Here is a 239,147-nt window from a genome sequence, read left to right on the forward strand (position 1 = left end):
TGGCTCAAAATCAACGGCTGAAAATAAAAATCTTACAAAATATGATGATATGACATTAAAATTTTAGATCAAAGTTATTGATCTTGTTTTATATGGTATAAAGAATTTTCTATCAAAATTTCATGTGATTTGGATATTTCTACGCCGTTAAACTTGCAGCCGGCTCACCACGGCCGTTAAAATTATTGATTTTGAGCCCCTTCGATCACTAGGCAAATGATATCGAAAAATCACAAAATTTATTTTCTAGGTACTTCAAATACTCTAGATCAACTCTAACGGAGCCGATCATCGATTCGAAAGTCCGAACATCGAAAACAACTTGGAAGCACGGAGGGCTTCGTGCTTCCAGAAGCATACCAGCCCACTCTATATAGTGCTATTATACACATATCTACTTTATATTCAAATCAAATTCATTGTATCTGGTCAAATTCGATAAGTAAAAAATAAACAAATTCCATAGCTACCGCCGTTCATATTTAGGTAACAAATTAAAGGACGTGTTGTCGAAAAAAAAAAAATTTACTAAAATTTGGTGTGTGGAGCATGCTATATTAATTGGATATTGTAAATAAAATTCTGCAGCTTTGTCGCGCGACAAAATTAGCTAACTTTAATCCCAAACAAGCTCTTAATTATACGAGCACAATCACGCACTAAATACACTTGGAGAAGCAAAATAAAAGGGTAATATTATTAATAGATCTACTTTTCATATCATCAGCTAGATTCATTAAATTTGATTAGATTTAATTTATTTGATCTGTCTAACCGTCTCTGTTACTTAAGAATTAAAAATAACTCAGCAAATCGATAAATTTAGCTAGTTAATGCCTGGGGAGATACATCAAGCATAAACACTCACTTGATTTCTCATTCATATTGAGATTATATATATACTTTGTCTCTATTATTGGCTTTGCCTCTCTATATTAGGAGTCAATGCCTCTCTCTCTCTCTCTCTCTCTCTCTCTCTCTCTCTCTCTTGGATTGTAAGTACTTAGCTTTGTTAATGGGCAACCACTAATAAAAAGCCTTTTGATTGGTGGGTAAACTTATTCCTTGGGTGTTACACCATGTGCTACAAATAATCTTAATTTTTTTTTTAATCTTGTGTGAGGCCAACTAAGTGTAAGCTAGGTGGAGGAGTATGTATAGTCCAACTTAGAATTAATGCCTTGCAAAATGGCACTAAACTAAATCGAAAAAGTACACAATGGGATAGCTTCTAAATTAAAATCAAGATGATAAATTTTTTTTTAAAGAAAATAGTAGCATGCTACTGTTTCATTCAAATTTTTTAATAAAATAAATTTAACTAAAAATATAAAGTAACCAAGTTTGAAACTTAAAACTTTGAATACCAATAATCAAACCTCCTACCACTTACGCTAGGAACGGTCGGTAAAATTGAGTTGATGATAATATAGACGAAAATCGAATGAAATGACGCGATTCAATCAGTTGCCACATCACTCTCTTAATTTGATGCAAGTACATTGCTTTGTAACTAATTTTTTATCAAATTATTGGAAAAATCATGTATGGTATTAGTGTTTAAAGCCCAAATATTAAAAACCTTATCAATTATTGAAAGTTTGAAACTAGAATATTTAAAACTTGAGCTAACCAATAGGATTGGCATTGATCATGTTGCTTACTTTGGCCAATTTGGTGCACATACAACATGTCGCAAGATCTAAGAAAATAATCTCATATCATAGCTAAAAAATATTTAAATAGCACGAAGTGCCATGCACGCTCCCAAAAATATCCCTATTATTATTTATAATTATATAAAGAAGCTACAATACTAGCTTCTCGGATCTATGTCGGGCACTCTCACCCGCTTAGATTTAAGTTCATTAAACCTAAATTTACTTAACACTCTGTTTAAAATTTATAATTAATCCAAAATAAATATATAGGATAAACTTAAGATCAACATTACGAAAGGTTTTCGACAAAGATAAATATATATTGACTCAAACTATTAGAGATGATCTCGACATGTGCAACAATGAATGCGTATTCGCATTATTCAAGCTCGAGTTAGGAACGCTTCAGTACACCAAACTCACTTTGTTTTAAAAGTCAATAATGAATAATGGTTTTTTTGTTCACTAAATGTATAACCCTCTCCAATTTTCGTTGTATAAATATGCTACTTAATTACCATATTTATTATTTAATTTATTTTCTTATTATTATTTACTTTCACTGAATTTTGAGCCAGTAATTTTTTTTTTTTTTTTGATATGTGGAGCCCAAGCCATTCTCGGCCTAAATTAAGTTCGGCCCATATGAGCCTTGGATTGGGCCGAGATGGACTTGGGTAGTGGGCCTCACTTCGGAGGCAGATCCGAGGACTATATATACCCGTACCCGACCCGAAGGCGAGGGATCGGTTTCCTCGCTTCGCCTCTCCCTTCGTCTTTGTCCTCGATCATCTTCTTCGGGTGGAGAGGGGGAGATCGATTTCGCTTTGATCCCCGTCTCAATCTCCTTCCCAAACCCTTCGGCTTCGATCTAGTTGAGAGGTAAAAGATCCGATCTCGGATTCGATCTCATTGTTGCATTACAAGTTGTTTTTTTTTCCGCAATTTTGTGTGGTTTTTAGGAGTCCTTTACTTAATTTGGAGTTTATTTGCAAAATTGTTCGTCATTGAAGTGGTAAAATCGAATTTTGCGGTGTTTTGGATGTTCACAGGATTGTGTTGGGAGACGAGAAAGCTCGATTCCACCACAAACAGGGATTTGATGCACACATTTGGAACCCATTGAATTCAAATGGTCAAGCCAATAGGTTCGATCTTCGATCTCGTTCATTTCTTCATGTGTTTCTAATTTTTTAAATCCAAACACCTCAACAATCTCAGCTTCATGTATAAATGATGCAATGATCCCTCAAGTCCAATTCACTTTTTATTTTTGACTGTATCCGATCCGCTACTCTTTTATTTAACTACTGCTATGTACATCTTTTTCCTGCTCAATACTTGAAGTTTACATGCCATGAACTCAGGGAGCACTATAATGCTTAATAGAGTAGCTTCAGATTCCCGGATACTACTGGACAGAGAGAATGGCCAAATTAATGGCTTTAATTCCACAATTAGGAAATAATTATAGAATAATCAGCTCAATTACCACTTTGCGAAGGAGACAGGTATATTGCCGCACACGTCAGGATTGGACGCACAAATTCGGAACCTATTGAATCAAGACACCAGTCATTAGGTTTCGACTTAGTAGTGTATATGATTCTCTGCTCTTTATTCATTGTGCCAGTTGGGGCTTATATTACACTGATGAACATGTGGGATCTCAAAGCCCGTTTGTGCATGCATGATGTTTGTTATCTGTTTTTTGAGCAGTAGTGGAGATATTAGATTTAAAAGTATTTAAAAGTCCTCGACAATGAATGATTCAGTTGACTTGCTAGTCAGATTTGACCTGGTAATCCTGTTGTTTACAGATATTTCATTGCGCTTTTATAGAAGCGTCATGGGAACTTCTGCAATTATGGGTTCTTTATGCTTTCCCATTTCCCATATGCGTAGCAGTTATATATGATGATTTATCAAGTATATTTGTACATGTTCCGCTTACAAGCTATCTTTGTTCATGGTGATACTGTGATGATCACTCACCGTTGTACCAGGAAATCTAATAATTGTTATCTCCTTTCAGCAATTGGAATGGGAGAGAAAGATGTTAATCGGATCTCAAATGTGACTGATTTTTTATCCGCTGTGCCCTATGATAAGTGGGTTTTAGTTAATCCTGATGATTGGCGCCCGTCAGCTCGCTATAAGGTACAACATTACATGTTTCTCAGCTTTGAATTGCTATTTTTGCCTTTTCATATTGTGACTGGCTATCGGCAGTTACTTTTCTCATCTCTAATTTATTTTCTTTTGTCCGTTCGATAATTTCGTTCCTTCTGTTTCTTTATGAATTTTGTTGCGATATGAGGATGAATAATATATTCTATGTTTGTAGCTAACATTTTCTCATTTTTGGATATGATAGCATGCTGCAGAAGTGGTGCAGGACAAGCTCTATGTGATTGGGGGAAGTCGAAATGGCCGTTATCTGTCGGATGTTCAGGTCTCACGCGCCCATTGAAATCTAAATTGCATATCTCTTGTCACAAATGATAATTGAGTGACAAATTCCACAGGTTTTTGATTTTAGGACTTTGAAATGGTGTGACAAATTCCACAGGTTTTTGATTTTAGGACTTTGAAATGGTCCACTGTAAGCGCAAATATGGATCCAAAACGTTCAAAATCAGACACTGTTATCTCGGATCAAGTTTTCCCAGCATCAGCAGGCCATAGCGTGGTATGAACTTTTTGTCCGAATTCTCATCCCGCTCACTACAGTTTGAGGCTAAATGGAATTGTGTCATTTCACAGGTTAAGTGGGAAAATAAATTGGTAGTTGTTGCTGGTCATTGCAAGGAATCATCCGATACTGTAAAAGGTCTGCTCCAAAAAGATACTTTTCTTAAAAGCATAACTGGTCTTTTTTGTACTTACGAACTATGAGCGTGAATATTTCTGGTTTCATATTATTTAAATTATACTGAATTTTTGTTCATTTAGATTCACTAGTTGACTGTTAACATGACATGCTGATGTGCATAAAATAATACTTAATTAAGACCCTCTTTTGTGCCACAGAAGTCATTGTTTTGCTGATAATAATAAACATTCAAACGATATCTTGCCGACAATATTGTTTGCTTATCCAAACTATTATGGGTATCTCCTTTGTGATAAAAATTTTCATGCCCATTGAATTTTTATTACATGTGGGGGACAAAAACACTTTTTTTTTTTTAACCCCAAAATACTAGCCCTTATTTTTTATTCTAACTACTGGATGCAGTTTGGTTGATTGATCTAGAAACTCACAGCTGGTCTGCTCCAGCTACCAATGGAGAAGCTCCGGTAATTTCTAAAGACTCCTTTTTTTGGATAATGTCAAGAACTTGAATTTGACTCTTCTTCAAAGAATTGAATCTATGCAAAATTTTTCTGTGTCAGATAGCTAGAGGAGGGCAATCTATATCTCTAGTTGGTTCTCTGTTGTTTATGTTTGGCGGAGAAGATAATAGGAGGCGGCTGTTGAATGACCTTTATATTCTTGACTTGAATACTATGACATGGGAAGCAGTAAGAACCAAGTAAGGATATATTTTTCTTGAACTGTGGAGTAAGGATATATTTTTCTTGAACTGTGGTGGCTGCTTTACACACTTAGAAGTTTTGTTAACTTTTTCTATTCTTGAATAGGAAAGCAGCTCCAGCACCTAGGTACGATCACACAGCTGTAGTTTATGCGGACCAGTACCTTTTGATTTTTGGTGGGTCTTCTTATTCTCCTTGTTTCAATGATCTACATCTACTTGACTTGCAAACTGTAAGTCCCCTTCATATTGTTTTTCTTTTAAACCTATATCATATGGTTAGATAAATATTACTAAACATTGATACTGTTAGAACGCATGCCCCAAGTAAGCGACACAATTGTGCCAGATTTCTGCAAACTTATATGCCCTGTTTGATAATGTATTTCAATCCTAGCTTATTTATACTGTTAGAATGCATGCCTGAACTAAGTGACAAAATTGTGCCAGATTTGTGCAAACTTGTATGCCCTGTTTGAAAATGTAAATCGTCCTAGCTTAGCCACCATAGCACCCACTTTCTTCCCCGGACATAATTATGAATTCAATGGATACATAAACATTTTCTTCATGGAGATTAATCGATGCACATATTTATTTGAAAAAAAATATTAGAACTTTACTATAGATAGTCTCGCATTACAGATGGAGTGGTCTCAACCGGAAACTCAGGGTACATATGTAACTCCTAGGGGTGGTCATGCTAGCACCCTTATTGAAGAGAACTGGTACATAGTTGGTGGTGGAGATAATAAAAGTGGTAATTACTTTTGACTCGGAACTTCCATTAGTATTATAGAAGAGATTATGTTTTCTTTTTATTTTTTTGCTGCAATTTAGTTGTTGCATTTCTAACGCCTAAAAGTATGTTTACAGGTGCTACTGAGACAATTGTCTTGAACACATCCAAGTTTGTCTGGTCGGTTGCTGCTAGTGTAACCGTACGAGATCCACTTGCTAGTGAGGTTGGCACTGATGCCTCTCGATCAGATCTAAAAGATAGTTATATATGTACACTTTTAACTATATGCTTCTTTTGAAAGTCAAATATAATGGAGGATTTATTTATTTGAATTTTGAAATATCCAAGGGTTAGAAAGTATTGGGGTAGTCTTATGCAGCCTTAACTGATTTAATAACTATAGAACTTGTATCTTCAGAAACATGAGAACAAAAAAAAATACTATTTTCAATTTTCTTTTTATAGTAAGAATATTCTATGTAGATTATAATTTCAGCCATGCTGTTTCCTTATTTTACTAAGGTTTACATGACTACTGTTAATGCAACATGTTAGATTGGTTCTAATATATTCAAGCATATTACTGGCTTATGATGACTTCACAGGGTCTTACTCTTTCCGCGATGACAGTGGATGGTGAAAATTTTATCATTGCCTTTGGTGGTTACAACGGCAAGTATAACAATGAGGTATGAATTAGAGATCTTATATTCATGGTGGACATAGCAAAACCAAAATCATTAAAACAGTGGAAGCGTATTGGCTTTTGCAAAAGAAAAATCTTTTGAGAATGATGTGTTGTTTTGTTCTTTGGTTGTCTCAAGTGTATCAACATTTCTGATCTTTCACATGTTGCTAATTAAATTATACATCTATTCTTACCATTTCTTTTTATCTCGTTGTTTATTGGACTTGTACTCTGCTTGAGTGCATGTGTAATGTGTGGTTTATAAAATTAGTTGTGACTTTTGAGAACAATAAAAGTTTGTGACTTGTGTACAGATTTATATAATGAAACCCAAGCCAAGGGATACATTACGACCTCGACTTCTCCAGTCACCAGCTGCAGCTGCAGCCGCAGCTTCCGTAACTGCTGCTTATGCTGTAATAAGTGCGAATGATGAAAAAAGCATTGATATCAATACAGTAGATGATTCAGATATCAAAGGAGTACAACCTAATGGTGCCCAGGAGTTTGCTATTAAAGTGGATGAACTTACCACTGAAAAAAATAATTTGGAGTCCAGACTAACAGAAGTAAGAGAAGAGAACTCGAGACTTAAGACCAACCTTGATGCAGTGAACAATTCTTATAGCGAATTAGGAAAGGTACTGTTTGCATTCTGGGAACGAAGAAAGCCTTGTTTTACTTAAATCTCATGCTTATAATCTCTTTTACCCCTATTATTCTTGTCAAAGGAACTTCAATCAGTGCAAGGTCAACTGGAAGCCGAAAGCGCAAGATGTCTCAAACTGGAGGTTGTAAATCTGATTCAGTTTTCATGAATAATTCTCCCTCTATTTTTTTGGATGATTTTTTCTTATTGTTTCAACTCTTGTTTCAAATTGTAGGCCCAAATTGCCTTTGCGCAGAAAAGATTGGAGTCTTTTAGTTCCCTAGAGCATGAGCTCGAAACCCTAAGGCGTCAAAAATCTCAAATTGAGCGAACTGTGGCTCCTGCTCAGAAGCAGAGGTCAGGTGGCATGTGGCAGTGGGTGAGCGGAAGCGCAGAGAATCCTGAATAATAAACAGTAAGGTAATCTTCTTTACTTGACTTAATTAACTGTGCAGTCCGAGTAATTAAGATGGGAAACTGCTAATCAGTTACTTGCAAAAATGTTACCAGCAACTTATTTTGTCCGTCTGGAGATCAGAGTTTGATCGCGATTTGAAAACTCTTTACTATTGGAGTTTTCACTATTGAGAAACTCTTATAAATTCGTCTTGTCATGTTATCCATGCCAGGCGCATAAAGCGATGAACATACGGGAATGATCTGAATATTTTGATCCACCAAGTTGTTTCTTACGATCTTGCGCCAGTCCGATCTTCTTACAATTAGCCGCCTGATTCAACTTCCATAAGATGGTGCAGGGTAAGACAATGTAATTATTTTCCCCCTAATTTATTTGGTGAAGAGTGTGTGTGTGTGTGTGTGTGGGAGGACAATATACTGTTATTCAATTTACTCTGTCATGTAATACAAACTTTTGCTCGATCTTATTCTTGAATTGTTAGTGAGATTTTGATACCGAAAACTGTTGTTTCATGAAATGCTTTCCTCTTAAGATTCATTCTCCTTGCTTCTAACTTCATGCCTTACTATGAATCATCTGCAACTTCGTTTTCGCTCTCGTCGTTGTAGGATGATTTCTAGGCGATTGAATATTTATTTGGTTTATAGATCATTAAGATGCCAATATTTTGAATCAGGAGATAGTTTACTCCTTTGTATTAGGTTGGAGTAGAAAATTCATGCACTCAAGGAGAAATCCACTCCCTTTCCGACATTTTTGAACACTCATGGTCCTCAAACTATGAAGCAGTGTTTGATTAAGGTGTCTACATTAGCGATACATCAATATTTGATCAAATTAAATTAAACTGTAAAACTAGATTACAATAATTTTAAAAATTGAATATAGAAATTATAATAAATTACATTTTCAGGACTAACAAGTTTTCCCTTCGAGGATCAAACAAAGATAAAGTAAACTTCAAATACCACCCATGTGGTTTTATATTTTTTCACTCTGGGTTAAAATGTATCACTTTCGTATTCTATAGTTTTATTTTTTTTGGTTTTTCTCTTCACTAATTTTTTTCGTTAAATCAGTGATAAAGTTAAAATTAAAAGACATTAAAGTAAATATTTGATAAATTATAGGTGTGGTATCCGAAGTTTTTTGTATATGATTTAACGAAAAGTTAATAGAAAGGCTGACGAAAAGAAAAAAATGAAAACACAAGGTACTAAATTGATACACTTTAAATTATAAAATACTAAAATGAGAAAGTGCGAAACTATGTGGATGGTATTTAAAGTTTACCCAAAAAAATATAATGTTGTCTTTTGAAAGAGGGGTGCTGCAGAGCCCGTTAAGACTAATGGACTCTTAAAGGACCAAACCCAACTCAAGCCCAACCCGGCCCAATTCAAACTCGGGATCAAAACTCCAAAAGCAGTAGATAAGGGGGGAGAGAGAGAGAGGGAGAGAGAGAGAGAGAGAGGGAGAGGGAGAGAGAGTGTGTGTGTGTGTGTGTGTGTGTGTGTGTGTGTGTGTGTGTGTGTGAGAGAGAGAGAGAGAGAGAGAGAGAGAGAGAGAGAGAGATGATGGCATCGACCACCGCAGCGCCATCCACCACGACGGTCGCATGGGCAGGGCCGAGTCGACTCGGCGGGTCCCTTCGCCGCTCGGCGGAGACTCGGAAGGTGTTGGCGATTCTCGCCCAGAAGAAGGCCCAGAAGACTCGTAAGGTCGGTTTAGAACTAGAAGAGCCGCTCCAATCTCATACCACCCCCTACCCTTCTACGCCCATTTACCCCCCCTTTTTTTTTTTTTGCGGTAGATAATATTGAAGGAGGATGTGTCGGAGCTGGGGAAGAAGGGGCAGATGCTCGAGGTGAAGGCCGGGTATTATCGCAACTACCTCTTCCCTCTCGGCAAAGCCCAAATCGTCACTCCTCTCTTGCTCAAGTTCGTTCCCATTTTTCCTCCATTTTCAATTTAATTAACATTTCTTTTTGAATATTTTTTTTAGATTCTTACTCTATTGTTTTTTTTCAAAAAGAGTATAATTGTGTAAATTTTGAGGTTTTTTTTCTAAATTTTTTTTTGCTGAATTACGTTGGTGTAGGGTGTAGAACTTACCGATGAATTGCTAAAATGAGAGTATCTGTTTATAGGGTTCCATTTTCTACTTTTGATGCTACAAAACTATTTAGTACAGATTAAAAAAAAAGAAGAAGAGAATTTTAGTGTCATTACTGTGTTAGAACTTAGAATAGACCCCATTTGTTTTTATTCGATTTGCGATTATTATTTTTTGAGGTTACCTCAATTTGTTCTCGACCCATTTCAATTTTTCCATTGTTGTTTCTGTTTAATTTCAGGGAGATGCAAATGGAGGAGAAGAGAATAGAGGCCGAAAAAACGCGGGTAAGGAGAAAGCAAAATCACAACTTTTTCTGTAGTAAACTTCTACTCCTTGCGAATTATCACATTATTGTTTTTTTTTCACGCATTCAAATTAAGTTGTTGATGCATCACTTTCGAGTTTCCTCTTGAGTCGTTGAGTTCGCATTCCGGTTTGATCAGGTAAAAGAAGAGGCACAACAACTAGCCCTAGTTTTCCAAACAGTTGGAGCGTTTAAGGTGAAGCGCAAAGGCGGAAAAGGAAAACAAATCTTCGGAAGGTGAGTTACACAATACAATCCCCGAAGATCTGTATTTGGTTCATGTTAAATATAAAAAAGTATAAAAACATCGTTCTCTATATGCATCAGTTTTTAAATTTAACATGGTATTAGAATATGATGTTTTAAATTCGAATCACTTCAGACTCCTAACATACTACATTTTATCCCATTTAATTCGAGTCCATATTATGAGTCTGTCGAAAAATCTAGAGTCTAGACGTGAGAAAAAGTATTAAATATAAAGATATAAAAACATGGTCCTCTTTCACAATATGTAACGGTTCCTAAGTTCCTCGTACGGATTTTTACCACCTTTTTCTTTAAATTTGCCCAGTGTTACAGCACAAGATCTCGTTGATATAATAAAGGCACAACTCAACAGGTACTTACTTTATCTCTCGAAATCACATCTCATATGTTGGTTTTACGAATAAATAGACTCGATTTATAGTGTTCTTTGCTTGTTGTTGCAAAAGGGATGTCGACAAAAGGATCATCTCCATACCGGAGATCCGCGAAACAGGGGAGTACATTGCCGAGCTTAAGCTTCACCCGGAAGTCACAGCACAAGTGAGATTGAATGTGTTTGCGAACTGAGTCGACCTTTTCGAATCGCTTTCTCTCTGCTAGAGGAATTCGTCGCGAAGCGCTATTCCGACAAAGTAAGTGAACTGCTTCCTGCTACCGACGCCAATATTTTTCATTTCACAAAAGAGTTTTAGTTTGTGCATGCATTCTCATACGCTTGTTAGGAGTGGGTTTTGGTTTTACGGAAATGAACATCTTGGTATCTTCATAGATATGGAGTTTATCTTGTGAAAATCTACTGCTTTATTTTGTTTCTGATAATTCTCTTCTTCTTGTATCTTCTTTTCAGAACATCATCTTGTTCTCTTTGTACAATGCCCTGTTACAATCTCTTTTGGAGATTCTGCTTTATTTTTCCATTTTTTCGCCAATTTTGTTTATTTTCTTGTGCAACTTTCTCAGCTTGATCTGTTAGATATTGAATAAGAAAGGTGAATAATGTATAAGCAATCATGAAATATAAAACCATTTTCTTAAGATGCACCTAGTTTTTCTACTTAATTACTGAAAAATGGAAAATTAATCCATCATCATTTCCAATTGAACATTAAAATCTTGTTTCTAAATCCTAATATATGATACATAATGGATTTTTGGAGCTTATAATTCACTAAATATGAAACTTGCTCAAATTCAAAACTACGCAGGCGTAGTAAAACTTATTTTTTACACAACCACTTAACATTTCCTGTTTGGTTTAGGAGGAACATAAAAGGTAACGAGCTACATTCCGATTTGTTTTTTCTTGTTCTCAGCTTCATCTGCTGCTTCCACCTGTATCTTGGATGCTTGCAGGTCTGCATCGCTCGCTTCTTTTTCGTTTCTCGCTCTCATTTTCTTCACCTATTTATACAAATCTTGCGGTTAGTGATTGAAATCATATTTCATATGCTCATAAGAACAGAAATATTGAGTAAATCACAAACTGCTTGGTCCTGAGACTTCAGCGAACTGATGCTTTTGTAAGTTTAGTTCTTGAGATACTTTTCAAAACTCTTAAAACTGCTTCAATTACCTATATATAAAATCTAATAGGATTAGAACTCTTAACCCAGGTTAAGCATTTTGAGTGGTGATTAGGCCTAAGAGGGTAAAAAAGTTAAGCGTGCTAGGACGGAAGTAGTCCTAGGATAGATAACTTTTTGAAAAGTTAAAGTTGGGACGTCACAGTTGGTATTAGAGTTAATTACCAGCCGAAAGTATGAGATGAATTTTGGCTGAATCAGAGTCAGAATAATAAGACTAGCAAGAGGAGTCTCACATCACTGGGTACTTGTGAGTTAGAACTTGACAAGAATGTCAGGACTTAAATGGAGAGAGATTATGAGATCTCAGATAGTCTTGTATATACAATCTAATAGCATTAGAACTTTTAATCCGGCCTAAATATTTTGAATGGTGGCTAGGCCCAAAAAGTTAAAGGAGTTAAACGTATTAGGACGGGAGTAGTCCTATAATGGTTGACCCTCAGAGAAGTTGGGGCATCACAGTTTTTACCTTTAATTTTTGCCATCTAGTGTTAGAAAAATAACTCTACTTATGGTGGCAATCGAAATACGGAATGAGATTAAGCATGAAGCGCAAATGTGCAGATGCAAATTTAACTTCAGTAGTAAATAAGCATATAAGAACTAAACTGAAACTCCAAAATATTTCTGAAATTTAAAACTTAGAAGAGCTCAAAAACAAAACCAAACTTTAAATTAAAAGTTTGGAAACTAAGGCCTTCATTTGGTATCAACTTGTTTAAAAAAAAAAGAAAATTAAATAACAAAACATATTATTCATTAGTTTTTAAAAAAGATTTTAGATTGAAAATTTTAAGTAATTCACTAATAGTGAAATTTATTCGAGAGATAATTTAGAGGATTCATACATAGGTAGAAAAACAATATTACCTGGGCAATGATGGTAGCTTTGGTTTGTTGCCACCCTTCCCAAATCGAAGTTCCAAATGCCGTCCCCTCTTTCTTCATCTTTGATGCAAAAGACTCTCCCGAGTCTCCACCGTTTCCTTCATCTCGTTCCATTCAATTTTTTTTTTTTTAGTTTTTCAAATCCCTTCACGAAGTTTCTCTCTTTTTCATATATATATATTGTGTGTAATTGTTTTCTGAAAAGGGTGTGTGCTACGTGTCATGTTGGGTTGACACGTGCTTCACTCCCAAGGTTTGCTGGTTATTTTTTTTATATTTCTTTTGTCGAGCGATTATATTCCTTCCAATTGTAAAATATTATTAGTTTCGTTGTATGAGAGCTGGCAAGTTCCGCTGGTATTCGATTTGGAATGAACTCGAGATTGATAGTTTATTTAATAAATGAGACAAGCACGAGGGAGGAGGTAGGATCAGCTCATTCGTATTATTATTGATATAATTTGAATATATATATTTATATAGTATACATTTTTATTATTTAAAATTTAGACCAATCTAAATATAAAGAGCTGTATATTTTGCAAATTTTTGTATTATTAAAATAAATTTTTTATTTTTTATTTTTTTTCCATCTTTTTATCTAATAGTAGGACTAGCAATCTAACTTATTATTTGCGAACAAGTTTGTATTTGGCTCATTGCTAAATAAGTCGAATATGAGCTGAATTTTTCAACTTGATATTTTGACAAGCCAACAAGTAGAGCTCGTTGTTTAAACAAGTGGAATACGAGCTAACCCCCCCCCCTCTCTCCCTCTCTCTCTCTCTCTCTCTCTCTCTCTCTCTCTCTCTATTGTGTTATTAGAAGTACAACAGTCTATTTGCTCATAAATTTGTCTCTCTCTATTGTGTTATTAGAAGTACAACAGTCTGTTTGCTCGTAAATTTTTTTCTCTATTGTGTTATTAGGAGTACAACAGTCTGTTTGCTTGTAAATTTTTAACCATCCATCAACTTTGATGAGTGATTACGGTGAGAGAGAAGAGAAATTGGGGAGAAATTCAGTGTCTCAATTTATCTTCTCTTTAAATTTCTTTCTAATTTCTCTTCTCTCTCTCACCTTAATTACTCATCAAATTTGATGAATAGTTAGAAATTTATATGAGTATAAGGGCCGTTGTGTTTCTAATAGCACGGTAGCCATACTCTCTCTATATATAATGTAGGTTTTCGACTCTTGGATGAAGAGATGTTCGATTATAATGATAGTAGTCCTTAAGGTTGAGTGAGTGTTTAGTAAAATAGCATAATTTAAGAGGTGAAATTGGTTAAAAGGATAGATCTAACGGTGAGAAACTTACAAGTATCAAGCACTATAACCGGACTCTATATATTTATATATAAGCTTGTGTTCGGCTCGTTAGAATTTCGAGCTAACAAATTCAGTTCACGTTTGGCTCAATTTATTAAACGAGCCGATCGATCTCGAGCTCATTTCAAGCTCAACACGAGCTGGCTCGCGAACATCGAGCTTGATTGCTAGCCCTACTCAGGACCATTACTCAATCTTCGCCCTTCTTGGGCTGTTGGGCCCATGGGCCTCAAGGCCCACTAAATGTATTTGCGAGTTACAGCATCATTAAAAATCAAAAATGTTTGACCCAAAATGTCGGGATACACATAATAGTAATCACCAGTTTCTATCAAAGCACGTAAGCTATTGTTACTTTATGTAAGGTTTTATGGTATTATTATTCGTGAGGCGTGACACGGCCTTATAACTAACAAAATAGTATATTTTTCGTTACCTTTCTCTTTATTTTAGGTAGCGTTTTCATAGGAATGGAGATTGCGTTGGGAATCCACTATTTTCCTATAGTTTCTCTTTACTTGAATTTTGCACCCAAGTACCTAACATTTGTTTTTTATTTTTTTTTGTTACATTCTAAATATTAATTGAACCCCTCATATAGGAACCCTCTCATTGAATTGATATTTTGACTAATGGAAAATTCATTATTTAGCCAAAATGCATCACAAACTAACCAACAACAGTAACGAGAGAAAATAATATATATATAATATATATATATATATATATATATATATATATATATATATATATATATATATATATATATGATATCAGATGATCAGGTCTATAAATTTTTCAATAAAAAAAAATCCTAATTAAAGCACCCAACTAGACTACAACGTCGGTTTTCCTATAAACTGCAACTTGAAATTGTGAAAAGCAATTTCTAGTTTGGCCAATTTGCATAAAAAATTCACAAATTTTTAGTTTTTGCAAAACTTGGCCTCTTTTCTCAATTTTGCAGATTCGGTCCGAATTTTCAGCAAACTGATCAAAATATTTTTATTATTTTTTCTCTCTTCTCTTTCTCTCTCCTCTTTTTTTTTTCTCTCGTTAATTTTTTTTTTTCTCTCGCCGAAAAACAGCGAAGGCAGAGGCGACTTTTATTTTTTTTTCTCACTCCCCTTTCTCTCTCATTTTTTTTTTCTCTTGTTAATATTTTTTTTCTCTCGCCAAAGAAGACAGCGGAGCCAGAGGCGGAGGCGAAAATGGCCTGCCTCGCCTCTCACCCTCATGCCCTCGCCTTCGCCCTCGCCCACACACCCCCCCGTCTTTCTCGCTGCCTACCTCGTCGAGGCCGCACTGCGACTCTTTTTTTTTTCCCCCTCTCCGGCTCCCCTACACCGTTTCCGATGACAACACCTCTCTCGCCATTTCCCGTCCTTCTCGTCCTCTTCCTTTCCCTCCTCCGCCACGGCCTCCGACGACGACGCATCTTCGCCGACGCCGACGCCGCGATGGTCACTGCGGCGCCGCAACCTCGGAGCGGGGTGTCCTTAGCGACGTCGTCGCCAGCACCGTGGTCGTTGGCGGAGAGGGGTGAAAAAAAAAAATTATAGAGGAAGGAAGAAGAAAAATTAAAGACAAATAATTATAGAAAAAAAAATCAAGATGAAATTGCACCGTTATAATAAAATTGCACTGTTTTAAAGAACGTTGCACTATTGTGGACATAAGTTGCACCACTTAAGATATAAATTGCACCCTTTAAAAGAAAAATTACACTCTTTAAACAAAAATTGCACTCTTTGAGAGATCTTTATTATTATTTCTCCTCTTATTGCACTTTTTGAGATGTAAACTGCATTCTTTAAAATAAAAATTATATTTTTTAAACGAAATTTACACTCTTTGAGAAATTTTTACACCGTTTCTTCTCTTGTTGCACTCTTTGAACTGTAACTGCACACTTTAAGAGATATTTATATTGTTTCTCCTCTTGTTTCACAATTTTTTCTTTTGTTGCACTGTTTTTTCTCTTAAAAAATGCAACAAAGAGAAGAAACAATATAACAAGAGAAGAAACAATACAACAAGAGGAGAAACAGTGTAAATATCTCTTAAGGGTGTAGTTTACATCTCAAACAGTGCAACAAAGAGAAGAAACAGTATAACAAGAGAAGAAACAATACAACAAGAGGAGAAACAGTGTAAATATCTCTTAAGGATGCAGTTTACATTTCAAATAGTGCAACAAAGAGAAGAAACAGTATAAATATCTCTCAAAAGTGCAACTTTCGTTTAAAAAGTGTAACTTTTATCTTAAATGATACAGTTTACATCTCAAAGAGTGTAATAAGAGAAGAAACAGTATAAATATCTTTCAAATAGTGTAATTTTTATCTTAAAGGGTATAGTTTATATCTTAAGTAGTGCAACTTATATCCATAATAATACAACGTTTTTTTAAAACAGTACAATTTTATTTTAACGGTACAATTTTATCTTCATCTTTCTTTTTCTATATTTTTTTGTCTTTAATTTTTTTTCTTCCTTTTTCTACAATTTTTTTGGTCACTCCTCTCTGCCAATGATCACGGTGCCGACGACGACGCCACTAAGGACTCCTGCTCCGAGGCTGCGGCGCCATAGCAACCTCCACGGCGTCGGCGTCGGTGAAAATGCATCATTGTCGAAGGCGGCGGAGGAGGAGGGAGAGGACGAGAAGGGCGAGAGAGGGCGAGAGAGGCATCGTCGTCGGAGACGGTGGAGGAGGATCGGAGAGGAAAAAAGAAAAAGAGTCGCGGCGCGGCCTGGGCGGGGTCAGAGGTAAGGAAGGCGGGGGGTGCGCTGGCGTGGGCGTGAGGGTGAGAGGCGAGGCGAGCCGTTTCCACCTCCGCCTCTGCCTCTGCCTCCACTGCCTTCTTCAACGAGAGAAAAAAAAAAAAAAGGAGAGAGAAAAAGTAATAAGAATATTTTGATCAATTTGCTGAAAATTCGGACTGAATCTGTAAAATCAAAAATGACGGTCCAGTTTTGCAAAAGCTCAAAACTTGTAAATTTTTTATGCAAATTGGCCTTCTAGTTTTATAGTTGATTATATAAATAAATAATTTTGTTGGATTATGAAAATGTATAAAAATCTACAATTTACTAGATTGTGATGCTCAATGTATGTTTATTTAAAAATATAAAATAAAAGGAAAAAAAACTACTAGATGACGACCTTAGCCAAAACAGTATCTAAAGGCGGTGATTGGATCTCCCACTAACTTATGGCTTCTGTTTTTTTAATAACAGCTAACAAAACTTAATTAAACAAGAGTTTAAATAAAATAATCTCTCTCTCTCTCTCTCTCTAATCGAAGCTTCTAATTTGATAATGACATCGCAAAACCGCGGCCGGAAAAGATGATGGGGTCGGCAGTGGCCGGTGAGATGATGACGGCATGACGACAAACCCCCGCACCCAAAATGTATCCTCAGAAAAATCATAAACAACAGAAAGCGACCCCCATATGTAAGAATACCAGTAGTTTAATGTTACGACAATATGAACCGACCTTGAGATTGGAGGCTTGAGCCCTGTGAATGTTCAAGGAGAAATAATGTGTAAGGAGTGTTACTACCGACTCGCTAAAATTTTAAATTACTGTAAATATGTCGGTGATAAAAAGATAATTTTGTTCGCCTATTTAGGTCAAGAAAATTGCCCAATGAGTTGTTCAGCACCATAAGAACATGTTACTAGGGAATCTAAAGAAAGCGATATACATATACATGTATGTATCTGTAAAAATATTTTAATTGAACAGGTGTTATATGTGCGACATTTATCATTTGTTTTTTTTTTTTGAGAGAAATAGGTAGCACGCTACCCGCTTCGTTTATTTCATTTAGAAATAAATTTAGTTGGAAATATGAATCAACTAAGATTCGAACTTGGATCTCGAGTACTAACCACTAAGTTCTTTGTCACTTGCTCTGGGAACGGCCGGTGACATTTATCATTTGTGGATGACAAACTATCCACACAACTTACTCTTCAAACAAGCAATTTTTTCCTTTTATTTTTGGTGGCCGACACTGACGGACGACCACAGGAGTCTTAGTTTGCCGGTTTTTGCAAAAGTACAGCTGCTGCTATTTTGCTGATGACACTACAGTCTGATGATCAAAAGGGTACTTACTTATCAATCAATCCTAACATAAGTGATAAAAAATTTAATAATTATTACTGAGATTTCAAATACGAATTCTAATTTATTTATATTTTTAAGCTAAATATATTTTTTAAAAAATAAATAAAATAAATAGTATGGTATATTTTTCTCTCAAAAAAAAAGTATTTACTTATTGGGTTACCAAATGTGTTACACATATTTAGGTATGCAAATAGATTCGAATTTGTGGAGTTTCCATCAATTTCGAATTGGGCAGTAAGTAAAAACGAAAAATATATAGAAACATGTAAGCACTTTTGAATCTATTCTGATCCGTCTCAACCTTTCTCAAATAGAATGATTGGTTGAAGCTAAAAATATGATAAAAATTAATCAGTCCTGATCTGAAAAATAATTGGATGAGAAGTGAAAAACCCTCCTGCTCACGGATCCGCCCCGTTTGCCACGTGTGTTACTTGAATTGAATCTCCACTCAAAAAGTTGTGACATTTAACCATCTCAATCCTTACAAGGAGTGAAAAAAGTTGATGGCCCACCACACTTTCGTGATAGGAACTTAAAGCACCAGTGATTAAAGGATTGTGGTAGCACTATTTTTATTATTATTATTCTCCTATATTTTCATGCAAATAATTATTTTCTTTTTTTTTCTCAGATTATATTTTTCGTATAAGCAATTCTGAGCAACAAAATCAACTTCGTAACCCCATTTATTTTCGCTCTCAGCTCTACTTATTTATAACAAAATAATAAATAGTTATAATTATAAGTTATAAATTATATTTTTTTCTTAAAGTTTATGTTAGCTATAAATGTCGCATTTAATAAAAAATTGCACTGCACTAGTGCAACTTTTAGGTACAAGATTAACTTTTCTATCCCAATTGAAAGGTACCTACTCCCTACTAATAATTAATTATAGGATTAATTTCATACAAGTACCTGTAAATATAAAGAATAACAGATATATCCTTACAAAATTTAACTTTTATATATAATCTCTACAAAAGTTCTGATATTTTCAAATATGTTTCTTTGGTTTATTATCGTTAGAGAATTATTTATATTTTTAATTTTGTCATTATAAATATATCCCTTCAAAATCTATAAGAGTATAATATAACGGGGTAAAAATGTCAAAAACTAACTAGGGTTAAGTATTTAACCTATGGTTAACTAAATTTTTCTAACGGTAGGGACATATTTGAAAATATCAAAATTTTTATAGAAACAACATATAAAAATTAAATTTTTGTATGGATATGTTTATCATTCACTATATTTGCAGGAATCTGTATAAAATTAATCCTCAATTATATTTAGTGCATGTGGTCAATTCGTGTTCCGCATCAGTATAGCTGTACCCACAACTATAAATATCAGCGTCCATTGACAAAACAGGCACGGTAGGGTCCAACAAAAAATTGTACCGCATGCGCGCAAACCATTCAACACGTACCCAAGTCAAAATTTAGTTGCAAATATAGCATTACTTTATTCAGTATATTTCGCGATCTAATAAATCACTCTCTATCTCACTATTAATGTGATCTTAGCAATATATATATATATATATAATATATATATAACACCACTTCAAAGTGGTCTTGCATTAGATATGTTGTCATTATCATAATTATCATAAAAAAAAAATCTTTTTTTTTTTTTTTCCTTTTCCTGTTCTTTGAAGTTATTTTTACTTTCTTTCTATATGTAGTTATTAGTTACATGATCTAAATAATGTGAAAGAGTTTTAGTAGAGAACAACAATAATTAAATAATGGATGATATATATATAATTATATAAACTATATTTTTAGCACATGCATCATGTGATAATTATCTTGGTGTTTGCTGAGCACCAGGGATTGTGTGGTGCAGGAATTAAAAAGAGTCTTATTATTATTCTTTTTGCTGATATTCTGGGTTGGCAAAGGGAGATTTTTCCATTTAATTGAATGAACTCTAGAGAAAAAAAAAAAAAGGAGAAAAATCCTCTAATGTAGAGAAATTTTTTTATGGCCCCAATCTATCACGTCAGTCACCGACCATTCACTAATATAATTTTTAATTAAATTTTATTATTCATAAAATAAATTTTAGATGTACATATAAAATAAAAGAAGAGATAAAAACGATTTTATAAGAATAGCCAGGATTTACGGTACAAAAATAAATTTCAATCACGAAACTATACGACTTTTAAACTATTGTAAAGTTTGTTTGTGAGCTGAGCATTACTCTCCATCTCTTATTTTTCAAAATTATTTTTGCGTAGGTGCCAAAATCAAATATCATAACAACAACTAAGTGAATCATTTTTTATTACAGAGATTTTGATAGGGGGTAAGTGGAGAGAATCAATGCCCATTTGTAAAGAAAAAGGTTGCATGCATGGTTCCAAAGATGATCTCCAGTGTAGCACATTATGCATAAGTACACCATAAGCACATGAAAAGATTACATTGTTCTTGTTCCACACACAAAAAGGTTCCACACACAAAGAGGAACCATGTAAAGCTTAATAACGTATACTGCACATGAAAAGATTGCAATATTGTACAACGCATAAAAAAGAAGATAAGATTCTATGGTGACCCCCCTCAACTATTTGTCCTTTTGAAATGACCTTCTAAACTTTAATTTTTTTGCAATTAAATAATTAATTTTAGTCAAAAAAATATGGATATTATCAAGTTGATCGAATAATTTTAATCACTTCTTAGTAAGTAAAAAAAAAACAAGATAATAATAAAAAAAAAAATCAAAGGTTAGGAAAGTCTCCATTGGGGGGCCATTTCAAAATGGGAAACTTTAGAAAGCTCAATAACACTAATATTGTGCACCACACATAACACATAAAAAAAAAAAAAAAAAAAAAAAAAAAAAAAAAAAAAAAAAAATGCTTAATAATAGTACACAGGAAAAGAGTGAAATGTTCCACACACAAAAAAAAGCATTCATTTGGGGGAATACCTTTCCATTGTGAGAATCCCTTTACACTTGGTTTAGAATCAAATTTGAATAGAATTTAATTCATAACTCGTCGAGAGATCGACTTCTTAAAGTCAAATTACTTTAATTTTTGTTGTTTTGAAATGTAAACTTTATATATGCATGCTTTTAACCATATTTAACTTTGTGCTTTTATTAAGATTTGGAGAACATGGTCCATTACACTGTTATAGGTAGGTACAAGTACATGCCAAAACTTTTCTTTTTTTCTCTAATTTTTCATAGCACTTCTATGCGATTAATTATTCCATTTTGCGCAAGGAATCCACCAAAGGATTTGAATCTATAATGACCACTAATTATAGGCTCACAAACACCAAGTGCCAAATAAATGGTAATGATCTACAACTTCGTAGAAAGTGACAACAAAAAGGACATAGCACCTTCTCTTACAAAAATAATGGACATTCTCATTCTTCTTGCTGCTATTAATTATAGGTACTTCAAAATGTCGACGTTTTATGTATTATTAATGTATTGATAAATTCATATATCATTTTGAACTGTATGTATAGCCAAATTACAATGCTTCATATTATAATGTCAATACGTCAACAATTATTGTGAGATACATAATAAGGTACTCGATCAAATTATTCCTCTATTAATTGTTATACGACAAGATAAGGATAGAGAGAGGGGCCAATCGCAAACCTTCCCTCCAATTTTAGACTTATTAATTGTGACACAAATTTGATTCAAAATTTTGTACAACCAATATATGCCTCTCATATTTTTTATTAGGTCTCTAATTTACTATTTGTAGTAATATAGTAGGCCATGACGCGTACTGTGTTAGGAAATTTTAGATTTTATTTATACATTATTTCTCAAACAAATGATTTTGGTGATTAGGGAATAGCTTAAGATCATCAAAGAGCTTTATGTACATGGTTCTCTACTTAAAATAAATTTCTTTTTTTTTTTTTCGTTGGCGATGTTTTATATTAATCCTGCAATATTAAATTATAATGTTGACGGTTCGCGATCGTCCACTTGCCAATTAAGATATTAATAAGATAAATCGCATCTTAATTAATCAAGTTTTAGACCCATGTTGACTAAGTGGGGAAAGAGGAGCAGGTATTAATTGTACGTAAAACTTTTTATTTGGTACTATGCTCATATTAATTAATAGCTTTATTCACTAACTAATTGAAACATAATCTAATGAAAATTAAAATTTATTGATATTAAATAGTTATGTTTTTACTTAAAAATTTGGTGGTGGTTGTTGTTTTGGGCAACCCCCTGCCCCTACTGCTGCTGTTGTTATTTTCGTATTAATATATGCTTTTTGTTTTAACCTCTTCTAATTGAATTTTATTTTGTAGTGTTACTAAGCTCTAAATACATTACAAATGTGATTTAGTTTTTAGTATAATAAATAGAAGATTACGTAATAAACTTAGCTGGAAATATGAATTAAATAGGATTCGAATTTGGGATCTCGAGTACGAACCCACCAAGCCTTTTGCTACTTCGCTAGAGATGATCGGTGACCTAACATTATTTTACTTTTTCTTTTTTGTTGAAGAACAATGAAGTCTTTTTTCGAGAAGCCAAAAACTCTTATTGAAGCCTTAAAAAAAAAGTTTTAATTTGACGTATTGGAGAAAATTTAGTATTAAAATGTACTTTAACAAACTATATACTCGAGTCCGGCTACTATACTATTAATAGCACGAAGCACTTGGTGCTACCAAGTTTTCCGCCGTCAGATTTACACTTTTGATCATTTTCACACGTTAGATCATACTATTCAACCAACCACTCACTCAACCCTAGGGGGCCCACATCATCCTAACCACACATCTCTTAATCCAATGGCCAAAAACTTGGTAGCACCAATGACTTGGTGCTATTAATAGTATATTAACCTAGTTCCTATATACTCTACTTAGACTAATATTATATCTATTTGGTCCAATATAAACCATTTGGAATGGTTTTGATTACCCCGCTTTATAAAACTTGCTTTTCCAGAAGAACCCACAAAAGTGCACTTCTAGAATAAACGTTTTAATTCAAAGCAAAGTAACATACATTTTTATAAGCAAAATCAAACAAACATTAAAAAAAAAAAAAGCATATATTCTATACAACACTTGGACTTTTTTTTTTAAGAGAAAGATAGCTCACACTACCCACTTCATTTATTAGATAAATGAATTTAGCTATAAAGAGTAAGACAGCTACGGCCCCCAAAAAGGCAAAAAAAATCAAAAAAAAAGGCAGAGAAAAAAAAATTTAAAAAAAATAACTAGAATAAAAACAGATACTAGTGTCCAAACAAAGAGTTACACAAACACCGACGTCACCCGACTCTACAAAAATTGGCCCCACTCCTTCGCCAGCACTCCAATACGCCGAGCAGTTGAAATAGCGTTAGGGGATAGATTTCTAAAAATAATGTTATTGCCTATTTAAATCACTTTCTAACCATTTTTCGCTTTATGAAGTGGAATGTGTGCAAACATCTTGAGGAGAAAAATAGAAAAAGAAAACTATGTGGAGGTGAGGTGGTGGGAGAATATATATAAAGCAATTGATTCTCTTATATTGAATTGGTCATTGATAAGGATGTAAAACATGGTTTGAATTTATCCAAATTTAAAATTGTGGTCCAACTTTATCTTATTTTAGTTTATTCAAATTGATTAATTTATTTAAATAATTCATATGCTGTTTACTTGGGCCACTAGTCTAGGTTTAACTTTTGTGGGCCCCACTTGAGCAACAAGAAGTAGAAAATGATAGGGGGATGTGTGACTTTTCTTCATCAACCACCCATGACCCACCCCATCAAAAAATAAAAAATTTTTAAAAAAAAATTAAAAAAAGGTAAAAAAATTCCAAAACTTTTTGGAATGAAAGATCCTAACCCCGGACCTTTCACTTGTTTTCCACCTATTTTTTTGGAATAAATTATTTTTTTTTTAAAAATTTAGAGTAAAATGCATAGATATGTCTTGAATTTTCCCCCACATTATATGATTAAAAAATAGTTTTATAGCAAAAACTTAAGCATTTTTTTTTGTATTTAAAAGATAAAATATTATATTATATTGTATTAAAATTAGAAAAAACTTATAAAATTGCTCATGTGGTTTCATACTTTCTCATTTTACTATTCTGTGATTTAAAATGTATTAATTTTATGTCATGTGGTTTTATTTTTATCTTTTTATTATCGACTTATTAATTTTTTTCGTTAAATCAGTGACAAAGTTAAAACTAAATGGTACTAAAGTGAATATTTGATAAGCCTATATGGAATATTTGAAGTTTTTTTTGTATATAATTTAACGAAATATTAATAAAAAAATTGATGAAAAGATAAAAATAAAATCACGTGACACTAATTTGATACACTTTAAATTATAATGTACTAAAGTGAGAAAATATAAAACTAAATGAATGATATTTAAAATTTACCTTTAAAATTAAGAAAGAACAATTTATATAGAAAAAATTGAGGGACCACGCATTTTGCCCTGTGCGGTTTATGTATGACGTGGTGGACCAGGTTCGTGCAAAAATTTCTCGTTGTTTGTTCCCACCTCTTCAAGGACAAAATAAAACGAGCCCCTCGTCGAATTCTTAAATAAGAAAATACCCCAACCCACTCTCGCTTCTCCCGTAGCTTCCTCTTCAATCCTCGCTCCCCCCTCTTCAACTCCCCTCTCCCCTCTTCGATCTCCTCCGAAGCGAAACCCTACCTCCTCGTCGATACCAATCGTGATCTCTCTTTCCCCCTCTCGGTCTCTCTCTCTCTCTCTCTCTCTCTCTCTCTCGTGTTCTTGCACTTAATCTCTTCTTTGAAGTGATAGATTCTTTAAAGATTGTGGTAATTTGTAGCTCTTTGAATCTTGTGCGATAAAGAGATGGGAACTGTTTGAGAAATGAGATCGGGAGTAGCATATTTATGTGAATTTCGAGTGAACGAGTTCAATATGTGCGATTCAGGAGTATTTGGGAGTTAATTTGATCGGTATTGTTTTTTTTTTTTATATACATATTTCTTTTTTTTTTTATGGAATATTGATGGACTTTGTTGTCCTGAGGAGGAGGTTCTTGATTTGGCTATTTTTAGTATGGATTTAGTGATAAATTGGAAAAGGAAGTGAATGATTGTGTGTCACTTGAATATGAATGTTAGGTATTTTGACGCTGTTATAAGTTAAGAAATGTTTGGGTATTTAGAGGGTATATTGTTGCTACTCGTTTAAATTTTTTTAAAAGTTGTGCACATTTGGTATTCTTTGATGTAATTTGCAAATTTTGAATGCTGAATCAAGAGATTGGCCGCATTGGTATGAAATTTAATTATTTCGTGATGCTATCGTGAAATAAAGGTTTACTTTTTGTAAATGGTATGCAGAAGTTTATAAGATGATATTGATGAAATGAGTCTTGGGATTGAAATGTTTTTCACAAAATAGGTAGTCATTAGAATTCAGGGACACACTTCAACACCTTCGTATTTAGTGTTAAATTTATTATATATGCGTTGTTTCGTTGTTCTTTGGTAGTTTTTTGCACCTGAAATTTTAGTATCAACTTTTCCGCAATTTTAGTCTTTCTTTTATTTTTTATTTTTTATTTTTTATTAGCAGATAACATGAGTTTCTTGAGAAGTTCTTTAAAATAGACTCTATTGTTCCTGGAATTGCCCATGAAAATGAGCAAGACAGCAACCTAGACCTGACAGAAGTCACTAGTCGTTTGGTGCATAACACTTTACCATATTTTTTATTTGTTGTATTTTGTTTTATTTTATTTTTGGTGTAGTGTATAGTGTGGAGTGTGAAGTTTTACTATCATTCAGCAGTCGAATCTTCCGAGGCATTATGCATGTCAGCCCCTGTGGCCCTAGATGAATCAGAAGCCGTATCCAATACTGAAAGAGCTGGACTATCTCGTCACGCGAGTTGCAACATCGAAAAGCAGCTCTCGATTGGTTTGCCCAATGGTCAGGATCCACACGCTTCTAATACACAAGTGGGCTTTAGAGTTGGCGAACTCATACTCTCCAATGGGGACCGCTATTCTGGAACAATGTTGGGAAACACACCGGAGGGTTCGGGAACATATATCTGGTCAGACGGCTGTGTTTATGACGGCGAATGGAGGAGAGGGATGAGGCATGGGCATGGAAAGATGATGTTGCCTTCAGGAGCCGTATATGAGGGAGAATATTCTGGCGATTACATCCATGGCGATGGCACATACATTGGGCCGGATAACTTGACCTACAAGGGACGATGGAAGTTAAATCTTCAACATGGCCTGGGCTATGAAACGCATCCAAATGGAGATGTCTTTGAAGGCTCTTGGATTCAGGGGAACATAGAAGGGCCTGGTAAGTACACATGGGCTAATGGGAATGTTTATATTGGCAACATGAAGGGAGGGAAGATGTCGGGGAAGGGAACTCTTACTTGGAAGAATGGGGATTCCTATGAAGGCAATTGGCTTGATGGTTTGATGCATGGGTTTGGAGTTTATATGTGGAATGATGGCGGGTACTATGTCGGGACGTGGACAAGGGGGTTGAAAGATGGGAAAGGGGCATTTTATCCGATAGGGTGCAAAATTCCTGCTAGTGAAGAGCTTTATATCAATGCTTTGAGAAAGCGAGGGGTGTTGCCTGATTTAAGAAGGCAAAACTATGGGTCGAGAATACTTCACTCTTCTTCGGTTGATATGGGAAACATGAAAGTAATTGATACTCAGGAACATCGTGGGACGCCATCTGGTGTTCTTACTCAAGGGAATTTGATAAATGTTGAGAGAACTCGCAATAGAAATGTGTCGTTGGAAAGACGTTGGAGTCTTGAGGTTGCTATTGAAAGGGTTATTGGACATGATACAGCCGAGACTTCTGTTCTAGAATGTAATGAGAAGGAGGTTGATTCTAATGCTCCGATCCTGGAAAGGGAATACATGCAAGGTGTACTGATTAGTGAGGTAGTAGTCAACAATAGCTTTTCAATGTCATCTAAAAAGGCAAAAAGACGGCAAAAAAAGGTGAAGGACGTAAAACAGCCTGGCGAAACAATAATTAAAGGTCACAGAAGCTACGATCTAATGCTCAGCCTGCAGCTTGGAATCAGGCAATATATTCAGCTCTGACCTTGTAACCTACTTTTGTTCTTTAGTGCCTTGCATTGTTGTATTGCTTGCTATTGATTAACAACTGGCCTCTTTCCTGTTTTGAGCATAGAATGTTAATATGTTATTGATTACAATTTTTATCAATTTATTGAATTGAGGCTTTCTTTAACCTCATAGCTGCAAAATTTAATGATGAAAATAGATTTCCTGGTCTGAAAACCATTTTCAGAAAAATGAAAGAGGAAAAATTGTTATATTAGTGATGGCTGAGAATATAGAAGGATTATTGACTCATTCTTTGTAGTAGTGGTGTCAAGGAATCAATTCTGAACTTGTTAAATTGTTATACTCAGGTATACAGTCGGAAAAATTACACCTATTCAACGCCGTGAAGTTCGTGCTTCAGATTTCGGACCTCGTGCAAGCTTTTGGATGACTTTTCCTAAAGCGGGTTCACAGCTTACACCTCCTCATCGCGCTGAAGATTTTAAATGGAAAGACTACTGCCCCATGGTCTTTAGGTTTGTTGTATCGATCTGTTGTCTTTATAGCATTTTATTGGTTTTTTTTTTTTTTTTACTGAGTTACGCTGGATGTACTATGAATTATTCTAGATTGTAGCATTTATGTTGATTTGTCATTTTAGCTATTGTCATTTGGTTTCTTCTAATTTTCTCAACACATTATATTGCTACTAATCAGAACTCTTACATGTGATATGATATGACACTCATGTTTTTTTAGTCGTTTTTGCCTTTATCATTTAGTTTCTTCTAAGTTTCTCAACACATTATATTGCTACAAATTATGATTCTGATATGTGATATGATATTAGCCACTTGGTAGTAGAACAAGATTTTCCTTTTTGATGCTTTCCCCTTGTTCTTCTGTACACACAAATTTACGGACTAGAAGCTGATGAATTGCATCTCTTCATGTATTGCAGAAATTTAAGGGAGATGTTCAAGATTGATGCTGCAGATTACATGATATCTATATGTGGAAATGCAGCACTTAGAGAACTTTCCTCTCCTGGGAAGAGTGGCAGTGTCTTTTTCCTCTCTCAAGATGATCGGTTCATGATTAAAACCCTTCGCAAATCTGAAGTACAGGTGCTTGTCTGCTTAATTTATTATGGTAGTACAGTCTAGTTACCGATAAATGTACTATTTGTTCTAAATAATAATTGTCTTAGGCCCTATTTTGATGTCAGAATAAGATATTCAAAAATAACATATTCGGAGTAAGATATTTATATCATCCAAACAGGATCGTAACGTTTGGATCAGCAACATATAATATTGGAGTTTTGCTTTTGTCTGCACTTGTTTAATTTTTAATGGTGACTTTAACATGGTTGATATTTTATACTATGGTTACTATTCGTATTAACTTCTTTTGCCATGTGGGTTTATTGACTTCAGTTGGTTTTTATATGACCAGGAGAAAAGTTTATCAATTGGTTCTAAACCTGTAAGAAATTTTTATTTAAACATGTCATCTCTATGCAGTGTAAAATATTCTGTGACTATTTGTTCGCCTAAAATATAAGGAATCTAACCTCTAATTTCTAGTCTAGTTCACTTGAAAACGGTCTTATTGTGGTGTACTTTGTGCGCCATCAAAATTCTTGCATGTTTTACCTTTTTTTATGCATCTTTTAATGGCTAATCAACTTCCATTTGAAATTTGTCTAGTGTGCTGTTTGTTGGTTATCAGTTTTCTAAAATATAGTTAATCTATTTCTTAATTTGAATGCAGAATTACTGATATTTTGGCTTATAATTGTGTAGGTTCTACTGCGGATGCTTCCAAACTATTACCATCATGTCCGTACATATGAGAACACACTCATTACTAAATTTTTTGGTCTCCACAGGGTGAAACCTTCTAGCGGTCAAAAGGTAATAACAAAAGACTATAAATTTATTCATCTTCTTGAATTTAATTTGATTGTATTACATCATTGCAGTCTCTCTCCTCTCTCATTCTATCTGATGCCTTCATTTTGAGTCATATTAATGCACATGTTAATATCTTCTGTAAATGGCAGTTTCGGTTCGTTGTAATGGGGAACATGTTTTGCACAGAACTAAGAATTCATCGAAGGTTTGACTTGAAAGGTTCGTCCCTGGGCCGTTCAACGGAAAATATTGAAATTGATGAAAATACTACTCTTAAAGACTTGGATCTGAACTATTGCTTTTATCTGGAGCCTTCTTGGCGTGAGGCTTTGCTTAGGTAAGAAAGTTTTCTTTTGAAGCACTGTTGTACGTTTAACATGATCATGCAGTGGACAATAATTTGTACTCTCTTGTTTCAACTCATCTGTGCCTCTTGGTTTCTATGGAAATATGCATCTGTGCAAGTAATTCTCTTCAATATAAAGCATGCCTTAGTTTGATTCTATTTAACCTTATTTACCTTTGGTGGGTGGTAGGGGGGTATTAGAGGAGAGAAGTTTTGGCGCTTAAGAATGATTTGCGAATAGTTGGTAATTAAAAGTTTATCATGCTCATGATTCTTGGTATGAAAGTTTGTTGTTTGAGTGTATGTTTGTTGTTTGAGTGTTGCACCTTGTTTTGGAGTATTGATTACAGGAGCTTTAGGCACTTTTGTGTATCTACACACCTGCTTGATTATAGTGTTTGGCACTCCTAAAGTTGCTTCTCTTATTTTTCTGACATTTTATTGCCTTCTTTTCTCTAGTTCTTTTCCTAATTGACAAGGATGCCAAAATATCAAAAGCTTTAATACTCGTGAGCCATTGTTGTCTCCTGCAGGCAGATTGAGATCGACAGCAAGTTTCTGGAAACGCAGCGTATAATGGATTATAGTCTATTGTTAGGTGTGCACTATCGAGCACCCCAGCACTTGCGCTCACATGTATCTTTTCGCCGCCGTGGTGTTATAAAAGATGTGCTGACTGTTCTTTCAGAGGAAGGTAAAGATAGCTTCTTTTTACACAATTTTTATCCTGATCTGTCATTCTTTATCTTCTCCTCAGTTTCCTTTCTGTTAGTCTTCATGTTGTTTGTGTTTGGGCTGGGATTGCCCCCCGATTTTCAGGAATTTAAAGATATTTGATCATGAATGGCAATTTTGCCACCTTTTATGTGCATAATAACAAGTTTCACAATATGGAATTTACATGCTAAGTTTCACAAATCAGTTATTTTTTATTGCAATTAATACTTGTTCTATACAGATGCCCAGGAGGATGAGGCTTTGTACTACCCAGAGGGGCTCGTTTTGGTTCAACGTGGAAACGATGAAAACAGCGTTGTTGTTGGTCCTCACATAAGAGGCAGCCGTTTGCGAGCATCAGCTGCTGGGTTTGAGGAAGTGGATCTTCTGCTCCCTGGTACGGCAAGGTGAGCTCATTGACAACTCGCCGCTCAACTGGTAGTTTCGCCGTTTAGAGTGATGCGCCTCGATAGAGTAGCATCCATTGTTAATCTTTAATCTCTTATCTTTGATGATAATTATTTTTACCAGACTCCAAATCCAGCTGGGAGTCAACATGCCTGCAAGGGCAGAGCACATTCCGACGAAAGATGAAGAAAACAACCAATTGTTCCACGAGGTGTACGATGTGGTTCTCTACCTGGGGATCATCGATATCCTGCAGGAGTACAACATGACTAAGAAAATCGAGCGTGCTTACAAATCCCTTCAGTTTGACTCGGTATCGATCTCAGCCGTAGATCCCGAGTTCTACTCGAGGCGCTTCTTGAGTTTCATTCAGACGGTCTTCCCCGAAAATCGGTAGACGGTGTTGAAATTCACTTTGCTGTTTGTTTCATCTTAAAGTTTCAGTGATCAAGCTATTCCGAATACCATCGTGCATGCAATACCACCTTATGGCTGCTGTAAATTTTGCCCAAGCAAATCAATCAGTTCTTAAAAAACACTCACTGGTGCACCAAATGCTTTTGGATTTCTTTAAAAAGCTGGAACGTTTTTTTTTTGACCCAGCTTTTACAGAAACTCCAAATAAGGCACCAATTGCAATTCTTCGATCCTGCTTTTCCGTTTTCCTTAAGCTGGCTGATCGGACAATATCCATGCGCATCTTTTTGCCTTTTGATTTCTTTTATTTTTGTATGTCATCCTTGTTAATCTTTTTCATAAATGTTTTCGTCAAACGGTTCTCAACGAACGTACCATCCAATAAGTTATATATACGTGCTGAGTGGAGCTTCTATGAGTTTACATGTCCATCCTGGGGCTAAATGAGCTGCTCGTCAAACTGAGAATGATTACATTGTTTGGGAGCATCTTTGTTTTCTACTTATGATCGAGATTCTCTAGTATTCCAAAAAATAATTTAAATAATCTAATCACTTAATCAAACCTCGTAACATCCAGATCCTACCAAACATTTCATAAGAAAATATATATACTGATATACACAATCTACAAGTCGACTGTGACGAGCATAATTTTGAATGCATTTGTGATTAAAATTTGGGAGGACCATGCGCATATTTCACATTGTATATGAAAATGAGACATCTCCCTTAATGTTAAACAAAATAAGTACAACCAATGAAGCGAAACAACCGTCAACATTGAGAAAATCAACTAATTTCCAGCAATTGAATTATTAGATTACGGGAAACCTAGCTATTTTCTTGTAGTGAAACGTTGGCTTAAATAAGTACAAATGCAATTAGTTCCCTGGCACAATAAACAGATATCCAATTTGTCACGAGATCATTTCAAGTTCGTATTCATCCAGAGGCTGCAATTTGATATCCTCAGTTTACAACCATTATTTCCTGAGCCAGTGTAAATGCATTCTCCAATTTCTTAGCCCCTATAAACATGCGCTAGAGTGATGATAAGTTGATAACAGCTCACGAGAGAGTATCTGAGATGAGCTTAATACAAACCTGGCTTTAGATCTATGCTAAAATATGCAATTCCACAAACCAGTAATGAGTTCGTGTATCTCGAGAAGAGCTTATATCTAATTCTTGTTTAAGTCCTATGAATAGTAAATAATTAAGATGGTATCAACTTACCTGTTATAGAAACAAACCCCTAACTTATAGCTTACTGCAAGGATCAGTGTGGAGAGGAAGAAAAGATAAAACCCACTATGGAAAATCGTTGCGATCGCACTGCCATTCATCTTTGTAATTGGATCATATTCTACCGATTTTGTTGGTAGATTACCATCAATGCTATACGAAATGAGGAAGCCGTAATCTCCATTCTTCGGTGTGTTGCCTGAGAATGTCAGACCACCTATTTGAATAATACCTGCAGTGACATGGACCGAGGAGCTAGCTGAATGGGCTGCAGAGATAGGCACAATGGATTTTCCTGGCCCAGCACAAAATTCTTCGGCAAGAGCAGGGGGTGCGGATATCGACCCCAGCATATGCACAAGATGCTTCCTAATAGATTTATCCCCAATATCATCCATTGAAATATCTGCAGTGCAGAAATAAAAAAACATCATATTAATCATATCATTTTAAGAAAATACAAAATGTTTCAGTTAAGGAAGCAGCACTAATGCAAATTACATGCAAGTCTAATCTAAATGAGCAGAGTGATCTCACAATAAGAACATGGAGTAATGCACTCAACATGATGATGGGGCAAAAAACTCACAAGAAAAGACATACCTGACACAGGTGTGAGATCCTTGGTTTTTTCATTTAATTTATTAATAGCATCAGATGGCCCAGCAGATGAGGATGCGCCACATTGATCATTTGCTTCTAAAACCATTGAAGTTGCATTACATGTAGCATCAACCTGTAACGAAGTAACATACGCGTATGATCTCCAGCTAGAGAACTTCACGAGCAACTGCTAGTCTATAAATTTGTAGCGAATGCATTACAATTAAACAAAAGCGTTACCTGTTGCGTGAAGTTTGACAGGTTCGGAAGGTAAGCATCAGTAGCCTCTAAGTTGTCTACAGAACCCAACATATTTTCTGTGGTATCAAAATATGTCAATAATTCATCCACCATATCAAACCCAGATGAACTAGAAATGGGTGTGGGCAGAGGTCCATTCGGATGTACGAATTCATCCTTTCCATTTGCAGGGTCATCGCTCGATGCATCGTAAAACACCATGTTCTCATTGCCCTGCTCACTAGAATAAAAATTAGTAGCCAGATAAGAGTTGTCACACAACACAGTTGGTTCTTGGCTATCACTGTCTTCATTCATGGTATCAAAGAACTCCTCCACATCAAGTATTTCTTGCAAGTTACTTCCACTATCTATTCCATTCATAAAATTCTGCTTATAGCATGTTTTTAAAGGCCAAGTAGTGGAATCATCACTATGAGGGAAATCCAAATTCACGACATCTTTAAGATCATTCAGCTCCACATATTGACCATTCTGGCAAGGACTTGAAGATGATTCTGTCACAATGGCGCGTTCTTCGGCATTGTTATTGAGTTCCAAGGAGTTCTTCTGTTCAAGTTCATAATATTCAATCATGTCGTCAATAATATTTGGTTCGGTCTTCACCACCTCGGTTAAACCAACAGGATCATCTACATGGCTGCTATCATCTGATTCGATTGAACTTGGTGCTGAACCAGGAAGAGTGTCATGTTGATTAACCTGATCCTGGATCTGGAAGTGGAGAAAATATATTGAACGCATCAATTGAAGACTCAGAACAAAAGTTATATGAAGTCACTTCATGAATCAACAACTGAATATCCAGAGATTGGTTAGTAGCATCAGTTATATAGTGCCAAACGGATAGAAAATATGATTTAAAAAAATAAGGAGAATGGGTTTGTTCATCGATATCTAGATGGCAGTATCAGTAGTGAGCATCAAAGAAAAAACTCAAGACTAATCTGCACAACAAATGGCAAGTGAAACAAATTTATTTAGCTAGCAGATCTAAGGCATTAAAGAGCCTTGATTAGCAGGCGGCCAGGCACTAATGGATATAGTTTTTATCTCCTTGCGAAAGATGATGTAGCATGATTTCACTAGATTCCTCCAAAGGTAACTGGTTTCCTCTAGAAGATGGTGACCCTTAGCCTCAAAGGAACCAAGAAGGGGTTATCAACAAGAATCCATAAAAAATATCATGCTGACTGCAACAACGATCTTAAAAGAAATAAGGAGGATGATCCTGGAGATTGGGGGAGCCCACCACAAAAGACTTTTATTTGAGATTGGTGAATTCATTTGATGGCTACATATCTTGCTGAATAGCAATACTAGACTACTCATTCTTGTTATGAAAATAATGTATGATTTCGCTATCTTTCTTAGAGCACGAAAATCAACTTCTGATGCAGGCAAATGGTATCAAAATCAAAAGACAATGGGTTCTTTAAGGGACTTTCTCATTGTCCAAAAAATGGCAATATAAAACAAGAAGATGAATATGAACAGGTCACTGCATATTTACAAGCACTTCCAAAACAATGTACCAATTGACAGTCGATCATATCAATATAGAAACCAAATAGAACTAGTTTTCCATAATTCAATCAAGTAGCCATTGTATAGAAAGAAAAAGACACAAATCCAAGAACCACAGCTGCAACTGATACCTGTGAAAAGTCATTCATCTGCAGGTACTCTTCCTTCTCGCCATCATTAACCTCAAGAGCCACAGTATCCGTCTCCTCCGCCCACTCCCCCTCAACGAATGGTGCCCCGTATTGAGCACCGTTCTGCGGCCCAGACCCACTCTTCTGGAAGACCCTGCATACCACAAACGAATCCTTCCCACCCCCAAATTCCCACATGAGCACCAACAACAACAACAACAACAACAACAACAACAACAACAACAACAACAAATTCAAGAAAAATTCAAAGAATCAAATTTAAACCCTAAGAACTGAGATTCTTGAGCTACAAAAAAGCTTTCGATACCTGTGAGACCGCGGCGTTGGCGATCTCCTCGCCCTCGAGGCGATACTCGTGCATGACCCAATTGGTCCTGTCGCCGCGGGGAGCGCGACCGGCGTGGAACACTAGGGTTTTCTTCATCCCCACCACGCGGGATCCGTGGCGCACCTCGCGGTCCTTCCCCGTGGTCTTCCAATACCCCATCGCCGTGGCGCGGTTGGTGCGGGACTTGTTGGCGTACTTGCGATCGAGGGTGCTGAAGAAGTACCACTCCGTGTCGCGGCTCCGGATCCGGGACCGCGCGGGGAGGTCCCACGGCTCGCACTTGTAGAGGTCGATCTCGGCGATGGCGTCGACGCGGAGGGATCGGCCTAAGATCCGGCGCTTGAGGTAGTAGATGACGAGCTCCTCGTCGGTAGGGTGGAACCGGAACCCCGGCGCGAGGGGCACCGAGGGCGGTGAGGCATCGGAGGAGGGGACGGCACCGCCGCCGCTCATCTAGGGTTTGACAAGGGTGATCGACGACGACGACGACGACGACGACGACGACGACGACGAAGAAGGGGGGTTGAGGTGAATGGGAGATGGAATTAGGGAGGGCTTAGATTTTTCGCACGATTTGGGGAATTAGGGGTGTCGACATCGAGATGAGATGAGGAGAGGGTTTCAGAGGAGAAGGGAAAGTGAGCTCGCATGGGAAAAATATGCTTGCTTGTGAAATTCGACCATTCATTACTTTCGAGAAAGTTCTACGAGAGAAGCTACATCGTCGGATAATAATCATATATATATATCATATATATATATATATATTATTAACCACGTGATAATGTACGGTGAACCCCGTCCTCAACAACCGCCAATTTATTTTTAAATAATAATAATAATAATAATGAGGCAATAAGATTTAATAATAATTATTCAAAATAATAAATATTTTTAAAGAAAATTGATTTTTTTTTTTATCTTTGTTTGGGGGTGGAGAGTATTAGTAAAAGATCTTCGTAGCTTTTAACATTTTTAAATGGCCAATATTTATTTATGTATTATAACACAGATAATACATAATTGGCGAGAGAGCTGCGTCAGCTCTTACATCTTCATCATACTTGCTTTTGGTAGGTCCCTAATCAAAATACAAATTTTAAAGAAACAATTCTACGTATAATAACTAGACTAGATTCATAGTACAAACTTGTTAGACTTATTTAGTCTTGAGGAGACCCAGGGATTAAAAAGAAAGGGAAATAAAATAAAATCTATCCGTAAGCCTACGCACTTACGGGAATGCGTCTTACCAACCGGAGATCTCGAGAGAGAGAATAGAGGATGGCTTGTCCGTGGACGTGCAAAGATTACACGTCTCTACATACACCACCATCAACAGTAATAGCTCTGTTTACATTAATTCCAAAAATACAAATCTATAAGCTTCCTCAAAAGGAAGTATCGTAAGAAGTTCTATGTTAAATATTCTGACCCAGTTGGGAATTTCCAGTTATGGATTGGATCCGAATGATAATAAGATTGCAAACGAACATGTTTGTTTCAAAAAAAATTGGAGAGAATTGAAGTTATTTTTTTTATCAAAAATGCCCACACTTCCATTCGCCGTAAATTAAATTCTCTCTGGTGACTCTACTTTTTCAAAACATCATAATTCAGTTCCGCCTCATTCCGGAGTCAATTATAGAAGAAAATGGGAGAAAAAATAATAAAAACCTAACTGTTATAACCTTTTTGTTCAATTTTTTATGTGCTTGTGGAAAAATTTTCAACAAAATAAATAAAACGAGCTGAATAGTTATAGTTCTAAAATTACTGCCTTACTATCACACGAACAACAATGGAAAAGAAAAAAAAAAAAAAAAACACCTGAACTTCAGTTCAATTGAAAATCATTTTCAACCTAAAATCACTTGCGGGCAAAAACAGAAATGGCCCGAAACCGAAGAGAATAATAACATGCAAAACATACAGAGCACTAATACATGCTGAGAAGCATATGAAGAGCTGCAGCTCTGAACATACTTTAAAAGAAAAATAGGAAAATGAGACCTGGAGCAATTACAACACTCTGACCAAACATGAGGAGAAGAAAATATTGTTTACATCAGATGAAACAACTCCAATTCCTAGAGTATTTCAAGCCACTGCATGTAACAAAGGTCAGAAAAAGTTTTTATCGACTAAAATGGTTGCAAATATAGTTTTCTTCAACTCTTACCACGCAAACGAGGCCCTAGAACACAAAATTGATATACTTCGGATGCCTTTTCTACCTCCTCTTTCTAAATCCTAACATTAACAGTCTTTCAAGATATGATAACTTACTGGGAAACTTTTACCACCGAAAGTTAAATTAAAAAGAATCTAATCAACCAGCGACGAAGTTAAGATCTAATACAAAACTAGTTGCACAGCCACACTTGGATACCATGACAAAAATTTCACCTGCCTACAAAAAAATTATCACCTCTCTGAGCTGGATGCAACCTTTTGCATAATCATAGCCTCGGCAGTGCGTATTGCTTCCAGTGGGCCGGTGATCGTTACTTTCCTGTATTGAGGGAAAGAAATGCTCAGAGAAGAGAAAAGAAGCCCAATATTGCAAATGCCTAACAGCACACAAACACAATGGAAAAGGGGAGAGTTTTTTTTCTTGCAAAATCAACCATCCACTATTTTTTTTTTCAATTCTCGAACTTTCCGTCTGCTATTCTTCTTTTCCAATTGTGGACCAAAATCCTCCTCACCAGACTACAATACCCTATCACTCCTAGTGATGAATGCAAGATATTTACATCCAAAGTAACATAGTCGCAAAAAAGAAAATGGTGGACCAAAGCTGCAAAATCAAAAGATTAAACCTTTTTTTATAAAAAAGAAGCCTTGGAAATAAGACGATAAAATACCTGTCAGAGGTGCCGGATATGAAGTCGCCCCTATCTGATATTTTAATCCTAGCACCACTAATCTGCATTGAAGTGGGGGGGCGGGGATTCTACTTAAGTAAAAAAGATGGAATAACTAATACAAGAAGATGAATCCATGCATAAAAAGCACTGGGATTAAGGAAGATGTTAAATTGAGGGGTTCAAATATATAGCCACACACCTGACTTATTTCCATTATATTCCTCCCGCCACGACCAACAACAGCACCAATATGTTCATCGGCGACGCCAATTGTAACAGACTTGCCTGGGCTGTTATCACGAGAAGCAGCAGAAGACCTCGTGGGGACAGATGATGTATTGCCCTAATTGACACTGGACAAATAAGTATCTACATATATGTATAAGCAGAGCAAAAGAAAAGAGAAAGATTTTCTAAATTTTGCCACATGGATTTGTGATCTAATGCGCATTTTCCACATTGCTAGTTCCTAGAGTGCCAGGTGACAATTTCCCAATTTCAGAACACTCTTTATAATCTCTATAAAATTCCTATTGTTCTATCTCTTGAATTATCCCTCCTATAATTTATAACCATCAATCCAATCCAATGCCTCATATATTATCTCTGTTAAATCTTTGTCACTCTCTTTCCTTAGTTTCTTTACATATTTGAATTCCCGTTATCTGTAACCTATTATCATTAATAATATCAAATCAGCATAAGCACAAGACTAATGACGGATTCAGTGTAGACAAGGACCGAACTAAAATATAACAGTTTTCATTTCTGAAACAACCAAATGTACATGAACCATAATGTCAAGCAAATTTGGCAAGTAGGCATAGCATACTAAGACAATCTGAATAGGCGTTCAACCTCAGGTTCTTGTCAGCACATATATAACATCAATAGCTGTAAAAGAACACTAGAACAGTACAACACATAATTTCAGTTAAATTACCAGTCTCGAAAGTAATTAGCCAAGACATGATACTGTGAAGTATAATAAGAGGCTTACAGGAACTGCAACTCTACAGACCTAAGTAGCAGGTTTCTCTAACCTTGTTACTTGGATATCTTCCTCCTTGTCCATTTGGTCCATAATTCATGGTGTTGTAACCTACAGGTGGCATCATATATCCAACTGGTACACCAGGATAACCAGGAACATTTACACCTGATTATTCACGAGAAGAGGGGGAACGGAAGCAAAATGAATTACTTTCCAATAGCTGACATCAGAAAATATAATGTAACGGGCCAATAAAGAGATGGGTTAGCATCTCCAAGCATCTAAGTGCCCAACAAGTTGAACTTTAAAGCAGGGGAACAAGAGTATAATTAAGAAAAGAAGAAAATTAATGAGCCACTACTTGCTTCGAAGTCAAGCTCATTTAAACATATCATATTAAATTGATTCAGTAATTTTTACCCTGTTTCTCAAAAAGAAAAAAAGGAAAGAAATAGTTGATGTTCAACGACTTGAATACTCAACAAAGTAGGAGCAGGCCTCATGCCACTGCTTCAGTCAGGATGAACATATAATACTGAAAAAGGAATCATAATAAAAGACAATATTAACTCTCATAATAGTCGACATTAGTAAAAGCAATTCTTAAAGCTAATAAGTGGATAGCTCATAGGTCCTAAAGAATATTACAATACAAGGACTAAAGCAAACAGGGACTCCATAAAGTAGACAAGTCAATGAAGAGATCACAATTTTTTGTAGAGAGATACCTGCATATGGAAATGGGGAACTTAAACTAGGTGGATAATGAGCATCCTCCAATAACTTCGACAATATCAGGAAAATGGCTCGCATCTGTTGGTCAAAGGACCCCGTTACTGTAACAAGCCTATCATGTAAACCAGCATAGTTATTGTCTTGAGGTGATATCTTAATGCCAGCATGTGATTCTTCAATAAAAGATCTGCAAATATACAAGTAGGAGACCATCCATCAGCACCATAATTATTCAGAAAAAAAAACAAGGAAATAGAAAGAGGACATAAGGTCCAATAAAAAATTTGGTACAACTAGCAAGTTAATAGTCAGTCCACATAATTTTTACTTGATATAATCAAAGTTTAATACTACTAGCGTAAGGTAATTGCATGCCCGTATACTTTTTATGTGGTCCGGTAAAGATTTATACAACAAGTAAAATATAATTTTTGATTTCTGAGTAACTTAAAGATGGCAAAGCTTGCTGAAGAAATCTTTGGCAACAAAATGCGAAACAACGTAAAAGAATGATACTATGTTGGTGAAGAGTGATAAAACAAAAGCATACTTTATCGTCGATCCTCCTTTTCCAATTAGACCACCACATGAGTTATTTGGAACAACAAGTCTAACTTTTGATCTGGTATCAACATCATTACTCTCTTCTACCTGTAAATGCCAAAGAAAGGAGCTTCAAGAGAAATCAAATGAAGCACAAACAAAATAAAGAAAGAAAAGAAAAAGAGAAAAGTATAATATTTACCTCACTCAGCAATCTCTCAAGTATCAATTCCATTGCCTTGATTACTTCATTAAATACTCCAGAAACCATGATTACTCTGTCAGATGTTCCTGGGAAGAATTCATGGCTACGTGACAGCTGAATACGAGCTCCAGACTGGGACTGAATATCATTAATAGTTGACCCACCCTTTCCAATGACACATCCAGCTGCTGTATTTGATACAAGAAACCTAACGTGCGTTGTCTTTTCCTTATCATCTGGAAGCAGAAAACAAAATGGGGACATAACAATAGATGTTAATGAAAAAAAGACAACACTGACGATTAAAGCATAAAAATTGACTGAAACAGCACAACTTGTATAAGATACCATAAATAGTTGTAGATCTAGAAGGCAAATACTGCATAATTATGGACAATGTAGTTAACTAGGTCAAGACATATTCCAGCCATAAGGATGTCGGCAGCATCTTCATTTGCTGTGCACAAAGAAAGGAGGAGCTAGTGCAACAGTTAATAATGCTATTGACAATACAAAAACATTTTAGGTAAGTGGCAGTACCCACCACAGAGTATACTAGCCCAATTCTGTATTAGTTTTATGTTTTAAGCACAACTTAAAGCTTCACTGTGCAAACAAATATTTGGTACATAGAACATTTCCAAAATCCACACCTAGAAGACATGTTGAATAACATTCTACTGACAAATGAAATTACCTGATAAATATTTAGAGATCATGAAAAATACTTCTTAGTTCTTACACAGCAATAGAAGGCTAGGGGATTTAGCTAAACTTCTCTAGGCTGTCAGACAACAAAAATACATTTCAACAAGACTAGCTTATCTAACAACCATCCAACGTAATAATTGACAGAAAGATTGCTGGAAAAAACTGAAAACTGAACAAGCACATTGATAAAATAGTGTATATTTATATATTACACATGTAGAATACCCATTACCCATTAACTAGCATACACTGCAGATGCTATGAGAAATAATATGTATATACCAAAATAACCATTTCTAAGAAAGAGGTATCTGATAAAGGAAAATACACAATAGTATCAGCATAAATCATAGGCACCATGTATGTTCATGTGTTATTGGCAAAAAGAGTATTTCTTCACATATCTTCATCAATTTTGTTGCAAGTCACTGTAAGTTATTAGTTGAAATTGGTGATATAGGACTTGTTTTTAGTTGAGAACTAGGATGTAAACGTTTCAATACATGCATCATACTTGAACATCAATTAAAACTTTCTAATGGTTCAATTGGTTCAAGGAAAAAGACGCGCATGCTCAGAAATTTCAATACCTGGAGTCATACTCAAGCATTAATTGAAATTTATTTCAATTGGTTCAAAGATACAGAAATATATGCTAAGAATGACTAGGTTCTGCTAGCGCTATTTCTAAATCTGCTTTCAGCAGCAACAACAACTAGTAGAGCATTTGGCAAATAGAAAAGTTTGCGAAATCCGCTGTGATAAAAAAAAAAAAGAGTTAGATTCTGGGGCCCAGAAGCAGCATCAAATTTGCTGCTGCAGAGAGAAGCTCTCTCTTACAAGTACAATCCTGATATTGCATCAAGCTAACAACCACTAGCGCGCACAGCGAAAAAATGACATCTCCCAGAACAAAAATAAACACCTCTTGGAATCTCCCTACAAATTTTTATCTGCGTAATGGATCCAAAAAAGTCTAATAACACTATTTAACATCCAATTCAACCAATCCTTATGAAAAAAGACTCTTCTCCTCAATATACAAAGATATCTACATCCAATCACACAATCAAACCAAGATCCCAAGAAGTTAAACTAGGTCTATACTTGAGCTCCAAACTCCGCAACTCATATCAATCAAAAACAAACCCAAACTACACGAAACTAAAGGGGGATGAGGAAACAGATCCCAGCGACTCGAACCGGGCGATTTCAAGAGCATAAACAAACGATCAATCGAGAGAAACGGCGATAGAGAGAGGCTAAAGGAGAGCAAAGGCACGCGATATCTCTCACCTTCGGCTGGGGATCGGGGTGGCTGAGACCGCTTGGCGGCGGCGGCGTCGGGCGAGGAGGCATAGGGAGAGTCGGGGGCGTCCATGGCGGCGGCGGGGGCGGAGGGGTGAGGGTGGGGTGGTGGGGGAAGCGACGAGGGGAAGAGAGGGGAGGTTAGGGTTCGTCTTCTTCTTCGTCTCTCTCACACCATTAACGAAGGGGGAAGGGTAGAGCGAGGAGATGCGCTTTTAGGATTTAGGTTTTACTTTGCCCGCCTCCTATCTCTCGCTCGCTCGCTCGCTCGCTCCGGGTCGAAGCGCTTAACGTGAGTCGCGACTCGCGCACCGTGTTTGGTCTATGAACCGCTTTTTGTCGCTCATTGAAGGGTTAATTTACTGCGTGAATCATGTCCACCACGTCATCACGAGAACCCTTAGTTATAGACTATTTCAAAATATATAGAGATAATTACCGATATACCTCTCAAAACTTCAGAAGAATATTATTTATCTCTACTTTTTTTTTCTTTTCAATATACCTCTCATATATTCCACTGTTATTCCAAAATACCAATACAGTTATCATCCGTTAAGTTAATTTAGATTAAACGTAAATTAAATACCTACTAAGTTACGAAAAAAAATCAAAATATCTCTTTATAAGAAATATTGATGATGATAAAAGAATATATTTGAAAAGGCTAAAAACTAAAATATTTTTTATATCCCTAAACTTGAGGGTAAATAACAAAAGTTGGTAATTGTGGAAGTATATATTTGAAAAGATAAAATAATAATTGTATTATTTTTTATTTTTATTTGTTATAATATAATTGAAACTATTTAATTTGATGAAATTATTAATAGATTTTTCTTAGTTGATTTGATAAATTAAAAAAATGTCATTGGACAAAGAAGGGTTCATCTTAAAACGGCTTGTAGCACAACGGAAAGTGTTATCAACTGCAGATGATTGGATGGTCCACCATGACGTTGTGCACGGTGTCCAGCCAATTATTTTGTACGGCAGGCTTAATGACGCATAAGCTCTCGTCACACTATAATAATAAAACAAATACACAATCATTACACATTTGACTTTGCAACTAGATCTAGGCATAACATACTGGCAAAAAGGTTGTGTTTCATTTTCAATGCATTGTTTTCATTTTGAAAATTTGAATTGTCAAAGCACTTTCACTGTCCCTAAAAGTTGAATTTAGATCTTCTCCACGAAAGTAAAAAAGTGTCATCACAGCACGAGATGCTCCTCCTAATTCTGAGCAACAATGGTGAACAGTGAAATAGATGCATAGCTGTATATCTTTAAATAGTTCACATTTCAAATACCTACTTCAGAATCTTAAAAAACCCAACAAGCTATACCACCTTGAAATAATAGTTAAAACATCAGATTCGGTCTCAACGAGCAGTCGCTGACGTAACAGATCGAAGCAAGAAAATAAACGAATAAGACAACTGCCACTTAAGTCACCTCGCACTAGGGCTACAATTCTTCTGCTTCGCCTTCTCGATCAGCGGCTTCAATTGCTTCTTCTCCGCGAGTATCTTGAGGAAGTTGAACAGGAACGGTATGTAGTTGTGCTTCCTCCTGATGTTCTCGGTCTTCCACTTCTTGAACTTCTCCTCCTCCATTATAATCTTCTCGGTCACGCTCTCGATCCCTGACGCTACCTCAGCCAGTGATCGGTTTATAGCTTCGACAGCAGCGGGGTTGTGCTTGGTACCAGCAGCCATGAGCTCATTCATCTGCTGAAGAAGCTGCTCCCTCTTCTTCTGAAGCTCCTTGAGCTCAGTAGTGTACATCTCCTTCCGGTTCTTTATAATCGCCAAGAGATTGAACCTGATTTCGCTCTGCGAGTACCGATCAATCCGTTCCTGGATAATGGGCTGGACCATTCTGAGCCAGTCCAAATCACCGGACCCACCAGAGCATTGGCCGAGGCTGATCGGCCCTTCTTTAAGCCCATCAAGCTCATAGAGGACCCCGTCAACAGGAACATAGCTTATGAAATGGTAGACATCGTCATCCTTACCTGCCATTTTTTGCTCCTCGGGAACGAATGGTTCAGGCCTCGCGAAGCTGTTGTGGGCGGTTCGTATGGCTTCACTGTTATTGATGGCCAAGCCTCTGAGCTCTGGAGGGAAGTTCTTAGTGAATTCCTTTAGGGCCAATAATTCCGGCCCAATATCAATTTCGGGACAGTTCATGAGAATTGAAAGGATAGCTTGAGTTGCACATGCATTGTTAATAACCTGCGAGTACATGGTAAGAGAAGCGCAATTAGGTGGGAAAGAGAATAGAGAGGAGAGAAGAAGACTAATCAATGTGGCAAACCTGGCTTGCAAAGAAGAGGTTCGGGCTTGGTTCCTTGACTACAACGCGATCATCCTTCTCCTCTGGCCTCCATTTAAATAGGAATATCAAACCATATACTGGCCTGTGAACAAAATAATTAAAAAGTCAATCAGATGGAATAGATTGATGATGATGATGATGATGATGATGACAACGATGATCATCAAAGGGGTAAATATTCGAACCGCAGCTCATTAAGAGAGTCCAGATCAAGAGAGTACAATTCCTCGACCTGTTGAAATTTTTTTTAAAAAAATAAGGCATCAAGTTAGCATAATGTAGTATGATAAAATTCTCTCGAAGTAGTTATTCCAGTACAAATCATTATATTGGTTGTTCCTCCTTTATCAACAGAACTAGAAATTAATGGGAAAAAAAGGCCTCCAGAATAATCAGAATTAGCACGATAAATCTGTCCGATTTATGAGAGGTTCAATTTATGAAGTTCAATTCCCACTATATCAATAAGACAAACTTAGATGCAAAAGAACGTGGACCATATTCTTGTATTGCACAGATTAGCTATTTAGGTCTACAAAACGCACTAGCGAAAATTTAAGCGCACCGCAAGTATATTTAAATGCCCTTCTTTCTCCAGATAATGTAATCTAGCAACAAAAATAATATCATTTCAATCTTTCTGTCTAGTGATATAAACAGCATTCAAGACCAATAAAGATAGCGTTCATGTCCTTTTATTGTACAGAAGTTCACTTTGTATAGAGTAAGGAAACTTCAGATATAAAAGAATATGATTAGTTAACCGTTGCAAGTAAGAAAATAAGCTGGTACAACTGCACTTGATTACTCGATCCCATTTACTGAGGCTAAAAATAGATTTAAGGATCATATATATACAACACTCCACTAATAAAAATGCTGAGTGTGAACAAAAAACAATTAAAGAATAGTCAAGGACAGTAGCAAGCTTACTTGAACACCTTTCACTTGCATCTGTTGTATAAGTTCAGTGAAAACACCTGGAAGTAATATAAGAAAAGGTCAGAGAAAATATGAGAGGTATTATAAGCACCTGAGCATGGAATATGTGAACATTTTTCAACAAACATCTCAGAACTCCAAAGCGGAATCAGCAGCTGAGTCATAAATGCAAAACCAGCCTACATGGAACTTGTTCAACATTTAACAAAACAAAATTCCTATAGTTCAAAGAAAAGTTCAGGCCTTTTAATAACCATTCAATCATTCATAAATCATAATGGAGTAAACTTCTGATTTAACCACCTCTTATTCGCAACAAGCTTTTTAGAAAGTATTTGAATGTCCCCAACCAACATTTAGGCAGGGAATTCATGATTGATTTGTAAAAGTAAATTTCGCATGTCATTGAAAAAAGGTGCAAAAGCATGATGAATTAATTTACATTGGAGAGCAACACTATACATGGAATGACAAAACAATGGGTTGACATATGTAAATCACTTGTGGGTCATTTAATAATAGAAATTCCATGTGAGGCACCATAAGAAGGATAAAATTACTCAAAATCGACAAAATGGTCACCAACTTACCAGGATCCGATTCAATAGTGCACCAAGACATGCGGAGAAACTTTTAATAGCTGCACATAACAAGGAAATCATATGTGTTTTCAATTGACGTCATGAAACATATAAATCTGAAGCAACTCTCTAAGTTAAATTGTTCATTACTAGTCAAATTTTGCTACATTGGTTTTGATGTATTATCTCATCTATCTTAAGAACTATCAAGGAATCAAAATTAAACATTCAAAATACTTTTAGCATGGAACCAAAAGAGAAAAGAGACCAAAATGAATTTATATCCTCTATAATGGGCGAAATTGCTCTCTATTCACATAACAGCATGATATAAGGTGTAAACTAATGTCATAAATTTAAAAAGAGCTTAAGAAAACAAGGATAAAAAGAATGAATCGATCCCATATTACAGCATTCCAATCACCAGCTTCAACTATTACAAGAAAAATTCAAACTTCTAAATAACAACTCAACATCACAAAAACACACATAAATCACAAGCAGGAAGTAAAACTTATTGCATAGGCATTTGAATCCCTAAATTGGCGTTGCCCTAAATCGCAAAGCAAGTTTAGAAACCTAAAACTGCAACACAACTTAGAAACCAAGTGCACAAATAAGAGAATTCACGAGACGAAACCGCATAATTTCATGAATAAGGGAACTTCTACTACTAGAATCAGCTGGAGGCGTCCGAATCCCACTGAAATTTCGTCAAAAAGCCCTTTTGGGGCAAGCACTGGTGGGAAAGAAACTAAAGATGATGCCAACGAATCAAAAACCCTAGCGACTAGTTTCGAAACCCTAGAGATGGATCTAGAACGGAGAGGAAGAACGGGGAATGAGTACCTGAGGATTCGAAGAGGACGGTGAGGGTTGGGATTAGGGTTAGGGTTAGGGTTTTGGGGCGCCGACCAATTGACTCGCTAGAGAGAGAGAGAGAGAGAGAGAGAGAGAGAGAGAGAGGCTTCACGAAGAAGGAAGAGAGCGCGAGAGGAGACGTACGATGAGGAGGATGATGGGGACGGAGACTAGTTAACGAATGCCCGATTCGAATCCGACACGTTATCTGAATCCGAGTCCGCATCGAACCCGATTTGGATAAAGGATATAATAAATTTAAAAAAGGGAAACTTGCACCTAGGTCCCTGTGAAGTAGTAAAATTGTGGATCCGTTTCTTCAAAATTTTAATATTTAAATCATACTTTTCAGAAGTTTTATAAATTTACAAATTTATTTCTTTTCATTGAGTAACGTTTTAGAAAGGGATAATTGCCTATATACCTCTTATACGCTCGGATATATTCAATCTACCCGCTTTTTTTTTCTTTCTAAAATATGGGTTAAATGTGGGTTAAATGTATACTAGAGTTAAAACCTAAATAAAATATCTATTTTACCCCTACCATATTATATTAATTCCTAAGTTATCCTCCTCATCCTCCTCGTCATTCTCCTCTCCTGCTTCCCCCTATCGTCGTCCCCAACCCCGACCCCAACCCCATCGTCGCGGAGAGGACGGCGACCCCTTCGACCGCCCGCTCCTCCTTCCCCCGCCCCGCTCTCGACTCCCTCGTGTCCCTCCGCGACGTCGTCCTCTCCGAGCGCTTCCGCTGGGGCGACCACCTCCGCCCCTTGGTCCCCTCCCCGCGCGCCTCCACCGCCGCCAACCTCTCCACCCTCTCGAAGCGCAAGCTCCGTGCCTTCCAGGAGCTCCTCCCTTCCAGGACCGGCTCCTCCACGAGCTCCTCCTCCGCCGCTCTCGTCGTCCTCCTCCTCCTCCGCTGCCGCCTTGGCCGGCGCCGGGAGCAAGAGGGCCCGCAGTGACGATCCTGTCTNGCGCGCCTCCACCGCCGCCAACCTCTCCGCCCTCTCGAAGCGCAAGCTCCGTGCCCTCTAGGAGCTCCTCCCTTCCAGGACCGGCTCCTCCACGAGCTCCTCCTCCGTCGCTCTCGTCGTCCTCCTCCTCCTCAACCGCCGCCTTGGCCAGCGCAGGGAGCAAGAGGGCTGCAGCGACGATTCCATCTCACCCAAGGCCGTCCGCGTGCCGAGAGCAAGAGGGCGCGGTGTTGCGCGCGGAGGGGAGCAGCGTGTGCTCGGTCCACGAGGCCAGTTTAGCCTCGTGGACCAGATGAGAGAGAGGTCCATGGTGGACCTCACTCTCATTATATATATAAATAAATATATAAATATATATTTTATTTTTATATAAAGATATTATCATATAATATTTTATTTATAACTTTTTAATTATTTATTGATATTTTTAAATATATAACTCTTATATATTATTAGTATATGCTTATTATAATTTTAATTATATTTAATCTATATATAAATATTATAATACTAATATATATAGTATAATACCGAATTTTAAAAATTATACATAAAAATTATATTTGATCCCGAATTTTTAATTGGTGAACGTATAATATCTGTATAAATCACGTATCTGAATAATTGCCGAATTCGGTTTTTAGCCGTATTTTTCAACTAATTTAAAAATTAAAAGACGAATTATATCTGTACCGAATTTTTGCCGAATTCGAATTAACTAACTATACCTCCAGCCACCAAGGTTGGTTTAGCTGCGATCGATCTCATCTGTTCATCTGCTCGCTCCCGACGTGCTTTATTAATTAATTGATATTTGAAGGGCAAATTAGAAAAATATTTACTATATGAAGGGTATATAAGAAAAATTAGTTACGGTATAAGGGTATATTGGAATGGGTAAAATGGTAATTTTTTAGAGATAACGGCAGCTCATTGACGAAACTTAACTACAGAGTATATTAGAAAGACTTGAAACGTAAGAAGGATAAGAGTGGTAAATAAAAAAATCAGAAATTTTTCAGGTATATAGAAAATTGCCCCTTTTAGAAATGAGTATTCACTTTGAACACGTCACATCTCGTAGAAGTAGAAGTAAAAAGAAAAGAAAATAATTTCCTCTTATATTGTTTTTGCATTGGAGAGTTTTTCTTTCTCACTATTTTTTACTTAGAGAAAAAAATGATGGCTATAGAAGATTGTTTTTTTTTTTTAATTTCGCTCTACTTCTCTCCCTTTCTCTCTAACTTTTATATCTCTCTTCTTTTTTCTTTTCTTTTTCTATTCTTCCTAATCTTGTTGGATTTGTTCATAATTAAGAGTAAACTGATATATGTTATGGGGCCCAAAGCTAAATGACTAAATGATTAATCTTTTAGATCTATGTTTTTTTTTTGAGAGAGAAAGATTGAACGCCACCCGCTTCATTCATTTAGCATATGAATTTAGCTATAGGGGTTGAGGCAGCACGGTCTCGAAAAACATGAAAGGCAACCAAAGAAAAAAAAAACGACAAATAAAAAATTATAGAAAATTGATACTTCTATTCCTCACTCACAAGCAAGACACTAACGAGCTGCAAAACTCAGCACATTTCTTACTCACGTTCCGTATTCGTCTAATAGTCAAAAAAGAGTCAAATGATTGGCTTTTAAAAATAATGTTATTTCTTTTCCGCCAAATCATTCACCAATAAGTTGCGTTCCTTATTAGATCCCTCACCACTGCCCCTTGGAGGCGGTTTCCAGCCAGAAGCTTCCAAACACTCCTGACCTCCATCCCAGATCTATATTGATATATGTTGTTGGCCCACACCTAGATATTAATTTGTATGCCAAAATCTTAATTTAAGTGAATATCTTGCCTTTCTTTCTCTCCCCTAAAAAAAGAAAAGAAAAGAAAATCTAATNCCGAAATTTTAATTGGTGAACGTATAATATCCGTATAAATCACGTATCTGAATAATTGCCGAATTCGTTTTTTAGCCGTATTTTTCAACTAATTTAAAAATTAAAAGACGAATTATATCTGTACCGAATTTTTGCCGAATCCGAATTAACTAACTATACCTCCAGCCACCAAGGTTGGTTTAGCTGCGATCGATCTCATCTGTTCATCTGCTCGCTCCCGACGTGCTTTATTAATTAATTGATATTTGAAGGGCAAATTAGAAAAGTATTTGCTATATGAAGGGTATATAAGAAAAGTTAGTTACGGTATAAGGGTATATTAGAATGGACAAAATGGTATTTTTCAGAGATAACGGCAGCTCACTGACGGAACTTAACTACAGGAGTATATTAGAAAAACTTGAACATAAGAAGGGTATTTTCAATATTAGCCTTGTAAGAGGAGTAAATAAGAAAATTGAAAATTTTTCAGGGTATATAGACAATTGCCCTTTTTAGAAATGAGTATTCACTTTGAACACGTCACATCTCGTAGAAGTAGAAGTAAAAAGAAAAGAAAATAATTTCCTCTTATATTGTTTTTGCATTGGAGAGTTTTTCTTTCTCACTATTTTTTACTTAGAGAAAAAAATGATTGCTATAGAAGATTGTTTTTTTTTTTTTAATTTCGCTCTACTGCTCTCCCTTTCTCTCTAATTTTGATATCTCTCTTCTTTTTTTCTTTTCTTTTTCTATTCTTCCTAATCTTGTTGGATTTGTTCATAATTAAGAGTAAACTGATATATGTTATGGGGCCCAAAGCTAAATGAGTAAATGATTAATCTTTTAGATCTATGTTTTTTTTTTTGAGAGAGAAAGATTGTACGCCACCCGCTTCATTCATTTAGCATATGAATTTAGCTATAGGGGTTGAGGCAGCACGGCCTCAAAAAACATGAAAGGCAACCCAAAAAAAAAAAAAACGACAAATAAAAAATTATAGAAAATTGATACTTCTATTCCTCACTCAAAAGCAAGACACTAACGAGCTGCAAAACTCAGCACATTTCTTACTCACGTTCCGTATTCGTCTAATAGTCAAAAAAAAGTCAAATGATTGACTTTTAAAAATAATGTTACTTCTTTTCCGCCAAATCATTCACCAATTGGTTGCGATCCTGATTAGATCCCTCACCACTGCCCCTTGGAGGCGGTTCCCAGCCAGAAGCTCCCAAACACTCCTGACCTCCATTCCAGATCTATATTGATATATGTTGTTGGCCCACACCTAGATATTAATTTGTATGCCAAAATCTTAATTTAAGTGAATATCTTGCCTTTCTTTCTCTCCCCTAAAAAAAGAAAAGAAAAGAAAATCTAATTATAGCTAAGCTTCAAAGAGTCCACCTAACTCATGTAATGTGATCACCACTATTTTTTAAAAATACAATAATATAAAACAGCTGCTATATTCTAAAAACTTAAGTTTAAAAAATTAAAATAGAATATATATTTTTATGTTCGATACTTTCTCTCAAATCTGAGCACGAGACTTTGCTTGATTTAAGGCGTAAGCTTAAATTAAATGATAAGATATTAAAAAAAGCTAGATGTCTGATACGATTCAAACTTAAGAACTCCTTATTAGCTTTAAAGATAGCAAATCTTAATATATTTTCAGATTCAACGTACCCAACCACTATAAAATGATAACATCCCTTTCCTTTTCGGCAAAACCCCATTACTGTCACCCTAACAAAATTAGGTAATAGATTTAGAGGAGCTGAGCTGATTGGTGTTGCTTCAAGAGAAAGATCCATCTGTTTTCAACAAAAAAAGAAAGATTTTGTAAGATATCAAAAACTTGAGCTTCTACCCCACATGTACAGCAGTTGTACCTTGTCAAGTTATCATGCATCATTCTTTTGCTAGAATCACAGAAAGTCTTGCCAAAATGGTAAGTCTCCCGAAAAAGAAAAGAAAGGGGAAAAAAAAAAACAAATTCTATTATGACAAGATCATAACTAGAGTGCCGTTAGAACTATTTACAAATTGTTCTTTTTCGATCGGTGCCATAGTAGTAGTATTAGTGATCGATCTTAAAAATCTCCTCAATTCTGTGAGTCATGAGTTTTACTTCGTGCATCTATATTTGAATAACATAAATTTTTTTATCTTATCCTGTGATAAAAATGAAATTGAAAGATATTATAATTAGTACTTCTAACTAAAATAACTGTTAGGGTGCGTTTGGTTCGCGCTATCTTTTAAAGATTCCTAGTAATCCAATGAAAATAAAAAAATATGACGGTGTTTGGCTATACGCACTAAGTAATCTAGTTGATAATATTGAATTTATTTGGGAATAAGATTCACCCCAAAGTACTAATCTCATTTCCTTGAGGGAGGGTGGGTATCCTCATATTAATGGATTGGGGTAATCATAATATGTCTAATCTCTTTCTTTCTTCCTACCCACCGGTTAATTGATATTATTTTTCTTTACACTCTAACCTTATATTTCTCTCTAAACTTATTTTTCTCTCTAAAATTCAACTTTTTTTCCTCTCTAAACTAAGCTTTTTCTCTCTCTCTCTTTCTAAAATTTCAACTCTCTCACTCCCTCTAATTTCGACTATATTTTTCTTTTTATTTTTTCAATTATGCTCTCCCTCTCTAACTTATACTCTCTCTCCCTTTTTTCTAAAAAGATATTGAAACTTTTGGTAACATTATATAAAATTCATTAAATAAATAAATAAATAAATTGTATATTTATTGTAATATTAAATAATATGGCTAATTAATATTATCGTGTGAACCAAATACAAAAATTTCACATTCTTAGTAATAGAATGAATAGGAATAAAATTTTTGGGTATTTTTTATTCCTAGTAATCTTTCATAATGCGAACCAAACGCATCCTTACAGAAAACACTTTCCCCTACAAGTTGACTCTTTCTCCATCATTGCATATCCCACTCTCTTCTTATATGCTGGCGAAGGATTTGGCGTAGGTATCTTCCAACCTCCACTCCACACCACCACCACTGAAAGGAAAAAAGCACACAAAACACACACACACACATTACTATCATCATGCATGTATATGCATATGTACATCTCTCCCTCTATATATATGGATACAAATCTTTCCTTTGCTTCCAAGTTCTTACATTAAGTACATTTCTTCCTCTAAATAACTACAATATTAATCAACCCCCATATATATATATATACCCCTTTAAGATACATATACATATATATTTTTGAAAGTATCTATCTTATATTGCCCTTCAAAAACCAATATAACTTCACAATGACAAGAGGGGGAATGCAGTTTCTGCTATGGTTTTCGGCTGTTTTCGTCGCAGTTGCCGCTATTATCATTGCCTCCATGACGATTTCTCCTCTTACGTCTCACATTGCTCGCGTCAAAACTGCGAGTGTTAGTAGCTTTGGAGGCAGCATGTTGCATCAGATAGTCGACGATCTCACATCGGTGCTCGAACGAATGGTATGCGAATTATTGGCTACATATATATATATATATATATATATATATATATATTTTTTCATCTGAATTTGATCGAGATTTCAATTATATTTTGTGTAACTTTAGTTTTTACTAATTTAGTTTTCAAATTTTAGTTTGGATAGTACATAATTTTTGTTTATTTTGTTTGATATCTTCAAAATTAAAGAAGTTATATCAACATAAAATGCGCTACTACTTTTAAGAGTTCAACCTTAATCATGATGCCTTTTTTTTCATTTTTTTCGCAAGAGACTAACAACTTAATTATTAAGCTAAATAAGAGATTATTGCATTTAGTGATATTTGATACTCCCTTATAAGTATCCAAATTTGTGATTTTACTAATAACTTTGAATTGAATAGGCAATTAAAGATTGGTTTTTTTACGTGACTTTCTTAAAAATTAAGGTTAAACCGTCAGAGAATAATATTTTAATATTTTATTACTTGCAGGTGCGGAGAGGTCATTATCATCACCACCACCACCACCACCGACCGCACCACCGCCGGAAGAAGCGGCCCGCGGACTGCGACGACTCGAAATGGGCGTCGCCAATCGCCGCCGAGCAGAAGCCGGGTCTAATCCTGACCGTCGATCAGAGAGGATGTGGGGCCTTCAGCAGCTTGCAGAAGGCCGTTGATGCTGTTCCTGATTACAGTCCTAATAGAACCCTCATCATCGTTGATTCTGGCATATATAGGTTTAAATAAACTTTTTATATTTGATTCAATTTTTTTATTTCTTTCTTAAAAAAAGCACAAAAATTTAATTGATTTGACACGTACGAGAATAAAATCAATATGTCGTGGACCGATCAATGAATTATTCTCTCTAACTTCTTTTTTTATGAGTTTTATTTCATCCAATAAATATGAGTTTGGAACAGCTAATAGCCATAAGAAAGAACAAACCCACACTTAAATAGGTAATTATGTGCTAATTAATTAAGGGGTTGTGTCTTTTTTTGGTGTAATTAATTTCATAATTACAGGGAGAAGGTGGTGGTGCCGGGAAACAAGACGAATATAACGATTCAGGGGCAGGGGTACCTGACGACCGCCGTGGCGTGGAACGCGACGGCCAACTCGAGCGGTGGCACCGTCTACAGCGCCACCATCGCCGTCTTCGCCTTCAACTTCATCGCCTACAACATCAGCTTCCGGGCAAGTACATGTGCCTCATAACAATTTTCTCCGTCCATAAAAAATGTATATGTAATTATAACTTAGCAGCTTTAGTCCTTAGCCAAACATTTTCGTTCCTGAACTTTTTCAGGCAATTTGCTGACGTACTGACCATAACTGCTTCTACCATCCTTGAATAACATGCTTGGTAAAATTTCTGTCGCACGCCACTCTGATGCGAAAGTACATGTCATACAGCTCTGTGCGTAGAAAATTTCTGCCGCACATGGGGATTATCAAATTCGGTCCTTCAAATAATCATTTTTACTCATGTATCAAGCAGAAAGATAAAATTTTTTTATTGTAGGATGGGTAGCATGAAAAGTACATGACTCAAACTGAAATTGGATTGCTGACAGAGTCAAAGGATGCAAATTGCAAAATGTTTAAGTAAAATAACAATAAGAGAGACTCATAGCACTTTTGCATTAGTTCACTGGGGGCTTCTGATTGATATGTATTTGTAGTAATTGGCTGTTTTCTGATGGTGTGGGGAGCACAGAACACGGCCCCGCGGCCGTCCCCCGGCGACGTGGGCGCGCAGGCAGTGGCGCTGCGGATCGCCGGAGACCAAGCCGCCTTCTACGGCTGCGGGATTTACGGTGCGCAGGACACGCTGCTCGACGACCGCGGCCGCCACTTCTTCCGCGACTGCTTCATCGAAGGTTCCATCGACTTCATCTTTGGCAATGCCAGGTCTCTCTACCAGGTATACATGTACATGATCCTGAATTTTTATATATATTACACTTATACTTCGGTGGCGAACAAATCTTTATCTACGTATTGTACAAAGAGAAGTACAAGAACTGCTAGTACCGAGGACTATCAACAAACTTTTTCAGATTGCGGTAGTAAATTTGACAAAAAAACTGAAACATGGATGTGGATGTAGGATTGCGTGATCAATTCGGTGGCGGGAGAGGTCGGCAACGGCAATGTGAGGGGTAGGATTAACGGGTGCATCACGGCGCACGGCCGTCAATCTGCTGCAGAGAGGACGGGGTTTTCGTTCGTCGACTGCAGCATTACAGGGACCGGGAGAGTGTGGCTCGGGCGGGCGTGGCAGCCGTATGCGACCGTCGTGTTCTCGAGGACGAGCATGTCTGGCATCGTCGCACCGGAAGGATGGAACGACTGGAATGATGCAACCAGAGACTCGTCTGTGGTTGATCCCTCATTGCTAATCTTGATTGAACTCATCTTGCTTTATAATGGCTAATCCCTTGAATTTAGATTTGCGGCCTGCTTGGTCTTGCTTCTGCATCTGCTTTTAGCCGCAGATGTTTTTAGGGCTAGTTTGCTAGTGCATCGCCCGCGCACCACAAACATAATGCTTTAGAAAGCTCTACTAAAAACGGTTTTGATCATTCCTTCTATGATGTTATAAAACGAATGTAAAGAAGCTACAGAAGAAGTATGTGACAATTCCCAGCATCATTTCTAACTAGCCGAGAAGAGCTCTAAAGCGTTTTCAAACATCTGCCTCTTCTCCGACGTATCAGACCTGATGCATTTGGAGGCTCAATTCTAATCATTCATCATTAGATCTAAACAGGTTCTTACCCTTCCAAGTTTCTTTTACCTTGCAGGTCAGTTTTCTTCGCCGAGTTCAGCAGCACAGGACCAGGGGCGAACAGCTCGCAGAGAGTCGTGCATTCTAAGCAGCTGGATCCGTGCCAGGCTGCGTCATTCATGGACATCTCGTACATAGATGGGGGTGAATGGATTCTCCCCCTTATCCAAAGGCCTTCGGTCAATCCATGCGGCTCTCCCCGTCGACATGAGGGGATAATCAAAACATACACTTCGCCATCCTCAGATGATACCGCAAGTTACAGCAACTCAAGTTTAGAAGCATAGAGAAAAACAAGTAACTCACATGAAAACGAAGCAGCGAATTTTCTAACATGATATACAATAGTAACGAAATAAATATCATGTAACATCAAAGAGGATAAATCAAATGCACACCTTTGAAGTTACTTAAAGGCTGAAGTATTTGAATTGCGATGGTTTGCAGATTGATCTAAGCATACAAAGCATAAACATATCTAAATTCAAATTTCAAACTTTGAACTTAAATCTTAGCAACTACAAAAATTATCACGCTGAAGTATCACAGATATTCCAGACAATTTTTGTCAAAAGCTCATTCATCCATTCTCAATGGTACAAAGTCAAGCAATACAATTTCTACCATTCTTGACCAAACAAATAACAATTCAGGCAAGTTCCCTACCGATCAACAGGAAAATTTCATGAGAAAACAAAGAAACAAGAAAATATAAATCCATAACTGAGTAGGTAAGACAAGGAAACCCTGCATGATATACAGCTATATGGAAAAATAAAAAGGAAAAAAAAAGAAAATGAAAGACTTAGTAAATGTTGGTTGTCACACTTTAGAATTTTTCAGGAGCACACATGGAATATGAGCAGAAATTAGAAAAAAAACACTCTACATTGCTGGAAGGTCGATTCTGATTCACAAATTTTCCTTTAAGATCTTAAAAAGGGTAATGTATGATTCAGGAAGTTAAATTTCGCAATACAATCTCTTCACCAGCTTTGCAATCACCAAAAATAAACAGAAAAAAAAAAAAAGCATTACTATGTAAAAAAAGAAGTCATGGAACTTTCTCTAACTCAAAATGTGCCAATTCTCCACCTATCTCCTAGCAAATTCTACTTTTTCTTTATCGCTATACTGAGTCCTATGATTCTCTACTTTTCTTTTTCCTCTTTAATTCTGAAGAACAAAAGAGCAAGAGCTCAAAAACTGCTTCTTGATGGTACCAATTGTGCGCACTTCTTTGATCTGCAGAAGCTTGTATATACATTTACACGAAAAGCACTGCAAAAAGTGGCTCTTCCAAAGTAACACAAACAAACAGAACAGCTTCTTCCCATTTCCCAAAGATAACTAAGAAAGAAGAACTGGTTTATGAAGAACTGACGTTCCTTGAAACACGGTTGTCCGAGCTCCATTAAGATATTCCACCAGCTGCAAGCAGTAGATATATTTAGTTTCAACTTTATATTGCATCCAAGGAAGAGATATTTACATCTACACCTACAACGTATATCTACAATGTCTAAATCTTCAGCGGGAGAACTTTATTTGTAACAAATACAACACCTTGTACTCGCAAAAGATGCCCGCCCCTCCTTAAAAAAAGGTCTAATACTTTCCCACATGAATGTCCCGACTCCCCAATGTGACAGTATTTTTTTGTTAGAAGGTGCACTTTGAGGGATAGAAAGTGAAATCAAGATCTTACGGGGTACATAGGTAAAGTATATGGTTTTGCAGGGATATATTTAAAATCTACTTGAAACAAAAGGATAATTGCAAGGGAACCCACCTGTTCTGAAGTTATTTTGGAGAAACCAAACCTCTTAGTCCAGATAGATTCGGCTTCATCTGCTGCTGGTAGGATGAAATGCTTAACCTTTAAGGACACCAACAACCTCTCTATACACGAGAAAAGTGACTGAAAATAACCCTGCTCGATAATAGAAAATACAGTTTTAATACGGGTGTACTAATAGATGAAAGATAGAAGAAGCAACTGCATATGATTTCTGATGAAAGATAGAAGCAGCAAAAAATTAGACGAGTTCTAAAAAACTCTTCAACTTTATTCAATAACATGCACCTCCTAAAAATATACCAACCATGATTGAATTGTACCCTAGAGAGTGGTTTAAGCACCTAGTGAACATGATCTTACCAGTCCTTGACTATCCCTACTAGTAGCAACCAACGGCAGTTCAGCGACTTGGCATCCCATAATACGTAAAATACCCGCCGATACAACAGAGGAACTGCAATGGATAAAACAAGTTTAGGAACGCGAAATATACACATTGTCAGTTCAACAATTACATGTGAGCTCTTACCCAACAGTTAATACTGCACAATACATCCCAGAGTAATCTTGGTCTCTCACTGTCCTCCTGCCAGGGAAGGTAAATTATATTGTACAAAAGCTGAAGGAACTTATCATCGCAAAGATGGAAAAAGAGAGATGATTTTAATACTTACCCATAGACCATGACAGGAATAAGATCGCGCCCAGTTGTAGCCTCAACTATAGGATCAAATGACTCCTGCAAAACAACATTCCAGGAATAAGTAAATACAACAAACTTCTCCTTCGTGACTAAATGTACAAAACACGCACACACATAAATCAACAAATGATGAACGATAAAGTCGACACCCAAGTTTTTAGTATTATTAATATATTTAATGCATATTAATAACTTAAATTCCTGCATCATAAACTAAACAATAATTTGCAAACATTAAGATTCAATTGAGTATGACAGCGATTTCTATACGTGCATCAAGCCTAATCAACATTACTTGCAAGTAAAATTTCTTGGATTAAAAAAATCTTCTATGTAGTTCAACAGCCTACAAAACTCATTGCGTTACACACAGATTTTAGTGTCCATGTTCCTGACAAGCAAACTAAAGGAAGTGGTAAAACAAAATATGTAATAATTCTAAATGAAAAAAACTAATACTCGAGCATTTACATGGAAAATTGCGACTGCTCTGGACAGCAATAATTTGGTGTCTGCTGAAGCATCCCTGCCACTTAGCAGTCTCCATCTTATATCAGTATCAGCATCTTTAGTTAAACCCTTCTCGTCATACTTCTTCTTTATCACATCCGCATCTACACTTGGAAGGGCTTCAGCTCCTTGGAGTAGAAAATCTTGCAAAGCAGCATGAATCCTACTGCAATTAGCACAGCAGAACCACTCTCCTTCTGGCAGTTCCTGCAGTAAAAGGTTTCCATTGATGTGTCAATCACCAAATCCATATAATCAGTAGTCCTATTTACAAAACTTGGCACAACTAGCCAAAAAAGACCTAGACCAATTGCAATAGAAAAAAGGGAAAAAAAAATCTAATAAAAAAGGAAATGCACTCACCTTTAAATCAGCCATATTGTGCTCTTTCAAACATCCAACATGATATTCCTTCTCACACTGGTCAAATTAGAAAAGTTTAGTGAACTGATCGCCAAACTCCATGGCCTTTAACTTTGGACGTAAGAACCATAACATATGTTGTTTTTGTGAAAAGAAACTGATTCAACTGTTTGTGAACAGATATATGTGTACTAGTGCATCTACAAGTAAATAAAATATTGATAAACAAACACATATAAATGTATCTTTCGGTGTCTTCTTATGATTGAAAAACCATACTTGGTCACAAAGAAGCACTGTGCGAGCATCAAATCTAGATTTGCTGAAATCATGGAGCCTGCAATACACACAGATTGACAAAAAGATAATTATGAGCATCCCGATGGACCATTACCAAAGATAGAGCAGTGTTAGTATGGAAGGTCTACATTGTGCATAAAACTAAGACTTTAAAATACCTAAAATATATAGGGAAAAAATTTTACTTAATTAGTACACACTAGAAACAGAGCACTCCTATTACAAAGGCTGGTTATCAAATATTTAAAGGGTTAGAAAGGGCGCAAGATACCAATGAGTCTATTTCTGCCTTCTACTACATTTTCCGATTTACAACAACAAAGCCTAATCACAACTACTATTAGGGTTGGCTAGATCCATTATGTGATTTACACACACAAATTACAAAGAAATAAAATTTCAAAATAGTTACAGGACAAATTGTGGTTTCTAAATGCACAAATTTCACAACTATATAATATTGTATTTCACGACCATCATAATTCAGTTAAAAAATGCGTTGACTAAAGCATTCCGTCCCAATAAAAGACAACAAGGAATGATCACTACAATTTATAAGCTACACACTATAAGCTACACACTCGGAGCAACATCTGGGGTGAAGTACAAAGAGAGCATGTCTTGCACAAATACAAAATGATACATTTTAAGTGGAAGATGCCTCAGGGAAAAGGAGAGGATCAAAATAAACTGACTAGAGTATATGGTAAAAAAAAAGATATGAAGGTCAGCATGGCATTGCATATAAATTTTTCAGGTAATGTACAACAGCATTTAATTATATGTTGGGCATGTGCGGAATTCTTGAATTTCACATAACTTAGTTCAAGAGGTAAATTATTCTTATAAGGCAACAAACTCATTCTTAAGAAAAATCTAAAAATGATGACAACTGGGAATGCACAGATAGCTTTGAATAAAATTTAGAGTTTCGAAGGCAATACATTATATTCTTTCATGGAATTAAAGCAATTTTGTTGCAGTTCAAGTAGTACAAAGATGGATCCAAGTCCCACATATTACTCAAAAATACATTACATGTTAATGAACTGCTTACCTGCATAACGCACATCCACCAACATTAGTCTGTGCTGTTGTGACAATACGTATGCACCGTTTATATATTTGTTCTATAGGATCAACTCCAGCAACCCTTCCAGCTGCTATAGCATTATCGTTATGCGCCAAAGCCCTTTCTCTCTGATGAAGACTCTGGCAATATTGACAATACCAATCGCCTTTGGGAATTGCCGACAAACCAATACATTCTGTAATGCAAACAAGACAAGCCATAGGCATTCAGATCATCAGCAAAAGGCTCTAGTCCCAATTAACAGGGACCTGATATAAGCCAAAATAGCAAGCCGCAGCAAGAAAACACTCACCAAGCATCATTCATGTGAATTCAGGAAAATAAGATATACAACAATAAGAAAAGCAGTTAACTAGTATAAAAGTACGTGCATTTATAAACAAAGAAGAATAATGTAAAGTAAAAATAACTAGTAATTCAATTGTTGAAAGCTTAAGAAAATACTTCGAGCTACAGCTGATACATTGTAAGCTAGCAACAAATGTAATGTTTTTTGTTCTCCTACATATCGACCATTGCATTCTATATGGGGCTTTTGGGCTATTAAAGGGGGGCATCAAATGATCCAAATTGATATCTTGGACCATGATAGGGACCAAAAAGTTTGCTCTAGAGCTGCAGTAAGGTCTTTTAGTAGACAATTGTCGCATGCAATCGATAAGATAACAAAAAAATCACAATCATTGTCTCCGAAACTCCTATAACTATTATTCAAAGAAGCAGTCATTGCAACTTGGCGGTCGCCATGACCAAAGTCCAATACCATTGACAACAATAATAATGACAAAACCACCACAAAACAGTACACTGCAAATCATGGTTTGGGTATTACGATTGAGATAAATTAAAAGTTTTATAAAGCAACAAAGAACAGTGAAAACAATCTGCTTATCTAGTTGGACATCCTGAGTTTCCATGTGACAAATCGTTTGTATAACATAATTCGAAAATCTACTTCTAATATAATTCATCCGAATAATGAAAACAAGTACCTTTGTGAAAAGCCCTAGGGCAGAGATCACAAAGAAGAAGATTTCCTCCATCTGCACAGATGCCACATAGATCATCATTTTCACTTGGTGACAACTTCCGATCTTTGGATAGGGAAACAGATAATTCATGTAGGGAAACCCCATTGGAAGTATAAATGTTATTGTAACTGCAAGAAATTCACACACAGTAGAGCAAGATTGCAATAGTCACTGAAGGTGTCAAAACATAAATTTAGAAAGTTTTCTCAACCAGATACTTACGGTTTGCGCCGTGAAGCCCGACCAGCATGAGCTTCAAACTGTGAAGGGCTTACCTGTATGTTCAGCAAATAGGAAAAAAGATTATGATGAGGTAAAAACATTAAGAACTCAAACAAATAGCAAGGCTACAAACTTACCACTGTATTACAGCAATGACAATATATTCCATTATCTTTTATATAGCCCTCAAGCAATCTCTGCAAAATTGTCATGACAACTTCATTAGTCTATTACTTGTCAATTTTGAGAAGAAGAACACAGATGTCATTGTTAGACAACCTTCCCACCAACATAGTAGCCAACTTCAGTACCCTCCGGTAAAATGTCGTTCATAAAAACCAACTTGTGCAGTCCCAAGTCCCTTGTAGATAAAAGAACAAAAAAAAGGACCAGAAGAATTTAATAGAGAGTGCATGAAGCAACACAATGCCAATATTTAAACCATAGTAAAAAATACTAACTTTCTTGTTAATTTTCCTGTGCTGCAAATCTTCTTTTTGGCTGATGTATTTTTTAATGAGCTATCTAACACACTTGGTACTGAACCTTCCCTGGGTAGCCTAAAAAAGCACAAGAAATATAGAAGCATCCAGGAAAAAGGTTAGAACTCTTATCTAGATCAAGAGAGTTCAAACATATAAGACATACAACACTTTCTTAGTTAATGATAATGACTTGCTAACTATGTATGTGACTATTAGTAACAGCATATACCACCTAAAACAACAATTTTATACCTGTTAAGGGCATGTACCACTAAAACAACCATTTTATGACCGTACATATCAGTGGTTTGGATACAGGATTGATATAAAGAAGAAAATAACACAAGCAAGCCTCAGGTTGAATACCATAGGGCAAGGCACAATGATACTGAAGAGTCTTTTTATTAATAGTAGTGATACCATTAAAAACATTTATGTGAGCATTCTGCTATTAGTTTATAGTAAAATATGGTCATGCGTGTCTCCAAAGAAGTACCTGCTACCGCTAGCATTTGCATTCGATGGACTTGGAGTTTTCCGGGGTTGCTTTGCCTTTGAGTCAAGGCAAACATCACATAACAATGCAAGCTTCCCAGTCCGTGAAGTAAGAAACGACTCTGCAGATCCCATACACATGTAAGTAACAAGTATAAGCAACACAAAGCAATAAGTACCCAGAGCATAGTACTCACGTTTACACTTCTGACAAGTATAAGATCTCTCTGCAGGCAGTGGACCAATTGCATTTTGTATCGCATCTTCTAATGTAGCTAATGAAACATTTGCACACGCCTTCAGTACATCTCGCATGCTATTTCCATTTTCCAAGATAATGTAATCCGATGGATGCTTTTTGGTGCTACCAGCATGAAGCTCGAAGTTATAGGGTGAAACAGCCTGAGACACGCAAAAGAACCAGAAAAACACTTTCACCTCTCAGAACATATCATTCTTGAAAAAAGTTGAAAGTGAAGCAAATCAAACAAAGACTTACTCTAGAACCATTGCAAGAAGCACAAGAGCACAATATATTATTGCCCCTAATCACTCCATGGAGCTCTGGTTGCTGTAAGAATGCCATAAACACAATTCCTGATCAAAATTACAATGTCCATAAATGGGATAAAACATTAAGTAACATGTAAGTGCCATCAGAGTAATGAAAGCAAACATGATTCAGCTATAGCTTACATTAAAAAAATAATTGAAAAAAATACCGAAAACAATGAAAGATGAAATCCCAAGTGAAAGACCTAGGATACTTATTAAGCTCTTTAGATGAATAAGCCAATTTCGATTTACCATACTAAAAGATAACAATCGTATTAAAGCAGGATGAATTGGTAGCATACCTTCCCATTAGGTATATAATACTTGACAGGCAATCCCTCAAGTAAGCCGGTTGCAAGCAAATCCCGGACATTACCAGGGATCCTCCTCAACCTAATCTTCTTAGACATCTTCAGCTCCATCTTATTGGGCGAACTCAACAGCCCATCAGTATCTTGCTCCCCATCCTTCGTCTCCTCTGAACCAACCGAACCATTACTCACGGTTGCACCCTCTGCTTTATCCTTGAGCAATGACCTTGTAAACCTCCTAATGGGCTTCTCAGCCGGAATGTTACTCACATTTTCTACTACCTGGTAATTCACAGGAACCTTTTCCTGCTTCACTGATGAAACCTTCGAATCCAACCCATTGCTCACGGTCGCTTCAGGCCCAGCTACAGCATCCTCTGCTTTGTTATTCAGCAATGACCTTGTAAACCGCCTGGTCGGCTTTGCTGCAGAAACAGCTTGCGCCATTGTCACACAGGAGGACTCAAGTGCCACTTTTTCTATATTTGATTCAGCAGAGCCAGAGCCATCAAATTCAATTGGTTTATCGTTTAGAGGAGGAGGCGGAGGAGGAGGAGGCGACACTGACACCACCAATGCTTCCGATACTTCTGAGATAACCTTCGATTCTGAGCTAGTAAACAAGCAATTCGGCTTCCCAACGGGAGACGCAGCAATCGAAATTGGCTCATCCATCACAACAGCATCCGACTCTGGAGCGGACCCATTCTCTTTCACACGGGCCTCGCCCGCGGACACATCTCGGCATTCCGCCACATTAGGAGCCTCCGCCTCCACCGGAGACGGAGTCGAAGGAGGAGGAGGAGGGGGAGGGGGAGGAAGGGGAGGAAGTGTTACCGGTTGCGGGGGAGGCGAAGCACCCTTGGACGAGGGCTGGTCTCCACCATCGCCGGATCTCTTCGGCTTCTTGCTACCACGCGAAGCAGCACCGGATGCGGCCGCTGCGGAGGCAGAGGAGCTCCGGGAGCGGGTGCGGCCGAGGGAAGGGGGGAGCTCGGCCTGGGCCTTGAGGGCGAAAGCGAACTCCCTCTTGAGCCCGGCCCGGACGCCGGAGCGGAGCACGTAATCCTCGGAATCGGAGGGCCCGTCGCCGTTCGCCATGGATCTAGGGCTCCGGCGACGGCGGCGGAGGAGCGCCGGATCCCGGATTCGATGGGGAACTAGGGTTTTCCGCGACGAAGGGGACGACGAAGAAGGGATAAAGAGGTCCGCGGATTCTGGAATGTGCGGAGCGTAGAGTGGGGGGAAATAAAGCGACGGAAATGGAAATAATTATCGATTTAATTAAAATTATAATTACAAAAACAGGTAATTAATACAACGGATTGGGAAAGGACCAGGCGAGTGGGGGGAAACGGGGAAGATGATGAGGGAGAGTGGAGGGGGGCAAAATGGGAAACGCGGACATAAATTGGTGAAATTACGAGAATACCCCTCCCTGTGCGCCCCCCCATGTTCGTGAAGAGACTCGGCGGGGTTTTCGGGGATGCAGCGGAAACGGAGATCTCAGCGCTGTGAAGAAGTATGGGCCGGGCCTTAAAAATATTTAAGTTAAATATTTTTCTTTTTATTTTTTTTTTAAGATGTTTGTAGGCTACACTCACTTGTTAGTCTCACACCCTCTCTCTTTTTCTTTTTTCTTTTTTTTTTTGGCCCCAAGGAGAGACTTTTTAAATTTTAAAAAAAGAAAAATATTATTGTTTTAGAGAAGCTAGCCGCATTTTTTGGCGCATCTAGCTGATACTCGTAACCCATTATATAATGTGCGAACTTAGAAACTCTGAATAAATACTTTTGTATCAGCATATAAAGTGTATGAAACCGCTCCGCTAAGCCAAACAAAATACCAATCTTGACCTACATGGCTCACCATTTCCCACAGGGGTAGTATGTAGGAAAGCTTTCAATATTAGGGAATGGTTAATTTTGGAATTTGAGAGAGAAGGTGCAACAAAAATTCTTGTTTCAGTAGTCATGTGATTAGAAACCTAAGTTTTTTTTTAAAAAAAAAGGAAAATTTCAAAAACCTCCACTGTGGTTTCGTAGTTTCTCACTTTGCCCCCTTGTGGTTTAAAGTGTATCAATTTGTCCTCCTGTGGTTTCGTTTTTATCTTTTTGATAGTTTTTTCATTAATATTTTATTAAATTATATACAAAAAGCTTCAGATACCCATCTAGATTTACCAAATATTCACTTTAGTACTCTTTAATTTTAACTTTATCACTGATTTAAGAAAAAAAAAATAAAATTGATAAGAAAAAGAGAAAAAAGAAACCACAGGGGGGCCAATTGATATATTTTAAACTATAGAGGGGCAAAGTGAAAAACTACGAACTATATGAAGGATTTTTGAAGTTTTTCAAAAAAAAAAACTAAAATTGGGAGATCAGAGGGAAACGAAAAAGGGCTTGAACTGTGGACTTTCTCTAGGTTCCCTCTCCTCGAGGGCGTATCCTGGAAAAGTTTGTTGGGGGAAACGCGTTTCCTCTTCAATGACGTGGGTTGGGCCCAATCCTATTGGGCCGCGTGGAGAACCCTCAACTATAGATTATTTCGAAATGGCCCCTTAAATTTTTAGCTTTGTTAATTAACCCATTTTATTCAATTAATTTTAGCTAATCAAATTAAACATATCAAAATTTAGTAATATTTTTTGTTAAATTTATAAATATAATGCAGAGTCATAATTATTAATGATTACTAGTCAATGTAATTATTAGTGCGGATAATCTTTTAACTCAATTAATAGATTAATCGCAATTGCTATCTAATGCTTACATCAGTAGATAGCGGTTATCCCTCTTCAAGGCATTGTGATTGAAATTTTATTCTCTCTTTCAGAAGAACGTTGTGTCTACATGTGCTCATATGCTACGAGCATGTTCAAAAAAATAAAAGAAATAGGTAGAATAATTAAAACTCAAAAAACTAAAAGTTATAAAAGTTTATTAATTAAATTATTGATAAATACATAAAATATATTTAAAATATATGTATGAAATTCAAAATTTTGCTTTACAATATATATATATATATATATATATATATATATATATAAAAGAAAGAAAAAACTTTAAAAAAAACCCCTATGATTTCGGAGTTTCTTATTTTGCCCCTCCGTGGTTTAAAATGTATCGAATTGCCCCTATGTAATTTTTAAAGTTTTTCCTATAAGGAAGCACACTTTTACCTAGGATAAATATTGCCAAGGGGCTTGTTTCAAAATTCACTACAGTTGAGGGGTATGCGTTGGGAAAACTTTGTGATAGGATGGGGCGGTGATAAAGCCAGATAGTGCCACGTGTCGACGGGTCGCCGGTTCGCTGGGAACTTGGGGAGCAAGTAATAATAAGAAAAATTAATAATCGGACGCAAGGTGGGTCGGCGGGACCCACTAGAAATAAAAGTCAAAAAAAAAAGGAAAAAGGCAAAAATTTATTCCAAAATTGTACTTAGTCAAAAACGAACGATCCTCTTCTCCAGGAGTAACAGTGAACTCGGCGGCTGGGGTGGAACGGCGCCGACTTTCGCATTACTATTTTTGATTTAGTTTATAAAATTAAATAATCTTGACAATAAGGCATAATTTTTTACTTTTTATAAATAATAAATTTTTACTAAATTTTGAATTTATATTTTGTTTTAAAATTTAAAATTTTAAATATGAACAAAAACATAAAGTTTAATATTTTAATTTAAAATATAAATATAAAAGTAAAATTAAAATATAAATTTAAAATTTAGAATTTAAAATTTATATTTGAAGTTTAAAATTTGAGACTTGAAACTTGAAACTTGAAACTTAAATTTTAAAAATTTAAAAATTAAAATTAGAAATTAAAATTTAAAATTTAAAAATTGACAACTTAAAAATTTAAATTAAAATTTTGAAAATGAGGTATTGAAAGGATTTGGAGTTTAGGGGGATAAATTTGTAATATATATATATACAAGATAACCCGCTATGAGTAATACAGGATACCCACCCCATTTGGTAATATTTTCGATATAATTCTACATACTAGATGAACCAACACGGTAATGTTGGCGAGATTAACTGTAATCCTGTCAGGATTACCCAAATCAAATGCACCCTTATTAGTAACATTTAATATAATATATATTTTTTTAACACATTTTTTTATAGACTATTATTATACTGATATATCACACACAGACTGACAATAATAAATAACGTCATAAAATGTTTTGCTAAATTTTAAAATTAGGATAATTTAGAAGTTTTATACCCAGTCATAACAAAAAGCCTGAGATTGTCTTAACTGCGCGCGACTAAATAATATTTACTGAATTATTACACACGAAAATTGAGCATAACAAAGTAATCAAACAGCAAAGATCAACTCTAAACACCAACACCATTCCAACTTTGTTCTACCTAGCTCCTGATGAGCAGCAATCCAATTGCGGTGACGACGAGAGTCGAGGGGAGGCCGAAGCGGAGATGGCTGAAGAAAGAGAGATTATAGCCGTATTGCTGCGACCGCCGCGCCTGTTCGCACACGATCAAGTTTGCAGCAGATCCCAGTAGTGACAGGTTTCCGGCCACCGTACTCACCCACGCCAAAAGAAGCCACGCCTTCGTCTCCGCAGAGGGAGAGATCTCCGCGGCTGATGCCGCCACCCGGGCTCCTAGTAGTAGAACTGAGACAAGCAAATGCAGTTTTTAACCGCGAGAAACATGAAACAAGTATCGAACCGAAAAATTGAGATCTCCGCAGTTCAATCTGCATCCAAATACAAGCTTATCTTCGATATACCACCACGCGAGTACATGATCTGCACTCAAAAGTATCTAAAATGTAGCTGATTCAGCTTGTCTAGCAGAATAGCAAATCACAGCAATATAATTACAACTAAGATCAGTTAAATAGTAAATATGGTACATTATAATTCCTGAGAATGTTACCTGTTGGTACATTGGATGCTACATTTGAGAGCAGAAGAATCACCAAGGAAAGAATCGCAATTCCACCGACAGTGCTAATCCGCGCATACGGTTCCATTAAATCCCAAAAAGCGCTCGGTATACCGGTTTTGTTAAAGCCGTCGACGGTGATGAACATCCCGCAAAAGAATATCAGCAGCGAGTACGAAACCTGGAGAAGCGGAATTAGTTCGGTCGAACAAAACTAAAATTTTGCATTAACAGCTTCTGTTGTACCGCATTTGTTCGCCGTATCGACTTAAAGAGTACCTGTTAAAGCTAATGCTCTTCAAGCTGTTAATTTAAAAGGAAGTCCCAACTCAGTTAACTACCGAACTCAAATTGACGCGAAAAAGGAAAAACTAAGTTTGAATGGCATGTTTTCGAAACAGCGTACAATTGCGTTAGTGAGTTACCTTCTCTAGACACGGACGAGCGTCCTTGAAATCGAGCACGATGAGTGCGAGAGCGGCGGTTATCGCACTCCACGACATGTTTAGCCCCAGAAGAAGAGCAACAAGCATTCCTAGTGTTATGAGATAGACGCAAGTTTTCCACAGCAATCTCTTCCGCCTCTCCGTCAGAACCTCCGACGGTTGGCAATTCGACAACCCTTCTTTCACGCCATTCAATTGACCGCCACTTCGCACATGTTTCCTAACGGCAGCAGCAGCGTTTTGCTTCTCACTGGTAGTTCCGTCGACCGCAGCTTCGGCTTCATTCGTAACCTTATTGGATTCATCGGCCGCATAAGCGGCCGATAGTATATCATTCTCGCTATGACTCACAGTCACTCTACTCCTTAAGTTCCCCGTGTCCCCTTTTGTCAAACTGGGGCTTTGAATGATGGCGTCGACGACCGAACCCAAATCGCGGGAATTCCCGGAGTTGAGGTGGGACATTGTGGCCGGCGAGAAGCGGTGGGAAGTGGCGTCCCCCTCGTTGATCACGTCGTTCGCCAAATTGGCTACGCCGACGTCCTTACAAGTAGACAGAACCTTCCAGTAGTAGCACAGGAGGATGACGGCATTGACGCTGATCCCGACGATCATAGCGGGGAGAATTCCGAGCAGGAACTTGCCGAAAGAGATCTTGCTTTGGACGGCGATGACGAGGTTCTGCGGATTGCCGATCGGAGTGGTGGCGGAGCCGATGTTGGCGCTCGACGCGAGGGCCAGGAGGAACGGCTGCGGCGGCAGGTTGTTCTGCCTGGCGATCTTGAGGATGAATTCAGTGAGCACGACGCAGCAGGTGTCGTTGGTGAACAGCGCGCTGGCGAGGCCGGACACGAGGCACACGCGGCACAGCAGGTCCTTGCCGCCGTTGCTCTTCCACGCGAGCAATTTGCCGAGGTATTTGAACATGTCGGCCCTCTCGAGATAGACACTGACGACCATGGTGCCGAAGAGGAGGCCGAGGATCGGGAGGTCGATGGCGGCGTAGGCTTCGTCGGCGGAGATGACATGGAACAGCACCATGAGCATGGCGCCCAGCAGGGACCCGGCGGTGCGGCCGATCGGCAAGAAGGGCACCGCCGGAAACACCGCCAGAACCCAGAAAATCGCAAAGGCGATTGAGCCTAGCACTACTTTGACAGTTGGTGCCATTGCCATTGCTTGTCAATTGGTTTGTTTTTCTTTCCCTTTTTTTTTTGTGTTCTTCACAATGAATCTAAATTCTAAATTGGGAAGCGTATCTGCATGTAGAGATCGAGGTGCATATAATTGGATTGAGTAAGGATATATAACAGAGTGAGTAAAAGACAATCTAATTATTATGAGTGTGTTGTTACATATCATCATGCAATTAATGGTCCCAAATAATAACATGACTGAGATAAGATGCAAAGTACAAAAAAATTGGACACAAGCGACCGATTGAAAGATAAAGAGTACACACCACACACCAGCGGAGGAATCAAAGCAAGCCATGCATGCAAAGGGAACAAAAAGGAATTGGATTGCAACAAAAAAAGGTGAACATCATAGGAATTGGATTGCAACAAAAAAAGGTGAACATCATACCTCTTCTTTCTTTCTTTAGTAGATTAATTCCCTAGCTATAAAGGTTAAAAAGATCCCAAAAAAGGTCAAAAAAAAAGGAAAAAATAGAAGCCAAATATATATATATATATCCAAAGGAATCTAAGCTTAAAAAGAGCTCTTACTATTATTGCTCCATTGCCCAAGTTTGGAGAAACTGGAACTCATTCAAGAGCAATGAAAAATGAAAAAGGATTCATCAGTCTCTTGTGGGGATGGGGAGGGGGAGGAGGAATTAAAACGAGGTGACTGGGACTTCTGAGGGTGGGCTCAGTTATAAATTTATAATAACTCAGGCCACCGTTTCACCAAACAAAAAACAGAGAGGGGTGAAGTAAATTTTCGACAGTAATTTTTTTTTTTTTAATAGGGTAAACTTCATATACCACCCCCCGTGGTTTTACAATTTCTCGCTTTAGTACCATATGATTTGAAATGTATCGAATTAGTATTTTGTGGTTTTATTTTTTATCTTTTCAATTTTTCGTTAATATTTCATTAAATTATATATAAAAAACTACAGATACTCTATTTAGGCTTATCGAATATTCATTTTAGTATCGTTCAGTTTTAATTTTGTCACTGATTTAACGAAAAAATTAGTGGGCTCGATAATAAAAAGATAAAAATAAAATCACATGGCACTAAATTAATACACTTTAAACTATAGAAAACTAAAGTAAAAAAGTGTGAAACCACATAAGTGATATTTGAAGTTTTTTCTTTTTAATATTTGGTTTACCATTTCTTTACCTAGGGTTGAAATTTACTCTCTTTAGAATAATCCAATCAGTGCCCAGATCAATTATAAATAATAATAATAATAATAATAAGATATTAATGCTTCATTTCAAATAAATGGTAAACTTAAAAAATTTTAATTTTAGAGCTATATAAACACTGTAGCAATTCTTATCTAAATACTGACTGCACCGTTTGGTTCGGGTATTAGTAAGAACTACTATTACAGGGATAAGTACAAGTATGGAGATAAGAAAAATAAAGTTTGGATGAAAATTGTGTTGTTTCCGGAAATAAAAAAAATAACTTTTGAATAATATGGAATATGAAAAATAGTAGGTAGTTATATATAGAAAATAAAGATATTGATGAAAATAATTATATCAGCTTATTTTAAATATTTAAAAATTATTATTCTCGAATAAAAATTAACGTTTGGACATAAACGAAGGGATAAGAGATCGACCTCTTATCCCCAATCCAAACGGGGAGTCTACTTGGATGTGAACCTTATTTTCAGCTAAACAAAAACGCTATCTCTCTCTCTCTCTCTCTCTCTCTCTCTATAGAGAGGAGGGAGAGAGAGAGAGGACCTGGAGAGGCCACGTGGCCAGCGGGGCCTTAATGTCGTGGCACATGTGTAGAACCTTGCTTAATAATATAATAAAGAATTGAGGAAATTAATTATTAGGTTGTTAACGGCCAAGCTTTTTTTGTTTGTGTGGATTATGTGTGGAAATAATCAGGAACATGTATTTTTTGGGTTTGATTAGCATTTAATTAGTGGTAGCAGCTCAATCAACATGATAAAAAATTATCATGACAAAAAATTGTCACCAAAAATACAAGAAAAATTAGATATGGCATGCTCCAGCATGTGATCTACTTTTTTGGAAGATACGATAAAATCAAAAAGGAGCCACTGAAAAGTTTAAGCATTTACCACACAAAAAATAAAAATTTTGTTTCTTTGTTTGTTTTGTACTTCATAGAAAAATAATTTTGGTCCACTAAATTTCTGGTTTTACTGTAAGGATCTGTTTGATTCACAGTATTTTTTTAAAAAATACTCATTAAAAAAATATCAAAATTATGAAATTCCATATTTGTCATGTCACAGAAATTTTAAATTTTTTTATAGAATTTTATTATTCCTTAAAACGTGGAATCTAAAAACCCACCTACTCTCTAGTTTTTTTTTTTTTTTTTTTTTTGAGAAATTTGATTTGAAAAGACTAAAAATTCTCTTTTGTAAATTTTACATCTATCCCAAAAATTTAAATTGAGTACAAAGATAAATAAAATCATGAATCCCTAAATTTAGAAATATTTAAATAAATTTTATATTCAAATACTCATAATTTTTATATAATTAATTTTGTGTCAAATAATATATAATTTGTCTCTATAAAAAAAAAAGGTCGATCTTGTGGTAGTTTTATTGCTATAATTAGGTAATTTTCTGAATTGAACCAAAGAAATTATATATTCCTATATATTCTAAGCTATATACGAAACAATCTAAATCAATCTAATCTTTAAAAAAAAAGTTCACGTAAGCGACCATCTAACACAAACTAAAAGAGAGTCACTAATTCTATAATACACAGAAGAAGGAAAAAAATAAGTAACTGATTTACCACTCACATGACAATAACACTCAAATAATTTCATATTTGAAGAAAAAATGATTAAATTTGGAATATAACGGATCAGAGACTCTACCACTAATTAATAACTTGATTTAGATATTTTGGGCTTTTGGTTAATTTAGACCTACCGAATCATTCCTCTAATGATCAAACAAATCATGGCTTGTTTTTTCTTTCTTTTTTTTTTTTCTTCTAAATATCAATTGTAGAGGCACATGCAGGGGTTATAGTTTCATCTTTGCACACATTAACTTCGCCGTAAGATTTAGGTATAAAGAACACAATTTATGAGGGGACCAAAACAATTCTCTGGTAACTATGATCCTATAGAAAATTTTTTCCTCATTTCTTAATGCAATTTAAATACTTTTATTTGGTTTTTTTATATACATATTTTTTTTCTCGTACAACAACAATTTATAGCCATTCAATAGCTTAGCAATTGTACAAATGGTCGTTAAGACCCTGCCCCTCGTTAAACGACTCCCCTAATGAGTCGCGTACAATACCGTAATTAACTAGATTAATGTTCTTGGTACGTTTTTACGTAGCTCTACATTGCCATTCATGTACGGGGGGTACTGGAGCACACGCATGCATCAACAAATATTACGGAAATATCATTATTATTAGTCCTTACGTGAGTACTCCTAGGATGACATTCTTAGCTATACGGAGGCTTCCGTATTTCTAAATTATTATTATTATTTTTTTTTAGAGATAAGTGGCACGCTATTCGGTTCGTTTATTTCATGTAAAAATAAATTTAACTAGAAATATGAATCAACTAGGATTCGAACTTGGGTCATGGGTATCAACCACCAAGCCCTCTGCGACTTGCTCTAGGGACGGTCGGTTGTTTCTAAATTATATTAAAAATATGATTTTAGAATCCTAGTTGATTCACATTTTCAGCTAAATTTATTTCTAAATAAAATAAACGAAGGGGGTAGTGTGCTACTTATCTCCCAAAAAAATATATATATGATTTTCGAAGCGGCGATCTACATCATTAAATTTTGATCTAGAATGTTTGAAGTATCTTATATATAAATTTTGTAATTTTTTGTTATCATTTATTTAGTGATAAAAAAAACTCAAAATTAATAATTTTAATGACCAACATAAAAAATTCGTAAGTTTAAATTAAGGGTAAAAATTAATGTTGAAATAAGATAAAATTTTGCTAGAAAATTTTTTATACTATTTAGTACAAATTTAATATCTTTGATTTGGAATTTTACTATTGTATCATCTTTTTTGTGAGATTTTTATTTTAATCGTGACTTTTAAGCTATTTTAATCACTAGATAAATAAGATTAAAAAAAATATTAAAATAACTTCAATCATAAAAAATACTTGAAATATTATAGATTAAGTCTACCGGAATTGTTCGTTGATTTGAAACTTCAATCATAAAAAATAACTTGAAAATACATAGACCTTCATCCACTATTTATGTTCTGTGATAATTTGCAGTATAATGTCTTGTTTAGCAATATAATGTGGAATTTGGTCATGGAATCGTCGAGTATAGCAATATAATACGGAGGAAATTCATTCATTTTTGCTTGCTGTTCTTATAAGTTTATCAACATATTAATAATCTATTATGTAGACTCAATTTAAGATAACCCGAAGCATTTTTCCATTTCATGTCATTGTAGAGATGCTCAGTTTACGTGATAGGTTCTGCCAAGTGACTTGGTTGGCTTTACAGATACTGTATTAGAGTCTTTTATCACTTGCGGTAGGAATGGTCGGCTGAAGATTTGAACTTTTAAATGTATAGTAATAGCGTGTTGGAAAAATTAAAAAAAAAATAGTATACTGGTTTTGCTCCGTCTAATGAAGCACTGCAAATACCACACTCATCTACTAATGTAAGTGGTGTGTTCCCTGGAGGTTTATTTATTTATTTATTTTTTTAGAGATAGGTAGCACGCTATCCGCTTCGTTTATTTTATTTAGAAATAAAGTTAGCTGAAAACGTGAATCAACTGGGATTTAAACTTGGGTCTCAAATACCAACCACTAAGCCTTTTGCCACTCGCTCTAGGAATGGTTGGTTTCCTAGAGGTATCTTGTTGGTGGTCGAATATTCGAACCCGTGTGCGCGCATTTTCAGAAACTTACGTATTATTTTCGAGAACTTAATGTATTTTCGAAAACTTATTTCCCGACCTTCCTTGGTGAGTTTTCAGGCACGTGAGCGTGTAGGGTTGAAAGGTTTAAGAGAGCTTACGGGCCATGTGAATTTTTTTAAAAAATATATATATATATATAAAAAAGCTCTGCAAATATCATCTTCATTATACTCCACATGCACCAGTAGAAGCACTTTTCATCATGGAATCTAAAAATAGAATGTGTATGAAACCAGTAACAGCAGCAGCTTTCAGAGGAAAAGAGATAGGGAGTATTCTCAGAAATAAACCTGTTAAAAATGCCAAATTCCACTAATATATATATTTATATGTTACATCATTTAGCTTTTATACTAGACCAATTGTCAGGAAGAGGGCAGGAGACTTTTATTTATACTACAAATTCATAGCAAGATGCATAAAAAGGAGCAGAAAAAGCAGGAAAAAAAAAGAGGAAACCTATTTCTTCTATTCTGATGAAGATTGGAACAAGAAATAAGCCACAGCCTTCGAACACATTCAGACACCGACCGCTACCGCAAATTCCAGCAAAACCTGTCAGATGGATCAGGAACTATATATAAGTCTGGAAGTAGCTCGGTGCGACGACAAATTAGCTGACCCCCGGTTGGATCATAGGGAAGAAAGCCCAGTCCTTTCTCGGCTCGGTGGCTCTTCCAACCTTCTCGTTGGCCCACCAGTCGGAGCCAAGGCTGGGCTCTGCGTTTGCGGTATCTGAATTATCGAAATTGAACTCTTTAGCCACTGGAAGAGAGAGAGAACTCCGTGCTTTCTCTGGGATATCGCTGCAGTTTTCATTATCAACACTCTTTTCTGTACAGACTCCATCAGTAGCAGTTGTAGTAGCAATCTTCAAATGTTCCCCTGAAATCGCCGATTTCTTCCCCAAACAACGGGCGACGTCCTCTGCGGTCAATTCAAACGATACTCTGTGATCAGCACCATGTTCATGGTTCTGCGACCCGACAGTTAAATCCACCAGTGATGCAGCTGCTGTTATTCGTCCATCTAGAAGTGAGCCACCATTGCGAGAATGGCGGGGTGTCAGCTTGCGCCTCGAGATCTCTTCGGCGTTCAAGATCTTCGGCGGTTCAGGATCAGGGAACGGAGATGAAGTGCCAGAACAAACCGAGCTTGGCGATATCAGGTGACCAATTGGGCTACCAGGGTACAGCTGGTATGAATTGAACTCGCAGGCTTCCCCGCCCTTTCTGCCGCTAGTACTGAAGGAAGAACTCAAAAGCTGGGCAAATGGTACTTCAGGGGATGAAGGGGTGGTGAGATGCATAGGTTCAGGGGGAGGGGTGAAGGAAGCGGTGGATGGTTCGGTATTGAATGTAGAAAAGGCAGGGGGCGAGACTAATTGAGTCTCGTGGGCATATGGGCCGATGGCGAATATGGAGGCAGGACCGGTCGGTGAGTAGGAATTGCCGGAGATAGGGGAGAAGGAGATGGGACCTGCAGGCGAGTGGGAGGCTGATGGGGGTTCCGATTGGAGTAGGGAGACGGGGGAGGAAGGAGGAGCGACGAAGGGGAGGACGAGGGATGGGGGATGGTGGTTAGAGTTTTCGGCTATAGTTGTGTGAGAACTTGGGACCATCGGCTCAGGGACGAGGACCGCGTGGCTTATGCGCCTGTCATGCTTGTGAGATCCAAAGCACCAGTACATGCTGAACCAGGTCGGCCATCTTCTCCGCTGCAAGTGAAATGTCTTATTCAGCCAGTGATTATAGTGTAATCAGATATCTGTTAAAACAAGTAAATAACAAATCCATAAACAGTCTCAGCGGAAGTAGAGTTTTGGTATTCCCGGCAAGAACATACGTCACTTTCATCAGATCAGCAAAAGCTTCAAGATGTCTAAGAATATCTACTAAATATCTTTTCGTGTGGATTAGTTCATAACCAAGTGAAAAACAATGCAGGATAACTCCTTGCCAATGCTTAAGAGTATGGAGAATAAGAGGTTTATGCCACACACTATGTAAATCTGAGGCAGAATAGTTTTTTTTGGTTCCTTGTTACTTTCACTTGCTAAACTTTCCAAAGATGAAAATCTGCAGCAAATCAGGATATCCAGAACAATTCACACATATGACAACAGTAGATGTTTGTGATACCTAAGGTAAAAACTTTATAAAAAAATGGAAGGAGCCAAATGTTTCACTCAGACTACAAAAGACAAGTAAAAGGTTTGAAGTAGATGTCTCATGCATGTCAACTGGTGGGATTTCAAGGTGCACGTCAAATGGCAGAAGCTGGGAAAACAGGTAAAACAGGAAAAGAACTTCCAACTTACAGAACAATTAGCGGGCAATAAAGAAACACCCTACACCTAAAAAAGAAGTGATAACATAAAAGTATTTCCAAACTAGAAAGCAACATGAAAAGGCTGATCAATCTTAAAAGTGAACTAAATCCTAGGCTCACCCGCCAGTGCTTTCAGCAATACAGGAACTCCCACATGCGGACCAGAAACGACAGCAACATAAAAATGTATTGAGAAAGTAAGGCACGCGACGTGGAAAAGCATAAAAAGCAACTAGATCATTATTGGAGAAAAAGTATATGGCATGCACCTTTTCTGTTTGCTAAAGGACAACTTAGCATATATCTTTCCTATTTCGCAGGGATTAAATCAATGGAAATAATCTCTTCCTATCGTAGTAGCAACAGCACCAAACCTCAAGAATGGACAATATATGTATAAAAAATGAAGCTAACAACAATGAAGAGACAAGAATATTCATCCAGAGTTCTAGGACAACTTCTTCTACTATGGCCTATCTCTTGAAGCATCAAGAAACAAAGTAGTGCAATAAGATCTTCAACTAACACACTGCACATTACCATCTATACCGGTTCTTCTTCTATCGGCAAAACAAGACAAATTGCGATTGATTGTCAACTAGGAGAAGATCTAGTCCAATTTGCATCAAACAGCACACAAAATTTACTCACGTTCACCTCAACTCTCAATGAAGATGGTTTTTACGCAAATTGGAATACGTATAATTTAACATTTCCTTCTTAACTTTAGTGAGGATACAACCACCAGCTACCTACCTCTCTTGCGCAAGCTTTCAATCCATTTAACTCAAATCCCCAAGTCAGTTGGATATGATAATACAATCACGTACAAACTTGTACAAATACTGAAATTTAGTAGATAAACCAACTTCCATCCAAATCCCGCTACACAACAATCTAAGATGCATCCCCAGATACAGGTATCTAATCTACCACAACATATCACCACATCCAACAGAGGCAACATGAAAAGCAGTATCCGAATTTGGCAACAACTAACAGGTTCCAAATCTAAAATCCCAAAATGAAATTAATGCTAATAATTGTGCTAATTTACAACTTAATCTTGCAATTTTAGGGTTGATCACATCCTCCGTGTAATCAGATTCTTTGCTCCATCTACACACACCTGATAGTAAGAATAAGCACTACGCTAGAATTAGATCTAACTACAACTTCGATGAAAAGAATTGAGCTTTCTAACTGTTAATCGCCAATAAATCGAGCACAATTCACAGAGATAAGAGTGACACAATTTGAAAATCCCAATTTTACATTAAAAAACACAGGAAAAGTCCAAAAATCATTACAAAACAGATCAAAGCCAAATCAACGACAAAAGAGAAAAAACCAATTTCATATAATTACCGGAACAGTGACTTGTTGGACTCTGCTCTCGGCCGATACTATCGCCGCCGCCGCCGCATTCACGGTCTCCACGCTATCATTTGCTCTCCTCATCTCCCCACCAATCGAAACCAAGCAAAGAAAACCTAAATCCCCCAAAATTTCTCCAAATCCCCCAATATTACTTCACCCACGTATCAAAATCCCTTCCTAAAAGCCAAAAAGTTATCACCATAATCACCCCATAATCCTCGCACAGCTCACCTAGCTCCGCAAGAAACCCTAGAATTCGATCCAGAGATCGAGAGAGATAGAGAGAGGAGAACGCAACGAGTGAGCAACTCCGAAGAGAGAGAGAGAGAGAGAGAGAGAGAGAGAGAAAGGTGAGGTACTATTATTTACGAGAGGAATCTTAAAACCGCCCTCTTTCTCTCTCTACTCTCTCTCTTCTTTCTCTCACTACTCTCTCTCTACTCTCTCTCTCTTCTATGGAGAGTGCGAAGGTCAAACACGGCATTAGGTAGGTCGCGCGCGAAATTACCAAATTACCACACAGCTACAGTTAATGTGGGTAAAATTGTACGTAGACACCTCAAATATAAGCTATTTTGGACAAAGCTCGTCCCCTTTTTTAAATTTTTTTTAGCCTCTATTTTTTTGGATTAAATTATAATTAGTTAGTCAAGTAATACATTAATAAGAATTAATATCTTTATTTTATATTATATATTAATTAAAATAGTTGGCTAAGTGCTCGGCATTGTGTTTATTTTTTAAAAATACTGATTCTATATAATTTGACGTTTTAAAAAAAATAGTAATAGATGATAATTTATTTTAAAAAATTTAAAACTAAAAATAATTATTTTTATATTTTTATTTTTTGCTACCCAAGTAAATTAGTTTAAAAACAAAAACTATTTTTTTTAAAAAAAGAAAGAATTGAGATCGTATTATTTGAGGAAAATAAAATTAAGGTTTCCACTGCAAAATCGCCAATATTTGAGGGGCTTCGAGACACTTTTACGATTAATCAACGAACACCCAACGGGATACGTAACCAAATCTGGAACGCGCGATTTCCGCATCGTGGATAACGAACGGCTGGGATTAATTCTAGGGTCATTCCGTAACGGAATGGCACGACCGGTAAATAAGTCGAAATGTGGAGCTATTCACGTGGGAACCAATCGCAGAGGGCATGTCCCACGTGTGCAGCTAATAAATAACCTAACAATAATAATAATTAATAATAATAATAATAATTAATAACTTAAAACTTAATTAATAAATTAATTAATTGGAGGTGACCGTTTCGTTTCGACCCGCCTCGGGAGTCCCACCGGTGCTCCCCTCGTGCGCACCCCGGGTGTGGGGCCCACGCGTTCTATTAACTCATTCCACCCATTCTTTTGACTCGAAAAGTGAACCCAGTTGTTTGTGTCGCAGGGACCCTCCTAAGTTAGAAATTTAGTTATTTAATATTTTTATTAAATTTAATTTTTAATGAAGATAGACGAAGCTGATTGTTTATTATTTTTTTCTCTTAAAAAAAATAATAAAAACATGTCCAATGCCAATCTATTTGTTGTTTATTATATAAATGATCGAATTTACGTGAATGACAACAGGAATGTGTAATACGTATTTAAAATTTTTGTTTTATACAATAATTTTTATTTGAAAAGAATTTTTAGGAGGTATGAGTTTGAACCCCCGTATGTATATATTTACGCGATTTAATTCTAGAGATTGAGGGTGCCCATGTGGGTACAGGTCGAGGTGGCTAATTAGTGTATATAATAATAATAATAATAATTATTATTATTATTATTATGGTGTAATGGAAGACGCTAATATTCGTGTCATACGCCACATTATATGGTTTGAACGCGGCATCTCTCTTTATGAAGTGTGCGTTTTTTGACTTTCGAGGAGGTGTTTAATGCGGTGTTAGCCGCAAAATGTACTGTGGAAGCAACTCACCTCTCTTTTTTCCTTGGTTGCAATGGTGTCACATGTGGGAGGCCGCTGCTCCAGTTCAAGCTTTTCGAAGAAGCACTTTTGTGTGGAGCTGCTGAAATAAACATTACTTGCTATTACGTGTTTCTTCTTAACTTTTTTACGAAGATACAAAAATTTCGAGTATTATAAAGAATATCTAAAAAGCTATTTTAGAAACCACAATATTCATATAGTTTGGATTTTTCATTGTTGTTAGATGCTTTATATTTCTAAAAACTGAAGTGAAACTTCTGATTTAGTATTTAGTATTTAGAGAGTCGTTTATTAATTTCGCCGTAGATTATATTACAATCATAATACGGTTTCTTAAATACAATTTAGTACACAATTTTCTCCCTCATATTTAAATGTCTCCTTTGCACATAACAAAAATTGGGAAACCAAACTAATGTTTTGTGCTTGGTTGGCTTTGTTTGAGTCACTCTTTGTGGAGATGATTGGATTGATGTTAGTTGGGTGAGTTGTCTCAATCATTATTGGGTACCAACTCATTTTTGATAAATAAGCCTATTTTGGATACTTTCAAAGTTCTAATAATGTTGTCCAAACTATACGTTAGGTTGGTAATGCATATTCTTCTCTTCTTCCTTTGGAGTTAGATATTGAGCTACTTGTGATTCAATAAAAGTGAGAAAAATAGCTAAATTATTTCTGATGCTCGCTATTTACTTGATCTCTATCATACGCGTAAAATGAAATGTCAAAATTATTCCTAAATTGTTTCATATTTTGCAGGTCTTTTCTGGTAACAAACAACTTGATTATACTTCACATCTCCAAATCTGCTCCAAAGTCCCCATCAGCACCCAAAGAAGAAAAGAAAAACTTTTCCCTTTTTTGGTGCAATTCTGCTTTTTATCCCTAGTTTTCATTTCCTGCAAGCAATGTCAAGGATGCTGAGAATGAGGTACAGGTAAGTAAGTGATTCAGAATCAAGACTCACTAGAATAAAAAAAAGAAAAAGCAAAAAGAAGAGCACAAAGCTTTTATAATATTCACACTTCTGTATGAGACAAGGAAGATGCAGTCATAATAACATCATCAAGGAATAATAATCATCTAAACTTATCTAGTACATAAAGGCTGATGACATTACAGGCTATAACAGATAAGCAACCATTTAATTAACCAAGCTTATGAAACACTGCTAATGAACAGAGCAGGTGATTATAAGATTTTGCACTCAATAGAATCTTTAATTCTTTTTATACACACAACTCATATTTACATACCACGCATTCTTTATACATACACGCACAACTCATTCTTACATATCACAAGTTCTTTATACGCCGACAATTCAGACTTACAGGCTCTGATTTGAAGAGAGCTTAAAGACTTCAATATTTACAGTACCGAAGCATTAGAACAATGTGAAAACCTAATCACATCTAAGAGCTAAAATTCGGGCCGCCACCATTGGTATTCATCCTTGGAAACCTTGCATTGGTTGATAGTTGTTCGTCATCATTAACAACAGAAGATTTATAAGCTGAACACGGCCTCACCGGGGATCACAGGGCCATGTTGACCGCCAGCAACCAGAATGCCTTTGACCCGGCTGAACGGTCCCACAATGCAGCTAATCTTCTGTAATCAAAGGAAAGTTTCTGGCTCTTAATGAGAACTGCCAGGCATTACCCATACTGACACTTAAAACTGCTTGTCTGACAAATAAAGGGGGGGTAAACGGAAGAATATGTTAGTATATTACCTAGCAAAGCCTTAAGTNTTTTGTTATAATTTTTTACGAGGAAAATTTTGCTGTACTAAACTGCTAGTGGTTGGTAATAATTAGGTATATTCCAATAATAGTTACACCAACCTTGCAGTCAGCATAAGTTCAGGTTCATTATACTCACATATCATCCACTGTGCATTCCTTTTGCTGCTAAACAATCAGCAAAATTAGGTACCGAGTAGCCCTCAGTATCAATAAAATTTTGCATTCATTAATGTTGGTCTTATCAAGTCACTATTACCTCTTGATGTTCTCGGCACAAAGCTTACATAACCTAATGAAATGCATATATAAGACGCAAAATAGCCTGATTCAACTTATATATAAGTTAAAATAGATGGTATGAATAATGTCTTCATAAGCAAACCCAAATACTTTGTAGTAAAGAACTTTTAATTAGCATGGAAATCAGAAGAGAACGGAAATGAAATAACAATCCAGTACCCAGAAAACAGGAAAAGAAACATTTCATTGAGTAGAGTATATTATACCTCATCGTTGATTTTAAACTGCAATTTAATTTGCTGAAGCTGCAATTTTTCTCGTTGCCATCGCTGCCCGACAATTGCTAGGCCCATCAAAGCAGCGGCCACAAACACAGACCAGAACGCGTTTGGTTCTTTCGCATTATTATACAAAAATGTCATCTTTCTCTTCCACCATGATTCACACTGAAGGCCAGAACCCTTGTACTCATTTTCTTCTTTCAATTCAGAAGCAATTCTAGAATCGGCAAGAGTTTCCTGTTTTACGCAGTAAGGATCATTCGGTTCAGAATTGGTGCTATTCTGAGTACAATCAACCAATCTACTTATCTCTGATTCAGTGTGGAACTCCATATCGACAACAGAAAGACTCTGTTCCTTGTCCCAAAACTTAATTCCATGTAGATCATCAGTTGATTTATTCCTACAACTTTCTCCATAGAATTCGTCAGGTTCATCAACTCTCTTCGCCCCAGAGCTTACATTTTGATCAGCTAACTCATACTGCAGTACTTTCTTATCAGTTTCTGTCCAAGGGGTTTCGAGCTTTTCTTGTGGCAACGAAAAGTGGCCGGACATGAACATCGCAGGAGGCGATTCATGTTCTTTTGCGATACATTCGGAATCTTTACTTTCGCCCGCCGGATCAAATTGCCTCGGGCCGGGCGATGCGGCGTACGCAGATGCCGTGAGAGACACGACCTCCCACTCAGCTCCGTGAGGAGAAGCCCTTTCACCATCTTTCTTATCGTCGGCCATTTCTTTTAGATACTTAAACCTCTAACAAAAGATGATCAAATTTATTAACTACATTTTGATTCAAAATATCAAATGAATCACTACTTGTGACCCAATTTAGACCCAAAAAATTATGAGCATAAAATTTTGAATTACTTGATCACCAATTCCAACAGCACAATAACACTAACGGAGCAGGTTTCCACGTGATTAACCAGAGGATCGATCGAAGAGCAAATGTTAATAGAGCACATCATTACATAACAAATCAAAGCAGGATAACTCAAATCAAATACAAATTATGGCTCATTCTCTAAAACCCTGAATATTAGATTCCAAATCATTAAAACACGATACAAAACAAGCCTCAGAAATAATCAAAAAAACAAAAAAGAAGCCTCCTTACAGATCAAACTAGCACTTCATCTCAAAACCAAAAAGCAAAGGATCAAAACCCTAAAACATACGAAAAACTACACAAAAAAAGCCAATAAAAATCTAAAAAAAAAAAAAAAATCATAGCAGAAGCTAAGTAGTAACAGATCATACTCGAAGGAATCGTAATAAATTTTAACAATAATAATTGAAATAAAAAGAGGCTCGGCACAAAGAAAAATACCACAGAGGAGCGATCGAAGCTCCCCAAACCCTCCACCCCGATCTCGAGGAAGGAGAAAACTCGAAACCGGAGCGTTTGATTTGCACCGAATAATTAGTGTGTTCGAGGGGAAAATTGGAAATGCTCAGTGACCGACTCAGCCAGTAAATGTTGCTTTCTCGCACCGGCTATAGCCGGTCGTTGTAAATGGGCCGGTAACGGGCCTCGAGAGAGCGGAGGTTTGGTATGGGTCCAAATCTAAAGAGACTTAATAAGCGAGAGTAAATAGTGTATGATGTGATTTGGCTAAGAACCTATTTGCTTTTGTAGATTTTCTTTTTTTTTTTTTTGAGGGATAAGTTGCACGCTATCCGCTTCATTTATTTCATTTAGAAATAAACTTAGCTAGAAATGTGAATCAACTAGAATTCGGACTTGGATCTCGGGTACTAACCACCAAGCTCTTTGCCACTTGCTCTAGGAATGGTCTGTGGTGCAAAGATTTTTTGGAAATCAAATTCGAGACTTTGGAAAAGCCGTAATTGTCCGCATTTATTTCAGTACCAAAGTTACTGTCCGTATTTATTTCAGTACCAAAGTTATCGAAACTAATCAATTTTTCACTCATAATTATATAGAGATTCGCCAAAAGACTACAATAAAATGATGGATCAGTTAAACTCAAATTTTTCGTTCTTTGACTTTTTGCTTTCCAACAGTCTCGGAACCCATGTCAACTAAGTTAAAAGTATCGATGCTTCGTGTTTTCGAAATACATGTATTAAATTAATCAAAAGTTCTTATCTTTTATGTACCAATATATTACTATTTTCTGACTAATGTATGATACGGTAAAAATTATTCCGAAGATTTTCTAACATAAAAATTGTTAACGCTTTTTTGAAATTATATTCATTTAGTAATTTTGCAGGAACACCAGCTCGATCAAACAGGCCTGCTACATTCATATCATCCCAGGGCTTGAGTTTTACCACCGATACAAACTCAACAATCAAAATAAGTAACGAGAAAATAGGAAAAAAAAAAAAAACGCAAACAATTTGCTACGGGACGAAAGAAAAATCGAAACTCTCATCATTTATGAACTTAAAAAAGACAGTTTCTTTCCCATCTCCCAATTATCTAGCTTCAAATTAAGTCTCCGAAAAGACGAACATTAATTAATAATAATAATAACAATAAGCCTACAACAAAAGCCACAAGAGATCTCACCACCACACAAATACAGTAATACTAGCACCCTCCTCTTCCTAAGTAACCTTTCTAAACACCTGTTGCGACATTATCCTGCGCGCGAATTTTAAAGCGGGAATAAGTGTTATCCGTAGGGCTCGTGCATAATAATGATAATAATAATAATTTTATAATTATGGTAGAGGATGCTAGAGAGGAGTAGAAGTAGTAGTAGTGTTAATAATAACAATAATGATAATAATATTAAAATAATTATTATTAAGCAAATAATAATAATTTATTAGAAGTGGCCTGGATAATAATTATATAATAATGATATATATATTTTTTTAGAGAGGGGGATCATGGAGGAGCGTGGGGAGGAACTGGTCGTCGTTCTCGAGGCGGCGCATGGGCTCCTCGGGGAGGGTGAGCTCGACGTCGATGCTCCGGCCACCGTCCCTGCCCGGGTAGAGGTACACCATGCCGTCGAACTTGTTGTTCGACCCGCTCCGCACGCGCTCCGGGCGACCGAACCCGAAGTCGACGTCGTAGACCCGGAACCGCGGCGAGCTCCCGACGGCGACGCAGTTGGGGCCGGCGTCGCTGTAGTGGAAGAGCTTGGGCGCGGCCTCGTAGCCCTCGAGCCGCGCGGCGATGGCGGCGGCGCAGTGGGCGTCGATGGCGCGCTGGAGCACGGCGGCGGCGAAGCCGGGGGGGCTGGCGAGGAGGAGCCCCGCGGGCGCCGCCGTGAACACGGCCTGGATCAGGTTCCCGAAGTAGGCCGGGGACACGGGCGGGTCGACCCGCCCGCGGCAATCCGCGAACACCGCGAACACCGTGAGCTCGTCCGCCGCGAGCCCCCGCGCCCGCGCCACCGCGCGCCACACGTGCGCGCCGAGCGACTGGAAGGTCGAGAAGGGCTTCGGCTTCGTCTTGGTCTCGTGCTCGCGCTCGGGCTCTGGCTCTGGCTCGGATTCGGGGCCCTCGGGGTTAGGGTTAGGGTTAGGGTTTTGGTTGGTGGCGAGCTTGATTTGGTCGACGAGGGTTTGGGGGAAGGAGAAGAGGCGGTGGATGAGGGGTTTGGCGGGGCCGTTGGGGTCGAGGGACTCGTGGGCGGCGGGGGAGGAGGGGAGGNGATCAATTTAGTTTCACGCCAGATCAACAATCGGCACCGTTAAATTTGATCAAAAAATAATTGAACTTTACAGAAATCAAATTTCGCAATATTTTTGATATTATTTGTCTGGAATTCTTGTGGTTCTAAATCTGACAATTTGTAATGGCTAAATACAAGATGAATTAAGATTTGAGACCACTTAACTACCGGATACATAATTTTGTAGGATTATAAAAAGACAGCATCTGATTTATGGTGCCAATTATTAGCAAACAGTTCCTTTTTCTTCTACAAGTATTCTAGTTTTTACTTAATCAAATTGACTAAACTCAAATAGACTTAATCTTCTTTTCTTTTTCTTTTTTTTTTGTTTTTAAAGGGTTAAAATGTTCTTGACAGATTAAGTTCATAGTCAACAAATTCCCCTATTACTTCAACGGATTCTTGGTCCTTGCCTAGGCACTCTAGTCTCTTTACACTTAACTCTCTGGCTATTATTATATATAGAAAAAACTTCAAAAATTTCCCAAGTGGTTTCGCATATTTTTATTTAGTACCCTGTGGTTTAAAATGTATCAAGTTAATACCCTATGATTTCATACTTTCTCACTTTAGTACCTGTGGCTTAAAGTGTATCAAGTTAGTACTCCGTGGTTTTACTTTTGTATCAAGTTAGTACCATGTGATTTTATTTTTGTATCAAGTTAGCACCCTATGGTTTTTAAACCACAAAATACTAAAGTGATAAAGTGCAAAATCACAGGGTCCTAAAGTGATAAAGTGCGAAATCACAGGGTACTAACTTGATGCACTTTAAACCACAGAATACTAAAGTGAAAAAGTACAAAACCACAAGGTACTAACTTGATACACTTTAAACCACAGAGTACTAAAGTAAGAAAAAGTGAAACCACAAGAGGGGTATTTGAAGTTTTCTCTTATATACATAAGAAAATCTGACTTTTGTTGGATCTTTTAGGTCTATTAGCTAGAATTAATATGGAGAAAGTGAGTAAATTTAATTGAAAAACCAGATCAAGTATCTAATCTTTTTTTCTTTTCTTTTTTTTGAGAAAAAGGTAACATGTCATCCGCTTCATTTATTTCATTTAGAAATAAACTTAGCTCAAAATATAAATCAACTAGAATTTGAACTTGAGTCTCGGATACCAACCACCAAGCTTTTTTGCCACTTGCGCTAGCGCTAGGAACGGTTGGTCTAATCATTAATTTATTAAAGTACAGTTTTTGACCTTTTAGTTACTTTTTTAAGTACCTAATAATTTATTTCTATAGTATTGCTTGGTCTACCATCCAAAATTAATTGTAATCCTACAGTCATCCCCTCCAAAGTTCATTTTTCCTTTACAAGTCCTTTTTTTTTTTCTTTTTTGCTTTTTACTAAAAGCTAAAAAATATTAGTAAATCCTAAAACCTTTGAATGAAAATTGTAAAAGTTACGACCATTTTGCTTGTAGACTTGATATTTCTTTTATTTCTATCACCAAATTTTAGTCTGTAATGCTTTCAAATTTCTACCTAGTAAAAAGTAATAGTGTCTACATGATCTTGTCTAATAGGAAAAAATTTCTTACTAACTTTAATTTGTTTGTAAGTAAAAAACTAATTTATTATCATTCTTTTCCTAAATAAGAAAACAATGCACTACAAATGTATATAGAGAGAGACTCTGGCTACTATATTATTGTTAACATAAAATATTTATTGCTATTGAGTATTTCATTATTAAATTTATTTTTTTAATTATTTTTATTTATTAAATTATACTATTTCACTAACCAGTCATTCAATTTTAAAAAATTATTATCATTTTAACCATACATTTCGTCATCCAAGAAGTGAAAATTTAATAATGCTATCAATTTGATGCTATTAATAGTATAGCACGTCGTTCTCTCTTTATATATATATATATATAATTGAGCTTTTATATTTTTTAAATAAGTGTTTTAATGTTGGACTTTTTAAAAAATACGATTCTTCGAAAGTTTAAATATTTTTTTTTTGGAGATAAATAATTATTTCATATAATTTAATACGGCAATGCGGGACCTGAACGGCGAGGAGCGGGCGGTGGAGCCCCTCGAGGTTCATGACGCCGGTGTACGGCACCAGCTGCTGCAGTATCTCCTCCGCGATGCCGCCGCCGCCCCCGTCGGCGAGGTCCGCGACCGCCACCGCCTCCGCCGCGGCCTCCANGCTTTGCTCTCTTCTCTTTACTCACAATATCAATAGCAATAATAACAAAATTAATTTAAATTTAAAACCCGATCAATTTAGTTTCACGCCAGATCAACAATCGACACCGTTAAATTTGATCAAAAAATAGTTGAACTTTACGAAAATCAAATTTCGCAATATTTTTTATATTATTTGTCTGGAATTCTTGCGGTTCTAAATCTGACCATTTGTAGTGGCTAAATACAAGATGAATTAAGATTTGAGACCACTTAACTACCGGATACATAATTTTGTAGGATTATAAAAAGACAGCATCTGATTTATGGTGCCAATTATTAGCAAACAGTTCCTTTTTCTTCTCCAAGTATTCTAGTTTTTACTTAATGAAATTGACTAAACTCAAATAGACTTAATCTTCTTTTCTTTTTCTTTTTTTTTGTTTTTAAAGGGTTAAAATGTTCTTGACAGATTAAGTTTATAGTCAACAAATTCCCCTATTACTTCAACGGATTCTTGGTCCTTGCCTAGGTTCTCTAGTCTCTTTACACTTAACTCTCTGGCTATTATTATATATAGGAAAAACTTCAAAAATTCCTCCTGTGGTTTAGCACATTTTTTTTTAGTATTCTATAATTTAAAGTGTATCAAATTAGTATCCTGTAATTTCGTACTTTCTCACTTTAATACCTGTGGTTTAAAGTGTATCAAGTTAGTACTCCGTGGTTTTACTTTTGTATCAAGTTAGTGCCATGTGATTTTATTTTTATATCAAGTTAGTACCCTATGGTTTTTAAACCACAAAATACTAAAGTGATAAAGTGCAAAATCACAAGGTACTAAAGTGATAAAGTGCGAAATCACAGGGTACTAACTTGATGTACTTTAAACCACAGAGTACTAAAGTGAAAAAGTACAAAACCACAAGGTACTAACTTGATACACTTTAAACCACATAGTACTAAAGTGAGAAAAAGTGAAACCACAAGAGGGATATTTGAAGTTTTCTCTTATATACATAAGAAAATCTGACTTTTGTTGTATCTTTTAGGTCTATTAGCTAGAATTAATACGGAGAAAGTGAGTAAATTTAATTGAAAAACCAGATCAAGGATCTAATCTTTTTTTTTTTTTTTTTTGAGAAAAAGGTAACATGCCACCCGCTTCATTTATTTCATTTAGAAATAAACTTAGCTCAAAATATAAATCAACTAGAATTTGAACTTGAGTCTCGAATATCAACCATCAAATTTTTTTGCCACTTGCGCTAGCGCTAGGAACAGTCGGTCTAATCATTAATTTATTAAAGTACAATTTTTGACCTTTTAGTTCCTTTTTTAAGTACCTAATAATTTATTTCTATAGTATTGCTTGGTCTACCATCCAAAATTAATTGTAATCCTACAGTCATCCCCTCCAAAGTTCATTTTTCCTTTACAAGTCCTTTTTTTTTTCCTTTTTGCTTTTTACTAAAAGCTAAAAAATATTAGTAAATCCTAAAACCTTTGAATGAAAATTGTAAAAGTTACGACCATTTTGCTTGTAGACTTGATATTTCTTTTATTTCTATCACTAAATTTTAGTCTGTAATGCTTTCAAATTTCTACCTAGTAAAAAGTAATAGTGTCTAAATGGTCTTGTCTAATAGGAAAAAATTTCTTACTAACTTTAATTTGTTTGTAAGTAAAAAACTGATTTATTATCATTCTTTTTCTAAACAAGAAAACAATGCAATACAGATATATATAGAGAGAGACTCTGACTACTATATTATTGTTAACATAAAATATTTATTGCTATTGAGTTTTTCATTATTAAATTTATTTTTTTAATTATTTTTATTCATTAAATTATACTATTTCACTAACTAGCCATTCAATTTTAGAAAATTATTATCATTTTAACCATATATTTCGTCATCCAAGGAGCGAAAATTTAATAATGCTATCAATTTGATGCTATTAATAGTATAGCAACATCATTCTCTCTTTATATATATATATATAATTGAGCTTCTATATTTTTTTAAATAAGTATTTTAATGTTGGACTTTTTAAAAAATACGATTCTTCAAAAGTTTAAATATTTTTTTTTTTGAGACAAATAATTATTTCATATAATTTAATATGATAATGCCGGACCTGAACGGCGAGGAGCGGGCGGTGGAGGCCCTCGAGGTTCATGACGCCGGTGTACGGCACCAGCTGCTGCAGTATCTCCTCCGCGATGCCGCCGCNAAATAATTATTTCATATAATTTAATATGATAATGCCGGACCTGAACGGCGAGGAGCGGGCGGTGGAGGTCCGCGACCGCCACCGCCTCCGCCGCGGCCTCCACCACCTCGGCCCCCAACACCCCCTCCCCCTCGCACTCCACCATTAGCACCCCCTCCTCATCCTGCTTTATCCTCCCCGCCAACGGGTAAAAGTACCCCAGCGCCTCCCCCAGCCCCTCCTTAAGCTTCCCCACCGCGTCCCCGAAACTGTGTTCCCCGTCCAGTTTGTACAGCAGCAGCTTTTGGTTGTAGTAGAAGGTTATGTAGGGGAGGTCGAACGTCGCCAACGGGCACGTCGGCGACGCCGCGGGCTTCGCGGGGAGCACCGTGCTCTTGCTCGTCACCGTCACGGTCGACGCGGGGGGGGGAGTGTGAGAGTGTTGGGCGTTTGTGTTTGTGCGTGTGTGTGTGGATGTGGGAGTGAGGAGGAGAGGAGGTGGTGGATATATATATATAGGAAAAGCGCGGTGTTAAGCGCGCATTGAAACGAATAAGAATTTGATGGGAACGGTCCTCAGAGTGAGACGGTCCCTTTCACCACCAATCATGTAGAATAATACGAATCTCAAAACACGATGGTCGGTAGATGGATTGCCTCCCCTTGAAGGGTCATTGATGGAGGGGAACTAATGGGGTTTGGTTGGGGAGAGGAGAGGGCATTTATGGGTTGTCATGGGGGGTAGTTGTTTGTGAGAGTAAATGTAGCGTGTGGGCTTGGAGGAGAAATTGTTGCATGGACCTAGTCCACCATGTTAGCCAAAAAGAGTGGTCCGTGATTTTGTATACTACCTTTGTAAATTGTCAGATGTGATCTACAGCATCATCGACATTCTAATTCGAGAACGAATCAAACCATCATTGGAATCCCAACGGAATACTACTATACCCTCGACGAAAAATGGCCCATAATTTTTTGCATCCGTGGATCAATACTATAGCCTCCACAGTTAGTTTGAGATGAGCTAAATCTCTGGTATTCTAATGCTAAGGCATCTGAGTGAGTTTGAGGAGTGTTTAATTTTGAGTATCAGATATAGAACCTTGAATAGATAGATACCTAAGGAGCTTGTTAATTTCTGATTATTATTAAAAAAAAAGAAAAAGAAAAAAACGAAGGTTAGTTTTAAAATACATCCTAATTAGCTTTAGAAAAATTCACGAGCACTTTGAAGCTCCGGTACTCTTTGATGCTGTAATAATAATCATACTGAAAACCTTCGTCAGAAAAGTATTCCACAAGTTTCTTCTTGAACATCCTATTGGTTCCTCCATGGACTTTTTTTTTTCCAACCATTTCTTGTATCAGAATAGCCTGATCGATGTTTTTGAATTCTCCGAAACATTTTACTCTTTTTTAGTGTTAACATTGTAGGCATTTTTTTTCTTCTGGGGGGCTTTTTTAGACCTTGTAGGATTAGTTTAGGAGGTTCATGATGAACCAGGTTGAGGCAACAGTTACCCACCACTCTAAAGGGTGGTACATTGATGGGTCACAGTGGTTTTCATCACACCAAACACCGTAGCTGAGCAGTTATATTGCAACTAGAAGAGAGGTGGCTTTAAAAGCAATTGCCTTACAGAATCACTGCCAGCTCACCGGACCACAGCCATTGTGATGGCTGTCATAATGTGGGTGAGAAAAATAATTCCATCTACATTTCCTTCCTCTAAAATGTAAGCAGTTTAGGCATACAAATTTAGTTTTTAGAGTGCTAAGACTAAGATTAAGATAAAGTGCTCATGCATGTCATTGCTCGTGATATAGCTTCTTTACTCGACAAGCAGAAGCTGAGCGTTTGGCCAAAAAACAAGAGAGAGAGACTTCGACGGCAATAAAAAGATGGCGTAAGCATCGGAATGCAAATGGAAGGTCTAGAATGGAGCTAATTATGAGCTTCTATCTGTGATTGAAAGGTGTTATGGGAATTTTTTGTTAGTAGTTAGTGATTCCAAAACTAACAACAGAAATTGTTGTTTACTGGACATTGAATCAATACAAAGGTGAAGATATTTTGCTCTCTTTCTGGGCCTGTTTGATGTAAAATGAGAAGAAAAAGAATTAGGCTTGTACACAATTGAATAAGAGATTTATACACAATTGCTCTTTTGTGATTAATTAGGCTTTGGGATGTAATTAAGCTGCTCCAAAGATGGGGCCTTAGAGGGTCGGAAGTTAGCGACAATTGCTTCTTCCTGGTGGTCTATCTAGTTGGAGCGTAATAGAAAAATCTTTGATGAGAAAAAGACAACCACAAGACAGCTACTAGCGAATTTATGCTCGCTTCATATCTTCTGAGATTTTTTTTGCATGTAGTTTACATATATATATATATATAATTTTGACTCAACGAGACTCAAATGTCTCACTTTGTAGCTTAGTTCATTCTCCTAATGACTGAAACGGCAGCAAACTACCAATTTCTCGAAAAAGAGAAGAAAAAAAAGTTTACTTGGCAATGCAATTACCTTGCTACTGTAGTAAATCAAATTTTGCACCATAGTCCACAACACTGTGGGCCTGCACTGAACATGATGAAACTAAATCTTAGAAAAGGTTTTTTTAAGTTCAGAAAACATGAACAAGGAGATTGATTTATGGAAAATTATATTTGATCAAATAGAAGATTTGATAGAGAGGGATCAACTTGGTGAGACAAAGGTTGTTGTTCTCAATAATGACTCAGTTATGCCATGTGAGGCCCATAAATGTGAGAGGAAATTGTATTGATTTGCCTACTTATCTAGGTATTGTTTGGTTTAGAAATAAATTGTTCTTGGTTATTAACAGGTACTATTCCGGGAATAAATAAGAATAATACTAATTTTGTATTTGAATGAAAATTGGATTATTTTCTAAAATAAGAAAAATAGTATTTGAATAAAGGAACAGTACTAATAACCTAAGAATAATTATAATTTTAAAACGATGATATTTTACATAACTAATTAACATCATAATATTAATTAAATAATAATTCAATAAATTAATTAATTAAAACAAAAGTAGCTCGCAGCATCTATTCCCATACTTCAAAAAAAAAAAAAACCCTTGAATTTCATGAATAAAAAAAAACCACTAGATAATGTTGAAGTAGTTTTAAAATAAAACAATTTTGTCCTACTAATTAACTACTCTATTCTGAAGAGCTAAAATAATGAAGAATAAAATCATAAATCAAGCAACTGTCGGCACACTTGGCGTATCTTAGAACTATAACTAACAAGATAAAACAATAGGCGGCAAAAGGCTAACGGTTGGTTGGTTGCTTTATATTTCTTGCCGAGTTCATTTCTAAAAAAAATGAACAAAATAAATAACATGCTATTTTTTTTTTCAAATAAAACGTCAGAAAAAAAAAAGAAAAAAAAGAACCATATAGCTGGTTTAGAGCATGTCACAGTAATAAATAATACTAACTGCAGCAGAGTACTGAGTCACAGCAGCAAAAGGAATAGGACTAGCAAGAGCCTAGAGATACGAACTTTCCAACCAACACAACTTCAAGTACAGTGAATCCTCATCAATCAAAACAATGAGAACAAAATCTAGAGCACACTGCACCAGTGCATGGCCTTACTAAATATGTAACCAGCAAATAAGTTTTCTTTCTTCTTTTTTTTTTTCCTTTTGAATCATCAGATACAGCAACATGGTCTCATGTGGGTGCTAGAGAGGCAGATAACTGTGGTTTAATGAGGTTTAATTCGGAAATTTTCGCCCCGAAAACAAGTAACTAAACCAACCAAAAGTTAGAACCTTAAATTGCTTCTGCTGATGAGTAATTATGCTGATTCCTACTTCAATTGTGTGAAAGTTTTTCTGACAAGTTTCTGACAAGGAATTTGTCCAACAAAATCTGTTGCTTTTCCTCATGAACTTAGCTTGGACACAAAATGAGACATGTACTCTGAATTTAATTCTTAATTAGATGTTTCAGTGTCAGTATTCTTGTACTTCAGGGTGTCTATGTGCAAGAGAAAGATTGTCCAAATAGTTGAACAAATAACACTAAATAACTACTTGTCCCAACTCCCCGAATTGCTTCTCTGAATAGTAGAACAAATAAGCTTGGGTTACATTTTCGCGACACGCCGAAGCCCCTACGTGAGTGAGAGTGCATGGTAACAGAACGAAAACAACAACGAAAACTAATACCTTATGTATGCGAGGCAACTACACCAAAATAGGATTGTAATAATTCTATAATGAATGACTCTCAAGAGATTAAAAAAGTTAAGCATGTAAGGACTAAAATAGTTCTAAAATGAATGACTTTTTGGAAAGCGGAGCGTCACACCAAATCACCAAAGTGTTATCTGAAACATCTCGCTAGAATGTGGGCTTTTAATTAGGATTTGGTGGTAGCAGACTTTCAGATGCTGAAGTCATGCTGGATGATGTCGCGAACAGACTTGAGCATAGGTTGGACTGGGTCGGATTCGAGGTGAGTTGATTTTACTAGTCCAAACCCGTTTCAAGTGTAAAAGTGTGGTGTGAAACCATATGCTTGCTAAAAAAAGAAAAAAGAAAAAGTAAATCTACAAATAATCCTCTGTACGCAGTTGATAACGCTGAAATTCAGATGGAATTTTGGAGATTGAACATGTGATTAACCCGTAAATTAACTCTAGTCTAATTGTACCGAAACCCGTGTCCAACATTGACAAGATATTGGATCAAAAGTTTTAGATCCAAAACCAATAGTTTGCTTTTGTCGATGCTCTCAAGGATGTGTAATGTGGGATCATGCAGAGCATATGCCATGCCAGGTTTATGCACGCTCACCAAAAATTTTATAGTCAACTCTCACAATAATGACTGATTCACCAATTATCCATGATATAGATTAGAAAACACTGTTACTGAGACCCTAACATATATACGATTATATAGTAAAATATTATTATTGATAAAAATATTTCAGATTTATTGAGTTTGGTCAGTAAATATATATGACCGGATCGAATTTCTTAGTTGTCGTCGCCCTGTATTCACCGTATCCGGTGAACATAAAATGTGAAAACACTATTTTCTAATAACTTAAAAACTGATGTTGGAATGAAAAAAAAAAAAGAGAAAAAATAAGGGAAAAAATAAAAAATAGTAAAGAAAATAATTTTCACTTATTTGGATTGAAATTAGAGGAGAAAAAAGAATAACAAAATAGAGAATTAGAGAATATATATATATGTATTATATTCTTTCTATATCTCTCTACAGAAAAAATAAGTTATTTACTCTTTTCTTATTTTTCTTCTTTTTTTCTCTTCAATTTTTTTCATGCAAATGGAACGTTAGAATAATCAGCAGCTCGTCTTGTATGAGTATTTCTCTTGTGGTTTGATTCGAATAACTCAACTGTATTTTCTAAATATATCTATTAAATCACGCTGATTTTAGTTGGCAAAAGATCCTTCTGAGAGTAATTACGTAACCATTTAATGAACTGTAAAGAAAAATTATGAAAGGGATAAGATAAGAGTTGATAAGCGAAGTTCCGAGCTATCAAATAGTTTCAAACTTATAATAGCAGTTTAAGCTTTTAGAGTAATCAGTTGTTGTTGCTGCTGCATGAGTGCATTACGTACCTCAACGACCGGCCCGAGGGGCGCTTCAACTTGAGGCTCGTCGCGGACTTGCTGCCGAGGCCGACGTCGTCGAGGACGTCGCGGAGGGGGAACCCGGCGGCGCCGACGAGGGGCTTGGTGCCCTGCATGGGGTTGGCGTGGCCGACGTCGATGCAGAGGACGGCGTCGTCGGGGCGGCAGCCGTCGGAGGATAGGGAGAGAACCAGCTTCTCTTCCCAGACGGGGCTGACGACGTCGCCGGTGATGTCAGCCTTCGTCGAGCACTTGGCGCCGCCGCCACTTCACATTCTTCTGCATGCGCCGACCCAATCATCACCTCCGCCTCATACCTCGACGCCATTTTTCTATCAGTAAATGTATTTGGAAGGAGTGGAAGAAGCGTCGAGAGGAGAGCAACAAGAAGAAGAAGAAGCAAATAGCTTTGCTAAAGCTAAGATGATAGTTAACAGATAGGTTCTGGCGAGATTTGAACTCAGTATCCGTCGCCCCCATATCATAAATAATAATAATTTATTTTCCTAAGTCATATTTTCTATTCAACAATGTGCATAATAAATATGAAAAAATATATCCAGTTTATAGATAAGATAGAAATGAAGCTTTCACTCGTTATAAAATATCTATTCTAATGCCATGTTTCTCAAAAAAAAAGCAATCTAACAAAAAATAATTAAAAAATACATATATTGAATAAAGTACTTGTGTATTTGATGCTTTTATATTTGGGAAAACTTCAAAAACCCCTCTCGTAGATTCAATTTTTTTCACCTTAGTATCCTGTGGTTTAAAATGTATCAAATTAGTATCCTGTGGTTTCTCATTTTATCACTTTAGTATCCTGTGGTTTAAAGTGTATCAAGTTAGTACCCTATAGTTTTGCACTTTATCACTTTAGTATCTTGTGTTTTTAATTTTGTATCAAGTTAGTACCATGTGATTTTTTAAATCACAGAGTATTAAAGTGATAAAGTGTGAAACCACATAGTGCTAAAATAATAATTAAAGTGGAAAACCACAGGCTACTAACTTGGTACACTTTAAACCACAGGGTACTAAAGTGATAAAGTGAGAAACCACATGATACTAACTTGATACACTTTAAACCACAGGGTACTAAAGTGATAAAGTGTGAAATCATAGGGGGGGTTTTTGAAGTTTTCCCTTTATATTTGTAGGGGTATTTTTTCGGTGCAACCAACTCACAATATTGCATGAGACGTACGCATCCCTCTCATTTGTTGGATATCACTCTCAAATTTTAACGATATGTTAATGTTTTTCCATTAAAATTGATTAGAGGGATTAGATTAGATTAGAGATATGTTAATTATAGGTTTTCGCTGTGGTTGGTGAGGGGTGGTTGAACGTGGGAACCCCATCCCTTTCCGTTGACGTTACTCTTCGATTTTTTGTTTTTTTTTTTTTTTTTTTCTCGGATATCAAGTACTAAATTCTTTACTACTTGCGCTAAAAACGGTCGGTCAATTCGATTCTTTATTAGCAGAATTAAATGTTTAAATCAAATTTGGCATTATTATTATTAGTTTTTATTGTTATTTTTATATAAAATAATGTATGAGAAAATAAAAGATTATCTGTAATTCTTATATTTAAAATATTTATTTGACAATAATACTTAGGAGCAATACTTAAACTTTATTATTTTTTTATTTTTTAAATACGTTAGCATTCATCATTTGTCCGTAACGTATTGTAAATTAATAAATTATGATGAGAAAATAAAAATAAAAAAATCGGTTGAATTTGGTGGGTCTTGAGATACGAGGTGAACGGTTGAGGCGTTGACTCTAATACACTATCGTCGTCCTTCCTAGGAGGCTTTAATAAAGATTAAATAATTGGGATAGAGCAATTACAGAAGTGGTAAAATCAGTAAACTAATTACATTAATGTTTTCAGAGGGACACTCAGGTTCGTATCTTAAGCAAGCAGTAAAACTTTGGAGGTAAAATCAAGCCAATCAACCACAACAAAGCACAAAGTTTCAAATTAGCTGATCCCTGGCAGTTTACAAGATAGATATGTTGTGCGACGAAAAGATAAAACTCAAAACCATGCTTCAGTGCATGCAAGATTACACTATCAAAAGAAGTTTCCCTAGGCTTCGGGCTTTTGTTTCTTCGGCATGCGGTAGCCGCCAACCACGCAGGCGTGGTCGCGCTCGAAGGGTTCGAGCGTGACCTGCTCCGAGGGCTTGAACTGCTCCGCTTGCAGCTTCTTCACTTCCTGGGCAAAGACGGCCTCAGCTGGCACCGTGGAGTCAATACAGTTCGCCTGAAAAAGGAACGGGTGTTAGATAACTTGGATGAAACCCTAGAAGGAACTATCAGCTTCTGAGATATTATTCGAAGCGACCGTATGATAAGAGCTATTCAAATGAGTTCTAATTGGAACTGGCACTTTCAAGGGATTAAAAGCTAACTGCAGCTTTCCAATTTAGCAAGAAGCACGGAATTTCTTTGTTTGCCAAGTATCGAGCTTTCCCCCTAGTAGATATGTCACTCAACAAAAACAACTTCTCTACTTGAAAAAGCATAAGACGAGCACATGATAAACAAAAATATACAATAGCTTCTAGCTCATCTGAAAAGCTGAAGGGAGCTGTCGACAATCAATGATCCTGTTGAAAGTTTTTGCATTGTAGTTTAAGCAAGACACAGTATTGATGGGATTTCAATTAAAAAAAAAGCTCTTGCGGTGTCTTTGAACTGCTCTAGTAAAACAACAATTCCAAGAGGAGTCAAATAGTCCCGAAAAATGGACATAACAGCTTAACAGCTCTCCAGTAAAATACTATGGAAATATACAGACAAAACATATTCTACAGAGTAAAGTTAAAAGGGTTAAAAGAAAAAAAAAAAAACAAATAAATACCTTGATTGAAATCACAAAATGCCCTCCATTCTTCAAGAAATAAGATGCATTTAGTGCTAAGATCCTAGCCTGCAGAAATGAGGAATTGATTAAGAAAAAATATATATATCATCACAAGCATCAGACAGACCACGGCCACACAAAGGATAATGCCCTCCGTGCATTTGAGGTCGCATTGCTCAAATGAGTCTCAGCAACCATCTTATAGTCTCTCTCTCTCTCTCTCTCTCTCTCTCTCTCTCCATGTGAAACAAATGTGTACACATTCCAGCTCCCATATTTACTTAGAGGCAACATATTAGTTTTGCCCTTTCAATAGAATCAATGACCAAAAAATGATGAACTGCTAGACAAAACAAATTCTGGAGCTAAACCATTCAAATGAGGATTGATAAACATCAGGATAGATCAGACTAATTAATTCAATTGCGCCACATAAACAAAGAAAAGCATTACCAGGGAAAAATGAGAAGTAACTTGTTTTAAGAAAATCTAAAATGCATAGGTTATTGCTAAAGATCATAGCAACACAGTCTCCGAGAGCAAATATAGGATAATCAAAATCAAAAGTTAAAAAGGAAGACAAAAAAAATCTGGCAGAAAACATGCATCAGAAACTCGAATTGCATCATCCATTATGATGTCCTGAAGGGGAATCCGAGTGAGCTCTTCATATGCTTGGCGCATCGCAAAAAAAAACGTTGCAAAAAGTTGGAAATTAAATTGAAAACAAACGAACCGTAGGCCCAACCAAATTTATAAGAATAATAATAATAACATAGGAAATGCATGGTGGCAGATTAAGAGACCATATCGACTAAATAAATGTATAAGAGGTACCAATAGGTAACAAAATGCGATGAAAAGACATTCGAATTCCTTCCAAATGCCAAAGCAAAAGTCAGAAAACAAAAAAAAAGAAGAGCGAAGGTAGCAAGTGCATCAGAAACTCGAATTTGCATCATCCATTATGATGTCCTGAAGGGGAATCCGAGTAAACTCATCATTTGCTTGGTGCCCAAAGAAAATAACTTTTGAATTTAATTAAATCAAGAATGAATACCCAACAACGCTAAAGAGAGAGGGGGGAAAAGAACATACGAAGCTACCATATGATAGTTCCATCAGTTATATGAATCTTAAAATCACACGAGCTAAATAACAAAACGGGAAAGCATAAACTCAAACAGAACTCTAGTAGGACCTTTCTATCAAATTGCACAACCTAATACAAAAAACATTATCAAAATTCTAAGCAATAATGATGAGAAAGCAAACAATCATGTTATGTACTAGAATAATTAGATTTTTTTTCTTTTTCAACTTAACAAGACAGCAAAAAGGCAACTTGAATGGTCCTTTCTATTGGAGGCAAGAAACTATTGGAGGCAAGAAGCCGAGAAAAGCACCTTCACTTATTATCATGAACAAGCAGTAGTATAAATATCAAAACATAAATCAACCTGACCTAAGTTAATTGAAGAACTGATAGTTTTTTGCAAAACAGCGGTAAGGCTGCATGTATACCTGATCTGGCTGAGCAACATCTGAAAAGATGACATCAACCATGCCAACCAACATGCGGTATCTCGCAGGATGTCTAGCATCCTCAATGATGGGGATAACATTAGTTCGCTTCTTGGCCATGTTGACGAGATCCCTACCACTTCTATGGGAGAACTCAACAGCATAGACCACTCCAGTCTGTCAAAGCAATTTAGTTCCAGATATAATTTAGCAAACTTGGCAACAGAATACATGGCTCAATCGAGAAAACTTACAGGTCCAACAAGGTCAGACACATGAGAGACGGTGGTACCCGATGCAGCTCCAAGGTACAATATGCGAGTTCCTGGAGCCTGAGGATAACAAATAAAAGAAGAAAAAAAAAAACAAAATTAGCACAATTAGGTGGAGATTATAGATAGAGAAACTGAGTGAGCGTATAAACAAAAGAAGCAGAATGAGCACAAACACGTACATCCTAGGAAGAAAGAAATACAAAAAAAAAGTAAATATTAGCAAGAAATTTTTAGCAGTGAAGATAAAACGAGCACAACTTGGCTAATTTTGTGAAGAAAAGGATTGGTTATCAGTTCAATCAGCAACAAATCAAGATAGAGAGACAATATTTTCATGTATCCCATAAAAATGATTTCAATCAAAGAGAACTTAAGGCACCATTAGAAGAACTTGTATCTAATATCCACAATTACTTACTTTAAACAAAGTTATTTAGAAATATTGTAAGATGATGAATGAAGGTAGCTTAACCAGAATGGTATAAGTAGGACAACTTGAATAGCTCAAGGAGAAGAAGGTGACTACAGAGTAAAAATGTGTTTAGAAGAGACAACTATAAAGGAGTACACATGAACCCAATCACAGTTAAACAAAATGGTTACAGAGACTAACTGTAAGGTGAGTACAAATGATTTTATGCTTTCCCATAACTGAACAAATCAATGGCCTTAGTATTGCAATACATAAACAAGTCTAGCTATTAGAACAACAACGGCACTAATACAAACATAAACAAAATCCAAACTTCATTATACACTACAATAAAGACTTAATCATCAGACCAAATTAACAAGGGAGAAAGCTTACGATCCAAATGTTGTCAACGCCGCCGAGAATAGCTGCGGCGAGCTTCGAGCGGAAGGGATTCCACACCCTGTACTCAACTTTCGATCCGTCCTCGTTCTACAAGATAGAAATTTGCAATTACATCACAATAGCAAACAAAATGACGTAAATTAAATCACAAGCACCAACATCGAGTCCCACAAGCTGAACCCTTCTAAACCCTTGTTAAGATTCCAAGAGGAGAAACACATAAAAAGAAGGCCTTTGGAGCTAATCATCACCTGAACCGAGATGCGCTTCTCGCCGTAGACGGATTCACCGACGACCATGTTCTTTGTGCAGAGAGCGTCCTCCTTCCCCTTGGCAACGAAGACACCGTCGTGCCTGTGAGGTTGGACGACGACCTTGCTCCCTCCCTTCATTCCCACTCCTCGGCCACCTCCGCGGCCCCTCATTCCCCTCCCCCTCCCCCTTCCTCCGCCCCCATCTCCACGGCCCCTGAATCCACCACCGCGACCACCACCTGCGTAACATCACAACCAAAACAAACCTTTTATAGATCAAAAACATGGACCCATAACGAAGCACAAGCGAGGAACCCTACTTACGGGAGCAGAGGAGAACCACCACTCACCTCTCGGAGGTCTCATATCTACGGGCTAATTGAGCTTCAAGCGGGGGATAGAGAGAGAGAGAAAGAGAGGGAGGAGGCCACAAAGTAGATGGAGCTTGGGGGAGGAAGAGAGTGGATTTATAGATGCGAGGATTAGGGTTTAGGGTTTTGGTCGCGTCGCCGTAAATGGCATCGTGGTTCGTACCGTGGAGGATCTCTTGTGATCGTCACCGTCCAAGATAAGGTTTAGGGGCGAAGAAGCATCTGGCCCGTCCAATCGGAATGCACTGTTTAGAAATTTCATTTAAATAATTAAAAAAAGTTTGGAAATTTAACATGAGAGAGTCAGGATGGCCGAGTGGTCTAAGGCGCCAGACTCAAGTTCTGGTCCTCGAGAGAGGGCGTGGGTTCAAATCCCACTTCTGACAACTCCTTTTTTTTGTATTTATTTAATTTTCAAAAAATTTAGAAAAATATCAGTGTTGTTCCTTCAGAAAGTGTTGTTTGAATAAAACTATTTTCTTTTAGAGTAAACTTAAAATACCACTCCTATGGTTTCGCACTTTCTCACTTTAGTGCCATGTGGTTTAAAGTGTATCAAATTAGTGTCCTGTGGTTTCATTTTTATCTTTTTATCAATTTTTTCGTTAATATTTCGTTAAATTATAAATAAAAAACTTCAAATATTCCATTTTGGTTTATCAAATATTCACTTTAGTACCCTTTAGCTTTAACTTTATCACTGATTTAACAAAAAAAATTAGTGAAATCGATAATAAAAAAATAAAAATAAAATCACTGGGTACTAAATTGATACACTTTAAATCACAGAATACGAAAGTAAGAAAGTGTGAGACCACATGGGTGGTATTTGAAGTTTTTCCTTTCTTTTATTAAAGTTCTTTGAAAATTCAAAACTTCTCTCTTGTCGCATGCATTTTTTTAAGAGATAGGTAGTATGTTACCTGCTTCGTTTATTTCATTTAGAAATAAACTTAGTTGAAAATGTGAATCAATTAGAATTCGAACTTGGAACCTCGGATACCAACCACCGAGCCCTTTGCCACTTGCTCCAGAGACGGTCGGCCTCTTGTCGCATGCATTGATACAAGAATTATACATAACCTTCTTAATTACTTATTCTGCGTTGCTTCTTGAAAAAGTATTGTTTGAATAAAACTATTTTTTCTGTTAAAGTTCTTCGAAAACCCTAAATTTTTCGCTTGTCAAATGCTGACAACAATGCATTCACCCGAGCGAAAATACATAAATTTGTTATGTTAAGAATGTTTCAAACTGCCCCACAGTTAATAACCCATACACAATGCCACAAACTGCAGGACAACAATAGAATTTTGAGTCAATTAACAGCATAAAATGTAAGACACGGTTATTTACAAAGTGACAGACACAATTGGAAAAACATAGACCCAACCAAGTCAACAATTTTGGTGCAACAGTTACTGGCACACCAAAATACATAAGATCATTTGATCACATTTTATTAGTTTTTTTTTTTTTTTTTACAATGAGTGGTGATATTAACAGAGTTACTACTACTACTACTTATAAAAGATATGTTAAATCTGATCACTGTATCTGATCCGTGCATAGTAATAGTAGTCCGTTAATATCATCGCCCTTTTTCAGGGGTCAGCTTTGCCGGCCACCTCATCTTCATCACTCAATCCGTACTCATCTTCGCTTAGCTCCTCGTCACTTAATTTTTCCTCTTCAACAGCACCAATGTTCTCGGGCTTTGCGTATTTCTCGCAATACTCTGTAATGAAGAAAGTATCAAGCTACAAAAGCGGAAGCAGAATAATAATATAGGAAAAACATAAAATAGTAACACACTATAAGCATTGATTACTAGTAGTTATCAAAATAATCGCAACTTTCTGTTGATTGCTGCATATTAGTACACCAATAATTCATTCCGCATTATTATGAAGTCTGTTTTTTTCGTAGAAGTTAAAGAAACAAACAATCTCCTTTTTGCAATTTGTATAGATTCACCGTCATTTAGTAAGAAAAGCCAAATAAAGTTCAAAATACTCGATGCTTTATCTTTGCTAAACAAGTCCACAAGAGCATTCTCACACTAAGGCATCTTCGCGTATGCGTTGTATCAACTCTAGCTATCCAATATCCGAAAGGAAACAGACGTCGCTGTGCTTGTAGCTTAATCCTAAAACTTAAATGCAGAAGCTTTGATCCAACCAACGTACACAAATGTATACCTTCGTTACAACCCAATTTAAGAAAAATGTTCCAATTTACAGTATATGGTTTTCTTATCTAGGTTAGAGAAGTCATGTTTGAACCCACTGTGTCAAGTGGTTATTATTTCCTAGATAATTATCACTATACAATCAACTGTTTTACAAATAATATTTCAATAGTGAACTCTAGCAGCGAGGTTCAACGGTGTTTGGAAAGGGTAAAACAAAGGTTAATCTGTTTATGCATCTAGCTTGGAGTATACATGTATTTCAGGAAGAACTTGTCACAATAGTTGCCCAACTTTTTTTGATATTCTAAGTTTCGAGCAATCCTCTTTAACTCTCGACTCATTTGGACCTCAAACAAGGAGAGAATTCCTAATTCACAGTTCGAATCCAACTCCTCTATCTAGAAACTTCCCAACTTCTTCGATTTCTGAGCCTAGGCAACCAACAACAAGGCAGATGACTCGACCTGAACCGTCTTCTTTCCTTTTCTTTTGATCGCTTTTTTTAATTTACAGGGCACCAAATTATAGAAGTTTGGGTTGATAATAAATCGTCAAGTTGCCAAATTTCGATTGAGCTTATGTCTGTCAAGCGTACGTGAGGACATTCACACATCACACTGTATAGTTAAGATGGCCGAATAGTCACATTTGCTCAGCATTTTAGCATCTTACTCGAAAAAGAAGGAAAATCAAGTAGAATTTCTTAAACCACAACCCAGTTGCTCCTCAAAATACATCATTTAACGAGAGCAGTATAAGCCCAACAATTTCATTAGTGTATACTCGAAGGGATCTGATATTATCATATTTCAAATCCAAATGGCATTTGGTTAAGGTCCTAATCCTTCAAAATCGTATCGAATTCACAAAAAGAAAATCAACTGAAACATGGTATTTGACATAAACTCAATTAGCAAGTGCGTATTATGAGCGAAACTCAATGGGTTTAAGGAATTCAATGAAGAAATCATCATGGAATGTTAGCAGAGAATTATAACACGTTCACTCACATTAACATGGGAATGTAACACAATACTTTAAACTACAACAGCATCACATCGAGTTCTACAGTATAAATCGATCGAATGATAGAAAACATGTATGATTCACCTTTAACTTTCTGTTCATAAGCAGGCCGATCACGTATCATCAAAGCCGCAGCCTCCCCGTTCAATGGGTCGGAAGCATTAGGGTATAGAAGGAGCTGCGGAAGGAAAACTTCGAAAACATTCACAAGATCTGAAACATCAAACCATAAAGGTCACAACATTATACCACAAAACTTGTACCCAGAAACTAATATCAATCATAAGAAATTCCACTGATTCTAAACGAATTCGACACCCAAATGATGCGAAAGGGATTAAAAACATTTACCGAACATCGGGCTCCAAGTTTGGTTGATGACATCCAAGCAAACTGAGCCAGACCTGAAGAGAAAGATGAATCAAACCTGAATTATCAATTACATCAATTACAATGAAATTAAGAGACACCAAATTTTACAGAGACTCACATTTCATCTACATTTGGATGAAAAATCTTGTTCACGAAGCCAATGGATGGGGACTTGTATGGATAAGCATCAGGTAGTTCAACTCTTATCCTCCACAAACCTCCTTGATACAGACCTGTGCAAAATAAACATATCAACTCTAATCCTAATTTTTTTTAAAAAAAAAGTTCCCCACAAATTGCAAAACAAATTAACTACAATACCAATAAAAGTGAAAAAAAAAACATAAATCAGTTAATATTGTCAAATCCCTTTTCGAAAACTAAGCGAAATTCTCCTAAAAAAAAAAAAACCTAATTTCCTTTTTTTTAAAAAAAAACTCCCGAAAAAACCTTTTTTTCATCTTAAAGAACAAAAAAACAAAAAAAAACTCCTGTTTCAGACCCCCCGAGCACAAAAATAACTGAATCAACACGGCAAAAGCATCACCCAACCTAATTGGACAAACATAAACAAACAAAAAAAGAGTTCTCTAGATAAATCAAAAACATAGGTTCTTATTTTGGGCATTTGATGAGAATCTACTCTCTTTGGGGCCATGGAAATCGACGAAGAACTCCTGCATCCCATCATTCACCGTCTCCACCTTGTAATCACTCATCATCCTGAAAATCCAACAACAACAACAACAAATTACAAAAAAAAGAAGAAGAAAAAGATCACTAAAAGCCCCCCCTCCCCAAAAAATATAGATCGAAAAGAAGATAGGATCATGTAAGAGATTCACAGTTTCATCATGTCCATTTCGCGGCGCTTGCTTGGAGAAGACATTGTTTCCCCTCTCTCTCTCTCTCTCTCTCTCTCTCTCTTAATTCGCTTGTGTGTAGATAAAAGTTGTAATTTTTTGTAGACAAAAGAGAGAGAGAGAGAGAGAGGTTATAAAAGTTCTTTTTTTTTTATTTCTCTTTTTTATATTATACAGGTGATAATGATAAGTTATTATTGTGGAATATATATAAAAATAATATAATAAGAAAAATAATTGCCTAAAAACAGCTATATAATTTTTTAACTATGTAAATATTAATTGCAAATGGTTAAATATAATTTTTACTTTTTTTTCTCGAATATTGTTCTATTTTTTATATTTTGCTTCCGTACACGTTTTGTCCCCGCAACTGGTACACGTATATCATTATGTATTTTGATTTTAAAAAAACCATATCTCAAGATCAATTTTGAACATTCATATAAGAAATGTGTTAGATTTTTTGTAGATATTTGGAAAAATACTATTCAAAATTTTACTTTGTAATTTATAAAGTAACTTCTTAGAACTAAAGAATTATAGAAGGGCCAATTATTTTTGATTGTATACATGTATGCATATGTATTCGCAGAGTTTATAAGAAAAAGTTTATTTTTTAGATTTTATATAAGAAAATTTTATTCTTTTCAAACTAATTTCTGTTATGTATTTAGAGGAATCTCATCTCTCGAAAATTGTGATTTTTTTTTTAATTTTTTTGGGGATTGATTTCTATTTTGTCCATTGTGCCTGAGAGAATGACATGTAGCATCCACTTGAGACTTAATTATTATATATATTTTTTTCTATATGATCCTATGGAGAAATTTATTATTATAACACTTATGTTTATAATTGTGACATATTAGAGCTACTTGAAACATTACTATCTAGAATACTGTGCATCAAATGGTACATATGTAAAATTCTGAAAATGAAACAATTAAAGAGGAATTGAAATTTGATCCTAAGGTTGATCTTGTTACCTAATTTTATAAAATAGTATTATTTGAGAGTATGTTATTTGAATAATACTATAAAAACTGCAGACAAATTTTAATAATTTCTTGATAATATTTCTTTATTGGTAAAATTAGAAGTAACGTATCGAAGCTTTTACCCTCAACATCAGAATTTTATTTAGACCTTTTGTGGTAACAAAATATCTAAGCCTTTTCTATTTGTTGAATGATCTTATGCAATACAATTGTTGCTACTAAAAGTAGAAGAATAAAATCCAAATGAAACAAGCACAAGATAGCTAGTTAACTCTCATTATATTTATTAAGAAAGCAAACAAAAAAATTTAAATTTAATCGTATAGTGTACAATACTCAATCAACTAGTGACATTAGTATAACATTATAAATATTTAGTTATTATTTGTAATTGTATTATTTAAAAAGATAAACATGTATTATTATTTAGATACTATATATAATTCTAAAATATTAATTTCTAGATCTTTTCAAATAGATATAATTTTTCAAATCTTACGTTTTATAAGACTAATCAGTACTAATAGAAAAATAATATCAGTTAAATTGATTTTAAGCTGTTGAATTTTAATATGACACAATAAAAAAAATCCGACCAAATTACGAAGGATAATATACAGACTAAGTCATGATCGACAGATCGAACCATAGATCCAATTTTTAAATCATTAACTAATTTATTGAAAAAAAAAAAAAACTAAAGGAAAGAAATCCCTTAAATCACATGGGCCACCAGCGAAAAGTCGAACTCAAAAAAGGGTTAGGTGGTTTTTTTTTTTTTTCTTTGTGTTTTCATTTGCTTGGAAAGAATGAAAGAGGGATTGGTGGTTTACTCCACGCCAAATGCATGTTTTAAATTAATTCCTACTATTATTATTGTAATTTATGGCGATGGTTGAAAATTAATTCATTTCCAATCCTTAAACTCAAACATGAAGAGTCAAATGATAGAACTTTTCCAATGGTTAGAAAAAGCCCAATGAATTATATTCCCCCACGCAATCAAATCCAGTTACGTTCCTAACTATTTCCAATTTTTACTCTATTTTAGATGATTTTTTAAATTTGAAGAATCTAACAACTGTGATAAATAATTTATGAATCGAGCATGAGATTTTGACACAAAGTGTAATCACATAATGTGTCAAGTAAAAAATTTTGTCCATTAGATAGGTAGATGTAATCAAATATTCTGAAAATAGGGTGTATAAATACCATTGCTTTTTAGTTATTTTTTCAATTTTATTTCAAAAATTTAATGGAGGTGTAAAAAAAAAAAAAAAAAGAAAAAAAAAGAGAAAAGAGCGAACGTGGTTGGTAATGTTCATTGCACGTAGACCAAACCATGTGGGGGGTTGGGGTGGTACAAGTGAAAGATTGCATTGAATGTAGCCAATATTTATTCATTTTCTATTTGGAAGCTTCGCATTTTAATGGCGTATGGAGAACTTGCACACGGCATGAGCTAATTATTTGTAATGTTAATTTGTCCTATCCTAACTTTGTAGCTTGTGTTACTTGTCCTTTCGATATAAGAAGTTCCAATACATAAATAGTGCTATGTTATATGCTAAAATCCATTAATTATTGTGGTTAAGATTTAGTTTGGTATTGAGATCTATCTGACGATATCAGATAAAATGAAGTTGAAATAAAAGTATATAAAAATTTGCTTATGCGTTCTCTAGTGGGATCTTATAAAATATATCGATATGAGAAACGAAATATTACGTACGGAAACAAATATAATAATTTTCATCTTACTTTCTTATTGTATTTAACATAATTTCTTCGCAATTCCAAACGAAGTATAAGTTGTTAATAATATCGACTTTAGAGAGGATAAAATAAAACGGTTACCGTAGATGTTTAAGTTTCTGTGCATGCTTAAATTTAAAGTTCACGCTTTGCTTTGAAAATTAAAATAAATAGATATTTGGAGTGGATCACGTGGTTATAGATTAAAAAAAATTGAAAATGAGTAAAATAACAAAAACCTTTATTTTCTAAAAGTATTTCGAATTCTGTATCGAACACAAATAAATAGAAAAATTCTAAAAAAATGAAACTAGATATTTAGCTTTTATTTTGTTACAATTGTTAGGAATTTTTATCATCAAAGCCTAACATCCAAGTTGTTCTCCTCCTCTTTTATCCTTCACATGCTAGATTAGATAAAACATACACATTGGCCCTGATCATTTCATTAGGGTTAGTACTAATGGGTAGATGATATTACACCCATTTACAGTAGGAAATTTTTTTTAAAAAAAAAGGAAAAAAGGAAAAACTATACTAGCAATCTATCTAGCAAAAAGAAAGAGTAAAATTTACTGATTCAATTTAAAAAAAAAAAAAGAAAAATCACCAAAAGTGCTTATGAAGCTAGCTAGCTTCTGTTGTTGGCAACTTGGTTTCTTCTTGTCCACCCCACAATCTGACACGTTCTAAAGCTTGCTCCGCCTACAAAGTTATGTAAAAAAATATATGTATATGAGAATTTTGATTTTTTTTTTTTTTTTGCTATGAGCAAAAATAATGTTAAAGCAGGGGTATTATGGGTGATTTACCTCAGCTTTCCAATCAGTTTTCCAAACTATGTACAATAGAATCAGTGTTTGCAATGTTGTTCCACAAAGCATCCCAGCCCAAATTCCCTAATAAGACCATATAAATGAATCATTCAAATAGCTTTCCAAATTAACAGCTTGAGATTATGAAATGAAAATTGATTAAATTTTTCTTTCAATTTGAGAGAGAGAGAGAGAGAGTTCTTAATAATAAAGTATGACAGATTTATGTACGATACGGATAATAAAATCCACTAAATTTTAAGATTATTTCTGAACTGTTTTCTATCATATCGATTCGGCGGGTACTGAAGAAGCTAAAACACGATTCAGTTATTTTATTTTGCCTAATTTAGTATGCATATATAGCGTACTTAATGTAATAATCTTTATTAATTCATTATAGGTGTGTGGGATTGTTGTAATTTAATGAGAGGAAAATTGAGTATGAAAGGAATTGAAAAGATCTTTTTTTCTTTTTCTTGGGAGGAGAATTTTACCTGCACACCCCAGTGGAAAAGATAGCCCAAAAGGAAGCCCAGAGGAAGCCCAAAAATGTAATAGCAGCCCAAATTAATGTATGCCACAAGAGCTTGCCACCCACCTCCAACAGCAACTCCTATTTCATGAAACAAAAGTTTATAGAAATAAACTAGAATTAACAAGGAATGGTGGGCTAAGAGCTTGTTTTGGCGTGTCGCAGAGCAGATGCTCTGCAGAAGTGTTGTGTGAATAAATCCGCGCGATATAAATCTGCACAAAGCAAAAGTTTCCCACTGCAAAAGATGCGAAAGCCTCCACTTCTCGGATTGAAATGATACAAACATTCGGGCTTGTTATATTTCAAACATCCGCTTATTGCTTCTTAAAACAGAGAAGCTGTTCAGAAGCCGAGCGTTGAACCGAGTTATTGAAAAGCAATATATGTATATATATATATATATATATATACCTGAAATGACAGGTTGAATGCTATTGAGCACCATGGTCACGGCGAGAAGGTAAGCAATATCAGCAACTGCTTTTTGTAGCTCCGCGTCGCTCGTAAATATGACTGCAAAATTGTTCCTGAATGCTAGGATGAGGACCATGGCAAGGAGCCCAAATGCGAGGGATTGGATCACAACCACAATCACCGCGTGCATTGTGGCCCTGGGCCGGCCCGACCCGAGCTCGTTCGACACCCGAACACTGCAGAAATAAATAAATAAATAAATAAATAATTCGAATTATAGATGGATTTTTAAGTTTGAGGTTGGAAACCTTATAGCTGCATTGAGTCCAATGAAGAGCATTCCCTCCCATCCATTTATGTTCATACTGAAAACAGAGAGTGCAAATGAAAATATGTTATTTTGCGGGGAGGTATGTGTAAAAAAGAAAGGCGATTTGAATATGGGACGAGGCGGGAGAACCAGATGGAGATGGAATCGACGGCGATCTCGGCGCGGTCGAGGTGGCCGGTGAGGACGACGAGCACCATCATGTACCAGATCTCGAGGCAGAGCATGACGGCGGAGGCGAGCGAGAGCCGGACGAAGGCCCAGAGGTCCCTGAGCGCGGCCCACGAGAGCCCGGTCCACGCGCCGCCGGCGCCGCAGCGGGCGACGACGTAGGCGGCCTGCGCGGCGGCGATGGCCCAGGACGAGGCGTCGTAGGCGGCGGCGGCGCCGTAGATGCCCCAGTCGAAGGCGTAGACGAAGAGCGCGAGCAGGGCGACGTGGCAGGCGAGGCCGGCGAGGCCGATCCAGGCGAGCGCGGCGACCTTGGACTGGGCCTGCAGGAACTTCTGGGTGGGGAAGTTCACCGCCAGCGCGAACATCTGGGGGATGATGGCGGCCGTGAACTTGCCGGCCTCGGCGGCGATGGCGTGGTCTTGGCCGAGGAGCCTCAGAATCGGCGTGGCGAAGATGTAGAGCGGGGTGAGGAGGAAGGCGGAGCAGAGGAGGACGATCCAGGACCGCTGCAGGTACACGCCCAGCATCGACACCTGCCCCGCTCCGTACGCCTGCCCGCACAGCGTCTCCAGCGCGCTCCCCATCCCCAGCTGCACCACCAGTACCCCACCCCACTTTTTAAGTTGCGCTTCCAATTTTAATCTTTTTTATTATTATTATTATTATTATTATTATTATTATTATTATTAGAGTTAGGTCGGTATACTATCGGTAGCACAGAAGTCTCCGTGTTATTAAATTATTTTTAATGATGCGGCTTTCAAATCGACGATCGGCTCTGTTAGACTTGATCTACACTATTGAAAGTATTTAGATACTAAATTTTATAATTTTTCGATACCATTAGCTAGCGATCAAAAGGTCTCAAAATTAACAATTTTAATAGTAGATGTGATGCGCTTGTGAATTTAAATCTGATGAAATTTTTATAGAAAATTCTTTTCACTATTTAGAATAAGATCAGTACAAATTTAAGTTTTTTATCAGTTTTCAAATACTATCGATAGTGTAGATCAAATCTAACGGAGCTAATTGTCGATTTGAAAGCTACATTATTAAAAATAACTCGGTAGCACAGAGGCCTCCGTACTACCGATAGTATATTAGGTTAACTCTTATTATTAATATAACTAAAACCAAGTTGGGCCCACGGCAAAGGAGATCCTCGTCGTGTCCTCGACGACTAACGCTTTTTCGCTTTCACCACTCACAACGCGCTCTGCTCCGCACGCACACACCACACACATGATGACACAACACGCGCAGAGGATGTGAGTCTTACGAGGAATCCGAAGGAGAAGTTGGAGACGACGGAGAGGCCGATGGCCACGGCCGAGAGCTGGAGATTGCCGAGATGGCCCACGAAGATCTGCGTCGTCGAGTTCGTGCCGTACAAGCATATGATGTTGAACGCGATGGGCGCCGCGATCGCCCACAGCCTCTTCGACTCTTCCGCGAACACCTTGCACGCGTCCCCGGCGCTCCTCACCGCCGGCGCGTCGCCGCCGCCTCCCTCGTCCTCCCCTTCTTCTTCTTCCTCGGCCCCGCCCCCCTTCTCCCTCGCCGCCGCCGCCGCCGCAGCCGCCGCGGCGGACGCTACGAGCGCCCCCGTCTCCTCGTCGTTCTCTCCCTCCGCTGACGCCGCCATGGCTCCGCTCCGTCCCTTCTCGTGCGCGTCGTCGATGGTGAAGTGGGCTCTTTTGACGAGGAGTGGGGAGTCCACGGACCCCATTGTTGTGGTTGGGGTGAGGCGACTTTTGTTTTTTTCTGTTTTTAGGGCGTTTCTCGTTTTGGGGTGGGTGGTGAGGAGTGGAACGTTCGCCTCCTCCCACTTTTTTTTTTTTTTTCCCCTTTTTTTTTCGTATTTTTTGGTTTTTGTAATTATATTTTATATATAAGCTATGGGGTTGGATTGGTGTGTAAAGTGTAACCTCTTGTGCGAATTAAAGGGGGTTAGTTTTTTTTTTTTTTTTTTTTTTTTTTTTTGATAGGAAAACTAATAACTGTGTTATTTATCAAAAAAAAAGTCTTTTACCAGAAATTATTTTTACTAATATTTTTATTCACTATTTGATATTCATCATCTGAACAATATAAATCTTGTAACTGCACGAAGAGTAAAAAGGATGGTCTCATGTTGAGGATTTTTTTTTTTTTTTTTTTTTTGAGATAGGTAACACGCTACCCGCTTCACTTATTTCATTTAGAAATAAACNACAATATAAATCTTGTAACTGCACGAAGAGTAAAAAGGATGGTCTCATGTTGAGGATTTTTTTTTTTTTTTTTTTGGAGGGGGGTTTATTATGTTGACTCAAGAAAGTTAGATAATTCTTTTTTTTTTTTTTTTTATTTGAGAAAAAGATAGCACGCTACTCGCTTCATTCATTTCGAAAATAAATTTAGTTACAAAATATAAGGTTACTAGGCCTCAAAATAAGAAAATAGGTAGAGAGAGAGAGAAAAAAGAAAAAAAAAATCTATACAGTAACAATCCCCTATAAATTGCACTTAGTATCAGCAATTCTCTGTGTTCTCCATTTTTGTTTTCATCTTCTCTATGGAAATGAGCACAATTATAAACTTATAAAAAAGGGAAAAAATTAACTGAAAACTTTCCCAAATACTAAATAGGAGAAAGTAAGCACCTCGTTCCTTTCTGCATTGTTTCTCTTCGTACGGTCTCCATTAAACGTGAGTTAAGTTTGCCTAAGCAACATATATACGGCTTATATTAAACTACATTTTACATATCCTTTTTCCTCGAGTAATGTACTCAACACATGAATTTATACCTAATAATGGTAGGGGACATAAAAATTCAGCTCAATTTCCCCAAAGAACTTTTCAGCTAAGTAGACTCGTTTCTTTGCTCGCTTCATCTTTCTTCTCCACCCCACAATTGTAAGCGCTCAGATGCTTTAGCAGCCTACGAATATTAGAATAGCATGCAACGGATTAGTAAGAGTACATTCATACTAGTATCAAAATAATAAGCAGATTTTATTCTATTAAGTGTGAAATAGTCGTTATATTGTAAAAGCTTAAACTGTACTTAGAAAACAGTGTTTATATATTTTTATATTTAACACTTTTCTTCACGTCTGAGCTCGAAATTTTTTTTGTAAAACTTATGACATGAATTTAAATTAAATGGGAGAAAATTAATAATACTGAGAGCATTACGTGACTTGAACTCAGGACCTTCTGTTCTGATATCATGCGAAACAACCATTATACTTTAAAAGTTAAAAGCTTTAATTTTTCGAGAATAGTATTTATATATTTATATATTTAATACTTTTTTTATGTGTGGGCTTGAGACTTTTTTTAAATGGAAAAAAAATCAATAATGCTAACAGCAAGCCTGGCGTGATTCAAACTCAGGACCTTCTGTTCTGATATCATGTGAAATAACCGTTATACTCTAAAAATTTAAGCCGTTAGAAAACGGTGTTTATATATTTTTATATTTAACATTAAGTATGGTGAAATTTCGCTTTCGCGAGAGGGAGATTGATCTGAAATGTAGTTTTGGCATGCAGTGTCATGTATGATTAAGTATTTCAATAACATAAGCTGGAAAGCACAAAACATGAAGAAACGAGATCGACTTATATCGACAACCAGATAATTGTAATTCGTAGAGATAAGCGTGGAGAGAACTTTACTTTAGTGAAACAGATTCATTTACCTCAGCTTCCCAATCAGTTTTCCAAATCATATATAGCAGAATCCAGGTCTGTAGCGCAGTTCCGCAGAGCATGCCGGCCCAGATCCCCTGAGATCATTCACATCGAATTGTTTCGAAAGTTTACGGCCACAATCCATGCATAAGCAACAAGATAGATAGATTGAAGTTCATGTAGAGAGCTCCTTGAGAAATGTCAACAAAATTTTGTTACCTGGAGTCCCCAGTGTAACACAAAGCCAAGAAAGAATCCGAGAGGAAGCCCAAATATATAATAGCAACAGAGATTAATGTATGCAACTAGGGCCTGCCACCCACCTCCAATAGCAACTCCTGCGTCGCAATAGCGCATTCGACCGAGATGCGAGAATCAAAGTAACAAAAGATTGTGTAATACAATCAAGCAAAAAAACCGAATTTGTTGTGTCAATGTTTACCTGAAATCACAGGCTGAATGCTGTTGAGCACCATTGTGACTGCGAGAAGGTAAGCTACATCAGCAACTGCTTTTTGTAGCTGTCTGTCACTAGTAAATACGATGGCGAAATGGTTCCTAGATGCCAATATAACGGCCATTGCGATGAATCCGATCACCAGTGATTGTGCAACGACCACAGCGACGGCATGTTTGGCGGCCCTCGGCCGACCAGCTCCTAGCTCATTGGANTTTTTTTTTTTGAAAAAAAGATAGAACGCTACTCGCTTTATTCATTTCGAAAATAAATTTAGTTACAAAATATAAGATTACTAGGCCTCAAAATAAGAAAAGCGATAGAGAGAGCAAAAAAAAAGAAAAAAAAAATCTATACAGTAACAATCTCCTGAAAATTGCACTTAGTATCAGCAATTCTCTTTTTTCTCCATTTTTGTTTTCATCTTCTCTATGGAAATGAGCACAATTATAAACTTATAAAAAAGGGAAAAAATTAACTGAAAACTTTCCCAAATACTAAATAGGAGAAAGTAAGCACCTCGTTCCTTTCTGCAGTGTTTCTCTTCGTACGGTCTCCATTGAACGTGAGTTAAGTTTGCCTAAGCAACATATATATGGCTTATTAAACTACATTTTACATATCCTTTTTCCTCGAGTAATGTACTCAACACATGAATTTATACCTAATAATGGTAGGGGACATAAAAATTCAGCTCAATTTCCCCAAAGAACTTTTCAGCTAAGTAGACTCGTTTCTTTGCTCGCTTCATCTTTCTTCTCCACCCCACAATTGTAAGCGCTCAGATGCTTTAGCAGCCTAGGAATATTAGAATAGCATGCAACGGATTAGTAAGAGTACATTCATAATAGTATCAAAATAATAAGCAGATTTTATTCTATTAAGTGTGAAACAGTTGTTATGCTGTAAAAGCTTAAACTGTACTTAGAAAACAGTGTTTATATATTTTTATATCTAATACTTTTTCTCACGTCTGAGCTCGAGATTTTTTTTGCAAAACTTATGACATGAACTTGAATTAAATAGGAGAAAATTAATAATACTGAGAGCATTACGTGACTTAAACTCAGGGCTTTCTGTTCTGATACCATGTGAAACAACCATTATACTCTAAAAGTTAAAAGCTTTAATTTTTAGAGAATGATGTTTATATACTTTTATATTTAATACTTCTCTTATGTCTGGACTCGAGACTTTTTTCAAATGGAAAAAAAATTAATAATACTAAGAGCAAGTCTGACGTGACTTAAACTTAAGACCTTTTGCTCTGATACCATGTAAAATAATCATTATACTTTAAAAATTTAAACCGTTAGAAAACGGTGTTTATATATTTTTTTGTGTAACATTAAGTATGGTGAAATTTTGCTTTCGCGAGAGGGAGATTGACCCGAAATGTAGTTTAGGCATGCAGTGTCATGTATGATTAAGCATTTCAATAACATAACTCCCGAAAGCACAAAACATGAAGAAACGCGATCGACTTATATCGCCATCCAGATAATTGTAGTTCGTAGAGATAAGCGTGGAGAGAACTTTACTTTAGTGAAACAGATTCATTTACCTCAGCTTCCCAATCAGTTTTCCAAATCATATATAGCAGAATCCAGGTCTGTAGCGCAGTTCCACAGAGCATGCCGGCCCAGATCCCCTGAGATCATCACATCAAATTGTTATGAAAGTTTACGGCCACAATCCATGCATAAGCAACAAGATAGATAGATTGAAGTTCATGTAGAGAGCTCCTTGAGAAATGTGAACAAAATTTTGTTACCTGGAGTCCCCAGTGTAACACAAAGCCAAAAAAGAATCCGAGAGGAAGCCCAAATATATAATAGCAACAGAGATTAATGTATGCAACTAGGGCCTGCCACCCACCTCCAATAGCAACTCCTGCGTCGCAATAGCGCATTCGACCGAGATGCGAGAATCAAAGTAACAAAAGATTGTGTAATACAATCAAGCAAAAAATCTGAATTTGTTGTGTCAATGTTTACCTGAAATCACAGGCTGAATGCTGTTGAGCACCATTGTGACTGCCAGAAGGTAAGCTACATCAGCAACTGCTTTTTGTAGCTCTCTGTCACTAGTAAATACGATGGCGAAATGGTTCCTAGATGCCAATATAACGGCCATTGCGATGAATCCGATCACCAGTGATTGTGCAACGACCACAGCGACGGCATGTTTGGCGGCCCTCGGCCGACCAGCTCCTAGCTCATTGGACACTCGAACGCTGAGATGTATAAGGAGACACGATAAGTCGATCTCACTCATAGAGGCCGTAAATCGCAACAAAAACTGTAGTAATAGTAACTAGTTGATATATAACATGTATGATTCTCTCACCTTATAGCTGCATTGAGTCCTATAAACAGCATTGCTTCCCAACCATTTATGTTCATGCTGAAACACAATAAAACAAGTTTGTTTTATTAATCTTAGAACATCATCAGTATCGAATCTCGAGTATGTACAACTGCTTGAAGAGCCCTAGCATGCTTCTGATAATTAGACTCATCTCAACAAATTTGCATTGAACTTGAAACACAAATATGAAGTGTGGTCACAAATATGCACCTACAACACTAATGTCTAAAAAGTTCGCGGTCTCACCAGATAGAAATGGAATCAACGGCAATCTCTGCATTATCAAGGTGACCGGTGAGCACCACCAGGACCATCATGTACCAAATCTCGAGGCAGAGCATCACCGCAGAAGCGAGCGATAGCTTCGCGAAAGCCCATAAATCCTTGAACGCGGCCCACGAAAGCCCTGCCCACCCATCCTTGCACCAGCCCACAATATACCCAACCTGGCCCAAAGAGACCAACCAGGCCGAAACGTTACAGGCCGCCGCCGCCCCCGCAAGGCCCGTATCGAGCACGTAGATAAGCAGGCCCAATAGCCCAACATGAACAATAAGAGCCACAAAGCTAATCCAAGCCAGGACCATGACCTTGCTCTGAGCCTGGAGGAACTTCTGGGTGGGGAAGTTGATAGCAAATGCAAACATCTCGGGGATGATCATTGCTGTGAACTTGCCGGCCTCGACGGCGATCGCGTGGTCTTGGCCGAGGAGCTTTAAGATTGGTGTGGCGAAGACGTAGAGCGGGGAGAGGAGGAAAGCGGAGGCGAGGAGGATGATCCATGAACGTTGCATGTAGAGGCCGAGCGGCGCGACCTTGCCGGCGCCGTAGGCTTGCCCGCATAGAGTCTCCAGTGCACTCCCCATTCCCAGCTATACATATAACAGGATAAGGAAATCAATGCAGTGTGGAGTATACACTAGTATATATGAACATAACAATTACTGTTTAGGGTAAAGATTCTACCTTGCAAATTCATGCATGCTTAGGAACTGGTTGCTTAAAGCTTCCATGTAAAATTATGAAAAAAAAAATTAAAAAATTAAATTTTATATTCTTTAATATTTGGTTTGTAAGAAAAAAAATAGCCTTCCATCGTGATTGTTTGGTTAAAACAAAGAAAAGATAGCTAAAAAAATTATTATATATATTTTCAACTATTATATATATATTATATATTATTGATATATAATAATTATCATACTATATATATATAATAAATATTATTATTATATTATTTATATTATAAATGAAGATATTAATAATAACATATTTATATAAAACATTAATATATATATAGAGGAGAGAGGTAGTGTTTCTAATTTTTTGGTGGGAATAGATCAACCCCTTTTATCATCTTTTAATAATTGATTTAATAATATACCGTCGATAAGGACCAACTCAACCCTAAGGAGGACGGATCAATTTTAACCCGTACACATCCTATATTAAGGACAAAATTTGAAGCATCAACTCCTCTTGTAGCTTCAACTACGCTAGTGGTGTATATAGTATATATAATATATATATATATATAATATATATACTATAATTATAAGAGCAGAGAGAGAGGAGAGAGAGAGGGACTGAGAGAGAGAGAGAGAGAGAGAGTTGAGCTATGATACTTTTAGAAGCACCATCTATTTGGTGCTTCTAAGTTTCTAACCCTTGGATCCACTCTATAATTACTAATATCTCTTGGATCAAACACTATTCCACCTACCGCCATCATCTCAACCTCACATCTTTCCATCCAAGGACTAAAAACTCTAAAGCACCACCCACTTGGTGCTTTTGAGAGTATTCTAGCTCCACTATATATATATATATATAGAGAGAGAGAGAGAGAGTTGAGCTGGAATAGTATAGTAGTAAACAGTCTCCGTTGCCACATATTTGTTTTTAATGATGGAGCTTCCAAATCAACGATCAACACTGTTGAACATGAACTATATCACTTGAAATATTTAGAAACTAAATTTTAGATCTTTTCGATATCATTGGTGAAATGATCAAAGGGTTTCAAAATTTATAATTTTAGTGATTGATATAAGACATTTTCTCGTTTAACCGCGTAAAGATATCCAAATCGATTGAATTTTAGTTAGAAATTTCTTTTAACTATTTAGGACAAGATATATTCTCCTGATCTTGATTACAATATTCATATCATTACTTTTTAAAGGATATTCATTTTCAACTGTTCATTTTGGTGTCCACTTGATGGACAAGAGAATAATACTGAAAAAAATGAAATTTGGTTTCTAAAAACTTTTAAGTAGTATATATCATATTCGATGATGCAGATTGTCAATTTGGGATTTCATTATCAAAAATAAATGAATGACAGCGGAGCCTCTTTGGTACTAATAACATTCCAGCTCAACTATATATATATATATAGAGAGAGAGAGTTGGACTGGGCTACTATTAGTAGCAAAATTCTATTGTTGCTATTAGTTTTTTAGCCTTTGGATAAACTCTTTTCATTATTTCTAACCATTGGATTAAATACTATAACTCAGTGGGGACCACTCAACCCTAGGGGAACCACTCAACTTTAACTAACTAATATCATTCTACCCTATAATTTTTCATCCAAGGGTTAAAAACTTGATAGCAAAAAGAGTGTTTTACTATTAATAGTATTCAAGACTAATTCGAGTACTTCCACTTAAAAGCTAAGATTTACTTATCTACCATATAAAATTTTTTTAATACTAATAATATAATAAAAAGATTATAAATTTTGGGATTCAAGTGGAGTAGAATTTACGTGTATAGGTAGCAATTTACTTAATCTATCAAAAAGTCAACATGCGTCGCTCTGAAAATGGAATAATAAAAGCTCCATGCAACTTCTCTCCATGCTCGAGAGAGAGAGAGAGAGAGGGGGAGGGGTCTTACGAGGAATCCGAAGGAGAAGTGGGAGACGACGGAGAGGCCGATGGCCACGGCCGAGAGCTGGAGATTGCCAAGACGCCCCATGAAGATCTGCGTCGTCGAGTTCGTGCCGTACAAGCAGAATATGTTGAAGATGATGGGCGCCGCGATCGCCCAGAGCCTCTTCGACTCGCCCGCGAACACCTTGTAGGCGTCCCAAACCCTCCCCACCTCCGCCGCAGCATCGTCTCCCTCCCCCTTCCTCGCCTCCTCTTCGGCGGCGACGCGCGCCTTCTCGCGGAGGAGCGGGGCGTCCATTAATGGCGGCGGAGAGGAGTCGGGGAAGTTCGGTCTCCGCCTCCGCCTCAGCGCGAGCTCTTAGAGCTCGGCGGTGTCGCAATTGGGGTATAAATAGGCGGGAGCAAGCAATGATGTGTTGTTGTGAATTGGCGAAGAATATGCATGATGAATGGGGCGGGCGAAAGAGACACGGGCACCGTCGTTGTTTGTGCATTAATTGATTGGAGTAAAACCAAGCTACACCCGCGTGGCTTCGATCGCTACCCAAAAATTTTAAGTTTTAAACTAATTAAAAATTTTAAGTAAATATTTGCGGACAAATTTTTAGTACGATGTTTCTATGCATTGCATTTTTTTCTCAAACAATTTATTTTATTTTTTCTCAAAAATTGTAGTAGTTGAATTATATATATTATTATTATCATCGTTGTTTACTAATTTGCAGTAGCCACATTAAAAGAAGCATGGGTTAAACTGAGGAATCCGCCAAACAATGCGGTTGTCAAAAACCAATCAACCCATTTTCCGTGTCAGCAATGATTGGACGGCCTCGACCAGGTGCATAGTTCAGCGTTACAGCAGCTCACCACTGAATTAATATGACAATAATATTACACTTACAAATAAATTTTATAATATTTTTTATTAATTGATAGAGAAATATTAGTTACAATAATACAAGATCAATACAGAAGGTTTTATAAATTGCTAGTATTTTTTTCTTAATATACTATTAAATAAGCACGTATTGTTACTGTAGAATTTTTCTATTCTAACTCTTATTTGCATTGGAACAAGATAATTTCATTCATAGAATTCTATATTCTTATATGGACTAGAAAATTGTTTCGAGTGCATGAAAATTTAATTATGAATTACAAAAACGTGCCATACCACTGCAGCTCTGATCACTCCCTGATTGGTGGGTGCTGTGTTTTGCTGCATCCTCTCTTGCACTCAAATTGCTCCTCTGTTTTATCTGGTAATTATTATTATTATCATCATTGTTATTTTCTGAAGTTGTATGTAGACTATGTACTTTAATAAGACTCTCACTTGTAAACAATATTTTGTGTTACTCAAAAGGTGTTCAAATACTGACCGTTCCTAGAGTAGGTGGCAAAAGGTTTGATGGTTGGTACTCAAGATCCAAATTCTAATCCTAATTGATTTACATTTCTAGCTAAATTTATTTCTAAATCAAATAAACGAAGTAGGGAGCGTGCTACTTATCTCACAAAAAAAAAAAAAAAGCTGTTCAAATTGTTCTGATTGTGATTGTACTAGTAGATGATACTACGAGGGCAAATAAGTGTTGGTTATGGCCTGAGATTTTGCGCTTTTGAGGTGGTACTGCCTGAACCTGACCATCTTGTTTGCATATTGAGTTGTTGAACAAGCTGACAAGCAAAAACTGAAATGCTATGAGTATATATACTTCACCGCCCCCCTCCTACGTGCCGGGAATGTACTGGCTTATACACAGCAATAAAGTCGATTCACCAATTGTTTCTAGAGCAAATGGTAAAGGACTTAGTGTTCCAAGTTCGAATCCTAATTGATTTATATTTCTAGCTAAGTTTATTTCTAGATGAAATAAATGAAGCGGGTAGCGTGCTATCTATTTCTCAAAAAAGATAAAGTCGATTCGTGTGTGTACATTTATAACTATGAAAGCTTAATTTCTAATTCTGATGTGAAAATTTTTCTTTAGTTTGAGCTAAGTGGGGTCCACCTTCAACCAAAATTATTATTATTTTTTATATATGTGTAATTTGGACACCTTTTGTCATTTTTGCTTCCTACCCCTCTGTTTTTTATTCTCTTTATCTCTCTGTTGTATATTTTACCCATCTTTTTTCTTCTCTTTATCTCTCCGTTGTATTTTTTTNTATATATATATAAAAGATATAGAGCTTGAATTACTTGTAATTTTTTTTATCAAAAATATTTATTTAATAATAAATATAAAAATTTTAAAAGTAATTTTTTATTTTTTAGTTTTTTTTTAAAAATGTAATATACCACTCTGACCAATTACATTAAGTAACTGAAAAAAAAGAAAGCCTTTATTCTATCACAAGTAATTATATAGAATTAATATTAAAAAAAATTAAAAATTATCAAAATATCAAATGGACCTAAAATAGTTATTAGGATGAGACAGCGAAAGCTTGCTACTGCATGTGCGAAGACGCGCTTCCGTTATGAGTGTTAACTGGTCAAGATCAGGTTTGATTAGTCAACTGAAAAACAAGAGCTTGATTTTTGAGACTTGTGGGTGTTTTTTTTTTTTTTTTTTTTTTTTTTTTTTTTTTTTTTTTTTTTAAGATAGATAGCACGCTATCCGTTTTATTTATTTTATTTATAAATAAATTTAGTTAAAAATATAAATTAATTAGAATTCGAACTTGAGATTTTTATTTTTTATTTTTAAATATACAATTTTTAGTATTAATTTTACAAATTTTCTATCGTAGCAGAGAACATAATAATTTGAATTACGCTGCATAAAAATTGCTCATTTTCACTCATACCACTTCTGAGATTTTATTATTTTATTTTTAAAAAAAATTAATAGTACTACCCATCATACAATGCTACAATAGGGTCAACAAAAACCTTAACTAGTTAGGTACGAAACCAATGCCCCGCTCAACGTCTGGGACCCAAACTTGACCAGAGGACAACATGATTTCCACGATCCCAAAACTATTGGTATTTCGTAATCAAAATAATTGGTCGATGGGCCAATTATTTAAGATCCTCTGTCTTAAAATCTTAGTTTTGGACCCACTAATTCAATCATTACAATCTATAGAGTAAGCTGCGGCTGTTAAATGTTTTCTTGGACTCATTTTCCACTGGATAGATAAAAAAAAACGTCCTCACCAAACATATATAATCTAGGAAAAACTTCAAATACCACTTGTATAGTTTCATACTTTCTCACTATAGTACTTTATAATTTAAAGTGTATCAATTTAGTACTCTATAGTTTTATTTTTATCTTTTTATTATCAATCCTACTAATTATTTTTTGTTAAATTAGTGACAAAGTTAAAACTAAAGGGTATTAAAGTAAATATTTAATCAACCTAGATGGGGTATCTAAAATTTTTTGTATATAATTTAACAAAATATTAACGAAAAAACTGACTAAAAGATAAAAGTAAAATCATATGACACTAACTTGATATATTTTAAATTATAAGATATTAAAGTGAAAGGTACAAAACTATAAAAATAACATTTGAAATTTATTGCATAATTTACTAAACAGGATATTAAAATAAAAAAAAGTACGAAAATGCATTAATGGTATTTGAAGTTTACCCCCATAATCTACTAAACACATTGGATTATACCAGTTCTACCTTTTTAGTTTGATATGCTCTCACAGTGACAGTGGTGTGCGACTTAGCGACGCTCCCACTTGTCTCTGCTACTTCCCAAATCCCCACATCTCTTACACACAAACACATTTCTCTCGTTGTTCCCCGCAAAAGACGAATCGTATCCATCGTGCGATTCATTTCCCCTCTTCCTCTTCTTCTTCATCTTCTTCTTCTACCTCACAATACAAAACAAGTATGCTAACATACGCATTCCGCTAATGGCGCCCCCGCTCGTCCTCTCCATCCTCGTCCTCTCCCTCCTCCTCTCCTCCTCCGATTCCCTTCTTATAACCCCCAACTCCACCCTCCTCAGCCCTAACCGCACCTTCGCCCTCGGCTTCTTCTCCCTCGGCGTCGTCGGCGGCGGCGTTGGCGCCTCTCCCCGGTGGTACCTCGGCATCTGGTATGCCTCTCTCCCCCCTCGAACCATCGTCTGGGTCGCCAACCGCGCCGCCCCCGTCCTCTCGCCCTCCCCCGTCGCCTCCCTCTCCCCCTCCGGCCGCCTCACCATCTCCTCCGACGCCTCCGTCGCCGCCGCAGCCGTGTGGGTCTCCGACAATGGCCTCCCCGCCTCCGACGCGCTCCTCCTCGACTCCGGCAACCTCGTCCTGCTCTCCCAGTCGGGATCCGCCGTGTGGGAGAGCTTCGACTCCCCCGCCGACACCTGGCTCCCCGGCATGGCCATGACCCGCCAGAGGCGGATCGTGTCTTGGCGGAGCCCCTCCGACCCCTCCCCGGGACCCTTCTCCCTCCGCCTCCGACCCCCGGCCTACGGCGAGTTCGAGCTCGTCTTCGACGGCTCCGTACCCTACTGGTCCACCGGGAACTGGACGGGGACGCAGTTCGCCGGGGTGCCGGAGATGACGGTGCCCTACATCTACGAGTTCCGCTTCGCGGAGCCGTTCGGGCCCGAGGCGTCGTTCTCGTACGCTGTGGCGGCGGAGGCCGCGGCGGAGGCGGGGCTCGGGCCGCCGGCGCTGAGCCGCTTCGTCGTGGACCCCTCCGGCCGCCTGATGCAGTACGCGTGGTCGCCGCAGTCGGCGAGCTGGAGCATGTTCTGGTCGCGCCCCGAGGTCGAATGCGGCGTCTACGGCGTCTACGGCCGATGCGGGAGCCTCGGGGTCTGCGCCGCCGGGGACCGCTCGTGCCAGTGCCCGCCGGGGCTCCGCCCCGCCGATCCCGCGGCGTGGAGCTCCGGCGACTTCTCCGGCGGGTGCTCCCGCGCCGGCGATCCTCCGTGCTCCGCCGCGGACGGCGACGATGATGACGAGTTCGAGGAGATGGGCGCCGCGGATATCGACGGCGACGCCGAGGTGTCGATCCCCGGGGTGAGCCGGAGCTCGTGCGAGGGGTCTTGCGTGAGCAACTGCTCGTGCCTCGGCCTACGCTACGATCCCGGCTCCCGCCTCTGCAGGAACCTGTACGGGAACGCCTACAACCTCCGGAACCGCACGGATGCGCCAATCCTCTTCCTGAGGGTTTCGGCGAGTAGTCTCAGGGGGGGATCGAGCTCGAATGCGAAGAAGAAGAAGCAGAAGAAGACGACGACGATGATTCTAATAGGCGTCCTCTGTGGTTCATTGGCCATCTTCGGATCGTTAGCTTCGATCGTCACTGTTATTATTCTTCGAAGAAGAAGAAGAAGAAGAAGAAGAAGAGGAGGAGGATTAGCGAAAGCGAAGGAAGACGACGGAACCTTCTCGAACGTGACGGTGTTCTCGTACAAGGAGCTCTACGCGGCCACACGGGGCTTCTCGGAGAAGCTGGGCCACGGCGGCTTCGGCGCCGTTTTCCGCGGCGAGCTCCCGGGCGCGACCCCGGTGGCCGTGAAGCGGCTGGAGCGCGGCGGCGGAGAGCGCGAGTTCCGCGCGGAGGTGCGCACCATCGGGAGCGTGCACCACGTGAACCTGGTGCGCCTCCGCGGCTTCTGCTGCGAGGGCCCGCACCGCCTCCTCGTCTACGACCTCGCCCCGCTCGGCTCCCTCAGCGCCCACCTCGGCGCCGCCGCCGCCCCGCTGAGCTGGGCGGCGCGGCTCAGGATCGCGGTGGGCACGGCGCGGGGCGTGGCGTACCTCCACGAGGCGTGCCGCGACTGCATCATCCACTGCGACATAAAGCCCGAGAACATACTGCTCGACTCCGACTACACCCCCAAGGTTTCGGACTTCGGGCTGGCGACGCTGGTCGGGCGGGGGGACCCGACCCGCGCCGCCGCGACGTCGGTGCGGGGGACGTGGGGTTACGTGGCGCCCGAGTGGGTCTCGGGGGGCGCCGCGATCACCCCCAAGGCCGACGTCTACAGCTTCGGCATGACGCTCCTCGAGATCCTCTCGGGCCGCCGCAACGCCGAGTCGGCGACGTTCGCGGCGTGGGCGGCCGGCCGGATCGCGGCGGGCGACGACGCCGCGGCGGCGGCGGTGGCGGACCCGAGGCTCGCGGAGGTCGGGGGCTACGACGCGGCGGAGGCGGAGCGGCTGGCGCGGGTCGCGGTGTGGTGCGTCCAGGACGAGGAGTCGGCGCGGCCCGGGATGGGCGCGGTGGTGCAGATGCTCGAGGGCGCGGTGGCGCCCCCGCCGCCCCCGCCGCCGCCGCGGCTGCTCCGGGCGCTCGTCGCGTCCGGTGACTCGTTCCCGCGCCCGGAGACGAGCAATGCGGCTTCGGGGAATGACTCGGAGGTGTCGGTGGGGAGCGACTCGGATGGGCCGAGTCGGGTCGGTGAGGACGAGTCCGAGTCGCGAGCGGGGTGAGTCATGAGTGGTGAGAGAGTCGGTGGGGAGAAGCGCCTGTGCGTCGCGGGTGGAGCTTTTGGCCCCCTTCGCCATCGTTCCGGGAGCGACAGCGACGATGGTGCGGTTGGAACGGCGTGGCGGGCCCCACAACAAGGTACTGCTCGGGCCCCACAAGGCACTGCTCTGCTATTTTGTCGTCTAGACTCTTTCAGAGGGAATGGAATTAGAAAAAGTTAATGACGTGGACCTGCGCGAGTGCGGAGCCAACTTTTTTGGCGGGAAACGACAACACAAAAGAAAAAGTTAAAAAAAAAAAAAAAAATCCCCTAGTCTTATTCGCGTCGACGATGCAAAATGGGGCTGGGCCTCGGAGAAGAAGGGGAACGTGAACCTTTTGCAAAAGTGATGTTCCCATCTAATTATAAGGTTCTTCTAATGGCCTCCTCGTGGGCCGCAGCCGACATGGCTCGGCCCAATTGGACATTAGGCCCAGTTTCAGCTCACATTCATGTCCTCTTCTTCATCGTTTAAAGTTTTTTTTAAAAAAAAGGGAAAAGAAAAAAGGAAAACATATAAGAAGCAATGGGTAGAAATTTTCCCAAATGCTGACCCATCTTCATCACTGGAAGTGATCTGAGGTTAGCCAAAAAGTTAGATCTAGTGAACGAGATGGATTCCCCTCCCCTGAGGGCCATTTTAACAACAGTACAAAAACACAGACCTCTCCATAAATCCGGTCCGCTATCATTGTTCGAAAAATGTTGGCGAATGGTTGATTGGTTGTTTCCGTATCCGCAGGTGAATGGTGATGTAGCGATTATTCGAGCTCTCAAATATTTGTCCTCCCTCTACTCGTTCTCGTCTACTTTATGTACTGGCATTGGCCTCGTGAGTGTCATGTGAACGAACTTTTGACATTTTGTTAACTTTGTGAGATTCGGTTGTTGGAAATTGATGAAGCACGAGGTTTGTGGGGATTAAAACAATAAGATTATTCACATTATTAATCTGTAAATGGAAAAAAAAAGGGGAAAAATTGGATCGTCATCCTTTGTCGAATGCAGAGAATTACAATTATGCTGAGAAGTATCTTCCCGTACATCCCATTCCATATTTAGTTTAAACTTTTTTAACTTCTAAAAAAGAATTGTTGATTTTGGTTTGGTTTGGTTTGGGTTATAAGATAACTTGAAACAAAGCCGATGTTATTTACCACCTAACCAATCCAAGACACAAATTTTGATTTGTTTTGGATTTGATTTGTTGGTTTGAACACTTGATTTTAAAAAAGTTTATATATTTTGTTGGTTATTATATAGATATTTTTTAATCTATTATGTTGATTTTTTCAATTAATTAGGCGCCTCCAGTAATAGCGGGTAAAAATTATGTGGACATAGTTTCTACATTAATATTTTTAGGGACGTTCCGAATAGGCGCCACGTGGCGCGCAAGTATTTATCTCACCGTCTTTTTTTTGTCTTAAAAATTATAATTTTTTTAGAGAGAAAAAATAATAGAGAAATAAAAAGGGACGATAGGATAAGCGCCTGCAAGCTACGTAGCGCCCACCGAGAGCGTCCCCGAAAATGCTAATTTGGGCACTATATCCGTACAATTTTTGTAACAGTAGTAGCTTTGTCTACATGTACATATCTACACACACGTCACGTTCACGTGACCAGCCAAGTCACGCTAAACTGCGCACCGACCCCCGCCTCGGGCGCATTCTAGCAGCCTTTTAGTGCGCTCCACTCCACTCCCCTCCTCTCCAGCTCATTCCTCCTCCGCTTCCGCTTCCACCGATGCCGCGGCGCTTCTCCGGCGACCAGAAACCCCACTCCGCCGCAGAGAAACGCATCTCCGGCGACCGGAGACCGATCTTCGCCGCCGCGAGAACGCCGGAGAGATGGAACGCCGCCGCCCCGCCGGCCGGCGGGAACCCGCCGGAGCGTCGCCGGAGCCCGGCGATTTCATTCCTCAGATCGATCGGATCGTGTTTCACCAACCCCGAACCCCATTCGCCTCCGGCTAGGTCTCCTCGTAAGATTCTTCTTCCCCCTCGCCCGATCATCTATTTGAATTCGCTTCGGACACCCTAGAAACTCNATTCGCGTCGACGATGCAAAAAGGCTGGGCCTCGGAGAAGAAGGGGAACGTGAACCTTTTGCAAAAGTGATGTTCCCATCTAATTATAAGGTTCTTCTAATGGCCTCCTCATGGGCCGCAGCCCACATGGATCGGCCCAATTGGCCATTAGGCCCAGTTTCAGCTCACATTCATGTCCTCTTCTTCATCGTTTAAAAAAAAAGGGAAAAGAAAAAAGGAAAACATAAAAGAAGCAATGGGTAGAAATTTTCCCAAATGCTGACCCATCTTCATCACTGGAAGTGATCTGAGGTTAGCCAAAAAGTTAGATCTAGTGAACGAGATGGATTCCCCTCCCCTGAGGGCCATTTTAACAACAGTACAAAAACATAGACCTATCATTGTTCGCAAAATGTTGGCGAATGGTTGATTGGTTGTTTCCTTATCCGCAGGTGAATGGTGGTGTAGCGATTATTCGAGCTCTCAAATATTTGTCCTCCCTCTACTCGTTCTCGTCTACTTTATGTACTGGCATTGGCCTCGTGAGTGTCATGTGAACGAACTTTTGACATTTTGTTAGCTTTATGAGATTCGGTTGTTGGAAATTGATGAAGCACGAGGTTTGTGGGGATTAAAACAATAAGATTATTCACATTATTAATCTGTAAATGGAAAAAAAAAAGGGGAAAAACTGGATCGTCATCCTTTGTCGAATGCAGAGAATTACAATTATGCTGAGAAGTATCTTCCCGTACATCCCATTCCATATTTAGTTTAAACTTTTTTAAGTTCTAAAAAAGAATTGTTGATTTTGGTTTGGTTTGGGTTATAACTTATAAGATAACTTGAAACAGAGCCGATGTTATTTACCACCTAACCAATCCAAGACAAAAATTTTGATTTGTTTTGGATTTGATTTGTTGGTTTGAACACTTGATTTTAAAAAAGTTAATATATTTTGTTGGTTATTATATAGATATTTTTTAATCTATTATGTTGATTTTTTCAATTAATTAGGCGTCTCCAGTAATAGCGGGCAAAAATTATGTGGACATAGTGTCTGCATTAATATTTTTAGGGACGCTCCGGATAGGCGCCATGTGGCTCGCAAGTATCCATCTCACTGTCTTTTTTTTGTCTTAAAAATTATGATTTTTTTAGAGAGAGAAAGTAATAGAGGAATAAAAAGGGACAATAGGATAACCGCCTGCAAGCTACGTAGCGCCGACCGAGAACGTCCCCGAAAATGCTAATTTAGGCATTATATCCGTACAATTTTTGCCCAGTAGTAGCTTTGTCTACATGTACATATCTACACACACGTCACGTTCACGTGACCAGCCAAGTCACGCTAAACTGCGCACCGACCCCCGCCTCGGGCGCATTCTAGCAGCCTTTTAGTGCGCTCCACTCCACTCCACTCCTCTCCAGCTCATTCCTCCTCCGCTTCGGCTTCCGCTTCCACCGATGCCGCGGCGCTTCTCCGGCGACCAGAAACCCCACTCCGCCGCAGAGAAACGCATCTCCGGCGACCGGAGACCGATCTCCGCCGCCGCGAGAACGCCGGAGAGATGGAACGCCGCCGCCTCGCAGGCCGGCGGGAACCCGCCGGAGTGTCGCCGGAGCCCGGCGATCTCATTCCTCAGATCGATCGGATCGTGTTTCACCAACCCCGAACCCCATTCGCCTCCGGCTAGGTCTCCTCGTAAGCTTCTTCTTCCCCCTCGCCCGATCATCTATTTGAATTCTCTTCGGACACCCTAGAAACTCCGGTTCCTCTCGATCTCAGCGACGCCGTTGGGTGGCGCTCACGGGAGTAGCCCGGGGAAGCGATCGGGCATGGGGATCTACGGCGGCGGATGCGGCGATTCCCCGAGGTGCTTCGGGAGCTCGAGCTTCACAATGGCGGAGATCCTCAAGGCGACGAAGAGCTTCTCCCCTGCTTTGAAGATCGGGCAAGGTGGATTCGGCACCGTCTACAAGGGGACTCTCGACGATGGCACCCTCGTTGCGATCAAACGCGCCAAAAAGGTAGAAGAAGAATTTTCGGTGTTTTTTTTTTCTTCTAATTTTTTGTTAATTTTGATTGTTGTGGTTGATCTTAAAATTGGATGTATGATCTCTCCAGAGTATGTACGATAGTTGTGTTAATGGGGAGTTCCAAAGCGAGATTAAGATAATGGCACGCGTGGAGCATCAGAATTTGGTTAGGCTCTATGGATATTTGGAGTATGGTGATGAGAGGATTATTGTGGTGGAGTACGTTCCAAATGGGACTTTAAGAGAACATCTAGATGGTAAAGTCTATTAAAACCTCTCTTTACCTACTGTTCTTGTTGCTGAATTTCACCGTGCATTGTTGTTCTTTCACTTATAAATGATTTATCTCCTGAACTATTAAGACACTGTACTTAATCTTAAGGTAAAATGGATAGCTAGTCTCTGAAGTTTTCGGCAAATCGCTACTTAGTCTCTTATTTCCCCCTTAGACAGATTAGTTTCTAAATTTACAAAATCTCTTGCAATGTTATCCCTCGTTGCATTGTTGGTCCGAAATCTCTAACATCCCGCCGGAGCTGAGCAGTTAGAAGTTGAAACAAAAGGGCAACATAGCTTTTGGACGGCGAACAAACCCAGGGATGAAATTGCAAGAAAATAGGTGAAACATAGGGACTATTTTGTTGAAGTGAATGATGAACGATCAAATTGGAATTCATTGAGGCTGTCCATGCATGTTATTCTTAATTCTTACCACACTATAGTTGGTAATTTGTGGCAGTTGATTTAGTTTAAAGCAAAATGTAGGCTTCAACGGAAACTATCTTGATCTGGCTGCCCGACTGGACATCGCAATTGACGTTGCTCATGCTGTCACATATCTTCATATGTACACAGGTAATTTTTTGTAGTGGATATCTGTCCTAGGCATTTCGTTTCACAATTCCTTGTCAAAATAATTGACTAATAGTTGTATGAGAAGTGGGAAATGCTATTCAGATGAGGAGTTAAATCTTATTTTCAATGTCCTTTTCAATTTGCTTCTCTTTGCTGAAAATGCTGCATGACTTGAAATTTCATGTTCGCATCTTACATGTTGTAGAATTGAGTACTTCTTGTTCATAGAGGATTCTAAGCTCATAAACTCATATCAAATTACAATGTTTGCCAAAAATGTTTCAACTCGATCGATCTGATTTATATGCATTGCCATAAAAGTGTGCAGACTTTGATTTCTATCTTCATCTGGAAAATTAGGCTTTGGTATAATGTTTATCTAAGTTCGACGTACAGTTTGGATGTATCAAATGAAACTCTCCCTTCATCTGAGTAATTAGATTTAGCCTTCGTATAGATCTAATTTGGATATGCATTTTGCCACTTTGGAAATATAACTAACGGAATGCTCGCCTCAACTTGTAACTAGTATTACAGGTGTTTTCGATGTCCGGGTGATATAACTAGTTAGGACGTATCCATTGTTCTTTCAAAAAACATGATATTCTTTGTCATGTAGATCATCCAATTATCCACCGAGATATCAAAGCCTCCAACATTCTTCTTACTGAAACTCTCCGAGCAAAAGTTGCTGATTTTGGATTTGCCCGGCTGGGTGCCGGTGAGACCGGAGAAACGCATGTTGTGACTCAAATTAAAGGGACTGCCGGATATTTGGATCCTGAATATCTGAAAACCTATCAGCTCACGGAGAAGAGCGATGTCTTCTCCTTTGGTGTACTACTAGTGGAATTGATATCTGGGAGACGCCCGATAGAGCCTAAGCGGGAATTCAAAGAAAGGATAACAGCGAAATGGGTATGTCTAAGTTCGTTTACCCAACCTCTTTTAAGTATTGTTTCAGTAGCTCTCTTTACTCTCTAATTTTTTAAATTTCAGTTGTTTGGTTGGCCATGCCATTTTTAAAATTGCAGTAGTTCAGCTATTAGATCTTGTGGAAATCACATCCCTCTAGTATGTTTTGATATGCATTTTCGAACGCAAAGAGCATGTAGTCAAAAGAGAAGAAAAGAATTTAACTTAATATCGACAGGAAAAAGTCTACTGTTTTAGTTTATTTGTCAGGTAATGCATATTTATGAACAGGCAATGAAGAAGTTTACCGAAGGGGACATGATCGACACTTTAGACCCAAATCTCCCAACCAATCAGGCAACCTATCTTGCATTGGAGAACGTATTCGAGCTAGCATTCGAATGCTTAGCTCCGACAAGGCAGAGCAGGCCGAGTATGAGAAGGTGCGCGGAGATTCTATGGAACATCCGGAAGGATTACAGGGATCCTTTGCTTTCAGATCCTCAGCTAAAAACTACAGCGGCTGGGTCTGGGATTGTAGACCAATAGCGCAAATAATCGCAGCGTTCCGCATATCGTAATAATGTAATTAAGAGAAAAGCTAAAATTCTACTAATAGTGTTTGGTCCTTGTATTATTATGTATCCGTGAGGTAAAAGTGAATAGTAAATATTATTTATTTATTATCAATAGTATACTAGATAGAACTTTTAGTTTTTTCTTTTCCTGAAAATAGAATAAGGTTGCATGCCACTTACTCCATTCAATAGGAGATAGTTAAGATATATTCTTTATAATATGTGTAGGAATGGTTTTACATACATTGGTCCTCTGGTTTGGTATGTATTATGTATATACATGTATATTATTTGCAACAATTTTTTTTTTTTTTATTCTCTCCTTGCTATTACTGGGAGTTAAGGCTCCTATTGTAATTGTTTTTTTATTTTCAAATTGTTAACAATTTCAAAGGCATTGAAGGCACATATGTCTATTGTTCTGGCCTCTAATACTTGCTTTTTATAAGAAAAAGTTTATGCTTTACTCACACAGAGTCTGCCAAACCCGAGATCACAAATATTATAACTTGCCTAACATTAAAAAAAAAAACCAAAAATCAGACTAATTAACTGTGAACAGAGCCCAAAAAAAAAAAAAAAAAATCCACAAGAGAAAGAAAAGGCGAAAATAGATAGAGAGGCAGATACGAAAGGGCAACAAACTAATTTTCCAAGTGTTAGCCACCATTAGAAAAAACAACGTATCACAGTAACAACTCTACTTTTTAGCCCTTAATTTTAAGACAATAATTCACAAAATATTTTTAACAACTTAATGGGCGCCACAGTTCACGTCAGCCTACATCCGCACCAATACATTACTATCCAAAAGCAGTTACCATCCTCACAACCGACCAAAGAGCTCGGGCTCACGAATTCATGCTTGGATTCTAAAGAAATATAATAAAACCTAAATCAGTAATCTAATTCTCCGAAAAGAAAAAAAAAAATAATAATAATTATCAACTGCGCTATGAAGAAACCTTACAGTCGGTAAGCTAGGTCCTCGGCGACACGGACCGATCCCTGCGGCTTCTTTGCCGGTCCCTCGAGCGGGAACGGTCGTGCCGGTCCCTCGAGCGGGAACGGTCCCGCCGGCCCCTTTCCCGAGACCGCTCCTTTTCCCTAGGCCGGTAAGGCGAGTAGCTGCGCGACCGTCTACGAGCACGACCTGCAAAAAAAATTCTTTACGGTGTAAAAGTGGGATCCATCATAAATTACTACTAAAACCTACCCAAAGCTACAAAAGTGCATAAATAAAGTAGTTTTTAATAGCCTAATCCCAAGATGGTAATGGCTAATTCGCCGATAATAGATTCCTAGCGGAGTTCACATCACACAAGCAGGAAATACCTCGCAGAACATACCTCTCAAACCACAATATTTTCCAGGAGTTGGTGTCCTCCCACGTTTTCTTTTTGCCTGCAAAATAATATCATCGCGAACAAAAAGAAACATCAAATCAATACCAGCCGATGGTTGTGGGTATGGGATCTGGTTTGTCATTTACTGTTCACAAAACAATAAGCACCCAAGGTACATGTATTATCCAATAAATAAGAACTCAGTTTAGTCAACATTGACTTCATTCATAAAAGAAATTAAATCATCGTCAAAAGAGGCTGCCTTGGATAATTCACTTAACTGGTAAAAGAAAATTATATTTCCATTCGACAAATGACAGTCGAACAAAGAATCAAGGCATCGAGATCCGACCCAAATAGGAAACAGCTAAAAGGCATGCTATATTATGCTACTAATGAAGAGTTGAGGATAATAAAGGAATACAGGGCGTACAAATCCTGCGCTATATACTTGTTTTTTGGTCACTGAGAGATGTCGATGAAGTACTCAATGTCGAGTGATGAGGAAGGTACAGACTGTTAAGGGCATGGATTGAGATCTCGATGAAGTTATACACACGAAAACCTGATGCCAAAAGTTATTAGGCAACTTCTTTTACCAATAAATCATACTAATGGCCTACAGTATTTAGATGTTATACCACCACAAGTTCTTAGTTGTCCTACTAAAAGAAAAGGGCAGATGTACGGGCAGTCCCTGTAATATCCCCATATATGACTTAGTCCTTGAACTTTTTCAGTTAAACACTTTAGTCCCTGAATATTCTCATATACTGTAAATCCATGCTTGACTGTGAAAATAGCATAAGTTCTCCAGTAAATGATCATGCCCCCCTGTAAAATGAATATCTTGTTTCAGTGCACTTGAAACCGGGTTAAGAAGGTCATTTATTGGAAAAGGTCATGTGTTGTCATAGTGCTGGGCAAGGATGGAATTTCAACGATATGAGAAAGTTCAGGGGCCTAGTGTTTTTAAGTAAAACTCCAGGGATTAGTCAAAACATTATAACAGGACAGAGCCACAAAGACTTTGATGGCAAAAAGGTCAGCGGCTCACCTTTGACCAGGGACTATCCATACACTTAATCTGGAAAGGAAAAAAAAAAAGGCAAGCAGTACCTTCTCGACAGAAATCAAGCGACCTTCAAGCACAGTACGATGGAGGTATTTAATGCAGCGTTTCGCATCCTCTACAGTTTCCATTGTCACAAAGGCAAAACCACGAGATTCCTTTGTTCGTGGATCTAAGACTACGTGGCATTCTTGAACCTGCAAATATCGATACTCTGGTAAACATGAACCAAAATCTTTACTTTAACCATATTAAGTTCATGGAATAATAAATCAGGCTGCATGCAAAGCAACTTTTTTACTAGTTCTCCAGTCACACACTAGTAGTAGGACTCCAAAGAAAAAGAATTATTTCATGTTACGATATTAAAACTTTAAAAATAGATGAGTTATTTTAAAGAATTAGTTCACAGCAGATTGGTAAATAGAAACTAAACTTCTACAAAGTTGGAATACTCCAAAGACTTTCAATTTATTAAAACATTGAGCAGCACCAGATGATATTAACAGCTGCACACAGCACACTCCTGATTACTATAGTAAGACAACACTACCAAAGCCTTAAAACAGAATCTACCCGCAAAAGTAATTACCAATTCCAGGAATTACATAATAACAATACAAACTAGAATTCCATACCCTCCCTTCTTTGCTAAAATACTTCTCAAGATCACTGCTAGTAACTCGTGTGGACAATCCTGTGACATACAAGTTGTTACCGGGGTTTCTTGAATCCTGGCTCCTGTAGCACAAGAGCAACTCCCATTATTACCAGAAAAACTAAAATTGGTAGTGAGCCAACAGACCTTGACAGAACCTTGCATAAATCAGTTTAAGATTGAAGCGAATGACTGATATTAATTTCGCATATATTTGGGACGAATAAACATCAAAACAAGTCCACATGCCTAGAACGACTCCTGCCTCTTGACCTTGATGACGACCTTGATCTACTGCGCCCCCTCGGAGGAGGTGTTATAGATTGAGAGGTATACCTTGTAAAAAAAAAAAAAAGAAAGAAGAAGAAGAAGGAGAAAACATATTTAGTTAATCATATGGTAGCAGTGAGATTTAGAACTAACATAAATTGCACTGAAAAGAAAAACTAACCTCACTTCTTTTGTTTGTGACATCTAAAAAAGAAAACACCAAAAGCAAAATATCAGAAATTCTTCATTGAGCAGAAAATGGCAGCTAACAAACATACACTCAGCTAATATTTAATGCAGAAGAATTTAAATTCATTGATTCAAAGCATTACTATGTCGATTAAGTAATGAGAAAATATTTAATTAGTCAATGCAGGTAATATGAGTGAGAATTCAATAATAAACAAAGAGCAACTTAAAAGAATCAGATTCCAGACATTTAGTTCCATCTTATCTTAGCAACATATATACATCAGCTCCGCAAACTTGGTCATTGTTAATTGATGATAGAACATCTCAACACTCGTACTCCACACCATTAGCCAAGTAATTGATGTAATAATACCGGCCGTTACTCGATTATACCCAACTCATTTCGTTGGGTATATACCATGATTCAAAAGCTAATTAGCCACATAATTCATACAGTAACAGAGACATAAAAACCAAGATGATCCGTTCATCCTACGCTAATGTTAACACTGTAAACTCAATTCCTATATTCTCTCTGTGGCCAACAAAAGCCACAAATTGAATAGGTTGCACCGTATACAATCTAAGTGGAGTACGATAACAATTTGATCATAATTTAGAACAAAGTTGAGTTCAATCCAACGAATTCTAGCAAAATTACTATCAAATCGTTACTCCTTTCCCAGATGGGAACATCATCAACAGATCTCAAACGAAAGCCGTTTTAACTACTACAAATTTAAAATACAAAGAAGAGAAGCAAATCCATTGAGATACGAATCGAATTGAACCTAAGTAAACAGTTACGGAGAGAAACCCTAACCCCATGTTCTACCGCTAGAGCGGGAGCTCACCTCTTGGGATCGGGGAGAGGAGGAGGGCGAAGGGTCACGACGAACGGGAACGAAACCCTAAAAAGTCTCCGGAGGGAGAGAGAGAAGGGACGGGTAAAAGGAGAGAGGATATCGAAGAAATAGTGATCCGATTGTTTTGACAGGATCAAATCTCGGCCGTCCGTTTCGTTTCATCTCAACCGTTAATATTGTTTTCCGAGAATGAGAGAAAGGGTCGGAAAGAGAACCCAATTTAGACCGGTCGGACGCAATTTAGACCGGTCGGATCATGATCTGACCCGAACCCGAAAGTACCTTAGCGAACCCAAACTAAGGATGCAAACGGGGCGGATGCAGATGTGGGACTTAGGAGGGGTCCCTTGTATTCCACTCCATTCTTATCGGTCAGGACGAATTCAAAATGGATTAATTTTAATTTTATTTTTGCATCCACTTATCATTTTTATTCAAAACTGATCGAAACAGAAGCAAAATTTTAGCAGATCGAGAAGAATTTTTTTTAAAAAAAAGTCTCCCGTCTCCCGCTCTATTTCCTAGGCAGATCGGGATAAATTTGAAATTGGTTACATTTTATTTATATCTTTAGTTCTCACTTACCGTCCTGTTCGTAGAAGATTGGAACGGGAGTTCCACCAATCCAGATTCATTTTCATCCCCGGTCCCGAATCGAGTGTGTCCATATTAGAGTTGAAGGACCAAACGCTTAATTCTTTCATATCATATTCAACTTGTGAGGAATCCAAATCGACGATCTAGGTTCCCATTAACTTCTTAGAAACCAGTTTTCATGATTATTCGACACTATTTACCTATTGTTCAAGTACTTAAAATTGTGAAATTATATAAAAAAATGTTATTCTCCAAACGATTAAACTATTAGAGAACGATGTTTAACTTAAGACCTACTACTATGATACCATATGAAATTATATAAAACGCACGTATTTCACTCAAAGTTTAAACTATCATATAACAATATTTCTAATATTTACATTCAACAAAAATCAACAAATTTTAATGATATGTATAATTATAATTAAGGTCACTTAATCGTAAGAGGATGTCCAAGGTAGGTCCCAAAGAAAGAGTTTGTGCGCTTTGCCAATTATGATGAGGTCCTATTTGGAAACACTGAAATTTATTTTGGTTTCTCATTTGGCTTAATTATACTGTATTTTATAGTTTATTTTTCATTTTCTATTTTGTATTTTTTTAAAAAAATTTCTATACTATAAGCAATAAATTATAATTATTTTATAATTAAAATTTTAATTTTAATTTTAATTTAGATTTTAAATTATTTTAAAATAATATTTAATAAAAATATTAATTTACGCGAACATCAAAAAAAATTTACCAAACAGCTTTTCAAAATCCTTTCAGAAAAATCGCTTTTATCTAAACTCAACCAAGCGCTCTACAACTTTTAACCAAAATCACTTTTCCAAATCAAAATTACTTTTTTCAGAAATCACTTTTTCAAAAGATAGACCAAATGGGCCAATAGTAGAATGTAATTAAGCCTTTTCTTTTTAATAGTATTCAAGCTGTCCAAAGTAATATTATTCTGGATAAAAAAAATTTTATATTTAAAGTGTTGCATCACTTCAAAATTTTGTGAATTGGACCAAAAAAAAAGTATTCCATTTTTAGAAAGAGAGTTGGAAATAGTTTAAGCTTTTCTACAACTCATCTCAAAATTAGGCAGGATTTGAAATAGTTTACGTATTTTAATTTACACGGAACTATCCAAATAACCACAAAAATAGGAGAAAAGATTAATCAACAACCCATGAATAAAATAAAATAAATACATTAATTATTACTTTTACAAGGTAATCCAAACGTGATCTTCGAGCTTTGGAGCTTTGCAAAGTTCTAAATTTCCAAAATAATATTAGTTAATTTATTGCTCGGCAAAACTGAGAATTTATTTCAATATAATCAATTACTTAATTTTTCTTTTTTTGTCCTCAGTTAGAGAGCAAGAAAGATATTATACCTATTTCAAGAAATGATTGTTTGGAGTTGTGGATAAAATATAATTAATTAATATCAAATAAATTCTCACTAAATCCGATCTAGATTTATGGGATTTGGATAAGATCCAATTATATTATGAAAAAAATACTATCAAATCTTTCAAAATTAATTGATTTCTCATTAAATTATGGTGTACCATGTAATTAAACAACGGATTTAAGAAAAAAAAAAAGCAAACTAGAATTTTAATTCTTTAAAATTTTAGAATAATGGACAGCCAAATAAGATGTTAGGGCTTTTCCTACCATTTGATTCTAACATGCATTAATTATTAGACCAAGATGCCAAAAGCAATATGAAATAATAAGGTTAGACGAGTAAATCAGTATCTGTATATATAATATATCAGTACGAGTAACATGTGCGGTAATATATATGCAGATCGAAAAGAAGTGTTAAAACTAATATCGAACTGAAATAGAACGAGACGATCGCACAGAAGTATTAGTTGAACCCAAATACATGTTTTTGTGCTGTACGTCGTGCCGAGCCAGGCCGGGCCGGCCGAGGTTGTGGCCAAAGCCACCCACCACCACGTAAAACGGCCGTGACTCGGTAATGCGAATACAACAAACACTTGGGTGTTCATATATTGTATATTATATTACATACATAGTCCAATAATTTTTTTTTTTTTCTTGAGCTTATGATTCAATAAATAATTAAACAGTGGAGTGACGTAAAGAGAACATTAACGGCCGGCTGAATAAAAAAAAAAGAAGAAAAAAAGCGTAAAATAACAAAACTAATGGACAAGCTTGGCCTACCCTAAAACGTACCCGGAAGTGTACGCCCCGTGGGGTCACCACCCGCGGCACCTGTAATACAAGAGCTTCAATTGCAGGCAACCAAATAACTCCTAAGAATACTTTTTTGGATGTGACTAACAAAAATCTACTGTGTCAGAAAGTTATAATGAGTTTTAAAACTTAAATATGTAAAAGCTTCAATCTAAAGATTTTATCGTTGCTATATACAACAAATTTTTTTTTTTGAACACTTCTTATGATGATTGCACTTCAATAAAGAGCATCACCCTCAACAATAGCATTGGAGTTAGATTCACATAAAGGTTCACTAATAAATTATTCTGTAAAAGATTTATGATCCTATATGAGCTTTTCGGTTTAAATAATATTACATCTACCTAAGTAGATCGTAATTGTAGGTTGATTGTTGAAGCAATAGGAGATGCATAATTAGAAAGCAATTTTTATGAAGTAGGCCTTTTTTTTTTTCGCGAGACAGAGAAAAAGATAGGCCAAATAAGTTACTTATTTTATTTATTTTTTATTCAATTGAAAATGTAAAATAATTAATTTTTGAACTTAAAATCTCGTGTACCAACTATATATTAAGTTTTTAACCAACTACGCTAGATACGATCAGATACCCACCCTAGTCGCACTCTTAAACAAGGGTTACATTTTGGGGCATCCACACCATCCTCATAGCAAAACTAGCCTCACTCAGTACATGAGCATCACGTCAAAAAACGTGTACCCTTTCAACACAGCCCACGATTAGCTGCGCCACTCACTTGTCCACTTCCAAAATAAACCCTAACCCTAGCCCCTCCTCTTCTTCTTCTTCTTCTTCTTCTTCTTCTTCTTCTTCTTCTAATTAAGCTCTCTAACCATGGCCGATCTAGCCGACAAGAAGGAATCGAAGGGATCGACCGAAGATGATCGAGACTCCCCGAACGGAGACGGCAGCGACGACGACGACGACGACGACGACGACACGGCTTCCGCCAAGGGCCAGTTCTACAACTGCACCTTCTGCAAGAGAGGCTTCTCGACCGCGCAAGCGCTCGGTGGGCACATGAACATACACCGCAAAGAACGCGCGCGGACGACGACGACGACGACAACGATGTCGAGGTCAAACAGCACTGCTGCTGCTGCTGCTTACGTTGTCTCCGAATCAGTCGAGGGATCGGGGAGTAGTACTGGTGGGTATTACTATTCGCCTTCTTCACAGTCGGTTAGGGCTTACTCCGCGCACTCGCAGAGGCCGCGAGAGCTTTGTCTCTTCGGCAGTGGCGATTTGAGCTTGGGTTTGGGGTTGCATGGTGGTGATGGTGAAGAAGAGGAGAAGAAGGATAAGGAGAAAGAGGAGGAGGTGGATTTGGAGCTTAGACTTGGACATGAGCCATAGCTCATGCTATATACATATATATATATATATATATACACACACACTTCATTAATTGCATGGGGAGATACGTACATGTGGTTGTATACACTTAATTAATTTCCTTTATGAAACAATAATAGTGTGATGGAGATGATCGATAGAGCCAATTTACAGTTAATTATTGTTTCTGAAGACAATAGTACAGTTGCTTAATTCATGCTGATGAGAAATGCTATCAAGAGTAGTAATGTTTAGTGTTTTTTTTTTTTTTTTTTTTTTTTCTTTTTTTTTTTTTTGCATTTGAGTTGATATTGAAATACTGATTATTTTAATGTTTCAAGAGGGGAAAAAACTAAAACATTGATGTTAAATTATCATATGATCAGGTTGCATATATATAAATAATATATATGTTCAATGTATTTTGGTAGCTACAAGGTACGTATATATAGAAAATTTAAGTGTATGTGAAAATTTTCAAAAGTAAAAAAAAAAAAAAAAAAAAAAAAAAAAAAAAAAACATAATTGGTGAAGAATCCAATGTGCATAGTTGATGGCATATTAGCTTTAAATATTTCAGAAAGAAAATTAAGGTGTTTCGTGGTTTATATATTGTTGTGATTTTTTTAAACCTATTTTGTATGTTTTGTCTTGATTATATATAATTAAATTCATTCTTGTTTAATAGGAATTATTATTATTATTATTAAGCACCATTTCTATTGAGTTAAATCACCTATTTTTGTGGGATATTACTAGAGCTTCTTCGAACATGATGCATGTGTACAGATGTTTTTAATTTGCATGTGCTCCACTCTTGAATACCTGCAATAAATATTAATCTAGTATATCATGTGACAGTAATCTATTTATAGTTTGTGAATATCATTAAATATTTGTTAATTAGTTTATTTGCTTAGCCTTTTATTGCGAAATAAGAAGGCCTTGTATGGTTACATTTCTGTTTTTCAATTCACTTCTATACCTGTAGATGAACTTTCGTAGTCTTGTTATTGTTCATTACCTTTCAAACCATTTTTTTTTTTTAGAGGCCTAGTTGCCTCACTAATATAGTTCATTTTCTTATTGAATGAAGCGATTAGCGTACTATCTTTTAATTTCTCAAAAAAAATCCAGAAGTAGCCAAATGAGGCGTTAGATTTTTCCTTATTGTGTTCTTTATTATATGTTTTGACCATAAATAGTTTGTAGTGTTGATCAATCTAATGATTAGATGAACAAGACATATTAGGCCCTATATAGCTGCTTAATTCACTGGTGTTTGGTTTTGAATGCATGAAACACGCGAAATACGTACTGATATGATCAGCTTAAGCTTTTTAACAATAAAAATTGATTTTTTGCCTTAGAATATTTTTAGCTTGATATTGAAAAGGATATTTGTTATCCCTTGTTGTTTATCATATTTCAGTTAGAAAAATCTTTCCTTTTTTCATGCCATATCTAAATATATAGTAGCCCTTTTATGTGTAATTATTATTGCATTCATTAATTAATTGTCTCCTGCCCCAAAAGCCTAAGAATTAGTTTGATGCATTCTTAGACTTAGTTTGATATGAGGTCTATCTTACGCTATTAGGTAAAATAGAGTTGGAATAAAAGCATATAAGGATATACTTCTGCATTCTCCGGCAGAACCATAGAAAATATATCGTAACCGACTCATTGCGACATGCGGAACGTAATATTATGTATGAAAACAAACATGATATTTTTTTATCGTACTTTCTCACTACATGTAACATAATCTCCCCGCAATCTCAAATGAAGTCTTATACATTTTGTTGATATTTATGTAGCATCTGAAGTTTCAAAGTTTTCGTTGTGTACAACTAATAAATTAATCTGCTAGAAACTAGAATTTCATGTTAAAATAGGAAATTAACAAATCCTTAAAAAAAAAAAAAATTCTTTGCACATTAGAGAGTGATAATTGGAATGCAAAACAAGTGACCCTGGTAAGCAAGAAATTTATCATCATTTGACAACACCATATCAATTACCGTCCATACCATATTAGAGTTAATCCGCACCATCCAACCACCATTATAATTTTGAACCAACAACACATATAACAAAAATAAATTTAATTTTTACAACTTTAAAATCACAAGTTTTACAAGTTTGATTATGTTGCTTTCATAAATTGTTAAGTATAAGGATAATTCTAGAAAATTGTACGTATCATTATCTTCATTATAGAAAATCTAGGGATTAAATTAGATACATAATTTTATATTCATTAAATATAAAATAAGCTTATTGTTGGAATCAAATGCAAGAGTACTGCATTTCTGAATAATCTTAGTCTAAAAATGAGTTTTTTTTTTTTTTTTTTTGATCATAGAAAACTTTTTTATGCGAAGCGAACACATCCTAAACGTACGTAGGATTCGGTGACGCAACTCCTTTCTTCGCCGACTTCAACACGACCATTAACCATTTGAGGTGAAAATGGGTGCGCCCGAATCCGAGTTTCACCGGAAATGGATTTTATTTATTTTTATTATGTTTCATAATATTTACATATTCCGCTCTCTCGGGCAAATTTCTCATTGACATGTAAACCCAGAATTTAGGCCTATTAATATTTATTCCCGTGCCCAATAATAAAAAACAATTCTGTTACATTTTTAAGTATATCCACTATCCATATACATCATATTTATGGTTCTAGGTTCGGACAATTAGACCAACATTTTCTTAACCCCCCTCAAACAATTACACCATCTTAAAAACGAGAATGGAATGGAGAGTTGCAAAAACATAATATATTTTTTAGCATCACTGTTCCAGCCAATATATTGTTGTAATAGAATTAAATTTGATGTAGAAAAGCATCTAGTTAAGAAGAACATCAAATCAAGAAGAATTTTTCAACATAACAAACATTTAATTTGATTGTCATGTTACTTACTTCTTCCTATGGAAAGGTCGTTACAAAGTAAACTTTTGAATTTTTCGTATATAATAGCAAATACCGGAGAGGCATATAAAATACGTGAGTCACGTTGGTAGGTTGGATTTTTTAAGAATCTGAAGTGAGGTTTGGTAAAAGTGCATTTGATGATCATCACCTTCAATAAGTACAGCTAAAAAAACCCTACTGCCAATGAGCTACTACCCTATTGGGACCATGCATATAATTTTTGAAGCTGACACAAAATTTTTTTAAAGAATAAGATAGCATACTATTGCTTTATTCAATTGAAAAGTGAATTTAACAAAAAAAAAAATGAGACAACCAAACCTCCCGAGACGACGGCGAAAAAAAAAAAAAAAAAAAAAAACACGACCACCACCCATCACAACATGAGAGAAGCTGACACAGCTGATAAAGACATTCACCATCTTAATAAATGATCTGATGTTGAAAGATTTGGATCTCTCACTTGATTCTGAGGCGATGCTATATGCAGCAAAAAAACATCTAGCTTTTATTTCTCCAATCACGTTACAAAAATTTCTCCTGGTACGAGTATTTACAGATACTCCACGTTATGTGCATTATAACAAGTACCACAATAGTCTTGAAATGACTGAAGAAGAAACAAAAGAACTTTTAAGTTCGCTCAAGATCAAAAAACCAAAAGAGAAGTACCACACCGAACACAGCAGATGTGCGTTTACTTCTATAGCTCAATCCACAAATTAAACACAGGATAAGATACTTCAAGATACCTTACGGGAGTATAACTATACTGATCTTTACAAAGACATCGAACATATTTAATATGAAACAGATAACTATTTTAAACAAGTACGACATCGGCACCATAGATCAAGTATTCGCCTTGTACATCATGCAAGGGTGTACTATATAACAATATATCGGCAAGAGAGTCCCAACAGATATAAAGGCTAGTGTTTTATGTCTTTTGTGCTCAAACAATTGCGCTTTCAACACAGTAGCTTAACACAAGGAGGTTTACTTGGTCAGGTAATATATGAGCAAGAAAACTGCAACAAAAGATGCCACGATGGTAGCCATTCTGCGACTTGATTTTTTCTCGAAAACCTGTTTGTGTAAAGCTTGATCAGATTAGTAGAAAAATGGCAAATAAAGAATGGGACGAATACAAGAGTAGGTCCAAGTTACTTACCATCTTGAATCTGTCTACAGTTCCAGAAAGGATTCCTCTTGATGCATCCATATCATTCCCCTGAATGAGTAACAGTATTATTAGCTCACATATGAGAGAGAGAGAGAGAGAGAGAGAGAGAGAGAGAACAACAGGAAAACAGGTGAATATTACATACCATTCGGTCCAGCATACGGTTATGACTATCCACCTCTTCATGTATATCACCTGTCAACTGCGAGAATCCAAGCGCTTAATTATTAAAGACAGTCAAGAAATATAATGAAGCCACTAAAAAATGACGATGTGATCAAATTATTAACAGAGAACTTATATAAAACAATCTAAATTAGAACAGCCTAGAAATATAATGAAGCCACTAAAAAGGGGCGATGTGTTCAAAATATTAACACAGAACTTAAATATAACATCTAAATTAGAAATTGAGATATATAATCAAATAGACAAACGAGAAGCTCCATCTTGCTGACATAAGTACCCATAATTTTCTTTTGGGAAAATTAAAGATGGTACGAGCAGTATCCAAGAGCTCCACGGAGTTCAGCAAAAAAGATCCTTCATGGCAATAATACATTTAAGTTCTACACATAATTCAAAAGAGCCATTATTCATATAATCGGTAGGAAATCATCATACAATTTGTTCTGCCTTCTTTTACTTTTCTCTTCCTCCCTCCTGCTCGGGCAAACTCTTAATATACAAAGGGAGTTCCATCAAGTTTAAATTGATAGTTGGGACATCATAATAAGATAAGAGAATCATCACTTCTATCATCAAGAACATCCCTTTTGTCTTTTCCTCATTCATTTCATCTGCTTTCTCCTCCATTCAATGATCTTACTTCGTTCATCTGTTCAAGAGTCATTATTCCCAAATTTCCTACTCTAAGAATAACAAAATATGCTAAAAGAATTTGCAAGGTCAAAGTTGGCACAAGCCATTACCTTAACCAAAGTACCTCTCTAAATCCATTTCCATTGAGAACGATGGATACAAACACACAAGGCACAATTACATGCTTTTCAAAGGACAATTTTAGCAGCATATCATAATTAGGCGAGACCTACCCTTTTCAAGATATTGACTCTATCTTGTAATCCTTCGATAGCTCGATCATTCTCATGTTCGTCAATTTCGTGAGAGGAATAGGTTGAGGCCCGGATTCCACCCTCTTCAATTCCATCAAACAGAGCAGCTCTGTTGCTGCGATATTCCCTATGATCAAATAATATACATAACAAGACCATTCTTCAAGGCTAGTATGTATGTATAAATAGTTTCAATTAAATTAATTAACAACTTAACTGACAAAAGAACAACAAATTTGACATCATGCAAAACTCTAATAAGTAAGCTGTGGAAACATTTACAGAGAAAACTTCAAAAGATAGCATCAATAAAATCAACTGATAAGGTAACTTCTAGAAAAAACTGAGTAACTCCACAAAATTCAACCAATATATAAGATCATCATATAATAACAAGGCTCTCATGACTCGTGCTTAAAGAAAAAGCAAGAATGCTCTATAATGTTGTAAAAATCTGAAAAGCCTCAGGATCCAAACAGACAAAGCAATACATACAAAATGAATACGAAGTAAAACAAAAGAAGTAGCCAGCATCTTGTCCTTTCCAAATAATGATGAGTAAGTGACAAAGAAAGACATTGTGTCACTCATCCCTCATAGTTTCTGCTAATCAGATTTGCAAGAAAGCAGCGCATATAAGAAAAGTTATGTGCGTTGAAATATGCATAAGGAAAACAAATAATTATAAAACTTAAAATGTTTCAGCTATCCGGAGACAATGAATAAGAGCACAAACTTGGGCCTGTAATCTCACTCCAGGTGTTTATAAGAGCCTAGTTACTTTTAAGCTAACAGGAGAAAAACATGAAGTCATTACAGAGAGTGTAATTGGGCCAAAACAAATATCTTATTCACTTATGCTGAAGGAGGATATGCAAATAAAATTTCACCAGAGCGAAGAGTAACATCGATCACAGGAAAATCAACTGAGAAAACTTTGGAAGTTTCCTAAGTTCAAAATTACAGTACTACAGGTCTCTGTCTAAAGTCGAAATATAATGTAGAAAACACAACTTCAGAGATTCAATTCATCATACTACCAAATAAGACAGTAATTCCTCAACACATAGCAACATGCCAAAATTGTGTCAAAGTGCACTAAACATTCAAATTACATGATTACTACTAAGATATTTAGAAAAACATCCTGTCCTAATCCTTCATCCATTCATATAATTGTTACAATTATACAAATTTGAATGGCAGCACATGTACTAACCTCCTCGAATTCATGGCTACTGTAAAAACAAAAGGATCTTACTCTCCTTTCCCTTGTGGTGCAGTTACTCCCTATCGTTCAATTACCCTTCAAGAGGAAGTGTGAACCCGGTTTCCTTCGTCGATCTCACCTTCCAATAACAGTTAAGACACTCAGTATTGAACACATTAAACTAATCAACAGCGCATCAACAATACTCCAAACTTCTAAAGTCGATCTTATCAAATATTCTTCCTCTATCTGAGATCTCATAGAACTTTTCACAAATCTAAGCTAAAAAACATCAAAATACAAACAACTCCTGAATGAAATCATACAATCTATAGTACGATCTGATGATACATTTCGCGAATCTACAGTGGAAACCAAGAAACCCTAGATCGATTCCCAGATTCAACACGAACTACGATTCCGCGATTGATGAGAGGAGAGGTTGCGGGGAGAGAGGAATCGAACTCACCTTTGCTCCGATCTGAGAGATCGAGGAATGGGGTAGATGATTAGGATTAGGGTTAGCGGAGGTCGCTGGATCTGGAAGGTTCGCGATCAATCTCGCCCGAGGTTTTGGGGGAGGAAGGTACGAAAAGGAGGAATTGGAACCGAAAGAGGCCGTAGCCGACACTCTCCTACGGTTTTTAACCTCGCGCAATATTCTCCGTTGAAAAAACGTTTCCTGAACCCGGTGTATACGCATAATCCGTGCACCATTCTCAAATGTGAGGTCATTGGTAGGAAAATTTATTGCCTGCACCAGGTACATACGTACATCGCGTACACCTCATTCCAAAGAACTCGAGGTTTAAAATTAAAAAATTCCCCATATAACATTTAAAATTTCTACAATTAAAAGTCATAAAATTTTTAATAGTGAATTATTATAGTGGACTATTTAAATTTTTATACTAACTATATGATGCTTTGCAGCACTAGATGACATATTTTTTGAATGAAAGTTGTAATTTTTTAACGTTCTTTTTCTTTTGCTTCTATTCTTTCTTTACTTCTGTAATTTTTAATTTACCTAGATCTCGTTATCTAAATTTTTATAACTAAATTTACTTGCCGAATAAATAAAACTAGTAGTGTAGTACCTTCATCACAAAAAATTTCTCTTTTATTTCTGTTCTTTCTTTTTCTCTGTAGTTTTTTTGACTTACTTAATGTTGGGAATCTGGTACTCGCCCCGGTACTGGATCTCGTGAATTCGCAACCCGCTCCGATATCGACTGCTGTGGATCCGGTATCGATTGTTGAGATTCCGCAACGGAAACGTCAAATTAGATTTTTACCATAAACCCATCTTCTCAGCAAAAGCTGATACAATCTTAAAAGAGAAAAATATGCAGGTAAAATAAGATTCATTAAATAAGAGAATATTACACCTGACTCCTCTTCTGCACAGAGTAGCTACAACCCAAGCCCTCTCTCTGAATCTCTCCTACCCTTCTCTCGTCTTCTATACTCTCAGAAAACATCTCTTTCATCCTGTGCATCCGTGCACAAGGTATACCAATGACCCACGGCTACGAAAGCCGCACACGTCCTCTTGCACCCATGCACTAGGTGCAACCAAAATCATGACCATATTGGCCATGCCATATGGGTGTGGCTAACCCATACCACCACCACCACCGAAACAATAGCCATATGCTATATTTATAGCTTACATCAAAAGCTACCCAAATCCTAGTATAATTAGGATTCCTACTCCGATAAATATTTAAATCTACATTTGTTTATCTCCAATAGATTTAAATATTTATCCTAATCTAGTTAGATTTATACTCTAATTAATATTTAAATCTTAATTTATCTCAAACAGATTTAAATATTAATTCTTATCCAAATAGGATTTAACTACAAATCTTACCAAATCCTAACATTCTCCACCTTGGTTTGATTTGTAATTTTCAACCGCTACGTCGAGCTCACCATACAAGCTCCACCTTGAGCTTGTCTCCTCCGCTCGATGTCACCGCATCCGTCGCTCCGTCTCGAGCAACTGCACATCCGCGAACTTTCGGAACACAAACCGTCTTCGCTCCCGTTCTGACTATGCTTCTGTTCAGAACGTATAAGTTCTCACGCTTGTTCGCCTCGCATACGACCCGATCTCGCTTTCGGACCCTCATAGCTCCACTTGAAGCCGAAAAATCACAACCCTTCGAGTCCAACGCGCCTAAACGAGATCAAATTGTGCTTTAAACATCGATCGCTTTGAATGATCGGTAACACCGTGCTCTAACATCGATCTTCTACAAGGATCAGAAATCCAGTGCTTTGACGTTGATCTTTCCCAAAGATCGGTAACCTTCAGCTCTGATACCACTTGTTGGGAATCCGGTACTCGCCCCGGTACTGGATCTCGTGAATCCGCAACCCGTTCCGATACCGACTGCTGTGGATTCGGTATCAATTGTTGGGATTCCGCAACGGAAACGTCAAATCATAAACTCGTCTTCTCAGCAAAATCTGATACAATCATAAAAGAGAAAAATATGCAGGTAAAATAAGATTTATTAAATAAGAGAATATTACACCTGACTAAAGATGTCCGTGGACCGGGTCGGGTCTGGATAATTAATATACTGTACCCATACCCTAAAAAGAAATGGTTACAAAAAAATATATATACCCTACCTATTTAACTTTGGGTCGGGTTCGGATTTGGGTACTAAAGTTACTAATATACCCATCGGGTCTATTTGAGCGGGTTTGGGTAGTGACTACCCGTATACTACCCGTTCAAGACCGGATATGAATCGGGTCTAGATCGGATACGGATATCCGTATAAATATATATTTTTTTATAAACTTTATTAAATAGTCAATAGACAAACTATAAAGCCCACCATAAAAAAACTCGCATTCTAATAAGTTGTACCGTCCAATAAAATTCATTCAAAAAAAATATTGTCGCTGATGATGATGATGATGACACTGATGATAATGATGACAATGAAATATTGTTGGCGGAAATGAAATGAAAAAAAAAAGGAGTAGAAAACAAAGAGTAAAAAAAATAGAAAAAAGTAATGAGTAAAAGAGACGGCTAGGATTTCATTAGGATGAAAATACGTAGTGACTCATCATCTATAAGTCATATTAAAATTGATCCTTCAACTTCAAAAGTTTATTTTTTTTTATTTACTATCGGATATTTCATCGGGTCCGAGTCCGGGTCCGGGTCCGGATTTGAAAACTATTCCGAACCCTACATATTTAAAAGTTAGGTTCGGGTAGTGTCCAAATCGAGTATGGGTATAAAATATCCGGACCCATATCCGAAACTTTAATGGGTAATTTTTTTTATTCGTATACTATTCATTTTTTATCGGGTCCGGTTCGGGTCCGGATAGGGTCCGGGTCGGGTATGGGATATCGGATATTTTGGACACCTTTACACCTGACTCCTCTTCTGCACAGAGTAGCTACAACCCGAGTCCTCTCTCTAAATCTCTCCTACCCTTCTCTCGTCTTCTATACTCCCATAAGACATCTCTTTCATCTTGTACATCCGTGCACAAGGTATACCAATGACCCACGGCTACGAAAGCCGCACACGTCTTCTTGCACCCATGCACTAGGTGCAACCAAAATCATGACCATATTGGCCATGCCATATGGGTGTGGCTAACCCATACCACCACCACCACCAAAACAATAGCACATATGCTATATTTATAGCTTACATCAAAAGCTATCCAAATCCTAGTATAATTAGGATTCCTACTCCGATAAATATTTAAATCTATATTTGTTTATCTCCAATAGATTTAAAATATTTATCCTAATCTAGTTAGATTTATACTCTAATTAATATTTAAATCTTAATTTATCTCAAACAGATTTAAATATTAATTATTATCCAAATAGGATTTAACTACAAATCTAACCAAATTCTAACACTTAAGGCCTCATTGTCTTAATTTCTATAACTAAATTTATTTACCAAATGTACGCTACTTTTATTTTTTTAATAAAATTATCTATTACTTTGGTAAGAGATTTATGAAACATGCGATTATATATATAGAAAGAGAGAGAGAAAGAGAATTAAGCTAGAATACTTTTAGAAGTATCACTCCTTTGGTATTTCTAAGTTTTTAGCTCTTGGATCTACTCCTTGATTACTAATAGCCCTTGGATCAAACACTATTCCATCTACCACCATCTATCACCATCATCCCAATCTTATATTTCTTGATCTAAAAGTTAAAAACTCAAAAGTACCACCCTCTTGATGGTTTTGAGAGTATTCTAGCTCAACTATATATATATATATATATATATATATATATATATATATATATATGGTTTACATTTTAATTTTAAGAAGGTGACTATCAAATATTAAGAGCTGTTCATGAAGGACATGAATACACTTGGTGCAGGCAATATTTCTCCGCTTCACGCGTGCGTGAAACGGCTGAACTGGGTTCAGCAAAGGATCCCATCGTGACGGTGGCCATTTCCAGGTGATGTAGCGCTAAATTCGAACGTGTCTCGAATTTAGCGCAAACGAACGGCTCAAATTATAACGGGCCCGATTTAAGATGAACTCAAGTTCAAGTTACACCTCGTAGTTGGTTGGTATTTCGCCTTCGACATTAAATTCGTTTCAAGCTCAAGTTGCTTCTCCCACGAGACGACACGCCCCAAATGTAGCATAAACAGAGCTTAAACTTTTTTTTCTTTTCCTGAGAAAAAAATAGCATACAATACTTCGTTTATTTATTTTTAAAATAAACTTAATTAAAAATATAAATAAACTAAAATTTAAATTTGAAATATCATATATCAATCATAAAGTCTTTTACCATCTGTATTATGGACGATTGGTAATAAAGTTTAAATTTACAATCTCGTGATAACACTCTGCATATATAATGACATCATCAGATTATATCTTTCTTTATTGTTTATCTCGTAGCATGCTTGAATATGGGACATAATAAAGGGCACTTAATTTATTGCTTAGCTTTTATTTTGTCAACGGCTGGATGCATTTTGAGCATTTTCTATCTTTTTTTTAAAAAAAACTAATTCTAAACTCCCTTTCTAGTGATCGATGTTTCCAAATGGCTTGTCGAGAGCTTGTTGTAACGTAACGACTATGAAAATATGTGGAATGAAACCAAAAAGTTCAGAGAGTGAGCCCTAACACGATCTAACTTGCGTTGAACATTGGGTGCAATTCTATGATCCCGCCGTAAAATTTTGGGTGAACGCACCAGAGCTGTTTAAATTTCGATGGCTCTAATTCATCGTGACGTATATGAGTTGCACCCAACTACTGGATCACAATGCTCAAAATGCCAAAATGCATCCAGCCGTTGAATTTTGACGATTCGGGTTACCTCCAATACGGAGATGTAGAGAAACCTCGCCCGTCTAACTTGACCTGAGATTTTTTATATAAAATATAGATAAAACTCTGCTTGTGTTCGAGTTTTTTTTTTTTTTTTTTGATAGAGATAGGTAGTACGCTATCCGCTTCATTTATTTTATTTAGAAATAAACTTAGCTAGAAATATGAATCAACTAGGATTAAAACTTGAATCTCGGGTACCAACCATCAAGTCCTTTGCCACTTGCTCTACGAACGGTCGGCAGCCAAAATTAGATTGCATCAAGCGAAAATCAGATCGAATAATGTTGGGGCTAGTTGATAAAGGTGACTTAGTTTGTTTTTTTTTTTTTTATTTGAGAAACATATAACATATTATCCGTCTCATCCATTGAAAAAGATGAACTTAATATTATAGATGAAGACAAGTTGAATTTTCCAGCAAAAATAAGCAATCTGCAGTGCCCTTCCCACGAGTTCAACAGTAGTTGGAAGGTTTGGAAAACATGTACATGAGCTTTGTCTAGAAAAATTATATTGTTCTGATCTTTCCAAATTGCCCACCAAGTGACGGCAATAAGAGTCAAATTTCGTACCCTCTTGTTAGCGAGAAAAAGAAGAAAATACAATTGTGAAAAAATATGCTCATAAGTTTGTAGGATCATTAGCACAAAAGACGCAAAGTTGGTTCCTCATCCATCCCTGCAGCTAACGGTCGTCTACTGGTTTGTACATAGTCAAAATAAAGTAGAAAGAAACTTAATATGGATCACCAAATTCAACGTCACGCCGGAGCACAATCAAGACTCACAATCTAATTTCTTAGGTCTCAAAATTAGTTCTAAGTAGAATCTGGGTGTTGGATCTTGCAATTTCATTATGATCGACACTGGGATAAATATTTTTATTTTTACTAAACTAAGTTTATAGTCGAATCGTACTTGCATCAATCTAAAGACACGTTATTTCCACTCGAATTAAATTCGTGTCCGATTTGCTGGTTCGGCCCAACAATGTTTCGGATCCACATCGGATCCGGGCATCAATATCGATGAGCCCTACTCCGTCTCAATTTTCCGCGTGCAACGTACGCGAGATAACGTGGATCGTCGATCTACAAGCCGTGCACAATTTCAGGGAATCAACAGCCGTTCATTGACTCCTGGGATCCTTTACGTGTCGTTCGATCACGCTTTTAGTCTCTAATCTTTATCGAATTTTCATTTTAATTTTAGTATTTAAATTCGAAAGCTATGGAGTAAAACTGAAAATCAGATAAGCTTAGGGACCATTGTGAAATTAAAACCCTATAAATATCATCGCCCGTCGTGTCGTGCTGCGCCGCGCTCTCCTCCTCCTCCTCCTCCTACGCCGCCGCCGCCGCCGCCGCCGCCGTAGGCGACGATGGGGTGCGAGGGTTCCTCCTTCGAGTCATCGCCGGAGATGGAAAGGTTCCTATGCGAGAGGCTCCTCGATCCCACCCACCCCATCTCCGAGCGCTTCAGAGCCCTCTTCTCCCTCCGCAACCTCCGCGGCCCCGCCCCACGCGATGCTCTCATTCGCGGTACGATCCCCAAAAGCATAGACACACACCTCTATCTCCTCGCTTTGATCCCCTCTTCATTTTGATCCCAGCTTTGTCGAGTTTGAATCCTCTCCAACGTTTGATGCTGATCTGCGTAGTTTAATCGCCAAATTGGGAACCCTAATGGCCCTACTTCTTTGTCAAATTCTATAGACCTTTTTAATTTCCATGAATATTTGTTGGCGATATTTGGTTACATAGTTGTTGGCGTTCTTAGTTTGGAATTAGTTTGGATAACTTGGATGCTTGTTTTGATTGCGCTCCTTTTAGTGAACTAAATTTTTTTATTTTGTGGTTGATTTAATTACTGTTGAATGCTGTTGAATTGATGTAATTACTGTGAATACAAATTCTAGGAGGAAGAGGATATGTTTTCTTACTGGCTAACGATATCGATGCTAACCATTGCACTATAGTAGTTTGAGGTGAATGAACTAGAAGGTCAAATCTGGCGCTTTGATTTGCAAGATTTCCTGTCAAAAATATATCTGAAGCTGCCACTTTACGTTTTTTGGGGTATTTGAATGATGGGGAGAGGAAAAAGTTTAGCAAACATCTCAATTAATAACCTGAGGAGAAATCCATTGTATGTTTAAAAGCACACTCTTATATGCTCATGTTAAGGAAAAAATTAATACGCCTTTTTTTATCTGTCACCCCAAATTATTGATTCCCTTGGATTATATAATCCACGAGCTTATGTATTTTTAATAGTCTATACATTCTTTTTGCTCCATATGATGAATCTCTATTGTTTTGTGTTGCTTTCAGGTACTAGGGATTCTTCAAACTTGCTTGCACATGAGGCTGCATTTGCACTTGGACAAATGCAGGACGCTGAAGCTATTCCTGCTTTAGTGGCTGTTCTCAAAGATCTCTCATTACATCCAATTGTTCGTCATGAGGTTTGCCTTTTCCTCAGAAATCTTTAAATCAGTTTTAACTGACTTCGCATAGTGTTGATTTAAATCTTTATGTGATTATGTTTGCTAGGCAGCTGAAGCCCTTGGAGCGATTGGTTTGGAGAGCAATATTCCACTTCTGGAAGAGAGCTTGGCGACTGATCCTGCTCGAGAGGTGCAAGAAACATGTGAGTTAGCTCTTAGACGTATAAAGGAGCAAAATAGCATGACCAGTGCTGATAGCGAGCCTCCTTCAAAATCGTCACCTTTTTTTTCGGTAGATCCAGCAATGCCTTCTAAACTCAATTCTTCAATTGATCAGCTAAGGTACTTTTCTCTCGGTGAACACTGAAATGTCTTTTATTCTTAATGTCCTAACTTGTTGATTGAATTCATGGATTGTGTTTAAGGGAAACTCTCCTGAATGAGGAAGAGAGCATGTACGAGCGTTATGCAGCTTTGTTTGCACTTAGGAATGTCGGTGAAGATGCAGCTGTTAGTGCTATAATTGCTTCTTTAGGTGCTAAAAGTGCTCTTTTGCGGCATGAGGTCTACTTACACTCTCTTGCTGTCATATGTTTGTTTCAATTCATATAGCAGCTTCTTCAACACATTATATTCAAACCAAATATACTTTGCTACACAATCTAAAGTTGTTGCATGATTGCACAAAAGTTGTGCGGCATGACAATGGAATTGTATTCTTTGTATCTACCTTCTTAGCAATAGAAAAGTACAGGATATATATTTGTCAGGTTAAGGTTATTCTGATTTTTCGTCATCAGTACATCTGTAGCACCTAACAAGAAAGAGTTGTTTGGTTTGGCAGGTTGCATATGTCCTGGGCCAGCTGCAAAATAAAGCTGCTTCTGATACACTCTCGGAGGTCCTTAAGAACATGAATGAGCATCCAATGGTGAGACACGAAGCTGCTGAAGCCCTTGGTTCCATTGCAGGTACTAGATTTTTTATGCAATTCCACATGTAATCTTTTAGTCCCATGTAGAATGATATTGTCAATTGGACAAGAGTCTGAACAAAGGTCCTAAAGGACTTGTATTTGTTTGTCCTGATTACTGTTTAATTAGCAGATAGACAAGGTTGGCATTAAAGTTAGACCTATGGGCTCATCTAGTGATGAATATTCGGTCACCAATTTCATTTCTTTTGAATTTACTGTCATATTCTGACCCTCTTATTTCTTCTCTTTTTTTTCTCTTACTGGGCTATTCTCATGATAATGTAGATAGTAAAAGCATAGCACTTCTGGAGGAATTTGCAAAGGATCCTGAGCCCATAGTGTCGCAGAGCTGTGAAGTGGCTCTTAGCATGCTCGAATATGAAAGATCTGGCAAGTCCTTCGAGGTAAGAGCTGAACAAAGTTCCTCAGGATAGTAGCTTTTCATGTAAGCTGATTCTAACCTATTTGGCTTCTCCATGCAGTACCTCTTTTTGCAGACTCCTCAAGTGCAATAGTGATTTATCCTGCGAGGCCTCCTCAGAGCGCGGCCGGTCTCACGAGATATGTGCTTTTTATACACCAACTCAATATGACGTCACACCACTATTTGGACTCAGTGTGGAATGACTAGCAACTATGTTACATTCTTGTCGCTGATTAGCAAAATTTTTGTTGTCTTGTGCTTTAATTCCAGTTAAACATGCTGAACAACTGTCCCAAGTAAAAGAGAAGTAATTTTATCCACTAATTTTAACAATATTTATTGGTAGCATGTCTTCTGCTTGGTTCATAGATGACCAACTTGGCAACTTATGTATGCATTTGAATAAAATTAGTCCTGTTCGCGCAAACTTGTTTGTAGTGTACTTGTTGCTTTCCTGTGCACACTGGCAGTGAGTTTCTGAAGTTTCAATTGATATTAACCAATTTCAGCTAACAGTTTTCAGAACCAAACTTTGGAGTCGTGTGGGCACTATTTGCTGAATTTAGTGGAAATTAACAGCATGGGATCAAAACATGCGTGTTTCTTTAGTTTTAGATGTTTTTTGAGTGGTATACAAACCCATTTGCTGAAACAAAATAACCACATTTCTGATGTGTATTTGGATTTATTTTCATATTTTCAATATTATTCCTCAGAAACTAACGAAATTTAGATGTGCCAAAACTCTGGCTCGAGAGGGATCCAAGCCTAGCCAAGCCTGATCTGATTGGATCCATTGATGTGAGATATTGCTTCTTTTTAGTACTTTCTTTTTTTTTTTCTGTCTCAATAACGTGACCATCAATGTTAATTTGGCCGTTGAACTCGTGATTTCGGAAGAATTATAGATGCTGGAATATATTTCCATATTTTTAAATTTTGGTAAAAAGTTGAATTCATAAAATTCATAAAATTTTCGTTCTACCACTTCTTATTTTTAGATAGGCCCCTAACCTCATGATAAGAGACCGTCATTTACGTTAGTAGTGGATAACTAATATGCGAGGTGTTAAATTCGATACTTAATTATTTTATATTTTAAACTAAATTTATTTATAAAAAAAATAAAACATATAAAAAAAAGTGGGGAAACGGGATGTGGGGTCATCGGACCCGATCCGATCCGATCCGATCCGATCCGATCCGATCGGTACCTAAATAAAAGAGGGGAAAGAACGCAGAGGATACGAAATCGCATTTTCCCTTCTCTCTCTCTCTCTCTCTTTCTCCCTCTCTCTCTCTCTTCCTTCTCTCTTGACTCGACCTCATCGTCCGTCCATGGCGGAGAACCTCTTCGAGGGTTTACCTCCCCCTTCCGCCACCCCCTCCGCCGCCGTGGAGCGTTCTCCTCCTCCTCCTCCCTCTGCGAAGAGACCGTCCCCTCCGCCTCAGCTCCCACCCCCCGCGCTCAAGAGCGCCCTCAAGCGCGACAAACCCTCCGAATCGCACGAGGAAGGTGCGATCAGTAGAACTTTATCTCGAATTCGTAAGATCTTTCTCTAGTTTTTGTTCCTCTAGTCGAACTTGTTCGATTGTTTTCCGATTTGTTTTCAGCTTATTTTTCTATTATAACCATTCTGGACTTGGGGTTTCCGCCTTTTTTTTTTATCCTTTTGTTATTGAGGATTTTTTCTTTTGGTTTGTACTAATTGTAGTGGTTTTGTGATATTATTGTGTTTTAGTGGTTCTTTTGTACTTTAATCTGCATCGCCAGCTTAGTTTTCTGTTATCTTGGACCTGATTTAGCTATTCTATGTTTTCTGTTTCGTTATTTGGGAGGATTTAAGTGCTTATAGTTGTAATTTGATCTTTTTACCCAGTAATTGTCACCCAAATTTGACTGTTTCGGTTTAAATTTGTGAATAGTCGGTCCCTTTATTTAGTTCATTGGATTTGCTTTGCAGTGCCCGAAAAGAAGAAGCTAAGATTCAAAACAACTGTTGATGCGACGGAAACTCAGATTATAGAAGCGATGCAAAAGATAGCATCGCACATAAGGAATCCTTCGAAGTTCGGCAAGGCATCAAAATTGGCCTTGCAATTGATACAGGCTGGAAGTGTCAAACCAGGAACCAGTGATCATTTTTTTGCTATACTAGAAGGTGCAATGGCTTCACCATCGGCCTGTAACGAACCGGCATTGCGTGCGGATTATCACACCCTGTTTACAGCAGTTCAGGATGTGGTAGAGGTGAGGTTTAACTGTTTTACTATCCATTTTAGTAGTAATAAATGGAGTTATCTTGTAGCTCTTGATATTATTAACTTCTGCCAAATGATAACTATTGAGAAGATGCAAGTCTAATTAAAAATGAATAGCTTTTGTGTGCAAGCTTCCTTGGTTCAAAATGAACTTTAATTTGATAATATTTCATTTCTTTTGTTCGCCTGAAATATTTGGGATGTCCATATTTATTTGATAGTTAATTTTGATTAGGTTGGCAGTAGGGTCAGATGTGATTCGAATAGACTAATCAGTCCGAAACACCTGGAGTTATTTTTTCATAAGCTGTAATTAATTGCTTGTTATCCATGTTTTTGATGTTATGTTTCTACCTACACACATTATAAATCTACTACTACTATTCTCACATTAGTTTTGCATTTGAGCATTGAAGCATTGGAACACCTTTAAATGAGAGCACAATTCTTTTCTTTATTTTCATTAGATTCATTTTCTTGCGCTGGATGGCGGTTTACCTGTTGCCTGTGATATTTACTAGATTTGCAATGGCTTCCCAGTTTATAGCTGATAATGTTCTGCTTGTTGGAATAATGTTCTGCTTGTTGGAAGTTCAATCATACTTTTCTTTTGTTGTCCTCATGATATGCAGTGTTTTAGTGCACAACAGAAGAACTTGTTGACAACATGGACGTTGCATGCGGTGGTGGCAAATGACCTCTATACTGATGACAGCTTTGTGGTATGTATAATCAAGTATTGATGACTCATTTGTATTCCTTTTCTTCTGTTATGAGGTTTGAGGTTATGCTGCAAAAGCATCCATGTGGACTTTATATGAGCCAGCATGTTGATAAAAGACTTTTTGAGAAGTGCCGTTGTTGATTCGTGATGACATGTGATTTCATCATTTCTTTTTAAGAGATTTAGGTTTTGTTGCAATCAGCTGTAATAAAAGGATAAACTCTCTAAAAGAGACATCATAATTTGTCAAATCCTTACTGTTGATCCTGTCCATGCTTTGCCATTGAAGTTCTGGTTTGTAGATGATTGCTTGAAGTGAATTAGTTTCTTCCTGTTCCTTAATCTTTAAAAAAGGTGTGTATTAGAAGAGATCTTTATGTTTGTTTGGTTTTAGGAGTTGCATTGAAAATTATATGTGATGCGTTATGGTAAAAGGGTGGAAGGGATCATAATAAAGTATAGATGTTTTTCTTATATTACTTAGGCCGGACAATCAAATCCTGGATGTTAATTGTGTAGAGATCTTAATGGATTCTTGTGACAGGTACCATCCAATTGAGGACTTGCATGGATAAAGCAGTTTTAAGGTACTAATAAAATTTGTAATAGTTTTTCATCTTAAAACAGTGGTTTCCTTTAACATGGAACTCTTTTATACTGGGAGTAGCTTCTGACACTACAGTTTTTGATAGTAAACAACTGAGTAGTGTTTTGTACAAAAGAATGTATGAAGCATATTTGCTTAGAAAACCAAGAAAACTTTTAACTGCTGATGTCTCGATGCGTTAATATCACAGTCTGAAGGAGGACAAGTATTCATTTCTACAGAGGACTTTGAATATCTTGTATATTGATTTTATTTCTGCCTTTTGTTTCTTGTACTTGTTGATTGTTGGTACAAGTCGTGTGTAATATATTTGTGAGTTCCGCTGTATGTCGGCACTGTTTGTCCTTCACTCATATAGCCAGATGTATGTACGTACGAAAACATGTGTATATGTTTGTACTCATGTATGTGGATTTATGTGTTGTATATTTTGGTTCTAAAAGGCATGTATGCTTTCTATACCTGCTATCAACATGCTGAGTTGCTCCATGAATGTGCACATGGATGGTGCAGTACTGTTCATTTAACTTCTTTTGCTTCATATTAGATTTTCGTTGTTGTTCTGTGCTTGGGAATGCATTTCTTCTGCTTTAACCAAAACTCTTTGTTTCTCCCCAGTATTCAAAAGCAGCAGGAAAGATCAAAGAAGCCATATCAAGCCTCCCTCCCGCTACTGTGGATGATGACAATGATGAAGCATCAGCCCTTGCTCTAGATGGAAATAAAGCAAGTGATGCAGAGAACAAGGACACTAGTACCACAGAAACCAGTCATTCTTATCCGAAAAAAGAAATTCCCGATCCTTTTGGCTTAGATACTCTGCTTCCAAGTACATCGAAGAAAGAGAAAAAGGCCAGAGAGAAGGAGGTAGCAGCTTTGAACAGGAAGGCAGACGAAGAAGAATCGAAGAGGTTTATTAAGTCTCAGAGAGAAGCTTTACTAAAATGTGTGGAACTTGCTGCACGTCGTTATAAAGTGCCATGGTAAGATCTATAAACACATTCTGTTTCTTTAGTGTGGACTTTTTTTTTTTGGTTGAAATATTATATGTACAGCCCTGCACAATATCTATCACATATATATTCCTTCCTAAATTCTGATTTTTAAGGTATGCTGTAAAGAATTTAATTTATGGCACAACATCCTTGCATGTACAAAATAACCATCTTACCCGATGAACTGGATGTATATCACCTTAAGACATAGGTGGTTGTTCATGTGTGTAGTGTTTCTTCAAAAATCAGATTTTACATGATATATATGTAAATTGATAATTTTGCAAGGTTACATAGTGTAAAAGATGTAGTTTATTTGTTAGTATCATGCCATTTCTATGCTATGTTATTTTCATTTCTTGTTTCTCTATGTTAGCGTGTTTAAGTTGTCCAATCTTCCTTCTTTTGTACTCTTTAATAACAGGGCTCAGACTGTGATTGATATATTGGTTAAGCATGCTTTCGACAACATTGATCGGTTCACGTGCCGACAACGAGATGCGATCGAGAAGCTGTGGGCTTCCATAAAGGAACAACACATACGGAGGAAGCAAGGGAAGTCGGTAACTGGGAAACTCGACATGAATGCTTTCGAATGGCTTCAGGAGAAATATTCCCACGAGAAGATCAGCATCCGGCACGCTGTCGGCGGTGGCGGCGAGCGGCGGGCCGAGCAGTGGCTAGGCTAATCACCTTTTGTTGATTCATTTGATCAAAGTTTACGCCAAACTGAAGTTCGGTGTATTCATGTATTCTGCGAAACTGAAATTACCATCCTATGTGCATGTAGCTCTCTCACTTCTCAACTTCCCGTTGATGGGAAATTTCAGCTGATGTTGGTGTTCATGGTTTAGCAATTTTTCATATGAATTTGGAGCTTTTATTCAAAAATAAGAACTACTGCTATAGAGTGTCGGTGAATCGGTAAAATTCTCTCACATTTTGGGCCTAAATGTACGGCCCATGAAAGTTTCACCAACAATGGGCTCACCCAGTACAATTGGGCCCATTCCCAAAATAAGCCTAAATAGCTCTGCTCCCGATGCTAACACTGTACAATCGCGCCGCGCTCCTATCGCCCTGCGCTGCGTTGCGTTCCGATGGGCTCGGCGTTGCCGCAAACGCGCGCGCGATGGCCCCCTGCGTTCCCGCCACCGCGATTCCCACCTCCGCGCATTTAAACTCCCTCTTCGCGCGCTGCGTCTCCTCGCTCCCCCTCCTCCGCCAACTCCACGCGCGCCTCCTCCTCCTCCACGGCCTCCCCCTCTCCACTGCGCTCGCCTCGCGCCTCGCCCACGCCTACTTCGTCTCCGCCTCCGCCCGCGATGCGCGCCATGTGTTCGACCAAATCCCCCACCGAACCCCGCACGCGTGGAACACCATGTTCGCCGGGTACTACCGCGCCCGCCTCCTCCCCGAGCTCCTGCTTCTCTACAAGCTCTCCCATTCCCACAATCACAGGCCCGATAGCTTCGCCTTGGCCTTCGCCCTCCGAGCCTGTGCCGGCCTCTCTCTTCTCGGGCCGGGCTCGTCGATTCACTCGCAGGCGATCCGGTCCGGTCTCGATGCGAATGCGTTCGTGTCGCCTCCGCTGATGAACATGTATGTCGATTTGGGTTCTCTAGATGATGCAGAGAAGATGTTTAACTGTGTTAATGTGGCGGATTCTGCTTGCTGGGGTCTCATGATGAAAGGGTATTCGAGGGCATCGGTGGATGAGCAGGTCTTCGATTTGTTTGGACGGATGAAGGAATTGAAGCTCGAATTGGATCCGTGCGCGGCGGTGTGTTTAGCTAGGGCTTGTGGGAATATTTGCGCCGCTAAAGAAGGGCGGGCGATTCATGGTTTCTGCATAAAAACCAACTATTTGGATTGTAATATCTATTTGAAAACTTCTCTGGTCGATATGTACGGGAAAAGCGGATTCATTGACTTTGCATTGAAGTTGTTTGATGAAATGCCATCAAAAGATGTCGTTTCTTGGAGTTCCGTAATCTCGGGATTGGCCCAATGCAGGAGAGGTTATGAAGCGCTCCGAGTGTTTCGAGATATGTTAGAAGAGTCAATAATGCCAAATGAGGTCACATATGCCAGTGTTCTTTTGGCGTGCGCTCACCTCGGAGCGTCGTTTCAAGGAAAGAGTGTCCACGGCTTTATGATCCGTAGTAATATTGAACTAGATGTGGTTACTAACACTGCCTTAGTTGACATGTATGCAAAGTGTGGGTTTCCGTTACTGGCGTACAAGGTGTTTGGTATTATGCCCGTAAGGAATGTCTTCTCTTGGAGCGCCATGATTGGTGCGTTCGGTGCACACGGAATGTACTTGAGAGCACTCGATCTTTTTGACGAAATGAGGTCGGCGAATCTCGCACCTAATCATGTCACATTCGTTTCAGTGTTGTCGGCGTGCAGCCATTCTGGTATGGTTAAGGACGGGCGGATCTATTTCGAGTCGATGACAAAGGACTATAAGATTACTCCGACAAATGAGCATTACTGTTGTATGGTCGATCTCCTTGGCCGAGCCGGGCTTATCGAAGAAGCTCAAGCACTGATTGAGGAAATGCCAGTGAAGCCTAGTGCTAGTGTATGGGGTGCTCTCTTGGGTGCTTGTAGAATACATAAGAGGGTAGAATTAGCTGAGAAAGTAGCTGAGAAGCTCTTTGTTTTGGAGCCCAATCAGCCAGGAGCTCATGTATTGCTTTCTAATATCTACGCTGCGGCTGAAATGTGGGAGATGGTCAAGAAGACGAGAGACGTGATGAATAAAAGAGGACTGCGGAAAACATTTGGTTATAGCACGATTGAAGTCGATAAAATGGTCTACATTTTTAATGTCATGGATAGAAGAAACCGTAAGGACAACGAAATTTTAGAGTTTTGGCGCGAGTTAAGTAACCAAATGAAGGAATTGGGTTATGTGCCGGACTTATCGTTTACTCTTCATGATGTTGATGATGAGAGCAAGGAAGAAGTGCTTTGCGGTCACAGTGAGAAGATGGCGATGGCTTTTGGGCTTTTGAGAACCAAAGATGGTATACCTTTAAGGATAACGAAAAACTTGAGAGTATGTGGAGATTGCCACACTGCGAGTAAGTTTATTTCTTTGATCACAAAGCGGGAGATAATAGTGAGAGATTCTAGGAGATTTCATCATGTTAAAAATGGTGTTTGCTCATGCGGAGATTATTGGTGATAATTGATAATGTTTCCTTTTCTGCGTACAACAAATTTTCTTCAGTTTTCATCCACTCTTTGCACTTTATAAGTATATAGCTCTAAAATGACAAAAACTTTTGCCAAGTGTTTCATCATTTTGTTATAGCTAATGATGTCTTATTGACCAATGACATGTGCTTGACATTTATGACTTAATGAGCTTCTCTTTCTTGGGATCTCTCCTCTGTTATTATTATTATTATTTTTTGCAGTTCCTTTTCTGTGCCGCTGAAGTGTAGTTATGTTAATTAAATTGCAAATTAATTTCTTTGTGTTATTTAACCTCAAGAAGCTCATTATTTACGTCTTTTTCGAGGCCTCAGAACCACTAAACAAGCTGCAATTTCATATTGTGAACCATCTTATCTTTTCACCCTCGTCTCCGTGGATAGTAATAAACAACTCTTGGATTAGTGCTTAGATAAGTTACTTTGGAAGGATTTAAAGTTGGTTATATATTCACCCACATTGCCCATGCCATCGTCGTGATTTTACAATTGGACCATGATATAAGCCCTAAGTATAACAAATCCTTATCAGGTGATGGGTACCCTAACATGAAGAAAGCTACACCTATTAGTAGACCATCCTAAGTGCGGCGTTCGGCGCGAAATATATAGTTTATTGGTGATTACTCCACAAGTCCTCTTATCTTATTCTTAACCCATATCATGAAGGCTATATATAAACCCAGAAACCTTCAGAAGATTTCAAATAGGGCACCACATATTCAACCCCACCATTAATTCACTGTTCCCCTGAAACCAGACACTATACCTTCCTTGTCCCCTGATCAAAACTTGTATATAAACCCCTCTAAACCACTTCTTTTCAAAACCCAAAAGCCGGATACTAAAAGTCTTTTAGATGGCCTCTGGAGGTAGCTCTCCGTGTGGTGCATGCAAGTTCCTCCGCAGGAAATGCGCGACGGGGTGCATCTTTGCTCCATACTTTGGCGCCGACGAGGGACCAGCGCGGTTTGCCGCTATCCATAAGGTGTTTGGAGCGAGCAACGCGTCTAAGCTTCTTTTGCAGGTTCCTCTTGCGGATCGGTGTGAGGCGGTAGTCACTATCGCTTACGAGGCCCAGGCGCGGATCAGGGACCCGGTCTACGGCTGCGTCGCCCAGATCTTTGCTCTGCAACAACAGGTTGATCTTTCCCTTAGCTAATTCCTATTATATCATGTACTTAATATAATTCATCTAGACAAATCAATCTGATAAGAAACGATCAAGAAATAATTTCAACATTTTTACATAATATTCTTAACAGTACTGCAAATTGATGAACAAGTAAATCAATTTATTCAGATGTGGGTAAGATTACATACGCCTTACCGATAGTGATAATGAAGAGCAAAAAAAAAAAGCTGTGAAAGAACTGTTAATGATAACCAGCTCCGGCATTAGCAGAAGCTTTGTGCACTTGCTCACTTTTTCTTTTTTTAAAATCTAATATTGCTTGTAATATAATGATAGGTGGCATTCCTCCAAGCACAATTGATGCAGATGAGAACTCAGTTGGCTTACGGCATCTTAAAGTCGCAATCATCGGAGAATCAGATGCGAGAGAGTTGCGACAATCCTCTACTCCAATCTATTCCTAGTCTGAAAACCATGTGTTCAAAGAGGCCACTTGATTACATGGATTATAGCTCAGAAGGCGAACAATTTCAGGAAATGTGCTTTAAGCAGGATCTTCCTTTCCAATATTCCAGCAAAAAGATGACACCGCACAACGAGGCTGGGGAGCTCCAAACTTTGGCTCTGAGGATGATGAAGAGCTCTTACTCTTCCTAGCAAGGTTTTATGGAATTTCGATGTAAATATAATTACTTCAGCACTTCCAATGTTTCCTAACGCAAGATTCGATTCAAAAGCAGTCGATGACGCATTTGTTTAGATAAGATAACATCAAGTTGTAGTTTGCAACTATGTGCCATTGTGTTTTGTTATTGCAAATTTTGTTTTCAACAGCCATTGCAACTTGAATTTGAATTTTTGGTTTGTTGATATGAGGTTTTTCTACTTCAATGATGAGATATGATGCATGTGATGATATTGGTTATGCAGTTAATGACATGGGATCCATAACTTGCGGGATATGAGGATATTAGTTACTAAATAAACCTGCACAGAATTAATTGATGTCCTATGGTTTTCCACACTTGACAAGTTATGTTATTGTTGGATATATAATTTCATATGAGATTTGAGGCTAAAAGTAAGTTCTTACAAGGGTGATCATAGGCTCTTTGTAGTCCCATTCAGTGTCATATTATGGGGGTAAAAGGCTATCAATAATTGAAAAATACCAGGGCTTTTTCCAAGTCTCAAACATATATAAACAAAATTTTCACTACATTTATGATGATAATATATAACACACATAACATAATATATAGGTCTCAACACTAAAAGAAGGATTAATGAAATTGAGTAGCTCTATGCATAGTTACACCGTTTTATTGAGACACGTGATTGTCATATGCTGAATTTTAAAGTTTCAAACTTGCGAGTCTTAATGTGCAACCTCGGTAACAAAAAAATAGTGAAATACTAGACTCTGATCGACGGAATGAAAAAATTTAATCGGATTAGTATTTGGAGAGACCAAGTGCTGCAATAAGTTCATTAATTGATAAAATGAATAAAAGTACATTATAGATTACAGAGAACAATTCAAGATAACTTACTAAACTTCTCTAAATCCCATACCGCAAAAAAAAGAGAAAATAATACTAATAATAAATTGTGCAGTAATTATGTTACCGAGGATCGCATGTTCACACTTGAAATCCTAGTAGTTTTTAATGTGCAGATCTAAATTAATGAAAATTTTAACTGCTTCATTCGAAACTCTTTTGACTTTCAACATATAATATTCTCATGTTTCTAAAAAAAATTAAGTTAATAAAGAACTAGACGAAGAAATTTATATACTGGGATTGATGTGGCCTAGGACATAGCTTCTACTTTATAGGTGGTCCTTCAATAGGTGTTACGTGCATTCTAGGAGAATGAGGAGTTCAAGAAATACTAGTACAAAAAAAAGTATTCAAAAAATACTAGGAATTGAAGTTACTTTATTTTTCCAATGTGGTGATGATAATGGTGACACATTATCTTGTAGGACTTCTTTTATAGTGTTTGCAAAATTTTTATTTAAATTTTGGTTGCTTCTTTAACTCCCATCTGGAGTTTCTGCCGAAGTGCTGCACTGTTTTGTTTTGTTTTTTTTGTTTTTTTTTTTTTTTCAAAGAATTTTTGATGACTTGTCATCGTGGTGAAGTGAAAAGCCATTACAAAAACTGCTACAATCACTTATTTTTCGTCCACTATGACGTAATTTCTTTATTTTGATAAGCAATTAATGAATCAGAAACAAAAAAATCTTTTTTTTTTTTTTCTGTAGCATGAAATCAAAATTATGATCAATTTCTAAACCGTAAAACCAGAAACTCTTGATATTATTTTTTAAAAGTTGGACTACTAAATATATTACTATTCACATATTTCTAACTTTTCAACTCTTGCTTCAACTATTATTCTACCTGCCACCGCTAAACAGTAGACGTTCAATAACTATAAAATTATTAGCAAGTGAATGATAAATATTTTTAGAAGTATTTAAGCTCAACTCTACTTTTCCAATATCTATATCTATAGAAGCACTTTCGCAGAAGCTCCGACCAATCAAATAAACCTTTAGTTCTGTTGCTCTTTTGGTCCTGCATCAGTGACTTAACCAATACACCTTGCCTTGGCCCTTGCAGTGCTTTTTTGTCTAAAGTGTGCAGGCCATAAAACAGGTCAACAAAGCCATTCTAATAGTATTAATTGCCCCATTAGTTACTTTAATCAATAGATTACCTCAAAGTTCCCATTATTTGCTAAACTTTATTTGTATTAGACCCACTAAGAACATCTTTATCAATACCACTGAATCATAATACAAAGGAAAACAATAAAACTCAAAAATGAAGAGGCTAAGGTGAGTCAAATTAAATTAAGTAGCAAATGGATGTACTAAAGCCTAATTTGTGAAGTGGAAAGTGATCAAAAAGAGAGTCAACCAAGCACTTGAGTTGGTCTACTCCAACCAAATCTGATATTTGTTAATGATAATTTAAAAAAGACAAAAAAAAGGAAAAAAAAAATGATTGGAGTGATCCTAGTGTACCCAGCAATTTAATTTTCCCCAACAGAGACAAATTATTATTATTTTTTTCATATTTTTAATATATATCCAATTAATAATAATGGTCGACACCATCCACTAATGAATTAAACTATTCCTTCAAAAAAAAAAAAAGTATGCAAGCATGAAAAGTACCTAAATTGTTTTAGGGTGAGAAATTTTTATTTGCAATTGTATATAATTAATCATAGCATGACACTGATCCAAAGCTTATTGGATTTTAAGTTTTGATTATTCATTGATCCTAATCGTATTCGACCCATTATCATTTTTTGCATATTTTCATATATTTGTTGCTCATAAATGTGCAAATTTTCCAATTTTCATAAACATAAAAAAATTACAATATGTAGTAAAATGTAAGGCCAAACCAATTGCATGCGTATAAACCTGATTATGATTGTTAAGCTCAAGTTTAGACCTTATTCACATGTATCGAAACATTAATTCAATGGTTGATTAATGGGACATTAATTTCCTTATTTGGACTCGGAACTGAGTAAGTTCAAGCTCAGTGAATGATTCAGAGGTCTCGAATCAAACCATTATGTTCAGTGAACCGTCATCGGGCTCGAACCATATGAGTATTGAATGTCATAGATCACCTTTTATGGCCCGGCCCTTGCCTCTGTTCCAAAATGTCACGTTGTTTCTGTCAAACCAAACCGTGCACCTGATTAACTCTTTTTCCTTCTTCATATATACATCATTATCTTTCTTTAGTATATGATGTTTTATCTGTACCTCACTTAGGAAACAATATAAAAAACGGATATTTGGAAAAACACAAAAAAAAAAAAACACCACTAGTGAATAAGTAATCTATGGTCTCTAAATAATCCTTGTGTAATACACACAAATGATTTACTAGATTAANCCACTAGTGAATAAGTAATCTATGGTCTCTAAATAATCCTTGTGTAATACACACAAATGATTTACTAGATTAACCTTGCTTCTACAAGTTATCGACTGTGAGAATTCTTTTCTTTAAGGCTAGTTAAAGTGTTAAACAAAGAATTTTATTTTCGCAGATGTTTTTAATTAATTTCCATAGCGAGTGTCCCTCACTCCTCTTTTTTTTTAATCAGTAATGCGTAAAATTTAATAAACTAGAAAGAAATTCTTGCCAAGTACTTCATCTAAATAGATAGTTTCCTATGAACTTCCTTTCTCTTCTTCTTCTTCTTGTTGATGTTGTTAAAATGATATTATTTAGAGCTTAAGCTTTGAAAAAACAAAAAGGATTATTCACAAGTATATATCTATCGGAATAGAGGGCCGGTCTTAAATTCGAATTCCACACGACTTCTAGTTCACTGTCCTAAAATATATAGAGTAATTTTCATATCATCGCATGAATAATCACCCACTCAATCTAATAATTGCAATTTTTTATGTATGGAATCCGTTAAGTGCATTGAAATGAGAGGTGATTGATGAGGAATTCGATCACAACCTCACATAATAGAGGATTTAAGATAGATTTTGATAATAAAGTGTCTTATAATTTAAAAATCATGTGTTGAAATCTCTTCATCAAAAAAGAAAAAAAGAACAGAAGCGGCAAAGAACTTGATAGTTGGTATCTGAGGTCTCAAGTTCGAAGCCTAATTATTTCATATTTTCAGCTAATTTTATTTTTAAAAATAATAAATGAAATGAATAGCATGCTACCTTTCCTCTGGGGAAAAAAACAAAAAAAAAGCAAAGGGAAAGCTAATTTTGTTTAACATAAACAAGTTATTTTAAGGTGTCCTCCACACATGGTTTCTGAGCAATCCCCAAATGCATTAAATTTTCCTCATTAGCACCATTTTGAACAACAAAATCTAGAATCTAGATAAATATATATGAATTGAACGATCTAATTTCTCTTGTAGTTTTTGCTTGACTAAATGATAGTACACACATCCAACAAGTTGAACCCAACCCTTCTCTAACAAACAAATATATATGTATATATAATATGTAGGGATTCATCAATTTCTTGGATATTCGCTAGCTAGTTGGCAAAACTGCACCTAAATTGATCATCGATAGTTTTGCATAGAGAATCATCACACACATGCCCGACGAACTGATGTCGTCGATCGACTCAATGACCGTTAATATAACCGAATGCGACCGATCGAAGATCCTCACCCATGGTGCAATACGATTTGTCATCCATGTCGAGAGAGACGTGATCGCCGTTGGCGAACCACTGGGTACCGTTGCAGGCACGAGAATCGTAAAAGGTGGTCGAATCGAGAAGCCCGTTGTTGTCGATGAATATGTTTTCGCGATCGTTTGAGACCGAGGGTTGAGGCATTCGAAGATCCCCATCCGGCGGAAACAAGAAGCCCTGCTCGTGACCGCGGCTTTGCGCCGCTTGCGCCACGAGAGAGCTCAGCTCAGCTTGTAGATTCACCACCTACATGAAAAGAAGAACATTAATTACACATTCGTGAGCAATACATTCAGGGTCCCAAACCTTCTAAAAAAAGTTCACTTTAATTTTCAAACTTTAATTCGTTACAGTTGAGTTACAAATTTGACGGTAAATATCACATCGAATTGATTAGACATTTTGTGAATCTAGGCATAGTGCAATTTATACATGTACCCTCTCACTCACTTGTTGTTGCAAGGCGAAGATGTGCGCGACACAGCCGTAGATAGGGTCGCGGAGCCTGGCCTGAGCCTCGTAGGCGATGGTGACGGCCGCCTCGCACCGATCGCCGACGGGAAGGTGCATGAGGAGCTTCGACACGTTGCTGGCCCCGAACACCTTGTGGATCGCCGCGAAGTGCGCCGCCCCTTGCTCATGAGCAAAGTAAGGGGCAAAGACACACCCCCTCACACACTTCCTCCTCAGGAACTTGCACGCCCCGCACGGCGAACCGAACCCCGCCATCGCAGTTTCGCTACTTCTCTTTTCTCGTAGCCTCTCGAGATTTCGATGTTTCTGTATATTTCTGTGTCTTCTTCTTCTTCTTCTTCGTCCTTTGATGAAATAAACATTTCCTCAATTATTATTTATAAGATGTAGGATGAGGATGTGCATGTAACACATTGCTTTGAGTAATTTATTTGTGATTGTCTCCTTAATGGGCTACATATTTTACGTTTTTAATTATATATATATATTTTTTCTTTTGCCATGTAATGACCCTCGTTGAGTCATTTTAATAATTACCTTATCTCTATTAATTTGTACACTCGTTTAAGATTTTATTTTATTTTAAGGGACCCAAGCTAGAGACAAAAGGAGGTGACACTGACCCAACTGATGATCATTATGGTTGTTAATTTAACTTATTAATTATCCTTGTTTATTTTGTGATCTAATTACTCAGCAATTAATTAAGAAGAAACTTTTGCTTTGTACATATTCTACCAATAACAATTTATGTTGAAATTTAACTGATCTGTATATTCTACGAATGATATGGTAGACCGGGTCCACGCATCAATTTCTTTTGTAGCAAAATTAAGCTATAATTGATGAAATTAATAATGCACGTTCCTCAAAGCAAATAGATTAAAATTATAAGCGACCCTTTTGGGCCCAAATGCATGGGTCCGTGAGCGCGTTTAATTTGGTCAATAGGTTCGGCGCCGAATCGGAACGAGACCAACTTTTGGACACGCTCGATCGGGGTTGTAATTTTGCATGCAAAAGTAATAATAATAATAATTATTATTTCCTGGAACACATATTTAACAATTAAAAAATTGTCACACGCACGATTTGGAGTTTTTATTTACTCTCTCCTCACCCTAAAAAAGGAGATTTTTATTTATTTATTTATTTATTTTTGGTGCTACGTGCATGGTCCACCTACTAGATTAATATTGTGTTTAATTACTTTTCACAAACTTGTTCGTCCAATTTGACATGTAGTTATAGTCCTAACACATGCACTAATCGTTTTCAATTAACGTTGCGTGCCGCATATGCATAGAACTCGACACGTGGACCCACCAAAATTAATTATAAAGTACAAGTTACGCACCCACATGCAGTGGATTAATTGTTAAGAAATGTGCATCAGCATCATACTGTAATTACTTATTATAATAATAATTATTAGGCTCCTACTCCAATTATCTTTGCATACATTTTTATCTTTGGACGCATCCAATTAACAAACCCTAGTTTTTTTTAAAAAATTTTCCGTACACTATATAAGATGTAAGAACATTGACATTAGTGCGAATTAGCATTGCAGTATCACACTATTGATACAAAGACCATAAACCAAAATATCATTAATCAATAGTAACTTAATTTGCTTGTTCATTTTGGAGTATACTTTACCTAAAAACATATTTTAAAAATTAGAAAAGGTGAAAAATGCTCATTGCTATTGCTCACCAGCTGTTTGGCCTATTTATTTGCCTGCCACCATGAAAACATGCTTTTTTTTACTTCTACTTCTTGATTTGATCTCACTTGTACCAATTAAAAAACAACATGCATTTTTCCATGATATTGATCATGGAGAAATTTATAAAGCTACTATTGTTCGAAAAGCATATAATAGGTGGTTGGTTGAATAGTATGATTTAATGGATGAAAATGATTAAAAGGATAGATCTAAGGGTAAAAAATTTACAAACACTAAGTGCTTGGTGCTTTTACAAGCACCATAGCGCGCTAGACTATATATATATATATATAAATATATACAACTCATGCAAATTAATTTACCTAAAGTATGCTTAAGATATATGTAACACTCTTCTAGAGTACTAGACCTAGGGATTCACATACTCTCTCACTTCTTTGGTACATAATTATACCAATCTAAAGTTAAAGATATCTAAGTGGTATCTTACTAATCATTTATTAGTTTGGTGCATTAGTAACTTCAAGGAATTAAGCTCAACTTTGAAGAGTTTGATCAATTATATGTGCACTTGCACATATTTATATCTATTTGTAGTATGCTTAATGCCGATACTTTTTCTGGCATCTAAACTTAAATACTTTTTGATAGGTTTAAACACAAACTCTAATTAAAGCAGGAAGAGATTAAATAAGGTTAGGAGCACCATGAGATTTAAACTCCGAAGTTTTTATTTTTATGCTTTGTGAAACACAAAATTACTCTAAATTTGTGAGGCAACAGTATCTTAATTATTCATATTCCACAAATATTAATTAAGAATAATCGGATATTGCGTCGTACGTGTAATTAATTAATTACAAGGCCGTTCGCGGTTGGTGGTCAAATTTGGCATTATGTGAGAACAAATATAGAGGGAGGTGGTAGCATATATAATGACGTGTAAAACAACTATACAAATAATAATATATATAAGTATATAATCAAACAACTATATGTTTAATAATAGTATAATTACCTATAATATATAATAATATAATTAATCATGCATCCATCAAACTTTATTCATACAAGCTACAAATCTTTCGAAGACCAAGCAACGCGACGGACAAGTCACGTGCGAGTCCAAATGCACGTGCGTGCATGCATATGATTCGAACCCTCATGCATGTTCACGTGATACATATGTGGGCTCTCTCAGCTTAGTTAATTTCTGCGCGGAAAAATTAGTCTCTGTTAAAAAAATTTAGTTTATGTGTAATGTAATCTAAGATGGAACTTGATTCATTTGGTTCAAATCATTTGATATTTTAACTCATAGCATGTGCTCGATCGACAAGTAAACTATGTAGGATCGTAGTTTCTCCTCGACCTACATGGGACTCGAGAGCGATTGCCAAACCACTCCGGGAGCAGAGACGGTCGCACAGTCGACGCTGCTTCACGACCACGGGACATAACACGATCACCTCGCTTTCGGTGCCATGCAAGGTATTTTAGGTGGCTTACTAAATTATTTTTATTTCATTTTACGTGAGAAATAGGTCCTTAAATTTGGATTAATTAATTAGATGTGGATGTGGATGTATTTGTCTCGTACTGAGGCAGATTTTCTAAGGCTAGGACCCTTACTTATATTCAAATTAGAAATGTTGGTTACAAAAATGCATGCATATATAGTTCTTCAAGTGGAGGTGATTGTGATGGCTTGGAGTTTGCAGAAGCACTTTAGTAAGAAGCCACTAGATCCTTAGAATTCAAGTAGCTACATATGCGGAGATTAGTTGGAGAAGCTATATGTATATATATAGAGAGAGAGACAGAGAGAGAGAGTGAAAGAGCGCTAGGCTGGTATACTATCGATAGCAGAGAAGTCTCCGTGCTATTAAATTTTTTCAATAACGTAGCTTCCAAATTGACGACCAGCTCCGTTAGACTTGATCTATATTATTGAAAGTATTTGAAAATTAAATTTCATAATTTTTCGATATTATTTAGCTAATCATGATCCAAAGGTCTCAAAATTGATAATTTTAATGGTTGATGTGATGCGTTTGTGAATTTAACGGTATAAAACAATTCAAATCTGATAAAATATTTATAAAAAATTCTTTGATATATTTAGAGTAAAATTATTATTTTTAATTTTAAATTCAAGTCTTTTAATAGTGTAAATCAAGTCTAACGAAACCGATTATCCATTTGAAAGTCGCATTATTAAAAATAACTTGGTAGCACGGAAACCTTCGTGCTACCTATAATATATCTGCCCCACTCTAGGACTCTCTCTCTCTCTCTCTCTCTCTATATATATATATATAGATGACTATTTGCATAGCTCATATATATAGGTCCTTGACTCGTGGGGTGATGGTGTATACATAAATAAAAAAATTAAATGGTTCATTAATTATTTTGTTTATGCATTTTGATTACGCGTGCGGTGTACGAAACACGTAGGAGGAAAGAAAAGAAGAGCTTTGTCTCTTCGGTAGATATATTATATTATACAATGAATTATGATATATATACTAAAATTAATTGTAGGACTTGAACAAGGCACATGCATGGATGTGGTGGCATCCAATATATTTCTCCCATATATTTTTTTACAAACATTTACTCGTATCAACGAAAATATTCATACCAACTATGTTAAGTACTTTTGAACTAGCTAGATCCTGTAATATTGTTCCTATTGTAGATTGTGTAGCATTTTACGATGCTTTTAACATTTGTGCAGATTGAAAGATAACGGTAGAAAAGAATACATTTAAGAAGAACATTCTAATAGGATGTACCACTGCATTTAGCTTAAATATGAATTTGGTTAGGGCTTGTTGGTCGCTACTGTAAGGTGCAGTCCTACAGCAAAAGGCACAAGATCGAACTTAGAATTGTTTTTCTCTAGGGCTCGATATTACATTTCGATATTATATTTTATATGTATATATATACACACACACACACACCGTAGAAACAAAAGCGGCGCCAAATTAGCCTATCAATTGCCACAAAATGTTCAAGTGATCCCTTTTAGCCCAAAAACAAGATTCAAATAATGATGGGTCTTAATTAGCGGGCCACGATCCAATCACTTTATTTGGACTTGGTGGGCCTTATCCTATTGTGTTGACTTTATTTGGACTTGGTGGGCCTTATCCTATTGTGTTGAATGAGATCCAATACTATATATATGCTGTAACAGAGAAATGCTTTAAATGGATCTTTCAAAATATAGCACTTACTAACTAATAAAATCCATTAAGTTATAAGTCATCGACAAAGTTGCGGTGCGTATTCTTCCAATTACCCAGAACAAAAAGACAAAAAATTTGATGGAACTAGTCTACAGTCAATTTGATAGACCGATTCCACCAAATAATCTGAGACTTGGAAACTACTGAAAATATGGTACCCAACTACTACCTCTCCTCGCCACTAATCAAAATTTAGTATTAATAAATAATTTACAAATAAACAATTTAGTAAAACAATCAGTAACTGTATTAAATATAAATTATTTTTAACAAGTAGAATTGAAGAATTAAGAATTTATAACTAATAGCGGTAATAAGAATTTGATCAGTAGTAAAGATCGTCAAATACTGTAAAAAAAAAAAAGTTGAAACGAAAATATATAGAAATATACTCATCTATTTTTAATTAAAACATTAATTGCTTCTGAAAATAAACAAAATATTTGTAATTGTGCTTTTTCATTGGTGTAATGGAGTCAGAGATAGCTTTGAACTTAATAAGGTAAAATGATGTAATCATTTTAAGGAGATGGTAAATAGAAAAGAATAATGATAAATTACAAACACTGATTACAAAACGAGCTACAGTTGAGGGGCCTCCAGTCACATTTTGAATGCTGACATTATTCAAGAAATTAGTGCGTTAGGTAGATCCATCGTCTTGTTAGTTGCTAATTTCTCCGTGGCGTGGAGAGAGAGGGAGAGATCTCTCCCTCTCCCTCTCCCTCTCCCTCTCCTCTCTCCCATCCATGGCGTCTCCGCCGCCCCCAATCCGAATCCTCCGCCGCATCTCCATCTCCCCTCCGGCGTCCTCCGCCGCCGCCTCCCTCCCCCTCACCTTCTTCGACGCGGCGTGGCTCTTCACCGGGCCCATCGAGCGCCTCTTCTTCTACGCCCTCCCCCACTCCACCTCCCACTTCGTCGCCCACCTCCTCCCCCAACTCGCCTCCTCCCTCTCCCTCGCCCTCCTCCGCTTCCCCCCTCTCCTCGGCCGCGTCCGCCCCGCCGGCGCCACCGCCGACGACGTCGACTTCGCCTTCGCCTTCTCCTCCTCCGACGACTCCGTCCCCCTCACCGTCGCCGAGAGCTCCGACGACTTCGACGCGCTCTCCAGCCCCGGCCCCCGCGACTTCGCGAATCTCCACGCGCTGATCCCCCCACTGCCCCGACCCGGCGACGGCTCGATCCCGCTCACCGCCGTGCAGGTCACCGTGTTCCCCCGCCGCGGCGTCGCCCTCGGGATCGCCATCCACCACGCGGCGTGCGACGACTCGAGCTTCCTCCACTTCGTCAAATCCTGGGCCGCCGCGTGCAAGCTCGGCGGCGCGGTCGGGCTCCCGCTCCCGCTCCCGTTCCCGCCGCCCCCCTCCTTCGACCGCGGGGCGATCCCCGATCCCGCGGGCCTGCGCGCCAAGACCCTCGCCGAGCTCACCCGACTCGCGGCCCACGGCCCGCCTCCGCCGGAGCCCGAACCGGCCCGGCCCAACGCGGTCCTCGGGTCGTTCTGTCTGGGCCGGGCCCAAATCGAGCAGCTGAAGAGGGGCCTGGTGGCGAAGGCCCGGGAGAGCGGGGCCGCGGTGCACTGCTCGTCGTTCGTGGTGGCGTGCGCCTTCGCGTGGGTGTGCCTGCTGAGGGCCCAGGAAGGGCACGCGGCCCAGGAGGAGAGGGCCCACTTGCTCTTCTCCGTGGAGTGCAGGGCCCGCCTGAGCCCGCCGATCCCGGCCGAGTACTTCGGCAACTGCCTGCGCCCGTGCTTCGTGGAGGCGGCGACGGAAGCGCTTCTGGAGGAGGCGGGCGGCGTGTCGGAGGCGGCGCTGGCGATCGGGGAGGCGATAAAGGGCCTGGAGAGGGGCGGGGTGTTGGAGGGGGCGGAGGGGTGGCTGGGCCGGATCCTGGGGCTGGTCCCGGCCCGGCCCATGTCGGTGGGGGGATCGCCGAGGTTTAGGGTTTACGACGCGGATTTTGGGTGGGGGAGGCCGAGGAAGGTGGAGCTCCTCTCCATCGCGAAGACCCCCGGGACGATCTCGCTCGCCGAGAGCGGCGCCGCCGCCGGGGACGACGACGCCGACGCCGGGGNCATTGTATAATTCTTTAATTCTTATGTGGAGAATGTTCAATGTTGTGTGTTTTGATTTTATCGGTTCTTTTATGTATTGCTGCATAGAATAGGGGTTTTTTTTTTTTTTTTTGTATTGCACAGTGTGCTTAAAAGTGAGATGTTTTTCTTATTTAAAAAAATTTTTTTTATATATATTATATTAGAAAAATTTAAACCCGTATTTTTCCTTAGTGAAGTGAGGCTGTAAATTTTCGCGTAGAGTGTCCTCGGCATCTTCGAAGACCCTCTTCGTCTCCGCCTTGCAGAGGTAGAGCACCGCCCCCTCGTGCTGGGGCTAGAGCTAGGGGGGCCGCAGCCGCAGCAGCAGGGGCCGCCGCCGCGGCGAGAGCCGCTCGCTCTAGCAGGGCCCCCAGAAGCGCTACCTCTCCTCGAGGTGGAAGGAGCCGGAGGGGGTGGGTTTTAGGCGCAGCATTTGGGATTTGGAGCCGCTAGGGGGGTGGCTGTACCCGGCCCGGCCCTGGTCGGGGTCCTAGGCCGGGTCGGTGGGGAGGCGGGGGAGGTTGTGAATAAATAAATAAATAAATAAATGATCAACATTATTATTGATTGTAATTAAGTTCTCATTAGCTTCTATTCGTTTAGTTTTATTATTATAATTACTTTCGTCCATTTCTAATGGCAGCTCTAATTTTATTATAAGTCAAATTAATGAATATTATATTGTGCTAAATTTAATTAAATTTATTAAGTTATTAAAAATTTAATTTAATAAATTTATTCAGCAGCATCAATCAAAAATTCAAAACTAATATATGCCTATAGTTAGGCCCTGTTTGGATGGTTATTTTTTTGGAGTAAAGTATAATTATGCCATGGGTATAGGAAAAATATCCTAAGAGGTGTTTGGATGCTTCAAAAACATCCCAACAAAATAGGGTATAGTTAAACTATACCCTAAAAAACAGGGTAAAACTAAAATCCAATATTTTCTCTGGAAAAAAAGTTACGCCATTTTTTTCGGACCGCATCCCAGCTCGCTCGACTCCTCTCGGGCGTCTCTCTTCCTTCCGTTGCCCTCTCCACAGTTTTCTCCCTTCGCTGCTGCCGCTCTCACCTCAACCGCCGTCGCCGCCGCCGCCGCCGTGGCGGCCACCGCCGCTGCCCCTCTGGCCCTTCTCGTCCCTCGCCCCTCGCCCCTCTCGTGGATCTCGGCCACCGCCCCTCGCCCCTCTCGCCCCTCACCCCTCTCGCCCCTCTCGCCCCAGTCGCCGCAGCCGCCGTCGCTACCGCAGTCACCTCGGCCGCCATTGAGTTCTTGCCTCAGTCTTTTCTCACCGACGCCATACCCTCATGACCCGTCCCCCATCGTCCCTCGCCTTGCGATGGCCAGAGAGGCGCCACCCCACTTTCCTCCTCCAACAGGCAAAGAAGGAGTCGTCAAATTTTTTGTTTTCCCAATAGATTCCATTTTGAAGGAATCATCAGATTTTTTTTTTTTTTGGTTTTTTTTTTCTTTCCAATAGCTTCCATTCTAGAAAGCTAAGAAACCAAACTTTAATTTGATTTCTGTGGAATCTTCGGATCAGCAAGTTTTTGATTCGGATCTAAGAACTGCTCTATGTTTTTAATTTAGATTGTTGTCATATGTGTTTAGTATAATTTAGTAGAAAATATTGCTCCAGTAGAACATTTTTGCAATATCTTTTATGTGAATAACTTAGGTAACCGGTAATTCCATTTAGCAATTTAATTGCATCTGAGATAAGAATTGCAAAACGGAAAGTGTGTTTTCTACTCCGAAAGAAAAAATAGCCAATACAAAGATATAATTAGAGAATTTATAGAGAATTTTTGTGTTCAATGTAAGCTAGATGGTCAATTTGTGTTCAATTTGTGTTCAAGATGTAAGCCCTGTAGAAGCTAGATGGTCAATTTGTGTTCAATGTAAGCTAGATGGTCAATATGTTTAGCCCTGTAGAAGCTTCAGTTTGTGTTCAATTTATTCCTTTTGTAATTATTTTGTTCATATTTGTATTCATAGTTAATAATTTAAATTTAAATTTTAAACTTTTATTTTAAATTTTTAGATTTTAAAGTTATTTAATAGTTAATAATTTAAGTTTAAACTCCCAAGGATAATTTTTAAAGATTATCAGAAATCCTATAGAATTATATAATGTGTATCCAAACAGCTTTTAAAATAAACCCGTGGAATTTTTTTGGAGTTACAGGATACTCAATTTCATTTGAACCAAAACTACGGTATTTAAACTCCATGGAATTTATTTACTGCTCATCCAAACAGGGCCTTAGTGTGCTAACGCCCGTTAATTTCCCTTATGATGGCGCCAACGGCTTTTGACGGCGAAACCGCTACTCCTCCCTCCTACTTTCTCCCCGAAAATGTACCCAAGCATCTCCCGCTAGGGTTTTAGCCAAACCAAACCCTAATCCCAAGTATCCCTCTCCTCTACCTCCCACCTCCCACCTCCCCATCGCCATGATAGGAGCTTCTTCTCGTCGCCTCCTCCTCTCCACCCTTCTCAAATCCAAACCCTTTCTCCGAAGCCTCCCCAAACCTCTCCTCTCCTCCTCCATTCCCCCTCCCCATTCCCCTCTCTCCTCCTCCGCCAAAACCCTCTCCTTTCCCCTCGTAAACCCCCGTTTCCTCCACCCCTCGCCTCGCGCCCTCCAAACGTGTTCCCAAAACGCCCCTCCCCTCTCCCCTCGGCAGCGGAAGCTCCAGGAAAAATCCGACCTTGAGGAGGCCTTCGAATCCGCGACCAACACGGAGGAGATCTTCGGCGCCTTTGAAGCCCTAGAGTCCGCTCTCGACCCCAGCGACAAGAAGCTCGGCCTCGCGTGCTTGAAGGTAGGGCAACATCTCGATGCGACCGGCTCACCAGACCACGAAAAGGTCCTCAATTTCGGCCTCAGAGCCCTCCGTATCCTCGATTCCGGCGGCGAAAGCTCCGTTTCGGTGGCCATGGCGCTTCACCTGGTCGGTTCGGCCTGTTTCGAGCTGAAGCGGTTCAATGATAGCCTGGGGTTCCTTAACCGGGCCAATCGGATTCTTACTACCTTAGAAAACGAGGGTTCCGGTGATTTTGATGTCCGCCCGGTGAGCCATGCGGTTCAGCTCCAGCTTGCCAACACGAAGACCGCGATGGGACGGAGAGAAGAAGCCCTAACTAACCTCAGGAGGTGTTTGGAGCTCAAAGAATCGATTTTGGACCCCAATAGTCGCGAATTGGGTGTCGGATATCGGGATTTGGCCGAGGCGTATGCTGCGGTTTTGAATTTCAAAGAGGCTTTGCCACTTTGTTTGAAGGCTTTAGAGATTCATAAGGCACAGTTAGGGCTCAATTCGGTGGAGGTGGCCCATGATAGGAGGCTTCTCGGGGTTATTTATACTGGTTTAGAGGAGCACGAGAAGGCATTAGAGCAGAACGAGCTCTCGCAGAAAGTATTGAAGAATTGGGGAATGGATTCGGATCTTTTACACGCGGAAATTGACGCCGCCAACATAAAGATTGCTTTGGGGAAGTATGAAGAGGCCGTTAACACTCTGAAGCGGGTGGCCGAACAATCTGAGAAGGAGAGTGAGACGAGAGCTTTAGTGTTCATTTCGATGGCGAAAGCCTTGTCTAACCAAGAGAAGGTTGAGGATTCAAAGAGGTGTTTAAAAATTGCATGTGGAATTCTCGAAAAGAAAGAATTAATCTCCCCCGCCAGGGTTTCCGAAGCTTACGTTGAGATATCATCTTTGTATGAGGCTGTGAATGAGTTTGATACAGCTATATCACTCTTAAAGAAGAGTCTTTTTATGCTTGAGAGGCTCCCGCAAGAGCAACACATGGAAGGGAATGTGGCGGCGAGGATAGGGTGGCTACTTCTCTTGACAGGGAAGGTGGCAGAAGCTGTACCTTATTTAGAAAGTGCTGCTGAGAGAATGAAGGAGAGCTTTGGGCCAAAGCACTTTGGGGTGGGCTATGTATATAACAACCTGGGCGCAGCTTATATGGAGATGGACCGGCCTCAATCGGCTGCGCAGATGTTTGCTCTCGCAAAGGAGATCATGGATGTCTCCTTGGGCCCGCATCACACAGATTCGATTGAGGCTTGTCAGAGCCTCGCGAATGCTTACGCTGCAATGGGAAGGTACTGATTGATTATCATTTTAAACTCAAAGTTCTGATTTAGTGTGATTTTTTTTTTTTTCCTGAGGAAATGGAATTGGACCAGTAACTCTGGGAAGATTTGCAATGAATGACACAAAATGTCTGGTTGGGTCTTTGTAGTGTGATATTTTCGAGGCGAAAAAATAAGCCAACCAACTTAAGCTTGATGATTAGGTCAAATTAACTTTGGTCAGCATTCAGCTTCTTTTACAATATGGTCTGAAGTCTTGAACTCATTTTACCACTGGTGCAAAAATTTGAGTCGTGAAAAATAAAGCGTAGAAAATGTATATGTAGAGTTATAGTTCATAAGAAAGATCGTAGATCTGAAGTTGTCCCCACATGTCATGTGCATCTCCTCATATATAGATTACTTTCTTATGCCGGACTTTATATGCCAAAACATCTTTTTAAGTCAAATGCTCAAGGTTGCTTATTTTCATGATAATTATTTTCTAATTTTCTCTTTTTTTAGTTTTTCATTTCGTTGTAGCTAATATTGTCAACAGGTGTTGGCTTTTCTTCTTTCATCTGTTGGAGACTATCAGTTTAACATTTTAAACTTGTTCAATAGTTTCAGCCAATACTTCTACGAGAGCAAACAGTCTAACCTTTCCTTTTGGGGCAATATTTGTATGGTGATTAATGTGGTGCCTTTCTAAGTGCAGCTATGCCCTTGCTTTGGAGTTCCAAAAACGAGTCATCGATGCATGGGGAAACCATGGCCCGAGTGCAAGAGATGAGCTAAAAGAAGCTAATCGACTCTATGATAAGCTTAAGAAAAAGGCCTTTGCATCTCTGTCTGGTGCAGTTCCAGAGGAAGATTCAGTGACTCAGCGTGAGGGAAGTGACACTGATCCTCCCAAGATGATGCATCAATGATGCCGGAGGTAAACTTAAGGTTACAATTGGAGATGCGTAGATTTTCGTGCTAGTCTAAATCTATCCGATGGATTGAAAGAGAATTCAACACACTTGTCTTTCACCTAAGACTATGTTTCTATAGTCTTGCATAGCCTGATATATGATTGATTTTTGGATCAAGAATAATACCATGTTGAAGATTGATTTTTGAAATTGTTTGTGAATATAGTTTGGAGTATTGATCTTTACCTTGTCTCCTCTATGTAGTAGTCTAGTTTCAATTTTGCATCCGGCGATTTAAATTGTAAGCTATCCTCCGTTTAATGTTCTTGCTTCTTGATAAGAGTTTGCCATTAAAATGTTGTTAAAAGTAGGCCCATGCAATCACATGAGAAAACAAAATTCACTATCTTTTTATACATAGGGAAAGATTTCTTGTTCCATATCTAACTGTTTGACAACCGTGAATTTCGAGTAACTGGCCAAGCTGCTAAAGTTGCTAAAGTAGTGATAAATCCTGTCAGTAAAATGGGTCCTATGGAAAGTCCATCGATTCCTAGTCTCCAGTGGAAATCAAAAACATCTATCCATTTAGAATCTTCCTTCAATTGCATTAATGGATCATCCAATTGGAAATGATAACCGAATGCATAAGTCGTTAGAAGGAGTTCTAACAAGCATATACATAAAGTATACCACCTAAACATCTTATTCCCTCTATGAGGGAAAAAGAAAATTGAAGAACGGTTGGTACTTGGTTTTATCTTCTCGATTAGTGCTCAATAAAAGGAACCAATTGTTATGAACAACAAAATGGTTATAAGTGCCGAAAAGCCCGTCCTCAAAATAATATATTTTGTTGAGCACGGGCTTTTGTCGGTAAAGAGGAATCACAAATGATTCAAGTGGAGTTTTTTGTAACGTATCAATAAGATAGAGCCATGCTGCGAGTTGTTTCAGGCCCTAAATAAACACGGACACTCAAAAAATCTGTTGGGCAGGCGGATTCACATCTCTTACAACCTACACAGTCCTCGGTTCTTGGCGCGGAAGCTATTTGCTTGGCTTTACATCCGTCCCAAGGTATCATTTCCAATACATCTGTGGGGCAAGCTCGTACACATTGAGTACACCCTATACATGTATCATAAATTTTTACTGAATGTGACATTGGATCTATAAATTCCAGTTTTGAACATAAAAAATTTTCGATCTNGTAACATCGGTCCTGATAAACCCCAATTTACAGCTTCTTCTCCAACAATAATGCCCACCCCTTCCACTTGTTCCAAAAAATGGGATTCCATGTAATAAGTTTTTGATATTCAACAACTCCTGTTAAAGAATAATCGCAGAAATCCAAACATTTATCTATCCATCCATAAGGTAGATCAGCAGCTACTCCTCCGATATGGAAATAATTATGCATCATTCGCATGCCCAGTAGGGAAATCCCAATTCAGTGGGCCTTTTGATGCAATCAAATAGATTGGCACAAGGGCGCCATATTCTAGGAGCCCAAACTATGTGATTGAATAAATCCTCCTCTATCTGTTTTACATGAAATGGATATATTCGTATCTTTTCTTTTTGTATATTTTTGACTCATAAATATGAGATGATAAAATATGACAAAAGCTATACCAAGAATTGGTTTACATAGGAATGGGCGTATTGGTTCACGTAAGAATGGGTGTAGAATACCAAAAGGCGTATTGGTTCACGTAAGAATAGGCGTAGAATACCAAAAGGCATTATTCATGTTCAAGCGAGTTTCAGCAATACCATTATAACTGTTACAGATGTACGAGGTCGGGTAGTTTCTTGGGCCTCTGCTGGTACTTCTGGATTCAAAGGCACTAATAGAAAATTTTGGGACAAAAAATGAATCCACTTAGTTTCAGACTTGGTACAACTCAAAGTCATCATTCCTTTTGGTTCACACAGCCAAAAAATTATTCCCGGATCTACGAAAAAAAATCATTGGCTTATCAAATTATCTATCGAGCCGTGAAAAAGATTCAACAAAAGATAGAAACAAATCCACTATCTGTTTTACGTCAAGCAATACGTGGAGTAACTTCCGATGTAGCAGTAAAAGCAAGACGTGTAGGCGGATCGACTCATCAAGTTCCTATTGAAATAGGATCTTCATAAGGAAAAGCATCCCGAAAGCGGCCGGGTCGAAATATGGCTTTCATATTAAGTTCCGAATAAACCGGTTACTGGTACAAATAACATAAAGAAATGTAACCAACGTTTATTGAAAAAAGCAACCCCAAAGATTTGGGACCAAAAGCCACAAAATTAAATATTAAATAATGGTAGATTGGAAATGAAAGTCCTTTTCTCGCATTCGTTCTCTATTGCATTGGCGGAAGAACAAAACAATATCTGATTCTGAAATCAAGGAAAGATATTGAAAAATAGATTTTCGAAATAAACTTTGGACATCTAGGGGTAAAGTTCGGTGCTGGCTGCGAGAGCGGTACCAAATCGACGCAAACTCTGACTACTGGATGTGACCCAAAAATAATAGGTGTCAAGGTTAGCTAGTGAGACGATGGGGAATAAGCTTCATCGTCGAGAGGGAAACTGCCCGGATCTTCGGAGAATCCAGCTACAGGAGAACCAGGAACGGGGAGCTCCCCCTTTTTTTCCGCCCGACTTTTTGGTCTTAAGAATACTGGTTTTAAGAATGAGTGATTGCGCTTCTCTGACCCTTACTGCCCAACAGAAAAAAGAATTTCTTTTTACTAATAAAAGTTTCAAAAGAAAAAACAAGATGGATCATTAAAATACTTCTAGTTTTAAAACGAATAATGAAGGAAATTTAAAAAGTAAACCCAATATTCTTATTTGAATTGAGCTCGGCTTTTAAGTGCGATTATGATCTTTTACACATTTGGATGAAGCAACGAATTCGTCCAGAATATTGGTATAGTCTATAAGACCACGACTGATCCTCAAGGGTAATGAATAAAGATTTACCTCTGTAGAAAGACTGATTCATTCGGATCGACGTGAGGGTCAACTCCATTGCATTGCCTGAATCCATGTTGTATATTTGAAGTGGTTGACCTCCTTGTTTCTCGTATGGTACAACCCAAAGTCTCAAATTCAAGATCTTCTGCTGCACGGATTTCTTGGGAAACGAAGTCATAGGCACGTAGGTTCAGAGCCAGACCGACTACCCCAATAGCACTCATCCATAAACAGGTTACTGGTACAGATAACATAAAGAAATGTAACCAACGTTATCCGGCTCTACCCAAACTTTTTTGGTTCACCCCAACATTACCCACTTGTCCGACTGTTGCTAAGCAGAATTGGACCAGTTTCTCCTCAACAAATAAAGGCTTGGGCCAATAAAATCCTACCTAGTGGAGAGATAGTTGGAGAGGTGACATAGATCAAGAAAAGAAATATTTGAACTATGATTCATACCTACTATTTGTTCAGACCTCGCAACCGGACTCAAAAAAAATTCAAATAGGTATTTCCTAAATCAAACGAATTTTATTCCTTCAGATTTATTTTGACCGAAGGATAACTCTTTCTCTAGAGTTATAAGAACCAGTAAGATTAAGGAATTAAATCCTTATTCGCAGTGCTTTTAATGAGATAACTAGCATGTCAAACACAGGCAGTTTCATGTACTGTAGTACAAAAATTTTAGCTAGTTTTATTCTTAAAGCCTTCCGCCACATGCTCTTGGTCGCCTATATTGGTGATAAAAGATGCAAAGAACTCTTTGTAGAGGAAGGATCTGTAGAGTGGAGGGTTCTTCTCATTGATCAACGCCGGTGCTGGAGAGATGAGGCTATCCATAGTAGGTGCGATGAACGAGGCAATTGTTGTTCTTGAGGCTGTTTTGTTGGTCACTGCTCGGTGCTCTGCGCTCTTCATCATTCCATTAGTAATTATCTGAATAACCAATAGAGAGCATATAATTCATTCTTAGCTAAGATTGCATCAGCTTACTAGGAATAGGTTTGGCCGATAAGGATATAGAGGTTGAAAGCTTATGTGTATGCATGATGGATGCTTTACGAGATACTGTTATAAAATTAATAGTGTGCAGATAAAGAGATTGAATACATGAAATCAAGGGGATAGATTTCAACTGTGAAGTGTTTCTGAATTTGTTTGCAAGAGTATGAAAGCTGAAGGTAATCTTAAGTTTGATGTAATATACCTCTAACTGTTCCCCGAAATTCACGACAAAAGCACCTGGAATAGGCTCCACTCCAATCCAGTTCTCCTTATATAAGACTTGTAAGCCATTAACTTTTCCTTGAAGAAGAATAGTGATGAGATTCGGGTCACAGTGTCCAGGCACACCCAAAGTTAAACTCGGGTCTGGACATGGCACGTAGTGGTTCACGCTCGTGACAAGTCCACCCCCACTGAGCTCGCCGTCGAAGTACCCTTCGTCAAGCCTTAGTCCTTCGCATATGAGCTTCAACAATTTTAAAGCTACACCTCTCACCTCCATTGTATATACCAGGAGAGCCTCCCTGCCAACATGCCCGGATGCCTCATTTACAATGTGTTACTATGCGACAGCGCAATTAGTGTCTGTGCTGCTTTCTTTTTAAAAGTACTCTTTTTATTTATTTATTTATTTTAAAATGAGCAACTGCTTAACGCTAAAGCAGGAAGTCAAAATGAGCTTCCAAGATTTAAATCGACTCTTCTGATTTAAATCCTCTGAATCTAAGCTTAACAAGCAGGAATTGGTAATAGTTGGTCCAATCTGAAACTTCTCTGTCATTTTGGATTTTCTTTGAATAGCTGTACTTAAAACAACAGGTGTTCAGGATCTGTACAGGCCTAAAAACATGAGATGAAACTCTTATTTGTGATGAACATGATTATAAACTATTGCCTGATATGTTGAAGAATTTATACCTAAATTTTCTTGGTTTTTCAGGCCACGTATGCATGAAATTTTCTGTAGGGTAGCAGGCAAGCTTTAGGCAATCTCTCCAATATGAAACCTCCTCATGCTCTTTTCCAGGGGCGCTTGTATGAAGCCTAGGAAGCTTGCTTAGATCGGTTGAGTAATAAGGAAGCTTCTCCTCTATCGGCATGTCGAAGAACTCCTCGGCAACGCGCATCATTTCGTTGATCACGTTCTCCGGCACACCGTGGTTGATAACCTGCACAGGTTCGTATACAAACTTGCATGCTTTTATAAAAACGCTCCGTCAAAAATATCTGTGTACAAAATTTAGAGTTGCCAAGCACAATTTAATCAAGTTTTTTTCAATGTTGTAAGGGATATATCCAGTTGTTTGGGAGAGTCTTCGACAAGAAAATAACCCATTTAGTGCCTCTTTGGCCCGAGTCTGATTGACTGTGCGGCAATCAAAAACATCCTCAGCTTCTGCTACAGCAGAAATCTAAGACCCAGAATCAAAAGCTTCAAATTGAAGCTTTCAAATCTACTGAAGAGAAAAGTACAGTTCTTCGTAAAAACACTTTTAAGAGTAGCTTTTGATCAAACAACACCACCTCTACGGGTCATACAAGCACAATTAATATGATATGAGCACCTGAAGGAAACCAAATTCTTTTCCAGCATCAATAATTTGCTCCACAACTGTTGCAAGTTCTTCTCCGTTAGGATTTCCTCCTTTGAGATCCACCACCGGGATCGCTTCCCACGCGGGAATAACATTTCCTGGGCGCTTCTCCATAGGCATAACATAGTTTTGGGGCACTGCTTCATAAATTGTGCCATCGGAGAGAAGCTTCGCCATCTCAAAATTAATTGGAAATTAAACTTGTAGCTTGATAAATGATCATACAGTAGAATCTTATACAAGTGAGTCTTGTTGTTGACTTTAGCACTAAAGATTAGAGTATAATACATATTTTTCTTTGGAAAATATATAGATATAATGAGTACCGTTACGGACCATCCTGAATGTCGTCTTTATGAACTATTGAGAATTTTGATTAGTTTATACACATAACCGAATAATGCATTAACAGTCTATAGAGGGAGACAAACTTATCTGTAAACTGTATTATACTTTCATCTTGCATATGAAGTTAATTTTTTGAATATTTCTTTGGTTTGAAAATTTTCACATTATTCTTGATTAGATGTTTACTAGTTTACATGATTCGGTGTAATTAGTTTGATGCAAATCCAATCCAATATAAAGTATCTATTACAAAGAAGCTTTGTTGGGCACCCAAAGCATTTGAGGCATTTCCCAATTATAAAATTGTTGAGTGCTTTAGCTATTCTAGCAGATCTATCTTTTAGTTGAATTATTGGTGGAATCCATGTTCTCTGAGAATATGCCAAGAAGTTGCTGGCTCTATATAAATTATTTGCTTTGGACATGGTCAACATTGAAAGAGAGAGATTGAAAGCGAATTTAAATTTTCCAATATATAGAAATCTGATGCTTTTGGCACCATAATTCCAAACTAGCCCTAACTATAAGAAGAGAGTACTTCTATGTATATGTATATATTTGGTCCTCAAACTATGAGGTTTGTGATACTTTAATTTGTTATAATTCCTGGCTCAAACTTTTTGAATTATTGGAGTCCAATTAGTTGACTAAATATTAATATGTCGCTAATTTGAAAGAGATATAGCGGTATTATGATTAATAATACAACAATAATTAAGATATCTCATTATTTTTATATCAGTGATGTGTTAATATCTAGTCAACAAAATTAGATTACAACAATTTACATAATTTGAGTCAGAAATTGTAATAAATTAAAGTTTTAGGACCAAAATGTCATGAACCTCAAGAGTTTGAGGACCGAATGTGCAATTTAGCCTGTATATATAGAGTTGATCTGAAAATATAATAGTACTCCAGTAGCTTAATTTTTTGAAAGAAATCATTTTGATAGTTCCTAGCCATAATAAAAATAAAAGTTTCAGAATTGAAGTTTTTAGCTTAAATTAAATCAGCTTCTTGATGTTGTTGCTAAAACTCCAATTTTTTTAGTTGACAAATATCTGAATATTGATATTGTTGCTCAATATGTGAGCAAGTTTCAAAGCCAGCTAAACAAGGCAATAAGATTAGTGAAATTCTTCATGAAGTACTGTTAGGGGTGTAATGTGGGCCGTGCCTGTCCCACATTTTTCGGGACGAAACGGGCTAGGAACTGATCCGGCCCGGCCCGACATCAAATGTGGGTTGGGCTGTGTCGGGCCCGAGCTCCCTAGCCTCCAGCCCAGCATGGCCTCTCGGCCCGGAAGCCACAGGGCGTGCCAGGCCGGGCCGTTCTCCGGGCCGGCTTCTTTTTTAAATTTTTTTAAAAATATATATATAATCTAAAAATATAAGCAAGAAACTACTTTTATTTAAATTGATATTATGTTAAAAAATTTAAAATATATAAAAATAATTATAAAATAACAAATGTTTAAATTTATTTAATATATATATATATATATATATATATATAATTATTATATATATATATATATATATTTGAAATATTTTAAAAAATTTAAAATCATTTTTGGTTCAATAGACCAAAATTATTTTGTTCATTGGACCAAAGCATGCCTCCCAGATCTGCTTCCCAAGGTCTGCTAGGCAAACCTTGAGAGTAGATATCCTGGGGAGCCTCCTCCCCGGGAGATCAGGACCCAGGGCCGATCTCCCCTAGACACAAGGCAGCTTGCCTTGGGACTGGGGTTTCCGTGCTGTGCTGGCTCAGGACTACCACGGCCCAAGCAGGCTGTGCCGTGCCGGGCTAGCGACCTGTTTCGGGCCGGGCCGTGCCGAGCTGTCAGGCCCCAAAAAAGCGGCGTCCGAAGAGCCGGGCCGGCCCCGCCTGCAGCACAGTTGCTACAGTAGCTGTGCTGGGTTACAGTCCGGCCTGCAGTCAGTCGTCTGTTTTACACCCCTAAGTACTATGAATTTATTGGTGGAATATTTCTTGTAATACAATAAATTATTTGTTAATGGAATCATCTATTATGTTGAGAGCTACAATTTTGTCTCTTCTTTTGTATTACCTAATGTTTGTTGACATAATTTGTTCTCCACATTGAGGACAGAAACAAACCGTACCCAACACGAGAGCCATGATAAAAGAATTGTATCACATTCTAATTTATGGAACCACATTTTGGTTTGTGTCTTTTGTTGAAAATGTAGCAAAATGTAACAACTATTCAAACATATGTGATTGATAATTGGATTTAAGTATTTTGGGCAGGCGGTTTATATCTAATTAGTTATTATTGTTAGTTAAGTAGGTACATTTGGTAGAGTTGGTTCACGCGTCGAAGTTTACGTGAGTTATCGGGATTTAAATAAGGGGAGTATATGATGTCTCAATAATTTCTTATCGGATGAAAGTATAAGAATTACATACTCTGGTACTAAAAATTGGATTTAAGTATTTTCGGTTGGTGGCTTGGATTTAGTAAGTTATTAATATTAATTAGGCTGGGTCATTTGCACCTGTTTGGAATGTTGTATAGATTTATTGTTTTTATTTTTGAAAATGTCATAGTGTGTTGTTGTTGTATTTTTTTTTTTTTTTTTTTTTTTCACTGGAGCAAATGTTGCCATCTAAAGAGGAAATAACCCTTCAAAGAAAAGGCATGAATTAGCTTGTCTTTACATGTAAATTTGAACCCTGATTTTAACTAATTTTGATGTTAATTTTATTCTATCCTTATTTCTTTTCACTTTTACCCATTTACAAGTGAAGAATAATTACGATGCTGTTGTCACTTCAAAAAAAATTAAAATATGACAAGGTTTCAAACACTCACGTTTTCCATCATGAGAATTGAGTTAAAAAGATCTACTCTATTATTATTTCTTAAATGCTTATTGGTTGTTTTATGTTGATAGAAGCCTAACTTTTGTTGCGTCGCTAACTTTGAAATTATCAGTTACCAAAGTTATGGAATTGAAGTTCAATAATACGCACGTCACGAACACCAACATTTCAGATCTGATCTGAGCGTAGCCTTGTCCAAATACGATCAAATTATGATTGAGAGAAATCCAAAATCGACATATAACAAGATCCTGTTTAATCCAAAAATTAACTTAATATCACGTGAATCGAAACTGAGTCAGATGTTCTAAGCTTCTCAGATTATGTTATAAACATCCAGACAATGTTTAAATTGATACGCCTAACACAAACACAACTTGCGAAACTACATTGCCACTCCTGATACAAGCACGATTTGTCGAATAATATCGAAAACATGTCGCGTTGTTCACATGCTCTGTATCTGGTACATAATCATAGGTGGTGGTGGTGGTGGTGGTGGTGGTGGTGGGGGACTTTGTACATTGCTTGTTAATTTGTCCTCATTTTCCAAATTCAGAGAATTACAATGCTCCATGATAACGACTTGGTCATAAATGTTTATGATAACAGGGACTCCCATTCAAGCACCAATATGCCATTTCGCAGGAGCAAATATTATAGGGAGAGCCTATTTATCGGGAGATGCATTCATATTCACACTGCTTTAAGATTCAATCACGGCACATGATGTCGATGGATTACATATTGTCTCCATAGGATAGAGCTGAAGTGATTTTATTATAAGTCATAACACTGTTTGGTAAAGTGTTATTTGAATAAAATTATTTCAAACTAAAAAAAATAGAGATTTAGAGGAGGATTATATTGAAATTGTTTTGGCTGAACCAAGAGCTTTAATTTTAATTTTTTAGGATTGTATTTTCATATCACGATTTATTTTTTATTTTTATTTGTTGAATACTCTTTTACAAATCATTGCGATTATTAAGCAATAACCATGCCTGCTTAAACTATGCCACAAAAAAAAAAGGAAAAACTTCAAAAAACCCCGTGGTTTCGCACTTTTTCATTTTAATACCCTATGATTTAAAGTGTATCAAGTTAGTACCATATGGTTTCGTACTTTCTCATTTTAATATCCTATGATTTAAAGTGTATCAAGTTAGTATTTTATGGTTTTATTTTTATATCAAGTTAGTGCTATGTGGTTTTATTTTTCTCTTAATGAAATATTAAACCACATGATACTAAAGTGAGAAAGTGTGAAACTACAGGATACTAACTTGATACACTTTAAACTACAGGGTACTAAAGTGAGAAAAAATGAAACCACACGTGCGGTATTTGAAGTTTTCCTAAAAAAAAAAAAAATCTAACACTATTATTCGTTTCTAACAAGGCTCTTTTGCGAGCAACTCAAAGAAGAATCTTTTTTGGTGATACGTCAATGGAATTACTCATGATGACAACAAAATAAAATAAAATAAAACAAAACAAAATAATCTCACATTTCCATCTCCATCACGCAAAATTATTGACAAGAATAAAAAAAAATTTCACGTGAAAAAAATTTGTACTCCTCCCCCCCGCCCCAACCACACAGATTATGCCACGTCAGCTCACCTGACGTCGCGTGCTGACGCAGCCCCCTGACCGGCTGACCTGGCCGCCTCTCCCCGCCATTGACCCACGTGCTATTTTCACCCCACCCCCACCCCAATTTCACCCCGTGCCCCTCCACCTTTTCGTATTTACATTTTACCCCCTGGCACACTCACTCGACACTCTCGTCCTTGTGTATATAAAGCCCGCGGGCTCCTAACCATTCAAAAGTTGTATTCGCAATTCGCAACTTCTCTCTCTCTCTCTCTCTCTCTCTGTTTTTTTTTTTAAGTATTAATGGATTCTTCACTCCTACTACTCGAAGGATCGCTCCCTTTCGATGTGAACGATAGCGAAGAGACGCTCCTCTACGACACGCTCGCGGAGGCGGCCACGGAGACCGTGGGGGGATCCCGGGGCCGTGGTCGTCCCTCCGATCGGCCGTATATCGGGGTCCGAAAGCGTCCTTCGGGGAAATTCGCTGCGGAGATACGCGACTCGGCGCGGGGCGGGGAGCGGGTGTGGCTGGGGACGTTCGAGAGCGCTGAGGCGGCCGCCCTGGCCTATGATCAGGCGGCGTACGCCGTGCGGGGGGCGGCCGCGGTGCTCAATTTCCCCGTGGAGCGCGTAAAGGAGTCGCTGCGGTGGCTCGAGGAGGCGGCGGGGGGCGGGGACAGCGACGACGGTTCGCCGGTGGTGGCGCTAAAGAAGAGGCATTTGATCAGGAGGAGGAGGGGGGGGACCGGGGGGTCGAAATGTAAAAAGGGCGCGGGGGAGGGGGTGAAGCGTAATATTTTTGAGTTTGAGGATCTGGGCGAGGAATATTTGGAGGAGCTTCTAAGCGCATCAGAGCTTGCCACGTGTTGATTATAGTGTACGATTAATTAGAGAGCTACTATTATTAACTGTTGTACTAAATTTTATTTCTTAAATACTTAATAAAAATTAAGACAAAGATTTAATATTTATATTCATGGTTGAATAGGATAGCGTGTTTTTCTTACGAATTTATTTTATCTGAAAACATAATTAAAATGCTGAATATAATATTCAATTCTGAAATATACGAAGTACAATATTCATACAATCAAACAAGTCCTAAATAGATTTACAGTGTGGGATTAAGCTTAATTTTTTTGCCTATCAAAGTGTCTAATTATCTTTTTATTCATGAGATGATCAATTTATGCTAATCAAGCTTTTTTAGTGTATTAATTTTGACTCAAATAATCCAAGCTAGGATGAGGACGTATACTTGTAATTATTGCATACACAATGTTCAATTGCTCAGTTCTAATACCAACACCAGGTTTATATTTCTGATTATTTTTAAAAAACATAAATTATTTGTTTGTTGTGTGTAATTTGAGTAACAATAGATAAAGACATACTAAATCAGTAATTCATATATCTTACTAAGATGACACTATTGTTCTTTCTTTTAGCTCTTAGCAAACTCCCTTTTTCTTTTCTTTTTTTTCTTTTTATTTTTTGGTTGAGTTAGATTTTCCGCGCAGTTCGACCCCAACGGAGACGTATCTATACATCTAAACAAATATATTAAAGAAGAACCCAAAAACGGTACGGCCGAGCTCTCCTCATTTAGGGTGTGTTTGGTTACCCTAAAAAAAATTTTCGGGTTTGAAAATTACTTTTCTAGCGTTTGGTTTGATGTTAAAAAATTTTGCCGGAAAAATTATTTTACGGATTCTACGTAAAAGTAAGCTTTTCATTTTTAGCCAAATCACGGCGGAAAATGAAAACTTACAGTAAAAAATCGCGGCTCAGGATCAGGTCCACGAGCTCATTTAAGAGCTTGTGGATCATGTGAGTGGTTCACACCGACTCCATATAAAATATTTTATTTATAAATTTATTTTATAGTATTAAATATATTTTATTTATAAATATAAATTATAATATTAGTAATATGATAATTATTATATATTAATAATATATAATATATAAAATAAAAAAATATATATAATAATTTTTTATTTATAATTAACTTTTTTCTTCTTTTCCTTTCTTTTCCTTTCAACCAAACAATCATAACGAAAAACTATTTTTTTTTCCTATAAACCAAACGCTAAGAGTGTAAAATTTATTTTCCTCCGAAAATTTTTTTTCCACCAAAATTTTTTTTTTTTCGCAGTTTTACGTCGAACCAAACAGCCCCTCAGGGGAATAGATAGAGCCCTCTTTTTTCCTTCCTTTCTCTCTTCCCCATTATCCTTTTCATTTTTTTGTTTACACCAAATATGCAAATTTATTACATAACTAAGCCTATTTTTGAATAATAAATATAACAAGATTAAAATTTCATCTGATAGGTATAATCTATAATATATAAAAAATCTAGACACAAAAATTAATATATTTGTATCTTTATAATAAAACTTTATGAGTACGATGTAAAAAAAAACTAAAAAAAAAAACTATTTGTACCTTTATATATATTATATGGTTCCACGTCGTGATGGAAAAGCCCGTACTATATATAGGCTCATAAGGATAGGAGTTACAGGAATGTAAAGCCATAAATTTCATAGCATCTTTATGCTAAGTTCATAGTGCAGAGTTAGTTTTTACCAAAGCGATTGGTTAGATTCAATGCAAGCAAAGACAAATGTTTGTGATTAAGGGTAACTTGCATTTTTTATATAGCCAGATCAATTATTATATTAATAATAAAAATAAACAACGATAGCATCAAAATGAGTTTAAGTTTTAATTTAATAGGGTTTTTAGAATAAAGATTATTAATAATAATTATAAACTATATAAATATTAAAAGTTAAAAATATCAAAAAATAATTATTTTAATGCGTACATACGATATTATATTTTTTCTTCTTAGTTTAGAAGTTTTAAAATTATATAATATATTAATTGATTGAATAATGTAGAGCCGTGCTTAACCCTAGACTTGTTTTGGGGTATGGTGGGCCACCCACTTTTCCTGTTCCCTCTCTCTAACGACCTTTATTTGTAATTTATTTGCGCTGCTCTGTTCAATGTCTTTTTACATGAAGCCAAAATTTTTTAAATAATTTAAATATAATAAAAATTAATTTTAAATTTAATGAATTAATTATATATATAAACGAAGTGTTCGATAACAAAATTAGCGTTAATTTTTTACTTTTATGTAAAAATTTGTATAAATACTATGTAAAAAATAATTAATACTTATGCACCCAATATATAAGATAATTATCTCTATAATTTTTTGCGTTATTAGTGATGAACATGATACTTATAGTATATATATATATATATATATATTATATATATAATATAATTATATATATGCACCAATATATAAGATATTATCTCTTATAATTTTTGCTTTATTCAGTGATGAGACATTGATATATTTTATATATATATATATATATTATATATATATATATATATATATCCTTATAGTATATAATATATATATATATATGCACCTTTTTTTATGTTAACCATCTTAGCTTAACATCAAAACTTAAAAATTCGTTGCAATGACGTCGTGCCCTTAGATAAAGTGGAATAAAAGGCCTTGATGATTGATACCCGAGAATGGTCCCCAAGGTTATCGAATCCTATTGATTCACTATTTCTAGCTAAGTTATTAAAATGAAATAAACAAAGCGAGATAGCGTGGCTACACTGATTCGTCTACAAACAAAAATAAAAAAAAAAAAAAAAATAATTGTTGATGGACCTAATCATATTTTTAATAATTATGTTACTAACAAAATTAAAATCGTATATGATAAATTATAATTTATAATATTATAGAGCGTTTAAATACGAAAAAATTACTATAATGTTTTAATTTTAAAAAATATCTTCTATATACAATATAGAATCGATAAATGATCAACGGAGCTGCTCCTTATTTTGAGCATTACTGGCCCACCACTTTTTTTCACTTGGGTCCCGTCTCCCTAACCTTTTTTTTTCTTTTTCCTTTTTTCTTTTATTTGCCTGCACCAGCATCCTTAAAAAATCGTTGCATGGAACACAAAATTTATTTTTTAATAGATTATATGATAAATTAAAATCGAAACCTTGATGAGCTTCCATCTGACATATACATAAAAAGTTTAGATATAAAAAAATTATTGAATTATTAATATATATATATATATATAATATTATATGACCCAATTATATTAAGATAATTTATTCTTATAACTTTTTGTTATAGTTGATTGGGAGGACATGGATATATATATATCATATATATATATATAGTATATAATATATAATATTATATTATACTATATTATATATATATTATATGCACGTTTTATTTGCGTTACATCTGTGCCTGTACATCAAAAACTAAAAATTCGTTGCTGATGACGCATCGTCCTTAGATTAAGTGGCAAAGGCTTGATGATTGTACCCCCCGAGGTCCATAAGTTCGAATCCTAATTGTTCACGATTTCAGCTAAGTTTTTATTCTAAATGAAATAAAAAAGCGGATAGGTGCTACATATCTCTACAAAAAAAAAAAAAAAAAAAAAAAAAATTTGCCTGGACATCTTATTTTTAATAATTATGTAACAATTAGAATCTATATGGATAAATGTACTTTATAATATATAGAGGTGTTAAATACAAAAATTACTTATGTTGTTTAATTTTATAAAAATATCTCTATATACAATATAGAATTCATTCAATGATACAACGAGCTCTCCTTATTTTGGCCAGATTACTGGCGACACCCACTTTTTTTCACTTTCTTTCTTCTCCATAACCTTTTTCTTTTTTTTTCCTTTTTGTTTTTTTTTGCCTGCAGCCACTTCTTAAAAATCCTTCGCATGAACAAAAAATTATTTTTAATAATAATATGATAAAATCTAAAATCTAACCTGATTGAGTTCAATCTTACAATACATAAAAGTTTAGATTTAAAAAAAATTATTGAATTTTATTTTTATAATAAATTTTATAAATTTATTATAAAAAAAATAGTTATATATATCTGGTTGACTTTTTTTTTATAAATAGATAGTTGTTGTGGGTTTTTTTTCTTTTTGGTAGTGCTCTATTTTATTTTCTAATTAGGTAATACTTTATATTATTTTAATTTTATTTAATATTATAAAATTTTTGAAGTAAATATACTTCATATAAAGTTAGTATGACACATTATATCTGATTTGTGGTAGTGTATTTTTTATTTCGTTTATTATTATATATTTTTATATACTCATAAAATTATACGTGTTTAAAAAAATAAACATTCTGAAAAAAAAACTGAAATATTATTTTGCCTTGAGCAAGTTTCTTCGTAATGGTGGGAGCCCGAAAGCCTTCACATAAACACACAAAATTGCCGACACTATGAATAAGCGACCGAGGTACTCACCATTTTCGACAATATTTTTGTTTGATTTATATGATTAGTTAGATAGTATTAAGAGTACGGTTATAGTACTTATAAAAATATCAAGCACTTAGTACTTTTTTCACCATTATTTTTTTCAATATAATTCATCTTATTTTTATCATGCACATAAACAAAAAAAAAAAACTCAAACAGAATATTTTATTAATTTTTTTATTAGGTCCACAAGCTCTACATGTGCTGTCATTATTGGCTTCTTTACCTTTTCCTTGCACACACACGGGTGAAACCAAACTGCTTTAAGAGCAGTAATGCCCTGGTCAAAGACGACCGGTCAACTTGAAAATTAAAGTTCTCTTTGACCACCTTTTTTCAATTGGTCAAAGTTTTTTTTTTTTTTTTTTTGACACAAAAGAGGCCTTCATGTGACTACACAATGGGCCCACCTTATCTTTGACCATGCTATTATTGGGCCTTGGGCCGTGAGCCCTGCGACTCGACACATTATCTCCTTTGTTAACTCTCAATTAAAATATATATATAGAAAAAAAAAAAAAAACTTCAGATACCCTTGTGCTTTATCGAATATTCATTTTAGTATTCTATGGGCTACGAAATTTTTATTTTAGTATTATGTACTTTTAACTTTCTCACCTATTTAACGAAAAAATTAACGAAGTAGATAGCGAAAAGAGAAACGAAACCATAAAGTACTAAAGTGATATAGTTTATACCACAAAGTACTAAACTAGGAGTGGTATTTGAAGTTTTCTCAAATATTTACCGGCGCAAACCCCTGCGTAGACACGAGTCCACGGAAAAAATTGTCATCCTCCTCCGTTGAAGGTCCATAAACGGCATATTGATAATGGGCCGAGTATTGGTTTGTTCGGCCCAAATATTACTCAAGTCCTTAGTACAAAGCCCGGGCGTTTTGTTAATGGGCCTTGTTGGGCTAATTATTGTCATTAGAGACGCAAGAACTAAATTATAATATATACATAGTTATAGGGACTATCCGTAAATTTTCCCGATCCTTTTCCCTCGCGTGGAGACTCCGTGAGCGAAACGAATCACTGCACTCTCCCTTTCCCTCTCTCAGTAAAAGCAGAGGAGGGAGAGAGAGAGAGGGAGAGAGAGAGCTCGGAATCGTCGTCTACTTCAGCGTCTCCCTCCTCGTAATCCTCCTCCTCCTCCTCCTCCTCTCCTCTCCTCTCTCTTTGAGGAGTAGTAAAAGGAGGGTTTGTTACATATCTCTTTTGATTCGAGTTCGTAGTGTTCTTCTACTAGGAAACGGGGGAGTCTAGGATGGATTCTAGGGTTTTGGACGACATCATACGGCGGCTTTTGGACGTGCGGGGAGGCCGAGCCGGGAAGCAGGTGCAGGTCTCAGAAGCCGAGATTAAGCAGCTTTGCGTCGCTTCGAGGGGGATTTTTCTAAAACAACCCAATTTGCTGGAGCTCAAGACGCCGATTAAGATTTGCGGTAATTTCCCTTCACCGTGTTGAATTTGAGGTGTTTTTGCGATCCGGGTATGTATCAAGTTGGGATTTTGATGTGGGATTGCTATTCACCTAGTTGATTTTGTTTTGGTGTACAACTAATGAACAGCTTGATGAAATTTTTGATTTTTAGTAGGTTTGATGCTAAATGATCAAAAGAATGAAACTTTCGTGGTTATTTATTGCTCTAAATGGCTTAATAGTTATTACTGAATATATAGTATGTGGAGATAGTTTTCATGGTTACAGTGCTTTTGGAAATCACTACTCATTTGGAAGTGTGATCATTTGATAGATTTTCATATTACTTAACTTAAAGACGCACTAGATTGCGCAAATATGGTGCCCATAGGGGCAACAAGCCTACAATTGGGTATATTAGACGAGGAAGTGAGTTTAGAGTTGGCTTAAAGATTTTGATTAGTTTGTTATCTTACGGAGTGCACAATTTGTTGCGGTTACTGCTCTTGCATTGCTTCTGGATGCTTTTGTTTTGCCGCAAATACTATAGCTCTTGAGTCTCGAACTTTTGATGTTGACTAAGCTTTTTAAAAAATGCATATATTCAATCCTCTGATCATAAATATTCAGAAGTGTACATCTTGTGAAGTCAATTTTTCCAATCTGTTGATATCGGGTCACTTGTTGCATTTGTCAAATTTATACAATGTGTAATCTCAGATCCTCTTATTTCCCACGATTAAGTGTTGATATATACATTTGGACAGGCAAGAGTTAAAACTTTTGTAAAAGTTCAAGTTTTTTATTTATAGAGATAGTAGTGAATTGAAGCGCTTTTGAACTGATTTTATGTTCAAGTAATTGTTTCAGAGGATCATGCTCTTTAACTCTTTTGGAACCAATTGGACCTGTTAATATCCCTGTTGATAACACTATGTAATGAAACGTAGTATATGTTGCTTCAGTGTTTTAAGTTTTGCTAGCTTTTCAGCGGTAGCTTTTTGTTTCCTTTAATTTTAGTTATCTAACGGTAGATCCCAAATTATGCTTTACTTCTTTATTATAGGTGACATCCATGGCCAGTATTCTGATCTTCTGAGATTATTTGAGATCGGCGGATTTCCACCCAAAGTTAATTACCTTTTCTTAGGGGATTATGTAGATCGAGGAAGCCAGAGCCTTGAGACCATATGCCTTCTTTTGGCATATAAAATTAAATATCCCGAGAATTTCTTTCTTTTGAGGGGAAACCATGAATGTGCATCCATAAACAAAATCTACGGGTTTTTTGACGAATGCAAGCGCAGATGCAATGTGAAGGTTTGGAAAGTCTTCTCGGATTGCTTTAACTGCTTACCGGTGGCGGCTTTAATAGACGACCAGATTCTTTGCATGCACGGTGGCCTTTCTCCGGACTTGCACAACTTGGATCAGATTCGTAATTTGGATCGTCCCGCTGATGTGCCGGACACAGGTTTGTTATGCGATCTTCTTTGGTCCGACCCTAGTAAAGACGTTCAGGGATGGGGAACGAATGATAGAGGGGTTTCATATACCTTTGGCCCCGATCAGGTGACTGAGTTCCTCGAGAATCATGATCTAGACCTTATTTGCCGTGCTCATCAGGTTAGTATACATGAAAAGCTGTTCAAGGCTTAATCCTAGACTTTTTTGTTAATTTGAACAATTTGAGTCCCGTGTGACAAATAAATACTGTTAGTTTGTCATTATAAACAAAGGCTGCTACATCAGCATCATAATTAGAGTTTACTGATGGGGTGGTGTTTTGAGATTGCCCCTGACAGCAAACTACGTTAAAATGCCGTCTTTCTTTTAAATGATGAAATAACTGAAAATTTACTAAATACCCAGAACAAGCTAACTGAAATCAGGCTCAAACTTCCCGGGGCTAAATTTATAATTAACCCACCAATAATTTACTTTGCTATGCTGACGAAAAGCTGCTTGTTAACTAGAACATATATATTTTTTCCTTTCGGCTGCCTAGGTGGTGGAGGATGGATATGAGTTCTTTGCCAGCAGACGGCTTGTTACGATATTCTCCGCACCCAATTACTGTGGCGAATTTGACAATGCCGGTGCAATGATGAGTGTCGACGAGACACTGATGTGCTCTTTCCAAATACTAAAGCCTGCAGATAAGAGGACTAGGTTTTTTGGCCGTTAGGAGCACAACTACAGCTTAAAGCTGAAACGCCTCCACTTGGTATCAAGGTATGAAAACTTTGTTTTCAGTTAGGCGAAATTACTTTGTCGTAAAGAATCAATTAATTTTACTTTGATGTATGATCTTATCTTTCATAATTTGCGTACTTGGTTTCTATAGCTTGAATGGTATATGCAGTTGATGTATATTTTTTGACTTCATCTTGTTTAATGCTTTTCACCTTGGACTCGGATTCCAGTTTCCTTATTTCTTCCATTTAGGCTGCACTTTCATTTTTGACAATCGTATTATTTATATATTGTTTATCTTTTTTATCATGAACGTGAAATTCTTATCTGTTTGGTTGCTAATAATCTCCAAGGATTTTCTACTTAAACTACAGGGTAATGACTTTTCAAAAACTCGAAGAATCATGAAATGTTATGATTCGAGACTTCTCAAGTTAATAGAATTAGGCACGGGAACACGAATCATACCATGAAAATCTCAGACATGTATCCATTCATTATTCCCTGTAATATCGCCCTGCCTACCTCGGAAAACCCTGATCTTTTCTCGTTGGGCAGTTGTTCATCGGTGCGAAAGCGTGAGAAAGTTTGATCGGAAAGGGCGTTCTGAAAGCTGGTGATGGTGCTACATCAGCGGAACTAAAACTCTAGCAAATTCTGGATCAACAAACAAGACGGTTGATGTGCAGGCAGTTGTTCGTCATGTACATTAAGAAGTCTTAATGTATTGATTATGTATAACTATGCGTCATTTTTCTCGGTTAAACCAATCTCGTGGGAAGATATTTAGTTCATTTTTCATATTACAAAATCTGATGAATAAAGTGGGAGAAGTAACAAAGTGGGACCAATCTCTCGCGCGCGCGCTCTAGGTCGCTTCTTCGTATTATGTATCATGTTTTCTTATGTATGTAAAGGCACCGGCGAAATCAAAACCCTAATTTGAACAAATATGATTCGAGGTGATGGGAACTTTGATTTGTGTTGGAAATGGTGGGTAATTGATAGATTCGTATGATTTTAGAGTTGATTAACATCAATAATGGAAGCAAAAACAACAGAGATCATAGAAAGGACATACAAGCTAGATAAGAGAGATGCAAAAATATTTAGTTTTGTTTTTGAATTGTTTATTGGAATTGAATTGATTTTAGTCAGATAAATTGAGGAGTTTATCGAATTCTTCTTTTTCTGGCTATCTTCTGATTCTTGTCCTGTTCTACATATTCATTATTAATTGTATCATAACATTGAAATTCAGGTTAGGTGAATAAAATTTCATGTCTTGTTCAAGAAGTTTGAATTATGAAACTTGTGCGCATTAGAAACAAATTAAGAACTACAGAGGTTCAAGATGATATTTTTTAAATAGATTTATGTACTTCCATTAAAGGCCTGCAATTTTTGTTTTTTTTTTTTTTTATAGTTTTTGGTTGTCAATCTACAATTTCATGTGAAATCTTGGAAATTTACAGCACTAGAATTAACACCACTCACATATTATCAATTTGACTCCAAAACATCTTAAGCTTTTGCTGTTGCATTTTGTATGCTGCCGAGTCGTGTACAGTATTCATTTGAACTCAGATTCGACTCAAATTTGATCAGATTGAATGCATCCGACCCGATCCGCCAAATAACTAGGTTTGGATTGAGGGTTTGAATCTTTATACCTGACGCTCAAGTAAGTTAGAGTCAGATCGGTGGGTCGTCATATCGAGTATCGAACCCAAAACCACGTGAAATTCATTCTATTTAAGGTTTAATTAAATGTCAGTTTAGTCCAACTTCAGATTTCGCATTTGAATGCAACACGCCTCTAGCAAAGCGTCTAATAACAGAGAAATTTGGAGGTTTCTTCTAATCACAACAATTTAATACTTACCATCTCTAACATGAGACCGAATGATTCACCGCACCATCACACCGTCAACACAAGATAAAACTTCAATGTGGAGCTTTTCTACGGTACTTTGTTAAGCTCTGAATCCGTTGTTATATGTTAATTTTATCTCCATCCAACCGTTTGTTGGAATTAGAATTAAAAGATGTTTTAAAATACTAAATTTAAAAAATTGAAGTGCTAAAATTGACTTTTGGATTGTTTCTGCAATCTCGAATTAAACGAAAAGACACGATGATGGAGAGAAATGGGGAGTTTGGTGCACAGCTGATGTGGTGGACCGGGTGCGGGAAATAATATCTCACGAGGGATATTGTCTGGGGGTGAAATGTCAACGCCCGTGTCCAAATTATACACGCTTGTCGCGCACGAGGCTACTAACCCACTCACTCTGTAAGTGTAAAAAAAAAAAGTCAAAAAGAAAAGGAAAAACGAAAAAAGAAATAAAAAAAAAAGAAAAGGCAAAAGCACTTCTCTCAGAGACTGCTTCTCACTTGTTTCCTATTTCTAATTGCGTTTTAGACCTTCTTTGCTAATTCCATTTTATTTTTTATTTATTAAGAAAATATTATTATTAGTTTTATATATATATATATATATATATATAGTTAAATCATATTATTTAGCCAATCACTCACTTGACCTGAAGGGTCACAATCATTCTAACCGCATATCTTTTAATCTAAGGATCGAAAACTTACAAATACCAATAATTTGATATTTTTAAAAGTATAAGAGCTCAATTTTATATATATATGTATATATATATGCCATGAGTACGTTAACTTAGCCTAATTTATAGAATAATTTTTTTCTTTGTCGAAAAACAAAAGGCTTAATGTATAGGGTCTTAACTATAAGTCTTAGATATTAGGACTTTTCGAGTATTATGCTAGCTCTTTAGTGTGAGGAATGCTTCAATACATCAGATAAAATAAATTTAACCGTTCATATTTTAAAGGCGAGATTGACTTTTGCATAGTGGTTACCTACTCAACAAGTTACCATTCGTAAGGATAATATGGAAAAAAAAATATAAACTAATTACCAAATTTGATTAACCTTATACAAATATTTGTTTCCTTATTTAATTTTGTTACTTACCAAATTAGATAGTGCTAATTTGATAAGTAATAAACCTTTATAAATCGAATTTAAAATTCAATTTGAGCTTAAACTTTATAATTGTGTACATTAAATTCAAATTTAATTTTAATTTTTATTTTCAGAATGAAAAAATTTATGTTTAAATGAATAGTATATTTCAATTCAAATTGTTAATTTGATATATTAAAATGACACGAAATTTCAAATATATTAATTTAATTTAAATTATAAATTATGCTGTATTTATAAACATAACTTTTATTTTTTATTGGCTTTTATTTTTAAAATTAAATTCAAATTGTTCATTCGATATTAAAAACAACATTAAAGTATAAAAATATTGATTAAAATAAAATTTTAAATTTAGATTTAATTTTATTTATAGTTAAAAAAATAAAATTTGTTAACTATTTAAACTAAATTATTCTAAAGCAAAAAAAGAAAAGAGGAGTGGCGAGGAAGAAGAAATCGCGGCCTACGTGTAGGAAAATATCGCTGTCCACGAGGCTGCACTCAGCCTCGTAGACTGTGTGAGTGAGAGGTCCATCGCTCCACTCCCCCTTTTTGTGTGTATACATATATATATCCAATTTTATTTAATATTTTATAAGAATTATAATTATTTATGCATGATAATAGCATAAATCTAAAAAAATTTTAATTAAATAAAAGAATTTTTATTCCGAATTTTTAAATGATAAACGTAAAATTTTCGTATGAATCGCGTATACGAATTATTGGCAAATCTAATTTTTAAACCGTATTTTTCAACGAACTTAAAAATTAAGATACGAATTTTATTCGTATTTTATCCGTATCGAATTTTTATCGTATTCGAATTAACTAACTATGGTTTAAAGACACGAGGTTTAATTTAGGAAAGGTAATAATATAAAGATAGAATATTGGAGGATAAGAATGAAGGAAGGTGGAATATTCTAAATTTACAAAAATGACATGTTATGAAGATGAAAATTTACCAAAATGCTCTCATTGCAAACTCCATGTAATAAAAAAAAAAATTTGCCCTTATTAAAGTGGTGAACGGTACCTATACTCCCAAGTGCCGGTCGCCCTCTTTTAATAGGTCTATCATTACCATCTATTTAAAGAATTTTAATGGTTGAGATTTGTTCGGTGCATAGGAGCATTGCTCCTTTAGTTTTACCTAAGCAAGTAAGCTAGAATTTTTTTTTTTTTAAAGACCTGACCCCAGGGTATGCCAGATACGCCACAAATACAGAGAGTTCACTGATCACACGGACAGAGTCTCCCCTGTATTNGAAAAGGAAAAAAAATCGGGAATCACCAATCGACAAACAATATACTGTGATGGTGACATAAATTCTTGGTTATTTTATAAACAATTGGAAGCTAATTAAAGAGAAGTTAAGAGCCACATTTCATGGAGAACAACATAATGTCTCTTTGTAATTTAATACCCAAAGGAGGAGTAACCCATAAATTCTTGGACCTTGTCCACCACATTAGCTGTGGACCATTGTACTAATTTTTTTTTTTTTTTTGAAATCAACTTAAATGAACAACAGATAAGTATAATATCCACTATAATACTATATAAATTACGTACTTTACATTCATTATATCATTCTAAAAGTGTGAACTAGATCAAAAAATTAACTTTTCTATTTTTTTTAACGAGTACTAGAAAAATTGTCTGAAGAGATAAGAAAAGAGTATAAGACTTACGAGTGAGTGCATATTGTGTTTTTTTTTTTATCAAAGCGGTTTGTGAGTGATGTGGCGGACCGTGTCTAGGCGACAATTTCTTCTTTAATCTAAAAAAAGATTAAAGAAGAAAAATTGTGGCGTCTCGGTGCATTAATTAGCCTTTACATACAATGCCCACATTGGAGGGCCCAAAATTAAAGTGAAAACTCCATAGGGTCACTACGAAACAACCTTTCCCTTTATTTAAACCTTCCTCCATGTGCTTGTCACTAACAATGGTTGCTCCATTTGTATAATATTTCCTTAATTAGTATTAGGAGAATTTTATTCTTCTCTCTCCTTTTTTAACTCGGGTTTTATAGCTTTGTTTTAAGTAATTTGTTGAAAAGTGAGGGGTTTCTTTTGTTATCTCAGTTTGTGCAAATTATTAGAGAGAGGTTAATAATGTAAGAATGCGAAAACTTAGAAAAATTAAGGAGTTTTAAGTAACATTGTTCCAAAAGGGTGACAAGTTACAAAATATTTAAGTAGTTGTTTTGAGAGCTTTTCGCAGTGAGAAAAAAAAAAATGAAGCGAATTTTAACTTACGAGTTTCGGTGGAAAACTACGTATTTGGAAAGCTCTATTAGCACTTGCCCACAATTTAACATGGGTTAGCACCAGAAAATGTTGAATATTAATATATAATATTAAATGCCATTTCTTTATTTATGTATAGCCTAAGTTGTTTTAAAAAATATTACTATCACACAGTATTAAAACCAAAAGATTTTTTTTTTAATATATATATATATATATATATATATATATATATAGTCCGGCTATGGTGCTTGTAAAAGCACCAAGCTCTTGGTGCTTGTGAATTTTTTACCGTTAGATCTACGCCTTTAATCATTTTCACTCATTAGATTATGCTATTCAACCAACCACCCACTCAACCTTAGGGGGCCCACATCATCCTAACCGCACATCTCTTAATCCAATGGTCAAAAACCTACAAGCACTAATAACTTGGTACTTTTAAAAGCATAGGAGCTCAATTCTATATATATATATCTATTGACAGACCCATTTTTTGGCGTAAAAACAAATTGATTCCTCTTTTCTTACGTAAAATAAATAACAGAATTAAACAAATTTTTATTTCCTCTTTATTTCTACAACAGAAAAAAAATTTATGCTTATCCAAATTTTTGCGAATCGGAGAATATCTACCGTGAATTTTTATTTAATTCTTCTTTATATCTATCTGTAATATAATATCTATACTATCTATCTATATCTATACATTATATATAAAAACACGTACTTTAAATTTCGTTCTGTCGATAGACCCATTTTTTGGCGGAAAAAAAAAATTGATTCCTCTTTACTTACGTAAAATAAATAATAGAATTAAACAAACTTTTATTTCCTCTTTTTTTCTACAACAGAAAAGAATTTATGCTTATTCAAATTTTTGAGAATCGGAGAATATCTACCGTGAATTTTTATTTAATTCTTCTTTATATCTATCTGTAATATAATATCTATACTATCTATCTATATCTATACATTATATATAAAAACACGTACTTTAAATTTCGTTCTGTCGATAGACCCATTTTTTGGCGGAAAAAAAAAATTGATTCCTCTTTACTTACGTAAAATAAATAATAGAATTAAACAAACTTTTATTTCCTCTTTTTTTCTACAACAGAAAAGAATTTATGCTTATTCAAATTTTTGACAATCGGAGAATATCTACCGTGAATTTTTATTTAATTCTTTTTATATCTATCTGTAATATAATATATAAAATCACGTATTTCAAATTTCGATCTGTCGACAGACCCATTTTTTGACGTGAAAAAAAAATTGATTCCTCTTTTCTTACCTAAAATAAATAACCTAATGAAACAAATTTTTAATTTCTCTTTATATCTCTAAAATAGAAAAAAAATATACTCATCCAAATTTTTACCAACCAAAAGATATCTACTGTGAATCTGTATTTTAATTCAAAATTATTTATTTTCTTTTTATCTCTAAAATAGAAACAAATTCATGCTTATCTAAATTTTTACCAGAATATCAATCTGTTAAAAAATAGTACTTCTATCCATCTATTTTATATTAAAATTTAAATTTGATTTTAAATCGTGAATTAAATTTAATTTTTAATTTTTGATATCAAATCTATCCATCTATTTTATATTAAAATTTAAATTTTATATTGTAGATATTTTCTAATATAATATAACATATAAATTTATAAATATTTTATTCTAAATTTTTTAAAAAATATGATTTACAAATTTTTATTAATTTAAAATAAATTAAAATAATTGTTACGTGCATTTGCACGTATGCTCAACTAGTATATATATATATATATAGTTCGGCTTCTATACTATCAATAATATTAAGCTCTTGGTACTATCAAATTTTTATAAGCTATCACCCAAGTGATACTTGTGTGTTTTTACCCATTGGATCTCTTTTTGATTACTAATAGTCCTTGGATCAAACACTATTACACCTACCACCTACCACTAATCATCTAACCTTACATCTCTCCATCCAATGGCTAAAAACACACCAAGTATCTCTTGGGTGATACTTTTACAAATATTTTAGCTCTACTATATATATATAATATATTTAATATATATAGTTCGGCTTCTATACTATCATAATATTAACACTTGGTACTATCAAATTTTTACCGTTAGATTTATCTTTTGATTATTTTCACCTATTAGATTATACTATTCAGCCAACCCTCACTCAATTCTAGCGGATTCATTATCATCTAACCGTATATTTTTTCATTTAACGGTTTAAAACTTGATAGCACAAAATATTTGGTACTATCGATATTATAGTAGTAATATATATTATATATATTATATATATATATATATATATATATATATATTATATATATATATATATATAATTTAAAGTTTACTTACTTCATACTATATTTAGAAAATAATACTAAATAACTTATTTGGCGACATATTAAAAGGTCCAAAATGCCCTCAAAGTGGAAATCGGGATATCACTTCATACTATATTTAGAAATAATACTAAATAACTTATTTCGACCACATATTAAAAGGTCCAAAATGCCCTCGAAGTGGTAAACCGGGAATATCGCCCAAGGAAGAGATAACACAAAAAGGGAATAAACCCGACCTGTATAAGGACAGTAATTCACCAACCGTTCAAAAATAAAATAAATAAAATAAAAACCCGAAAATTAATCCAAAAAAAAAAGAAACAAGCTAATAATAAATAAATAAATAAATAAAGTTGTTTTTTTATTTTACTGGTGCACGTGGCCCAATTATTCCTCAACGGTCCCCGTTGACGGTGTGACTGTCCCAGCGAGCTTTCATGGGATAAAGGAATATTCCTCCCGAAGATGCCGCGCTTGTTTCCTGCCCACCCGCGCCTTTATAATCGCATCCCCATCCCCAAGCCTCCCGTCGCACCTCTTCCCCCCCCCGCCCTCTCGCTCTCTTCTCTCTCTCTTTAACCCTTCTCCTCTAATCTCTCTCTCTCTCTCTTTATAATTTGGTTTCTCACGTAGCATCAATAGCCGAAGAGGAAGGTAAGCCAATTAATTTGATTAATTAGTTAATTAATAAAATAAAACTATAACTATGTACTTTTGCACCAATTTTTTGAATTAATCATCTTAATTAACCATTTTGTTAATATCGTATAAGATATACCCACCAATTCAGTATTTTTTTTTTTGGTGTAATTAGGATTAATTTCATTTGTGGTTTTTAATGTACTTAATTACTTGTTGTGCTTGATAATTAATGCTATAAAAGCGCATGTTTGTCGTTATCTGAATGTAGACGAAGGTGACAACCTCCTCTAATGTATATCTTGCATGGCTTATTGTTCCATGCACGTAAACATATGTGTGTGTGTGTGTTAAATAAGAAATGAAATATCGATTAACTGCGTTTATGTTGATTAGGAAAGGAGAAGGAGAAAAAGCGAGGAGAGAGAGAGGAGAGAGAGAGAGGAGACAACAACAGCAAATAAGAAGAAGAAGAAGAAGAAGAAGAAGAAGAAGAAGAAGAAGAGAAGATGGCCGGAGAGCAGCAGCTGCAGGTGTTGAACGCGCTGGACGTGGCAAAGACGCAGTGGTACCACTTCACGGCGATCGTCGTGGCCGGCATGGGGTTCTTCACGGACGCCTACGACCTCTTCTGCATCTCGCTGGTCACGAAGCTCCTCGGCCGCATCTACTACACCCTCCCGGGCTCCCCGACCCCCGGCTCACTGCCCCCGAACGTCTCCGCCGCTGTCAACGGCGTCGCCTTCATCGGCACCCTCTCGGGCCAGCTCTTCTTCGGCTGGCTCGGCGACAAGATGGGCCGCAAGCGCGTCTACGGCATGACCCTCATGCTCATGGTCCTCTGCTCCGTCGCCTCCGCCCTCTCCTTCGGCCACACCCCCTCCTCCGTCCTCGCCACCCTCTGCTTCTTCCGCTTCTGGCTCGGCTTCGGCATCGGCGGTGACTACCCCCTCTCCGCCACCATCATGTCCGAGTACGCCAATAAGAAAACGCGCGGCGCCTTCATCGCCGCCGTCTTCGCCATGCAGGGTTTCGGCATCCTCGCAGGTACCTACGGATTAGTTGTAGTTCTCATATCCCCGTGTGTTATCACCACGTCGTGCCTGAAATAATCGTATGAAACTTATCTGAACTATAAACGTACCATCTCGATCTAGCTACACAATCTTTTAAAATTTTTATTTTACTATCTAATCTTTTAATTCATTTAAATTAAGTTAACCAACAACACTTTGACTTCAAATTATTGTTTCTTCTTTCTATATGTACATATGGGCAGGCGGGCTTGTCGCGATAGTGGTGTCCACCGCGTTCAAGAACCGGTTCCCGGCCCCGGCCTACGCGGACGACCCGGCAGGGTCCTTGGTCCCGGAGGCGGACTTTGTGTGGCGGATCATCCTCATGTTCGGGGCCATCCCCGCGGGGCTGACCTACTACTGGCGGACGAAGATGCCGGAGACGGCCCGGTACACCGCGCTCGTCGCCAAGAACGCGAAGCAGGCGGCGGCCGACATGTCGAAGGTCCTGCAAATGGAGATCACCGAGGAGCAGGCCAAGTTCCGATCCGCCGCCGGCGACTCCGAGGGGAAAAAGCCCTTCGGCCTCTTCTCGAAGGAGTTCGTCAGCCGCCACGGTCTCCACCTCCTCGGCACGGCGACGACTTGGTTCCTCCTCGACATCGCCTTCTACTCGCAGAACCTCTTCCAGAAGGACATCTTCAGCGCCATCGGGTGGATCCCCAAGGCCGCGAAGATGAGCGCGCTCGAGGAGCTCTACCGGATCGCCCGGGCCCAGACGCTGATCGCCCTCTGCGGCACCGTCCCCGGCTACTGGTTCACCGTCGGCCTCATCGACGTCGTCGGCCGCTTCACTATCCAGCTCGTCGGCTTCCTCATGATGACTGTCTTCATGCTCGGCCTCGCCATCCCCTACCACCACTGGACCACCCCGGGAAACCACATCGGGTGCGTCCCCAGCTAAGCTCGGTTCTAACATCACGTAAAGAATAGATTTAAGCTAGCGTAATCAGCTTAACATTTTTTCACATTCAAGTGCAGGTTCGTGATCATGTACGGATTCACGTTCTTCTTCGCCAACTTCGGGCCGAACAGCACGACGTTCATCGTGCCGGCGGAGATATTCCCCGCGCGGCTGCGGTCGACATGCCACGGGATCTCGGCGGCATCGGGGAAGCTCGGGGCGATCATCGGGTCGTTCGGGTTCCTGTACCTGGCGCAGAACCCGGACCCGGCGAAGGCGGACCACGGCTACCCGCCGGGGATCGGGGTGCGCAACTCGCTGTTCCTGCTCGCCGGGTGCAACTTGCTGGGCCTGCTCTTCACTTTCCTCGTCCCGGAGTCGAAGGGGAAGTCGCTCGAGGAGATGTCGGGCGAGAACGAGGACGGCGACACCGCCACCGCCGCAGAGCCGGCGCCCGCGGGATACAACCGGACCGTGCCCGTGTAGTGTTGTTACAGATAACTGCTTAATTTAATTATATACAAGTAATTAAGTGGTTACATTTTATATATCTACTGTGATCGAGTACTTTTTAAATATGTATGATCTCATTTCCGATCTGTTGTTTTTTTTTTATTTTTAAAGAAATAGATAACACGCTATCCGTTTCGTTTATTTTATTTAGAAATAGACTTAACTGAAAATATGAATTAACTAGGATTCGAATTTAGGTCTCGGGTACCAACCATTAAACTCTTTTGCCACTTACGCTAGGGACGGTCGGTCTCTTGATCTGTTGTTAGTAGAGTTGTTTAGATTCGGAGCAAGGCACAAAATTAATGCAAGTGAGAAATGTTTGTGTTTGTCTAGGAGAGGCTAATCTCTTTAAGTGGCTACCAACGTAACTTGTGTTGAGCGTACGTAATCTCAAATGATTGTGCACTCAGTAACTAGCTAGTTAGTGATGATGGTATCATGAGCTTCGTTTGTAGGTATCAGTTTCAGCTTGAAAATTTCCTCGAAGTAAAATAATCAAACTAGTTCTTTAATACTATACTATCAAAATAGTGTTTGTGTTGATGATTGGCACCAACACTAGATATTTGTAGGAAAGAGATCTAGAAGTGGTAGCAATCATCATGTGGAATTGGAATAAAACTGAAAGCTGATAATGATGACAGAGCAGTTAATTCCTGATGTTGACAGTAGATCCATTTTCAGCCGCAGCTGCCACATACAGCCGCAGTAATAAATGTGGTCCATGAGATCTTTAATTTGTTCCTACTCTTGTGTACTAAAAACTAATCAAACTAACATCCCATTGATATTGAATCTGGTCAAATTCTATTGATAAATATTGATAAAACTTAATAAAAAATATAACAATTTTTGTTTCGTAAAAACTTTTGGAGAAATCTTTTCAGCGAACCTCGTAAACCGTGGCGCCCTGTTAGAGACTATGTGAACATAAAGTTACTACTGCTAGAATTGATCGGTCGGCCCAGCGACTAGATGCTATTTCGAGTAACAATGAGCGTCGATAGTCGATAGCTATGATCATGGTATAGCTCGAACATCTGATCGTGCGGTGCAGATCAACCGACGGCGACCTTCGTCTTCTGTACAAAAGAGGAGCCAAGCTTTTTCCCTTTTTTCCCTTGATGCTTTTCAGGGAGAAAAGTGAAGGGAAAGACCGACTGTCCCTAAAGCAAGTGGCAAAGGGCTTGGTGGTTGGTACCAAAGACCCAAGTTCGAATCCTAGTTGATTCACATTTCTAGCTAAATTTATTTCTAAATGAAATAAACGAAGCGGGTAGCGTGCTACCTATCTCTCAAAAAAAAAAAGTGAAGGGAAAGAGAGCCCTTGGCTGGTGAGGTATAATGCCTGGAGCTTCTGGAATATGCCATCATAAATTTAATTTGCAAGAGGAGAGGGAATGGCCTGTTCAAAAGAGCAATGATGAGATCCATTGTCTCTTCCTTTTCTTTCTTATTTGCACAAATTTTAAACTTTTCTATTATCAAAAGCTCTGTCTGAAACAAAAAGGCCTACTTAGACTTTTGGGCCAAGTGAGCCCATTTTGGCGAAATCGGCCCATATGGGACGTAAGACTCTCTCAAAGAAATTCCCGAAGTTATCGAAGTATGAAAGCATGTGCGCTTAAATACTGCAGCTTCATTCTAGGCCTAAGCCTACTTAGTTCCATGAGATTCCCAATTTAAGTTCTTTAGGTCTTCCTCTATTGTATCCGTACACGTGACATGATTCAACTGACCTCCAATACTCACGTTTGAGATGTTAAACCTATTCTGCGTAAAATACTAGCTTGCAAGGTCATGCAACACTTGGCTTACAAGTAGCAAAATTAGCTATTTGTTTGAACTTTAATGAAGCCTTAAATACTCAGAAAGTGAATGAATTAGTTCTCTCGTTCTCTGTGTTGATGTTGGTGCAGGAGAATGGGAACTACCTATTCTCTCTCTCTCTCTCTCTCTCTCTCTTTTTGGGGGGGCCTACTGATATTGCAGTTTCCAAAATGATCCTCATCCTCCAATTAAAATTATGTGGGTTAACCCTGTGGAAACATATCCACAGAGTTTACCCACATACTTTGACCCTTCCAAGTATAATAAACATTCTTCAATGAGATTCTTCAAAAAGGGGTCCATGAGACTTTAATAAATACAAAGCTAAAGCATCCTCCTTTCTTACTTTTTAACTAATTGGCTTGTCACCGACTGTCCCTAAAGCAAGTGGCAAAGGGCTTGGTGGTTGGTACCCGAGACTCAAATTCGAATCCTAGTTGATTCACATTTCCAGCTAAATTTATTTCTAAATGAAATAAACGAAACGGGTAGCATGCTACCTATCTCTAAAAAAAAACTAATTGGCTTGTCCAATGTACACAAACAAATGCAATTTGTGCACCATGGTTTGACTTAAATTGGATAGTAGATGGAAAATTGTTCAACTGCGCGCCAATTTCCTATCACATAAAGGGCTTAATGAGGAATTCCATATACTCTCCCCCCACAAAGCCATATTCGATTTCTCTTATCACATTACCCAACCGAAAAGGATGTCTAGATTAAGTTCAGTTGACACCCCCAATTAATCAAGAATAGTAAATGATATAACTTTAATAAAACTGTTATAGTTTGGGTTTAGATCCAGATTTCTGGTCAAGTCTACATCAATGCCCGACACAAACAATATCAAAACCTAATTCCCAATAGGAAGAGCAACTCCAGAGCATCTAAATAACAATAAAAATCACAAAAAACTAATGTGCATATGTATTATAGTACAGAGTCCTTTCCTGAAGTTTACCTACATTTTTTTTTTATTATTATTTCTTTTAGCTTAGTAATGTTATAACAACATCATGATCATATAATATACATATACAATGACTAATTTGTCAGTTTTTATATACCTATCTCATTTTCTTCGCTGTGATTTAAAATTTCCAACATCAATCATCAAATTTTATGATCACAGAAAAATACAAAAATACAAAAAAGCCCAAAACGCCTCGCCCCAAAAAAAGGGCAAAGTCCCTATTGTTCCAGAACCGTCGATCTTAAGGCCGAGGAGATGAAATTTTCCCCACACGCTCTTTTTCACTCCTGTCCCTGTCAATAGCCAAACCGTGTTTTTGGGTTAATTGCTCCGCAATTTTTTTTTTTTTTTTTTTGTCCAAATTCTCACTTCAATCCTTCCTTACTCTTTAATTAAATCTCTAGTATCTGTTAGCTATATTATATGTGAATTAAAATTGGCAAAAATAATGAGCAGATACTAAAAAGGATCTAATTGTGAAAAGGCAAAATTGCACTGAAAAGTCTGAGAAACCCTCTAAAACAGCCCCCTCAACTTATTATAATTCACAAAATTAAACCTTTTTTTTTTTTTATTACATCTGCTTATTCGATTAGCTATTAATTTTTTTAAAAAAAAAATCACTTTAAGCAGCTAAAATCATTCAATTCCAAATTTCCAATCCAAAGGAATATCAATAAAAGGAAATCAAGCACCATTTGCATAGATTTTTCAACATTGTAAAATTAATTAATTATCGAAATTGAGCTAAATTAAATTGAGAAGCGTGCGTACCTTGTTGCGAGGAACTCATCATCCCTGCGAATTGCGATCCAGTGGTGTCACCGGGGAGCAATGGTGACGGAGAAATCGGTGGGAACCCTAACGGTCTCATCCCAGGCCTTGGAGTCGAGGTAGAGCTTGGAGACCTTCCCGGCGACCCACGCGATCTCCGGCCTCGCCGCGGCCTCCGCATCGACGCACCGCAGCGCCACGCCCACCAGCCTCTCCGCGGCGTCGACCGGGTACGAGTCCCGCAGCCTCAGGTCCACCCACCTCCTCACGCCCTCCCCGCTCGCCGCCGCCGCCAATGCCGTGTCGATCAGCGATTGCCGCTCCAATTCGCCCCTGCGGCGATCGTATCGGTACTTCAATGGCTCCTCGCCGGAGACGAGCTCGAGGAGGACGACGCCGAGGGCGTAGATGTCGGATTGCGGGGAGACCCTCCCCCCGGCGATCACCTCGGGCGCCATGTAGCCCCTCGTCCCCTCGATGCGCCGGCCGCCGCTGCCCGATCGAGGGAGAATTCGATCGGAGGAGGAGGGAAGGACGGCGTCGGCGGGGACGTCGCCGGCGAGATCGGCGGCGCCGAAGTGGCAGATCTTGGCGCGGAAGCCGGGCTCGGTGACGATGACGGCGGAGCTCTTGATGCGGTTGTGGACGGTGGCGGCGGAGTGGAGGTGGATGTACTCGATCCCCTGGGCGAGGTCGGCGGCGATCTGCATGCGGGAGATCCAGGAGGAGAGGGGGGTGAAGTTGGGGTTCCGAGGGTTTCGGAGGCAGTCGCGGAGGGAGGCGCCGGGGACGAACTCGTAGGCGATGTAGACGTGGTCGCCGCCGAGGGAGGCGCCGAGGAGGCGGGCGAGGCTGGTGTGGTGGCTCTTCCCGAGGGCGGCGAGGCGCGCGGAGAGGGCGGCGAGGTCGGAGCCGCCGCGGAGGGCGCGCTGGAACACCGCCGCGTCCTTGCCGCGGAGGGAGCAGCGCCACGACGCCGAGCGCGCGGAGAGGCGCTTCGAGAGGAAGTTGTTGGTGGCGGCCGCGACCTCGGCGAAGGGGTAGAGCGCGGGGAGCTCCGGGAGGGAGTCGCGGAGCGCGGCGAGGCTCGACGAGGTGGCGGAGGAGTAGAGGGACGAGGACGAGGACGAGCTCGTTGCGGCGGTGCGGCGGCTGCTAATGGCGGCGGCGGCGGAGGAGGAGGTAGTGGTGGCGCCGGCGGTGGCGGTGGAGCGGGAGGAGCTCTGGTGCCGGGATTTGGGTGTGGACGCCATGGCCGCGGATTTGGTCTTGCACATGAGAGGAGGGTTTGGAGGAGGAGAAGTGGTGGAGGGCACTCGAGACCATTAGGTAGCGGTAATTAGGCTTAGGCTTAGGGTTAGGGTTTCCACGGGGAAGAAGAAGAGGGGAAGGAAAGGGCTCGGGTTCGGTTACGGGAGTTGGAGAGAGAAAGAGAGGAGAGAGAGAGAGGTGATAAGATTCCTCGCGGGAGTTAGCCCACAGAACACGTTTCCGCGCGTATTTTAAAGGTGAAGTTACAAAAATACCCTCTTTCTATTTTAGCCCATTCTCTAATAATGTTGCTTTTTTAATTGGAAAAACTTCAAAATCTCTCGTGTGGTTTCGCACTTGTCATTTTAGTACTCTATGATTTAAAATATATTAAGTTAGTACCCTGTGAACTTTAGTACCCTGTGGTTTAAAGTGTATCAAGTTAGTACTTTATGATTTTATTTTTGTATCAAGTTAGTATCATGTGGTTTTATTTTTGTATCCAGTTAGTACCCTGTGATTTTATTTGTCTTTTAATGAAATATTAAACCATAGGGTACTAAAATGAGAAAGTACGAAACCATAGGATACTAATTTGATATATTTTAAACTATAGGATACTAAAGTGAGAAAATGTGAAACCACAGGGTACTAACTTGATACACTTTTAACCATAGAATACTGAAGTGAGTAAAAGTGAAACCACAAGGGGGGTATTTGAAGTTTTCCCATTTTAATTTTAGCCTTATACTAGCAATGTCCTGCCGCGGGTGGAGTATATTCTTAATTATATTTATACAATATAATATATATTATTATTAAATATATATTTTAATTAATATTTGATTTTAAAATAAGTATTTGTAATATATTTGTTATTTGATTATTCTTTTTAATTTGGTTTTGTTTGGTTTTTGAGAGAAGTAATTTTATTCAGATTATTTTTTTCGATCCATACAAACATTATCGAGAATTAAAAATATTATGATAAGATAAAAAGTAGTTATTTGATTCGTAGCTTTTTAATTGACTGACTTTATAATATTTTTTATAATTTATGAATATATATTTAATTTTGTAAGAAATTTTTAAATTTAGCAAAATTAAGCACCAACTTGGAGAAATTAGATGTAATTTTTTTAAAATGTCCAATAATTGACAAATAGTAAAGGAGTACTCCAATTAGTTTAATAGTTGGTAAGCAATAAAGCTAATAAATTTAGAAAATAGCTCAAATTGGAGATATTAACCAAATTAACATAGTTGAGATTTTTAATTTAAAGTGGCCTTTAGTTGAACTCATTGATTGCATCCAGTGTACATATACATCTCAGACGCACACGTAAATTTATACAATTGAGATGTCAAAATTAAAATTTAATTAATTTAATTTATTTTATAGTATTTAAAATTTATATATATTAATATTTTTAAAATTTTGATATATTTACTAAAATAAAATTATATTTTTCTTATTGAGTCTATGGTGCACCAGCTGAACCAATGGAATGGATACATATCCATAAACATGCTTCGGCCTATTGGAAATTATTGCATGCACCTGGTGTTTTATTTATATATTTCATACATACCGGTAAATTTATATGATAGAAACATCAAAATAAAATTAATTAAATTTATTTTATAGTATTTTAAATGTTTATATACTAAAAATTATAAAATTTAGATACATACATTAAAATAAAATAAAATTATTTATAGAAACTATGATGCACCATACGCACCGAATTTATGGGTAGGACACGTGTCAACAAATGAAGAGTGCACTCAGCCCTTAGTGGAACTCATTAACTGCATATAATGTATATATATACGTCTCATATACTGATATACATTAGTAAATTTGTATAATAGAGATGTCAAAACTAAAATATAATTAATTCAATTTATTTTATAGTATTTGAAATATCTATTTAATAATATTTATAAATTTGAGATACATTTACTAAAATAAAATTATATTTTTTTATTGGGTCCATGGTGCACCTAGTGCACCAATGGAATGGACATATGTCCACCAAGAGTCCTCATTGTTGCCTGCACCTAGTGTATGTATATATCTAAATTTATACGATAGAAATATCAAAAATAAAATTTTAAAATAAAATATAATTAACTAAATCTATTTTAGAGTATTTTAAACATCTCTATATTAAAAATTATAAAACTTAGATATTATTATATACATTAAAATAAAATAAAATCTTCTATAAACTCTGAGGTGAACCGGATGCACTGAATTTACGGATAAGATATACGTCAACATGGGAGAAATTAAGCTTCACGTACTTTATAGTATATAGTAAAGTAGTAGGACATAGGAATGGACCTAAAAATTCCAAATAATTGTTGAATTCACTTCAAAAGTTTATAAAAATAAGGTGTCAAATTACAGTAGATACGTGGGCCAAAATATCAATATCGATAGCTCTAATAAAAGAAAAAAATAATAATAATATAGTTTTCAAAATAAGATGTAAGTTGTTTATATATTAAACTAATATGATCTATTATGCCTATTGGTTGTCGCATGTGCGACAACCAACGAGACCAAAAAAAAAAAGAAAAAAGAATTCGAATAATTTGATAGGATAGCGTTCTAATTAAGCATTTGCAATTATCTAACTCAAGAGATGAATGAAATCGTACTAAATGAATTAATGCTATATCAAACAGAATGAATAAAATCAAAATTAATTACCAATTCTCTCGCACGTGTCAATCAAAAACTTAACATTCAGGGGTCTATTTCAAAACGGCATAAATTTCAATTTCAATGTACGTATTTTCACTTATTTTTTACCAGATCAAAATCAAGGCAAAATTCCAATAAAGAGCCCAAGATTTTTAATCCCTTAATTTATCTCTACAAGAAGGTCCATGAGATGCGTTTCTCTTCCAAGTGATTAGGAATTAGTTGAGGTAGGTCAAAACAAGAAGTAGCAGTTGGATAATAAGAACTTAAAATGCTTTTGCTGTGGTAAGAGCTAATATAGTTGCATTATTAATTAGTTTTCAAAATTTCTAATCATAGTACTGTAGAATAAAATAGAAAGTTTATGAATGTTTTTTAAAATAATTCTACGTACTTAAAAAATATAAATTATAAATGATATAGTCGTCCCAATTAAACAAGTCGTGTTCGTTCACAAGTCACAACTAGCTGGAAACAATGAATTAAAATTGAATTTGATGATTACAAATTGAAAGCACTAATTAAATAAGGATAATTTCATATAGCACCTTGTAAACCTCTCGAATAGCAAATATATTCCTACAAAATTCAAATTTCAAATTTATTCCTTCAAAAATCTATTGATATTCATATTTATTCATCTGATTTGTTATCGTTAGCAGACTGTTTATTTTTTAATAGAAGATAAGTGAAATGTTAATTTTGCTATCGTAAATATGTCCCTTCAAACTGATAGAATAGTACAAAAATGTCCTCTTAAAAAATTTTTAATCGTGCAGAAATGCCCCTCTGGTTGTGGCATTAAAGAATTTAAAACATTAGAATTAATGATGAAACAGTGATTTCATGTGGGATAATTATTAATTTTTTATTTAGACGCATCGACAGCCCCTAGCGCAAGTGACAAAAGGCTTGGTGGTTGGTACCCGATGTCCCAAGTTCGAATCCTAGTTGTGCCTACTACCTATTTCCCGAAGATATGTTGCTTTATCTACAGATCAAATCTATCTAAATCTAACTATATACCTAACAAATTTATCTATCAATAATAAATTTTAGATCACTCAGCAAAAGTAAGTTTCTACTCTCATAAACCCGACTTTGCGTTAAGGATGGTCGGTCTACATGTAAAGTCTTGAGTTTGGTAAACTGTCGATTTTTACACGTGAGTTCGTTCTATCTAATTTTTTTTTTTGTGTGTGTTGAAATTGTATTATAACCGATAAAATTGACAAATTAAGAAAAAACTACTGGTGTCTTGATCTGCTGTGTACTAATTACAACTCGGTAAAGCTCTGTAATTAATATCTTGCATTATCTTAATTAATGATATCTTGGACTTGGTTTTTCTTTAATGGGTCAATTTGAGATAGCACACTGCCATGAATATTCCTTTGTGGACAGGTTATTGTGGTGGTCACATAAGGGGTGACGATAACAAATAGGGTTGAAAATCAATTAAAAGCTTATTCCACCATATATATATATATATATATATAGAGAGAGAGAGAGAGAGAGAGAGCGAGCGAGCTGATATGCTTCTGGAAGCACGGAGTCTTCCGTTCTTCCAAGTCGTTTTCGATGTTGGGATTTTCGAATCGATGATCGGCTCCGTTAAACTTGATCTAGAGTATTTGAAGTATCTAAAAAATAAATTTTATAATTTTTCGATATCATTAAATTAGCCTAGTGATCGGAGGGGCTCAAAATCAATAATTTTAATAACCGTGGTGAGCCGTTTGCAAGTTTAATGGTGTAAAAATATCCAAATCACGTAAAATTTTGATAGAAAATTTTTTATACTGTATAAAACAAGATCAATATTTTTAATCTAAAATTTTAATATCCTATCATTATATTTTGTAAGATTTTTATTTTCAGCCGTTGATTTTGAGCCACTTCAATCACTAGGCAAATGACATCAAAAAAGCGCAAAATTTATTTTCTAGATACGTAAAATACTTTAGATCAAGTTTAACGGAGCTGATCGTCGATTCGAAAGTCCCAACATCGAAAATGACTTGGAAGCGCCGAGCGCACTATATATATATAATTAAGCTCCTATACTTTTAAAAGTACCAAGTCATTGGTGCTTGTAAGTTTTCGGCCCTTGGATTAGGGAATGTGTCGTGAGGATGATGTTGACCCCTTANATATAGAGAGAGAGAGAGAGAGAGAGAGAGAGAGAGAGAGAGAGAGAGAGAGAGAGAGAGAGAGTCCGACTACTATGAGTATTGACTCCATTATACTCATAAGTTTTCAACCCTTAGATTTATTTCATTAATTATTTTCATCCGTTAGATCATACTATTTAACCAACTACCTACTCGACCCTAAGGGACCACTATCATTTTAAGTGGGGACCACCATCATCCTAACCATACATCTCATGAATCAATGGTTAAAAATTTATGAGTACAAGGGAGTCTATACTCATAAGAGTATAGTGCCCCAGTCTATATATATATATATATATATAGTAGGGTTACTGTGCAATTAGAAGTACAACAGTCCTTATATTCCTAAGTTTCTAACCATCCATCAATTTTGATGGGTGATTAGGATAAAAGAGAAAAGAGAAATTGAAAATAAATATAAAGAGAAGAGAATTGAGACACCCATTTTTTTTTTTCTCAATTTTTCTTCTTTTTTTTATCCTAACCATTCATCAAAATTGATGTATGGTTAGGAACTTAGGAACATATAGGTTACTGTGCTCCTAATAGTACAGTAGCCCCGCTATATATATATATATATATAGAGTCCAGCTATGGTGCTTGTAAAAGCACAAAGCATTTGGTGCTTGTAAGTTTTCTACCGTTAGATCTACTCCTCCGATCATTGTCAACCATTAGATTATACTATTCAACCAACCACCTACTAAACCCTAGGGGGCCCACATCATCTTAACCGCATATCTTTTAATCCAATGGCTAAAAATTTACAAGCACCAATAACTTGGAACTTTTAAAAGCATAGGAGCTCAATTCTATATATATATATATAGAGAGTTGGACTGGGCTACTATTAGTAGCAAAATTCTATTGTTGCTATCAGTTTTTTAGCCTTTAGATCAACTCTTTTCATCATTTCTAACAATTGGATTAAATACTATAACCCTGTGGGGACCACTCAACCCTAGGGGGACCACGCAACTCTAACTAACTTATATCATCCTAACCCTACAATTTTTCATCCAAGGATTAAAAACTTGATAGCAAAAAGAGCGTTTTACTATTAATAGTATTCTAGCATAATTCTATATATATATAGAGAGAGAGAGAGAGAGAGAGAGAGAGAGTTGAGCCAGAATACTCTCAAAAGCACCAAAAAGGTGGTGCTTTTGAGTTTTTAGCCATTGGATGGAGAGATGAAGGATTGAGATGATAGTGGTAGATGGTAGACTGGTGATAGGTGAAATAGTGTTTGATCCAAAGGCTATTAGTAATCAAGGAGTAGATCCAAAGGCTAGAAACTTAAAAGCACCAAGAGGTTGGTACTTCTAAAAGTATTCTAGCTATATATATATATATATATATATATATATAAGCTCCTATACTTTTAAAAGTACCAAGTCATTGGTGCTTGTAAGTTTTCGGCCCTTGGATTAGGGAATGTGTCGTTAGGATGATGTTGACCCCTTAGGGTTGAGTAGTTAGTTGGTTGAATAGTATAATCTAACGGATGGAAATGATCAAAGACGTAGATTTAACGGTAAAAAATTCACAAGCACCAAGTGCTTGGTGTTTTTACAAGCACCATAGCCGGACTCATATATATATATATATATATATATATATATATATCTAAAGTGTTATTGTGAACAAATATTGTATTACATTCTTTAGTAATGGTGTAAATAGAGTTCTAAATTTTATATTGATAGATGAATAGTATTTTAAAATAATAATAATGAAGCAACAGGATTACACGTATTTCGATATAGAATGTAACATTGCAAGTAGATGCGTAAGGGGCACAATAATTTTAAGGTTGAGTAATAAAAAATGAAAGTTTTGAGGTTTAGAATTGAAGCAGCAATTGCTGCGAGAACCAAGGTGGTATTGGATAACAATGATTGGGATATATGTATATAAATATATATATATATATATATATATATATATAACATTGATAAGTATTTATGAAGTTTATTAATTGTCACACAATATTATTGACTACTGTACTGGGGTTAGAATAGCTTTACAAATAATCCTGCTAAAAATATCTAAAATTATACTTTAAAATACAGTTGATGAATCAGTTGTATTATATACCAATCTACTAAACTTGGTATTCACCTATATTGCATGTGCTATGTGAAGAATTACCCATAAAGAATTATTCTGTTTTGTAGTAGCTGCATGTATATTTATAAATTAGCGAAAGAGGAGAGAAGATTAAAAAAAAAAAAGAAAAAAAAAAAAAAAAAAAAAGAGAAAGAAGATGAGCTTTGACTGGTCATCAATGTCTTTACATAGATTAAAAAAAAATCCTAGATAATTCATGTTTCAGAGAGAATTTGTTAGATGATGGTGACATGAGTACAAGAAAATAAGAATGCGAAAGCAACATAAATTAATAGTTTAATTCATATATATATTTTTCTGTTTTGAATAGAATGGGTCCAGTATCTTTTAGTTGATCAGGGTCAAAGCTTTGAATTAGGGCTTGTAAGTTATAATGCATTTGTCATTTCATTTTCAAGGGGTGTTTGTAGTGAAAGTGTCAAATGGGGACAGTGGTATATAATTAAGGTTTTTTTATTTTTTATGGAGAACTTTTGATTGAGTAGCTTTGAGAGGGATAATATAAAAAATGAGAAATTAAGTGGTAGAATCATTTGAGTGGTCACAATGAACATAATTAGCTTTGCATAAGAAAATTTCTAAGGATGGAGAAGGAGATACTTATGTAATTTATTACTAAGAGCTTTGTTTTGCCTAGATAGAGCTTTTGAGACAATGCTGATGCAAAGCGATTACATAAGCTCTCTTAGTATCCAGCCTAATATTCTTTTTTTTTTTTGAGAGAATAGATAGCGCGCTACCTGCTTCATTCATTGGAAGGATGAACTAGACTACAAGGGTGAGGCAACCAGAGCCTCAAGGAAGACAAAAAAAAAAAAAAAGAAAAAAGAAAAAAAAAAGCATTCATTGGAAGCATCCAGCTTAATATTTTATGTTAATTTTCTACTGAAGTAGAAGCTTCAAATTTTTTTTAGTTTACCAAATGCTCTAACTGAGGTGACTATGGTTAAAACAAAAGCATGGCAAAAGGCCCAAAACAATACCACTACAAGTAATAAGTTTCAAAGAGAAACTTCTATTTTTAGGCGATCAGGGTTAGAAGCTTATTTTAACTTTCCGCTCTTATTCCAGAGAGTCTCGTATTCTTAGTCTATTCCACAATCCAAGCCTACTAATGGAAAAATGACCCATCAAGGAAAGAATGATAAGATAAAGACAATAGAGGTTTGAGGAGACAAGTAACACTTAATTCCAAGGGTATAAGATTTAAACAATCCTATTAAAAAAAGGTTTTTAAAAACCAATATTACCTCATGTGTACAAAAAGTGTTCTTCAGTTCTTTTGGAATGTTATCATACAAAAGAATGCTATACACCGAAAAACTACACCATAAACAACGAGTACAAATATACAAAGGCCCCAGTCTTTTATATCGTATCCACTTCTAATAAGTGAACCACATCTAGTTATAAGCCATACTCCAGAATACCTGCAATATGAAAATAGTAGTATATTTACATAGCATTTTAGACCAATCAAACACATATAAACAAACATATAGCAATAGGAAGAATTTGGGTATTTAAGTTATACCTCTCGGCATTTGCGATAACGAATGCCTCTAAAGCCCATTTTGTGTAGCATAAATTAGCCAAGAATTTCGAGCTTTTCTGCTGAGTTGCTATGAGTGTTAAGACGACAGGAAGTAGAGCGGACCACTGCACGATCAACAGTAGCAGCACACATTAGAATTCAAAAAAAAGAAGAAGAAGATCCCAATATATTAGGTATATATCTGACAACATGTATAGACACCTGGCCTCGCTGAATATAGGTCATTTGGAAAAAGGTCCCAGAAATTCAGTCCTTCGGACTAGAACTCCTCAACCAACATGCTGTTCAATCTCGGAAAATTCCTCCAGAGTTCGACGGTCTCTGTAACTTTGCTGACAGAATATTCTGTTACTAATCAGAGTATTCTGCAACATTTTGTGACGGAAATAATTAAGTTCTGAGTCCTCTGACAGACATGCCAAAAGACTTTAAAAAGTTCAGGGACCAGTTTCCAGACAACAATTAGTTGCGGGTGTTCATTCATTTTTCCCTAGTTATTAAGAACAGAAAGCGTGGAGTGCTGAATAGGTACCAGTTGGGCTGAACCCGGTTGGAAGAAGATGGCAAAAGTATAACCAATTCCGGTCACACAGTAAACTAGTGCGATGAGAATAACGTAGTTGTCCAGAATAGAAGACCTAGGGTTGTTGAAGAAATAGAACATAGAAAGGTAAACTATTGGCTTGATTATTGTATTGAAATGATCGATGGTATCTTTCGAGAGAAAATACGCCAGTGAGCTCATGCCGGAGGCTCTCTCCCTCCAGTAATGCAACTTCTCTAGTGAAAATGATCTCAAAGCTCCAATTTTGCACAAAAGAGCTGCAAATCCATATAGTTTCAATTAAGCAAAACACAAAGGGCGCATGGAAAAGTTTCAAAATTTCCAGTGATCTACCTTGAATGAAACAAGAGTTTCTGGAGAAGATTAACAACGAAAAGAAAAATATCCGAATGACATGCTAGAATGAGATAAGATTGCAGACTTACAAACAGCAATGACAGTGTATGTGTAGCCGAGTGCGCCGAATGTTTCATCGCTCACTTTAGCTAGTGTGCCTAAACAGACTCCAGCGAGACACAAGATTAAGTAGTCAACACCTTGTATTCTGGCTTCCCGAAGTCGCTGCTTGCCAACCCTGCACAATTGTATAACGAGCATTCATAAAAAACTACCAGGCCCAGCTTCACGAAACAACGTGAGAATTAAAACAGTTTCCAAACAGCTTAAGGTGTAGATAACTTTCACCTAAACAATAATTTTACGTGCGTAGCCCTGTAGAATTATCTATTGAAACGCATGCAAATATATACCTATGAACTCTGAATATACACAGAGTATCCTTAAAAAAAAAAGCCGAGGAGCTTATATCAGAATACAACTTATACAGGGATGTATATGCGATGTCTCAAGATAATAAACGAAGTTGAGAACATCTCGGCAAGAAGTTTTACCTCCCAAGGAAGTACTTGTATTGTCTAAGAACGCCAGGAGTGTGGCGGTTAGACAAATCTTTGGAATTTGAGAAATTATACTCATATTCGTCCTTCTTTTGTCCTACAATATCCCTAACATTATCCCAAACTTCTCCAGCAATAGATTGCCGATCAGATTGGGGTCCAGAAAAACTCTTCTCACTTCCCCTCACTGATGAGTCAACGTCAGAAGCCACCTGTAACATATCTCGAGGAACATCATAACCATTGTGTAGCATCCATCTAAGAGGCAACTCTTTACAGTTTATGCCTGTACTTGTGTTTGGCTTTACAATGCCCTCTAGAATGTCAATGAAATAATCGGGAGGATTCACACGCTCGGGAACATTAATGCCCAGTCCTGCAAAGTACTCCTCAACTTTCTTTACTGATCCGTGATATACAGTCATACCTCCTTTTGCGAGAAGTATCAAATCATCGAACATCTTGAATAACGTATAGCTGGAAGAAAGTAAAATTATCATCAGCATAAATTGGTCATTTTTCATCAGATGCTTGAATTTTTTTTGACAGTAAGTGATGGAATTGAAATACACAAGATAGTTCAGGAACCAAGTGACAGTCTTGGGATAGTACTGGGACTATCTGTACATTTCACTCCATGTCAAAATGTCTAACACTTCAAAACTGATGAAATTGAAAACAACCTTGGCTGGTGAACCACCATGCAGATGTTCACTCCTTCAAGAGCTTCACGACGAAGAGCACGAAGAAGCAGCTGGGATGAAGAACTATCTAAACCGGATGTAGGTTCATCCAATATCAATAATGATGGCTCCATAACCATCTCCAGGCCAACATTTACTCGTTTCCTTTGACCGCCAGAGATCCCACGCTTCTCCACCGTCCCAACCAAGGAATCTCGAACTGCTTGTAACCCTAAGGACTCAATCACTCTTTCCACAACTAGAACTTTATCAGCTTTGGATAGGTCCGCTGAAAGCCTACAAAATAAAGGGTGGAATTACCACAAATTAAGAGTAGGAATTACTTGAAAGAAAGAAAAATTATGTCAAAATGAACAAAAAATGATATTTAAATAATATGATCATATTGTAGGACAATCATGTCAAAATTGCCTAGACAGAAACACTAATCATATGGAAGTACTTTGTAATACCCGACACACGAATATTGCATGACTGCTATGATACAAACATGACAGAAGAAAAAGGTTTAAGCATGCAGCAACATTTATCACCTGTCGGAAAAATCAAGTCTTACGCTGATGATTTTATCCATGTGTTATCAAGAAAGTTATTGCTCATTTGTTGATTTACCATCAGGGACGTTTGTCGGGAAGAAAATACAAGTATAAACAATATATTGAAAATTTAGCTGAAGGATGAGCACAACAAAAAGATGTGCTACAAATAATGTCGACCTGAAGTGAGCAAGAAAACATGCATATATTTAATCTTTTATCTCCATACCTGCACCTAGCACTGAACCAGAGATTTTCTTCAACCGTCAGGTTCCCATGAACAATATCATCTTGCGGGACAAAACCAATTATCCTCTTGTATGCGCGAATAGGCTCTATTTTCCCATTTATAAGTACTAGTCCGGACATCGTACACCCAGTTGCCTTTCCAGCTAAAGCACTTAAGAATGTGGTCTTTCCAGCCCCAGATGGACCCATGACCGCAGCTACCCGCCCAGGCATGAGCTTTCCTGTTACACACCTCAGAAGCTGTTTTTTACTCCCTTTAAGAGTTAGTGTTAGGTCTTTGAAAGCCACCTCAATTACAGGCCTCGTCCTAATGTCAGTGTCAGTGGCCATAGAGATCACTCCCGAGAAGGTCAAGTTCTTATTTTGCTGTTGCATTGCCTTCTCCTTCTCGATCTGACCATAAGCGTACTTGAAAATTTGGCTTCGTGTGTGCATTTGCTTACCTTTAGGCATGTTCTTTCTTAAGTTATTATCCCCTATCTCCAAATTGAAACCTTCATCACTATCAGGATTTTCTTCGAGCGAACGCATCATTTTAGTAAGGTTACTTGGTTCCTTTTTCTTTCCCATGAACCCACCCGATGCTTTCTGCGATGTCGCTTCACCTGATCCACCTCGATCCGGTTGCATAACAGACTTTTTCCGAGAGAATGTGCGAGATAATTGCGTCTGTAGTCCAATTGCGTGTTTCTTGGCAACGTCTTTAGCTGATTTCCACCTTTCACGGGCTTGAGCAGTTTCCCTAGCATGTCTCGCAGCAGCCTCTCTAGATTTGGCTTGTTTTCTTTCACGATTGGTGAGAATTTGACCCGAGAAGTTATATATAATTAAAAGCACTAAACTCAGGGCAACCTACAGTTTTGAAACGAAAGAGTTAGGTACCTTCAACTCGATTCAAAACCACATGCATAGATTTGAACAATAAGAAAGAATGCTGCTGGCTTCTGGCTTTTTTCTTTTTTTAACGAATTTAGCAGATGAAATTATCAGAAGTCTTTTACAAGTAAGATATAAAGCTACAATTTAAATGTACTACTACATATCATTTCATAATGATGTAGTTATAAACATAATATAACCGTGAAATTAAAGAAAATGATAGCCCACTGTATAAAGTTCTGCCTTTGAGGTCTAGGAAAGGAAAACTGCACAAGGGCGGCAATAAGTTGGGCTGGGTCTGCCAGTTGGTTCGAAGTGGATTAGTATTTGAATTTGGCATACCTAATGTCTTCTAGTTGAAGATTAGAAGAAAAGAGTGAGTGAAAGAAGAGTTACCATCAATAAGGCGCCAAATATCGTAATATCCTGATTTGAAGAGTTTGGCTGGCAAGAACTCTTCTTAAAGCACCCTGTAAGTGCATTATGACTTTAATCAGAAATCTGCACTTATTCTCAAATAAATTAAACAGAAATTAATCCAACAAAAATTCCTTGAAACGAAACACAAGAGTAATCGGCAGCTCGATAAAGAGAGCTAACTTTGAAAGAGCTGTCAAATTATGTTTTTTTTTTTTTTCCCTTTTTGATGTGAATGTAGTATATGATGATTCCCCACACCAAGTCAAATGATGCAAATTGACTTAGCAAGTCTTCCAGTATCTCTGTGTCAATGTTTCACAGTTTACCCAATATTTAATACTAGTGAGAAGAGTTATATAGATAAGACTTATCAAAAGGTCCATCCCGAGGTGCAAGGGGTATTGCAAATCATTGATGGACCTTGATAGCCTTGAGGAAATCAAGAGAAAAACCAGGCTACTGGAGCATGTAAAATATACATCGGAAGAATAATTAAATTTATTTTTTTGTAATCTTTTTTATTGATATAAATTTCACTTTCTACTGAAGTCAACCACTATATTTCCGAGGGAATCAAATTTGCGATTACCCAGAAGTGTGTATAATAAAAGATAAATTAGAGGACATGAGAAAAATTGAGATGAAATCCCTTAACATTCACACATGCACAAAAGAAAAAAGAACAAATGTCTGCAAATGTAAAGAAAATAAAACTTACTTATTTCAGAAGTCGATCCCTTTCTGCAATAATGTCTGTGAAATGAAACATGACAGTTCTTGGTACATAAGCAAAACAAAATGAAAATAATAATAATACTAAATTAAAAGATGGTACTGACATCAAAATAAAACTTGAAACTGTGAGACAGTGTTTAGATGATTTTGTAAACTACATAGGCGTGAGCTTAGTTCAAATAGGAAATGCAATTGTAACAGCAATAGATATTTATGTACCAGAAAACAATAGAAAGATGGGATTAGGAAACAATACCCACTACTGCAAGAAATTTTCTTTATGGTGCTCGGGCAGTAATATCCTGCCGGACAGAATATTTCACCACTACTGCCAACATCGGCCCACGTATCTGCGCCACCGCAAGTATGATTTGGCTGTCCTGGAGGTAATTGGTAATTGTACCTGAAGATTAAGAGAAAATAAAATATAAAAAGAAAATCAATGCTAAGACATGGTATGCGCCAAACATTACAAAGCCAATAACTACAAATATGGAAATTAATAAGAAGATCAACTTACGGATCACAAACACTGGTCGTTTTGTTTAATTTTGCAAGTGGGCAGTATGCTCCTAACGGACAAGCTTCATACCACAGAGACAAGAAGGTTAGAATTCTTTCTCTCGGACTGATAATTAATTGCTAAAAGCTGATAATTGGAAGAAAACTGTAGTGTTTTAGAACAGATCAAATTTAATGCTTTCTTAAGATACTCATGAACTGCAGTAAAAGAGAAAGAGTGGTACGAGAACTTACGAATCATGCAAGTGATACCATGAGGACAGAAGAATCCTGGACAACAAGGGCGGCAATTAACAGTTCTATAAGGTACGGTCTTGGAATCTTGCAGATTAATTTTCTGATTTTTTCCTGCTCTACAAGCCCAGCCGGGCTCACAACCAGAAACCCACGAGGTCAAATTGCAGTTTTTGTTCGGTCTAAGGTAATTCTTCGTCCCGCCATTATCAACGAAACTGCTGAAATAGAACTTCATTTCTGCGACTGTGCATACACGTTGCGGAAGGTCTCCTGTGAATCATTCCAGTGAAAAATGAGAGAGACCCCATTTGCATACACTTCTTAGCCACCCCAAAAACAGTTTATCACATCCATTTAGCTAAGAACCTATACAATAAACCATACTTTACAGTTGTTTTAATATTTTTGACAAAGCCAACACAGTTTCCTCCTAATCGTACTCGTTCAATTTTCTGGTACAAATTTGGAGTAAATTGTTGGAGTTTGTTTACCCAAATTTAGATTTAATCATTTAATTGATTACAATTTTGAGATAATAGCTACTGATTAAATTGTTAGAAATGTAGATTAAGCAAAAGGTTAAATCTTGCGTACCATCAGTTTCCTTCATGCAATTCGTCAGGAAAGTCATATCCATCGAGAAATTGAACGCCTCATTCCAATCCTTATCCCTGTAAGCAACACCACCACCAACAACATCAAAACCGTAACTTTACACAACACAATATACAGAACAATCAGCTCGGAAGAGCACAATCTACGTAACGTGTTCTTAATGCAGAAGCCGAGGCTCTGGCCGATCTCCGCCTTAAAGTTCCCCGTGAGACTCATGAGCCGGTCGTTGATGACGCCCGCTAACAGCGGGTTCGTGCCTGCGCCGCCGCCATCGTCGTCGTCGTCCTGGCACCTTCCGAGGGGGAACCGGGTCGAAATAAGCACCAGAGCGACGAGGACGGCGAGGCCGAGGCGCTTGGATTCGCCGAGGGAGCTCATGGATTGGCTTGGGGGGACTCAATCGTGTTTTCTAGGGTTTCGGGAGCGCATTGCTAAGGGGAATTGGGGGGGGGCTGTTGGGGCGAATTGGGCGGATCGTGCGGTGGGGGAGGAGCTAGGGTTTGGTGGGAAAGTGGGGAGCGGGGAGGGTTGGAGAGGGAGAGAGGGGGGAAGGAGTGGAGAGGAGCGCATCGCGGCGAGAATAGAGGGGGGNGGCGGGAGAGGAGGGAGCGTTATACGTGATACGTCTCGGTGCATCGTCGCGGCGACGGAGATCGTAAACCGTTACTAACGGTCGTTGGCGCGCATGCCTCCGGTGTACGAATTATTGCCTGGACCTGATCCACCACATGGACCCAGTCCACGTCTGATCCGGACCGAGGCCCGATATGTTAATGAGCCTAATATGGATACAACTAAGGCCCATTAACGTTTCGTCACAGATCCATTTGAATAGATGTGGACCCCAACTATGTAACTAAAAGTCCAAAGCCCAAAATCGAGCCAATTTATTAGTAATCAAATACCACCTACATATAAATTTTATACTCTTACAAAAATAATTATTTTTTTTTAAAAAATAATTTTAGTAATTTTACGTTGAATCAAACAGTGCATTAAACCGTTTTCTGAACCAATTTTATCGAACCCGTTTTGAGCAACCAAGCCCAATGCTCGGCTCAATTTGATCGAACCATGTTAGAGCACACGAGCGAGCGAAACCGGCTACGATTCGAACAGGACCCAAACATAATCCCATCAACCGACTCAAAGTAATTCGGGTCCGAACCCTGTGTCCTACTGTGATATATTGTCCGGGTCAAGGTCAACCTCATAATAAAATACATAAAAGTAAAATCATTGGGCTGATAATAATTATTTCGTAATTAATTAATAAATATAAAATTGTTTGTCTCTTTTGTTATTGCAACATATAATTGACTCGATCAAGTGGACTCCCTATTTAGAGTTAGTTACGAGTCCTTTTCTTTTTTTTTTATGTATATATATATTTTTTAAAAATTATCTATTTATTTGGTCAAGAATGTTCTCTGGACCGGTACACGCGGTTGCGGGGAACCGTCAGATGCATTGTCCGGTAATCTACGCCGTCCAAAATTGAAGGGCCACGATTGCTAAGTAGGGAGAGAATGAAACGGACGGTTGCGATTTCTCTCACCTCCACCAACATATGCAGCCTCAATAATTGAGAATTAATGAGGTGTTTTTTTTTTTTTTTCTTTGTTTTGGATTTCAACATTGTGGAACAAACATTATACGAAAAGCAATGATCTAATCAATCATTTATTACGATTCAAGATTCGTATATTATATATGATGAATAATCAACGTTATATGTCTTTTTCATGAAATTTTTAGAAATAAGATCAGCTTGAAATGTAAAATAATTAAACTGTAAACTCATGACCTCATGTATCAATCATCAAACACTTTTGACTAATTAAGTTATGTACGGTCCACAAGTCTATAAAAAATTAGATAAGAATCTGCATAACTTATACGAACTACAAATCATTTTAAAACGACTATCCAAACTTTTAAAAATTTAATTTTATTATTTAATTTTTTAATTTATTTAACTAGAGTCAGTTAATGATACTTTGATTTGAAAATTTGAATATATCTTTAGTATATTTTATATAATTCTCGAAACTATTAATTTATTAAAATAAATAATTAGCTATAATTTTGAAGTTAAAGTGTTGTTGACCACTGCAAATCAAATAACTTAAAATATTAGATATTAAAATTAAAATTTTAAAAAATTAAATAACCAATCAAAATAATTTACAGTGCAGATAAATTTGGTACATTTTTATTTTAAATTAAGATTACGGGGCTTCAGAATGTAACACACTCTTTCAATCTAGACAAAAATTGTACGGGCATCGTTCCCAAACTACTGTATGGATGGGCGCCGTGTGGCCCACGGCGAAAAAAAAAAAAAAAAAAAAAAAAAAAAAAAACACTTGTGCACCTAAATTTTTAGAGAGAGGGAGAGAGAAAGAAGCAGGGGAAGAGAAAGGGCCCATTCCCACTCGTCAGATGGACCACACGGCGCCCATCCCTATCGTCCCTAAATTTATAGTTTGGAAACGATATCCATAAAGTTTTTATCCTTTCAACCTGGTGCTAGAAAACTATTTAATTAGACATCTCCACCTACTCTCTCTCTCTCTCTCTCTCTCTCTCTCTCTCTCTCTATATATATATATATATATATATATATATA

The 239,147-nt window shown here is 37.1% G+C and overlaps 35 protein-coding genes and 1 non-coding gene across 57 annotated transcripts; 17 read left to right on the top strand and 19 right to left on the bottom strand.

Moving 5' to 3' along the window:
* Nucleotides 2,410-8,204, top strand: LOC109727602 (acyl-CoA-binding domain-containing protein 4-like). Of its 2 annotated transcripts, XM_020257762.1 has the most exons (16): nt 2,410-2,543; nt 2,714-2,809; nt 3,697-3,821; nt 4,039-4,116; nt 4,234-4,353; nt 4,428-4,494; nt 4,903-4,964; nt 5,061-5,200; nt 5,310-5,436; nt 5,849-5,963; nt 6,080-6,168; nt 6,551-6,634; nt 6,948-7,274; nt 7,365-7,424; nt 7,518-7,702; nt 7,912-8,204. In XM_020257762.1, the coding sequence occupies exons 2-15, from the start codon at nt 2,794-2,796 to the stop codon at nt 7,689-7,691; spliced, it is 1,584 nt and encodes a 527-aa protein (XP_020113351.1). In that variant the 5' UTR covers nt 2,410-2,543; nt 2,714-2,793; the 3' UTR covers nt 7,692-7,702; nt 7,912-8,204. The 2 variants fall into 2 exon arrangements, with proteins under 2 accessions (XP_020113351.1, XP_020113352.1); XM_020257763.1 differs by lacking the exons at nt 2,410-2,543; nt 2,714-2,809 and having other exon boundaries at nt 3,763-3,821; nt 4,190-4,353.
* LOC109727718 (50S ribosomal protein L9, chloroplastic) lies at nt 9,194-11,956 on the top strand. Of its 3 annotated transcripts, none has more exons than XR_002220820.1 (7): nt 9,194-9,424; nt 9,517-9,644; nt 10,061-10,106; nt 10,266-10,363; nt 10,701-10,748; nt 10,843-11,028; nt 11,710-11,956. XR_002220820.1 is itself a non-coding variant. In XM_020257898.1 (6 exons), exons 1-6 carry the CDS (start codon nt 9,278-9,280, stop codon nt 10,961-10,963), a joined length of 588 nt encoding a protein of 195 aa, XP_020113487.1. In that variant the 5' UTR covers nt 9,195-9,277; the 3' UTR covers nt 10,964-11,231. The 3 variants fall into 3 exon arrangements, 1 of the variants encoding a protein (XP_020113487.1); XR_002220821.1 differs by lacking the exon at nt 11,710-11,956 and adding an exon at nt 11,244-11,334; XM_020257898.1 differs by lacking the exon at nt 11,710-11,956 and having other exon boundaries at nt 9,195-9,424; nt 10,843-11,231.
* On the top strand, nt 24,952-31,626 carry LOC109727347 (phosphatidylinositol 4-phosphate 5-kinase 9). Of its 3 annotated transcripts, none has more exons than XM_020257432.1 (9): nt 24,952-25,108; nt 26,139-27,463; nt 27,818-27,985; nt 28,411-28,576; nt 29,258-29,368; nt 29,518-29,705; nt 30,248-30,408; nt 30,673-30,838; nt 30,963-31,626. In XM_020257432.1, the coding sequence occupies exons 2-9, from the start codon at nt 26,202-26,204 to the stop codon at nt 31,234-31,236; spliced, it is 2,496 nt and encodes an 831-aa protein (XP_020113021.1). In that variant the 5' UTR covers nt 24,952-25,108; nt 26,139-26,201; the 3' UTR covers nt 31,237-31,626. The 3 variants fall into 3 exon arrangements, with proteins under 3 accessions (XP_020113021.1, XP_020113022.1, XP_020113024.1); XM_020257433.1 differs by having other exon boundaries at nt 26,176-27,463; XM_020257435.1 differs by having other exon boundaries at nt 24,956-25,108; nt 26,179-27,463.
* On the bottom strand, nt 31,907-36,108 carry LOC109727348 (NAC domain-containing protein 53-like). Its single transcript, XM_020257436.1, has 5 exons — nt 35,354-36,108; nt 35,026-35,199; nt 33,347-34,081; nt 33,107-33,239; nt 31,907-32,909 (listed from the first exon to the last, which is right to left on the bottom strand). The coding sequence occupies exons 1-5, from the start codon at nt 35,825-35,827 to the stop codon at nt 32,491-32,493; spliced, it is 1,935 nt and encodes a 644-aa protein (XP_020113025.1). The 5' UTR covers nt 35,828-36,108; the 3' UTR covers nt 31,907-32,490.
* Nucleotides 37,330-42,996, bottom strand: LOC109727442 (protein BTR1-like). Of its 2 annotated transcripts, none has more exons than XM_020257573.1 (8): nt 42,732-42,996; nt 40,722-40,960; nt 40,527-40,627; nt 39,970-40,163; nt 39,291-39,406; nt 38,447-38,590; nt 38,245-38,333; nt 37,330-37,889 (listed from the first exon to the last, which is right to left on the bottom strand). In XM_020257573.1, exons 1-8 carry the CDS (start codon nt 42,814-42,816, stop codon nt 37,802-37,804), a joined length of 1,056 nt encoding a protein of 351 aa, XP_020113162.1. In that variant the 5' UTR covers nt 42,817-42,996; the 3' UTR covers nt 37,330-37,801. The 2 variants fall into 2 exon arrangements, with proteins under 2 accessions (XP_020113162.1, XP_020113163.1); XM_020257574.1 differs by having other exon boundaries at nt 38,245-38,306; nt 42,732-42,989.
* On the bottom strand, nt 44,003-47,619 carry LOC109727557 (ubiquitin carboxyl-terminal hydrolase 2). Its single transcript, XM_020257696.1, has 6 exons — nt 47,462-47,619; nt 46,622-46,671; nt 46,023-46,069; nt 45,275-45,321; nt 45,069-45,171; nt 44,003-44,986 (listed from the first exon to the last, which is right to left on the bottom strand). Exons 2-6 carry the CDS (start codon nt 46,650-46,652, stop codon nt 44,201-44,203), a joined length of 1,014 nt encoding a protein of 337 aa, XP_020113285.1. The 5' UTR covers nt 46,653-46,671; nt 47,462-47,619; the 3' UTR covers nt 44,003-44,200.
* Nucleotides 53,530-57,050, top strand: LOC109726995 (probable pectinesterase 15). 2 transcript variants are annotated; one of them, XM_020256842.1, is made up of 6 exons: nt 53,530-53,856; nt 54,331-54,578; nt 54,870-55,041; nt 55,565-55,771; nt 55,958-56,223; nt 56,655-57,050. In XM_020256842.1, exons 1-6 carry the CDS (start codon nt 53,659-53,661, stop codon nt 56,923-56,925), a joined length of 1,362 nt encoding a protein of 453 aa, XP_020112431.1. In that variant the 5' UTR covers nt 53,530-53,658; the 3' UTR covers nt 56,926-57,050. The 2 variants fall into 2 exon arrangements, with proteins under 2 accessions (XP_020112431.1, XP_020112432.1); XM_020256843.1 differs by having other exon boundaries at nt 55,958-56,230; nt 56,655-56,858.
* Nucleotides 57,444-65,845, bottom strand: LOC109726993. 2 transcript variants are annotated; one of them, XM_020256839.1, is made up of 18 exons: nt 64,499-65,845; nt 64,141-64,212; nt 63,839-64,043; nt 63,643-63,763; nt 63,123-63,221; nt 62,941-63,022; nt 62,799-62,858; nt 62,662-62,714; nt 62,401-62,567; nt 61,373-61,583; nt 60,295-60,352; nt 60,016-60,072; nt 59,614-59,859; nt 59,114-59,178; nt 58,969-59,025; nt 58,800-58,893; nt 58,431-58,571; nt 57,444-58,069 (listed from the first exon to the last, which is right to left on the bottom strand). In XM_020256839.1, the coding sequence occupies exons 1-18, from the start codon at nt 65,606-65,608 to the stop codon at nt 57,989-57,991; spliced, it is 2,979 nt and encodes a 992-aa protein (XP_020112428.1). In that variant the 5' UTR covers nt 65,609-65,845; the 3' UTR covers nt 57,444-57,988. The 2 variants fall into 2 exon arrangements, with proteins under 2 accessions (XP_020112428.1, XP_020112429.1); XM_020256840.1 differs by having other exon boundaries at nt 65,345-65,843.
* On the bottom strand, nt 68,701-71,763 carry LOC109726994 (putative transporter arsB). Its single transcript, XM_020256841.1, has 4 exons — nt 71,624-71,763; nt 69,873-71,152; nt 69,439-69,628; nt 68,701-69,173 (listed from the first exon to the last, which is right to left on the bottom strand). Exons 2-4 carry the CDS (start codon nt 71,067-71,069, stop codon nt 68,908-68,910), a joined length of 1,653 nt encoding a protein of 550 aa, XP_020112430.1. The 5' UTR covers nt 71,070-71,152; nt 71,624-71,763; the 3' UTR covers nt 68,701-68,907.
* On the bottom strand, nt 76,321-80,178 carry LOC109727371 (uncharacterized protein At1g76660-like). Of its 2 annotated transcripts, none has more exons than XM_020257474.1 (2): nt 79,739-80,178; nt 76,321-77,756 (listed from the first exon to the last, which is right to left on the bottom strand). In XM_020257474.1, the coding sequence occupies exons 1-2, from the start codon at nt 79,829-79,831 to the stop codon at nt 76,653-76,655; spliced, it is 1,197 nt and encodes a 398-aa protein (XP_020113063.1). In that variant the 5' UTR covers nt 79,832-80,178; the 3' UTR covers nt 76,321-76,652. The 2 variants fall into 2 exon arrangements, with proteins under 2 accessions (XP_020113063.1, XP_020113064.1); XM_020257475.1 differs by having other exon boundaries at nt 76,321-77,806.
* Nucleotides 82,894-85,470, bottom strand: LOC109727613 (ATG8-interacting protein 1-like). Of its 2 annotated transcripts, none has more exons than XM_020257771.1 (3): nt 85,326-85,470; nt 83,975-84,748; nt 82,894-83,332 (listed from the first exon to the last, which is right to left on the bottom strand). In XM_020257771.1, exons 2-3 carry the CDS (start codon nt 84,725-84,727, stop codon nt 83,228-83,230), a joined length of 858 nt encoding a protein of 285 aa, XP_020113360.1. In that variant the 5' UTR covers nt 84,728-84,748; nt 85,326-85,470; the 3' UTR covers nt 82,894-83,227. The 2 variants fall into 2 exon arrangements, with proteins under 2 accessions (XP_020113360.1, XP_020113361.1); XM_020257772.1 differs by having other exon boundaries at nt 82,894-83,409.
* Nucleotides 86,377-98,024, bottom strand: LOC109727138 (BAHD acyltransferase DCR-like). Its single transcript, XM_020257037.1, has 5 exons — nt 98,014-98,024; nt 97,685-97,963; nt 92,152-92,458; nt 89,632-89,832; nt 86,377-87,643 (listed from the first exon to the last, which is right to left on the bottom strand). The coding sequence occupies exons 1-5, from the start codon at nt 98,022-98,024 to the stop codon at nt 86,849-86,851; spliced, it is 1,593 nt and encodes a 530-aa protein (XP_020112626.1). The 3' UTR covers nt 86,377-86,848.
* On the bottom strand, nt 99,652-103,908 carry LOC109727641 (probable mediator of RNA polymerase II transcription subunit 36b). Its single transcript, XM_020257801.1, has 7 exons — nt 103,803-103,908; nt 103,450-103,691; nt 103,190-103,285; nt 102,361-102,438; nt 102,107-102,283; nt 100,580-100,648; nt 99,652-99,979 (listed from the first exon to the last, which is right to left on the bottom strand). The coding sequence occupies exons 1-7, from the start codon at nt 103,816-103,818 to the stop codon at nt 99,803-99,805; spliced, it is 855 nt and encodes a 284-aa protein (XP_020113390.1). The 5' UTR covers nt 103,819-103,908; the 3' UTR covers nt 99,652-99,802.
* Nucleotides 104,126-104,209, top strand: TRNAL-CAA. Its single transcript has one exon. It is a non-coding gene; the product is annotated as a tRNA-Leu (tRNA).
* On the bottom strand, nt 105,089-108,414 carry LOC109727268 (ubiquitin-conjugating enzyme E2 4-like). The gene is made up of 6 exons (XM_020257313.1): nt 108,261-108,414; nt 108,059-108,138; nt 107,534-107,648; nt 107,395-107,447; nt 107,128-107,256; nt 105,089-105,561 (listed from the first exon to the last, which is right to left on the bottom strand). Exons 1-6 carry the CDS (start codon nt 108,302-108,304, stop codon nt 105,428-105,430), a joined length of 555 nt encoding a protein of 184 aa, XP_020112902.1. The 5' UTR covers nt 108,305-108,414; the 3' UTR covers nt 105,089-105,427.
* On the bottom strand, nt 111,450-115,126 carry LOC109727266 (protein DETOXIFICATION 35-like). Its single transcript, XM_020257311.1, has 7 exons — nt 114,589-115,126; nt 113,265-113,896; nt 113,113-113,169; nt 112,802-113,040; nt 112,350-112,468; nt 111,850-111,936; nt 111,450-111,742 (listed from the first exon to the last, which is right to left on the bottom strand). Exons 1-7 carry the CDS (start codon nt 115,036-115,038, stop codon nt 111,665-111,667), a joined length of 1,662 nt encoding a protein of 553 aa, XP_020112900.1. The 5' UTR covers nt 115,039-115,126; the 3' UTR covers nt 111,450-111,664.
* LOC109727269 (protein DETOXIFICATION 34-like) lies at nt 115,768-117,426 on the bottom strand. Its single transcript, XM_020257314.1, has 3 exons — nt 117,212-117,426; nt 117,001-117,087; nt 115,768-116,235 (listed from the first exon to the last, which is right to left on the bottom strand). Exons 1-3 carry the CDS (start codon nt 117,347-117,349, stop codon nt 116,185-116,187), a joined length of 276 nt encoding a protein of 91 aa, XP_020112903.1. The 5' UTR covers nt 117,350-117,426; the 3' UTR covers nt 115,768-116,184.
* Nucleotides 117,861-123,163, bottom strand: LOC109727267 (protein DETOXIFICATION 35-like). Its single transcript, XM_020257312.1, has 7 exons — nt 122,727-123,163; nt 120,066-120,691; nt 119,799-119,855; nt 119,447-119,685; nt 119,224-119,342; nt 119,014-119,100; nt 117,861-118,247 (listed from the first exon to the last, which is right to left on the bottom strand). Exons 1-7 carry the CDS (start codon nt 123,018-123,020, stop codon nt 118,197-118,199), a joined length of 1,473 nt encoding a protein of 490 aa, XP_020112901.1. The 5' UTR covers nt 123,021-123,163; the 3' UTR covers nt 117,861-118,196.
* Nucleotides 126,386-130,176, top strand: LOC109727023 (G-type lectin S-receptor-like serine/threonine-protein kinase SD2-2). The gene has a single exon (XM_020256882.1). It carries the CDS (start codon nt 126,619-126,621, stop codon nt 129,145-129,147), a length of 2,529 nt encoding a protein of 842 aa, XP_020112471.1. The 5' UTR covers nt 126,386-126,618; the 3' UTR covers nt 129,148-130,176.
* LOC109727024 (calmodulin-binding receptor-like cytoplasmic kinase 2) lies at nt 130,672-135,821 on the top strand. 2 transcript variants are annotated; one of them, XM_020256884.1, is made up of 6 exons: nt 130,672-131,172; nt 133,007-133,248; nt 133,346-133,514; nt 134,023-134,112; nt 134,732-135,030; nt 135,319-135,821. In XM_020256884.1, the coding sequence occupies exons 1-6, from the start codon at nt 130,935-130,937 to the stop codon at nt 135,574-135,576; spliced, it is 1,296 nt and encodes a 431-aa protein (XP_020112473.1). In that variant the 5' UTR covers nt 130,672-130,934; the 3' UTR covers nt 135,577-135,821. The 2 variants fall into 2 exon arrangements, with proteins under 2 accessions (XP_020112473.1, XP_020112472.1); XM_020256883.1 differs by lacking the exon at nt 130,672-131,172 and adding an exon at nt 132,668-132,922.
* LOC109727028 (serine/arginine-rich splicing factor SR45a-like) lies at nt 136,227-140,135 on the bottom strand. Of its 4 annotated transcripts, none has more exons than XM_020256885.1 (8): nt 139,998-140,133; nt 139,133-139,155; nt 138,931-139,017; nt 138,662-138,764; nt 138,071-138,220; nt 136,955-137,009; nt 136,576-136,758; nt 136,227-136,478 (listed from the first exon to the last, which is right to left on the bottom strand). In XM_020256885.1, the coding sequence occupies exons 2-7, from the start codon at nt 139,153-139,155 to the stop codon at nt 136,586-136,588; spliced, it is 591 nt and encodes a 196-aa protein (XP_020112474.1). In that variant the 5' UTR covers nt 139,998-140,133; the 3' UTR covers nt 136,227-136,478; nt 136,576-136,585. The 4 variants fall into 4 exon arrangements, 3 of the variants coding, with proteins under 3 accessions (XP_020112474.1, XP_020112475.1, XP_020112476.1); XM_020256886.1 differs by having other exon boundaries at nt 136,227-136,477; nt 136,570-136,758; XR_002220692.1 differs by lacking the exon at nt 136,227-136,478 and adding an exon at nt 137,403-137,516 and having other exon boundaries at nt 136,702-136,758; nt 139,998-140,135.
* Nucleotides 143,679-145,184, top strand: LOC109727139 (zinc finger protein GIS-like). The gene is made up of 2 exons (XM_020257039.1): nt 143,679-144,123; nt 145,171-145,184. Exons 1-2 carry the CDS (start codon nt 143,679-143,681, stop codon nt 145,182-145,184), a joined length of 459 nt encoding a protein of 152 aa, XP_020112628.1.
* Nucleotides 147,799-151,212, bottom strand: LOC109727331 (bet1-like SNARE 1-1). 4 transcript variants are annotated; one of them, XM_020257411.1, is made up of 6 exons: nt 151,071-151,212; nt 150,611-150,735; nt 149,371-149,506; nt 148,461-148,517; nt 148,304-148,363; nt 147,799-148,218 (listed from the first exon to the last, which is right to left on the bottom strand). In XM_020257411.1, the coding sequence occupies exons 2-6, from the start codon at nt 150,622-150,624 to the stop codon at nt 148,129-148,131; spliced, it is 357 nt and encodes a 118-aa protein (XP_020113000.1). In that variant the 5' UTR covers nt 150,625-150,735; nt 151,071-151,212; the 3' UTR covers nt 147,799-148,128. The 4 variants fall into 4 exon arrangements, with proteins under 4 accessions (XP_020113000.1, XP_020112998.1, XP_020112999.1 ...); XM_020257409.1 differs by having other exon boundaries at nt 149,371-149,518; XM_020257410.1 differs by having other exon boundaries at nt 150,611-150,740.
* LOC109727727 (deoxyhypusine hydroxylase-B) lies at nt 157,253-160,259 on the top strand. The gene is made up of 7 exons (XM_020257911.1): nt 157,253-157,524; nt 158,317-158,450; nt 158,539-158,774; nt 158,858-158,996; nt 159,277-159,403; nt 159,694-159,812; nt 159,891-160,259. Exons 1-7 carry the CDS (start codon nt 157,365-157,367, stop codon nt 159,921-159,923), a joined length of 948 nt encoding a protein of 315 aa, XP_020113500.1. The 5' UTR covers nt 157,253-157,364; the 3' UTR covers nt 159,924-160,259.
* On the top strand, nt 161,072-165,273 carry LOC109727246. Of its 2 annotated transcripts, none has more exons than XM_020257280.1 (5): nt 161,072-161,378; nt 161,797-162,083; nt 162,727-162,816; nt 164,044-164,408; nt 164,845-165,273. In XM_020257280.1, exons 1-5 carry the CDS (start codon nt 161,171-161,173, stop codon nt 165,107-165,109), a joined length of 1,215 nt encoding a protein of 404 aa, XP_020112869.1. In that variant the 5' UTR covers nt 161,072-161,170; the 3' UTR covers nt 165,110-165,273. The 2 variants fall into 2 exon arrangements, with proteins under 2 accessions (XP_020112869.1, XP_020112870.1); XM_020257281.1 differs by having other exon boundaries at nt 161,073-161,348.
* On the top strand, nt 165,356-167,745 carry LOC109727245 (pentatricopeptide repeat-containing protein At1g06140, mitochondrial). The gene has a single exon (XM_020257279.1). The coding sequence runs from the start codon at nt 165,463-165,465 to the stop codon at nt 167,617-167,619; it is 2,157 nt and encodes a 718-aa protein (XP_020112868.1). The 5' UTR covers nt 165,356-165,462; the 3' UTR covers nt 167,620-167,745.
* Nucleotides 167,883-169,657, top strand: LOC109727247 (LOB domain-containing protein 16-like). The gene is made up of 2 exons (XM_020257282.1): nt 167,883-168,791; nt 169,122-169,657. Exons 1-2 carry the CDS (start codon nt 168,510-168,512, stop codon nt 169,440-169,442), a joined length of 603 nt encoding a protein of 200 aa, XP_020112871.1. The 5' UTR covers nt 167,883-168,509; the 3' UTR covers nt 169,443-169,657.
* LOC109727587 (LOB domain-containing protein 29-like) lies at nt 173,677-174,822 on the bottom strand. The gene is made up of 2 exons (XM_020257744.1): nt 174,464-174,822; nt 173,677-174,259 (listed from the first exon to the last, which is right to left on the bottom strand). Exons 1-2 carry the CDS (start codon nt 174,740-174,742, stop codon nt 173,942-173,944), a joined length of 597 nt encoding a protein of 198 aa, XP_020113333.1. The 5' UTR covers nt 174,743-174,822; the 3' UTR covers nt 173,677-173,941.
* LOC109727140 (anthocyanin 5-aromatic acyltransferase-like) lies at nt 180,179-181,962 on the top strand. The gene is made up of 2 exons (XM_020257040.1): nt 180,179-181,521; nt 181,759-181,962. The coding sequence occupies exons 1-2, from the start codon at nt 180,190-180,192 to the stop codon at nt 181,960-181,962; spliced, it is 1,536 nt and encodes a 511-aa protein (XP_020112629.1). The 5' UTR covers nt 180,179-180,189.
* Nucleotides 183,938-191,896, top strand: LOC109727162 (protein KINESIN LIGHT CHAIN-RELATED 1). 2 transcript variants are annotated; one of them, XM_020257098.1, is made up of 3 exons: nt 183,938-185,660; nt 186,349-186,570; nt 191,481-191,896. In XM_020257098.1, exons 1-2 carry the CDS (start codon nt 184,000-184,002, stop codon nt 186,560-186,562), a joined length of 1,875 nt encoding a protein of 624 aa, XP_020112687.1. In that variant the 5' UTR covers nt 183,938-183,999; the 3' UTR covers nt 186,563-186,570; nt 191,481-191,896. The 2 variants fall into 2 exon arrangements, with proteins under 2 accessions (XP_020112687.1, XP_020112688.1); XM_020257099.1 differs by having other exon boundaries at nt 191,568-191,896.
* On the bottom strand, nt 189,377-192,604 carry LOC109727163 (2'-deoxymugineic-acid 2'-dioxygenase-like). Of its 2 annotated transcripts, XM_020257102.1 has the most exons (5): nt 192,462-192,584; nt 192,106-192,303; nt 191,459-191,709; nt 190,743-191,064; nt 189,377-190,471 (listed from the first exon to the last, which is right to left on the bottom strand). In XM_020257102.1, exons 2-5 carry the CDS (start codon nt 192,253-192,255, stop codon nt 190,220-190,222), a joined length of 975 nt encoding a protein of 324 aa, XP_020112691.1. In that variant the 5' UTR covers nt 192,256-192,303; nt 192,462-192,584; the 3' UTR covers nt 189,377-190,219. The 2 variants fall into 2 exon arrangements, with proteins under 2 accessions (XP_020112691.1, XP_020112689.1); XM_020257100.1 differs by having other exon boundaries at nt 192,106-192,604.
* Nucleotides 197,182-197,913, top strand: LOC109727667 (ethylene-responsive transcription factor 1B-like). The gene has a single exon (XM_020257837.1). It carries the CDS (start codon nt 197,243-197,245, stop codon nt 197,810-197,812), a length of 570 nt encoding a protein of 189 aa, XP_020113426.1. The 5' UTR covers nt 197,182-197,242; the 3' UTR covers nt 197,813-197,913.
* On the top strand, nt 203,486-206,936 carry LOC109727666 (serine/threonine-protein phosphatase PP1-like). The gene is made up of 4 exons (XM_020257836.1): nt 203,486-203,787; nt 204,832-205,391; nt 205,774-206,000; nt 206,520-206,936. The coding sequence occupies exons 1-3, from the start codon at nt 203,610-203,612 to the stop codon at nt 205,951-205,953; spliced, it is 918 nt and encodes a 305-aa protein (XP_020113425.1). The 5' UTR covers nt 203,486-203,609; the 3' UTR covers nt 205,954-206,000; nt 206,520-206,936.
* LOC109727624 (inorganic phosphate transporter 1-6-like) lies at nt 214,759-216,850 on the top strand. The gene is made up of 3 exons (XM_020257784.1): nt 214,759-215,296; nt 215,529-216,213; nt 216,307-216,850. Exons 1-3 carry the CDS (start codon nt 214,759-214,761, stop codon nt 216,713-216,715), a joined length of 1,632 nt encoding a protein of 543 aa, XP_020113373.1. The 3' UTR covers nt 216,716-216,850.
* Nucleotides 218,061-221,853, bottom strand: LOC109727625 (lysM domain receptor-like kinase 3). Of its 2 annotated transcripts, none has more exons than XM_020257786.1 (2): nt 220,326-221,853; nt 218,061-218,150 (listed from the first exon to the last, which is right to left on the bottom strand). In XM_020257786.1, exon 1 carries the CDS (start codon nt 221,600-221,602, stop codon nt 220,373-220,375), a length of 1,230 nt encoding a protein of 409 aa, XP_020113375.1. In that variant the 5' UTR covers nt 221,603-221,853; the 3' UTR covers nt 218,061-218,150; nt 220,326-220,372. The 2 variants fall into 2 exon arrangements, with proteins under 2 accessions (XP_020113375.1, XP_020113374.1); XM_020257785.1 differs by lacking the exon at nt 218,061-218,150 and adding an exon at nt 219,530-219,844 and having other exon boundaries at nt 220,326-221,850.
* LOC109727054 (ABC transporter G family member 28-like) lies at nt 229,822-237,002 on the bottom strand. Its single transcript, XM_020256925.1, has 14 exons — nt 236,667-237,002; nt 236,495-236,571; nt 235,898-236,170; nt 235,662-235,725; nt 235,398-235,544; nt 235,125-235,159; nt 234,383-234,456; nt 233,088-233,959; nt 232,302-232,598; nt 231,613-232,095; nt 231,148-231,296; nt 230,690-230,979; nt 230,137-230,261; nt 229,822-230,032 (listed from the first exon to the last, which is right to left on the bottom strand). Exons 1-14 carry the CDS (start codon nt 236,891-236,893, stop codon nt 229,876-229,878), a joined length of 3,270 nt encoding a protein of 1,089 aa, XP_020112514.1. The 5' UTR covers nt 236,894-237,002; the 3' UTR covers nt 229,822-229,875.

This window comes from Ananas comosus, linkage group 22 (genome assembly GCF_001540865.1).
Source record: "Ananas comosus cultivar F153 linkage group 22, ASM154086v1, whole genome shotgun sequence".
In the NCBI taxonomy this organism is placed as follows: Eukaryota; Viridiplantae; Streptophyta; class Magnoliopsida; order Poales; family Bromeliaceae; genus Ananas; species Ananas comosus.

Excerpts from the sequence above, each read along its gene's own strand:
- LOC109727624 (XM_020257784.1), top strand. The coding sequence starts at position 214,759 with ATGGCCGGAGAGCAGCAGCTGCAGGTGTTGAACGCGCTGGACGTGGCA. Across the intron at positions 215,297-215,528 it reads GGGTTTCGGCATCCTCGCAG|GCGGGCTTGTCGCGATAGTG; the intron begins GTACCTACGGAT and ends ACATATGGGCAG. Across the intron at positions 216,214-216,306 it reads ACCCCGGGAAACCACATCGG|GTTCGTGATCATGTACGGAT; the intron begins GTGCGTCCCCAG and ends ATTCAAGTGCAG.
- LOC109727267 (XM_020257312.1), bottom strand. The coding sequence starts at position 123,020 with ATGGACGCCCCGCTCCTCCGCGAGAAGGCGCGCGTCGCCGCCGAAGAG. Across the intron at positions 120,692-122,726 it reads ACTTCTCCTTCGGATTCCTC|CTGGGAATGGGGAGTGCACT; the intron begins GTAAGACCCCTC and ends TTATATGTATAG. Across the intron at positions 119,101-119,223 it reads TGTTACACTGGGGACTCCAG|GGGATCTGGGCCGGCATGCT; the intron begins GTAACAAAATTT and ends TGATGATCTCAG.
- LOC109727666 (XM_020257836.1), top strand. The coding sequence starts at position 203,610 with ATGGATTCTAGGGTTTTGGACGACATCATACGGCGGCTTTTGGACGTG. Across the intron at positions 203,788-204,831 it reads GACGCCGATTAAGATTTGCG|GTGACATCCATGGCCAGTAT; the intron begins GTAATTTCCCTT and ends TCTTTATTATAG. Across the intron at positions 205,392-205,773 it reads TTATTTGCCGTGCTCATCAG|GTGGTGGAGGATGGATATGA; the intron begins GTTAGTATACAT and ends TCGGCTGCCTAG.
- LOC109727245 (XM_020257279.1), top strand. The coding sequence starts at position 165,463 with ATGCTAACACTGTACAATCGCGCCGCGCTCCTATCGCCCTGCGCTGCG.
- LOC109727667 (XM_020257837.1), top strand. The coding sequence starts at position 197,243 with ATGGATTCTTCACTCCTACTACTCGAAGGATCGCTCCCTTTCGATGTG.
- LOC109726993 (XM_020256839.1), bottom strand. The coding sequence starts at position 65,608 with ATGGCGAACGGCGACGGGCCCTCCGATTCCGAGGATTACGTGCTCCGC. Across the intron at positions 62,715-62,798 it reads GTCATTGCTGTAATACAGTG|GTAAGCCCTTCACAGTTTGA; the intron begins GTAAGTTTGTAG and ends CTGAACATACAG. Across the intron at positions 59,026-59,113 it reads ATTCCTGTCATGGTCTATGG|GAGGACAGTGAGAGACCAAG; the intron begins GTAAGTATTAAA and ends CTTCCCTGGCAG.
- LOC109727246 (XM_020257280.1), top strand. The coding sequence starts at position 161,171 with ATGGCGGAGAACCTCTTCGAGGGTTTACCTCCCCCTTCCGCCACCCCC. Across the intron at positions 161,379-161,796 it reads TAGAACTTTATCTCGAATTC|TGCCCGAAAAGAAGAAGCTA; the intron begins GTAAGATCTTTC and ends TTTGCTTTGCAG. Across the intron at positions 162,817-164,043 it reads ATACTGATGACAGCTTTGTG|TATTCAAAAGCAGCAGGAAA; the intron begins GTATGTATAATC and ends GTTTCTCCCCAG.
- LOC109727024 (XM_020256884.1), top strand. The coding sequence starts at position 130,935 with ATGCCGCGGCGCTTCTCCGGCGACCAGAAACCCCACTCCGCCGCAGAG. Across the intron at positions 131,173-133,006 it reads GCCTCCGGCTAGGTCTCCTC|CGACGCCGTTGGGTGGCGCT; the intron begins GTAAGATTCTTC and ends TCTCGATCTCAG. Across the intron at positions 135,031-135,318 it reads AAAGGATAACAGCGAAATGG|GCAATGAAGAAGTTTACCGA; the intron begins GTATGTCTAAGT and ends ATTTATGAACAG.
- LOC109727348 (XM_020257436.1), bottom strand. The coding sequence starts at position 35,827 with ATGAGCGGCGGCGGTGCCGTCCCCTCCTCCGATGCCTCACCGCCCTCG. Across the intron at positions 35,200-35,353 it reads CCAACGCCGCGGTCTCACAG|GATTCGTTTGTGGTATGCAG; the intron begins GTATCGAAAGCT and ends GGGGGTGGGAAG. Across the intron at positions 32,910-33,106 it reads GGATCTCACACCTGTGTCAG|ATATTTCAATGGATGATATT; the intron begins GTATGTCTTTTC and ends TCTGCACTGCAG.
- LOC109727331 (XM_020257409.1), bottom strand. Across the intron at positions 148,518-149,370 it reads GAGTCAATATCTTGAAAAGG|TTGACAGGTGATATACATGA; the intron begins GTAGGTCTCGCC and ends GGATTCTCGCAG. Across the intron at positions 148,219-148,303 it reads CTGTAGACAGATTCAAGATG|GTTTTCGAGAAAAAATCAAG; the intron begins GTAAGTAACTTG and ends TTACACAAACAG.
- LOC109727602 (XM_020257762.1), top strand. Across the intron at positions 5,201-5,309 it reads TGGGAAGCAGTAAGAACCAA|GAAAGCAGCTCCAGCACCTA; the intron begins GTAAGGATATAT and ends ATTCTTGAATAG. Across the intron at positions 6,169-6,550 it reads GAGATCCACTTGCTAGTGAG|GGTCTTACTCTTTCCGCGAT; the intron begins GTTGGCACTGAT and ends ATGACTTCACAG.
- LOC109727613 (XM_020257771.1), bottom strand. The coding sequence starts at position 84,727 with ATGGCCGACGATAAGAAAGATGGTGAAAGGGCTTCTCCTCACGGAGCT. Across the intron at positions 83,333-83,974 it reads AGTTTAAAATCAACGATGAG|AAGATTAGCTGCATTGTGGG; the intron begins GTATAATATACT and ends CTTTGATTACAG.
- LOC109726994 (XM_020256841.1), bottom strand. The coding sequence starts at position 71,069 with ATGGCAATGGCACCAACTGTCAAAGTAGTGCTAGGCTCAATCGCCTTT. Across the intron at positions 69,629-69,872 it reads CTCGTCCGTGTCTAGAGAAG|GTTTCGTACTCGCTGCTGAT; the intron begins GTAACTCACTAA and ends CCGCTTCTCCAG. Across the intron at positions 69,174-69,438 it reads AGCATCCAATGTACCAACAG|TTCTACTACTAGGAGCCCGG; the intron begins GTAACATTCTCA and ends TGCTTGTCTCAG.
- LOC109727162 (XM_020257098.1), top strand. The coding sequence starts at position 184,000 with ATGATAGGAGCTTCTTCTCGTCGCCTCCTCCTCTCCACCCTTCTCAAA. Across the intron at positions 185,661-186,348 it reads GCTTACGCTGCAATGGGAAG|CTATGCCCTTGCTTTGGAGT; the intron begins GTACTGATTGAT and ends TTCTAAGTGCAG.
- LOC109727727 (XM_020257911.1), top strand. The coding sequence starts at position 157,365 with ATGGGGTGCGAGGGTTCCTCCTTCGAGTCATCGCCGGAGATGGAAAGG. Across the intron at positions 158,451-158,538 it reads ATCCAATTGTTCGTCATGAG|GCAGCTGAAGCCCTTGGAGC; the intron begins GTTTGCCTTTTC and ends TATGTTTGCTAG. Across the intron at positions 158,997-159,276 it reads GTGCTCTTTTGCGGCATGAG|GTTGCATATGTCCTGGGCCA; the intron begins GTCTACTTACAC and ends TTGGTTTGGCAG.
- LOC109727718 (XM_020257898.1), top strand. The coding sequence starts at position 9,278 with ATGATGGCATCGACCACCGCAGCGCCATCCACCACGACGGTCGCATGG. Across the intron at positions 9,425-9,516 it reads AGGCCCAGAAGACTCGTAAG|ATAATATTGAAGGAGGATGT; the intron begins GTCGGTTTAGAA and ends TTTTTGCGGTAG. Across the intron at positions 10,749-10,842 it reads ATAAAGGCACAACTCAACAG|GGATGTCGACAAAAGGATCA; the intron begins GTACTTACTTTA and ends TTGTTGCAAAAG.
- LOC109726995 (XM_020256842.1), top strand. The coding sequence starts at position 53,659 with ATGACAAGAGGGGGAATGCAGTTTCTGCTATGGTTTTCGGCTGTTTTC. Across the intron at positions 55,042-55,564 it reads CCTACAACATCAGCTTCCGG|AACACGGCCCCGCGGCCGTC; the intron begins GCAAGTACATGT and ends TGGGGAGCACAG. Across the intron at positions 56,224-56,654 it reads AATGATGCAACCAGAGACTC|GTCAGTTTTCTTCGCCGAGT; the intron begins GTCTGTGGTTGA and ends TTTACCTTGCAG.
- LOC109727641 (XM_020257801.1), bottom strand. Across the intron at positions 102,439-103,189 it reads GCGTTGACAACATTTGGATC|GCTCCAGGAACTCGCATATT; the intron begins GTAAGCTTTCTC and ends TGTTATCCTCAG. Across the intron at positions 99,980-100,579 it reads ATTTTGTGATTTCAATCAAG|GCGAACTGTATTGACTCCAC; the intron begins GTATTTATTTGT and ends TTCCTTTTTCAG.
- LOC109727347 (XM_020257432.1), top strand. The coding sequence starts at position 26,202 with ATGTCAGCCCCTGTGGCCCTAGATGAATCAGAAGCCGTATCCAATACT. Across the intron at positions 28,577-29,257 it reads TTCGCAAATCTGAAGTACAG|GTTCTACTGCGGATGCTTCC; the intron begins GTGCTTGTCTGC and ends ATAATTGTGTAG. Across the intron at positions 29,706-30,247 it reads TGGCGTGAGGCTTTGCTTAG|GCAGATTGAGATCGACAGCA; the intron begins GTAAGAAAGTTT and ends TGTCTCCTGCAG.
- LOC109727371 (XM_020257474.1), bottom strand. The coding sequence starts at position 79,831 with ATGAGGAGAGCAAATGATAGCGTGGAGACCGTGAATGCGGCGGCGGCG. Across the intron at positions 77,757-79,738 it reads TCCAACAAGTCACTGTTCCG|CGGAGAAGATGGCCGACCTG; the intron begins GTAATTATATGA and ends TTTCACTTGCAG.
- LOC109727442 (XM_020257573.1), bottom strand. The coding sequence starts at position 42,816 with ATGGACGCCCCCGACTCTCCCTATGCCTCCTCGCCCGACGCCGCCGCC. Across the intron at positions 38,591-39,290 it reads GAAGATATCCAAGTAACAAG|GGCAATACATCATCTGTCCC; the intron begins GTTAGAGAAACC and ends AGTGTCAATTAG. Across the intron at positions 38,334-38,446 it reads ATATAATGGAAATAAGTCAG|AATCCCCGCCCCCCCACTTC; the intron begins GTGTGTGGCTAT and ends TTACTTAAGTAG.
- LOC109727269 (XM_020257314.1), bottom strand. The coding sequence starts at position 117,349 with ATGCGCTATTGCGACGCAGGAGTTGCTATTGGAGGTGGGTGGCAGGCC. Across the intron at positions 117,088-117,211 it reads TGTTACACTGGGGACTCCAG|GGGATCTGGGCCGGCATGCT; the intron begins GTAACAAAATTT and ends GAATGATCTCAG. Across the intron at positions 116,236-117,000 it reads AAACTGATTGGGAAGCTGAG|GCTGCTAAAGCATCTGAGCG; the intron begins GTAAATGAATCT and ends TAATATTCGTAG.
- LOC109727268 (XM_020257313.1), bottom strand. The coding sequence starts at position 108,304 with ATGTCTTCTCCAAGCAAGCGCCGCGAAATGGACATGATGAAACT. Across the intron at positions 107,649-108,058 it reads TTTCCATGGCCCCAAAGAGA|GTCTGTATCAAGGAGGTTTG; the intron begins GTAGATTCTCAT and ends TATTTTGCACAG. Across the intron at positions 107,257-107,394 it reads AACTTGGAGCCCGATGTTCG|ATCTTGTGAATGTTTTCGAA; the intron begins GTAAATGTTTTT and ends TTGATGTTTCAG.
- LOC109727557 (XM_020257696.1), bottom strand. The coding sequence starts at position 46,652 with ATGTCTTGGTGCACTATTGAATCGGATCCTG. Across the intron at positions 45,322-46,022 it reads TGCAAGTGAAAGGTGTTCAA|GTCGAGGAATTGTACTCTCT; the intron begins GTAAGCTTGCTA and ends AAATTTCAACAG. Across the intron at positions 45,172-45,274 it reads GACTCTCTTAATGAGCTGCG|GCCAGTATATGGTTTGATAT; the intron begins GTTCGAATATTT and ends TTTTGTTCACAG.
- LOC109727028 (XM_020256885.1), bottom strand. The coding sequence starts at position 139,155 with ATGTCACAAACAAAAGAAGTGAG. Across the intron at positions 139,018-139,132 it reads TCACAAACAAAAGAAGTGAG|GTATACCTCTCAATCTATAA; the intron begins GTTAGTTTTTCT and ends TTTTTTTACAAG. Across the intron at positions 138,221-138,661 it reads ATTTTAGCAAAGAAGGGAGG|GTTCAAGAATGCCACGTAGT; the intron begins GTATGGAATTCT and ends CGATATTTGCAG.
- LOC109727023 (XM_020256882.1), top strand. The coding sequence starts at position 126,619 with ATGGCGCCCCCGCTCGTCCTCTCCATCCTCGTCCTCTCCCTCCTCCTC.
- LOC109727625 (XM_020257786.1), bottom strand. The coding sequence starts at position 221,602 with ATGTGCAAGACCAAATCCGCGGCCATGGCGTCCACACCCAAATCCCGG.
- LOC109727587 (XM_020257744.1), bottom strand. The coding sequence starts at position 174,742 with ATGGCGGGGTTCGGTTCGCCGTGCGGGGCGTGCAAGTTCCTGAGGAGG. Across the intron at positions 174,260-174,463 it reads TCTTCGCCTTGCAACAACAA|GTGGTGAATCTACAAGCTGA; the intron begins GTGAGTGAGAGG and ends CTTTTCATGTAG.
- LOC109727247 (XM_020257282.1), top strand. The coding sequence starts at position 168,510 with ATGGCCTCTGGAGGTAGCTCTCCGTGTGGTGCATGCAAGTTCCTCCGC. Across the intron at positions 168,792-169,121 it reads TCTTTGCTCTGCAACAACAG|GTGGCATTCCTCCAAGCACA; the intron begins GTTGATCTTTCC and ends ATATAATGATAG.
- LOC109727139 (XM_020257039.1), top strand. The coding sequence starts at position 143,679 with ATGGCCGATCTAGCCGACAAGAAGGAATCGAAGGGATCGACCGAAGAT.
- LOC109727163 (XM_020257100.1), bottom strand. The coding sequence starts at position 192,312 with ATGGCGAAGCTTCTCTCCGATGGCACAATTTATGAAGCAGTGCCCCAA. Across the intron at positions 191,065-191,458 it reads GAAAAACCAAGAAAATTTAG|GGAGGCTCTCCTGGTATATA; the intron begins GTATAAATTCTT and ends GCATGTTGGCAG. Across the intron at positions 190,472-190,742 it reads ATTTCGGGGAACAGTTAGAG|ATAATTACTAATGGAATGAT; the intron begins GTATATTACATC and ends TTGGTTATTCAG.
- LOC109727266 (XM_020257311.1), bottom strand. The coding sequence starts at position 115,038 with ATGGGGTCCGTGGACTCCCCACTCCTCGTCAAAAGAGCCCACTTCACC. Across the intron at positions 112,469-112,801 it reads CATTCAACCTGTCATTTCAG|GAGTTGCTGTTGGAGGTGGG; the intron begins GTATATATATAT and ends TTCATGAAATAG. Across the intron at positions 111,937-112,349 it reads TTTTCCACTGGGGTGTGCAG|GGAATTTGGGCTGGGATGCT; the intron begins GTAAAATTCTCC and ends TGGTCTTATTAG.
- LOC109727054 (XM_020256925.1), bottom strand. The coding sequence starts at position 236,893 with ATGAGCTCCCTCGGCGAATCCAAGCGCCTCGGCCTCGCCGTCCTCGTC. Across the intron at positions 236,171-236,494 it reads TTGCATGAAGGAAACTGATG|GAGACCTTCCGCAACGTGTA; the intron begins GTACGCAAGATT and ends AATGATTCACAG. Across the intron at positions 235,726-235,897 it reads TGGTATCACTTGCATGATTC|CTTGTCCGTTAGGAGCATAC; the intron begins GTAAGTTCTCGT and ends TGTGGTATGAAG.